The 243,793-nt window shown below is 38.8% G+C and overlaps 3 protein-coding genes and 1 long non-coding RNA gene across 9 annotated transcripts; 2 read left to right on the top strand and 2 right to left on the bottom strand.

Moving 5' to 3' along the window:
• Nucleotides 1-636: 636 nt before the first annotated feature.
• On the bottom strand, nucleotides 637-24,026 carry slc24a4a (solute carrier family 24 member 4a). Of its 4 annotated transcripts, none has more exons than XM_053509740.1 (17): nucleotides 23,429-24,026; nucleotides 17,767-17,880; nucleotides 13,467-13,543; nucleotides 12,346-12,420; nucleotides 12,083-12,167; nucleotides 11,888-11,991; nucleotides 11,581-11,655; nucleotides 11,218-11,243; nucleotides 11,079-11,132; nucleotides 9,236-9,381; nucleotides 6,524-6,693; nucleotides 5,448-5,595; nucleotides 4,424-4,590; nucleotides 4,182-4,296; nucleotides 3,948-4,060; nucleotides 3,728-3,793; nucleotides 637-1,788 (listed from the first exon to the last, which is right to left on the bottom strand). In XM_053509740.1, the coding sequence occupies exons 1-17, from the start codon at nucleotides 23,547-23,549 to the stop codon at nucleotides 1,639-1,641; spliced, it is 1,806 nt and encodes a 601-aa protein (XP_053365715.1). In that variant the 5' UTR covers nucleotides 23,550-24,026; the 3' UTR covers nucleotides 637-1,638. The 4 variants fall into 4 exon arrangements, with proteins under 4 accessions (XP_053365715.1, XP_053365717.1, XP_053365714.1 ...); XM_053509742.1 differs by having other exon boundaries at nucleotides 9,293-9,381; XM_053509739.1 differs by having other exon boundaries at nucleotides 3,728-4,060.
• A 10,015-nt stretch (nucleotides 24,027-34,041) lies between these two features.
• On the bottom strand, nucleotides 34,042-122,086 carry crim1 (cysteine rich transmembrane BMP regulator 1 (chordin-like)). 2 transcript variants are annotated; one of them, XM_053509600.1, is made up of 17 exons: nucleotides 121,103-122,086; nucleotides 113,339-113,512; nucleotides 82,433-82,675; nucleotides 81,277-81,397; nucleotides 81,017-81,138; nucleotides 63,012-63,194; nucleotides 60,510-60,707; nucleotides 54,062-54,190; nucleotides 53,151-53,307; nucleotides 49,456-49,577; nucleotides 47,542-47,754; nucleotides 45,796-46,011; nucleotides 43,950-44,171; nucleotides 43,620-43,808; nucleotides 42,106-42,219; nucleotides 41,240-41,427; nucleotides 34,042-39,940 (listed from the first exon to the last, which is right to left on the bottom strand). In XM_053509600.1, exons 1-17 carry the CDS (start codon nucleotides 121,404-121,406, stop codon nucleotides 39,764-39,766), a joined length of 3,072 nt encoding a protein of 1,023 aa, XP_053365575.1. In that variant the 5' UTR covers nucleotides 121,407-122,086; the 3' UTR covers nucleotides 34,042-39,763. The 2 variants fall into 2 exon arrangements, with proteins under 2 accessions (XP_053365575.1, XP_053365574.1); XM_053509599.1 differs by having other exon boundaries at nucleotides 41,240-41,430; nucleotides 121,103-122,085.
• Nucleotides 122,087-141,316: 19,230 nt separating this feature from the next.
• On the top strand, nucleotides 141,317-164,401 carry zgc:174356 (uncharacterized protein LOC100137120 homolog). Of its 2 annotated transcripts, XM_053509374.1 has the most exons (7): nucleotides 141,317-141,568; nucleotides 142,839-143,565; nucleotides 146,829-146,926; nucleotides 150,511-150,649; nucleotides 151,740-151,823; nucleotides 153,067-153,223; nucleotides 163,452-164,401. In XM_053509374.1, the coding sequence occupies exons 1-7, from the start codon at nucleotides 141,452-141,454 to the stop codon at nucleotides 163,501-163,503; spliced, it is 1,374 nt and encodes a 457-aa protein (XP_053365349.1). In that variant the 5' UTR covers nucleotides 141,317-141,451; the 3' UTR covers nucleotides 163,504-164,401. The 2 variants fall into 2 exon arrangements, with proteins under 2 accessions (XP_053365349.1, XP_053365350.1); XM_053509375.1 differs by lacking the exon at nucleotides 163,452-164,401 and having other exon boundaries at nucleotides 153,067-153,227.
• A 73,143-nt stretch (nucleotides 164,402-237,544) lies between these two features.
• Nucleotides 237,545-242,377, top strand: LOC128535439 (uncharacterized). Its single transcript, XR_008361852.1, has 2 exons — nucleotides 237,545-237,638; nucleotides 242,058-242,377. It is a non-coding gene; the product is annotated as an uncharacterized LOC128535439 (long non-coding RNA).
• Nucleotides 242,378-243,793: the final 1,416 nt, after the last annotated feature.

Raw genomic sequence — 243,793 nt, 5'->3', positions numbered from 1 at the left:
CAATAACAAAATAGGAAAATAGTTGCATATATGTGAACCATTGAATTCCATTATAGAAATTTAAACAAATCAAGTAAATAAGTAAGTAAGTAAATCGTATAATTCTGTATTGTTCTTAAAACACACAAAAAATGTGCTAATAGCTGTCCAAACCTCAAATGACATTCATTACCTGTGAAATAACCTAAAAATATGTCGAAGGTCATTCCCCATAAGGACGCTGAACAACTATTGTAAAAGAAATAAAATAAATAAATACAATAAATCACTTGACACCACCATACTGCACAGCACACAGCCATGTACGAAGAAGGTGCCATTTCTTATAGCACAAATAACGTAGGGTAGTACAAATATTTGCATGCTGGACGAAGAGCATTTAAATATAACCAGCCCTTCTGGTTACAGCCTACTGGTTACAGTTTTCACTTACTGAGATTGCATATGTCCTTATACTGTACTGTATACTGCACACATTGAAACACTGCACACACCTGCCTTTCAGCATGAATAACTGAGACAGCATCTTTTAGCACTGAACAACAACACCTGACATTTCCACAACTGATACAGACACGAACAGATCTGCCCTTTACTCGGGGTAAAGATCTCCTGAGCCTCTTGGGTTTGTTGCAGGATGGAGTGGTAGCTGCCATTTAGGGAGATCGATGTGATTTGCTTGTGTCAAATCATGCACCACACACAAAAACATATTACAGAGATGCAGTAAGAGGAACTGGAGTGTACAGTAGATGTGCATCCACCCGCTTCACCTGGAAAAAGTACTGGCTCAAACCAGAGGACTGTTAATGTCAACACCAAGATTTGTGTTGGTCAGTAACTTAAATTCTGAAATATGTCTTCAATATCATCAAGGGCCTTGAACCCGGTTTAAAAGGTTAAATCGGTCCTTTTTGATTTAATGAAGTCCTTGCCTATCAGTTGAACAGACAGGAAATGTTAATCAATATTGAATGGACCTTCGACAGCAGGATTCATCGAAGAACTGCAGATGGTATCTATTTTCGTATATGCTGCTTCAGCAAGCTGCAGTCACAGTCCCGCTGTATTGCATTGCTGCCTTCACAAATATTGTCATGTAATGCTTAAAAAAAAAAAAAAAAAAAAAATCTGTAATGACCTAATTGACTGCTTCTGTTTTTATTGCTTCCTATTGCATTAGAGCAGAAAAGAGCTCAAGTCTTTCCTTAAAGCAATCATAGTGTGACCTAGAGTCTTCACCCTACAGTATAGGTATAAAGTGCATGGTTCATTTTTGTTGGATTTTAATATCCTTCAGGGAAGACCAGATGAAAGAGTGTAACTGTGATGTGTTCATATTGTTTCACTCAGCAGCATTCCTCTTTTCCTGTGTACGGACTGGACATGCTATAATGCCAGAGTCGGAAAATCCGGTAAGAATGAGTGCTGCCCAAGACATAAGTCTATTTGTCTGATATCCTGAACACAGAACTGATGCCTCATTTCCATGGACAGGTACAGCATAATGTAATGTCTTTGACTGCAGTGTCACATGGTGTGGGACATGGTAGTTTTCAGCAAAAATAAAATGTTTTTAAAAAAAATTGACAGGGATCAAGGGTGGTACAGTAGGTCAAGTCTGAAAAACTAAACCTATTAGACTTCCTGACACATGGGCAGATTGACGAAGGTAAAAATGTTGTACTCAATCAAGATGGAGAAGCACACAAAGATGGCGTACAGCAGCAGCACATACACACCCAGCTTTAAGTCTAACTTCCATCTATTGACATGGATCCCCAGGACCTGTGCAAGACAAAAAAAAAATACGTACACATACATGAAGTTGTCTGTTTATAAAATCAAACCATAAGGTCACTCATTAAAAGATGATAATGATAGATATAGCAGCTAAACTTCTTTTATGCTGTAGATGTTTTGTGACTCATCCACGGGATACGTTACTCTTTCATAAGCTTTGCTATTTTAGTCTTGAATAAATGGCAAATCATTCTCAAGATTGTATGAAGATGTAAAAAAAAAAAAAAAGCTGTGGAGATTGGGCCATGATGATTTAGCAGTCCACTGATATGAAAAGGTAATGCAGTGCATCATTTGCAACTTATCAAATGACTAAAATGTCCTGTGTTTTGTTAAGTAGTTTAGTCTGCTGCAGCTTGTGGTGTTTATAATGGGGAAGCCCAACTTGGTCATTAAAACAATTACTACATTTGTTGTTATTTGTATGAATACCACTCTCCTTTCTTTTCCAAGAAAATTACCCTTTTTTACACCAACAGTGAATCAGAGATTCCAGAGATTTTATCAGTTTCCTCTCAATGGCCAGTAGGGGCACAAGAGGAACACAGTATTGGGCTTAATGATTTGCGTTTTAATTTGTGTCCTTGAATGTCGTGATCAGCGTATATAACTTGGAGTTCAAGTTCCCTCCATGAATCAAATAAATGGCCATATTTGTTCATACATGTTTAACATGTAAACAACTCAAAATTCAACTCCTTTGTCCTTATGAAACTTTTGGCAGCAATACAGTATATGTCTTGTTATGTTATCGTTTCATCCTCTAAAATCCTTTTAAATGTCTGCAGGAGGTCATTGTAGTTGTTCGCCACAGTGCTTACTACCCACAATGTGAATTTCCATCAAGTGGGAGCATTTCTTGGCAACCGTGCGCATCCTGCAAACTCATGAAAGACCATCCTCTTGGTTGATCTGCCAAAAAATGTGGCGAGGTAAGCTTTTAGCTCCGTGGGATATCACTTGATTTAATCTGTGTGCATGCCGTTGCACAAACACTGCATTTAGAGCAATTCCTTTAACATTTGCCATGGCAGCAGCCCCATCATATGTCTGAGCCACAAGTAATTGTACACCTGCATGAATTCATATAAAAAAAATTAAAGACAGACTGGGCATCTCATTCTCATAATTCATCAAAAAAAAATCACTCTCAAAACTGGCCTACACCTAGCTACTGTACACACTACTGTATCACAGACAGCTGTAAATGGCATGAGATGTCAATTGTCTCAGTGACTTGAAAAAGGAAGTGGTTTTTCCTCTACCATTTACCATAACTTAAGAACTCTTTTTTACAGAATTTGTAAGGGTTTATCTATTACAAATTCCACAACAAAGCAGAAGTCTGTCCCACACCATCAATTGTCAGCACAGCAGCAAGGACTGAAAATGAACTTCAATGCATTCATTATGATGTATTCTCATGCCCAGTATCACAATGTTTTTCCAAGTCTTTGAGCAAACATCACATATGCATCCAGGTGTCCGGGCCAAGCCCACTGTCTACTGACTCCCAGAGAAGCTGAGCTTCCGGGAGCAATGTGATAAATGCAGATTATCCAATTAATGTCTGGCTTTTCTTTACTTAAATCTAAGCATGTCCTAAAGTCCCATTAAATCCCACAGATTGTGGGCTTTGAATGAGCTCGTTTTCATAGGCTATTATAAAAAAAAAAATAGATTTGATAACGTTGATCAGTGAGAAATTACTGCTAATGATTAAACCGTGAGCTTGAGTAGTTGCCTCTAGTCTGCTACATTTTTCTAATAAGAGTTTTCATAGTTTTAAAAGACTAAATTAATATCTGTGTTAAGTTTCCGGCAAGTTTGTTTGGTTTATCGAGGGGGTTGTAGGTTCTCATAAAATAGTTAATATGAATGATGGACCAGCATACTGTATCATATGTGTCTCACATTGACTTACAGTCAAACCAACAGAGCCCAGGAGCAGCACCACAGAATATACCAATCCTCTGCTGTTGATTTTCACCTGAGACAAGAGTAGAGAAATTGAATGAACCAACACAGTTTTTTTTTTTTACATTTATAATGTCAGCAGTGCTGTGGATTTCTGGGTTGTTCAGTGTGAATGCGTGTGAGTGTGAGTGTATTTGTCCAGGAGAGAGAGAGAGAGTGACAGATACCACAGATCCATAGTTGACAGCCATTGTCTGCAGGGCCCAGGGAACACCGAGCCCAACCAGAATATCAAAGACATTGCTACCAATTGTGTTGGAGACAGCCATATCTCCCAGACCTGTCAACAAACACACATAATACATCATAAAAAAAACAAATCTGGAAATCTGGAAAGAGAAAATAGAACTTCTAAAACATTGTCAGTTCCTAAATTGTGTATGAATGCAGAAAAATAATACCTTGTCTAGCAACTATAAGACTAGCTATGCAGTCTGGGACACTAGTGCCGGCTGCAAGGAAAGTGATGCCCATTATAACATCAGGTATTCCCAGTGTGTATCCGATAATCGTCACCTGCACATAATTATAAACAAGCCGTATTAATCACAAATATCACAATACAATAAAATGTCAAAAAAAAAACAATGTTCCTTGCTTAAGAGATACCTAAATAGTGATGGTTAAACTCAAACGCACTCACCATCCACACCATGAAGTATGAGAAGACAGCAATCCACAGAGTAGAGAGAATAAAGGAGACCATAAAGAAGTTCTCCCAGCGTGGCTTCCCACAGTTCGGCACGGTGAAGTACAGCAACACCAGGATAGGCCATGAAACGATGAACTTCACTCTGTTCATAGCGTCCCCTGCAGGTACAAGCAGATACAGCATCTCAGTTACTGTGGTGCTATGGGGGTTGGTTCACTAGAAATTCACTGGAGAGAGTTGCTTGGACAGAAAACCTGTTACTCATACAGTTTTTACACGTGCCCTGTGGATTGTCCAACAGCTTCTTATGAGCTAATGATTGCCTGGCTCGTAAGAAAACACATGCAATGGCCGTTTTAAACGTGACTGACACCAGATAAAAATATCAATGAATGTTAAGCTGATAATCTTACGTACAACAATAAGTACTGGATAACACTAATCATGTGACTACTTCTTATCTGCCATTATTCTTACTGATACAGCTTTATTTATCATCAGATTTTTATATGTGCAGAGAAAACCCCATTACTAGACATGGTTAGGAAATAGTTTATATATATATACTGTATATATACAGTACACACACACAGTATGTCTATCTCCCAAGCAGTCCCATGTACTTTGATTTTTGCTTCAAAAAATCCACATTGGATAGGTTTGTTTACTTGTTGGAAGTTCGTGACAGTATACATGGCTACGCAGTGGTGTGGATAGCCAGTATAGCAGCAACCTTTGACAGTCTAAAGTTTGTTGCCAGATACGTGTGCAATAAGTGTTCTGTAGAGCTTCTATCTCTCTCTATGTAAAATATGCCAAATATGCCAAATCAATGAGATCACTCATGAGATGATCAAAAATTAACTGCTTGTCAATCTTAACAGTTTTAGTTTCTAGGAATTTGGCTATATGACATCTTACCACATACCATTTAAATAAGAAATAATATGTACATATTGTGTGCGTGCGTGCGTGCGTGCGTGCGTGAGAGTGAGAGCAGGGTAGACTCTCTAACCAGGTATGGTGAAGGGCGAGGACAGCTCATTATCCTCCTCCTCTGATAGTTTGTCCTCTGAAACAATGCCATTCTCCATCGTTTCTGCTTTGCCATCTGATACTAGTGTCCCCTCAATTCCATTAGAGGACTGCATTAGTCGCTGTTGCTAAAAGAAAAAAAAAAAACTCCACAATTAGATTTACACCAGAAGTTTATTCTTGATCATTCTTTGGTTTTCAATAATGGGGTTTATATTCTTAATAAAGTAGCTGAATCAGTTTAACATTCCAACTATTGCAATATATATGGAAGACTATATGGCCAAAGATTTGTGGACAACTTTGTGAACATCCCATTCCTAATTGTGTGCATTCAGTTACAGGGGCATTAGTGTCAGGTGATTATGCCTGGAGCTCAGTCAACATGCCTGTTCATCCCAGAGGTGTTCACTGGGGTTGAGGTCAGGGTTGTGTGCAGGCCTCTCAAGTTTTTACACCCTAACTTTGGCAATCCGTGTCTTTATGGAGAGCACAACTGTTCTACCTTTAAGGAGTTTTAGGGACGTTTTAGGGAAGTTTAGGGAAGACTATGTATTAGGGAAACAATTTAGGGAAAGCCCATGTACAGTATAAGCAGGTGTCTAAAAACATTTGACTATATAGTGTTTAGTGACCATATAGTTAGTTTTAGTATTTAGTATTTTTATTATTAAGTCCTGCACCATTATTCCCTGATTACATGCTGTTACTCTGTGAACCTCAGTGAATTTAACTGATCAGCCTCTCGCATGTACAAGGTACTGTATTTTTATTAGTGAAATCCTGGAAAATATTAAAAGAGCTCAGGTCGTTGGACTGAGGAAGCCTTAGCAGGTGATTTCCAAATCCCAGTGGGTAGAAAAATGACGCTTACTGCAATCTACTTCTGCTGTTTCTGCGTCACCCTTAAATTCCATTCTTTTACTGCCATTCAGTGGAAAAATCACAGCAACCAGTTAAATCCCTTTTTAGCTCATGCTTAGGACTCCTGCTGGCAAAGTCTGGCAACTCCACTTCTTAACACTGACGTGCCCATTAGTGAATTGAAACCTGCACCTCATTAATGATAAGTCGGCTCGCCATGCGCAGACGGGTTTTAGGCCCAAAATGGTTGGTGATCATGACTCTGAGGCCAGCGTCCGGGAAGCGGTAGTTTGGAGGACTGGAGTTCATCATCTCATCCACCATCACAACTGAGCCGCGTGCGTACATCTTACAGGGCTTTACTATAAATAGGGAGAAATAAAAATATGCATCAAATCTGTAAATAGATTTAGCTCTATTTTAAAGAATTGTGGAAAAAAAGAAAATCACAATGATTTTTTAAAATTCTATACTGTATGCTATTTTTATGGAAGTACTCATCATAGTTAACATTCAGACATTTTGACGAAAATATTATAAGAACAGGAAAATGCTTGCTCCTGTTGGATCATAGTCACAACTCTAGCTCTATTTCCATATAAAAATATGGTCATTAAGTTCTTTGTGCTATACTACACTACACTTTTAATAATGAAGAATGTGAAGGTTGGTGTTTTATCTAAATCCCAGGTCTCAGTGTCCTGTCTTGACTGGCTCATCTGAAACACTTATCATAAGTTCAAAGAAGTGATGTAATTTGGTCGGCAAATATGAAATCTTAATCTCATCATTTAAATTCAGAGCACAGCAGGAACAGGTACAAATATATACACCACACTTAAAAACAAATACAGAAATAGAGAGTGAAAGCCTGAAGAATATGATTTGATCAACTGATCAGAAAGGGGAGGGTTTAAATCCCAGCATCTAGCTGCCAATTTTGGGTCCTTAACTGCTCAGCTCAGTTCTGACCTGTCGATGTATGGTCTTCATAAGAGCTGTGATAGTGTACTGTGGTATCTGGCACTAACACATTAACAGCAGATCCTTTAAGGGGTGGGACCTGCATGGATCAGACTTGTTTGTCCTGTACATGCCACAGATGCTCAAATGAGAACAATTAAAATCTAGGGAATTGGAGCTTAAGTCAACGCCTTAAATTCTTTGTGATTTTTCTCAAACCCTTCTTGCCGAAAGAGGCAAATGTCATTAGAGAATAATGTTGCCATGACGTGGTGTACTTGGTCTGAAACAATCTCGATGAATATAGGTGGTACTGGTCAAAGTAACATCCATATGGATGCCAGGGCACATTGTTTCCAAGCAGAAAATTATGCAGAACATCATGATGCCTCTGGAGGTTTGCCTTTTTCCCATAATGCAGCCCGGTGCCTTCGCTTCCCAAAGTAAGTCATGCCATTATGATTTTTTAGACCAGGCCACCTTTTCTCCACTGCTCCCTGGTCCACTTCTGTTGCTCACAAGCCCATTGTGGGTGCATGTACTTTCAGTGATGGGCACTCTGACATTAGCTGCTTGTAGCTTTTGCTCCTGTGAACATCAGGGAATCTTGGGAGACCATGAGCCTCTCACCGGTCCTTCCTTGGACAATTTTGATAGGTAGTAACCACTACTTGACAGTAACGCACAACAACAATTGCTGTTTGGGACACATTTTAACCCTGTCATCTAGATATCACCAATTAACCTTTGGCAAAGTCAAATCCTTACATCTGCCCATTGTTTCCTGCTTCCAACACATCAACTTTAAGAACTGACTTTTCACTTACTGCCTAATATATCCAAGCCTTTGCAGGTGCCACTGTAATTAGATAATCAATGTTATTCATTTCACCTCCCAGTGGTTTTAATGTTATGGCAGATCATTGTATGTAACACACAACTACAATATTATAGCATTTGTGGTCAGGAAGTCCAAGAGCATCTAACTACTAATACTTACTGTATTGGTTGGAAAGATCGAATTTATTTTCCCCCTTTTGCATAGGAACCCACTAGCTAACTGTTAGCTTATATAGCGGGAAGATGGCAGCTAGCATATCCTTTCAGCTTCATTATGCATTTGCATGAGCAGCAACTTGCAGTGCAGTTCATAAAGATTAAAGGTGCACTTGTATCAGAGCACAAAATGGGCAAAACTTTACTTGGGATAAAATGGGATGGAATAATAAAAAAATTACATTAATTAATTATTTATTATAATATATTACATGATCTATAATATATAATAATTAATTAATTAAGTCCCATCATCACCTCCTCAACGCACATCATCACTGCTAAAGACACTGTGACACACAAGTGGCCCGTTTTGTGTAACGACATACCCAGTGACATATTGACAAATGCATTACAGTACTTTACCTATTACCTGGGCAGACACACTCTTTTATGCACACTAATATTCACATACTTTATGCACACACTACATAGCAAATAATGCACATACAGTACACAACCACACACAAGCCCAATACAATACACACTTTAGAGCACACATGGGGTTAAAGAACACATTACATTGTGAAATGAGATAGGAAACAATCACTCTCACCCTCTCACACACACACGACACTGGAGGTAGAAGGAGAAGGTAGGAGTATTTAGTAAGGCTAAGCAGACAGGCTTCAGAAGAAATGTTAGAGGGTCTGAAACACAGAGCACACAGGATCTACCCAGAAGGCAAGCGGTTTCTTCCTCTCTACCTTACCGGTTCTTAGCATCTACTAAGCGGAAAAGCTCCAAACAGACAGAGAAGAGGGAAGAACATGTGGCTAGTCTCGGCTGTAATCAGTGTGAGAGTTGATTGGTTTTAACAGAGGAAGAGCAGAAGAGGCAAGCTGAGCTCTTGCAGAGGGAAGAAGCCTGTCTAGTTACCCTTACCTGAGCTGAGCAATGGCCATGAGGGATCATCCCAATACTGCTCATAATATGCATTACCGTCCTCCAGCTCGCTGCTTACTGCATTACCATTGGAAACACCCTTATCTTCTTTCCCCGAAAAGAAGTTATGTAAGGTGGTGTTAAACCTGAGACAAAGAGAAATGTCCAGCTGAGACTTGCTATTTATATTAAGTCATTAAGATCATTTTCTCTTGTTCTCTCATCTAACAATTTATTGTAACATTATTCATTGTTGCCATGATACAGTATGTTCACAAGCGTTCAGTTATATTATTATGAATTAAGGTCTTTCTTACCTTGTTTCTTAACATAACATTTACCCAAGCAGCTACATAAACTCATGAAACACTTTATTTGGAACATCATACTAATACAAGCTGGAGCTCCATTTGGTCTCAGTTCTTTATGGTATGGATGTACACAATGCTGAAGACATTCCTTTGAGATTCTGGATCATGTTGACATGATTGTATCACGTACCGTAATTCCTGCAGAATTTTGAATCTCCCACTCAAACACATCTCAAAGGGTTTCTCATCCGGTGACTCTGAACGCCACTGAAGAACATCAAACTTACTATTTTAAATAGTAATTGTGGCCATGAAGGGAGGCACATGGCCAATGTATACAATACTCAACTTAATACTCAAATAGGTTGTGGCATGTAAATGCTTATTGGTATTAATGTGCCAAAAATGTGCCCAGAAAACATTTCTGACATCATTACACAACCTCTACCAGCCAGGATTGGCACAAGACTGAAGAGTCCATGGTTTCATGCACTTGCTGCCAAAATCTGACCGTAATCATTTGTACCATCTGTGTGCCGCAGTAGAAGTGGACATTCATCAGACCAGGGTTAATTTTTTCCAGTCTTCAGCTGTCTAGTTTTAGTGAGCCTGTGCCCACTGCAGTCTGACCTTTCTGTTTCTCGGCTGACAGAAGAGGACCTTGACGTTGTCTTCTGCTGTTGTAACCCATCCGCCTCAATGTTTGATGTGCAGTGCATTCTGAAATGCATATCAGCTTTTCTGTCAGCTTGAACCAGTCTTTCCATTTTCCACTGATGTCTCTCATCTATAAGGCTTTTCAGTCCATAAAACTGCTCCTCATTGGATGTTGTTTCTGCAATCCGAGTAAACTCTAGAGACCATTATGTTAGAAAATCCCAGGAGATCAGAACGTTTGGAAATACCCAAACCAGCCTAGCCAGCCCCAGCAATCATGAAACAGACAAAATCATTCAAAAAATGCTTTTCTTTCCCATTCTGATTGTTGACGTTAAAGGTTCCCAAGGTTGCTTGGTTCGAATCTGCATGAGTTTATGTATATTTACTGCTAATTAAATATATAAATGAGTAAGCAGGTGTGCATGTGTGCCTAATAAAGTGTTAGTATCTGAAGTCAGTTCAGCTGGTTTAACATTGTGCAAACTGCATAACTCAATCAGGAAGAGACCATGATTAGGATAAATAGTAATATTAAGATATATGTGGCGCTTGAATGTAAACTGAGATTATGATTTGAAGCAGATCATTCAAGCTGGTTAGTCTTCTTATAACAAATGTACCCACAATTAGAAGCATGTGTGGGATATAACTGTTTTTGCAAAAATATGGGATTTTTGTAAGTGCCCATTTTCACCATAGAAAATTGGGTACAGTATTTTGTCATATTCTCATTATTAATCATTTTCTTGAACATCTTATGATCAGTATTTTTACATAATATGTTTAGGATATCTTACTATGCAGCAACGATACAATAAATACATGGGTTAACTGTCTGTAAAACCTCAATAACAGAGATTCACTGAACTCACTTCATAATGATTATGTAGCCAACATACATGACCACGAGCACCAGACTCTCCCACCTGTAGGCAGAGAGAAGTGGACAGTAAGCGCATCTGAAAACGAGCCACAAACACTTTTATAATTTTATAGTATTTAGACACTTACCACATTATCTGCCCATCATAGATAAACTATAAAAGGAGACACACTAAAGTGAACAATCATTAAATAAGTTCTTTTCTTTTTCCTCAGAACATTAAAGTTATGTGGTTATTTGTAAAGCTGTTCCTGAGAAATATGCTGAAGTATTATACAGAGGACAAACTGGAAAAACAACATAGCTCCATCTGTTTGCTCATGATATTACATGTCCAGCCTAAATTATTATTATTTTATTACATTTTTTTGTAAATATAAAATGTTATATAATATAAAAAAGCATTGAATTTACAGCTGACTTGAAGTGATTTAGGGTTCACAATACATCAAAAACACAATAAACACTATTTATTGTAAAATTATACTTACTACTATAAGTGCAACAACCGACAGCGTGTAGTAAAGGGAATCCCGAAAGACAGAAAACTTGGTAAGATAGACAACCTTCAGAAGAAAAAAAAAAGCCCTGTTACATTTAACATTGCAGTGGATTTATTCTTAATTCCTATATGTTTATATATAATTTTATTTTAATATCTGCCACATATATTGATTCGTATAAAAAAAAAAGTAAAAGCAATTGTACTGTTGGGCAATGGTCAAGAAAATCATTCTGAATTATTCATTCAGTTGGAACTAAGGTGCAGTTAAAAATGTCAGAAAATTCAACACACACCTGTCCAGCAAAGATTCCACACACACCAATGATGCAGAGAATGTTGAAGACAGCTGAGCCCACGATTGTGCCCACACCCACATCTCCATGCGTGATGAAAACACCTGCAGAAAACAAAGGAATATACATGGATACTGTATGTGTGTGTGCATGTGCATGTGTGTGCGTGTGTGTATGTGTGTGTTTGTGTCTCACCAATGACAGAGGCAAAAAGCTCCGGAGCTGAGCTTCCAGCAGCCATAAATGTCGCACCAGCTACGTCCTCACTCAGGTGCAGTTTCTGACAGATGACAGGAGATGCATACAAATGATCACAGTACAAATAATAGCCAAAAGCCTGAGAGTGTGTGATCATCGGAGCAGGGATGAGGAGATGAAGGGAGTTTGATGGACTCTAACTCGAGACTGGATTCAGAGCTTAAGTAATTTAGATTAAAAGCTTTTATAAGCCCACTTACTTCACAGATCTTCTCTAGAGACGTGACAAAGTAGTCATCACACACAATAGCTAGAGCCAGGAACATGTAGACCGCCTAATGGAAACCAGCAAACAAAAACAACAATTAGAAAAAATTAATACAAGTGTCATTTTTTACTAGGTCTTAAACAAATTAAGACAGGTCTTAAAAAAAGAGTGTCTGTTAATGCGCCCGTTTCATTCCTCTTCCAAATGTGGCATTTGAGGGTCTATACAAATTAGTTACTGCCTGAGGCACACCCCACCAAAAAACAGCAGAGCTGAGCAACAAGAGCTGAGCTGTGGGAGGGAATTTCCCTTATGTGAGGTCACATTAGGGGCTTGTTTAAGGCCTGGCCAGTGCAAAAATAGAAAAAGTACAGTTTTTGTTTGTACATGCACATTGGTACCCATCTGAACGTCCCATCTTAAGACTAACTTTATTTCTCTATATAAAATCCCCCCCTTATGCACGCATCCCAGCTTTTCACTAATCCTTGGATAACATCAAGGTAGAACGTTTTTTATTAGTATGTCAGAGTCATAAATGGACTGCCTTCTTTACCTCTGAAACAGGAACTCCTTTAATGTCTCAAACATGTAGAAATGGCTTGGAGTGAGGTCAGAACTGAACGGATGTGGCAATAACTCCAAACTCACTGAATGTTTATGGTATGAATGCAGTGAGGTCCGAGTCACCTTGGTCATTATACCGGCTTCTTTAAAATGTTTACACCATTCAAATGTGCCATTTTATGGTAGCTAAGAGTTTCATTACCTCGCACTTGTATAATGTATAATGGATAGATATAAAAGTTTCTGATATTATACCACTAGTAAATATGTAAAAGTATCTTCAATAGTACCATTGAAATACCATTTCTATTTTATATTATTTAAGCACAACTTTGCCTATTATGAATGTAATGTACATAAGACACTTCTGTTTTTATTTATTAAGAGCTTTGGAGACACAACCACTCGCATGGAACACTGAATAGCTGACACTTTACAACCATCATAAAGTTGTCAGAGTTTGCTCCATGTGCTCCAGATGCCATGATTATTTGGGGAGAGTGGCCAAGCTTTGACAGCACAATCATAGACATTGAGTTTACCTACAGCAAATATATGTAGCAGGACAGCTCCTTGCATTCGCTCTCGGTTTGTGAACAGATCCCCAGGAAACTCATGGATGGCTGAAATTGGAGTAGAGAAATTGTTGAACTACAGGCACAATAAATCCCACACCTGGCATCCTTTTACGGAGATAATAAAACGTGAATTGATCAAATGAATAATAAAACCACTGAGATAGGACTGATATTTTGATCCCACAAATATAAAGACAATTAAGAGTTAATTTTAATTAAAAAATATTTATCAAGAATAATATTTTTTTTTTTTGGTTGTTACAAAACTTCCAAAATAAAAATGTTTATATTCCATGACTGATGTTTTCTAAAGACGTCTTTGTAGTGACTAACTGCACTGATGTCTAACATGACCGATGTGCTCAAATGTCTAACACCACAACACTAACACCACCACCAGGTGACTTGAATAACACTAATTCCCATTATGTACAATCAAACTGGTGACCGGATGCTGGGCACGGATGTTCATGGGGACTAAAGACCAGTATATCTGGTCCAGTTGTACAGAAAAGCCAATGCACAACAAAATGGAAATTTGGTGCAAGAGGCTCAGCAAGCAAAGAGCACACGCCAACCCAGCCTCCAAACTCTCCAGATCACAACTCGATTCGACACCCATTAGATGAACCGGACACTGAATCCACGATCCACAGAAGTTCCACACCGCAGCATGCAAAATGATCCAAAACTTTCCTGTTGCCAGACATCACAAAACACCCCCAGAGACCCTGTAGAGCTACACCCTGAGGGGCCAGAGCCACCCCGGTGGCACAAGGGGAAATCCAAAACCTAGGTCATTTAGTGTTTTTTTAAGTTTTAATGTTACAGCTGATGGATGCGTAATTAATTATTACTTAAGAATTATAAATACCCCTTATAAAAATTGTTCTAAATTTAAATATATAAAAAACTCACAAGTGCACGGAGCGATCATTTGGGCTTAAACAAATGGGTAAGCATGATGTTTTTGCTATCAACTAGGTTTGTTGGAAAAGAAATGGTTTTCCCTTATTGACACAAATTTTGTAATCATGTATATTTAAAAACAAAAGTAGCACCCTAACTTTCATTATTGGCCTGTCTCCCCTGGTAAAGACAATGCCACTCACTTACAGTATGTATAACATGTGCCATGTCGAGTCATGTGTAGTCCAAGTCTAATCAAGTGGATAACTCCCTGAAGTCTCAGGTCTGCAAATGTAACCCAAGCTTTTCCTGTTTGTGCTCTGTCACACTTGCAAATATTTTCAGTTCCTTCTTATTTTGTTATTTTTTCTTTCGGTGAACAGTACTGTAGGTCTTTTAATAAGCAAACTTAGGGTGAGGTTAAATAATTCAGACTGTCAGTTCATAATCCTGAGCATTAAACGTAAAGTACGTTTTGATGTATGTCTTTGGATTTTATCAGTCAAGAAACCAGTCTATAAAAACATGTTACTGAACTGCTGTGAGTCAATATTCATATATCATATGCTATCTCGGACACAACAAATACTGTATCATCACACCTGAGCTTCAAGTATGAGCTAGTAAGCAATCAGGGGAAAGAAAGAGAAAGCAATATGAACGTTTGTATTTGTAATGCCAAAAAAGCACCCTTTCAATCTTAAGAGAGAGAGAGAGCAAGAAAGAGAGAGAGAAAGAGAGAAATGTCTCTTATAATCAATAAAACTGGAGGGAGAGATGACACTAGATAGTTTCTTAGCTCTCTCGGGCAATCATGCACGAAGACACAGCTGGCTAAGAACCACCTGAGCATACGTATATCTGAGAAATTACTTTTGGTCCCCTGAAGTGAGGAAAAAATAGTAACAAAAAATTGCATTGTTTACCCTATGGGCAGGAAATGAAGTAGATATCATGCACTTCAATATCTGGACTATTAGAGGTTTATATGTTGGCTTTTTAATACAATAGACTGAAGAAAAGAGCGACTACAGTACCATTCTTTCAATATCCAACTAACTAGAAACTGGTGTCTTCTTTGAATTTTAAAAACGGTCAGCCAAATTCTCTAAAAACAACGCATGAGCATGAAGAGAACACGCAAGACAGCACAGAAGTGTTTCAAGACAATACCGTCTGTTAGCTAGTGTCAAATATTAAGTGATAAAAAGAGATAATATAACACACTAAAACACCACAAGTCCACATACATCTGAAACTCCTGGGCCAAAACACAAACTGAGTGATGCAGAAATAATCTCGTCCCAGGAGGATGCTTTTTAGGAGTAACTCCAGCCTGAGGTTGTCCCTGTTGGCCACTGACAGACTGAACTGAAATGAACCGAATTTGGACACCTCCGCTGTCCATCTGTCACCCATGGCTCTGGTCCTTTTGAGGTCCCATGTGACATGGGCATCATCTTATTCTGACAAAGACACCACTGGCCAAAATAGCTCCGCAGTCCACAACCAACATGCAACGCTTGGACGTCAAATTTCCTGTTGCCTACTGTACAGTATGTCTACAACTACAAAAAATGCTATACATACTGCCATATCCTGAAGTCAGTTCATTATGACCTGTGTGCTGTGGTTCTGCTCAGAGACAACATTATTTATATAGTTATGTCAATTCCAGATGACCTTTTATATACTTGTGAAATTAAAATAGAACTGGTGATAATTTTAGGATGTTTCCTCAGTGTTTTTATCCATCTATTCCTGACAGCCATGAGCAACAGGGAGACGTACAACAGAATATCGATCACATGCTCTGATCGGATTTCTCTATTCACGGACAGCCCCCACCCTATCATACTGAGGGAGGAGGAGAGGATATGGCTTGGAGGACAACCTCAAGGTCATATCTGGCAAAGAGGATTTCATATAGCCAGATGTATTTTGCATGTGCCAAATGAAAGCGTTATTCACTGCTGTTAAAAACACTGTTCTACCTTCAACACCTTGACAGTGAGTGCTAAAAATGATAGGCAAAAACTATACCACAGGACTACTTTAAAATTAGAAGCAAGTAAAGAAATGAACTTTTAAGCGGTATGAAATGTCTTCTTTCTCTTCCCTGATTAACTAAAAGATCATTCTTTAAAAATTCAATTATAAAATCAGTTAGAGTAAGTTTAAATATAAAGAACACATTACACTCCTTTAACAAAATGGAGCCAGCCCCAGTGGACATTCGGAGTTGCCCCTTGGGGCAAGAGAACATTACAACAGCAAAGCATGCTACACAGTATAAATTACTAGAGTGGTGGATCTAACACTGCACGAATCCTAATATCATGGGGTCATCATTACTTGCTGCAAACCTACTCTTAAGTCACTATATCTCCGTAAATCAGTATAACCTGACACTAGTAGAAATGTGTCTCTCTCCAAAACCAAAACCCAACAAACAACCCCTCTATTATAATAACTGCATAGTGTGAAAAATGCTGCTCTCTGGTGATGGTCCAAAACAACTATGGTCTGAACTGTAACCAGTCATTTTAGCAAAGCTCATCCTTCTATCCCTCTCTCCACGCTCTCAGCCTTGATTAAACCACAGAGACAGACAGTCCAACTGCACTTGACTCCCATCCCAATCGCAAACACCGGGTAGTTCTGCACCACATATCGGAGCACTTACAGCACCTAAAAGATGATGAGAGCTCTTAAGAAGTTATTGTCAGCAATTTCTGACTGCAAAATATCCTAAAGCACACCACAAGCCAATCCCCCATTGGCCTGTGTAATGTCTCCACTTCACAAAGCTCCAGGCTTTTTTTTACTTTCTTTTTGATGAGTAGGTGAGAAACAGTCATTCAATACAGCCAGGGTCACTCTAGAGATGGAAAACATAAAACTAAAAATAGCTCCCAATACCTCCAATTATGCCATGAATGGAGCTGTTTCAAGTGTTTACTTTACCCCCATAACTGCAAATATTTCATAATCACAATCACTGAGCACACCAGCTCTTTAACAGTAGGGAATAACCCCGGGTGGGAGCCGGATTCAACAGGCAATGGTTTAATTTTCTTCAGACAGAAATGGTGCAGTTAAAAAAGGATTATGTTTATATAAATGGTGTACTAAAATCAATCTTACAGTTTAAATGCACATTTATTTACACAGTTAAACTGTGTTCTTAGCAGGGAAATATTTTGTTAAATTGAATTCAACCCAAATTTATTTGAAAGGTGGAAAGACATGAATATCACCCATTACTACATCAATTTAATTTCAATGCGGTGGTACAAAATACTAAACAAATCTGTTCTATTAGAGCTAAAGGAGAGAATAATGCATTATCATTTTACCTGGGTCAGAGCAGTTTTTTTCTGTAGTCTCATTGTCTAAGTCAGTGGCCATCAGTCTTCGACCCAGATGGTCTGTGGGTCCAGCAATGTGCTCCTTTAACACAATCCCATGACCTGACACACGCACGCACGCACACACGCACGCACACACACACACACACACACACACACACAGAATTAGGTTAAAACATAGATTCCAGATTCCCAAACCCCACCATATATCTTTAAACCCTAAGCATTAAGGACTTTATCCATTGCATGATCCTTGGTGACAGATGGGCTTGTTTGGGTAATTCCATAACCGCTGATCTCCTGGGATTTTCACACACAAAAGCCCCCTGAGTTACTCGAAATGGTGCAGTTTAAACACAAAACCTTATTGATGAAAGAAATCAACAGGATGCCCAGACTTTCTAACAGTAAGGTTAGAGTCCAGTAGTTCAGATAACCATTCTATACAAAAGCATCTCGGAATGCACAACATGTTGAACCTTGCGGCAGACACAAAACAACAGCAAAAGATCATGTTATGTTCCACTTCTGTCTGCCAACAGAACTGAAATCTGAGGTTGCAGCAGACGAAACTGCACAGTTGAAAATCTTGATTTCTGCTGAGGCACACAGATGGTAGGGTCAGAGTTTGGCACCAACAGCATGAATCCATGGACCCATTCTGCCTTGTGTCAACAGTGCAGGCTGGAAGAGTTGGTGTAATTGTACAGTATAAGGAATATTTTCTTGCCACATGTTGCTCGGTTAATGCCATTTAATCACTGCGTACATGCCTAAGCCCATGTGAGTGCTGTTGCTGACTATGTGCATCCCTTTATGACCAAAATCTCCTAATGGCTAATTCCAGCAAGACAATGAAAAGTCAGACAGGAGATTAGTAGATTAGCCTTACTCAGTATGAGTACAGTGTTCCTAATACGGGGTTTGTTGAGTGTATATTTAAAGCCATAGGACTTTTTTCTATTGTTAAACTTGCCACTAACAGAACACATTAAACACAAGATGAAATTATCTGTAGGCATATTTATAGACATCGATGTCTCTCAGCTCCAGAGCCCCAGGTTCATTCCTCAGCTCAGGTTACTGTTAGTGCAGAATGTCTATGGATGTTCTCCTTCATGTGCATTCATACAGCTTTGTGGGGGATCTCCAGTTTCCTCCTACCTTCCAAAAGTATGTTGTTTAGCTACACTAAATTGTGATTGCGTGCATAAATGTGCATGTACATGTAATGGTGTTACATTCAGGATGACTTCTGATTCGCATTGCACTCAGTGTTACTTGGATAGGCTTCAAAGTCACTACAACCCTGACTTGGATTAAGTGGTTACTGAAGATAAGTAAAGGAATGAGTGAATGAATTAATAAATTAATGAAAGAATTTATACATTAATAAAAGAGTTATTCAAATAAATAAATAATAAAGTAATTGATTAATTAATTTAATTAAAAGTACTGCATTTAAATATAAGTGGTTTATCAAAGCACCAGAAATGGCACTATCTTTTCTTATACTGTATGTTAAAAAGATAGGTCATGTGAATTTAATCCTTTATCCTAACAATCGAATATATCAACTTTGGTAGTATCACTATAACCATGTGCTTTTGGATCAACAAAGCTAACTTTATATTACCTAGCATCTAACCAGAGACACAGTAAGGTACCTGTCTAACAATGTGATCACAAAAAAAAAAATAATAATAATTTGTTCAATCATTTACTAATCCAAAATCCACTGAAAGATTTAGTTTCATTTACGAACATGAAGTGAAAAAAGTCTCATTTTATTAGAGATTAGGGATATTTAATTTCATAGTTGAAATGTTCAAAGAGGAAGAGCTGATACTGATGGTTTGAATAATGGAACTGGAATTTCCAAGTACTGTATAATAAGCTCTAAAAAGTACCTGACATTTGTTAAACACAATGAACCTGAAATGCACCATACTGTATTTAAGTTTTTTTTTTTTATATGACATTGTAATATAAGTGGAGTACAAAATATTTCATGCAATGAAATAGAATTATGCTATGGGGGGTATATTATAATCCAACCCGTAGTGTGGGTATAGTTATTTACTACAAAATATGTTTTTTACTTTACAGCAACTGAAATAATTGTAAAGTATGTACAGTTAAATGTTATTTATATTCAGCAACAATATTTAAGTTATATCCCGACCTATTTAAGTGATTGTTAAAATTTCATCTTCCCCTCCACATTTACTTCAATCAATGATAAAAAAAATTCTGAATTATGTCACAACATAACATTAATTACTTTATTTGTTTTTTATGCACTGTCCTTTTTTCAATCAGCATCAGAATAATTCATTCACCATACACATGTACTGTATATGTACTGTATGAACATAATTTCTCGGTTGTTTGATCACAGCACGTTACATTCAACACACACATAACAGACAAGACAACTCAATTACACAACCCAAAGGTATCCTAATATACAAATGTTGCACTTTATACAAAAAGGCTTACCCGTTAAGTGAAATGTTAAGCCCAGCTATAAATTAAGTTATAGCTTACTTTATAGAGTGAAGTAATTGTAATTTATATAAGAAGTAATAACAATAAAAATACACACTACTGTGCAAAAGTCTTATGTCACCTCTTATTTCTTTGTATTTTGTCAGACTTTCTTGTATTTTTTATGTAGGCTTGAGGAATTTTTTATTTTTATTTTTATTTTCAGTCCAGTCGCTGTACCGGACCAGTTTCAGAATTTATATTTATTTGTTTGATAAGCCACACAGCGACCTATGAATCATTCAAGTATTAAAAAACACCCAACTTAAGACATAAAACTGTGAGAGGTAAATGATGAGTGGTTGGAACAGACGAGAAGGAAAATGAGGTTGCTTGTGAGGTTGTTACGTAAATGGGTACAACCCATTTGTAAATTTTATTTTTAAGCACTTTGCAGCCTGTCACAGTAAAACATGCAGTGTGTTCCCATTTTTTTCCATTCACATAAATTTACATAATTTTATTTCATTTAAAAAGAATTAATGATGAGTGGCTCAAGACTTTTGCACTGTACTTTATACAAAATTCATCATTGATATACAGTATTTAACAAGTACTTTTACTACTACTACTAATAGGGATGATGATTATGATCATTATTATAATTATTAGTTTATTATAATTATATTATTATAAGCCTATTTCACAGACGTTTTAAAAGTGATTGTACATTTCACTTCTTATTTAACTTGCTGGAAAAAATCCTTCCATAGTAGGAGATCTGCTTACATGAATACTTTTTAAATTAGTACAGTAGAACCTTACTGGCAGGGCTCTTTGTGAGCATGTGCAGTTTTTTAGACTTTGACTCAGCTCGTCTGAAAATGTCAGCTGTCTCAGGAAATCGGAAAAAAAAGTCTGTACACATTTAAGTCTTTTCCACCTTAAGACAGAGAAACATCTACCCTCTTTATAATTCAGCTGGATTGAATATACTGTACTTCAGCATGAAATGACACCTTACTGACATGAGATCTTATGAGATCATTACATGACATAATTTTTGTTGTGTTTAACTAACTGTTAATGAAATAGCAAATAAATAAAAAATAAATAAATAAATAATCACCACCAATACTTAAAGTATAAAGACATGATTTCCTTTTTATTTGACAGGAACTGAAAATATAATTTTTTTCAGTTCAGTTTTCTGGTTATTTTTAAAGCAGTTCAGCAATGATGTACTGTAAAATAAAAAATCTGTTTAAACATAAATCGTACTTGGTGTGTGTAGCACCCTCAATGGGAATGTGGATGGGAGTAAATCCTAAAAGCCTGATTATTACACATTAGGTACATTTATTTCATTTTACTATCCTTATTTACTGCACCCTTTTGCTCCCTAAAGTCATTTTATTTTTTATGTTTTGTATAGTTGAATGGCAAACTATTTTGGGTCTACTTGTTCCCTAAAATGGAAAAGTCTGTCAAAATCAATATGTATTTATTTCTGACTGATTACTGAGTTTTACATTTTGTGAATGGTCTTTCCACAATGAAAATGCTCCCATCTATGTGAAATGATGTGTTACTGAATGGTTTAAGGAATATGAAAATGATATCATGTCATGTCAATAATTATGTGTTGTTTGTTACCTTTAAAGTGCAATTGCACCCCATCTGTTCCCCTGTACTGTCAGTGTATACAGGTACAGTACATATAGTTACATTATATATGCCTTCAATATGCTTTTGGCCAAAACATGGTATAAGAGTCTCATACAGTAGGTGAAAAAGTGAAACTTTCTGATAGGATCATATAACACAATTTTTTATAATATGCTCCAGATACATGTCTTGTTTTCTGTAAATATGCATACATATTTAAATTTTGATATAAGATAAACAAAAACATATTTGCTAAATACAATTTCATGCCATTTTATATAGTGTCTTTACCATCTTTAAATTTTAATTTTTCAATGTGTTAAATTGTCAATCAGATAAAACTTGGCCAATTAAGATTTGACATAAAAAATATAAACCTGAAAAATTTTATTATTTTAAAATGCAAAACTGTTAAGATATTACATCATGAATATGACAAGGTTAAGGAGACCACTTTTTTTTTGTTGCCTTTACCAAAAACTGAAAAAAATAAATAAATGAATTTGAGCAACAATTTTTACAGGTCATATACTTCTAGAAGCTTAAACCAATTTTAGTATCAATACTCATAAATAAATGCATTTAAAATTATTATTATTTAAAGCAAGACAGTATAATGCTGAAGATTTGCCATTTTGGGCCTCATATAAAATCACCTCTCCAAGTTAGCAACATGAATGTTTTAAGGAAAGCAAGATTGGTTACTTCAGAAATAGATTCGTTGACACACACATTTTCTGTGCTATATGTATAACATAAAAAAATAAAATCAGCACCAATACTGTGTTTTGGCCGTTTTGGAGGTTTATACAGTACATAAAATATTCATACATCATATTGTTTGTATGCGTGCCTCGATGAGCATTTATTTACTCTATCAGTTCTTACATTAAGAGAATCTAATATAAGGATCAGAGAACTTGCTCACAGCTCTTTCATTCTCAGCGTCCGGCTATCCAACTCCGTTTAGGTCAGTGAATAAAAAACACCCAGAAAAACAATGTGACCAATGCACGAACAGTATGCATGTGGGTAGACACGTTGACTGAGGATGTGTAGTGGGTCTAACAGGGGTTACAGCATATCTGTTGTGCACATACTGCGGCACCTTTCAGACAGCACGCGCGCGCAGGCAACACGCGACCTAATTTACACATCCGATCATTCTGAATTATGGAAGCAGATCTTTCTAAAAAAGTAGGGCTAAATAAATCATTGTTGATTCTATGCAAGCGGTACATAGCTTGTATCGTGATTTGCATCTAGTCCCACATCAGATGAGTGTCCCACACGGAAACAGTCGGTTCCACACCAGCGGCCACTAACATCACACTGTTCAAAACCGTAACATACATTTCTGTGTGTGAACATGCAGTTCGACCATAACAACCGAAATGTACGGATGCGTGTGAAATGTGGAGGTGAAAAAACACTCCCTGTCCCTTAGCGTGAGACCGGAGGCTGACGTCCATCCCCATCCCCGTGCACTCACCTGTTTTGGTAAGAAGCGCTGACATGCACCAGGCCGCCAGCAGCACTCCGCACACCACACACACTTGCGCCAGGAGCATCTCCCTCCGCTTGCGCGCTCTGAAATGCTCGTAAGTGATCATAGTCTTTCTGGATCCCGCACAACTCACAACGCTTTAGGTCTTCAAATGACATCCGCAGATGGCCGCGATCAGGGGGATGTCGGCTGATACGTGGTGTCACGCCGTGCAGGATCGGTGTGTGCGCCTCATTTCTCGTCCAGTCAACCCCTGGTGTGTGTGTATATGCGTTCGTGCGAGTGTGAGCGCGTGTGTGTACGTGCACGCGCGAGGGAGATCGTGCTGTCCCAGGAGCTGCAGCGTTATGGATAAACAGCCTGTGAGCCGCCGCGGTGATTAAACTAATAAATGTTCCGCGATTTGAATTAAACCCCCCTGATCGAGCGCTTCCTACTGTATATTTCTATAAATATGTTGTATAATTGTAAAAAAAAATTAATAAATCAGTAATGTCTACGAATGAACCCCGAAACCTTCGTATCAGTGCTGATACTACAGCAATCAGAGATAAACATGCAAACACACATCATGACAGAAGGCTTTTACACGGCTCGTTTTCTCTCTCTCTCTCTCTCTCTCTCGGATCCTCCACGTGACTGGCCGTTCCGATTGAACATGTGACTGGTGCGCGAGCTCGTCCTCCCTCCCTCCCAGGGCTTTAAAACGTCAGGCGCGCACAATGCCCTGCTCAGTGTTACGGCACAATTAGTGCACTATTTATGTTATTACTGTCTTAAAGCTTGTTCAAAAGGCAAGCATTTCCAGTGGGCACACAGACTAACCCTCAGGTCCTCTGTAAAGGTCTGTAAAACAGATACGCTCATTTCCATCTGCTTGTGCACAGAGCTTTATCAGTCATCTCCCAGAGCTAACAACCGTGATTGGATCACAGTCTGACCCCACAGACCTCAATCAGGAGAATGAATGATTAGAGTCAACGTTCTGCTCTACTCCAGATAATGTAGATGTATTTAAATAAAAGAAAAACAAACCACTCGAAAACCTAAATGTAAATAAAAATGTAAATTCAAACTAAATTGCCAGCATTCTTTACATCAAACCATTCAAGTTTAAACTCAGTTCTATTTAGTTGAGTATAATCTATATCATGTTGAATAGATAAACAAGTCTAAGTACAATGGCCTTCCCTGAGTATTTTTTTAACTAAAACCACTGTTGTCTACAATATAATCTATGAGACACAGCACAATGAAATATCTCACAAATATTTTTCAGCTGTAGTTGTAAATATGTTATATTATCTCTATCAAAGTATTTAAAAAAACAGGAATTATTTTTCTGACACTGTGTACAGAGAGAGTGAGATTTTTATTATTTATTAAATATTAATTATTAATAACATTTTATTAATGTTAAATAATGATTTAAGAATCATGAATATAAAACAATGACACAACACAGTATCACAGTATGGAGGTTTTTTTTAACATCAACCATCATCCAAAGAACATTCAATCTCGAATATTATATATATATATATATATATATATATATATATATATATATATATGTGTGTGTGTGTGTGTGTGTGTGTGTGTGTGTGTAAAAGAATATCACAATAGTTTTATTTATGTTTGTTTTTTCACTTCGATGTGTCAGGAAAAGGCTTCCCAATCCAGATATTCATGTTGTCAACCTTTACCTGATCAACTCATCGGCTGACTGAAAAGACGATGTGATTTGTCACACTAGAGAGTCGAGCTACCGTAAATGCTGGTTAAGGAGCGCACTTAGAATACACTACAGTTTGATTTGACAAAACAAAATGAATTAAAAAAAAAAGAATAAATAGTTGTTGCGAGGCTGTTCTTGAAATAACTTTAGCAAATTTTAAAGGTGCGCTAGTCCGGGAAAAAATTATGTAAATGTTATAAATTGAGTTGTATTTCTGTGAGTAATATTTGTATTTTACACTACTAATCTATATTAATATTAAGACTGGTTTACTCACACAGTTAAATTAGGTGCTACTAACTACAACTTGTTATGTGTAGAAAATCTACCAAGGCATTTAGCATTTCAACACTTAACAAACCATCGGTAACACAATATGCCACCATGGATTGAAATCTTTCAGCACCTGCTTCCAGGGCCCAATGGACAGGGTGATGTATTATAAAAGCTTGGATAAGAACCTCCTGAAGAAAAGTCTGTAAAGAACAGTGGACCAAATCCGTCCTGAGATGTGTGCACACCTGGTAACCAACTACAAGAAACACCTTACCTTTGTACTTGCCAACAAGGGTTTCTCCACCAATTAATAAGTCATGTTTTGCGTGACGATCAAGTACAGTACTTACAGTATTTTACGTATTGAAATGCAGCTCAATTTATAATTTTTGCTTGCTATTCTGTCGCTTATCCTTTACAATAATGCTTAAAGGTTACCTACTAATTATTTAAACATGAAAGTATAAGTAAAAAATACTGTATTTGTGTTTTTTTAAATTTAATTAATCATTGTGCATCTATTTATATTCATTGCTTGCCCCTGGAAATCAGTTTTTGTTTGCATTGAATTGCATTGAATTGCTATTTTAAAAATCGTTGTAATGTTTATAATGTAAGGGACACTGCAACAGCAGTACTTACATAGTATTTCAATTATTGCATATTTATCCATATTGTGCAGCTGCACTATGTCTTTAAGGTCCTTTGAAGGATTAACCAGACCATTTGTTTGTTGGTTTGAGATTTTATCTTAGCAATAAGGTTTTGTCTGTCAGTAGTTATATATAGTGTCATATTTTATGTTTTATGCACCTCCTTAAGAGTCAAGGCACTACTCAGCAGTTTGGAGCTCTGATTCCAGTAAATAATGGGAGTGGAAAGTGCTTGTCATCTAAATGATCTTCTGTGCACAAAATAATGCTCTTTTTAAAAGAAGCTGGCAACTCAACAATCTGAGAAAAAAAAGGCAAAAGTAACACTGCAGTCATATGGGCAGGAATCCATAAATACAGTATGAAGCAAATCATGTGAAATGCACATGCTCAAGTTCATGTAAACACAAAGTACCTCTTGTCTTAATTTGCACTCTTTTTTTACTTTTGAACACACCAAACAAAAAAAATCTATATAATCCATTTTTATATTGATGCATTTTGCATCCTTGTCACTGGGTAAATACAATAGATATCACTCTATAATGTAAAACATAACTATAATGTACAACTAAACATTGGTCCACTGTTAAGTTGTTCAGATCATGGCAAATTTCATATTTTTATGAAGGTTCGACTAAAACATTTAGACTTATCAGCCATAACACAATTAACACATAAAACTACCTAGGTTTTAGGTTCCCCTTGTGCTGCCAGGGTGGCCCTGCCCCATCGGGCCTGGCTTCATGGGGTGTGTTGTGGTGTCACTGGGGCAGTGAAACATTAACAGCAGACCATTTGAGTACCTTGGGTTGTGAGTTGAGGCCTAAATGGTTCAATCTTGTTTGTCCGATGCATTGCATGGATGCTCAATTACATTGAGATTTGAGGAAATTGGAGACTGGATTAATAACTTTTAACTTTTTGTCAACCTGCAACCTTGACACACCCCACATCTTTTTTCAAAAGTGTGTTTAACTGTTTAGAAGCAGATCTTTTAGAAGTGGTGAATACCTCACTTCTCTCTAAGACTTTTCCGAACTCTCTGAAAACCGCAGTTGTAAAGCCACTTGTGGAAAAGAGCAATCTTGATAATATGTACAGTACAGGATAAACTACAGTCCAATATCAAATCTTCTTCTTATAGGCAAGATTATTGAAAATGTTGTTTTGAATCAACTAAATAACCATTTAAACTCAAAGAATACCTGGACAGTTTTCAATATGATTTCCGAGCATATCATAGTACATTAACAGCGCTCATAAAGATAATAAATGACATTCGTTTAAATTCTGATTCTAGCAAAATATCAGTGCTGGTACTGCTAGATCTTAGTGCGGCGCTTGACACTGTCGATCATAACATACTAATAGAAAGAATAGAAAACTGGGTCGGGTTTTCTGGGATGGTACTAAAATGGTTCAGGTCATACTTAGAGGTTATTATGTGAGTATAGGAGAACATAAGTCTAAGCTCAATTCTTGCACCCCTCCTGTTTAGCCTGTATATGAAACTCGTTTGAGTCCCACTAAGTCAGAGAAAGAACTAAATTGCCTATCACAGCCAAGCTGATGATTCCCAGATTTACCTAGCCTTATCTCCAAATGACTACAGCCCCATTGGCTCTCTCTGCCAATGCATTGATGAAATGTTGAAATGAAAATGTTCTTCAGTTAAACAAGGAGAAAACTGAGGTCATTGCATTTTAAAACAAAGATGAAGTTCTGAAGGTGAATTCATACCTTCACTTTAGAGGTCAAACAACTAAAAATCTTAAATTAAAACTACTTAAAATTTAGTCATGTCAAAGCCGTAACTGAATCAGCATACTATCATCTTAAAAACATTGCAAGAATTAGAGAGTTTGTTTTCAATCAAGACTTGGAGAAACTTGTCCATGCCTTTATCACTCGCAGGGTGGATCATTGTAATGGTCTTCTCTCCGGCCTTCCCTAGAACACTGACACTGACAGTGAACACAGTGTTATCAGAACCAGCATTAACCTTTTAAGATATTTGATTTACATAATCTCTTCAGTTGTATGAGACAAGTTCATACTTGGTTCAGGTTTCCTTTCTTGGATCACTCCTGACCACTGCAGACCAAATTCCTATTACAAGAGATGCAGTTTTTTAGTCAGTCTAACCTACTAGTCTAGCCATCACATCTGCAGCTCTTGTGAGATGTAACTGGTTAGCAGTGGTCGGAGCTACTGAAGTTTGAAAATCTGGTGAACTGGCGACACGGTCTTGGGCGATCGAGGCTCACTAAAGCACATACAGTAGTGAAGACTGGCCCGTGTAGTCTAATCCAATAGAAGAGCTACTGAAGAACAAATTGTTGAAAAGGTTAATGCTGATTCAAATAAAAATGTGTCAGAACCCACAGGGCTTTGGTGTTTCAGTGGCAAAATTGGCGACTAAATTCAAACAAGGCAGCACTTTTTCTTTTTAAATGAGTGACAAGTCATGTGTATACAAATGTTTGCTTTAGATTAAATGACATGCACACCTATTAAAAAAAAACCCTGATTATACTGCTTTCTATATGAGGAAGTAAATACAGGTATTATGGTATAAAAATCTTAAAGATTTTATGTAGAATTCTACAACAGTGTTAATATTTCAAGATCTTAGAAATCTTATTGTGCAAAGAACCTTGATTTTTTTTTTTTTTTCAAAAGGATACTGTCATAATGCAAAACATGACACAATATTAGGTTAAGCATGTTAAAGCTAGGCAAAATAACTTTGGGCATGTGCTATAAAGCCTAAGAAAATAGTTTCTAGTGACTAGTGAGGAAAGCAGATTTGATAAACCCCTCTGGATACTACTTCAGTGTTGGATCTTAAGTGCTTATTGTTGCAGTCTGGAGCAGCCTTGAACCATTTTTCCCCTGTGTAAATATAGTATAGCAATCATTGTGCTTCGGTCTGACAGGCCTGGAGACTGATGGAACATTTTACCCACTTAAATCTTCACTGCCCTGAACCTCATTGCACATATCAGTTGCTGATGTGCACTTCAGCAAACAACCCCAACAGTGCCTCTTTACTTTGTCATTTCCTAATTCCAATATCGACCTTAACTGTAGGGTTTAGACATTAATTGTCTTTTTGAGCAGCGTAAACTGCCTCCATACTGTATTGCTGTGATGAAGTGAGGGGTGTTGTCCCTTACAGGAGCTTTTTATGAGGCCTGTGATTCAGAAATCAGACGAGAGCTTAGCGTGGTCTGCTGCCTATGATCACGTGAATAGTCTGAATTCTCACGGAGCATGTAAGAGTACGTGTGATTAAGAAGTGTGGTGGAAACTCTTTGAGTCACTTTCAGTGGAAAGGGTCAGCTGACTGGGATTTGGAGTATGAGGCACCAGGCGAAATGGTCAGCTGAGGAACCCAACAGCACAGGGGAGTGAAAACAGAACATTTTTTGTGTGTAAAGGCTAATCACTGACGCATAATTACAAAACAATACTTTTAATATACCCACTCCGGTGACGTGTGAAAGCTTAGATGATGGTAGAGTCGAGTTTTTAGTTTTACTTCCACACACCCGATTCTTGAGCATATACAATAGTTGAAGTTATTTCATACAAAAAGCAATGCAGATAAATGATTCAGTGCTAAAGAGTCTCCCAAGCACTAGATCATCAAAAAACAGCAATTTCAGTAGCTTCAGCTTCATCTTCCCTTAGTAGCCCTGTTCAGGCTAGTAATTATTAATAAAAACATGTTAGGATTAAAGATTTAAAGACTGGCTAAGTGAGTCGGGTGTACTGTAATGTGGTGGATGTGATGGAACAAGTATGCCTCTACAAGCAAGAATTGTAGGGTTTTTGACTCACTTTCCCTTTTTTTTTTTTTTTTTTCCAAAATGAGCCACTACATTGAGAAGGTAAGTCCATGCTGGAGGTGTGGTTAAGGGATAAGTAACGGAATTAAGGTGAAAGACATTTTTGGTTTGCTTGAATTAGGGAATTAAAAATGGTCAAAAGTCATAAGCTTTGTATTTCAAAAAATATATTTTTGTTTAACAACTATACAGTACTTGCAAGCGTGCTTTTATAGGGTTATTGAAATTCACCACAGGAGTAAAGGGATGGGCAATTATAAAGAAATTTGAAAGGAAGTGTTTTATTTTACTTTGAATACTACAGATTACTTGGAAATGTTGTTTCTCAGACTTGCACACCTGGGCAGAATTTAAAGAAAAAACGCTCTTTGTATTTTATTGATTTCGGCATCTATCCACATTTAATGAGCAGTTTATGGGAAGCTGTTATGCAAAGCTTTTTTTCTTGCACATTAAAATTGTAGACAATTAATGTACCTGTATATAAACAATATATGTACTTTACAATAATAGGGACAGTGCACAGCGAAATACAGATTAGAGCATGTATTATTTTGGCCTGCTATTTGGCAAACCAGGTCATATTTTTCTACTATAGTGCTGTGTGACAAGAAGAAATGGAGCGAGAAAATAAACTATCTAACCCCGAAACACCTGCACACCATGCTCAACTATCCTTATGATAGACTTCCTCTATTATAACAGCGCACCTCAGTTACAAAGCAATGTACTGTACTATGTCTATGGATCAGCACACTGCTGAATGTTGTATGAAAATAAATCGAATCAGTTGTGTGATTAATAATATGGATAAGACCTACATACAGTATCTGCATCAGACATGATGAAATACGAAATCCATTTTCTTCCTCATACTGAAAGTAAATAAAGTAGTAAATGATGAACACTATATGGTCAAAAGTGTGTACTCCATTACATTAATATGTTCTTTGAAGATCCTGGTTCCAGGTCCAGTCCCACTTGCTGATATAAAAAACCTCTACTAATCTGGGAAGCTTTTTTATTACATCCTGGAGTGTGGCTGCTGGGATTTGACAATTCAGCCACAAGAATATTAGTAAGGTCAGACACTGATGTTTGGAGGGTATGCCTGGGGCTCAGTTCCAAATCAACCCCCAAGGTGATAAACTGTGTTGAGTTCAGGGTAAACCATGTGTTTATAGAGCTTGACTTGTGCACGGGGGATTGTCCTGCTGGAATTTTAAGCTTTGAGCTCCAGTGAAGAAAATTGTACCCTACAGCATACAGCAGAAGCATTTCAGATATTTATATGCTTCCATCATTGTGACAGTCTGAAAAATACTTTCATATTGATGCAAAGGTCAAATGTCCAGAAACTTTTTTTTTCTTTTTCATTTATCTTTGTAGTGGACGTCTCTTGTCAGTCTTTCCATAATTTTTTATGTCTTGTCCTTTTTTCATTGTTGGAACAACTCCTATTCTTGTTATTAAGTTTTTTCCCCCCTAAGACGTTCTCTTTTTTTTTTTTAAATGACTGCTAAAATACTTTATAATAAAAGTATGGGAAAAAAGTATTATTTTAAAGGCTGGTATTTTGAAAGGAGTGTATATCATTTTTATATGAACAGGATGTTTAATTTGTTTTTAATTTTCATTATTTGATTTATTCAATTGTGTGCAGAATGATGGGAAACACAGCAGCACAATGGCTTAGCGGTTAGCACTGTCACCTCAAACCTCCAGGTTCTGGGTCTGATTCCCACCTCAGGTCTGGATGTTATCTCTGTGCTAGGTGGGTATCCTCCGGGTTCTCTGGTTTCCAAAGATATGCAGAATTGACTAATGAGTGTTCCCAAATTGCCTGTAGTGTGTGTATGTGTGCCCTATGTTGAATTGGCACTCTGCCCAGAGTGTGCCCCGCCTTGTACCCTTAGTCTTCTGGGATAGGCTCCAGGCACCCTGCGACCCTGCACACAAGATAAAGTGGTATAGACAATATGTCTGTGTGTGAATGAACGAAGGGAAAACATTATAGCTTTGTCTCCCCTCTGTGGTTATGTTGGGCATCTTTTAGAAGGTTGTGTATTATCAACCTGAAAAGCAGCAGGCAGATTTACCAATTTTGCTATGTACCAAGAAAAATGTAATATTCATGACCAAAAAGAAGGTTTTCTTAGTCGCTGATGGATTTTTCCGGTTTGCTTGTTTCTTGGTTCCCATGGTGATTAGATGATAAAGAAGAAGCCTTTGTATATACTGTACATTACAGCACAGTGAAAATATTTTAGAAAGGAGGTTAAGGGCTTTGCTCAAGCACCCACAGCTTGGCAGTGCTGTGGTTTGGCATGGGCTAAATACAAGAACTGTTAGAGGGAATGCAACACCACACTGAATTACAGAGCTTGGGAGAAACAAATACAGCAAACTGCATCTCATTCTCTGAACTTGAAGCCCAGTTTGTTGAGGAGTGCTGATAGATCCTCCTCAGTGAACAAGACCAATGTCAAGAATTCTTTTTATCAGAAGTTTAAAAAAAAAAAAAGGTTTGGGGATGCCCATGTTAAGCATGAAATTTTGTGATGTCACACTCCAAATTAGAAATCCAGTTCTCATATGAAAGGAAACAAGAAGGGCTTTACAAATGTGCAGTTTCCACATTTTTTAATATTTCGATTTTATAGTGGTAGTTGTATTGTGCAGTGTTATTGTGGAGAGGTATGAATTAAATGCCCAGTAGGGGGCTCCCACTCTTTTCCTTTTGTCTGAACACAGTGCCCATACTTTACACACTGCCAAAGACAACTATGTCCTGAGGCGTATACACGCCTCATATAGTATTAAGTGATTGTTATGCTAAAGACGGAGGAAGTAGAATGCATGGACACCAGAGCACTAGGGCCACTCAGGACAACATGCCCAGAGGATAAAGATGAAAAAGTCACAAGGAGTCATGGTCACAAGATATAAATTTGGTACTTAGCAAGGAATCGAGCAAACGGGAGAACTCCATTTCCAATAAAATATTCCCAGGTGGCCCACTTAGTCATAGAACCAACGTTACAAATGTAGATTACAGTTTGGCTTGTAGTCAGGTTATTTTGTAATGCATTTAAAACCCTTAAAACTCAAGTGGCACAGATCTGTGTCGGCAACACACACACATATATATATATATATATATATGTACCACCTTGGCAGTCCTGGAAATACTGTATATTTAAAGACAGCAAATCTAAAAATGGCTAAAATGCTCTGGGTTTTAAGAGCTATGCAATATTACATCCTCATTACAGCGGTGCTAATATCTAGAACAAAAGCACAATTTGAAGTGTGATATAGCTTTTATAAAACAGTTCCACAACCACCACTGATTATCAAAAGATTATAAGTTGTTTTATTGTTTTAACCACTTATTTTGCTCTACCAACACATATCCTTCCACAATTGGCAGAGCTGGCGATATATAAGTGATTAATTGGAGTGAAAGTAGCTTTAAATTTTTGCCGGTTCTATGTAGCCAAAAATTTGTGTAGGTGAAGAGAATAAACCATAGAGGTAGTGGACAGTCCTGTAAATATCTTACGTTTCTCTTTATGTTTCCACTTGTTACACTTTTCAGCTGATTTAACGGGTTTCAGGTTGTATTATTTTAATTATTTGTTCCACACACCAATCAATGCCCTTGATTTAGTGGTTAGGGAAGGTTTGGTGTTTCAGCTTTCTAGTTAGTGTTGTAACTTACCGTAGGTGTACATAAAACAACATGGTGGCAAAGCGTTTATTAAGATGATGTCAGATGTGTTTTTCTTGCTGAAAGAAAGCACTATTTTTTATAACGTTAGAATTGAAGTAGAACTAAAGAATTGAATGCAATATCATGATAGCAAGAAAACTTCTTATTTATATATATATTTTGCATTATTCATTGTAACCTAGCTGCCAAAACAAAAGTGCTTTTTTCTGTAATTTTGATTATGGGACCTTGAACTGCTGTGAGCAACAATACATCAAGAAAAGAAAAATATGCAAGCAACAATGACACCAGTATGACAAGAACACCTGTTTTCCCAAATCAGCACAAAAGGCATCAACTATTTAAAAATTATTTATTGTGCTGCGAAGAAACAAACAAAATAATACAAGAAATTGAAAAGATCTGCTGTGCTACGGGAATTCTGAGTCAAATCTTCATCTACCCTCTTTAGAAATCTGCAATATCATTACCAAGATTGACAATTCTTACTTTTTTTTTTGTTCTTTTTTTTTTTACATGAGCATACAACACCAGTAGTATACAAAGTTAAAAAAAAGTCTCTGTGTGTGTTTTCTGTGGACAGACTGAGCAGAAAGGAAGATATCAGGAGAGAAATGTCTCCAAATGTATTCAGCTTACTTACTGGAACACAGGACCAGGCCTGCCTGCTGTTCCAAATCGGAAAGAGCAGTATTCCAGGAAAGGAAATAAAATAGGGAGGAGGGGAAAAACAGCCTAACAGTTGAGGATAAAGTGTGCCCTGTATCATCAAATCTAACCATCCTTAAATCCTTTGAGAGACCAAGACAACACCAAAACTGTCGCACGATTTCAGCTGTGTCGTTCGATTCAAATTCCTATATGCTCAATTGTTCTGCTTGTTAATAAATTACTAAGGTATTTAAAACAATAAATTAAATCTTTTCATTTTAACCGCTTTCCAAGCTTTTTTGTCTTTTTTTTTTATATTTTAATTTTGTTTTGGCGAGTGATACTCAAGTATTTACAACAATACTTGGAGGATGCACTGAAAAAAAATACATAAAAATAAAAGATCCTGCGAGACCCTTTGAACATGCAGAGCTGTTGGAAGAGTAATAATGCTGCTCTAGATAACGCCACATCCAAAACTCAACATTTAACCCTGGGTGCAGCTACAACCTGTTGTCCAGGAGCACTTAATTAAAATTTTTGCTTTGTAACAGGCAGTGTTAGGTTTAAACTTAAAATGAAGTTGCATATCGAGCTTTTTCTACAAAACAATTGTTTACATCACTCTGTTCCACTACTTGTTTACTTCGAGTCTCTTCACTTGCCGTGACTGTGAGCCAGAATGTTCAATAAGCTGCGGCGTTTACACAGTGAAGAGAGGCTTTGTGACTTCACCAGAGGGAAGCAGGTTTACAGTGCTAACTTACTCTCTAAAGATAAAAAGGAAATATTCCCATTTCCCCCCCTTATCTAAGTGCCCCATCATGCTACCGCTACAAATATGTTCACATGCTTCCATAAAAACTGAGAGCTAGTGTGTATAATACAGTATTCAAACATAAGGGAAATTAACACATTTTAACAAAATGTACACTTACATTATGTACTAAACATCCTCTAAATGATTGTCATTTCTTCGTATAAAGTCGTCACTCCAAATTAAGATCTCTCATCTCATACAACATATCTGGTGCTGTGCATATACAGAAATTGCGCCGCCAGTCCAAATGCAATATGAATTTTAAGAATATATGCAAAAAAATTTTAAGACATTTTCCTAAAAAGTGTCAATTTCCCCTGTGGTACCCTCTGGTGTATAACAGCCATAACATAAAATCCACCTGCCCAGTATTGTGTAGCGCCCCCTGGTAACACCTGGTAACAGCATGACCTGTACCTCTGAAGGTGTGCTGTGGTATCTGGGGCCTAATCGTAAGATGAGAGGTGTGGCCTCAATGGATCTGACATGTTTGTCCACTACATCCCACAGATGGGATTCAAGATGAATTCTGGAAGATTTAAAGGCCAAATCACCACCTAGAAATTTAGGTTGCATCAATCTGACTCTCGGCAAGTTGTCCTTCCTTTGACCAAGTCTGGTACGCCTAATACAAGGAACACCCTGCAAGATCTGCCACTTTGAAGACCCAGTCATCTAGTCATTGCAATTTGGCCCGTGTCAGAGTTACTCAGGCCTTACTTGCTCAGAGGTCTTGCTTACCCATTTTTCCTGCTTTGAAGACATCAAATTAGAGAACAGACTATTCAATCTCTGCCTGATATACTGTATAATAGGTGCCACTGTAACAAAATAATCCATGTTCATTTCTTCTGCTGCTAGTGGTTTTAATGTAATGTTTGACTGATGTATTTATACTCATTGCGCATCACTGCACTATAAAGGGTCCCGCAAGGTTTTAAGAACACAAAAGGGCTACTTTTCAACTTTTTCCATGAAAAGCATTTGTTAAGAAAAAGAAAAAAAAAACAGAGGTTACTCATTAAACTATACAAAAGTGCCAAAAGTATAGTTCCACAAACATTATAAGACAAGATAGTTTTGACACAACTAACAAGAACTAGCCCTACAGTCCTGCTCCTGCCTCTATTTTCAACAGCTCATGGTTCAATCCTGTTTCACCCCGTAACTGCATTGGTTATGAACCATTGGCTTTGCACCCTGTCTAGTGCCTAACAAGGGGTCTTGTTTGGAATTCAACTTGTGTGCCAAAGTTCCAGTAGTTCTGATGCCTGCAGGGGCCTGCGACCGAGAAAACAATGGAGCTGTAAACCAACAGCTCACACTGTGTGATCAATAGAGAGCAAAAAACGAGCATAAAGACATGACCTGCAGTCCAAAACTGTTTTCAACACACCCTCGTTGACTTGAATCTGGAGTGTATACGAGTGCTCACTTGTAGCACAAGGGTTGGAGGGTATAACAAGAAGTATATCTTTTAATTAAAATGCACTTGTCCTTGACAGGGAGCAACGTGCTGTTTAAGCGATTTACATGGCCACTTTCCTCCAAACTGTGTATAGGCATAATAGCTTGCCAAGTAAGAGTGGAGAAAACCGCTGTTATTAAACACATTGTCATGTATAGACTGATTATCTGACTACCACAACAGCCTATTTAAACACTGCTGATCAACCATAATGTTATACTTACATACACTCCAGACTGCCAGAGATAGTTCTTTCTGAACTAGTGGTGCATTTCCATGTGCTTGGTTACTTGCCATGTACCAATAGCAAACTAGGCACCTTGTGACTGTGACCCCAGTTGAGTATGCAAAACAGCCCTGCTATGTCACACTTGTTATCTTTTTAATTCTTATCTGGAGAACATGGGTGATGGTAATTCTAGTGGTGGAATTTTTAGCATTTCATGATTGTCATACCATGACAGTTTGTTCTGCCAGGCCTGGATGGTATTGGAATGACCATTACCCAAAGTATGTGGACAAAGCTTAACTGTGAAATCATACCAGGAGCATTACTTGGAGTTCATAGTGTAGATAAAAACAGCTGACCATTTTTCTTCTTTTACAAAAACATTAACAACAGACACAACTACTGATACATTAAGAACGATAGGTTCATTTGCTGTGTTGTTGCAGCAAAAACAGAAACGGCCAAAGACTTGTCCGTTGAACCCCCTAAAACAAGCAGATGCAGATATAGCGTTGTCCAGTTTTCAGCCTTCATTATGACCACATCAGTCACTGAACTGCATGCATTGTTGGTCAGAACTGCTTTCAGTAACTGCGTTGGGTTCACTCTCGCTCACGCATTCATTCTCTATCCTGTACAGGGCTGAAGGGGGCCTGAAGCCTATCCCACAGGATTCAGGGCATGAGGCAGGGTACACCTTGGACAGTGTGCCAGTCGATTGCATTTACTCACTCACTCACATACTACAGTTTTGAATTTGAAAACACCTAATAACCTAATCTTGCATGGAGTTTGCCTGTTTTCCCCATGCTTGGTGGGGTTCCTCAGGGGTTCTGGTTTCCTGCCACACGCCGCAAAGAAATGGGTTGGGTCCATGTATGTTATGTATGGCACTCATACACATGGCACCAAACGCCTTTACCAGATGTTGCTGACAATCCTGATCACTATTAGCACCTTAGCAAGGTGGCAAGTATGCTCTGGCAGTCCTGCATTTACTTAAAGATATCATTTAAGATGGCCAAGTCAACGAGGGATTGTTTCAAACATTATGGAATTGGGTCAGTTCGGGACCACTCCATTCAAAACGAAACGAAACGAAACACTACGTGAAACAAAACAGAGGAAGGAAGTCAGAAAAGCCAGTGGAAAACAAAATGACAAAATAGGAAACAAATAGAATGAGATGTTTGTCTTTTTCTTTCTGCCTTTTCTTCTCTGTGGGTCCGTCTTTCGATTTACTATCATACAAGCTAGGCAGTGGAATGCCTGTCGTGTTAAGATTCCTGTAGACAGGAACCTCTCTTTTTTTAAAAAACTCAGTCATAAATACATTCAAGAAGAAAAAATGAAACAGAGAACTTTACAGGTGAAGCAGAGTCAATGTGCGCATGCATGTGCGTTTGTGAGCACACACGTACATACATGCAGACACAAACATACACACACATATATACTCACAATATCTGATGTCTATTCATCATAGCGTTAATATGTACAGAAAACGTTCCTATAAGGTGTGTAGGATTCTGAAGCCAATTTGGAAGCAGAGTTTCTTTCTTTCAAGCAAGGATTAACAAAAGGTGCTTTGACAGCATTTTAAAGCTTCCAGACTAGGAAGCTGTTTCGTAATTTGTAGGAAAAAAAGGGTAATTGATTAAAGAGCCTTTTTTTTTTTTTTGGCCTTAAACAAAAGTCCGTTAGTAAAAGTCCTTTCAATGTTGTTTGATTTCGTTTCCTTGCGTGTTTCCCAGAGATGCGATTGATACTACTGCTCAACCCATCGAAAAAACAAGGTCTACAGAATCAAAGCAAAAAAAGCAGCACTTGTAGCACAGACTCATCAAACCAGTATAACTACCTCTTATATTTATCCCATGTAACAACCCTTTATTCTCCCTTTCTCACAAAGTATATCGTTGCTGGGAGTGTGAGAAAGCGTCTATTTGCTCTGTCATAGAATCAAATCAAATGAATCAAAAAACGAAAACGTAATGTGAAAAAAAACAACAACAAAAGCTTATAACTGTAAGCAGAGAGACCGACACCTAAGCAGGAACATCTAATTTCCACTGAGCTTCCTTCTCAGTTGTCCTCCATTCTTCTTTTAAAGGGGCTAAAAGAGTTGAGCCCTGTCACTACAATAAGAGGGAAATGTCTTAGCAGGTCTGCTCTCTCTCAAGCCTTTATCACCTCATCCTTCTCTTTCTCTTCTCATGTTTTTTCCACATAGTCCAGTATCCTTTCTACCATGGAGACTCATCCCTCCAAGAGGAGCTTTGGTTGAACATTTACACCAAGTACTTGATTTGAATGTCTCTATTTCTCTCTTTCTTTCTTTTTCTTCAAAAACTTTTCAAATAGCTTTTTTTTTCTGTGTAAAAAAAACAGGAATGCACAAAAAATATCACTTTTGAAAACACCCCAGTCTGCCCTAATCCCAAATATGTATGTTTGAGCTCAATAACCTCCAAACACAGACACACACACACACACACACATTCTCATTATAACATACACAACAATATCCCAGGAAATGCACTCAGCACTTCCCATTCAAATAAATACACTCCTGCAGTGACTGAATTGGCAACGTGATCACGTCCTGATGAGACCTTTGGTCGTCTTGCGTGCATTTTGGAGTGGTGTTCGATTAATGCGGGTATTATGATTATTGTGTTTTTTTCAGGGTCTCAACTCTGTTCTCTTTTTTTTTTTTTGCCTGCTTGGTTGCGCTGTCCATCACTGGATTCTCTTAGCCATGATACTAGCTTTTTTAATAATAGTTCTTTGATAATGTGCTCTCTAGGTTTGGCGGCTGATCCCAGTCTCTGTCTCTCTCTCTCTCTCTCTCTCTCTAAATCTCTCTCACTCATCGCAGGATGCTCTCGCTCACGCAGTCTGGTAGAAGTTGTCCGCCTCCAGGTTGTTGTGTTTCTGCATGCTGTAATAGCCACTGTAGCGCGAGTCGGGGTCAGCGATACGCAGCATGCGCTGAGAGCTGTCCACCTGCACCTTCGTCCCTTTCTGGCAGTCGACGTACACAAGCTGGTTATTCAGACACGTGGGCTGTACCAGGAACACAAACACAAAACAAAACTGTGAGTTTTCTTACAAATACAGAAAAAAGGCCTGCTTAGAAGTATTTTCTGACCAGTTATATGCACACCTCGATAAAAAAATTTTTAGACTTTTATTAATTCTGACACATGAGGTGGAACTTTTTTTAAACATCGCTATAAATTCTTCCTTTAAAAGCTTTGAACTATCACAACGCCAGCCGACCACATCGAACTGCTTTTTGAACTGCGGTGTTTGGCTGTTGGTGAATCACAAAATGTCCTACAAGACTGGAGTTAAAAAGCTCTGCCGTAAACCCTCTCTGCTGTGCCGTATCTTTGCTAACCCTGCACCCAAAAATGGGATACGCAAAGAAGAGAATTTCACTGCGCTGTTAAGCATGTGACAAAAAAAAGCATTCATCATCAAGTTGAAGTGATGTATTCAAAAAAATTTAAATGATATGTTGCCATTTGTCAGGGTCGCAGGGGTCTGGAGCCTATCCCAGGAGGCTTAGGGCACAAGACAGGGTGCCAATCACACGCACATACACTGAATCACACACTACAGGCAATTTGGGAATGCCAATCAACCTAACCTGCATGTCTTTGGACTGTGGGAAAAAACCGGAGTACCCGGAGGAAACCCACCAAGCATGGGAAGAACATGCAAACTCCATGCACACAGAGACGGGAATCGAGCCTGGCCTCTGGAGGTGCAAGGCAACAGTGCTAACCACTACACCCCTGTGTCGCCCCTTTATGACTCGATCAATAAAATATTTTCTATCAGACTGAAATACTTGGAGGTATCTTATTTTGTGGGCAAACAGCCCACATGCCCCTCTCTATACGAGGTAATAACGAATAGATCTGCCTAGAGATGCGCTATATGTCTCAGCGACAGACAAATCACTCTTTAAGTACCCAGGACAAGCAGACATATGAGTTTTTCATTTACTGTTGCCCAGCAGACAGGCAGGTTCACTAGGCTGTTGAGATAATAATCATGTCCAACAACTAGAGTAAAAAATCAAACTCTACAGCCTATTGACTTTTCTGAAGAAAACATTTAAGTTAATATTGATAAAACGTAACACACTTTGACTTGTACATGCATCTTCTCAGTAGCACAAAGTAGTACTCTGCCGTGCATTACTCATTTTCCGAGTCCTGCCACCTTCTGGGTTATGCATGTGAACCATGCCGGGAACTCTTTTTTTCTATGCATTTTAAATATTATGATCAAATGCTGAGCAGTCTTTCGAGAATCAGGGATACGAATAGTATTTCATTTTTGTACTCCTACCTTAGAGGGTGTGTGGTAGCAAGGCATATGCATCCACTGCTTCCTCTGGTTGACCAGCAGCAGGGTGGTGATAGCGAGCACCATCATGAGTACAGGCAATGCTACCCAGGCCCAGTGAAGGCTGGCGTCCTCACTGGGCATCGGGGGTTTCCCATCCAAAGACGGCATCTGCAGGCTGCCAAAGTCACCTGCTGTAAGCACATCACATTTAGTACACTTAATAAAATACTAATAAAATGGATAAAAATACATATTGTATACAAAATCAAATAATAAGTCAATTAGAAATGTAGTCAACCTCTTTTATAACCATCACACCACCCATCTGTCCATAATCCTAAAGGTGTATGATTCAGATCAGGGCTCTTTGTGACTGTGATGATGCTGATTGGCCATATTTTAAGTTTTTTGGTGACTAAAAACGTAATGTACTTAATTTTACATTAATGGTGCTTTCATGCTGAAAATTAGAATTCTATACATGTATGCCCTCATTGCAAACTGCAGTCAGATAAAGCACACTTCAACATACATTCATCTTTAATAGTCTGGTACCTTTTGCTTAGGGAGGTTTCTTCGAATAATGCAAACAATATCTCATGCATTTCTAATGCATGTGATTTACAATCCACCATCGTCCTGCAAATGGAGCTATTTTGTTCAAACTGTGAACAGCGTTGACATTTGCATACCTTTAAGTATAAAAGCACACAGTGTGCATCAAGTGTAATAAATAAATAATGAAAAACTACAACTCTCCAACAGTTGCCAAACGTAGCAGCTATCTGGCTGCCAAAAATGTATGAATGTGTAAAGACAGATCCTTCATAATGAGGGTAAAAATATGTATTGATATGAACCTTCACCTCTAAACTGGGGCATGATGTCGTTTTCGCTGTGCGTAGGCCAAGCAGGTCGATGTTTTAATCTGTCTCCATGCTGGTCTGTCTTCTCGATGGGTATGTTAGTGGGAACGGTCTCTGTAACACAAATGCACATTGGTACTATATTTTTTTCAGTTTTATGCATTCTGTGTATTGATGGGAATCATAAGGGATCGCTCGATACAACCTGATATGATCACGATACCTTGGGGCCGATTCGATTTGTATTGCAATTCTGATTTTTCTACAATTCTAAACAAATTTAGCAGATAATGTACTCCTATCAAACAAAATTCTGAACTATGTGTGAATATTTTAGAGAACCATTTATAGGATTATAAAGGAACTGCAAAATTTTACCACCTTAAATGCATACAGGTATAAATAAAAAATGAAAAAAAAAATAAAAATAAAAAATTCTGTAGTGAGTATGATAATACATGGTTTGCCAAACAAAAGAATCGTGATTACGTAACTGAATGGACTGAACTTGAATTCTGTGCTATATAACCTTTTTCATAAAAAGAAACCACATCTGCACATGATGCAATAAAAGGTGATAATGCTGTATCAGTGAAGTAAATGTTCCATGTCAGATGGACTATCAGAAAGCAACCGAGGGAATCACAATGCTGCGAATGCTTTTTATGAAACGGCTTAAAGTAGATTTGGAGTTCCTAAACCAGCGTGACAGCAAGGTCACAGAGATATTAAAAGCTGCGTCTCAGTGACCCAGTCTGGCTGTATTCACAATGCTTTTAAATTATTCACCAAAACAAGTCCACATTCACTAAAGCCTGTCTCAATTAGAGTAAACACTTCTTAAGGAGAGATGGAGAGAGACCGTGAGAAAGACTGAGGGTTGTCTGAATGACAAATAAACGATTGCAGCTACAGGGCACAAAGTCAGACATGGCTCAGTCTCAGCCTCAGACAGTTTTTATCAGTCTGAAGGGGAGACAAACTTTTTATTATCCTGAGAACAATGGCATGAGATATTGTCACTGGATTGGAAAATGTTTGTGAGAGTCTCAGAATCAGAGTTGCTCAATCTCAATCCCTTGTTCTGTAAAAAAAAAAAAAAAAACAGTCTATGTCTGGCCATGATACCCTAACCCTGTATGCGTTAGGTTTATAAGCTCCAGCAAAACAAAATTGAAAGCTAAGCATCACATTTTGTCACTGTAGTGACAATACAATACTGTAGTACACAGCAAACTTCACACCAGATGAGCATAAAGATAAAGACAGCGATGTGGCTCAAATACTGTATTCTTTTAATTCAGTTTTACTTGATTTATTCCCAAAGGGGCAATTACTTTCGCATATATCCCAACTCTACAGGGCCATAACATGATATAAAATAACTAGGATATAAAGGCCCATTCTAGCAGTGTTGGAAGTGAACCCACGACCTACTTGTAAATATCAAAAACCTGCATATGATGGACCGTGCTGGTCTGAAATATCAACGCTTTTAATATGAGGTAGCTGACCTGGGCACAAGGGGCAGCAGCTGCCCTCCACCGTGATTGGCTGGTGGCAGGGAAGGGCAGGGCAACTGACTGTAGAGCACAGAGTCTGTCCTTGTAAGCAGTAGCAATGTGTGCAGCTGTCAATGTCCCAGCGCTCCTCATCCACGTATGTTTTCCCGTTGAAGTGGCACACAGCTCTCGGTGTGGCATCTACCAGCAGGAAACAGATGTTAGGCCTGAAGCCAACCGCCTTCACAGCAAAGCAGCTACAGCTCTATTAGTTCTATAGCTGTACAGTGTACTCACAAACAGTCATGAAAAACAATCTGGTGTAAGATATTTGATTAGTACCTAGGCAATAGGGGCAGCACTGGCCCTTGCGCAGGACAGGCCGGGCACAGTTGACCGGAGGGCAGGACTCTGAGAAACAGCTGATGACTCCATCCACACACACACAGCTGGAGCAAACGTTGGGCTTCCAGGACTCGGCTGCCAGGAAGATGTCCCCTTCCTCATTGCGGCAGTAGCTGGGCATGCTGTTGTTGCTGGGGGCCAGCGGAGTAAGCGGCTCGTCTGAAAAACGATACCGTAGATAATGTAGTAAAAGCATATTGTTTATAAAAGCACAAATCAGTGACCTATAGGATAATTATTCGTCCTGCATAAAGCATAAATCAAAATAACTTGGTTTTATACAAATATGAAATATGACACAATTATACGGAGATCAGCCACTGGGCCATAGCCAGAATGATACACATATTGAGTGACCTTTAGAAAGCCTATAAATGTGCTCATTCCAGAAGCCTCTGTTTACTGATAAGCATGTTGTATCAGCCTTTGCAGCCACTTTGTAGATACAGAGCTTATCTCTCTCTCTGTAAAGAAACACTGTTCCTATCTTATTTTTTCATATCTTATGATTATGAAAGATCATTTACTGGATTACGGCAAGTAATTAGGAAAACCACCAGGACACAGAGGGGAAAAACAGCATCAGTTGAGGGCTGAGAATTGTTTTTTTGTGTGTGTGTATCACAACAAAGACAAACGTTCATGTAATGACCAACACATTACAAGCTTTTTCCCTTTTCCACACGGAAACGTGCTTTACTAAATTATAGTTTGATCTACAAATGTGACAAATGATAACGGCTGAAATGATAATCACAACTGTTCTCAAAAGAGATTTCATGAATATTTATCATAATTACTCAGCTATATTAAAAAACAAAATGGTATTTGCATATTCTTGAAAAAAAAGAACAATAGCCTTCTCTTCCACATTGTGCATGAAAATGCTGCATTCAATTGTCTCCGTTAATAGAAATAAGACCTACATACTTAATAGACTATTAATACTTTGGATTACAATTCAAAAAGATAAATAAATAAAACTATTAGAAAAACAAACGGAATACGATTTAACCCATCAGTCACAAAAAAAGGCATAACATCAGCTAATTAGTTCCCTTCTGATAAGTAACACAAGATTAACAGTGTATCCCTAAAGGCAACCCGTGCCGGAATGCTGATTATTCCAAGCCTGATTGTGAACATGCTTCCTAAACAAAGTAACGGCCCCTTATCATCCAGTCCCCTCATGTCGCTCATGCTCCACCTGCCTCCGTGTGTCTGATTCAAGCCAATCAATATTCATGAGCCCTCAGAGAGCGCATCAACCTTCCTGCGGATCTTTACACTCCTGTTCCAGCCGGAGATCACCGGCTTATCTCGGCACAGGAAACGATGTTGGACAGAGTGGCCGGACTGGATGAAATTAATCTGTTTGTGCGCTTCCCAGATTCTCTTAAGCAGGCTGCTGTATTATCACTGCACCATGCTGAAACATCTGTAAGCCTGCCGTGTACCAAGTCCTCCGCTTAGTCTTCGTAAGTACATCGCTTATGCATCATACCCGCTGATCTTTTTCACAAACGTTTCTTCAGATCATGTGGGACAATACTGCAGCTATAAATAAGCCACCTAAATAAAAAATGCTGCTGTTTGACCAAACGAAAATGCATTTTGTGTTTGTTCTCTCAAGCCTTTGAACGGTTGAGGAAATATAATGACCCTGTACAAGGTGGTATCAATATTTATTTCGGTCCTCTAAAAAATACATGAGGCTCTAAACTGATATAAAACCTGGCCTGCTTTAATAATAAAACAGAGCAGGGATTGTGGGAAATCTCACCTGGACAGTGTGGGCAGCAGGAGTCCTGTGTCCTGACTGGGCTCTGGCAGAGCAGGGGAGGACACACCTCGGTCTCGCATAGCACGCGGCCGCTGTGGCAGGTGCACTGCGTACATGAGTCAATGTTCCACGTCTCTCCTTCCACAAAGTACTCTCCACCCGGGGCGAGACACACAGACGCCTCGCTCAGCTCCGGCCTGTGAGAGCCAGACTCATCTAGACAAGACACAATATATTTAAGCACATTTCACAGGATTTTTTTTTTCCGGACACCCAGTCACAGACCAAAATACTTGTTGAAATGGAAAATATCTACAGGCAGTGTGAACAAGTAACTGAAAAAATATGACACAGTATAGTACAATACTGTATTTAGATTTATGAGTAGATTTCTGTGATATAACTACAAACACCTCCAGTGTCATCTATTGTACAAGCTTACAGCTGAATGTAATCCAATACCTGTGGGAAAAAGTCATTAATAGTGAGAGAAATCCACTAGGTTTGTGCTATTGTGCGTGTTTGTCTGTTTTGTAGAAAGACTTTACAGCTTAGTCTCCACCAGACTGGAGAACTGCCTAAGACCTGTATATAAAGAATGCAATGCAAAGCAAAAACATCTGGAATGCCAAGTAGCTTATAAAGCCAAAAATGTCAAACATGATATACACAATTCTGTTGTTTTATATATACTGATTAGCCATAAAATTACCACCAAAGCCCTATGATTGGACAAAATTGATCAGCAACTATAGACCAGTAATCTAGTGATGGGATCATGGATACCCATGGCTCAGCCATGTCTGCGGAGAACAAAGGCCAGCCTGTCTTATCCACTCACTCACTCATCCTCTACACTGCTTTATCCTGTATTCAGGGTCACAGGGGGGCTGGAGTCTATCTCAGGAGGCTTAGGACACAAGGCGGAGCACATCCTGGACACACACTACGGGCAATTCGGGAACTAATTAAACAACCAGCCTAATCTGCAGGTCTTTGGGTGAAAATCTATCAAGCACGGGGAGAACATTCACACTTCATGCACACAGAGACGGGAATCGAACCTGGGCAGAAATTGAACCCAGACCCTGGAGGTGCAAGGCGACAGTGCTAACCACTACACCACCGTGCCGCTCCGGCTTAGCCAATCCCACAGAAATGCCAAGGCAGTACAGATCGCCAGTCAATCCTGGCCGCATTTACATTTAGGCATTTGGCAGACAACAAAAAGTGCTTTGAAGTTTCCGTTATTAGGTAGATATTTACACTGGGTTACTCAGTTACTAACAAAGTGCCATCAGTTAAACACAGTTGAGAAAGGGATCATTTTTAAATTCGGGATCAAATTTTTGAAATGGTTTTTTACCTTTAATAGTTTTAATGTCATGGATGATCGGTATACATTTGCGGTACAGTATGTCAACTTATGTACATTGTTGACTTATTTTGTCAACCACTGTCTGTTTTGTTGTAAAAAGCATGTAATACCTGAACAAATTACCCATAATTGATTGTTGAAACATTAACACTCAAGCTGATTGCAAACGACACTCCATTGTGCCACTCAGTAGGCTGTGGGTCAATCCTTTTTTTTTTTTGTCCCTTTTTTTAAACAATTAGACCATTGAAAGATGATAATCACTAGCACGACACAGATCTCACTCATGAGACATGTAAAATCGTATACACATAAGGACATACAGTACTGTATCAATGTAATATAAAGAGAGTAAATGTTGGTTAAACCTGGACAGGAAGGACAGCACTGGCTGGCGCGTATGCTTGGGTTGTCACAGTTGGGCACAGGGCAGGAGATCAGGGCGCACATCTCTCTACCATCATGGCAGTAGCACTCCCTGCAGCCGTCGTGCCAGCTTTGACCGTTCTCGTGTCTCCGACCGTCCATAGAGAGACATGAGCCTAGCTTATTGGAGGGCCCAAGGGGAGAAGAACCGTGGTCTAGAAGGAGACACACATAAAAAACCTGCTAAACCCCTAAGGGACATTTAAAGAGTCACTCATTAGTGTGATTCGGATGTGTAGCTGAATTCAGGAGGGAGCATAATCGAAAATTCTTGGAGTTACAGTTCAACCTGGTCACGGTAAAAGCAGTTCGTGAAGATCCCAAAAATTCCTTCACATTGTAAAAGAAAAAACACACACACATTTTTCTGTCAGAAGTATTTATATTTAATTTCGTGCCACCCTATCTAATCAGCGAGGTGCCTTCCCTACCCACTCTAGTGGCTGTGGGCTACAATTCAGTGCGCAGTGTCTTACACTCCGGTCCCCAGTTCCCTTGCACTCGCTCTAACCTCACTCTATCTGCCAGAAGCTACACTTTTCATGAAATCAGCAGCAACGGCCAACTGAGTCCAAATCATTACTACTGAGAGAACTCACTTTGATTAAAATCCTACCACTGAGATATGAGGTGGAGGTGAAATCTTTTTTTAATTTGAAAGAAAACTGGATTAAAAAAATAAAAATTCTATGTTTCTTGCTAATCAGATTGCAGCTGGGGCTGCTCATGAATATTTCACATGCAGCAAGGTATTATTTGGGGCACATCACAAGACAGGCAAGACAGTACAGAGGCTGGGGGGAAGAAAGAAGCTCTTTATGAGCAACAGGTGGGTTTGTAAACAAAAAAAAATAGTGAGGTCTCTCCCTGTATGTGTGTGTGTGTGCGTGAGTAGGTCGAATATTTCTCTGATGTCTGCTCGAACACTAATGTGGAATTCATTCAGCAACGGCTCAGCCTGCTGCAGTCTTACCAATCAAAGGTGTACAGAGATGCCATCGCAGTACGTGAGGATACAATAGAGTCACTGCTGTTCTCAGGATAACATGATTCGGACTTAACAAGGTTCTTTTATAATCTGTGTTATCGGATTAAGAAGAAAAAAAACACACACACTTACTCACTTATTCTCATTATCTATACCGCTAATCCTGTACAGGGTCGCAGGGGCTTGGAGCCTATACATCATAGAGCACAAGCACACACACTCAAACACTACATGCATTTTGGCATGTGACGCCAATTAACCTACTCCGCCTTTGCACTGTAAGATGAAACACAGAGTAACCGAAGGAGAAACACCAAACACAGGAAGAATAAACAGGTATGAAGGTGGGATTCAAACCCTTAACCTTGGAGGTGCAAAGGCACATGCAGAATGTCACCTTTTTTTTTTAAGTCATTATGAATCTTTTTTTCTTATTTGTGCTCATTTAGAACTTTTTTTTTTCATATTTTCTTCATCGACATTTTGAAATAAACCATTTTAAAAGATGTCTAAGGATTAGTGGTAAATTTTGGGGAAGTGTGTGTACTAAATGGTGTATACATCCGATTGTTAAAAAAATAACCATTCCATTAACTAAGCATTAATAATATTTAGTTCCATTAATGCAAAAAAAAAACATTACAAATTAAAAAATGAGTTAAAAAATCATGTAAGCAGACATTATTATTACTAATGCATACTGTATACCGATGCATGTGTACTGTGTAATGTATGTGTGACACAGCAGGTGCTAAAGACTGAACAGTGTGAGTCTGCTTGAGAGTAAGCAGTTTAAGTGGCAATTGGAATAAATGAAATGATTAATGCTTAGTTTTATTCTCTATGGAGTGAACAAACAGATGCTTACCTCTGCACTGGCAAATTAGACAACCCTGCTCATCCTGCTGGAAGCCCACCGGACAGGACTTGTCACATGGAAGTTCGGGACATTTTTTACAGCGGCATGTATCGCAGCCATGCCTGTTTTTACTGTTTGAGAGAGAAAAAGGAAAGATTTGCATTTTGTTCAATAGGTTATAATTATACTGTATAATCATTACTCTAACACTGTATCCTCCCACTGGAACATTTCAGTTTGTGTGCAAAACAGAAAAACACGAAAGGACAATGGTTTGCACACAACCCTGAGCTTAAATACTCTGAAAGGCTTTGGAATGAACTGGAATAACACCAGGACGTCTCGTTCCGCAGCCGGCGCAATGCAACCCCCTTTCAGTTTTATTGCTGAATGTCCACAAATCACTAGTGGAAACGAAGTTCTAACAATCAACATTGTTTTGCAAGATGATGTTCAAAACATGGGTGTCCACATACTTTTGCCTATACATATCCACCAAATGTATGTACTTCTATTTATTTTAAAGATATTAAATACTGTAATAGAGGTATATATTATATGTAGTCTTATTTTCCCCCCTGTATTAGTGCTCAGCGAAAGGTCAACTCTGGCATATTTAAAAATATTGCCCTCTTGGTATGCATATTAATGTGTAGTCGTATTCTCTATGTAAATATTGAGAACATTGAAAGTTATTATGTACACTACAAGTCTAAAGTTTCCTCAAGAAGCCAAGAGTGAAAAGGGTATCAGGGGTACTGGTAAATATAGGCTTGATTTTTGACTCTTTTCTTATTCACTACATCAATCCATATGTCTTCTTTTTATACCGAGGGACATTGTTGTCCTTATTATTCTGAAAGAGCAGAAAATGGCAATTTATATATAGAAAAAAACTTATACACTGTATAAATAGTCATCCTGTCTTTTCGCTTGTTTAGTCGTATCCGACTCTTCGTGACCTCATGAAATTAGCACCCCAGGCCTTCCTAGGGTATTTCTTGGCAAGGATACTGGAGTCGGTTGCCATTTCCTTTATCAGACAACCATCTACTGGCAATCTGGGAAAGCCAATTAACCTAATCTGCATGTCTTTGGACTGTGGGAGGAAACCGGAGTACCCGGAGGAAACCCACCATGCACAGGGAGAACATGCAAACTCCATGCACGCAGGAGCGGGAATCGAACCCAGGAGCTGAAGGTGCACGGCGGCAATCCTAACCACTAAGCCACCGTGCCGCCCTTTCTTTTCTTTGCTAGGGACAGAATTTTGTGAAGTTTATTGTGAATACTTCATTTGACAGTCTTTAGCTTTGATTACAGCATGCAATGTGGTGGCGAGTTTATGTGTGAAAACGATTCCTCATGCTCCCAGAGGCACTTTTTCACAATCTGAGTCTTGGAATATGTCTGTACCGACAAGGAAAGAAACAACTCATTGATGTCATAACATTTTAGCACATTTAAATGATATTTTCCGCTTTTCTGTTTCCATTATATAAAAAGAATTGGATTAAAATAGTAATTAAAAAAACAGTGCAATACTGTACCATCGTACAGTAAGACAGTGAACAGTGATATACTGTAGTACTGTTTTTTTCCCACGAGGGAGTAGATATATTGTAGTATGATCTAGTAATAGGGGGTGGGTTAGTCGTGTAATAATAAATCAATCGATTTCTTTTAGCGGTATCATACGAACACTTGTTAATAAGGAGACCAGCAAAACAGATAAGTACAGTATCATCAAGATAGTGATTGATTTCGGAAAAATTATTTCACATTCAGCAAACTTTTACTGTAAGCAATTACAGTCTGTGGGTGTTGAACTGACCAGCCATTTTTCATGAAGTGTATTGTTATTTATCAACGTACTGATATCACATCATCAATACAAACATAGGAATGCAGAATCTGACAGAGAGAGAGACAGAAAGAGGGAGAGAGAAAGAGAGAAAGAGGGAGTTTGTGGCTGTTGAGAAATATATCAGTGTGAAGATCAAGTTATGAATTATAAAAAGCTAGGTATAACCTTTAAGTTAGACTTTGTCATTGCTTATGTATATACTGATGCATTCATATTGTGTATGCGTAACACACCAGGTGCTGCAGATGAAGCCCAATGTCATCAGTTAACGCAGGACAGAGAGAGGTAGAATGAAAGAAAAGGAGAAGGGTTGGACCTTTCAGTGAGGCATGTCAGCAGATGGCACATTATAATTGACTAACCAAAGGGACATACACTTCACCTAGCCGTCTTTTTTTTTTTCAGCTGATACTCTCGGGTGTCAGTCTATTGGCTAGAAGCACAACAGCTCTTAGCGTGTACGTACTGTTCAGTTGTCCATCCTTCCTCTTATCTCAGAAATAATAGCCATGAAGACCAGCCATATGCAACGTGCATTTGGTTTGCTGATAAGGAGCTATCGGGTGTGATTTTCCTGCTGCGGAATAGCAATAGATTGTGAGAGAACAGGTAGATTGCACGTCTCTTCATGCATTATTCACACCTGGCGCTGTGCAGGCCTGAACAACCGCCATCGCTTTGAAGGAGCATAAATAGATATCTAAAATTAGAATCTTTGATGTGAGCACGCTGGCTCACGTGACCCTGTAGGGACGCTGAACCGAGTGCCGACGACGGTGCTCGGATAAACAGGGGAGGAGTGTTCTTTTTTTTTCTCATTCTGCGCGAGATTATAAAGGGTACCCGGCCTCCTTCGCAATCTCTGGCTTTTGGGTGGGTGCTTGCTAATACATCATTTAAAGAAACATGTCATGACATGAATCAATAAAACCGCTCGGTATTTGCCATCTAAGATTGCTGATGTGAGATCAGGAGTCTTTTCTCACTGTACGATAACTTTCATAAAGGATTCAAAATGAAATGGTGTGCACATCAGCTGTCGTGTTCTGAGGCGGATGATGGCTTCAAGAAAAAAGTATAATAGCAATGCAAGTTTACTTTTAAACATAAAACGTCAGGTTAATTTAACGCTACATTAAGGGTTGGAAACAAAAAGAAACGAAAACTTACTTCTGTTGATCAGTCATTCTTTGTGTTGCTTGTACAAATGGTACTGACAAATTCATCTTTAATCAGCTGTAGTTAAGTTACAAGAGGCAAAAGAATCATCAGTTATATAACCAATACAACGGTAGGACTGCTCCATACAGAAAAAAACCCCAGCTTTTCTAAAATGTCCTGCCACAGCTGATATGGGTGCGTGCCCTCACACAGTACCCACACTAGGTTTATTTGCAGTGGAGCATGAACTCGCTGTCATGGGGATTAGGGCTTCAGTTCCACTATTCCAGACTGTCCTTTAAGTGGACCAATTGCCTGCGCTGATCTCAACCGAGCCTAATGAGCTGTCAGTCGTGTACCTGCAGCTGCCTGGACCCAACAAGCTGCCCGAACACCCGAGCGAACATTTAGTCAGTCAAAATTCAAACTGAGCATCCGTGGGGGGGGGAATTATTATTTTTTTAAATCACATGGAGGCCTATTAGCTAGCGCTGGAAGCAGCTGTAAACGACACAGGGGCTCGAAACTGAAGCTGTGGCAATCGGAGGAAAGTAGGAGAACAGATTGGCTCCTAAATTAGAATATTAGAAATAAACTGACTGAGTTGATGACAAGACAGAAATGTGGAAAGCAAAGTTTGGGAAGCAAGAAGTAAGCACTATCTACACGGTCTTACACGAAGCCGAAGGGGCAGTCCTTGGCGCAGACCGCCGGTTTGCACTTCTTGTGGCGATGCCGGCACTGACACGTGGCGCAACCGTTGGCATCTATCTGGAAGCCGAGCGGGCACTTCAAGTTGCAGCCTGAGATCAGAGCACTGCACAGTTCCTCTCCTAGAGACAAGAACATCAGAGATGATATGATCATTTTTTCTCATTGGATGAATCACAGACACACAGATAGGCAGGTTTTTAGCTTTATGAAAATGAATCGCAGCAGCAAGACGGTGTAGTGAAAAAACTCCAGATCTCAATATTTCTACTTTTGTTGAAAACAAACGACTTTCTAAAACACTCTAGCATTTTGTCCATTGGCAAGACAACAAGTCTAATAGAGGTAATTGCATTTTGCCACTGACAGTCTCATTAGACCCACTTGTCACAGTCATCCTTCCTCTCTTAGCAGTGATCCTGGTTTAAATAAGTCTTAGAGTCCTAAAGAGAGACATTACATCAAGTCTCCTAAGTTTGCCTTTGTCATCCCTGTCCTAAAAAACAATGTCACAGCTGCAATAAGAATAGCCATCCCGCTAGCAGTTTCTTCTTAATATCTGCTCAGATAGCCCTCGACGTGGCTAAAGAACATCAAACATCAAACAAAGGCTTTTGCACTTCTCCTTCATCAGCTGAAAGAGCACTACCCTCCTTTTCCCTTTGATATGCCTCAGCCTCATATATCCACTCTCGCCCTTTTAGCATATTAAGCACAGCGCTGTTCCTGCAGCATGTACTGTGTTCTCCTCTAAACTGGTCTCTTGAATCCAATTTTGCCTGGAAAGCTTCCAGCTAAATGCTTGGTGACAGCTGGCTGTCCTGTTCTGGAAATGAGGATGAGGACCAGAGTGACAACGCTCTGTTTAATGCTCACTTGTTTTGCAGTTGCAGGTGCGGCATCCGTGCGAGTCGAGCCGGAAGCCGAACGCACAATCCTTTTCCGTCAGCGTGCAGTTCTCCAGCAAGGTGCAGCCAGGGGGCGCCATGGTGATATAGGTGGGCTCTGGGAGAAAAGAAAAAAAAAACAACAAAAAAACCCTCAGACACACACTGGCGTGATGGAGGTGAGTCAGGCTGAGTTACTCAGGGTGAGTTAGTGAGTAACTCCGTGTGTGTGTGTGTGTGTGTGTGTGTGCATTTGTTTTTGAGAGATGGTGAAAAAAAAAAAAAAGAAGGAGGATGTGAAAACTCATCCGGGACTGGGTTGGTGAGTCACAGGGGTTGAAAGCAATTTTAAACAAAACCCTACCTCCTTGCTTCCGTTAGTGGCTGACAGTAAGATAAAACAGAGCACGACAAAAGGCAAACGTAACGGAAAGAACAAGAAGTCAGTGAGAGGGAGACAGACATCGACTGACAAAACATAAATGGAAAGACCTCTTTAACAGAAATTCTTAGTGCTTATAATTTATTTGTTGGAGTCCATTAAAAGATTACAGGGCTTTTTAATATGGCACAGTCTGCTGTATATCAGCGGCGTGCACACCGCTGTGTGGTTTAGGGTATGACAGCTCTGACATGCTGCAGCGCCATCGCTGTCTTTCCTGCTTTAAATCACGTCATGCTCTGAACTCAAGAAACCGAGGATCGCCAGGAGTTGAGCTCAACATTCCTGAGATCATTTAGTGCACACGTACTTGCAACCGAAACAACCCTTCCTGCAAGAGAAAAGAAAAAAAAGCTTACAGGACAAAACTCCCATAAGCACACCTACTGTAAAATTTTAACCCGGACACTTTTAAGCAAAAATGTGGGGAAAAAAGGGGTGGCGGTTTGTAGTGGCATGTCACAGGATGACAAAAGGCTTATGTCATGCGTCCGCTGTGGCCGGGAAGCTGCTGAAGCATTGCAACTATTTCAGTTTTGGTCAGAGGTCGTTCTTTGTTGATAATTCCCACGGCTCACTCGCGCAGAATAAGAAGAAGAGGGCTGAAGGCAGATCAATGCCTATTATTTTTAGGGTGAGAAATTTAATTAAGCCAGATCAGATACAGGCTGAATGCGAGCCTTCTTTCATTCTTTCCATCTCACTTTTTCCTCCGTGTCTACCACCTTTTCTCATTTCATCTCCCTCTACCCAAGGTTATTTTGTCTGAATATATAGTTATTATGAATTAAAAATGAGCTCCCTTTGTAATGGACAATCCTAAGGCAAGTCCTCTTTTTTTAATTCATTAAGGAAGCTGCTTTTCATCAAGACCATGAGGATCACTGGAACACTAAATAGCTTTTTCATGCTGAAGTCTATCTATCTTTGTGTGAAAATAAAGAAGAATAAAAAAAATAAGATAATGAAAACTAAAGAAAAGAATCCATCCTAAAAAAAGCTCAAGTGAACCTGATCGAACAACAAACAGATATTTTTATAAATGAATTAATTAATGGATGGCGGCACGGTTCTGGAGTGGTTAGCACTGTGGCCTCGCACCTCCTGGATCCTGAGGGTTCGATTCCCGCCCGGGGCTGTGTTCGCGGAGTTTTCATGTTCTTCATGCATGTAATTTCACACGCCAAAGACATGCAGATGAGGCTAATTAGTGTTTCCAAATTGTCCATAGTGTGTAATTGTGTTTGTGCGTGTTTGTACCCTCTCTCTAGGTTGTACCCAGTCTAGTGCCCTAGGAGCGAATCCAGGCTTAGAAGAAAAATCCGGTATAGAAGAAGATAAATTAATGGATGAATGAACGAATGAATGTCAGGCATAAATATCAGAGGAATACTTGCTAAATTGTAATTCAGGAGTGGATCCCTCAGCAGATCTGGGCTGAGTGTCACTAAACGTGGTACGAGCTTACAGTGGCTCATCCCAGTCTGACAGACTTCATTTTGCGTAATTACACACTCTGCATCTGGCACAAGAACCTCCCCTGGCCTGGAAGAGTATGTCACCTTGAATACACACACTGATCAGGGAATAAAACTGCACTGACCACTGAGGAAAAGCTGTAGCTCTTGTTGTGGCTCTTAAATCAGAAAAAAATCCTTCATGAAGCATCAGAAACCAGATCAAACTCAATACTAAAATATTTGCGACCCAAATGATCAAATCAGTTGTATTTTAGGTGATTTAGGTTTTGCATATAGTCAGATTCCTGGTTCAATTCTCACTGTTATTACTGTATCATGCTGAGATATGGCCAGTGTGAGTTTGTTGATCTGAAAAAACAAAACATCGAAATAATTTGTTTAGAATATTTAAATTAGGATTCCATGATCCTATAAGAAAGAGGGAACCCTCAGCCTCATCTTGACACCGGGATTTTCCTGCTCCACCTAAAAATATCTTATTAATATCTTAACAGCGGGAAAATACATGCTCTTCTATCACAACTGGAGTAAGCAGCTTGGATAGTGTTCATTCAAGTGCTTTAAAACAATGTTTGGGTTTAAAACTTCAAATCTGCTGAATGATCAGGAAAATTTATGCAGAAAATATCAATTTCAAGTACATTCCACCTACTGCACTTTATTAGCCATAGCGTAAAACTAACCTTTTTGACTTAATAGCTAACTTATATAAATTTCATTAGCAGATTGTCTGTTATGATATAATGCACTACATCACTTCACTTCAAGTAGCAAAGCTATTTGAATCATTATAGGGAAACCTGTTTTTTCAACACTTGTCCAAACCCAACAGACATGAATTTTAATGTAACTCATATAGATAATGTATTCGCACTATATGCTGTATATCAAGTCACCGCCTGTCTTCAGGTTCACATACTTTAAGTTAATGCCAAAAAGAGTCTTAGGCATTAACCTACGACCCTCAGCCCTGAAGCATTGAAGTCAATTTCGCACACAGAAATTGATTCAATTTGCACAAATATGGCAAGTAAAAGGAATTTGAATCTTTCCGTTTGCAAGGAAGCCCTGTGGATATTGGCCTTTATTTTGAACTCGAATGGTCAGAATTTAACAAGTTGGGGCTTAAAATGCAGGCAAAACCTTTTTTTTAGTTATCAAGGCCTTTGGTTTATAGTATAAAAATGTACAGTACAAATGCTGCAACCTCATGTTAGTTCAGGTTCCACATATGATAAATGATCAACATTGATGATATACTTCTGAAATAATAATAGATTGCCTGGTAGCACGGTGGTGCCTTGAACCTCCAGGGTTCAGGTTCGATTCCCGCCTTGGGGTCTGTGTGGATGGAGTTTGCACGTTCTCCAAGTGCTGGGTGGGTTTCCTCTGGGTTCTCCAGTTTCCTCCAATAGTGCAAAGACATGCATATTAGTCTAAGCGCCATTCCCAAATTGCCATAGTAAAAAAATGGGAATAAATACAACGGTCACCAATGGTTTCCACAGTCCCTAGCTGGACTACAGAGGTTCCTAGATGGATAGATGGATAAAATAGATTGTCTCTTTTCAGAATGATAGTATCGCGGTTAATTAATTAAGCCTATTTAAGAGTTTCTTGTAATCTTTCATTACTAAACTGATTTCTTTTGGAATTTACAAAAATATTCTTTGTTGTTTAGCATTTTTTTTTTAATAATACAATTAATTTATTAATTGAGAAGAATAAGCAATAAATGGATTAATGGATTAATTTCTTAAAATAACTATTATACTCTAGCAAATAGCACATTGTGAACAGAACTATTTTCCTACTCATTGTTCCTTTTACTCCTACACAGTGTGAGCCTATAAAGTTTCTTCATACTCAAGTTAAAAGCCTGAGTTTGTGAGAGAAAACAGACCCACACACACCTTTATAGAAATTTTAAATGCCTTTGTGGATGACATTTGACCGGCCTATCATTTTCCTCATTGTCCTTTCTCACCAGCTAATGTACAGAGCTGCTAAAAGCCTGTGGCGACCTCACCACCTCCTCCCATGGCGGAGTCTCGCACAAATGCCTCATGGAAATGAGCAAACGGAATGGACAAAGAGTTCTCTAGTCCTTGCCAACAGGTACGGCTATTTTTAAAAGACATCTGCCTGGGTGGGAGAGGGGATATCGCTACACCATGGCTTTATTCCTTACTCGTGCTATAATAGGCTCACGAATGGAAGGCCGGCATGCACAGGGGCTTAGAGCAAAAACACAGCCTTCTTCTAACCTCCTCTCCTCACAATAAATGGCTCTCCCTCTATTGGTCTGCGTTACTATGAACAAAATAATTGAGTGGTAAGGTCAGAAGGGCACTGCGTAGCACGGCCCTGCACTTGATACACAGGTAATGTAAACGAACGGCCTGCGAAATCATTATAAGCCACCTTCTGAGAGAAAGACTTCCTTCGACATTTGAGTGCACAGACCTTTGCCTGGAGTGAAGAATACGGTCTTTAAATGCTGCGAGGGTTATCATTATATAAACAGGTGTCTTTAGCGGCGAGCCTCACACAAGATTTACCCAAATACACACTGTCTTGCGGCGAAATATAGGCTAGTGCGTTCACAATAAATTACTGAGTGGGGCAGGAACGACTGGAGTCGGAGGAGCCGTGTCGGGGCCCGCAAAGCGGGATGATCTAACTTTAACTGCAGAGCTAGCCTGACATTCTTTGATCCGAGCCAGACAGTAGTTTGGGGAAAGAGAGAGAGAGAGATAGAGAAAGGTGTTGGGATTATAATGCATTTCTAATAGTGTATTTTTGAGATGTTCCTCTGAGGTGCTCGCTCATATCGTGTATGTGAAGGTCCACCATACAGTCAGTAAGTCCCACATCTCTAATTGCTTCACGGATGGACAGCTGCATAAAAGATTAATTGAAAAGGGGTTTGAGAAAAAGTGCGCGAGGGCGCACGAGAGAGAGAGAGAGAGAGAGAGAGAGGGAGAGAGTCTGTGCTGCCCACGCACATAAAAAAGGATGCCTGTGGCCATGCTGCTGCCTCCTTTCATTCATCCTTCTTGTCTTCTCTCCCGTCCCTGCTACCAGCCCGAGTTCTTCTCAGAAGGCCGGTACATGTCTAATTGGGGCTTTTGCATCCTGATTACATGAGCAATGTGTAATATTCATTTTCAGGATTTTCTTTTCTTTCTTTTTTTTTTTTTTTTTTTAAATAATGTATTGATCCGCATGGTAGCCTACTGAATTTGTGCAGATCTGTAATTGGAAGGAGCAACCGGCAGAACAGACAGACGAGAACCCTATTACATATACCTGCCCGGAGACATTTAGGTAGCGGTCGGGGTTTCTAATGAGACAGACCCCAGAAGCTGTTGGAGGAGGGTGAAATATATACGCCACCAGACCCCTTATACATCCCAGCTTATATTCTCAGCTGAAATGTCTTATTTTTAAAACGATAATGGACGTAATTTTCCTTTCTTCGGAATCGATACGAGAAACCTCAGGCGCAGCACGTTTGCATTTTTATTTTAGACACTTTTCACAGGCTATGAAATAGCATAGTGTGTGTGTATATGTGTGTGTGTGTGTGTGTGTGTTTACCCTGTTGAAAGATTGAGGTGAGAAATCACTGTCCTCATATTCAGAACTGAGGGTGGCTGCATTAAGTAAAAACTGATTAGAGTTTTGGCACACTCTTAAATCATGGTGAGGAACCGTGATTGTGACCGTGCAGAGAATTAAGTGGAAACAAGCCACCGGAGCTTGAGGCTGTGCATCTCGTTTCGATGACTCCTCTATCCTCCAGCGTGACCTGAGAGAGACGGCACCCATCGGTGACCGTGGTCCAAACCGGGCCAGGGAGGTGATCTGACGGAGCCGGCGCTCATCCGTCAGTCTGTGGCGTCGGTGATCGAGTATACTGAGCCTGTCTGAAGCCTAGCCTTCAGCGCGAGCCGGAATATAAACCCTCGATTCAAACAGCAATCCCAAACGTCTGGGTGGAAATCTATACTGGAATCTGTTTGATCAAAGCTAACAATTTGCTTCGAAACAATGCAAAGCTCTTTCACTTAGCAGGGAGACAAGATCGGTGCGGTGTAAGCATGTGTACTGCTTCGGGCCTACAGTGCCGTAGCTAATACAGATCAGTAGCAATAAACACATGCTGTGGTGTGAGCACCGAATGGTGTTTAATCATTACAGAGATAAACAGAACTACAGAGAGGGAAACGAGCAAGGTGAAGATAATGTCTATGTTTTGTGTATTTTTTTTTTTATCTGATTCGATATTAGGTTGGGTCTTTTTCTGGCAGATGAATCACTTTACATTGAGAAACAGTGTTTGGTCAGGACTAGTTGCAAACACTCCACATATGGTATGTGAACATACACGGTGACCTACAAACATGTATATTAGGAACAATGAACAATGGAGAAGAGGGAGGGAGAGATGCACCAAGACACACACACACACACACACACACACACACACACACACAGCCTGTCCTTACCCTCGCACACAGGACAGCATTCTCCAGGCACCGTGACCGGGTGGAGGCAGTTATGGCCGCAGGCAGCGGCTACACAGCGAGCTTCGCCGCTCACACACTGACAGAACGTGCAGTCGTCCTCCCGCCAGTGATCCCCATGAGCCAAGATCTGGCCGTTCACGTAGCAGCCGGCGAAATTCAGAGCGGGGAAGATTGGACCTGCAGGAAAACAGATAGAGAGATAAAGCAAGAGGACTTTACCCTTTAAAATCGGCAGGATCCCATTCGCGCATCTCCATTTAAGCGCCAATGAAATCATAACCAGATAACGCAGCATAAACATTCTTTTTAGGATGGAAAAGTAGACACTTTCCACGTTGATTTCAAGCCTCCAACGTGCTCCTTTGATGCCGTCTCCCTCCAACACGTGTGTGTAAATACAGTATGCGTTTCCAGTGGAAAAAAAAAAAAAACAAGCAAAAAAAATAATAATAATAATTGTGCGTTCTGTATTAAGTTGCATGTTCTATAGATTCAAGGTCATCACGGTGCATGCCATAGACAACTATATGGTGTCTCCGTGCTTCTACTGGGACTGAGCCATTTGATTTCGAGTGCTTCATTTGATTTCTAGTGCTTCATTGTGTTTTAATCTTTGCTCCTTGTAATCACTGCAGTCTTGCTCAATCTGACATTGTAAAACATTTACAATGTAATATAAAGTACCAAGCAACTCAGTACGACCGAAAAAGCAGGTATCATATTTGCAGGAGTCTGCTATTGATGTAAAAAGATCTAACATTAATAACATTTACAGTATTACAACTATGCCTCAGGATCAAAAAATGATCAGAAAGTTTTTTAAGACACATGATAAAGATCTTTTTTGGAAAAAAATGATTTAAGATTAGACATTTAGTGCAGATTCACACACAGTTTTTAAACACAGACTAAAACTTTTCATGCATGCCTAATCTTAGAAACTAATCATACACTCTTATTTTGCATCCGTACCATATTTTAAACAGTTCTTGATTAAAGTCACTGCCCTTAATCAGTATTATACTGAACATGCGAGATGTGCGTGCATCGAGTTTTACTGTCAGTGCATCGAGAACAAATAGATGTTTTTCCTGCTACTATGCATATGAGGTAATTTGCGTTGTTTGTGAATCACCCACAACTTATTTATCACATTGAACCCACTAATTACCATGCATTTATCAAAATGTTAGGGACTGCGGGGGGAGGGGCGAAGCCGACACAATATAGATGTATTGAAATGACACCACTAATTTGAATAAATTAACAAAGGTGGCAACTAAGTGATAGAAGATAGTTTGGTTTATTTAAAACAATTGTCGAACCACATGCCTTATAAAGTATAAGCGCTCCATACATGTTCACAGAATTTACTTTCCACATGCATCATGTTGCTCACCTCTAAAACATGCAAGCTATGAAATTACCTTGACTAATATCGTAGAACGTAATGAGGACTTCATCTTAATTAACCACAGCGCTGAAAAAAACACCACAAAACTGATCTGCACATAAAAATAATCGGATCATTCTAATAGCAGCAGCCGAAGGTAGGGAGCTAATATGAGGCAGTCGTATGACGGGATGAAGGTCTACCCAAGAGACACACAAAAACAATCCAAATTACACGCTTCCAGGCATGCTATGTTGGGTTGGTCTATAAAGTCCAACAACAAGCAGTTCCCTGAATTAATAACCTAGGATGCTTGTTTAATTGGGAGGATAAAAAATGATGCAAAGAACTCATTGTCATGTCCCTGTGCCAAGTTCACATGACAGGGTCTTCCCTCGTGATCCGGTTTTTAATATATTTCAATTTAGAAAAATTCCTGCTGCCATTTAAACGCCCTACCAGCTTGTTTCAGGGGTGCAGGCTTTTATTAGCGTTCTTGCTCGAATAATCATCATCAATTGAATCAATTTCAAGCCGAGATTAAATAGAAGATGCAAAAAAAAAAGCCCTTTGGCTAAAATGGTTTATTACAATTTTATGAGTGTAGATTGATAAGTGAAGCCCAATCATGCTAATTTTTTAAATAAAAACGTCAGGATTAATTTTCTCATTTTTGCTTCAAAGTAAGGAAGCGGGCTTTTAGTCTGAAACTGCATGCGGATCCATTGAAACCGTCTTTTACGCAGAAGCAACCCTTCATTTAAGGAGTTACTGGTTCAAGAGCTGTTAAATGGCTGTTGTGTTGCTGCTAATAACATGTAGTTACAGGTAGGGCTGGGCCACTTTGATCACAGAGTGAGTGGCTGTGTAGTGTCGGGCTTTTCGGCCCAGCTTCCGTATTACTTTACCTTGAAATATGCAGGATATCACCACCCTGACAACTTGAGCATCTGAGTCATATTTACCAATTCAATGGTTCATTACCTCCTAATTACAAAAGTCCCAACATGACGCGAATGCATCGTTAGATCCGTTCTTTGTTATGGTAGCAACTTTTAAAGCACTGACAGTCGTGTGATTGTGGTCACCTTCACAGACGGGGCAGCACTTTCCCTCTGGTACATAGTAGCGTTCGCAGTGGAGGGCGCCGCACTGTGCCGTGAAACACACCGACACACCGCCCTGGCAGCGGCAGAAATGGCAGGCGTCCATCCTGAACATCTCGCCATCGCGATACTCCACTCCACCGAGGATACATGCCGGCTTAGTCTCTGTAAAAACATAATCACAGGTTTTAGACATTTAGTGATGGGGAAGCATGCAGATTGTGCAAGTACAAAAGGGCTACAAAGGGCTAAATATACATTCGCAGGGCATCAGGAATTATATATTCTATGATTCACTTATTAAACATGAATTAACTCTATTTTTGCAGTTTTTCAAAAAGCTAGAACTCTACCTTCCACAGTTTTGTCACAATGAATAAATCAGCCTGCGGTTGTTCCTGTGCTTATTTAAGTCTGCAATTTATTATTAAATATGTTGGATACGAGTTTGAATAAAAAAAATGGAGCGAACTCATGCTTTGACTGTGTTTTTGTGGTGAGTCAAACAGAAAGTGGTGGCAGCAAATTTGTGCGGCGTTTTTTTCCACTTTAATTACAAAGATTCTTGAAGATCATAAACATTAGAAACAATACAGCGCTTACACTACAGCATCTGACCCAGTTTTGTTAATAACATGGTGCTCAAATAACATCCAAATCACATAATGTCTTATTTTGCAGAACTTATTGCAGACATTATTACTGCCAGAGTGACTGCAATGGCGGTAATAGTGTCTAAACATCCTTTCTTGGTTTAAACATTCTTCAAAGCCCCTTTAAACACATTTAAACCACTCGTCACAGCTGGTGTGTAGCACGGGAAGTTTGCGTGGCTGATGACGTGATCACATGTCGTGCAAGTTTTCATATTTTAAATGTTCCGTGTTGGACAACATTGCATGTCAGAGAATAATCATTTACCAAAAATTATGTTTATCAGCTGTCAAACTGTTACTATACAAAAAATATGGAATACACAATAAATAATAAGGCTGATTGAATTGAATGGGTTTTTTTTTTTTTCAAAAGTTATAATTGTTGATATGGCGAAGCTTTCTGAATGGGAGGTCTATTTACTGTTTCATTTATGAAAACAGATTCTCTATCGTCAGTGTCAAGCAGGAGTCAATAGGTTTCCTGTCACTGGAATGTCGCCAGAACAAAGGACTTTGTACTTTGCAGTTTTGCAGGAATGTGACAAGCTGTACTTTTTGTACTACTGACATAAAAAAGAGACAAAAGCAGAATGTGAACGGTGAAAGAGCGACAGTTTATAGTGATATACTGTAAAAAAAAAAAAAATGATAACAGGAACTAACAATTCTCGCAGTTGTTCCACAGCAATAAATATAATTTTAAACTGATAGGCTGATGGGCCATACTTTCTAATTACTGAGGAATGCAATCACTGAAAATCCTTTGGTATAATTTCATCACAATTGAAAAAACTTTTGAAAGAAAGAAAAAACATCTTCGAGTTGGTTGATGATTATATCTAGGCAGATTATTACTCGCAGAAACAAAAGTTGAGTGCCATGCACAGTTCTTTTTTCCCCCCATCTGAAAGTAAGTCTTACAAAATGATGGCCTGGTTCCTCGTGCTGCAACACTGTGATGCATCTTCCACTATCTCTGCCACCTTCAGGGACCCTTCTAACAGGAACTGTGCGCAGAAATTGCAGACCGAAGTTTCCTCTTACGTAATTATTAAATCAATTCCTGTGATCTATTTTGCCGGTGTGGTTTATGTGCCCATGTGGCTGTTTCCCTCCAGTTTAGACAGGGATGGGCTATGCGGAGAACCTCTCCATCATGTATATGTCTCCGACGGCTTTTAGAGCACAACAGGGTTGGTGTGCAGGTTACCATGGCAACGCTAGGTGCAAAATTCACCTCTCAGCCAACGTGTTACGATGTCTGCCATTTGTACTAAACTCAAGAGCTGCACGTTCATGCTTGGGAAACGATGCCATTACCTTCAAAAACGAAACCTGCACCATTATGTGGCGCGTCAGCAGCATCTGAATCTAAAGATCACTGGTGGAACTGAAATAATGTTAGTAAACAAACATCTTTAAAATAATCATCATTTCCTGCAACTCCCTGTGCTGATCATGAGTGATGCTGAAGCTGTACTTGAAAAGAAAAAAAAACAAAAAAACAACAAAAACACATCCTGTGCATCAGGAATCCGGTATTTCGGCAGAACCCTGGGTCTCTGTGCATTCAGCACATTTCCCATTTCAAAGTTCATGTGTAGTATTATTAGCATCATGAGATAAAAAAAGGGACTCTCAGCCCAATTCCATCTGAGAAGAAGCACTGACATGGTTTCAGCCTGAACAGTGTCTATCCTTAATTCCAAAGACTTGTTTTGCTAATTAGTACGGGTTTAATGAATTACACAAAGAGCACAGTTGTCACGCGCTAAACGTCACGATGGGGATTCGCTACAAATGATCATTTTAAACGTTTTTATTGGCTTGCTTTTCTTTTTCTCCACCTCTTTTTCATTTCCTTGTCAAGATGACAATGGGGGCATGGACCTGGACCGGGAGCCTTAAGGCATGGCGCGGGGTACACCCTGGACAGGCGGTTAATCCATCATAATCATCGCAGGGCGAACTCATACACACACACACACACACACACACACACACACACACACACACACACACACACACACACTATGAGCAATTTAGGAATGCAAATGAACCAAATCATGTTGCATGTCTTTGAACTGTGAAAGGAAACTGGAGTACCCTGAGGAAACCCAGCAAACACTGGGAGAACATGCACACAGACCCTCGACCATGGAGGTGCGTGGCCACAGTGCTGACCTCTTGTGAAGAATATTAGCACAGCTGTGATGCAGTCATAGTAGAGAAGATTTCACAGCCGTGCTGATATTCAGTACAACAGCATGACATTATGTGTGATATTGCTTTTTATACAACACAAACACCATTTATTATAAACAGATTATGATTGTTTGTTTATTTAACCAGTTATTTTGCTCCACCAACACATATCCTTTTACGACTGGTGAAACTAGCTAACCGCAACTAGTGGAACAGTTATGTACAGTGTAATTAACTGGGGTTTAAAAGTTTTATTAAATTCTTAGCCCGAAGGTAAAGAGAATAAATGCTTGGTGGACAAGCATGTAAATCTCCTAAGTTTCTCTTTATGTCTCCACTTTTTTCACTTTAAAATATCTTCAGGTAACTAATCATTTCTTGGTTTGATTCCCAAATAGTGTAAAATAGAAAGCTAGTGTGCTATGTAAGGTGTACAATCCCTTGTTCCACACACTAAGTAATGCCCTTCTTCAGTGGATAACGATTATTAGAACACCTGTGAAGCAGAGTGATACATAAAGTTAAACAGTTATACTCTATATCAGCAGTCATGGCATGCCATTATTTGCAAATTATTTGGTCCCAACTAACTGTTGTATATTAAAGTGAGTTAAATATTAGGCAGGTTGATTTATTCACAAGGTCAACTCTTGCACTAAATAATCAACAACAAAAAAAATCCACATTAAAGAATAACTAACAGAAATGAAAAGGCAGCTAAACAAAAAGATAAAAGCATGCACTGCATTTTCGTATCCCAGCCTGTTCGCGGAGCATGACCTCTGCCTGCATGGGATCGTCTTCTCAAAATAGTGGTTTACCCATCTTATTATCATGTGGTCAGTTATAGTTGACTAATATATGCAAACTCCACCACAGAAGCAGTGTTTATGAAAACCAGCCACAATTTAACCATGCGCATACATCATAGGTGTGCTCTGGTACTTTAGTAAACAACACTACACCTCTGCACACAGCTGTTGTGTAACATGCAGACTGTGAGTGCGGTGTGTTAAAATCAATCACGAGAGGTTTGTACACTAACACATCATTTGTGATGAACGAAACGTGTTCAATTACACTAAGGAAAAACAACAGACTTTATAAACCAGGTAGGAGGATAAATAAAGATGCACATTAGAAACATCTGGAATACTTTGCACCTGTGCTTTATGAGTATGAAAACACTCAGCACAACATGCCTTAATGATAAACAACCTCGAGGTAGAGAGCTTCTAATGAGTTTAGTGCCGTGGGCAGTCCAGCATGGCCGGGGTACGATAAAGGGTCGGGTCAATTAGAAAGAACCGGAGCGGTAGCAACGCAGCTATTCCAGATGTTCACCGTGTGATTAAGGTAGCTATTTATAAACAAGACTCTACCAAGCAGCACAAAGGCTTCTATTAGCCCTTAATAGTAACTGATAGTTTAGTGAAAATATGTACATTTTAACAGAACTCAGAGGTTTAATCTTTAGCAAGCAGGGATTTCTTAAAAAACAAATAGCATCTGCTTCATCACTTGTTATGACCTATCCTTTAGACGTAGATCTCTGCCCTCATCATTCCTTGAGCTGCATTCCCGTTTTCAAAGGACGCAACATTAACAGTTGTTGCCTAAAAACATACCTGGTTTTTGGTTTGTTATTTCCACCATGCAGATTACTATGTTGGTAAACAGTTATTCGACATGTGTTCGAATTGTAGACAGCTATTGATCTGTTCTCTACACAAAGTAGCTATGTGAACTTGAAAAGAGTTGTAGAACAGACTTTGTCAGTTTTAAGTCTCTGCCTCGGCCACAAATCCTCTTTCACTATAGATGGTGCTTCATTATCAGGCCGTGACCCAACACTTTGGGAAAACAATTACAATGTCTGGCCAAAAAAATAAAAAGGTGCCAATTCACAAGGGTCAAATTATTAGGCTGCATCAAGCAAAGAAAACAACTAAGGAGATTTCAAATTACTGGAAGTGTATTAAGAACCCTGAAACACATTAGCACATTAGCAAAATCAAAGAAATGTGGTCGGACAAATCATGGAGATCATATAAAAAATTACATGTTAAAAAAAAAGAAAAAATTCATGATAAAGAAATCAACACAATGTGAAGAGAACTCACAGGATTGGAACTAAACAGCTGAGAAACACCTGTTAGTGAGGCTAATCAGAAAAAAAGGGTTACATATAGATTGTACTTTGGAGCAATGGAATAAAAGTCATGTGGTCTTATAGAGTGATGGGCATGTCAGGATAAGAAGGCAAGCGCATGAAGCGTATGCACCCATCATGCATAGTGGCCACTGTACAAGCCTCAGGAGGTTGCTTCAGTTGGTCAGGTCTAGAGTCAGTAACCTTATGGATCAATAAAATAAAGACCTGAATATACTGAATGTCGAGGGAATCACATCTAAAAAGATCTGCATGTTTAATAATGTGAAGGAAAGAAAAAGACTAATTAGGAACACTATACTAACACTGGGTGGGGTGTTCCTGTGTCCTTATGAATTATCACGTTAGAATTATCCATTAGAAGACGGGAACAAAAGAGATGCACAAAGAGATGATCACAAAGAGATGCACATGGTCAGCAACGAGACTCAAACTGGATGTGACGATTGATGTTAACAGCACAAAGTGCTCTAGAAAACATTCCCCACAACATTACACCACCACCACCACCATGGTTAAGCTTCATTAGACCAGGCCATGTTTTTCCTGGCTTTGACTTTCCAGTATTGGTGAGGCTGTGCTGAATAGCTTTCTGTTCCTCCCTTACAGAAGTAAAGTGCTCATTCTCCGCTGTTGCAACCAATCCATCTCAAGGCGTGACGTGTTGTGCATTCTGAGATGCTTTTCTGCCTACTCCAATTGTACAGAGTGGTTATCTGAGCTACTGTAGATTTTCTGTCTTGCCAATCTCAACTGATCTCTCTGATCAACAAGGCTTTTCTGTGCACAGCACTGTGGATGTTTTTCCCCTGTATTGTGCTATTCTGAGTCGGCTGATGTGACTGATGTGTGTGTGAATTTCAAAGAGATCGGCAGTTACAGAAATACTCATAGTAGTCTGTCTGGCATCAACAATCATGCCAAACCACTTAAAATCCTCAAGATTACATTTTTTCCCATTCAGTTGACTGATTGGATAATTGCATGTAGTCTATGTACAGGCATTTTTAATAAAGTGTGCAGTAAGATTCATTCAGGCAAACTGCTATAGTCATAGTGCATCAAACTACGAATACACACACACACGCCAAGGTGCTCCAACTATGTTTCTGTCACTAAGGAGCTGAAAATAATCCATCTCCCAAATACTACAGTATCTGGTCCATTTCTGCCAAGAAACTGGATAAAGGCGCGGTGGACAAATAAACACATGGGCTACAATCATTAAAAATACATCTACAACGGGACCAAAGTGGTGAGTAGATCTGATAAAAAGGACAAGGAGTGTAGTATATTTCAAACAGTAAAAACACATTAAACTAATTACATAATTGTGGAAAAACATTCCAGGAGACCATGAAACATATCTGTAGATTCATAAAAAACTATTCCGCATTCATGATAGACTGTGTATGTGTTTGCATTAAACCTAGACATACTGTATTAGACATAAGCGCCAGACATCATTTTTCATCCATGTTTAGTTTATACTGCCTGGCCACAGGGAAACAAGCAGAATTGAGTTAAGCTCCGCATTAATAAAACCTGGAAGGACAGTGCTGAACCAGCAACTTTGTGAAAGAAATGTGGGTGGGAAAGAAATCACAACTGACCACGTTCAGGAGAAAAAGGAAATATGACAATAGAAATCACAGCTACGTTTAACAGGAAAAGTGAGAGCATTTCCATACACACAGTGAGATGATAAATTAAATAAAGACTAAAAAACACTTTTAAGTGAAGCTAATCAGAAAAAAAGACTTTAGTGTGACTCTATTCCTGAGGAATTTGTGTCAGGGTAAGAAGGGAAGGGCATAAAGCAGTGCACCCATGATGCATCATGCCCACCGTACAAGCCGAGTGAAAATATTTTGATTAGAGATTCCAACTGTTTACATGGTTATGTGTTCACACTGTATGCTCGAAGCATGTAATCAGAATATAACTTATTTAACAAGCGCAAAGTGGCTCTGCCCACTCTGAAGCCTTTATTCTGCCAGAAATATAAAAAAAAAGTAGTTTTCTCTCCAACTTTAAGGTCATGTTAAGCCGATAAATCCCACCTTCTGTGTTGTGTACATTTGTGTCTTATTTATGATTGCTTTTGTAATGGTTTTATTATGGATAAAATGGTGCGCCAATCAATGCTTCTTCCTCAGTCAAAGACACAGTGGACGAAAGTAAAGACCGATGGCAGAGAGATGTTCTCACAGAGTTTACCCATCAAAAAAAAAAACTGAGGCAAAATTGCCCTCGCGGAAACTCAAGTCACCTAAAGATACCGCCCACTTGGAAAAAATATATATTTATTTCGATTAAAGAAAAAACTTTGGGTTAAAGGTTTACATGGCTTACATTTTCCTGCTGAACGAATGATCAAAAAGGTTTACACCACCACATCTCGTTCCGAGTGAGTCAGGCTGTTCCTCTTTAGGTGTTTCATTGTTTCAGTGTTCCATTATTGGTGGATTATTCAGCTCCATGTAAACACACCTAGTGTAATAGTTGGTCAGGTTCAGGCGCAGCTATGTGGCAATAAAATGAAGTCAACTGGCGACCTCAATGACCAGGTTATCACATCTACTGTCTGTAGTTTTTTACTGTCTGGCATGGGCATATTCCAATGTTTTCAAATTGTGATTTCAAATTGTGGTGTAGTGGTTAGCACTGTTGCCTTGGACCTCCAGGGCAGATTAGGCTAATTAACGTGATGTGCCCTGTGATGGATTGGCACCCTGTCCAGGATGTACCCTGCCTTGTGCCCTAAGTCTCCTGGGATAGGCTCCCGGCCCCCAGAAACCCTGAATACAGAATCAAATGGTATAGATGATGATGATGATGAAGATGATTGCAAATTGTGGTTCTGACAGCATGAGGAATTATTTTGACACATGAATTGGGCCACCACATTGTGCACTGTAATCAAAGCTAAATGCAAGCAAAAAAAAAAAATCTGCAACTGTTGCCATATCGCAAATGATCTGCTGTAAGCAGAGCCAGACTCGAACAGATTTGCAATTAAATGGTTTGCAGGTTTGTGAAAAGCAAACAACTTAAAGTGTGAGCAGAAGACCACTATGTCTAATCAACACGTACAGTTGGCCAAGTCAGTGTGTGTGTGAAGGATGCTGTGGGGTGCGATGTTTCCAAGTGGCTCGACTATAATCACATAACTGGTGTCCCACACTGGCCAAAGGCAGGTGTCCAACCTAACACACAGGTTTGGCTCTAGAGTGGGTCTGTCGTGATTAAATTCAACACAAAATCAGCGCTATAAACACCTTTTCTAATCAATTTTGCACCAATTTTGCAGCTGTAGCGTTTGGCACTGCTGATGAGCCAAGAATGCCGAAGGCAAATGATCGTAGAATGTGGTGATGCTGTGCAATATCACGTTAGTCCAGAGTGAGGAGCCATTATGGTAATGTAACGGTGAGGAATTCGAGTCATAATGCACCTTGCTTTGTAGTCTGACTCTATTATTTAATGGCTGATGTATATCTTTACTGATTATACAGGTGCACTCGAAGCCTTATCTGCTGCCGGAGCATGTTAAAGCAATCTTATAGTAGTTGGCTTGTCTTACATGCTTTAAATTCTAACCCCGCCACCACCAAAAAAAAAAGAAAGAAAGAAAAAAAAAGATTGCTCCACTTTTAAATTACTAGACATGTCCACATTTAGAGTCTAACAGACTCAAGTCATTTTAATTCACGCATGTGTTTGTATGCAAGGATTGCAGGTGCGGAAAATATGTGGTTACTCTGTCTTTTTGCAATGTCACTCATATGGCGAAACAGACACCGCCACCCACACACAGGCGAAGCTTATCTACAGACAGAAGGCATCTGAAGAGAAAGGAGTCTGTCTCAATGGTGTTGGTTCACAGGACTGTGTGGAAGCAGCCTGTGAAATTCTCTAGCTGGAGATTAGAAGCACCTTTAAACCTCAGACACACAGCAACGGAGCGCCGGTTCAAAATAAATCACCGTCTGTGACCCAGAAGCCGCTAACCTTCGCGAGGGAGCAGATTTACATAATATCATCCATAACGTACTTATTGCTTTAGTTCACTTTAAACACACCGTGTGGAGTGGAACCGTAATTGAATTTGAGCTAAGGGTCATGACTTGCAGTTGGATTTAAACAACGAAACCTGTAAAACGAGCCTTTTTAAGATACAAGCACACCTCCAGACGGACCCCGTCCAGCCGGAGTATACCCATGCATTTCCTTAACACCAGGGTAAAATTTGGCTTTAGACAGGGATGACTGCACGAAGCTTAAAGTGACCGTTATTTTGGGCTCCTAATAGGCCGCGGTTTTCCAGCAGCCCTGTGTTTTTCTATCCTCCCCTGTAGTTCGGGCAGCGAACAGCCCATCAGACACTGTCTCCCAGCCGCCTGCTTCCCTCCCCTATGTTGGAGCCCCTCTTGTTTTGGCTGCAGCTGCCTCGAGACAGACTAAATAATGTGATAAGGCGCACAGAGCTGCAGGTGTGCTTCGCCTTGGCAGGCCCGAGACAACTATGACCATGTAAATCATAACCCTCCTGCAAATCAAGGCCGATTTTACCGAAGTGCCTCGTGCAAATGTTTTAGCACTCCTAATTATGTGTAACATAACACAGAACACAGCAAGCTTAGCCGAAGTGAAAAAAAAAAAAAAAAACTAACTCTGAGGTGATTGTACAGCCAGAGAAAGAGTGGAGAACCACTTTATGGAGCTGTCAATCATGGGAGGATTTACACTATAGCTGTAATGCTGTTAACCCCTATGTGACTTGTGAGCTAGAATGGTCTTAATATTGCGCTTCACTTCCAATAGTGGCACATTTCCCTTGTCATTCTTTAAAAAAAAAAAAAAAAAAAAGCAGGTAGGTAAAGGGACACAATGATCTGCAAATCGAACATGCCATGCCATGCCATGAACACAATCCAAGATAATCTCTTCACCTCCCGGTCGGTTGCTTAAGCCCAGCACTTCACAACATTGTGTGGGTCTTAAACTGAGTCCATCCTCTGAAAGAGGTTCACTTGTTCTCGAATTTCCACGCGCTACTTAAATGCAACAGGACGTGTATTTAAAAGGCTAATCTCTGGACTTAGTGCTTAAAAGCCAGCAAGTTGGGGGTCCTTCAGGTCTATGAGAACACTCTCCCCTTAAAGCCAAGGGCAAGGGGGTGTGGGGGGGATAAAATTAAGACTTCTGTGGTCACTATACTGTACTGTTATTTTTGACCACAGCATTTCAAGGGACTTATATAAACCGCCAATCATCATCTTGACAATGACAGCCTTTCTCTGAGCAAAACTAGTGTAATAACTGAGTATGGTTGAGGGTGGGGGAGCACACACTGACAAATGGAATTGCTTGTGTACGTGTGTGTGTGTGTGTGTGCTCGGAAAAATATCATTATTGACACACTGAAATCAAAATGGAACAGAGAGAGGCTTCGATTCTACAGCACTCATGGACCTGTGTTTGTGTATTCACTTGTAAATAACATTATCTCCCTTCCTCTGAAATGGAGTGATTCGAAGATAAGTGGATAAAGACAGCAAAAACGACAAAAGCGGAACACGGCGATTTTGATGAGCAAACAAATGAAAAACGAAAGCTCTGTTATTAAACAGAAAGGATGTGAGTTGGTAGCGATAGGAAAGACCTGTGCGCTGCGTGTTTACACCAGGTAAAAGACTCGTGAAAAAAGACATAATTATGAGGCAGCTGAAACACACACTCGGCTCATATAAAGGGAAAAAGCCTCATATAAAAGCCTTTGCATTTGAGCATGGGTGTTTGGTGCACACGTGTATCAAACGCGAGGAGGCTCGTCCACTGAGAAAGTGAAGGACCGTCCTCCCTTAAAATCTCAGAAAAACTAAAATGACCAAGCTCATATTATTGATAAATACCTAAGTGTTAATGACTTCACTGGCGTCCCGTTCAAACCCCGCAGCTCCTCAGCTGTGACTTTCACATGAGGGTGAATGTCAATAAGGAAGGATGACCTCCCCTTGTGCACGTCTAGCCATTTTGGGTTTTGCCCCTAATGGTAAATACATGAATTAGTGGAGCAGACTGCGCTCATCCGAGCCAAATCAGGGATTTCACAGAAGGCACACCCTGCAGGCAAGAACCATACAGCGCTATAATCATTCAGCAATAATTGTAGTGTAAAAAAATACAAAAAGAGTTATTAGGAGTTAATAAGGCCTACAATTTTATATTGAATTCAATATATTTTCTTATGTTAAAGCCACTAGCACCTCCAGGGTCCGGGTTCGATTCCCAGCCAGGCTCGAGTCCCGTCTCTGTGTGCATGGAGTTTGCATGTTCTCCCCCTGCTGGGTGGGTTTCCTCCAGGTACTCTGGTTTCCTCCCACAGTCCAAAGATATGCAGGTTAGGCTAACTGGCGTTCCCACATTGCCTGCAGTGTGTAAATGAGCATGTAAGTGTGTGTATGTGTGTGTGCCCTGTGTTGGATTGGCACCCTGGTGTACCCCGCCTCATGCCCTAAGCCTCCTGGGATAGGCTCCAGGTCCCCGTGACCCTAAATACAGGATAAAGCGGTATAGACGAAGACAACGATGATGATGTTAAAGCCAAATAAAGATAATTCCTTAGAAATGCAGGTAACAAGTACTTACAGTGATGGTGTCAGAAAGCGTCTAGAAAAGTGCATGACCTAGGCAAGCGTGTAAGATTTACATCACGGCATCTGACACACTCGTCCAAAAGATCTCGATACACATACACATCTGAGCAGGTGAAGGTGAAGGGCTCTACAGTGGCAACTTGGTGGTGGTGGGGTTTGAACCTGGAATCTTCCGAACCGTAACCCAATGCCGTTACATAATGATAATTAATAAGATTAAGAAGTGATTACACTAATTGTGTCACCTAAAACCCTAAAATAAGTCTTAAATGCTTTCCACTAGTAAATAATCTTTCTCACTGTAGGATGTTAAACTCCAAATTGTTTTTGTTAAATAAATGATGAGACAATGAAGAAACATGTATTCATATATGTATAATATTGTTTGTCTGAGGTTGTATTCGCCTAATGAAGACCCACTATGGTCAGATGATTTTTATTATGTTTTTACACAAAAAACACAGAATTATATAGGGAGGAAATAATTTATCAACATGACAGTAGGTGATTATTAACGTTATTAAATTCACCTGGCGGTGGTGTCAGTGTTGTGGCTGATCAGTGTATACTGTTTTACATTATGATTAAAATAATCCATTAATATGATGCAGAACGTCTCCTCTATAATTAACCTACTTTACTTCTTCCCTTAGTTTTAAAACTACGAGCTGCCGCTGACACATGTGGTGTACGTGTATGGTACAGTATGTACTGTATGTATGTAAGTGGCTATATTTAATTAGAATTTACTACAGTAGAACCAAATCTAAATCAAAACCTGCCCCTGACCTTAACTTAGTTTAAAAAAAATAGCATTTCAGTAAAATAGCAGGACAGCTTTTATAAAAATCTATTTTACACTGTCAAGAATAAAGCTGCAGGATTGTCACTTTGACTCAAGGGGATAAAACTGTCAGATATTCCTGTTTGTGTGAAACACATGCGGACACACACACACACTCACATAATCAGCCCCTTATCAATCTCCAGCTGGGTGACATCATTGTCTGAATGAAAAATCTGATGAACAAACACACTGTCTGAGAATGCTTTCTCCCTCACTGTCCCAAATACACAACCTCCTGTGCCAGAGTGAGCAAAACTATACTCTGTCTCCACCAAACATCTGCCGTCGATAAAGTAATCTAGCCGCCGGTTTGTTTGCAGATGGCACAGCTGATCCAGACACCATGTGGTGGGGTGCTCAGAGCCTGCACGTCCTTCCTGAAGATGGAAGGCAACGGCAAGGGTGTGTTTAAACCCAATCACCCTCATCTCAACACAGACAGATACACACTTTCTAAACCATTGTGCTGTGTTCACTAATTATCAGTGGATGTGAAAGTGAACCATGCTGACTCCTTCAGTTTTTATAACAAAATACACTTATGAAGCAGTTCATTCAACACCTGCAGACTTATTTATTCATGCAATTTACTAATTAGCCAATGTTGGACTTGTAGGATAAAATCATGCAGATATGGGGGGGGCATGTAATCTCAGTGATTTTAACCGTGGCATGATTGCTGGTGCCAGACAGGCTGGTTTGAGTATTCCTATAACTGCTGTTCTCCTAGGATTTTCTCACACAACAATCCCTAGAGTTTACTCAGAACAGTTTAATAAAGAAAACATCATTCAGAGAGCAGCAGATTTGTGGACGGAAATGCCTTGTTTATGAAAGAGATCAAGAGACACTGGCCAGACTGGTTTGAGCTGAGCGAGAGGTTATAGTATCTCAGATAAAAACACAATTGTGGTGAGCAGAAAAACATCTCACAATGCACAACACGTCAAAACCTTCAGGGAGATAAGCTACAACAGCAGAAGACCATATCCCATATCGGCTTCCAGTTCTGTCAGCCAAGAACAGAAAGTGGAAGCTGTAGTGGGCACCGGTTCACCAGAACTGAACTGGAAAGCCATAGCCTTGTCTGAAGGAAGTTGCTGAGACTCACAGATGGTAGGGTCAGAGTTTGGCACCAACAGTATGAATCCATTGACTGAAACTGCCCTTTGTCCGAAGGTCACGTGGTGGAGGTGATGTAATGGTATGAGGATTATTCTGGGGCAGATTTTGGGTTTGTTAGCACCAACCAATCATTACTTCTATTGATTATACTTGATTATTGTTGTTGGCCACATGCTTCATTTCATGGCCACAATTTACCATCATTCAATGATGGTGCACAGTGTCACAACTCAAAAGTCATTTCAAACTGGTTTCATGAACATGACACGTTCATCAGCTCAGTGTTCTTCGTTGGCCTTTCCATTAATTGGACCTGAATCCAGTAGAAAAATTGTGCGATGTGGCAGACTGGGCATTTACATTATGAAAGTGAACCTGAAAATTGTGTCATACAATCGAGGCAACATGGACCAAAAACTCGAAGGAATTTTTCCAACTTCTTGTCGAATCCATGCCAACCATGATGGTGTTGAACACAGAATAAGCATCAAGGTTGATGCTTTGGGATGCAATTTGTTGCGCTGTATACAGATGAGGAGAATTTGCAATAAAATCTGGCCATTACTTAAAGGGTGGTGGTTAGCAAACTTTCTACTTTCACACTAGGCACTGGTATGACCGCTCCCCCTCCCCCACTGGCCAGCTTCCACTTTAGTAATATTGTTCTGTACCCAAATACACTTGTGTACTTACACCCCCGATACATTAGATGACAGTATGCATGCATGCACCTAGATGTATTGCCACGCCATAAACACGCGAGTACAATTAAATTAACTTTCTCACTTAATGCCTAATATTATCATATTTAAATAAAATTTATAATAAAAGAAAAGTGACCCTCAAGAGAGTTATGCGTGCCTTCATAACTTTATCAGCTACGGCTGTGTAGTTCAGATGATGAGATTGGCGTGTTCTGCGCGCACACTGAGATAACGGCGGAGACAGGCGACGTTCATGACGTTGCCTAGTAAACAGTGGTCCACTTCCGCGTTTAGATACAGTAGACTTTCATATCTTATTCGATCCGTGCCAGGTACTTCAAGTGGAATTGAGCATGGAGTGCTCACATTACGCAGATGTACCGATCTTTGGTAATTTTGCATGACAAACACTGTGTACCGTATCTGTGCTTAGAAATAGACAAAGTGTTATTTAAGACGACAAAACAAACTATTTTCACCTCAACAAACCCTTAGGATTAGTGACGATCAAGAAACTGAAACTGCATTACAACCTTAGCAGCATTACGTGCAGCTGTTTTGCTTCTTAACTTAAGTGTGAGTAACACCTTGCACTTTGGCGTGGGCTCATGAGTAGATGTGTCATGCGACGCTCATCGTTTCTTTTGTAAGCTGCATATTCATGAGCTGACGTGATGACAGAATCCTGCGATGGGTGTGTGGGATGCAAAGGATTGCAACAACACAGCTGATGATGTAAGCAGGACAGCTGTTTCTTATCGATCGTATAGGTTTCCGCCCATAGAGAGAGGGGTTCATCTTTCCTCTTTTGTGCTATCTTTCTTACTCATTCCTCCCTTAGGCTGCGTGATATTAATACAGGCTCGGTGCCCAAACGTAGCCACCGGTGGCCAGATGTTCAATCAAAGTGTTCCTGTTTCCGGGGCTTTGATGCTCCCCGAGCTGATCTTGAGCCCTGCCTCTTTGTTCTCTAATCAGCCGCCAGACACAGGGCTACTTCACAGCGCGCCACTGAGATGACACACACCCTGGCTCCTCATCATAGCACAGATGTTTGCGCTTGCTGCGCTGCATTCGCGTGCCTCCGTCTGTAAATGTATGTATTGTGTGTTCATCCTTTTCTTATCCTCCGAGCATCAAGCACACGAGGCTCTTATTAAATGCTCTCTCATGTGCAGCATGTGCCTCAGGCTTTACTGCAGGATAAACAGGAAACAAATAAACACCTGCCAGAGAGGTGCAATCATTTTAAGACATGCCTCTTTCCTGGTTCTCATATATTGATGCCTGTGTGCAGTCAGACACACACACACACACACACACACAGGATGTCTTGCTTTTCTTCAGTTCTCATTCGATCTGGTATCTTCATGCTGCCTTCCACTGTCACAGGAAGGTGGTTCTTCCTCCTTTGTTCATCTTCCCGCTCTCTCTTTAAATATGCGCAGCTCATAAAGGATGGCAGGGCCTAATTCTACAAAGGCAGCTTTGTTCTGTCAGGTTGACAAATATTTGGACATTTCTACAGTATTTTACCTGTATATCAGAGTAAAACACGAGTACGCGCACGCGAGTGTTACCAACGTTTTCCGGTTCGAGAGTTAAAATCGTTTTAATATACAGTATTGTCAGGTCAATTGTCTATTCAATTGGTTCATAAACAGGGTAAAGAACTTTGAATTTTAAGCGAACATCAAAAGGCGATCTGACTTTACTGCAGTAAGCAGAGGCCTGTAGTTTCAAGAGGCGAGAAACACATCTGGATGGCAAAGTCTACGCTCTATTCAAACAGGACTAAACATCAACTATACAAGCCAGTTGTCCACGACACAGCATTCATTAGTTATACATGAGCTGTAGAATATAGCAATCACACCCTGCACTTCTCGTTACCGGGGATAATATGCTCAGGGAGGCGGCTAATCAGAGCGGCAGCATCGCAAAACCTCTTCCCCTGGACGCTCCTTCAGCTCTAATCTACCACAACAAAAAGGAAGTGCCGTTATTGTGGCGTTATCTGGTATTACTGCACTATACAGACACATATTGTAAAACTAAGTTAAACTACATTTATGCTTTCTGTACAAGGTCCTGTACAAGTCTAATTTCAAAATATGTATTTTTAAGAGAAAAAAAATGACAAGTCTCCCAGATGCTGTGTGTCATCTGCTTCGTGCTACTAAAAAAAAAAGCTATAGAGAGGTACTTAGAGCTCCCACATTAATCACGGCTCTACAGCCAATCAGGGGCGCCTGTGAGCGTCGGTGAGCTCACGCAAGCAGAAGGAGCAGATAGCGCTGTTCCCACAACTGTGCGTGAGCGAGCATTTCAGGAAAATGCGGTCGGCCCTCCCGACTGAGTGGGTGTAGTAGCCTTAATGTGGGAGCCCCTTAGTGACAGGGAGGAATTAGCCATGACTAAATTAGGGAGAAAATCAGGGAAAAATCCCAAAAAATTGATGCGGATGGAAAAAAAATGTAGACAACATCACGCTCATATTCCGACTAATTAGAACTCGCTGTTTTTTAAGATTTGTGAAAGCAAGCGTAATGAGTGTATTTGAGACTAATTCGCTCGCAATGTTCGCGGAAAAAAGCGGCGGCTTTTAACGCAAGTGAGGCAGAATTTTGTACCCCAAGTCGTCCGCAATTTCACGTGAGCTGAATGGGATAGCGCCTTGTCATAGAGAACCTTTTGCCTTGGTTTTGAGCGTCTAGCGCCATAGAGCAGAACCATACCGCAAGTATGTCAAAAAAGAAGTCATGTTCATGAACATATTAATTCCAGGGACACAATTTGTGCAAATACAGTATTTGTAGGTTTTTTTATATGATAATACAGTACATATTTTAGGACTGCTGCTTGTAAAAAATTGTTTAAAAGAAACTGAGTCAGTTTGGAGGTACATGAATCGCCATACAAATAAAACGTGATTCATAACTGAATCGTTTTTTTCCCCTCATCTCTGCTCGAGATGATTTATTAAACTTGCACGGATTGCTGAGGAATAATAGAAAAGAGTGATGTGAGATTAGTTAGGGTAGCTACTGAAAAAACACTGAAAAGATCACACCCATGCTTGTAGGTTTCCATTTCACTCTCAGCATAATCGCACAAACTAAATCTAACGGCATTGATTCCAGAGTTCAGAGCCAAAGCCAAGTTTACAAAAGGCCATAGCGTGTTTTCCCTCGGTCGGTTATAGAAATTCAGCTCATCTACAGAGTACCTGCTGTCTTTGCACTACGTTCTTTCCTTCAAGGACAACGTGGTAGTGAACCTAATGCAACTCTATGTGACTATTCGATTGCTTTAAACAAATGTACAGTGGGCTTTCCTGAGCCTTCTAAATGAGCTTGCCGCTGTGTTCATGTTTGTTAAGAAGCTCATTACGAGGGTCGGCATTAGTATGTTTGGATGCACACATCGCGTGCGCACAAACACACACACACACACACACGCGCGCGCGCTGTCCTCTCACTGTTACTCGGTCAACAGTCGACGGGCTTGGCTTCTTGTTAAGATTCTATGCACACACTTCACCTATGAACCTCTCCTCCAAATACACACACACACACACTCACACACACAACACGTTGAGCAAACAAGACCTACCATTGACACACTCGTACACATCACAGCACCGTCCCGGTGTTCCGTCACCGCGGGAGACCAAGTGGGGCAGCGTTCCTGCTGAGCACTGTGGGAAGGCGCAGACACCAGGCAAACACTCACACCTGAGAGTGACAGAGGGAAAAAAAATGATGGAAGAAATGACAGAAATCGGAAGGCAGGCATGTCAATCAATAAAAAATTCAAGATCCATTGTAATGCCGTTACTCATTTTCGAGTGGGTGTGTGTTTGCGCGTCTCACCTGGTGGGTAGTGTGCAGCAGCCGTCTGCCGTGAGCCTGACCTGCGTCTCGTAGCTGTCCACAGGACACTGCATGGGCTGTACGGGAGGACATTCCACCGTGCTGCAGTCCACGCTGAAAACTGCCCACACAAACACATAACCGCTAAACGTTAGAACACAATTTGTCAAATCCTCAGGCAGGATTGCAAATAATTTGCCTTTGATTTCACACTCAGAGCAGCTCAGTGCTGTTTAAACCAGAATACACAGAGGCACTAGGCTAAGTGCTGGGAAGAAAAAACACACACACACACACACAAAAAAAACTCAATTCCAACTCCTGTCATTTTGTATACTGCAGCTGCCAAGAGGCATTGACAAGAAAACAAACAAGAGCCGATATCAACTGTTTCATGTGTATATTTGGGTTGATGCACTCTCATTCATGTTTTACACCAGGTTTTACACCAGGCCCAGACAAATCCGCATGAAATTAAACAAAACGGTAACAAATGTTTTATTAAGGCAGTCTGAAAAGTGATCAGTGGTTGGTGGGTTATGTAGCCACCTTAGCAGCAACCTCATTTCCCCTCTCATCTGGTCCAACCACTCAGCATCATCATGAGCATTCAGCATCATCAGTATACTACTACTCACCAGCCTGACTCATCTGTCAACATCTGTACCAGCTGTTATGCTTGGATGATTGACAGGTTACTGCGTGGCCTAACAAACCAAAACATTTTTCTGAACCTAGTCATGTAGAGGGACTGGACTAAAAATGAGAGCCAAAAAGTGCTTCCGGAAGACTGGAGAGCTATTCCGCAAGACTTCATCAAAAATACAAGAACATTTGGCTCTATAGAAGCAAAAATGAGCCTTTTGCACAGTACTGCACATACAGTACTACAACACATATGTAATTTACCAGACACTTCACTGTGTCAACAAGTGCTACCAACGTGTCAATAAGTGCTACCAACGCTCAGATAATATATTTTCTGTGTCATGTGACACCAAAGATTATAGCCCATACATTGGCCAGTGACTTTGTTAAGATTACAAACTGCTTAGCAACATTGTTTAAGGACACTGACAGCCACAAACTCTTTTGTTAGTCGTAACTCATAAATGTGTCTTTGCCCTCTCCTGAACATTAAGCTGTGCATTCTTACCTGGTTTGCACTCGTATAGGTCGCAGCACTCTCCGGGTTTGCCTGAGCTTTTGGAAACGAGGATGTTGAGGTATCCAGGTTGGCAGACTTTTCTCAGACACCCAGCGGGACTACACACACAGCGACTGGGCAGAGGGCAGCATTCGCCAGGTGGGGCATAACCTTCAATCAGCACTGAGTCTTCAGGACAGTGGGGAGAGAACTGTACCTCACACCTGGCCTTGGAGCAGTCAGGCCTCTCCTCTGTAAAACAACAGAGAGAGAGAGAGAGAGAAAGAGAGAGAAATAAGTATGTAATCTAATACTTTTGATCTCAGCTAATTGCTTGCATTGGGTATTTGTGGTAATTTGGCAGGGATGCAGGGATGTACTTAATACAGAATGTTTTGGTTATTATTATGTGGAGAGAAAAATCCCAACAGAGAAGCAAGATTATGACCTTGTAACCGCACTTGCCACTGTAGCTCATCTCTAATCACACTGTATCACTTAGTGATGGGAAAAAAAAAAAAGGAAAACAATACAAATCATTCGTTGAATTCAAAAGAATTATGTGAATTATGTGGATTGTGAACCTGAACGCATGGAGAGAATTGTGGTCCGAGTGCTAGAGTGGTCCAGCTGGGAACCAGGGGGGAGAGTATTAGCCAAAGGGCAAAGAGAATAAACCATGGAGGGCGGTGCACTGTCCAGTAAATCCCCTCAGTTTCTTTTTATGTCTCCACTCATTCCGCTTTAGAAAGCTAGCTTGCTATGTTAACGCCACCCGCGTTAACTAGCAGTAGTGAAACATCAAACACAACCCAGACTGTTTGGACCAAGTTACCAGAAGTGATTTGTTGCTGAAAGTGCGTCCTCGACTGGTTTTGAATGTGGGTTTTGGCAGGCAGCTGCTCTCCCCTCTTATCAGCCACCAATAGATCTTTTAGTGGGATCCAGTCCAAAACCATGCTGGTTAATAAGAAGAACAAATGTACCCTGATAGGCTTGGACACTGAAGTCCTGATTTCGCAAGTGCATCGTTCTGAATCAAGGTATACGTTACACGTTTTGCGCTACAGAACCCTTTGAGTCCTAAAAAAGGACGTTATGGACCAGGTAGATAGCGGTATCCTGTCTTTAAATGAGAGAATACTTGAAAACTAGCAAGTTCCTGTAATCCAGTATAGAGCTTCTATTAAAATTGGTTGGCATTAAGGGAAACTTCCTCTGATGTCGTAAAGAAACTGCCGATCTGATGGCTGACGCATAGTTTGCTGTGGTATGGTTTCCCGCAGTCTCACAGTATGTCCATGTACCTTTTCCATTGCATAATTGTACATGTGGAAGTAGGATGCGCCAATAGTATTGGCATCTCTGACGCCACATTATTGGTAACAGTGAACACTTACGCCAGTACCAATACAGGAGCTTAAAGATCTGTGTTCGATTTTATGAGGATGCAGACAAACAAACAGAACTTCACAAATTACCACACATGACTGCTGGAGACTGCTGTGCTGTACAAGGCAATAGAAAAACAATTCCAGTCAGCTGGTTTTCTGAATGGCAGACCTGATTGAGTCATATGGCAATGAAAATATCAGGGAAATGTAGGTGGTGTGGCAGCTAGTGTTAATGCCTCATGGCTCCAGGGGGGCTGGGGGCAGGTTACTGTCAAAAAACTACAGGTAGATAAAACACCTCTAGGTGTAGATGCTGCGGTCTTCACCAAAATGCTGACCTGCATTAGACAGTTAATGAACATGAATAAATAAATAAATGTGGGTTTGTTGATTCGTGCCTGATAAAATCACATTGCCTGATTTAAAAAAAAGTGGTTGTTTTTTTGTTTTTAATATCCATAAGGGTCAAAGTGCACCTCTTTGAAAGAAGCGCACTGAACACATCCTTGACATTCAGGAGACTGCTTACTCACATTCAACCTAAATTAAGAAGGAATGAAAGATTAGTAAAGACAACATACTTGTAGAAGGGAAAGGATAGGTAAATGTCAGTAGGACATGGAAGAAAAAAAAAACCCACGCAGGATGATATTTATGTAGGCCGAGTTCTTTCGGATGAAGCACACAGCCTCGAACACCCAAACGAAAGAAAGTACAGGAACTTTCACTTTTTGTAGAACATGAGTTCATAAAGACAGATACAAGTTCTGCTGTTTGTTTGGTATAAACCACGGCGAAAGACAAAGGCATCTAATGTATAAAATGCACCTATTATGCAGAGACAATGTGGCCCATTACTCCCTTTTGATGTGTGAGGCGAGAAGAGTCCTCAGTGGAGCTTCTCCTCTCTTAAGCAAGAGAGGGTAATTACCTCGACTGAAGGGTAGCAAGAGAAAGAGAGTAGAGGGAGAGCATAATGCCTGCAAATACACAATAAGAGTAGCAAAGAGACAGCTATTAAAAAGAAAACAGCTCATATTTAAGTGCAGTGTTTATGTGTCATTACACTAAAGCATGTTACGGCGTTTTTTTTTTTTTTCTTTTCTGGATGACGAACTGGAGAAAATGACGATAAAATTATGACTTGAATTCAAAATGAATTCAACAGCCAGAGAAACAGCATGAAGACATGAAGAGTGGCATGCTTATAAATCAGCTCTCAGGAAGAAAAAGAAAAGAAAACCGCTAACTTCTTTCAAAGTGCAAGAACGAGCAGGTGAAAAAAAGCGAAATCTAACCTGGTGAGAAAATAAGATCTGCATACATTTTCCAACATGTACGGCCTGCTGTAGAAGAAGCGCTGCAGAAGAGTGCATTAAACCAGGCAGAAAAGCTCACCGCGTGCACCGCTTTGCACTCGGAGGAAACGATTCGAAAGTGTTTCTGCGTTTGAAAGATGAATTCAGGAATATGTTTGAAGTTTTTTTTTTTTTCTTTTTAGAATAAAATGAGTGCCTATGCTGATGCTATAAATCGTTCCTAAATCCTTTCTCTCTCGCTCTCTCTCAAACCTTCTAGGCCGCTTTTCCATCTGCTCTTTCTGCCTGCCAAAACCCATCATAATGTGCTCAAAAGCCACACAAGACCATCAGTGGACAAATTCACTTTCCGTGTTCCATTTCTTGCTGATGGACCAACTTGGATAGACTTTTAATCAATTTGATCCATTTTCTCCTGGGAACATGAACAGCAGATCCAGGCCATGCCAATGACCTGCAAGAGCCTCTCAGCATTTCATAGCCACGTCTGTCCGTGCTCTTGTTTACCATGGGAGGATTGTGGGTAATGCCCTAAGCAAATTTTCCCCCATTTATTTTTGAGTAGAATATGGGCTCAGAACAGCAGGAATATGGGAACCCTAATAAGCACGCATTATGAGACGGAAATGGCTGTGCCCGGGTCATTTTTCGGTGCTGGGAAGTCAGGGAGAATGAGTACCATTAATGGAGTATTCACAAAAACGTCGAGCATGTCAGCGAAAAGAGAATGATAATAGTCCAATGTAGCAAAGCCCAGTTGCGGGAGAAGTTAAAAAAAAAAAAAGCTTTTTTTCCTTTCTTTTTTTTGTTGTAATGGTCTATGTTTGGCAGTATTGCAATCATCCCAGGGATCTGGGAGAAGCTAGAGTGACACATGTTCAGCCTGGAGAGAGGAACCTGCTGCTGTGCACAGTAATAAGGTCCAGACAGACCAGGCACTACTGCTGCACGACACACTCACACAAGTACTTCTGCCACTTCTGCTTCAATAAATAAAAATCTGACCTGTACTGTATGTCCAATTAAGGTGACGTCACCAAACTCCTGCTTAATATTGTCCAACTGAATGATCCAGGAATTCCTTAAATGCATCGTCTAATTATCTTGCATTCTTAACAGACACATTCTTCTAGCAAGAAATGCTTTGTTTTTTGTCACAATAAAGTCATTATTCGATATTCCAATATTCCATTGTATGACTGCAGGTTACCAGGTATAGTGTGGAGAGAAAAAGCAGAAAGAAAACAACAAGTAACAGCTTAATCTGGAGAAAAAAAAACACTATTTATTCTATCCAGCTGGCCTATGTCTTCCCATTTAAAACTATTAAAGTGGGCTTATTTCAGCTTATATGAATTTGCGCAGTGCCAGTCAAACTCATTAGTTAAAGTGACCCATAAATGCTAAAAAAACAAAAAAAAAACAATGCAGGATTGAGCAAGCAAATGTGATATCAAACAGAAATCTCATTCAAGATGCATAAAGCGGAACAGCTTGTATCTAATACGCCTAGATGTGAGACTATGCAATAAGTAAGCAAGGATTCTTCAGATTCTGGTTAAAAGGCAATCACTGGTAGAGTAGACAGATACAAATGAGGATAAAGATGCAAAACAAACACAGACTATATACTTGGCCTTCTATCTCACAGCATCACTTATATAAATACGCCATTAACTGATGCAGATGATTTCTTCAATATTCATCGAAATAAATAATGAAACGCAAAACCCAAAACCCAAAGCAAATTACTGTGCACCTAATAACGGCTACAAGTAGGCTCGGCTTGCATTTTTCTTGCACTATTGAGCAACGCAGTAAGAGAAATCATGCTGGCTGCTGTGAAACATGACTCCTAAGCGTGAGAATTGCTCAGAGCCAAGCTGCTGTAATGAAATGCCTCTCTTCTCCCATTCCCCGCCTCGTATTTCAGCCAGCTGTGGACGCGCCATGCAGACGGAGGCAGCGGAGGGTATCCATGGAGAGGGATGGGATTAAAATGAGCCGGCATCGATACGATCCTCCATTGACTCATTAACAACCATGTTTAATCTAGTCTGTCAGAGGGAACATGCTGCAGCCCAACACACACAAACGCACACGTTTTGCTGAACAAAAGGCTCTATGGGGTCTCGGGTGAATTACAACGGTGCAGACATTTACGGTAAAGAGACAGATATTCAGTAAACTTTCTAGAGTGCAAAATCCTCCAGTGACCCATCACTACCTGTTTACAGCACAGTAAAGCCAGATTTATCGAGTCACTCGAACGGCTTATGGAAAACAACTGCCTTAATGCTGTTCGTCCGACTTGCCCAGTACAAATGAGTACCAAACATACATGCATTTAATTAAGACACCACAAGAGATTAGTACCGTAAATTTTCATTAAACGTCTGAATAAACACAGGGGCTTTCAAAAACTGTTTTTTAATACATGGAAAGAAAAAAAAAAACTTTGGTCATAAGGAAAATCATAAAACACGATATTACGCTGCTGCAATATCCAGGAACATTTATTCTGATTATATACTACTGTACATCACCAAACCTGCCAACCTTTATGCATTCTGCACAGGAGCTCTGCATTTTAAAATGGGAGGATACTAATACAAGTTATCACTCAAACTCTCCCAATAAAAAGGTCATGAGTTAATCAGCAAAGGAATTTGGAATGATTTGTAAAAAGATATACTGTAGGACTCCCCAATATTAACCAGTGCTTCCTGGAAGTCCTGCCCCCTTCCCCCAGTCTAATAAGCTTCCCTATGTGCCTTCTCGCCCAGTCCGGCTAACATTAGAAAGGTTACTCTCACTCATTCATCACCTACAGTATTTTTCTGCTTTATCCGGTATTCTGGGGCGCGGGGGGGCTGGAGCCGATCCCAGGAGACTTAGGGCACAAGGCTGGGTACGTCCTGGATAGGGTGCCAATCCATCACAAGGCACACACACATACACTCACTTATTCACACACTACAGGCAATTTGGGAATGCCAATAAGCCTAATCTGCTTGTCTTTGGACTGTGGGAGGAAACCAGAGTACCTGGAGGAAATTAGAAATGTTAATACAATTAAAATATTTTTATTAGGGAAACCTATGAAAAATAATCAAGTCAACGGCTGAGAAAAGGCAAACACGACTTTTTTGGGTTCCAACCGAAAAGATTAACCAAACCTAATGGATCTAACATAGCAGCAAGTGATAAAACATGCTCTTTTTGATTAGCCTTCTCCTGTGTCAGTCAGGGCAGATGCTCAAATACCTACAGTAGCATTAAAAGTGAAAATTTCAGCCATGTGAGTATGAGACTGCCAATTTAAGAACCAAAAAAAAAAAAAAAGACAGATAATATCAAAAATATAATGTTTTCATGATATTTCAAAATGGAAAATTGCAGGGGGGCGGGGGGGGGGACGGGGGTGTTTGGTGGGGGTGGTGCACAAACCTACTGCAGACTAAGACATCCTTCTGACTATCTATTGAGTACAAGCACAATTCTGAAAGTTTCCTTCGGACCTCTTGTCACTAAGGCAACCTTTTCCTTTTCCACTTGTTTCTCTGGTAACGAAGACGGTCTGTGCTCGCTCATCCTTCATCCTTCAGGCTTCCACAATGGCTCCTCCAAATGGCTTTGTCCGGCTAAGAGCCTGGAGCCTGAGTGCGGTGAAAGTGGCCTAGAGAGAGATCTGTACTGAACACAGCATCATTAGACAATGATGGACTGTCCCTTTGTACCTCATTCAAAAACACATCCACAACAGGGTCTGCAGCTGCCTTAACATCTGTATTATTGATAGGTCTTAGATGACTGCTGGGTTCTGAATGTAGGCACGAACCAAGGAAAAAGATAATAAAGGTTGAAAACCACCTGAAAGCATCCCAGTCTATATATATATAAACAGATACATTAGCCAACTAGTTAACATTTTGTTCCTGAAGCTGATGTGTAGGAAACCAAATTTAGGGCCAAATTGTGATATCTAGGTGACGACTGGCTCAGGACTACTCCAAAATTGCAGCTCTTCTGTGATGTTCCCGGTCTGCAGCGGTCAGGACCTTAAAAAAGCATTATAAGGAAGGAAAACCGGCACACTGCTGAATGTGGGGAGTGAAGGCTGGCATACTGGAGCTCAAATTGGTGAAAAAGTTGGAGTGAAAATGCTGGTTCAGACAGAAAGGTGTCAGAACACACTGTGCATCGCGGTTTGTTGCGTACTGAAGCGCATAGCCACAGACTGGTTGGGATACCCATGCTGTCGGGAAAAAATTTCAATGCCAAAAGTGCCTACAATCAGAACTGGATCACAGAGCAGTGTAAGAAAAAGGCCTGGACTGATGGACCACATTTTTTTTTTCACATCATAATGTAAATCGCTTACCTGGGGAAGAAATGACACTACCTTACACAGCCCTTCATGGAAACGTTATTCCTTCATGACAGTGTTCCTCTTTTAGCAAGATAATGGTTCAAGAATGGTTTGAGGAACACAACGAGGAGTTTAAGGTGTTAGCCTCCAAATTCTCCAGATCTCAATTCAACTGAGCTTCTTGCTGGAACCGCAAGTCCAATCAATGGAGGCACCAGCTTACAGAGCTTAAAAGATCTGCTCATAATGCCTAAGTCCATGCCTTGAGACAACATGGCTATTTTAAAGGCAAAACGTAGGAATATTAAAAGAGTGGTCATAATGTTATGCCTGATAGATACAGTAGTATACACACACACACACACACACACACACACACACTTCACTTAACCCTGCCTACACAAGACTGCGGACCAGGGACCGTCTTGCACACGACCTTAGAATCGTTTCAATTTTTATGCAAATCCATGCAATCAATTATGAGTTACAGCTGCTCGAGTAAATTAAACTCTGCTCTGAAAGCATTCACTGCCAAGGGCGAAGGATGTTTTGCCCACAGTTTTGGTTTTGGTCAGGAATTACCACTACGATGCATCATTGCTGTTTATACCTACCCATTACCTCTCGGAGCTTACACAAATATTTCACTAGAAATAATCCTTGACGAGCATTAGAACTTTGCATCCTTCCACCCACCATATTTGTTATCCAGCACACAGGATCAAAACGTACCTGCTGGGCGTTTAAACAATGCACTCGGGTTCCCTGTGGAGGGAAAAAACTTCTCGACAGCATCTTTAATAAGACACAAAGAACTAGACTGCATTCAAACGAAAATAGAATGCAGCACGCTTAATATGGAAAGATAACCAGAAATGAAATGAGGGGTCTTAGAGCAGCTCCTGAAGGGTATTGATAAAGGTGGGAGCACTTGAACCACCACCGCCTGCTCCAAAGGAGGAAAAAAATAAACCCACTGCAAACCATATTCATCCGTTTTCTTCTCCGCCATTCGTGTATAATTCAGTTTAGACGAACTTTATTGTGCTTCCACATCAGAAGCATGTATATCTGCCACCATTAAGCACTCATTAGCTCTATCAGTAGCTCGCTTAGTGGAGAAAGCGCTTTATTAGCCCGGAGGGAGTATGGATTTTGTTCATCTACGCGACCATCAGTGTGCGGATGAAGCCTTCAGCGTGAAAGGAAAGACAGAGACGTATGCGATCTCGCGACAACCCGATGGCGTGTACAAGATGATTCATTAGCTTATAAACAGAATCGGTATAAATGTTGCATTTGAAGAAAGAGATTATCAGATCACCTCTGAGCACTGGCTCTGGTAAGTGACAGCTGCTTGCGGGGTGATTATTGGATTTGACGCAGAGACTGACAGCGTGTGAATTCTCTTTCTTCACATCTACACTCTCTGTAGAATGTAATAGCAGATGATAAAGATAGATCTGTAAATATAATACAGATGAAATAAAAAAAAAAAGAAAAAGACAACAAGGACAACTTCTGGAAGGCCTCCATGCTGTGATGGCTTCGGTGTTGTCCGATACACTCAGAGCTGTGCATGTCATTGTAGAGTCAGCACAAGCTGCAAGTAAAGCCACAGTCATCATATCCAGTTAACAATATCATCCAACTGATGGCTGAAGCGCTTCTCTGCATGACGAGCCGAAGAGAAAAATTGTGTGAGTAAGAAAGGAAAAAACAAGCAGAAGACAGTATGAGATATGAAAAGAGTAAACCGTAGTGAAAGGTGAGAGCTGGTGGGGGGGCATGGAAGAAAATAGAGATGGACAGACAAAAGAGTGAAAGAAAGGAAGAACAAAGAGTTAGGTGGACAAGTAGGAAAGTGTGCGGCTCGCTGACCCAGAGCCAGAAAAACAGAGGAATCGATGTGTTTTGGACTAGCAGTCAGACGCAGAAGTTTGCATAAATAATGCATCTCCGTTTTCATTCCTGTGATCTGTAATCTGCATATAGAGATATGCTCAAATATATTTTTTGGTCTTTATTTTACTGCAGCCAGAGCACACTCATGCTCATGTTCATTTAATATCTGTTTGATATCTGTGTGTGTGTTTGTGTAGCGTACTAAAGCCAGACATAAAACTGTGTCCATTCTGTGAAAGCAAAAAAAACACTAGAAAGAAAACTAGCCAGTGCCCATCCAGCACAGGGCACACACACACACTGCGGGCGATTTGGGAACGCCAATTAACCCAATCTGCATGTCTTCAAACTGTGGGAGGAAACCAGAATCCCCTGAGGAAACACCACACACACAGACCCAAGGCAGGGATTGAACCCTTGACCCTGGAAGTGTTAACACAGTGCTAACCCCAATGCCATGACACGACAGCCCCATCAACATTCCGTCACCATCTGGGAATACAGTCGACCCCCAAAATTACGCTAGGGGTTACGTTCCCAGAGCACCTGCGAAACCACAAATTTTAAATGTGGTTAATAAATTTTTTTTTTTAAAGCCTAAAAATTCCTCTTTTTACAGTAAATATGCTCCCAAAATACTTAGATTTCATTTCAAACTCAGTGTAATACATTACCCTTAAAAAAGAATATAAAGGTCAACCCGTATACTGTACAGTACTGTACTGCTGTGTTTCCTGCAGTGCTAGAATGTAAAATACTGATGATACCCCTATATATACTGTCATCCCTACAAGCACGCTTTCTTCAGTATGTGCCCTCGTTTTCTTTGGTACCAGCACTGTAGGGTGAAAACAGTAATAATTTACCATCCCAAGCCGTGTTTTCCTCTACAGTTGCTTTGTGTTCTCTACAGTACTAAAAACTTTATCCAGTATTATATTTTATAGGGAAATTTCCGTTATTATTTATTTTAGAAAACGAGTAAATTAGATTGTTCTTAATAGTTTATTGTTAAAACGCATGGAAAATTATATATTGCCAGGAAAAAAGATTTGTAGAAAAAATCTGTAAAGGACTGAGGCCACGAACCCTGACCTGCAGGGGTCCACTGTATTACCAAGTCTCTTTCATAGACTTTATATTTGCAAGATGCAAATTTTTCTAAAGCAAAACCATGTGGAGGAACACAGCATGAATAATTTGAGTAAGAAAAATTATCTCCAAAGGCAGCAGCTCAATCTTGTAAGTCGACCCTCACTCAACCACCCTCAAAAAGCTTGAACCGTACTCAACAGACAGTAAAAATCCTAAAACCATTATCACAAAAATAATACTGAAGAGAGAAATAAAGGCTGGCTCCCAGCTCTGGCCGAGGCAGCCGGGGTTTACCTTACCGCTCCATGCATGCGGGCTGACAGTGAGCGACTATTCAGCACGGCTGCACACATTCTGGATGATAAGAGAAATAGACTGTCTCTTAAAAATGCAGAAATTCTGATATTTATAAAAAGTGCCTGCCCTCACTGCTTACTAATAAGTAGCCAAATACAAATGTTGATTTGATGTCTGAGTTTATTTGAAAACGTTCGGTGCAGAGGTTCGATTTGTTCTTCCTCCTTGCTTCATGAGCTACACTTTAACACGAGTGAGTATAGCAGGACGGTCGTGTTTTAGATAAGAATTTCTGCATTTGTGAGAGCCATTTGTAAATTCTTGCTCTTTAGCTGACCTTAGAGTTTCAAGGGAAAGGAATATGTTGCCATTAATTAAGTAAAAGTTGTAAATTTATTATACTTTCTCAGATTTTAATTGTATTTGTGTGTTAAGAATAGTTATTTTTCACAGCAATAACTAGTAACCAAACAAATCAGCCCCAAAAACCCTGCACGGAGCACCCCTAGTGCATATTTCAGTTAAGAAGCTGGGGTCAAAGTTCAGGGTTAACAGCCTTGCTCTAGGGCTTAACAGTGACAACTTGGCAGTGCCGGGATTTAAACCCCCAACCTCCAGATCACTAACCCAGAGGCTTAACCATTTGAGCTGACTGATAATTTAATAGTGCTAACAAAAAAAAGTGCTTGTAGTAAGGAAACTGTTGACTCATGATACATTATGTAGCCAAAATTAAGTGTATATCTGGGTACCGTTTCTAAAACATTGAGCAGTTCTTGCACTCTAAGAAATTCTAAAAAAACTCTTCAGATTTTGGTCCATGGCTATGGGAATACACATGAAGAGCACAAGAACTCAGTGTCTAATTCCCACGCATCTTGATAGGGTGGTCCCCCATGACGACGGTTACCAACCAGGAGGGGGTGCAAGCCAAGGTCTTTCTCGGGCACACATAAAGCTGCCAACGGCAACGTCAGTTCTCAAACTGCTGCTCACACACCATCAGAGGGCGATGTAATACACTCGGAGGAACGCCCTGATTGGTAGACCCGGATCATCGCTATGATTGATGTGGGAGTGCAGATATGCCACCGCTCTCTCAAGGCTCCCAGCTACAGATAACTGTAGCATCACCTGGAAATCAAACCCGCGATCTCCAGGTAAAAGAGAAAACGCGGTTCTGTTGCGCCACTCGGGAGCCGAGGGCAGGATTTATCTTAAAGTGTGTTCAGTGGGGTTGAAGTCAAGCGTTCGTCCATATCAACTTTGGTATGGAACTTTAGTATATCTTAGTATATCTTTATGGATCTCAAGTTGTGTACATTGGCATCCTTGTCATTTGGGCTCCGTAGTTCCGGTAAAGGATAATCTTAATGATACAGCATACAAAAACATTCTAGACAATTATGTGCTTCTGGGTTTGGGTTGGAGAAGACGTAGATACAAGTATGAAAGTCAGATATCAACATACTTAGAGCACATAGTGTACATAACAAAACGTCATTTTTAATCGGATGGTAGATCTGTACACGGAAAAAGAAAAAACATAAAAAAAAAAATAACACAATGCATGTGCCGGCTGTTTAATGTCCACATGACCAGCCATTTTCACTGCCACACTGAGACGAACTGCGCAAGACTAGGAAGTAGCTAAGCTTATTTTGTAGGATTGTTCCTCCCATGACTTAATTTTTAACCATGAATCGTTAAACTAACATGATTTGTCACTTTTCCTTTTGTTCAGACGCGTTGTAGAAATATGACCCCCTACCCGTGAAGCATAAACGGAAACAAGCAGCCTGTCGAACCGAGCTCCCAAACCTTCCCACTTCACCCGTCTGCCATCTTTGTCTGATTTGGAGCCAGGAAGAACCCTGGTGTTTGTGTGTGCATGTTACAAATGCGATTCCTGCGCCACATGCTGACTCCCCGCCTGAGAAATAAACATGAGCCTCAATAACACAGTAAGAGAATGAGCTCATGAAGAAGGAAGCCTTGCTTCGAAACACAGCATGAGTGATCCACCCTGATCTGTTATACACAGTTAGAGACACTGAGGCACTTCTGCTGTTTGCTGTACAGACGTGTTATTGCCCATTTTCATTTCTCTTCGTTGTGTGCCTTTTGCAAATAATGGAACATTTGCTAGGAAGAGGAAAATCCATGGCAAGTGGTCAGGGCCATACATCAGCTTATTTCTGTCAATAACCACAAAAAAAAGCCAATAGAGCAAAATGAAGGAGAGTTACGGCTCAACAACTTTGCTGAGCTGAAAACTGTAGGCAGGTCTACCAGGCATGAGGATCGCTGAGTCCTTCGTAAAGAGATTAATTACAGTCAAAATAATCTAAAACAACACCGAATACTCGGTGACAAACTTTCATTGTCTTTCATGCTTTTATTTTATTTACTGTGACCTTGTGTGTATATATGTGTGTGTGTGTGTGTGTGTGTGTATATGTGTGTGTGTGCACACGTGCCTGTAAGGGTGGGGCTCATCAGGAGCCAGAAGGATTAGAGCTCTGCTGTCTTATTAAAAACCTTCAGTTTCTGGAAAAAACATGCCGTCTCCACCTCCAGCAAACACGGACGCCGTGAAGTGGGTAATTACATCATCAGGCGAAAACATCGTTCACCATGTTCTCAACGTTACTCTTTTCAGTGAACAGATGAAAAGCCTGCCACATTTCCGCACAAACACTGCGCCGCAGCATTCCCCAGAAACAGTCCTAGATTACAAATGTTTCACTTTAAGATAAATGGAAAAGTAGAACAAATCACACTGACCCCACAAAAAGTCTAATCTGTGTTCATGTGCGAGTCCATGATAGAAAATAAGATTAGTTCCAAATTCTTTAGAGGATTAAGTACATCTGGTGTGTAGAAAAAAAGAAAAAGAAAAAAAAAGTGTGAATGATGGACTTGATTTCTGCATTCCCTGAAACACTTGCAGCGGGAAACAATTTCAAAACGAAAGCCGAAGCTCATGTGCTCTGTAGTTCTGTCTATTGAAGATTTCACAGCGTATCGCAGCTTGTCTTAATAAACGCCACGGATATTCCTAGCCTTTGCGGCCTGAAAGTGCGTCTATTCATTGATCACGGCTGTAGTGCCAGCGCAACACTTGCAAGGTGATGGAAATCTCAGTGTTATGGATGTTGTTGGGTTTTCAGCCCGAATAAACTCAGCCGTATGATGAATAACTGAAAACGGAAACGCGAGGGTTTGAAAATGCAGTGGGGTTGTCACATAAAAAAAGTCAACACAGCTTTCTCCGCAGGGTTCCTTATAAACCCACTTTCCGTGTACTTTCGCACGCTTTTTCTGAAATCCCCCCCTCTCCCCCTCCTCTCCTTCTCTCACCACGGGGTCATTAGATGGATTAGGATTAGAATGCTCCCAGCGGAAAGACTGTAATTGGGGCCAGTTTGGACTGCTTGCATCTCTCCTGCTGGCTCAACCCTTGGGGTAATAAAAAAAAAAAAGGGACCATTTTCAAACACCTCCGCATCCCTCCGTCAAACAGACAGACAAACAGGGAGGGAGAAGGAAAAGCAGTAAAGGAGGAATTCTTTCTGAGTGACTCGGTCCTCAGCTATGCACTCCACCCACGCTGGCTGGAAATGGCTAGATTCTAAGAGTGTTTAAGCCAGGCTGACACCCACCTACTCTCGCTTTCTCATATCCTCCCAACCAGCCTGCCTCATGCGTGTTTCAGGAAGCTTCGAGGACCGGTCTTCCAGGAGAAAAACACAGAGTGAGTGGGGAGCCGTCTCGACTGAAATGAGCTGGTGTAAGATGAGTGCTTCAGATGGAATGGCAAATGAAAGCGATCGTCCGAGCGGGCCGAAATAAATAACGAGGATGTGGTCCGGATGAAATTGCCACCCCGCGTTGAGAAATGACTTGAAAGATTAGTGTGTTTCTAACATGAAAAACAGGCAGGGGAGATGAGAGGGAGCAGGAAAAAAAAGACGCTCGGCGTAATGACTTCATCTCCATGCTCCGTGCTTCCCTTTGGAAAGCCTATGAACGCAATGTGAATAATGACTCGACTTGAAAGAAGAATTTCACTTTCGTACAGGAAACCGACATTTAATCGTTTGTTTGAGGAGTCGATGTAAATGCTTTATCTTCTGTTAACGCTGAAAAAAAAAAGAGAAAAACTAAACAAACCGAGGTGACGGTCGGACTGACCGCTAATGATGTCACAGTTGCAGTGCAGTTCATTATCAAAGTAAGGAAAGCGCGGTATCAGACATCTCGTCTCCAGATAATTAGCAACCGATAAGGGCAGCGCAATTATGAAGTGCGTCTGGTAAGCTCTGTGTGAAAGTTCACGAGGGCATGTTCGGCTGCTTGTTTGGGTTTCGGCTCTCCCTTTGAAAATACTCGCGAAAACAAACACCGTTATTCGGAGACGTGGCGCGATGGGAGCTTTCAAAACTCTCTCTTTCAATCTGTCCTTATTCCTGCTCTGTCCGTTGTTCGGTCTGTCCTTGAGGCACTGGAGGAGTGCGACATTCCGCTGTAGAGTTGCTCTTCCTGCATTCCTGCCATAGCACAGTTAGTCATGCAGAACCTTGCACAGCAAGGGTCCACAAATTATTTCTCAACATGTGTTCTACAGGGTTATTAATAAGCACAGAGTGCTGTACACAGGACGCCCATGGGGGGAGGTTGGGGGACGCTTTAAAAGGGCTTGCGTGGTGTGTTTGTGTGTGTGTGTGTGTGTGTGTGTGTGTGTGTGTGTGTGATGGTCTACCCTGTTTGGCAATAATTAGACAAATAAGGTTAAACCACAAGCCTTGCCCTCTGAAGATTATCATGCAACGCAGCGCGTGCACTAATTTCATCGAACAAATGTTTAAATAATTCTGTCACCATGTGACGGTAGCTGAATAGCAGATTTTATCCCCTGAAAGGTCAGTAAACAGAAACGTATCAGCTATTCTTCTTTACATCATTACATCTGCACAGTGCTTGTTTGTGTGCTGCTTTTTTTTTTTTTTTTTTTGCTGGTGGCATTATGTTTGTACTTTAAGCCCTGCAGGTCAGTTACAAAGTGTGTGGAACGTGCTTTGGGAACAAAAAAAAAAAAAAAAAGTGACCCAAACAGCAGCTGCAAACAAGGCATTGCCACAAGCACTGCCCGGAAAATGCTAAGTACGGCTCTGAGTTATTGCATCCCATTCAGAGAGCTTTTCACAGCTGACATTATTAAAACCTGGGATCTATGTAAAGCTTGAATTGCTCATCCATTCATGAACAGCTTTGGTAAGAGGGATGGGGGGGTGGGGGACCATACATGGCGGTTACACCCTTCCCGTTCCCAAATCCTTTATTGCCGTTCTTACATTCATGCACGTCCATACAGCACATACAGCACACACACACACACACACACACACACACACACACACACACACACACACACACACAGACAATACATTTGACGTTCCTGCTGAACAAATAAAAGCTCAGTGCAGGAATTAATCATATAAATCACTCAGCAGGTAGATTGACGGAGATTGATCAGCTGATTGCCAGCATATTACCTGCACGACAATATAACAAAAAAGTGTCTTCCTCTCATCTTGTCTTGTTCTTTTCATCTCCCTCTCTTGAGATTTTGACATTTCCAAAAATCTGGCTCTCCAATCAAAAAAAAAAAACACCATGCATATAAAAACGACCATGTCTCTCCTCATGTGCTGTAGATTTTAAAGAAACTGTCTGAGCAATGCCAGGCTATTACAGATGTTACATAATTTTTTACCTTTTTTTTTTTTTGCACACAAAACCCCTTTACAGAATATCGATTCAGTGTGATGTTACGCTGCTTTATGCAACTTGTCACAGTGGGATGTTTACTTTATTATTCCTGCTATCTGTGATTTTCAGGCTTTATTAATTTCTACACACGGGACGCTTTTGCAAGTCTACATTCCTCTCTGTTCACTCATTCATCCATCTATATCGTCTATCCCAGTATACCAAGTAGACTTACCTGGCATGTCTTTAGACTGTGAGAGGAAACCGACCAAGCAAAGACATGCAGAACTCCAGGCACACAGGATCAAACCCTCGACCCTGGCGGCGTGAGGCCACGATGCTACCCACTATGCCAGCGTGCCATAGATTTCTCACAGTGGTAACTTATGTTAATTCCTAGTAGACATTGAATCCTGAGTTTTAATATGAATAAATAAATAATACGTTGGATGATTAAGGGTTTAAAGATTTCTCAAGTTCCATTCTCACTGATCTCTTAAAATATATAATAAACCGGCTTGGTGTTACCATCCAAGTGACATAATTAGTAATATTAAGTAATATGTAATGATATGCCATGCTGAACCCGGATCATATTTTAAAAGAATTTAAGAAAACAAAGAAAAAAAAACTACTTTTTTTTTGACAATTGTGTCCCAGATGCCCCACCCTCCCCACACCACCCATACTATGCCCTGCAGCAGTTTTGATGGATCTATGCTATGCTCTTTGTCCATGCCAAACAATTCACCAGGCTGCAGTGATCCAGTCATAGCCATTAGACAGATGTAAGAGGATATCGCTTCAAAAAGCCCTACAGTTGTGCCGAGACCGCTCACGAGACGAGCACGTAACCTCGCCCCTGAGAGTATTCAATCGTTACAGTGATAAAACTTTGTGTTCATGTCTGAGCAACAGCAATATCTATCTGCTGCCCGTTGAGAGGATCACATCTCTCATAGAAACATGTAAAAATACCGCCTGCATGAGTTAATCAGCAGATATCTTCTTAAACCATAAATCTGTAGCATTTAAAGACACTGTCAGCATCTATTAATCTGTTTTCTACAGTATTGTTTTTTTTTTTGGCAAGCTGTGTCACAGAGCATTAACATCACCATCTCAGCACACTCAGTGAGTGGGATCAGAACATGATTCCTCCAAATGGGTTGGTAGTAAGGGACAAATCAGAGCATCTGACCAGCAATCTGGTTTTTAAAAGGTAGGATCTAACCAAGGAAACTGGTACTGGACTTTAACCTGGGGTTACACACAAGATCTTTAATACTTGCCAATACCTAATACTCTCTGATCTTTCCTTACCGTAATGCTATCTTCCATTGGACTGTTAATTAAATATGACCTTGAATGCATTACAGCACAACTGAAACGTAGAATTAGCCTGTAATTGTCATTTTATGGGCTGTTATTTTTTGCTATAATTTCACCCAAATTGATCTCAAGATCCTCTATGGACTTAAAGGTGATTTATGTTAAACCACCGTGTTCAGAAAGTAAGCTGGTGAGAAAAAACATGCAAAAAAAAAAAGAGAGAAAAAAACAAGGATGCTATCCTTTGAAAAAGAAATATTCATGGTTTCCCAAGTAAGATGCGGCCCATATTATTTATGCAATTCAAGTTTTATTCCATGTGTTCATGGCGTGTTCTGCACTCATTTCCATGCAACTCCAATGAATCTGCCGTCTTGCACGGAAAAAATGCACAGAGGCTTTTTTATTTCAATCTGTACGTGTAAAGTTAAAATTCAGTGGGACGCCTTTCCTATAGTTTAACATGCATTAAGCTTGAGTGCTGCTACGAAGTTTTGGTAGTGTATATAAAATTTTCCATGATACAGGCTAATACCCATATCACATATGGGTATTGCGTTTACCACGGTAACACAACTGATAGACAGCATCATCGTTAGGAATCTTCAGTAATCTTCCCCTTCTTCTAAACCAGCTTTCTGTTGACAGAAGCCTTCTTGTCAAGAGCAAATCAGTCACTCGTGACGACAGAGCCTCATGCCCTGGGAATTCATTTTGCCTCCACCAGTGGCCAGATGCTTCTTTATTGTCCTATATTCATCAAATGCTATCCTTGTATAAAGCAATCCATTTCCAAATTCAAGCATATCAAATAAAGTTAGGCTGATGCTGTGCAAAGTAAGAAGTGTGAATCCAGTGCAGCAGGTTTATTAATAGTAGCAGATGTGTTTGGGAAGACGGGGACCTTGCTAGCGTTTGATATTTGCGACTTGGTGTGCATTATAGACAGGGAATATCCCATGAGGGTTCTGCTTATTCCAAGTCAATTAGCGAGTTTCTGCAACCTCCTGGGAGATGTGTCGCCTTGTGGGAAGTGATGTGCGATCACCGGTGCCAGGTGCTTTCATACGGATGGGCATGATGATGTGGTTTCATGAGGTATTAATGATGCATGGAGGTATAGGGCTCTTGGAAGTGCTGGTATTTCCCTCCTGCTGCTGACCAGAATAACCCAACTAAACAGAGCATGGAACCACCTGAACACTGAATTGGATGACTGAGACTCATGTTTTCTCGTATCAGATGTCTGACCGAATAAAGAGCATCATAACAACCTTAGAACCTTTGCTAGCTGAGTGATTCCAATTAGTATAGGGCTTTCCATATTGAACTACTGTGCCTAATCTAGTCTCATTCTCTATTGCACTTCCATCAACATAGCTACAGGTGGAACAGCACAGATGTCAACCTCATGATTGACAGGTTCTTTAAAAAAATTTGGGGTTTTTTTGTTTGTTTGGCAGCAACACTACCATCACACCATCACATTAATACATAATTAAGTCTAGAAAGTGTTTATTATGACACTATTATTATTTGCCAATAATGGTACGCTGTCATACATCTTCACTCGCATAATCGCAGTATTAGCCATCATCTCCACCACTTCCCATCACTGCAGATAATAACCATCCCCTCTACACTCCTCCATACAAATAAATGAGGCAAGCAAACTGTTGCACAAAGGCCTGCATTTTTTTGCCTACAAAAAATACTTTTCCCACAGTTAGAGCTGGTGTTGCAGACGAGCAGGTGATGGATGCAAGCGTGTGGAGCAGCACAAAGCCACCATGCATCCTCGAAACCCACTGGCTCTTGGCACACAGGGATCAAAGAAGAGTGACAGTAAGGAGAGCTGGAGCTGACAAGCAGATAAGCACCACTACAATGGCCTATCTATCACACATCTTTACCCAACTACCCCCACCTGCATCCCACCAACCGGTTTCTTCAGAGGAAGGGGCAACCCACACATATCCCACTAAAATATCAAAAAAATATAATTATTTTTTTTGGCTTGCAAGTTCAGCTCCAGTAGAACACATTAGGCCAAAATGTGCATTAAATACACCCTGGTGTAAGATGGAGTCTGGTCTTCTTTAAATAGTGGCTATGTTCCTGCACTGAGTTGCAATAAGTACTTAAAAGCACTTAAACGAGTCTGGAATTAAATGAATCAGTAGGGCAGCTGGGGTTCTTTGTAATTAGCTTATATGGTTATACAATAAATTCAGAAAGGCAAGTATTAACTAGTCATTAAGCATTTCTTTTCCTTGGCATGAAAAATTCCATGTAACTCAAAAGAACATAAAATTACCATTCGCCGTTTTTAATGCATTTCCCCTTTATATGTGGATGAATGGATAGAAAATAAATAGCAGCCATTTTGCCCAGCCTCGGGAGACCAGCGATTAAGTAGGAGATGGAGGAGAATTTTACCTTTCTATAGATCACGGCAAATTCACCGCAAAAATCGAGTCTCTCGGGACTCTTTCTGCCTTGTGTTAACATAAGCCTTATTTAGATGACTTGGCTGATTCAGCAGTAAGGCTTTATATAGACTGCTAAATCTATTCTTAGCCATCTGGTATTTGCTGCATGTATGTTGGTCAACCCAAGTCAATACTGTTCACTTTTTTCATGATCACCATATCGACCATTTAGAGAAAGAGAATATAAAAAGAAAGCACGGGTTCCCTCAGGGCACAGATCTAGAAGGTGCAGTGAAGCATCAGGGCTTTTGGAGAAAAAATGGCTACAGACCCTGGAAGGAACATAAATGCACTACACCAGTCAATCTCTTTCTGGCTTGGTTCTGTTAACTGAGCACATATTCTTACGTGATAATAGGATGGATTTTCGCCGGTGGAGTGGATCACTTTCCGCTCCCTTCACTCCATCTCCAATCTCCCAACAATTTTTCTGAAGGACCTATCACCCAGTACTTGGACACGCTGCCTTCCACCTTATGGTGCAAATATCCGAACTCTCTAGACAAGAGGCCAGCTTGAATTCTTATTCTGTAAGAATAGTGTTTCTGCGTGTGTCCTTGTGCAACAATTGGGGAAGGAAGAGAGAAAGTGTCGGTATGAAACGAGAAGGCACAGGACTAAGAGAAGGAAAGAGCAAACAAGATGAAAGCAGGAAAGGGGAGGGAGGGCGGGAGGGAGAAATGAAGCTAGCTTTGAAAAAAGAAAAGACTAGATAGAAGGAGCTCTGCTATGCCAAACATTCCAGACGATAAGTCCAAACATGCTCTCCTGGAGAAATCCGCAACAAATATTCAGTTATGTAAGGCATGCAACCATTAACCATCGACATGATTGTGTTGTTGCAAAAATCTGTGGAAGAGAAAAATGATTACGATCACTGTGCATTGAGGCACGCAACGCACGCAAGACTGAAGCCATAAAACTTCCGACACCCTTAAATCTGTCAGGGACTATTTGATTTCAACACCAAGTAAAATGTCTTTTTTGGCGGAGACTTCTAACTTTCTAGCTGAAACTCCACCTCAGAAATGTCATCCATAACTCTATGGGCTGTAATCAACCCGCAGCATCACTGAGGTACAAAGTTCATCTTTCCTCCCTGTGCTCTTCTAAAACACCTTGCTTCTTCCTCTCATTAGCAAACACACGCATAAGATTTTCTCTTGTTCTCTCATTGTGACGAAACTAGCATCTTTCCCTCGATCACAACCCTCACTTGTCGTGGGATTTCTAGTCAAAACACCACACGACCCCCTGGGATCCTCACCAGTCAGAAGACAATAAGCTCTTGTTTTTGCACATTTCCTCTTCGTTTTCCCCCCTTAGACTTGTTTGTCCTGCTGTTAAAGGGACAATAAAAATTCTGCAGCATTCTTCCCCAAACCGCAGCAAATGCTCATGCTCATGCTTGATGAAAGCAAGAGTAACGCAAGGCAGGCTAGCCTGTCCACAACTGTGGCGGATTGCTAAAATATTAGCACTTTGTGGTAGCGTTTCACATTTTCCTATTCCCTCATCGATCTGGCTTCGGCGAAGTCGTAAGTCAGTCCAGTGAAGGACTGTCTGTGTTAAAAATGCGAGCTGTGCTCAGAGGTGTAGCTTAATGCGATCACAAGGTGAGACTGAATCACAGAGCCTCTTCCGCATCTCCTTTTCCTTTGTTTAGGCGAGGAATCATCTGATTGCTTGCAAGCAACAAAACAATAGTGGCCAACAAAAGGGATGCAAACCTCCAACCTGTTCTGCAGGGACGTGCAGAAAACCCATCTCGTGCATAAAAAGCAAAAACGACAATGTCACATTTATGTAAGACGTTTTTTTGTTGACTCTTTGGTTGATGTAGTCATGACATTGATTCCTCAAGGATTTTGAACTCTATATTGACTTAAGGTGCACGTATGCAACTGTATGCAACATAATCACATTTAAATGCAACCCTAAGTAAGGCAACTCCAGAGCACTTGGATTGCACTTAAGGAGCAGTTCAACCTTGAAACGACCCGGCTACAGGAAATAAAACAAATGTGGTGTATCTTATATTTATACATATAAACAGTTTGTTTGCAACATAAGATATCTGCCAGTTTTGGGGGAAAAAAAGCGCTTGTTTGTTTTTTCCAGAAGAAGCAAGAAGTATCAAAAGCTGTTAGAGAATATTTTCTGCACGGTGGCTTTGAGTCACAATGGTGATAAAAAAAGCACAAAATAGCAAAATATTATGTGAGAATTGTTTTGGTTATATCAGTGTGATTTTTAAAATGCTCCAACTCGCACGGTTTTGTCACAAGGCATAAATCAGCCTGCAGTTGTGTTTGTGGTGATGTAAGTATGCAATTTAGTGTCAGTAATATGTTGGTTGAGTTTAAATAAAAAATACATCAAGCTCACTCAGCAAATTCAGGTGAAAAAAAATTAGTTTTTTGGGCTGAAAAGTTCTTTTTTTAAGTATAAAGTTTTCTCTTGATCATGAGGGGAAAAAAACTTTTTACAACATCGTCAGCATTATGATGTCAACTTTCAGTTTCACGTCATAATATATAATATAGATATACCCCGTGTAACGTCTGTTTTGGCATCAACTAACCTCGTTTACGTCTCTGCCGTCCCATAAGATTAAGAAATCCAGATTGGAGAACGTGACATAGCGTCCATAACCAGATGTGGCAAATGCAGCAGCTTCCCACACACAATGTCTCTCCTGTACACAAAGCGCTATCTCTTGCCTCGTGAATATTACTGTGAACTGCATCATGGCCTCCAAATGCAGAAAAGCCAGTGCTAGTGATAGTTTAAAGCTTCTTAAAGAAGAACATACTGTACTGTATGTAGCAGGACTTATCAAAGTTAATATTTAAAGGTCCAGAACTGGTTTATATCCAAGGTCCAGAACAATTGGTGATAAGCAAATTACTTTTATTAAACTTGCTTATAACTTACAAGCAACATATTTTAATGTTTAAGGCAGTCAGAAACTAAAGGCATTTAAAACTAGTTTGTTCAAAAGAAATGGCACCGTTGGCCTGCAAATTGCTGCTTGTGAACCTAACAGCTTCAACCCTCTAACATTACAAAGTTTACAGGTTTAGAAGAAATTTTACAAAAAAAGATACAAATTTATTGAGTGATTTTTATGCCGGAACAAACTAAATGTAATTAGTTTGTAATTGTAGTGTATTTTCTTAGTTGACTAAATAAAACAATTAAACAATCTGACCTTAAGTTACAAATTAATACCAGAATGATTTTAAAGTACATGATACCCCAAGGGGCCATTCACAAGTCATGTTTAAAGGCGTATGCATATTAGGATCATGACATTCTCACCATATAGGGTGCGTAATTAACACTGACGAAAAATGCTGAAGCCTCGCTTTCCTATGATTTCTGTCATTTCTATGTGCAAAAACCTTTTACATTTTTATAAAACCTTTCAAATTTTTGACCAATACATGTAGAGTTTTAGGTTTGTGCTTGCAGCCTTACACAGTCCTTTGGCTTGCCTCATTTAATTATGTGCGGCGTAAAATTGAAAACTGAAAATGAACCAAATCAAATAGCGAACAAACCAAAGCTATTAATTTTGGTCTCATTCAGACCCAGAAAATGAACTGAAATGTCTAAAAGTGCCCTCAATACAAGTTGGCTTAGAGGATGATTTCAAAACGCAACCACGGTGAAAGTTAATCTTATAGGCTATTACATGTCAGAAAGCAACGCATAGTCCTCTTAGACCAAGTCAAACGAACTGAATAGCAAAACATGTTCATATTCATAAAAACACCTTAATTTAGATGCTATATGCGAACATCTGTGTAATTAAGAAACAAACGCAGAGGACAAAACAGTTGTTCCTAAAAGCTTTTCTATTATCTTTTAACACGCAAAATATTGATGCTCTTAGGACAAAAAAAATCAACACCAGAGTATGTCCAAAAGTGATGCATCCTAAATCAATGCGCACTGTGCCACACCTTTAAACCCAGCAATCTCTGACAGACTAACCACGAATGTCAACATCTGGCTAGGAAACAAACACCTCTGTGACCCCCAAAATATCAGCACACTTGCCTTTTCATGTTTGAAATCTTTTGGTCAAAATGTCTCCGCTTGGTAATCTCTGGATAGAAAGCAGCAGCTGAGGGAAAACGGGCTTATCGCATATCATGGTTTTGTAGCAATCACAGAGAAAAAAAAAAAGGAAAGGGAATAAAAGTAAGTGACATAAGTGACTTTTTGTAAAGGAGGCAATTGTCAAGGCAATCACAGGCTTAAATGTCAACCTTTCAACAGCCCTATTTTAAGTAAACTTCGTCTATATGTCTGCATCAAGGCGTACCCCAGAGTCTTCCTCCTCTAAACACTGGCTGTTCTATAGCAATGTGGCTTTTACAACAGTCAGGCAGGCTGAATGAATCTTCCAACTAGAACACATGTCAGCTTTTGAACTACAAGATTATTTTATTGAACATTTGTGTCACACGCCCTTTAGATGTGTTAGCTCACTGTAAGTGCTCTGAGACTATGACACTTCTCAAAAACATAAGTATTGTGTTCTCAGATAAATTAAGTCTAGTGAATACCAAGCACTCGTATCAGGAGCAGGACATGCCTGGTACTTGATGCTCGATTGGTATCAGAATTGGTCTCTTTACAATAAATCACGATGTGAGTTTGTTTGATCGTGCTGACTGTCCCCGCACAGATCACACACATCACACCAAAATGTCTGTGATGTTTTGCATAGCTTGGCAAGCGGATAATTGGCTTGGTTACTTGAAGGACCCGATTGGTATTAGCTAGATCAGCCATTACGCAGAGCTTTGATATTGGAGTTGCACAATGTATGAAACTTCAGCTGCTCTTTTGACTTTGTCCACTGACAGTTTTACAGTATGTAAGCATGATGGCTGTCGCACATTTGTTTTTGTCTTTTTGCATTAATTGGACATTTACAAAAATTTATGTGACACATCAACATTGTACAAGGCCAGTATGTGAAGCAATGCAGTTGATCTTATTGATAGGACACAAGAAATATAGTCTCAAACCGAGACTGGCTGTGAACAATGAGTATGGCTGCCGCATGCAGGACTGTCAGATGTCAAGTATAACCCTGGCCTTAGTCTGTAGCTCACACTCTTATGGCACTCAGAGGTCAATACTTGGCTATTGGCAGCTCTCCCAGTCTGGAAGCCTGGACACATTACTATTGATTTGATTGCCTTTGTTCCACATACAAAGGACAGAATAGCTTGGCTCAAAAAGACTGCACTTTTGTGCGACAGTGCATTGAATGGTAAAAACTGCAGCTCTTCTGAGACTTCCTTAAAGCATCTGAGTTTGATGTAAGATAATCTCAAACCCCAAAATCTCTCAATCCAGGAACTCGTTTGAAATTCCACACACAAGTATCTTTACAGCAGAACAGACTTTAAAAAAATCTTTAACAGTTTTCATGGCCGATGGATCTTTAAACACTTATAGATTGTCAACGCCATTACATATAAATTATGAATTCCACTGCCTTACTTATTATACTGTAATACATATTTTCTGGGATAATGATTTTGAAAACTGGACTTACCTATGGATCATTGGTGAGAGCTTTGTAATGAATTAAGTAGACATTTAAATCCTGGTGTACAACTTGGGCTATACCATTGAGGGCACTAAAAGAACATGAGCTTAAAAGCAACGAAAAAAAATGAAAGAGATCTGAAAATGTAGATTAATTACTCTTTTATGATATTGTGGTTTTAGTGCTCGGTGCAAAGTGTCAAGCAGACTTACATCATCAAAAGTAAGTGAATTAGACTGAATTTCCTAAGGGAAGTTCTACTAATAGACTGTAGTTCTTTGGCCAAGACCGCTACTAGCAATAGTGGAGGAATCAATGGTAATGTCACTAATGCTTTGTCTCGAGAGAACAAAGCAAAATTCTACCATCATCCTGAGCTTTTAGGGGAGAAAAGGTGAGGCATTATAGTTGTCATTATAGTCTTGTGTAAAGATTGAAGAGAGTATATTTTGGGCGAGCTTTAAGGAGCTGCATAGGCGCTTAATCTTTTCTTCAGGACGGAGGAGGTGCACCACACTCATGCTGAATAAATAGATGTCCCCAAACATTCCCATGTGCCAATGTCAGGGGAGGTGAAAATAAAGCACAGCAGGAATGCTAAGGATCTGTTTACAAAGCTTTCAATAGCCACCAAGATTAATTACACTCAGCCCCCACAAATAATCAATTAACATACACAACAATGGGCTGCAACAGGCATCTATAGACACTAATGGACTTTTAATTGTTTCTTCATGCCACAGTGTTGCCTATAAGTCACTGGTAAAAAGTTCAACCCTTTTTAAAAAAATGTGTTGGTGTGCACCGCTTGACAGGATAAGAAGAAAACGACTCCCTCCGCACTCGTAGTGTTCTCCTCGAAAACAGGACATTGTTGAGCTGAACAGAAACATGTTGCTTTTGGCACGAGCACCTGCACTCTCCCTGCACACAACGGGGCCTGCAATTAGCATGGCCAGCTCCCCAGAACAAATATTCTCCACTGTAATCCTGCCATAGCGTCAGAGACACAGCTCTATGGCAGGAATGCTAAGCATTTCCTTTAATGTGCTTTGGCCTAGCTGGGCCAGAGGAACCAAATTTCACGGCACAGCAGACTCCCAGAGAACAAAACTTCCTGTTTCTAGCACTTTCTTTCGCTTTTTTTTTTTTTCCCACTGTCCCCTTAAATGTACTCGCACACTTGTCTCATATTTCAAATCCAGTCTCTCACCAGTAATCTGCACATGTGCTGCTTTAGCCGCTGTTTTATGGTTTATCAAAAGCAATTTTCCAGACAGGCTTCCACTCCAATATCAAAAGCAAATAATGTTCTCGTAATCACTGCACTATCAAGTGCTGGTTTCTAAAAGTAGTTTCATTAGTTTACAAAATTACAGCCTTAGGTTTCCAGGACAGGGTCATTGAAAGACTATCGTTCACTTCCATGTTAATTTCAAAATCAGATTCTCTGAAACAGTCAGAGACATTTCTCGTTGCTTTTGAATTTCCCCCAAGGTCATGTCCTTCAAGGCCAGTTCTCCCTGATAAAGACGTTTCGAATCATCCTGGACCCAAAAACATGTATACCACAGCGCCACTGCCTCAATATGTTTTGTTAGGTTTGTTTTTAACTTTTAAAGACAGATACCATCAGTCCGAAGGAAAAAAAAAAAAACAACATTCATGTGTCTTTCATTTCAAGTCAAGCATAGCAGCATACTGGAATCTCCATTCGGTGTCCAAGTATTTACTCGCTTTTTCTGACAGAATTTTTATTTGATCCTTTCTGACTTATAATGGCTTGGTTGAAAGTTAATTTTTTCAAAACTCCCTGGAAAACACTGAAGACGAACCTTGCGATCCTGGTCAACATCTTCAAGCAGTCTCACCATCCACAGACAGGCCTAACTATGATTTACCACTCTGACATTTTTCCACACCTTGAGAAAAAATCTAGTTAGCCGTCAAAGGTCAGCATATTATTCCAGTTCTTCTGAGGATTGATTTCTCTTAGTTTCATAGTGGGATTGGTCCACAGGAAAATGGTCATTAGCAACCACCAAGGAAAGGCAGGGAGCATCATTATCAGTCTTCTTCTGCCCTTTCAGATGTCTGTTCCTTTTTGGCTGGTATTACTATTACTTGCTATATTTACCCTATGTATTTATAGCACCCATCAAAAACTGCATTCACCACCAATGGTAAAACTTCTTTGTTAATAATCAATCAGCCATAACATTAAAACCATCAACATTAAAAACCTCCTAGGATTTAGGGAGTTTTAATGTTAACTGTTTTAATGCTATGGCTAATCTGTATAAACAAATCATTAAAACCTTTAACATCAAAACCTCCAAGGCTTTAGAGTTCCTTTGTGCTGACCCCTCGGGGCGTGACCCCACAAGACCTCTGTATGTGCGATGTGTTTTCTGGCACCAGGATGTTAGAAGCAGATCCAAGTCTTTTTACATTGCAAGGTGGTGTCTCGTTTTTCCTGCATGGATGCTCGATCGAATTGCAACACCCTAAGCTGAGCTGTTTGCCTGCTTAGCTCCATACACAGCAAGCTCTGATGCACTGAGTGTTCTGATACCTTTCTATCAAAGCTAGAGTTGACTTTTTTCAGCAATTTGTGCTACACTGGCTTTTCTGGGGAATCATACAGACATAAATATGCTCTAGGTGCCCACAATCCTGTCAACACTTTAATGGCATATAATTGGTAATCAGGGTTATTCAGTATACATAATGGTGGTATGAATGTTATGGCTATTCAGTGTATAGACACAGAATTCCTGAAAAATGGACTCTTCCACCAGACTTTTTTTTTATCCAGAAAGAATGAGATTTTCTAGATAAAACAAGATGAATGAGCTTTAATCATAAACCTACATTCCAAGTGCAGTAGTTAGTATAAATGCATCTCTGTCCTTTTCCTCTCCTCTGCTGCCAGCAATTAAAAAAAAAAAAAAAAAGCAAATATAGGAGTAGGGGACAGGGCTTAATCATATTATAGAGAAGGTTCCAATTCTCCGTAACAGAAGTGATTGTTAAATGTAAAATCAATAAGCTCTTACTGTGTCTTCAGACACCCAATGCAAAATTATGGGCTGAGCTGATGGATCGTGGCAGTAATGTTTTTCTTATGTAAATGATAACCACCAAGGACATACCACTACTGCAGCGCAGAAGTGTGTCCCAATCCCCAACCATCACCATAGTGAGCTGTCCAAGGAGACAGAGCTACACAGGTCCAAATACAGCAGCCAAAGCTAGGCGCATTATCAGCAACAATAGCGCGCACACACACATACATGCAAAACATTAGTCCGGGCTAGACATAACATCCCAATAAACAAGTGACAATTACACAACAATCCAAATCAGTCAAAACAAGATAACAACTGCTTATTAAGATGAATCACTGCAGGGAATGCTTAAAAAGAACCGCAGCCAGCTATAGCGCTGACGAAACTACACCTACAGTACCGTACTAGAAAAGGCCATCAACTATTGCCAAGAACCGTGTGATAACAAACATATATTTTGGAGTTTAATTGCTAGTGCGCTGCCAATCTAACCTGAACACACAGGCACATGAGAAGAATTAAGTGTGTGTCCATCAGGAACTACATTCTTCAATGCACCATTTGCATTCTGATAGCGCTTATCAGCTTTGGGCAAGTTAAGCTGTTTGTTAATCACAGACTTCCAAAGAAACCTGAAAACGTATAAACAACATGGTCCCCCCTCAAAAACGATAAGGAAAACATTTACTCTTCTCACCACACCGTACGTAGGAGGGGGGAAAAAAAAGCACGGCAAAATACGATAAAAAATCATTAAGCTCCGAACATTTCCAGGAAAATGTTCTGCACTGGCTGAGTAGAAGAGAGCAGAAGGACTAAGAAATGATGTGCTGTTCTGAATTTCTACAGAAACCAACTATGATTTCTTAATGAACAATTCAGCTGATCGAAATAAATACCGCTAGAGGAAGGAAGGAAAAGAAAAAACAGAGCAGGCACATATTCATATCTTATATACTTATACGTAGTCTAACCCGGAGGAAGCCGCTTTAACAACATGTGTAAGCTTTTGTTTTAATCGATATGAGCCCATACAGAGCAGTGTTCAGCCTTGTGCACTGTAATAAAACTCATAATCTACTACGATCTTGAGATATTGCTGGTCCAGTAACCTAGTTGCATAAGAAGGTGCTACAGCAAATAGAGGTGCTAGAGCAAAGGAGTTGATTTATGTTCCTGCCTGTTGCATTTGTTCAGTGGAACAGAGTCAGAAGCCATGTGGTTTGGATAGACTGACATGTCACATCTGCTGTTGATCCCAAGTTAGCTCGCGCAAAAACAGGACATGACATTTCCATCCTACTCAATCTCCTGCCTATGTATTAGATCAGAATTGCGATTAATTTCCTAATGCCTAAAGTAGATCATAGGTTAAATCGGTATGTAAATTATCCACAGAGATTACTGTCTGTCTTAATAATTTCTAAGCTACTCAGTACAAACGAGGAAGCTCATTTCAATTACCAATTTAATTACAGATTATTTTGCTTTGGTAGAAGAATGTAACATACTGGTGAGGGAGTGTGTGTTGTTCAAGGAGTGTTCAAGTCAAACCTGGACTTCAGAACGACAGAACACGGGTAAGAGAGTACCGTAGAGCATCAAAGTAGAACGATTTCTCAGTAAGCCGGAGCCATGACAGGACTGCCTGCTTCACTTCCAGGAACTCCTTTAACGGCCCAAACATGTGGAACTTGCTTGGACCGTGGTCCGGACTATACGGGGAACTCCCAGCCGAGTTCCTGCAATGTGCACGTGTGATGGTGAATGACTATGTGTATAGTTCCCACAGACAGATGCGTCTCTTCTGCAAGCTGGTAACAGGTTATCTACCGATTTTCAAGGCTCAGGCGTTGAACTTGCTGAATGTTCACACGTGCGATGACAATGAGCTCCGGGAAAACTCAGCCATGATGGTCAATCACAGATGTATGGCCTCCTTTAAAATGTTTGCACCATTCAAATGTTTTACTGAGTCTCATCACCGTACTGTACTGTGCTTGGAATCTTCTGTAAATGTCAGTCGGATTCTCACCTCTCATCACAGAAATTTCACCACACGTCCCGATTTGACTCTACCTCCCCTCGTATAATTTAGTAAAGTCTCCCTCCAAGATCCCTAATAAGATCCATCCATCAGATTCAAAGTTCATTTGAATAGAGAAACCAAATGAACACTTCCGCCGATGGACTTTTACGAATGAAAATTTTTATGAAGCTATATTTAAACCATAGCTGTGGATGAGATGCTGTGTGAAAACAGAGTAGAAGACAACGATTATTACCTTCAATCTTCTTCAGGGCTGTCTGACAAGCCTCCTCGCTGGCAAACTCGAATGGGTTGTTGCATGTTCGTACGCTGTCACATTCACACCTCCCGTCGATTATGTTACAGCCCGTAACCAGGTTCTCATTGCATGGTTCAAATCCCAAGAGCTGGTCATCATCCCAGTTTTCATCTGAGTAAGGATCAAAGGGAAATAAATATTTATGAAGCATAAAGACAAGCTGATTTACAGGGGGAAAAATTATATCTTTGCAGTTAAAAATAACTAAAGTTTAAGCTCCTAATAATGTTTACAGAATTATAGCACATATACAATGACAATAATTAAGGATATGTAAATTAATGACAAGAATATTTTAAAGCACAAAGGAACATCGTTTAAACATCATAGTTTTGGTACTAATTCTGAAATAAGAATAACCCATAACCTTGTGGCACTACACTCTCTGAGCCACGTTATGAAATGTTATTTACAGTGCAAATACACATAACTGATATGTGGACTGGGGTTCCAGCTTGTGTGTGTTCAGATGGGGGAGAAGACAAAACTATACTGTACTGTACATCCCCTTTGTACAAGTGCTAGTACATGTATGGAGGTTTACTCGTGGGTGTGTAATGTGGGCGCATTCTGCGATCTCTGCCTGTACCGAATGCAGCCAGTAAATAAAGGCCCGTTCTATGGATGCTTCCTTTTCCCATGAAGGTCATCGAGTTGTCTAGTGAAATTCTCCTTTCTTAGTGGCTAATATATAACAGTGGAAAACAGTGCAGTATCTTACTGCTTGACAACTGTGCAATAAATTGCCTTGTGCATGATTTTCTCAAACAAAGCCAACATCAATCTAGCCAGGGTCACATCAGATATAAACCACACGCTGCTTTTTAACTTGTGTAGTGTCTCACAGCTCCTGGGTACTTCTGGTTTAACCCTAAGTCCAGTTTACATGTGTAATAACAGCTATAAATTGCATCATGCGGGAATGTGTCTGTGCATAATGCCCTATGAGGAAGCAGCTGCATCAAATGCATTGTGTTTTTCCAAATCATGCCCAGTGTACCATAAATAAATGGTACTTAAAAAAAAAAAAGGTTGATCCCTTTAAATACTGAATGTATTTGGGTGGACACCCACTTCCCTTTTGCATAAGGGGCTGAATGTGTGCATGGCTGCTGGTGATATAGCTCCCAGAGGCAGCCCAGCCATTCAGCCATTGGAATTAAACATGCTGGGTGTGATCACAGCTGCACAGCACAATGCCTATAGTGTGTGCAGCAGAGTACACAGCATCTGTATTTTCCTTCAGTCCTAACATGGCATTGATGTACTGTATACGTATAATAAATAATAAAGAGGAAGTAAAAATATAAGTTAATATAATATTATAGGTATAAACAGGTACAAACTAATCTTGGTACTCTAGATAACGCACTCCATATCTTCCAGAGCATGTCGTGTGACCGGACTGCCTGAAAGAGGCATCCGCCTGTCTTCACGATGACCTTGAATAGATACCGTCAACATAACTAAGCCAGGCTCCCCAGACAAGCCGTGGGTCATATAGCAGGGTGAGGAAGTTCAAGCTGGTGCACTTCTGGCCAAACATGTCTGCTTCTAGCCTGGCAAGGGGCTCGTACAATAAACACTCTCCTGGTGGTCTGAGCCACACGCAGAGCCTCGGCTTGGCAACAACGCTGAGAGACATGTTGCCGAGTTCCCTTGCATCTCTCATTCTTTCACATGGGCTGTTTTTTTTTTTTTTTCACGAACGGTGCCATTTCAAGTCCTGGAGCCTTCTACGTTCCAGAACAAGTTGTATATAGCTGCACAGATTAGATTTCTGTTCCGTGAGAGCGGGTAGAGAACATCGTTTAAAAGCATGGTTGTGTTTTGACACTCTTCCCAAGCCAAGCAAGTTTAAGGAAAGCTCATTCTGCAGTATTCTGGGGATAGTACAACAATTCCGTAAGTTTGTTCAAGGATAAGGTGACACTTTTATTATCTTTCCCCTAAAGAATTCTCTAAACCACGTCATTGCAGAAAGCAATATTCTATCATTTTTTTTATTTAAATAAATTAATTTCAGTCAAATCTGGAGAGCTGATCATTACCATAACTTATAAAGCTACATAATGACGACAACCACTACCTTAAACGTTACTTAATAAAAGATCAACTCCTAAACAAACATGCAGCTAACGCAGTCTCATAAAAATTATGCAAATCATCCTCATAAAATAAAAAAAACGAAAAACATTAACCACATTCCGGTGTAATATATCCACTGCATTTAAAATATCAGTGTAGCTAAACCACAAACCCAGCAGTCCTCAAATTACAGCTCGTCCAGCTACGGCGGCTCATTTCGCTGCTGTGCCCACAGTGGCACCAGGTTGTTATCCAAGCTAGAGACCTTCCTGAAGCACAAGGCATTAGCTAATTTGCATCCATAAAACCTATTAATAAGTTCAGTCCGAAAAAAAGAGCCTTTTTAACACAGAGCACATAATATATACTAAACAATAGCCGGAGAGTGTCTATCTAAATATATATATATATGTATACAGCTTGCGGTAATGTTCAGGAAAGTTTGGCACTCGTGGCTCAGACTTGATGAAGGTGTGGGATTTTGGGCCATGATGTGCAGCTGGTTTTCCCTGGGCGCAGCATCCACCTCTCCTCATTCATGCCAGGAAGGCTTTTTGCCAAAGTCTCACTTCTCTAGCCTGGAGCTTGGGAACGATAATCACCAAAACCCCCTGCGTCTCGCTCCTCCATCTCCAACGCTGCTCTGTACTGGAAGAAAGAGTGACAGGGAGGCTGCTAAGGGCGAGGAAAAGCATTTCCGCTTGTCTTCCCTGACTACACAAGGCAACCTGTGTTCACTGACAAAAGTAATCTGGCCTTTTTTTTCTTTTCTTTTTTTTTTTACAAGGGACAAAGAATAAAAAAGACAAGGGCAGACATACAGAGTTGCATTCTGAATGTCTGCAGAACGTAGAAGAAAGAAAGCTGAAAGCTTTATTCTAAAGAGTGTTTTTAGGAGCTGGCCAGGAGCAATTTATATCTGCTGGCATCGCAACAATAGATGGGAAAATGGAGAGGTAAATACAAAACCTGATGTATAAAAATATAGAAAAGGTACAAGTCTGGCTAGGGGGAATATAAGCCAGTCAAACTAGGAAAGAAAGGTTCTTACCAATTACCAAGCCTTGTTTCAAGGTATTTAGCTATTTCCAAAATAATTCCATAAAAATGTGTCTACCTGACATTGATTAAGAGCAACATGGTTCTCCTGTATTTACAGGAAGAAGCCTGAGTATGTGTATGATGAAAACAAGGACTGACATGCCTTTGTTGTCATCTCTGAACCGACCGCATGTAATTCCATATGCCCTTTGCCCACTTTTCAGTCAATTATGCAATAAAGCCTGCTGATTATTCTCCCAGCCAGACAGATTGTGATTTTAGTGCATGACATTGCAATACTGGCAGCAGGGACTCGGCGCAAAAGTTTGGATGCAGAACCGGCAAACGGGTCCAAGGCGCCGGTGCCAAACTCAACACTGATAATCAGCTCGTGGGAGACAAACCTCGATACACTTGTATTCAGGAAAGTTCCAGTCGTGTTTTACACACGCGTACAGTCGCCGTGTCCGAAATGCACCGCTACGCCGGATGGGGTGATTCGAGCATCAGGCTGCACGGATAAATTGCGCCGACTCCTCGTGCCATTGCATTCCAAGGCAAACTGTCATTGGAAGCTTGTGAAAGAATGTTTGACAGGATATGCGAGTAAATAACCATGCTTCCCAGGCGAGCGCGAGTGCCATACGTGCTTCGCTCTTTTGGGATTAATATGTGTTGTTTTGAAGGCGCTAAATAATTTGCCATCAGACAGCTGGGCTGACACCCAGCCAGAGGGCTGAAAACTCAGATAGGCTGCAACAGGCCGAGCGCACACATTCCTCCGTTGCACTGCAAAAACAAGGGGAAAAGGAAGTGTTTATGTGCGCTCACTTTTTATGCTCCTTCCTGGCTCAGCACTAGCCCTGCCTACAATTAGTTTGGGGAACAAACAAACCCATACTGTATGTGCACAGTTTGTGCATCACTCTTTGTGATGATGGTGCTGGTCATTATTTTAAAGTATCCATAAATGCTGGGTCAACAAAGTTGAAGAGTTAACTACAGATGTTTTCACATTTTAGCACTTTCAGGTTGTGTGTACTGTGCTGTAATGGAGCCGCAATGATTAGTGCTCTGGTCTATTGATCAGTCGTTTATACTTCAAGTCCTCAGGGTGATTAAATCTACCTATATATATTCATACATACCGCTATCTGATATTACTCTGTCCTTTTCCCTAATCTCAGTTTACCTTTATTCTCAAACTGTTAATTAAAAACACCAACACTCTGGGGAGTATCATCAATTTTCTGAGGCTTCCTGATTTCTATTCTTTTTAAGCATTGCTCATATAGCACAATCTTCTGACAGGCCTGTTTTTTTTTTTTATTACAGAATGAAAAGGAACTAGCTGATTGTTCTTTTGCAAACAAAATCTATAAAAGCTTGAATAATGACTAAATGTTTGCAAATCTACATCCAAATCATAACCATCCACTTATTTTCTTATTATGCAAAAAAGAACCATACTAGCCTTGCCGAAAAGCATTTCAGACAATTATAAATTCCCTTAATATAAACAAGCATCTTGTCCAATGTTTCTCTTGGAGCATTTCATTAATGATTAGTAAATTACATGGCTATTAACTTATGTGCAGTGGTATAAGATCTAAATTGTGACTCAGACCATGTGTGTGGTCTACAGAGCCCAGTATACTAAATAACAGCCTGTATATTTTACTGTTATGTGCTATGCAGTGTGTTGGAAGCCAGGGCTTAATGGAATTCCTCTGTTACAGCGCTACAGAGTAAAGGCAGTGTCCCATGGGAACCTGTGACTCTTATGTTAACACAGGACCTGAAACGTCAGCTCTCAGAGTGGAGTTCAATGTGCAGATTATCACACTGAGATGGATGTGTTGGGTACACATGAGACGCTGCATGACATTCTCTATATGAGAAAATCTGACTTAGCTACAGTAGTAAGGTTTTAGATATCTTTCTGCAGCCTGTTTTATGTCTGAGAAAAAGCAAATAAAGCCATTTTGATAAAGCGTGTTTATGAGGTGTCAAAATTGATTAAAGGCAAAAAAAAACACAATTTCGGCCAAAAACTCGATCTTTCATCTTTTTTGGCTGTCCGTCTCAAACCAACCACAGTGATGTCCGATTGGTTTTCTTAGACCGACACACATACACTATAGGCCTTTCAGAGAATGTGAAGCTTGATATAAAAACATATTGTGCATAGATTATAGAGTACTTCAATAGATTGACCCTGATCTCAGCTTGTAACAGGGTTAGGGTGGGGTCACTCTAGCATAGGATATTAGGTCCAAAACCGCAGCTCTTGTAATGCTGGCTTTGATCTTTTGCATTCCTGTGGCAGGCATTGCTTTGACACTTTATCCTAGTCTGTTTTCTTGGCTGGATTACATTAGATGTCACCTAAGAGATTACACGCAAAGCAGCCAAGACGCCTTCGGCATGTTTTCATAATCAGTTGCATTGAAATCTGACCCACAGCACTGAGCATAGTATGTCTTCTAACCAAGTTCAGGACCAGTCCTAACAACAAAAACATCAGGTCTCATCATTAGTTTGCAGTCTAATGTGCTGTTTTATATATATATAACAGCACATTAGACTACTAAACTGTACCCACTCTTGTCACCAGGGTGGTATCTTAAGGGTACATCTTATGCACCCTGTAACAGAGGCTGTTTTCACACCTTCCATGTTTAGTATGATTAAATCGACCTCTGGCTTGTTTACCCCCATGGTGTGGTTTGTTTAGTGCAATCTAAAACAACCACACAGAGACCCTTTCTGGATGAAGTCTTGGTTTGGACTTGGAATGGTACCCAACGAACTACTGTATGAAGCAGTTAGTTTATGGTGGCAACATGATCTGACCTCTAGGAGCAGTAAGGCAACGTTCACACCACAAGCTACACTGTTCAATTCAGATCGTATTTTCATGTCCCATACGATCATGTTCATAATGAGAACTGACTTTTGTCTGACATATCAGTACCTCTTTGCTCACACCATCTTGTCATAAACACATCTCATCTGTGCGCCCACTAATTCATTTCAAACGATGGATGTGATTTTAGCAAAAACTGCTCTAGAGTTTGGTAAGCAGTTAGTCGGCTGTATTTCTTGTCATAAACACTTTAGCTGTTTCAGAAGCTATTGCCAGCACTGCAATGAAATTTCAGCGCTGCTGATGCTGACTGATGACGTCAGCTCCCTAACGCACACATAGAGATTTACAGCATTTGGTCTGCCAAATGCCGTAAATGTAAGGTAAAAATACACAAGAATTCTGATCTGCCCAATCTCATTCAAGTTGCATGACTGTGTATCAGATGTATATCTGATCTAGGGACACATACAAAAGTGACTCAGATCCAATCTGAAAAACATCAGATACATAACTTTTAGTGACGCATTTTGATTCGTTTTAATGTGTGAAGCAAAAGCGAACCAAATGGAACACAGACCAAGTTAACACACTGGTCCATTAATTCAGACTAGTGCAAATGAACTTTTTACCTAAAGGTATAAAATACCCCACAGTGCCGAGAAAACCTACAGTTTAGTACTATTTTTTCTGAGCGTGTAGCCATGGTTCTGATTTGTCCCGGTACACTAATCATTTCGGTTCTATTACATCACTTAACTCCTTCTTTGTTCTAATGATTGTCTTTCTATTCAACAAGTAGGAAATGTTCTGTTTAGCAAGAAGATAAATGAGTCTTTGCATCAGACTAGTTGTCACATTAGTACTAACAGCGACATCATGATAATGTTATTGAGCATGTGAAGGGAGTGTGTGTACAGGGCATGATGCCGACTTCTGACACTTGTGATCGGAAGCTGTCGTCTTTCTGTCCTCTGGTGTAAAACACACGATGGGATACGCAAGCTGAGCCACATAGCCGACATTCCAAAGAAAAAGAGAAAAAAACAAGGAGCCTTGGTGGAAGGAGGCTGGTACCTCGTCCCAAAACAGCACGGAATCTGTTCTTAGTAACATCTCACAGAAATGCAAAACCAACATACTGCAAACACATTAGTCAACCTGCCCCCTTACTCTCTCTCTCTCTCTCTCTCTTCTCCATGAAGGCTTCTGTAAACACTCCCAGGGAAGCATGTTTACAGTAAACAGCTGTAGCGTCCTTCAGCACTCCAGTTATTTTAGATCAGCTTTGCACGCTGTACAATAAACACTCTGTTTACTAAAACTTTGTGTGGTGCAATATATGAATTTATGCTACAATCACATATTTGACTTTCTGCCTTTTCAGTAACTTTCACCACTTCAGTTTCAATTAGTGCCAATTTTGATTAAATCGCACTACATGATTCGTATTGGCATCGTGTGAATCTGATCGTCCGATTCTTGTGGTCTAGTTGAACGGCTTGACTGATGCGTGACATTTCTAGGTATAGTCTAGTGCTTTGCTCTTTTTCTTTAATGGCAGGCTGTACAAAGTGAGAAGGGCTAAAATGGTGGTTAAGCCCACGAGTTCGGACTTGAAGTGAACCCCAGCGTGTGCAGACCCAACTTTCCGCCGGAGAAGCACAGCTGCGTTAAGGGCAGCCCTCGGGCTTGTCAGTTACCTTCGCAAACTCCGACTTCGTACTGCGTGATGGAGCCGCCGTCGAGCGGGGGTCTGATCACGCACCGCAGCCCCGCGTCGCACGTGCCATACAGGCCGTACACACCGCCGCAGCTCTCGTTCTTCTGCTTGGCGCACACCGAGCAGCAGCCGCAGATCCCGGGCACCACGGCGCCGACACACTGCTTCGGCTCCTCGCACTTGGACTCGTCACAGGGCAAACACAACAGCGCGCGGCTGCTGCTCACCAACAGCAGCAGCAGCGCGAGCCGCGAGATCAACGCGCATTTCATAAGAACGTGCATCCTGAAGGCGGGGACCGATGATGGAGAGACCGTGGGACAAAAACAAAGTAATCGTAAATCCAACCAAGTTGTCTCCCCGTTTGCCCGATGTTAGGAACACAGGATCTCTCAGCCAAAAAAAAAAGAAGAAAAAAAAAGCTTGCGAACAATAGCTCTAAGAGAGCGCGTGACGGGATCCGTCCGTCTTCTGTCGCATGAGAAGAACCCCCGGTAAACTTTACACACGTCCCCGAAATCCCCTCAAACGCAGGACACGACACGGCTACCCCACGCTGTACAGCGCGTGCATGGCTCAGCCGAGTTCTCTCGCTTTTCAGACGGGAAAACTTTCCTCCTCGGACTCATGCACCGGAGTCTTTTCGGTCTGTTTTTTTTCTCTTACGCAAGCAGGGGAATTTCTTCCTGTTCCAACAAAGATCCAGCAGCAAAAGAACAAGAGCACTGCGTTCAGCTCACACTTCCCTTTAGAAAAGAAGTGAAAAAAAAACGAGTTGTCCGTCGGAAATTCGCTCGAATTAAGGCCGCGTGAATAAAACGTTTCCTGCCTCTGTCGCACAGCTCATGTTTTGTCTTCTCTCTCTCTCTCTGTCTCTCTGTCTGTGTGTGCGCGTGTGTGTGTGTTGCCGTTGCCTTTGCCGTTGCTGCGCGCGCTCCGCTCTGTGCCTCTCCGTGACCTCATAACGGAACCACTCCCATCTTGCATTACTCCGCTCCGTTGGGCCGTTCACTCCACATATGGAGCACGCGGGAAGCGCGCGCACGCACGAGCCGGACACGCAGGAAAAGGGAGCAAGGGGCGCGTGGGTCGCGCTGTTTAAGGGCCGGTGTTACATCAGGGCCCCGCATAGCCTGTTTTTCTTTCCTTTTTTCACTCCAATTATATTCCTGCTAATAACAGGAGGAATGTGCTGAAACCAAGGAACAATATGAAAAGGTATATAAAAAAAGAAAGAATAAAAGAAAGTCGAATTTCTGATATGAATAAGTTCTTAAAGTATAGGTCAAAGAAATAGACTTAATCTTAAAGAGAATAAAAAATTAAGCCATGCAATACCAGTACAGTAACAGTCTATTGCCCATTTAAATGATTCTTAACAAGGCAGAACGATCTCTTATAAAAGCAAAATTGTTAATTGATTTATAATTTAGATTTTTATTTCTTTCTAGGAGGATATTAGAGATATTAGATCTTGGGATATTACCCATGTGTGATTATTAAAAGCAATACAGCTTATAAGTCCAAGTGATTTTCACCCTGGTTTTTTACAACCCTCCTGAAGATTTATCAGATAAAATAATCCTGCAGGTTTCGAGTGATAATCATGGGTGTGAGGGAAAAACACAAGGTTTCTTTTGAAACCTCATACCCTTGGACTGTATGTGCACTACATTGTCTTGTCTGTTTGCTGCCTGCCACAATGTCTTGTTTATCCACCTAGCAGTGACCTTTGAACTATGCCAATGTCAGACACTGTTGCAGCTCATACTGATGTAGTGCTGAATAGGTAAGTTAGGTGTGTAATAACTGTCAGAGCAGCAATGTTTGGGGCCAGCAACATAATAAATTTGTTAATGCAGGGTGACCCTTGACCATAGATTTAACAGAACAAGAGCATTGCAATTGATTTTGAAATGCTGTCTACAGATCAATAAAACACAATCATGGGGACCTTAACAGTGTGTATCACCGTGGGTTTTTTTTCTTGTCAGATTTATCTGACAAGCAATGAAAATCTCATCACAGGTTTTGAGCAGTTTTTCCTCCTCTGTACTTTGATGACAGTTACAGAGGCTCAGAACGTCGGAAACAGTGACACATTTGGACCATTGCATGGATACAGTCAAATCCGAGGTACTGTATATGATGACAAGAAAGGTATAATTTTGATAACAAATCACCAGGTTTTATTTTACCAATTTCAATAAACAACCGTATTATATTATATTATATTATATTATATTATATTATATTATATTATATTATATTATATTATATTATATTATATTATATTATATTATATTATATTATATTATATTATATTATATTAGAAAAGGCTTTAATACTTGTGGCAAGTTTCACATGTTTTTCCAGGTGCTTCTTTGGTGTCCTCCAACCCTCATGTGTGTGTGCGTCATGCCATGTTATAGACCGGCATGCCATCCAGAATGTTTTAGTGCCTCAGGGACAGTCTTCCTTACGTAAGCCCCAGATCCACCTTGACCCTGACCAGGATTATGCAACCAAAGAATGATTGATAAATAAATAAAGGCTAACCAAAACAATACTGTTAATCAAAAATGGCATATTAATCAAAGAATTTGATTTATTTAAATCAATTAAATTATATACAATATGTAATCTAATAATATTCCATTTGAGGCAAGTCATCTGATATTTCACAAATACGTGTCTTTTTTTTAACCAAGAGCATCCACAGAAACAGACTCGCATTTTTTTTTCTCATGACAGATACCTTTCTAAGGAAAAGGTACTGCCATTGTCAATGAGTTAACTGCAGCAATGTTCTGTCTCACTTTAATTTGGATGTGTCTAATCATGTAATGATGTTAGGCGCCGGCAAATTGAACACCCACTGTTCCAGCACCACTGTGTTTGTTGTGATAGTTACCAAGGAGAAAGCCACAGGTGCTCCTGTGCCCTATTGAATTAGCTTTGATGAGCCATGTCTTATCAGTCATCTGATTGCAGTGGGAGTATGACCCCTGCAAGTCCTCTCACGATCCAGAAAACATGCAGAGTACCTCAGGGAATGACTCTCAAACCCAGAGTTCATCAGTCAGAACCATCTCAGCCATCATGCACTGTATTAAAATAGTGTGAGTATGTCAAATGCCATGGGACACATTTTGGACATTTGCTCATGTTTAGCTGTTCCACTATGCCCTTCATTTAGGGCAGGCTCCTCAAATCATTTTCAGTAATCAACCTTATTATGCATCGCCACCCCTACCGAGTAGTGAGATTAGATTTTATGCCAAACGCAAATCCCAGGCAGGGAACTCATTTTAGTTTATTCCTATTATGTTGTGACAGCACTGCATGGAGATGCTGACATGTTTTCCTCTTCGACCTGTCGTGATTAAATCAAGTGATGCTGGGCACCATTGCTCTGTGAAAATGCACAAACCTGCACCCACTGGGACTAAGGCATTTTTCATCTGCTGTTTTCCACCAGAATGTCCAAAATGTATTGCTTTCTCAGCTGGGTACCAGCATGTGGACTGAATGCGTGCATACTTGCATTCAATAATCATAAGCCATTATTCACTTTGTTCATTAATATTTTGTCGGTACTGATTAAAGGCTATACAGATTTTTTGACACAGATTCTTCGCCACAGATTTGTCCTAGTGCATTTCTTAGAGGACACTTGATGCTGTATGGAAATGCTAATCTCAGTGGCATCTGCCTTTGTGTGTCCTTCTACACTAAAGCCAGGTTACTTGATATTGTTTCCCAGTGGCAGCACTCTGTCAGTTTCACAAAGGTCAGTAAGAGCCGAGATAGGGAACTAGATAATATTGGTGTTTAATTTAGGGGGATTCTCTGTGACTGTACTGTATGTGTGCTGATCCCGCCATTCGATCTGTCACTGAATGTTTTGTTCTCTCTCCCACACTGTCTATCGTGGTATTTGCATTAAAGGATTCTTAGCACCTTTGCACCCTCAGACATACGCTGATTAGAAGCCAACGACACCTAATGGGAATCGTTCTGTTTATCCCTCCAGTAGGCGTTTTTGAATTTCACATATTTTTCTCTGCCATTTACTCCTCCATTGCCTTGTTTTCTCCACACTCTGAAACAATTGCTTAGATTAATGGTATATATCTTAGATTAAATAACGACAGCCAGCTCCAATAAACTTCACTCTCACAAAAGGGTAGGGAAGTGGAGACCAAAAAAAAAAAAAAAGGCCAAAAAAGCAAATAATTAATGTCTACACACGAAGTTACAGCTGAGATTCATGAGGTAATTTAATTCCCTCGGCCGCTGGAGTGAGCGGATGCCATAAACGTGGGACCAGGGAGCACTGCCGAGGTGCGGCGAGGCTCTGATGATGGCCAGCGGAGTCATTGTGACTGGAGCGTCAGCACTGCAGGCAGTTGGCTAACTGCACCATTAATCATCAAGACAGACAGAGCATCATCCTCCAAATACACAGCAGCAGCTGTTTGTCCTATAATGCCTTAAGATAGCAGAACCCTTGATAGGGTTTGGCCTTATCACATTCTTTTGTGGTTGAAAAACATACCTATTTAAAATGCACCTTTGTTTTTATGTAAAAGTAGTTGGTTGTTTATTAGTTATGGTTGTGTACACAGAATGATTGCACATTTTAATAGATAAATTTAACACACTTCATTGTGTTTACTCCTGAGTTACTATTCTGAGCCATTTTTTGTTTCATCAACTATTCCAGGTTTATGTAATATAAGGCAGTAGAAGCCCCCATGTGGCCGCTCCAAAAAATAGCCCTGGTCTTACTATGGCTTGGACTTATTTTGCATGGCTGGAGTATCTTCTAATTACAATAGAGAATAAGTACAACCAAAACTGTCAAAAGAATACAGACTGAATGACAGATGAATTACTTTAGAATTGAGTTTGCTTCGTGTTGTCTGTGTGGCAAAAAAAAAGGGAGGGTTAATGCCTTTCATTCACCTGACAGCTAACATTCTGCACTCCTCAAAAAGAATCCCAGGTATCTCTGCAATTCCACATCTTTCTTATGTTTCTACACTGGAATGCACATAACATGAGGATGGTAATTTAGAATGTAACTTAGTCCTTGGTAATTACAGACCACATAAAACATAATGTTTTCTTTTGAATAGTTTAGAGCTTCTTCCCAATCTACTATAAAGCGTTTTTTCTTTCTGTAATATGACAGCTAACTTGGTTTGTGAGTACAGGTAATGCGCAAATGTCTGAATCAAGACCAAGACTGTAGTGAGTAGGCGCCATAACCAAGAAACAAGCAGATGAGAGCATTAGATAAAAGTTTTCCCTTGAACTAGTATGTCAAGCATTTAAATAGTTTTTTTTTTTACCTTTTATATCATCTTATAAATGTGTAAATATGTCTGAAATAGCAGCATATTTTGCTCTGTATACGGAGCAACCACTTTGAATTAGTCACATGGTTCCATGTCAGTGTTCCCACTCCAGGATTTCATCGCCCAAAACTATTTAATAATACACTTTGGTTTGCCGGAATTGGAGAGCTCGGCTTTCCAGGTTACCTCAAGGGCAAAATACATATTTTATCATCTTTCATTTTCAAGTAATCTATACACCTCTAGGCACTGACATACCACAGGTATGTGCACACTCCCACGCATTACCCGGCTAACAGGTCACGCAAGCATAATGCATACCTTTTAAATCATTATCTTTCAACTTATTAAACTTGACCTTCTAATCTCAGTGAAACATTTTGTTAACAGTCTTTGTCAAATTTAAACATAGTCACTACTCTAAAGATCCCAACAGCTACTCAGAAGAACTCTTTTTCACATGCACAACCGACTGTAATTTTTTTCTCCCTCTTCATTCTCTCCCTCTCGCTCTCTTTTTTCAGCTTGTTCTTTTTCATGAGCACATGACAAAAGAATGCGTGGAATGTCAGTGAGCGGCGAGCCAGCAGTGTTTCCAGTAGCACAAGCCTGTGAGAACTGGGAGTGAGGATAAGGGGGCTGGCTCCAAAGCCCTGACTCTTTACTGTGTTTGGGGAAATTACGTTTTTTTCCATATAAAGAAGTGCATGCCACAGCCTGACTAGCAATCCTGATATTCCTCTGACTATGAAAAAAGACACAAAGTGAGAGAGAAAGAGACCGAAATGGAGAAAGACAGACAGAAAACAGTCAGCGTTAGTGACAGAGGCGAAGAGATAAAGGAAGAGAGAAAGTCAGGTAGGTGAAATGAAAGAGGGGGAGACGGAGAAGAGATGCAGCAATAGTCTCAGGACGTAGTAAAAGGAGTCACTTTCGTCTTTCTCTCGCTCTGGTAGACTAAATGGGATAGGAAGGGAGGTGAATTCAAGCTTGAATAAGGACCATTCAAAGCAGATAGTTCAAGCGAAAGGCGGCAAGTGGATTAACCCAGCCACAGCCAAACACACCTCTCTGCACTCAGAGGTCACACCATCAGACACAGACAGATCTACTGTTGTTTTTGCGTTCTATGTTTTGGACTTCCAAGCCAAAATGCCTTGTCTTGGCAATAAATCTTACAGTGGGTCTCAGAGTGAATCATGCATTGTTCTTGATCATTAGACAGCCTGTTAATAAGCAGCTGAAGTGTAAAACGCACTTTAGCCGAGGTGGTAATAAATTCACGATCCAATAGAGGCCACACAAAAGACACAGAGTTGTATCGGCGTCGATAGTCTCAGGTGCTCTGTTTTCACGCCGTTGGCCGCATTCAAGTCATCTTTTCCTTCTTTCCTTAACTTACTTTCTTTTTCAAGGTGTTACACGGATATCTGCGTGTATGATGAATTGTTTGCATCACTATCTTCTGTTTCATTTCAAACAGTTGCTTGAACTGCTTTCTCCAAACCTCAGTCAGTATATAAATGAGTGACAAATTAAAAGCAAAATCGTGAAAAAAATTTTTTTCATTCATCTTCTATACCTACTACCCTCAACAGGGTCATCTCAGGGAGTTTTCTCTTGCCACTGTTGCCATCGTCCCCGGCTTGCTCATCGGGGACAGTTTTATAATTTTAATTCATACACGTTTACATCTCATACAAATTTAAATAATTCTTTTGATTTTGTAAAGCTGCTTTGCGACAATCTCAACTGTTAAAAGCGCTATACAAATAAAATTGAATGGAATTGAATTGAATAGCAGGGACCCAGAGCCTATCCCATGCATGAGGTGGGGTACACCCTTCATAGGACACACACACACACACACACACACTATTGGCAATTTGGGAATGCCAATTACCCGATATGCATGTCTGTGGACTGTTAGAGGACCCAGAGCAAAACCTACCAAGCACGGGCACAACATGCAAACTCTACGCACACAAACCCGAGACAGAAATCGAAACCCTTGACTCTGGAGGCGCCTGAAGCCTTCAGTGCTAACCACCATGCCGCCAAGCATAATCATAGCTAGTTATACTGTAATATTATAATGAACCATTTTTATCTGGATGGTAGATGATTCTTCCAGGATGCACAGGACAAAAAAGTCAAAAGACAAAGTCAAAGTGGGTTTTATTGTTATTTCAACCACATACAGTTGGCACATAGTGAAATAACAACTTTCTTCCATGGCCATGGTGCTACAGTATATAAAGCAAAAAAAGCAAAAACGTAAAAAAAAGAAAAAAAAGCTAGAGAACCCTAAAGTACATATAGTGCACAAGTGTAAGCATGTGCAAACAGTACAAAACAATACACTTGACAAGACAATGTGCACAGTTAAGGACAGTACAGCACTAATCACTATCCACTACAAAGTATTAATGGGAGTAGAGTGCAAAAGAAGATATTGCAATATAATAAATGTGATGAATGTAAATATGACATACAGCACAGTACAGTGTTTTCAGCAGCCAATATAAAAAAAGTACAATAATACTGATACTGTTGAAATGTCAGTGAAATGGTGTCCAGTTCATGAGCTTTCTTTAGGAATTCACTTAAGGGTTTGTGCGAATGAAAATGATGTGAGTCATATGCTATTGCCCTTAGTGTTGCGACTGCCACCCGATCTCAGCCTACTGTTTTGAAAGAATGTTCATTCCTCAAGTACAGTAACAGAGACTTGTAGAGACTCTATGGCCAGGTGCACTGAGAGTTGTTCCGGGGGCTTATGGCAGCTTAACACCACATTAAGGCGCTTTATTTTGGTTTATTTTTTGTCACCTATTTAGAATGGAGTTGCTGCAAATAAGAACATAAAAAAAGCCTTAAAAGGGAGTCCACTTGCTTGGCTGAAGTGCCAGGTAGGAGACAGGCAGAACAGGGCACGATGAGTCACCATTAGAGAAATCACAAGGGCTTATCCTTCCCCAACACTTAATGAACATTGGCAGCGAGGCTCAAACCCATAATCTGCTAGTGTGTTTGGAGCTTTCATAGCAAGCTCCAGTGAGCAGCCTTTGTTATTGCTTTTTTCTTTCTTGTTTTTTTTCCTCCACACACAAAGTGCCATCAAGCTTTGCGGCGTAGAAACAGAAATGAACGAAGGACCACTCAGAGTCGAGCTGTAACATAGTGGGGCTCTGCTCCATTCTGCCAGATGTCTTGCAAATTTAATAGAATTTCAGGTGTTCATTTTAATTCAAAATCTTGTTTTATTGTTATTCCAAGGCAATAGGATGCCAGTCATGCATAATCGTTTCTGCGCATTATGAACATAGAAGACATTTCTTGGCGATGTAGATGGTGCATGACCCTGTGACCGCCATGATCTATGGTTGCAACGTCCAGTTGCCATGACGACCACAGTGCACATAGTCAAAATTGTTCTGTTGATTTTAGCCTGTATCTGCGGCCACTTGTCAACACTGAGGATTTGCCTACATCATTGTTATTTGTTTTCCACAAACAGAAGCACACAGGTTATCATGGCCAAGCTCAGAATTCTGCATTTTCATCCTCCGCTCAGAGGATGCTGCAGTGACAGGGCTAAACAATCAGTATTCTTATAGCACCCGTTAGCCAGATGGAGCGGGCACTTCCACATGCATCTACCCCATGTCACTGTTTAAACTGTCATTTGCTCGCAGTCATTTACTTCTCATTCGTCTTCATCGCTTCATCCCATCTGTCCTCCCTGCTTTTCCTCACAGTCCGAAATAACTACTCTGACTTTGGCCTGTTCTCACACAGCTCCCTGTGAATGGAATTCATCAGATCCTTGGACTCAAAGAAACAGAAAAATGTCCTTAGTTGTCACAATGGGTGGATAGTGCGTGCTGCGGCTATAGATGACTCAAGGTTGGAAGGTTTCTGCAGCATCTGGTTTCTTCTGAGTAACAAGTGACTAAGTACACAAGCATAAGCAGAAGTAAAATCGAAAGTATTTATTTATTTTTTTAAAACAAACATAACAGCCCTCAATGCGGTAGGTTATGTATATTCGTGAGCAGTGTTCTTAGTCATGTGACTATGTACTGTATATGTTTTCTATGATGAGCAAGGTCACATTTGAATAGACGGATGTTTGAAAAAGTCTAAGGGTGCAGAGCACATTACCAGTCATTACCTTTACCTAAACCTGGTGCCAAATTGAGATCAGATTTATTTTTAGACGTATATCAAATTTTCTATAGACGGACTGTGGATATGCTATCAGGACAGTGAATGACATACAATATCATTCTGATATGTATGTATTATGATATTGTGTGCAGTGGCAGCACAGTCATCAGCACTGTGGTTTTACACCCAGATGGTCGAGGGTTCGAATCCTACCTTTGTGTCTGTTGGGTTCTTTTCACAGTTCAAAAACATGCAGATTAGGCTACTTGGGATGTCTAAATTGCCAGTAGCATTTAAGTGTGTGTATGCTTGTCTCTGTCCAAGCTGTACCCTGCTTAATGCCCGAGTCCCCTGGGATAGGCTCCAGGCCCCCTGTGACGCTGCACAGGATAAGTAGTATAGAAAATGAGTAAGTATTGTTTGCTTAAAAGCAGGAAAAGCTAATATTTTATTCTAATGCCTGCTTCAGATAAGGGGTTGGCTTTGTACGTGCAGGTTTGTGTTTGCCGAGTGTTATTAGGAACTCGAGCTAGAAGGCTGACTGATGTTCCCGCAGGACCAGGTGACCCAATATGCTCCTGGTCAGGTTCAGCATGGGCTTGAATAGCCCTGTTAACTACAAGACACAGTTCCCCTGACACACACACCCACACATGCACACTAATTAATGCTGCTGAGCAGATCAGGCCTCTGTGAGTATATGTATCAATGTTGATGGCGTGCATGTACGACTGAGACATCTTTTTTATTTTTTTCATTACCATCGTGACCGTTAGTGACAAATGTCCTTGAGCTAAATAAATACATGTGCATCAGCAGTAGTAATGATCCTAAATGTCCCTTACAGTATTAGAAAGGTTAATACATTTGGAAGTTTCTCTTCACCCCTGTCTCATTGTTCATCCCTTGCAGAATATTTGGTAAGCCCACATCGTGATAAGCAGTGTATGATTTGATGAGGTTGTGGGTCATGCTTGATGCGTGGGATGTGGACCCTGAAAGGATGTGGAGCACGTGGAAGGAATGAACACCAAGTCACTACAGTATGTCTGACCTTGCAGCATATTTGTTCTGAGCTCATGAATATATGCTGCCTCATACATATGGTCAGAGGTTTCATCCTACATCATTATTAAATACTACATTGCTTTAAAGGCTTCAGAGAGTTTTGGGTTAAAAAAAAAATATATATATTATAAATTCCAAAGAAAACAGGGGGAAAATGTTATGCAAAAATCAATATCATAATATATATTATATTATTATATATAATATTGTTACACACTATTGATGTTTTTTCATTATACAGTAGACTGTATAATCAAGTTTACACTCGTGCTGTAAACAAAGCAACAAAAATGATCTAAGCTATATATCAAGATCGCAGTTATCCAACAGCTGTATTAAATGTATTAAAAGCCTTTGATGCATTGAGCAGGGAACGGTTTGTTATTCATCTACATTTATGCACAGTTTAACAGTAAGCATTGGCAAATTAATGTAATAATACAAGACTAATTGCAAAGTCTATATTAACCACTTTGCTGCTTTTCTGCGAGGAACAGCTTTTGGAAAGAGAACAAAAAGAAATATGCCAGACAGAGGAATTGGTTTAAATTGGCTTAATGCACCAGATGTCTGCAAGGATCCAATGAAGCTCTGATTTCTATTTAAGGCTGTCACGCTCTCAATGGATATCATTAGTGCTTCATGTAATATACATTTAATGCATTTCGCCATGTTGGGACATCAAGTGAATTGGAACTCTTTACTCTCTTAGCTTTTATTTCCTGTCCTGATAAGTGATCCTTAAACATCCATAAACATCTACATCCATTTTTTAAAATTAACATGACTAAAATTTTACAGATATGTATGATACGTGTTTAATTTACTACTGTAATAAAATAAGCATACAGTTCAAACCATGAATATTTATAATGAAATTATTTTTAAGAACAGTAATCAATTTAGTCATTTGTGGAACTCTTAAAATATAAAAGTGAGAAGTAAAGGGATATGATATATGCATAAATAGATACCAGAAGCATTTCTGTGATTTGGGACTTAAAGACAGAGTAAGGCACCATATGCACAGGATTTATAAATCGCAAAGTCAAATAGAATTTAATCCAAAGTCAAAACAGAACCCAAGCCTTCTATACAACCAGCTGGCAAAGCAGAACTGGTTCTGCAGTGGGGTTGTCTTTGTGTCTGAGTGTAGGATAGTCAAGAGGATCTCAGTAGAATTCTGTAATAAGTTACAGGTCAAGGATAACATTCACTCTGACTCATGAATATTCCTTAAGTCCATAGCCCATCAGATATTACATGATGTTCCCCTGCCCGTGGAGACAATGAGGTTTTGACTGTGTTTGCAGGTGTTACTATAATCTCTAGTTGTGGCAGACACATGGTTTGATTATGAAAATATGTGAAGTGGGTACTATAATCGTTGTAATAAAATTACAGCTGATGCTGTTGGTTTGCTAGCCTCTTTTGTCATTGAATGGTTCTCTGGAGATTGCCAAGCACTGCCTCTCAGGTGCCTTCACCATGTCTCATCCAATCATCAATGGCTGTCACACTGAAAGGTTCTCCAGACCACATAAAAAGTGGGGGTTGCTTTTGAGTATATTTAGCCCAAGGAAGGTATTTGCTCTGGTTTTGTTGGTAATTGTGGTAGTAGACCCTCAAGAACCTCCTGAATTCCTGATGAGGTCCTCAGGCCATGTAAAGCAGGTGAAGAATAGCACTCACCTCGCTGAAGTGTAAAATTCAACATGATCCTCCATGTTGAATTTTAGATCAGGATCTGGGTGGTGTAGGATGGGAGTGTTTGACATTTCCATTTCACCCTATCAGTGCACTCAAGGCCTCACGGTTACACTTAAGCTTCCTGGATTCTTTTCCCTTGAGGAGGAAAGTGAGTGGGGGTACTACAGAGCTTAAGCTGCTAATGAACATTTGATAACAAGATAAAGATAAATCCTAGGAATCATTGCATTTCTTGGACACCATAGGTGTGGAGACCAGGATGTTACTGCCCTAATTTGTCGTCCTCGGCTTGTTTATCAGGTACTATCTGACCATTTTGAATCATACACATTCACATTCCATACAAACTTAAATAATTCTTTTGATTGTGTAAAAGCACTATACAAATAAAATTTAATTTAATTTAATTGATTTTGTTCTTGTCAGTTCACTCCTCTGATAATATTCACTTTTTTCCCCACCAAATTCACATACACATTTTTATTATAGCTTTTACATTTTAGGTACTGCATGTATATGGAATATACATGGCTTTGTTTGGCAGAGTAAATCAGGATATTGTCAGTGTAGGTTATGATATTTAATAATTCACTGAGTAACCCGTTCCCAATTAGCATGCCCAGGTAATCATAATGTCCAATGTTGATATTAAAGGCAAGAATATGTTTAAATTAAATTTACATTGCAAGTTTAGTAAAGCCTTTAGCTTCTCTTATATATTCAAAAAGCAGTATTTTAGCATGACCTTATTTAGTCCCCTACAGTTGAATCCACTACAGACCTACTCTAGATCCACCATCTATCTTGTTTCCCCAAAGAAGGGGCCGGTGGCAGCAGATAATGTGAATGGCCAGATGGAACCCAGTACCAAGGTCTTCACAATGCTTTTTTCATGTCTTTGGATCCTGAAAGAAAAAGCAGATGCACAAACCTTGTATGGGGTATAGTGCCTGCTAGCAGTTTACCTGAACATTCTTCAGGACAATGTTGGTATGGTGCTGGAATTTTCACTATGTTTGAATATCAATAATTTCTATAATGGTAGAATCACATGACAAAGTATGTTTAAAACATTTTTGCCTCCAGGACAATAGTTCACTATTTGTGCAAGGTGTGACAAGAGCATAGAAAAATAATATGCAAAATAAATACAATTTAAAAGATATAATTAAGATGTTTTTAAGCCATTATTCTTGAAAACAATGTTTTTGCCCCTTTGCATGGGGATGGTCAAGTGTTCGAGGATTTAAAAAATGCATCGGGTATTTGGTTTATTGTTGAAAAGGAAGCTTAGACGAGGTGAAAATAAAAAAAGAAAGAAAGACATATGAAATCAGCAACTGCATCAGTTATCCATCACCACTGTGTTTGCTCTTAAAGGTTGCTTTGACAGTCAACTGCAGCAAGCAAAAATAATAGTGAAATGATGGAAGTAATCAACACATCACTCCAAAAGCACTGACATTTTTACAAGCATATGCCTTTATAGCAACATTTAACCTGGTCTTTTTTTGTTGTGTGAATTTTGTGTTCGTACTTGAATTTGAAACAGATTGTGACAATACATTTAATGCGGGGGATGTTTGATTTTTTGGTATGACACAATTGTTCTAGTCTTTTTCTTCCCTGTTCTGGACATTGTGGTTTTCTATTCTGACTTGGTCATTACCAGTTGGTAAACTGTCCTTGTTACATTATGTCATCCATCTAGCTAGGAACCTCTGTAGTCCAACTAGGGACAGTGGAGACAGTTGTATGTATTTCCATTTTTATTCACACACTACAGGTGATTTAGGAACGCAAATTAACATAATCTTTATGTCTTTGGAGTATAGGAGGAAACCAGAGTACCCGGAGGAAACCCACCAAGCACTGGGAGAAAATGCAAACCCCATGCACACTGACCCCGAGGCAGGAATCGAACCTGGACCTTGGAGGTGCAAGGCAACAGTGCTAAGCACTAAGTCACCTTTTTTAACTTTAAGTTAGTCTGTTACTAATTTCAGTTGTGAAATAAACATAAAAAAAGCCACATACTGCTGTGGTAATTATAGTTAGTCCTATCAATGAGGTGAGATAATTATGAATTATAGCCCACACAAAGCCCTAATTTTACTTTATTAAGCTTTGTTTCCATTGATGGATACTCTTAGTATTCATTTGAGTAGGAAAGAAATAATAAAGCACATTTTTCTCTTCAGTTTTACTCTATTTTTGTTCCTATCTCTTTAACACTAATAAGTTATCCCTTTAAACCTACCGATGACACATTAACAATCTTCACTATTAAATGCTAAGGACTCGGAGGGTCTATTATGAAATTAAATTTGACTAATAAAAAATAGCTATGTCAGCTCGCTTCTAATGCCTTTTTGACTGACTTCAAGTCCTATTTACTTAGTTCAGCTCTCTGGAGAGGTGTTTGTGCGTCACACTTTGCTGAAGCTGACTCACTGACTACTATTCAGTGTATTTAAAAGAAAGCCCATGACAGACTGACCCTCTGCTGTAAAACTACTGCCTCAGCTCAATTAGTTACATAAGCCATTCAGCAATGCATTGAGAAGCTTTTAGTCAGACGTCATTATAAATTACTGCATCACCGTTTAGTCATGTTTATCAGGTTCAAGGCCAGTCTGCCATCAGCTACAAACTTTGGCATAATCACTAGCTGAATCAGGGCTGTGCATTGTTAAATTACAATCAGAAATAAAACGCATGACAGGTAAGCTGAAATATTACCGTGCCTCATATACAGACATATCAATCCTCTAAGCCCAAGGTGCAAGGTACATACAGTATTTAAAATAAAGCAATAGTTACTGTATTAGTTCTATGGAGAATGCATACTGCCCACAGTGTTAGTCTTCCCAGTTGAAATCATGTGGATCTATTTTCCTCTGTGGCATTTACATTCAAACAAATCCTCAGAAAATATTTCATATAGTGCTTATTGAATTTTAGCTATTGCAAGAGGAATGCAATGAATTTCTGAGTTGCCTCATGTGATATTTCACTAATCTATTATTCAGTCATTGCTGGTACTGTTGTAAACATGGGCTGCATGAGTGATGTGTCAGGTGTGAGAGGCAAGAGGCAGACTCAAGTGCAAATGCAGATTATTTATTATGTACATGCAAGGAAAGACTACAAATATGAAAAACAAGAACTGTAAACATGAACTGTGGCTTCGAGGCAGAAGCATGCACACTCAAAGCAATACTGTGGCACATGTGACAATACATGGACAATAACAACAAAAGCTTGACAACCAGACATTGGACTGAAATAGTAGTGCTAATCAAGGTAAAATAAGACACAGCTGATTGTGATTGTGATACAGTATCTGACATGCTGAAGGTAATGGGTAGTGTAAGTCTGCACCCCTGTGGTGCTACAATGACACATGATCTTTTTGCATACAACATAATTTTCTTTACAAGGGAGAATTATGCACTAAAATCTTATAGAGTGGCAATTACATTGATTTATATTACATTAATTAAAAGCAATCAATGATGTATAAAATTTTCCTTTTATCTTTTTTTAGGCAGCCAGTGTATAGTTACAGTATGTCTAGAAATAGTATTTCCCTTAATGAAAAATGAGCAAAATGTATTGTATAACAAGAGCAATAACAAATACAACGCTGTGAATTTACCCCTTCCTTTTTTTGCATATTTGTCACACTTAAATGATTGAGATCATCAAACAAAGTTTAATACTACACAAACATAACCCAAGTAAATACAAATTGCTGTTTTTAAATCTTCTTCTTCGTCTTTCGGCTGTTCCCTTTCAGGGGTCGCCATAGCGAATCATCAAAATGCTGTTTTTAAATGATGATTTAATTTATTAAGAAAAAAAGCTGCTAATCCCCCCTGCTAAATAATGAATAAACTGTGATATTTGGAAAGCTGGTTTAAATTTCACTTGCCACACCCAGGCCTGATTACTGCCAGACATGTTGAATCAAGAAATCACTTAAATAGAATTTGTCTGACTTAGCAAAGCCAACTTAAAATATCTAAAAATAAATAAATAAATAAATAAAACATACAAAAAATATTATAACAAAAGATAACAAAGTCATTGACATGTACAGTATCAGTCTAAAAAGGGTTAACAAGCCATTCCTAAGACTTTGGAAGATCAGTAAACCATGGTGAGAAAATTTCTCCAAGAGCACAAAGGAGCTTTTTATATGGAGGAACCCAGAACAACATCTAAAGAATTGCAGGGCTCACTTACCTCAGTTAAGGTCAGTGTTCATGATTTAACAATGAGAAAGAAACTGTGCGAAACGGCTTACATGGGAAAATTTCAATGCGAAAGCCACTGTTGACCAAAAAAACCCCACATCTCACATTTGCCAAAAAACATCTTGATTATCTCCAAGACTTTTGGGCAAATATTTTGAGGAATGAAAAGACAAAAGTTAAACTTTTTAGAAGGAGTGCATCCCATCTGGCATAAAACTACCACAGCATTTTATTTAAAGAACATTATACCAGCAGTCCAACATAGTGGTGGTAATGTGATGGTCTTGGTTGCTTTGCAGCTTCAGGACCTGGCCAACTTGCCATAATTGATGGAACAATGAATTCTGTGCTTTACTTGAAAATCCTGAAACAGAATGTTCGGCCATCAGTTTATGACTTCAAGCTCAAGCACACTTGAGTATTCAGCATGACAATAATCTGAAACACACAACAAAGTCCACCTGTGAATGGCAAAAAAAAAAAAAAAAAAAATAGCATTTTGGAGTGGTCAAAGTGCAGACTTAAACAGGCCATTTATGCTCAAAAACTCCAATGTGGCTGAATTGAAACAATTCAGCCACAATTAAAGCAAAGAATTCCTCCACAGCCATGCCATGTCAGTTATCGCAACCAGTTATTAGATTTAGGGATTATTACAGTACTTTTGCACATACTGTAGGGCTACAGTAGGCAAGTTTGCACAGCTTTTCCCATAATAAACTAAATCATAATTTAAAAAATGAATTGTGTATCTACTCAGGTTATCTTTGTGTAATATTAAAATTTGTGTGACAAATATGCAATAAAATAAAAATTAGGAAGAGGTAAATTTTTTCACTTTTTCATGGCACTGTATAATAATGACTTAGTCATATAAGAAAAAGTTATAGGAACTGCATACAAAGGGGCACCTTCACCAATCTTTTGGCAAAATTGTAAAAATGTGCATAAACTAAACTAAAAAGTATTAACAAAATACGCTTCTGTTGATGGAAGTTTCACATAGAACCAACTCCCCCATATCACCCATAAGTTGCCAGGTGCATGCACAGTAGATCTGATCATGCTTACAAAACTCCATAACAGGTGTAGGAGTATGCAACCGGGAGGAGTGCTTTTGTGCAGTCACAAGCACAAAACCAGCAGTTTTGTCAAAATGGATATATCAGCTTGCAGATGTGTTTCTGGTAATTTAGACATGCAATTTAGTATCAATAATTTGTTGGTTGAGTTTTGATATAAAAAAATATATATATAGCAAAGTGGTTAAGTACCACTTTGCTATATACCACTTTTTTCCATAAAGCCGTCTTTCAAATAAAAGAAAAAACTCATGAAAAGCTTCAAAACAACATTAACATTTAGTTTGTAATGCATTATTCTCTACCAGTTTCAATTTTATTTCGGTAGTTGATAACAGCACCTTATCATAGTGTAGGTATACGTTCATTCCTGCACCGCAAGCCAACAGCTTCAAATACACACAGCTTGTGTATCTCATGTCTTTTGCACACAAATGTCATGTGTCTCTGGAGTGTTGTGAAGTTCTGCATTTTTTTTTTGCCATAACATGCAGTGTGACTCTAAAAGGCAGCAAACACAGTGTAGTGATAGCTGGAGCCAGAGGCAAATGAGAAGTACAGTTTTGGAAGTGAAACAGAAGGTTTATACTTCAGTATCCCTCAAATTGCCTAATTTCCTGTTTTACAGATTCTGTCATGGACTGTAAAAGACACATACTGATAACTTCAATAGCAGTAACAAAGTGTAAATACACTTTTCTTGACTTCAGCATTCTCAGAATGTTTTACTGAAAACATTAAGTTCTGTAAATAGCAACTGCTATTTACCCAGCAGGTAGTTCCGCTTCACTGATTTTGTGATTGAAAAAGCAATTCAGCTTTTCAGCACTTGTCATGCTTTGCTATGTAATGTGCCTGGTCCATGTCGTGGTTTGCCTACTGTAAATTATTGAATTTCACAGCATCTAAAATGAGCTTATTTAGTGCTTTTCTAATTAAAAGTTTTGTTATAAATGGATTTGTGTTCCAGAGAAAAAGGATTTAACAGAATGAGTAAAAGTTTGAAAATGGCATTTATTGCATTTTGATATAAAACTGTTCACATATACATATACTGGGTGCTCATGTACACCATGAACATCACATATCAGGAAACCGATATTTTTTAAATAAATAAAAAACTTGTCCAGACAATGTTCAGATATTTTCACTAACCAATGTACCTTCACCAATTCTGTGCTGATAAAGCTTGGAAAAATTGTATCCAAAAAATATTCATTAGCTTTTTGTGTGTATATAAAAACGAACAGGTAACATTTTAACATAATCTGTATAAAAACAAGCTGTGACTCATCACAATTATATGGCAATCAATCAAAATTTACATTAGTCTTCTTATGTGTCAATTTACACAAATTTATGAGTACAAGCAGGATGCAAACTTTTTTTCTGAAATTTTCATTAATACCAAATTTCTTGTGTAAATGCTTGTATCAATGATTTATGAATAAATCAATTTCTACCCAGCATGATAAATGGGCTTCAATAGTTATACTTGAAAAAATTGTATTAAATTGCACACAGTCTCCAGCAACACTAATGTGGCAATTTCCTCTTTCAATATAAATATAAATATGGGTTGCGAACATATAGAATTACTATCTTAAACCATCACCATGAGGAAATCCAAAGAGAATTGATACTGAGGTAATGAAATACATTTTCTTAGCCGATCCCATAAGATGCACAGCACTGCGGGGAGTTCTGGTAACAGGTCTGTGCATCTCTTTAGAATTACCTGATGTACGTACAGTATGTTTGAATATTGGTCATCAGGGTGTTTGTACAAGTATTTAGTCTCAAGCAGCTGATGGCCGGTGGCGACTGATGCATGGGCTCAAGTGATGAGAGTCTAGTGAACATGATGGGGTACTACTGTTTTAATTTAGGAGCTTTAAAAAGGTACTGAATGATGTAATCTAGCTTTCAGTTTCCAGTTTCATCATTTCAATGAGCAGATGATTATTTGCATACTGGGAAAACACTATGTTCCCTTATCATTGTGAATGAACAGCCCCTGATCCAGTTTATGGCACTGTGTATGTTACAGAAAGCAGGTGATTGCTGATCAGAAGTCAAATGGCTTGACGGTGCACATTATGCAGTTTGTAGTTAGCTGTTGTGCAAGGGATTATGGGAATTGTGTTTTGTTGATTCATCAAATAGCAATTCTTACTCAGACATATTTGCTTAACACAAATTCATTGGTTTACTGTACAGTAACCATCAGTGTCTGGACTTTAAACCTATTTTAAAAGAGCACCATTCACATGAACACTTCTTAAGAATAAAATTTTTAAATTCTGTAAAATATAGTCTAACATGCAAACAATTTGTAACCCGCTGTACATTGTCTAGCATATCTAACTGGCTAGCCATCAAACCCTACCAGTTAAATGAAAAAGGTTTTGAAGCTAGGAATGTCTCGAGGAAATCAGTTACAACAAAACAAGGTTCCCAGCCCATAAAGATAAACAGTGGTGTGGTGATAAGAGCACGTCACTACACAGGCACTTCCTGGTTTTTACAGCTGATACACATGTGACTTCACTCAAACAGTCAACTTTCCTTATTAGATCGCTGTTTCATTTTAAAAACTAGGAACTAAAAAGAAATGTATTCATTGCTTGTGTGACCTTGCATAGCACGTATCCTTGTAAAATAGAATATGTCACGATGTCTGGAGAAACTGAGGAGGACTGTTACTGTGGAGCCAGTGATTTTCTTTTACATGACCAGCACCTTCATCATGCAGCCGGCTAATCAACACCTGGTCATGGACAAGGTAAGCAAGCAAAGCAAAGTATTGTGTCTGCTCCTTTAAGCTCTCCTTGTCCTAAAACGGCTTTAGAGAAAAGAGGAAGAGGGTGAGAGATTAATCAAAGTTGGTTCTATGGAAGTTTTGCTGTCAACTGAAAAAAAACAAACAAACAACAACAAAAAAAAAAAACAGGTCAGCAGGGTGCAGTTTTAGAGAGGTTCGCACCCAGGGCAGTGCATGCATGAGGTTCAACAGTGCTACGTTGCACTCAAAACCCAAAACAACAGCAAACATTAATCAAACTGAGTTGACCATGACTCACAGCGATCTTAAAGCAAAACCAGAAGACTTTGTAATTGTTTGTGTTCTAGATTCAATTACTTTGATATACTGGCCGTCATTTTCCGAGTTTAGCTGTTGAGCAAGTGCATTAAGCTTGAAATAGGAGGCACCCATTTCAACTTTACCTGTGTTAACGGACGATAAAATGAACCAACAAAATGTTTTTATGCATTTGTTTTTGGCCACCAGAGAACCTTCACCTCTTTGCAAGGTGTATGTTTGACAGGCACACTCCTATTCCTTTTCTGTTCCTATACCCTTCCTATGAACTTGCCTTTGGGATTCTTTACATATGTAACAAATGCATTATTCAGCAATTAGACTGCTGAACTCTAGCTGTGCTCTGTAGGTCCTCTCTCATTAAACACAATCAAACTTTTAGTGTAATATATAACTCTATGGTGCAATACATATATATAACCCTATAAGTCGAATATACAATGTGTGCAATACAGCCTCTGAAAATGTGCAATACACTATGTATAGTTTATGTCTAATTTCCTGCATAATATATCTCTGACTGCTCTTATTTATATTCATATTTACACCCTTATATTTATATTACTATGCTATCTCTGGGGCTTAAATGGGACCTGGGTCCTAATTTCGTACCAGAACATGGAAGTGTGCTGGTATGACAATAAAGCTCCTTGAATCTTGAATCCTTGAATACACAAATACATTATACACACAATGGTTTGATAAAAACAGTGTGTGCAGCATATACATTGTTCTGTTTTATATTTAAAAAGGATTTACATATAAAATGTAAATGGATGACGAAATAAAATACAGTAGTACCATGAAGTACAAAAAAAAAAATCAAATGCATACACATTTACAGAGCTGTATAAAGGTTCAGCACAAGTATTTGAGTTGAATATTATACCCTTAGTAAAGACATAATGTACAAAATTAATAATAACTCTTCTGTTTTTCTCAATATCGGTAGGTTTGCCAAGATCTATATACGGACATATCCATATGCAGTGACTCTGTGCACAGAGAGAGTGAAGAAGTTGAGTCATGGTCCTCCTACATCCTGCTGCTCTATACAGCCATGACCAGTTTAGTATCTATCCCCCCAGCCATAATGTTGGGCTCCTGGTCTGACCATGCTGGCCGCAGGTCAGTGATGATTCTTCCGTTTTTACTCTCACTGCTGAGTGGTGGAGTGCTGTTGGCTATGACTCTGGTGCAAAGCCTGAGTGTCTACTGGTGTCTGCTCACAGCTGCCTTCATTGGTTTAACTGGTGGCCACGTTTCCATCTTCCTTAGCTGTTTCAGCTTCCTAGCTGACGTTACTATGGAATCCAGCTCTAGCCGCACTATGCGCATGGCCATAGGTGAATCTATGGTCTTTGTAGGGGGCATGGTGGGATTTCTCCTGGGTGGCTTCCTGGAACAGGAGATTGGCTTGGTGGCAGCTTTCGGAGCCTACATTGCCTGCCATGTATTAGCCATATTTTACATCCTGCTGTGGCTGCGGGACCCCAGGCCAAACATCAGCACTTTAAGCTTCTATTCTACTGAAAATGAAGAGCAGGCGTCTAGAGGGTTTATTCTTAAGTATGTCAGGCTGTCCTTTAGAGCAGTATTCAAGAGAAGGCCAGGCCAGGATAGACTGAAACTGCATCTCCTTATCCTGTGCACCTTCATAAACAACCTGGTAGCAATTGGTGAGTACATAGAATTTTTGATTCAATAAATTAGTACAAGATAAGCAAATTTACAGTGCCCTCCAAAATGACTGGCAGTCCTCATGAAATGATTAGGCCTTCTTCCTACCCTACACAGTATAGATGTAACATAACGTAAAATTACTTCTTTAGAGAAAATTAGAGTCCTAAGTCACTTCCTGTAATGGTTAATGTGGTTGGAGAACACTTAATAAAAATAGATTTTAATTTATTGTTTAATGCAAAACATTTTAAGTTGCTTTATATACATAGATTTGTGCATTTCTTGAATCCAAAAGTTTTCAGACGGGTTTAATTCTGATCCCAGACTGAAATGGTCATTGCAGAACATTGATTTTGTGATATTTGACATTCACATTGATTTTCCAGGATGTTATCTTGGTGAAAGCTCTAATAATGGCCAGGGCTAAAATACCTTGGAAATTTTCAGAATTAATAAAGGTTTCTTTCATAACAATTGGGCAATCAGACAAAAATATGCAATGCCGAGTTGTAGTTCTAATGACATTTGATGAAGTTCAAGTACTGCAATTTGTAAGGCTTCTTCCTTGAATTAATTTTAAACAGTATTTTGTTGGGAAAGTTATTTTTAACACTTCATTTTAAAACTTGACAACCACAACAATATATGAAACTGTAACTATTCTATATTTATTATTGCTTATGGCGTCAGTCATTTTTGGCACCTCTGTACAAAAAGAAAATTCTAATGATTTTTGCTGTTTGAACAGACACAGTATAAACAGTTTCAAAGATTTGCATGATAAAGCTAAAATGTGTGTAATGCTTTGTATGAAGGCTGCTAATAATTCTAAATGACACCATATGTTGGATATTCAAAGAAAATATCTTTATGTTTGTAAAGACTTTACTACGGTGAATAACATAGATGTGATTTACACCTAATTTCATTTAGTTGTATTCAATATGTGAAATCATGGCCATTTATCTGCTAAAGAACTTTGGCAAATGCTCTTAAGATATGTCATTTACAAATGGACTTTTAGTGCTTAGAGCTAAATACACATCATTCCACACATCATTGTGAAAATGGTTATTATTTGGCCACCACATACAGTGCACCTTCAGATAAGGTGAACAAGAAAAATTCCAGCCTTTATGCACAGATTTTGTAAAGCAGAATACTAAATGTGCTTTCCAGTTCTTGGCATTTTAGTGATTTTTTTAATGAGGCACATCGTAAAATAACTTTTACTGTATCTACCAATAAAGAGGCAGCATGGAAGTATTACGAAGCTTTAAAAACAAATTAATCAAATCCTTCTGCTACTACTGCTGCCAGTAATAACAATAATAATAATACTAACAAAAATAATATATTTTGTATTTAAAAGTAGGATGTCATTTAAAATGTGTTAATTCTATGAAGAGCTACAGTACAAATACAAATGCATATTATGTATGTGCTATGTGTAAATATGTGCTATGTGTAAACTTTTGCACAGCGATGTATATATATATATATATTTCTTCATATTAAATTCGATTAAATTATATAGATTTAATTAAGGTAATAGGAACAAATGTTTTACCGAGACAGGCTGCAAACTGCCTTCATGGATCAGACAAACAATGCAGACACCAGAGCACATCCACAGAGGATCTGGCATTTCAAGGGAACAATATCAGACACAATATTGGGCTAAATGTGTTGGGTTTTAATGTTATGGCTGATCGGTGTACTGTGTGCATATTTGTATGCATATTATATATACATAGACATTATGGGGCATTGAAAGCTTAGAGGGCTAAGGCACTAAGTTACTGATCGGAAGGTTGGCGGTTCGAGCCCCAGCTCCACCAGGTTGCCATTGTTGGGCCCTTGAGCAAGGCCTTTAACTTTATTTGCTTAGGGATGCTCTATCATGGCTGACCCTGCACTCTTATATCTATATACTGTACATACGCACAAATATTTAGTATTTTTAACATATGTGCTGTACTGTATATTTAAGCAATATCACACAAAACTGAGTGCTGTTGCATTGAATATAAGTACAACCTTGAGTGTAATATTGCCTTTATGCAACAGTTCCACAAATGCCATTTACTATCACCAGATTATGATTTGTTTGTTTATTTAAACAGCTATTTGGCTCCAGCATCACATATCCTGCTGCGATTGGCAAAATTAACTAACTGCCGACGGAGCTGGTGACTGACAGTTACTATAATTAACAGGGGTGAAAGTAGTATTAAATTCTTTCTGGTACTATGTAGCCTAAAGGTGAGGTGAATAAACCATGGAGGTTGCTGACAGAACTGTAAATCGCATAAGTTTCCCTGTTTATATCCACTTATTCTGTTATTATGTTAACCTCTGAGTTTTGGTGTTGAATGTCAAATTGAATGTAAGTGGAACGTGCTAGTGTAAAATCACTTGTTCCACACACCAGCTAGTGCCCTTATTAGAGGTTACAGAGGGATTTGGGATGTAGCCTTGTGTTAGAAACTAGCTACCTTTGTAGCTCGCTCTGTAACAACACAGAAGAATTAGGGACAATTCGAACAACTTCAAAGAAATTCTTAAGAAGATAAAGTGTTGCGACATGATGTGTTTTGATGTGTCTTCTTGCTGAAAGTGCTTCTGTGACTGCTTTGAATGTGTGTTTTGCCAGGCAGCTGCTCTCTCCTCAGTACTGTGGACCAAACCGATCTACTTTCACCCATGCTGCGACCGACAGATGTAACTAACAATTGTTAAACAATTGTTAAATTGTTAAAAGACTATTACTTTCAATCAGATTACTTGGTTGGAACTAACTGTTGTATAAGTGCACGTATACATATAGAGTACATATTTGCAACGTGTTATTAACCTCTAATTTCCGACAGTTGTAACTAACAATTGTTAAACAATTGTTAAATTGTTAAAAGACTATTACTTTCAATCAGATTACTTGGTTGGAACTAACTGTTGTATAAGTGCACGTATACATATAGAGTACATATTTGCAACGTGTTATTAACCTCTAATTTCCTGCCATTAAGACAGTTCTAATTCCGGCAATTTATTAGTCAGGCTAATGCGAATGCATTGGCTGGGCTGCCTGTTTCTGTTGATATCACTTCTAAGCACTTTTAAGAAGGGTTATAAATGCTCTCTTGGTATCAGTACTCTCGAGGCCAGAGGGGGTGGAAAGAGAGAGAGCGAGGTAGAGAGAGAGAGAGATATAGAGAGAGGTAACGATATGTGCCTTTATGTGCTTATTTCTCCCCAGGGGATAGTTCTATCTTACTGCTCTATTTGATGTATGAGCCCAGAGAGTTCACAACTGCAATGTTTGGAGTGTTTAACTCTACCAGAATGTTCTTGTTGGTAAGTGGTTTTGTTTCCACAGAGTCATGTTCTCTTTGATGAATCATGTCTTTTTTCAAGACAAGAATCTCAACATATCTTTAAAATGCTTGTAGTGGTCCATGCTATGATTCAGAGTTCCATTCATATGCCAAAATAAATTTCCCTTCCACTCTATCTTTGTTTGCTTTTTTGAACTCTGGACAAATTAGCAAAGGGCATTTTGGGAACACTGGCCTTAATTCAATTTGCCATGCAATTTGTAGACTGGAACAGTGCACTTCTGTCTTTCCAGTGGAGACACAACCTGGACGGAGTTTGCTTTAAATATTTAGTAGGGTGACTACTCTATAGCAGGCCTTAGTTTAAAACATAATTACAGTTCAAGATTTGGGAGACCCTATACAGATACCAAGACAAATTGTGGGGAAAACAATCATTTGTAGTTTAGAAAATAAACACTACTGTATAATACACTATATGGCCAAAAGCTTGTGGATAAATAATCATAACTCTCAAATCTGTGTGTACTGTATGTGTGTGTGTATTCTTTAACATCCAATTTTAAACATAGTACTTCCCTTTGCTGGTATACTGTAATAACCTCCAACCTTCTGGAAAGGTTTTCTACTACAGTAGATTGTGCAGTATTGCTCTGGGGATTTGCCCTTCCAGCCACAAGAGTATTAGTGAGGTTGATCGATGTTGGTGTTCCAATTCATCGCAAAAGTGATAAACAGGGTTGAGCTCAGGTCTATCTGCAGGCAACACAAGTTCTTACACACTAACCTTTGCAAACCATGGACATGGATTTTCTTTTTTAAAAAAGGGAAAAAAAAATCTTTAATCAAGTTTAGAAACCAAGTGTTAGATTATTAGTACATTCTTTGTCTATTAGAAGATAATTTTGCTAGTTTTTAAGCATTTTTCCCCCTGAAAGAATTATTTGTTTAAAAACTTACCAAAAATGTCCAGAAATAGCCTTAAGTAATCTAACAGTTCATTAAAAAAAAGGAAAATGTATATTACAAGTTTTACAGTGTACTTGCTGGAACATTTCAATGCTACAATTTTAATGCTAATTGTAATGCTGGTGTGGTGGTCAGGTGTCCACCAGTGTTTATCTGGATGGTGTCTCCTTTTCAGTTGTGGTCACAGATTTCAGCTGTACATTACTAAAGTACTGTATATAGCAGGTATAACATGCCAGTTAAGGCCATAATCAGTACATGTGATTTGATTTTTATCTGACTTGCACATAATAGTTACCTACCAAACAACATGGAGAACATTCCATAGTGTCATATTTTATTGGAGATTTTTTTTGTGTGTGTGTAAAAAAAAATATGGTATGAAAAATGAATGAATGAATATCTTTGTGTATATGCTAAACAGATCATTCATAATTTAATAAGTAAGGAAAAACAAGACTCAAATTCAATATAGTATTAGTCAATAAAAAAGAAGTTCACAATGGAATTCATCTACAATTTAACAAACCTCAATAAGTTTCTAAAAATCCTATTGATTTTCCTGCCTTCCAGAAATAAACCAATGTCTGTTTCTGCTATACCAAGGCCTTGCTTCTGTTTGTCTTTGTCCACTGACAAGAAACTGTAGGGGGCTCTGTTTTCCCCCACTGTGACAGGAGCCTTGCACACTGATTTCATCAATGTGAACAGATCGATGCCGTGTCCTAGAGTGACACTTAAAAAAAGCTGCTCATTAAGAAACCGGGAAAGGTAGACAGGTGATACCTCTCCATTTACTGCACGTTGACTTAAGTGATCTGCAATGCACCATGGAGCAGTTGCTCAGCTGCCTTTTGTGAAGCGGTTAGAGCCATTGATTCTGGGAATACTATTATGCACTGTGTCTGGAAAGACAGCTGCTAGAGATATCCTGGCCAATACACAAACACTTTGTAGGAGGATTAAACAACCACCACCGAGACAGATCCTGGGGAAAACATGAGAAGAGGAACGAAGAGCCTTGGTAACAATTTTGTTCCAAGTAAAAGATGCTGCTGTATAATTGAGAGTCGTGACACAAAAAGCTCAGGTTATTCGTAGACATTAGTTTTCAGGATCTAAAGCACCTACTTTAGACCTTTAAGCTTAGGCTTGTTCATACGGTTTATAAATATCTGCAGGATTCCATATATTTATGCAGACATAGAGAAAGTACTTTAGAAATCCTAATAAGTGATAAATCATATTAAGCTTTTTTACAGAAAGTGTATCTTAGGTATCTGAAGATACTGTATAATGCATTATGTAAACTGACATATAAACATAATGCCTTATAGCGCCTGGCATAAGTGAGTAGAAATGCTTATTATTATTTATAGTTACATACATAAATATAGCAGATAACAATATCTACTTATGGGCAAAAAAGATTATTATTTCCAAAAAATATTATTTAATAAAACAAAACGAAAGATTGTTCCAAATTTTTAAAGGAAAACAATCTGTCATCAGCCACCTATTAGCTGATGGCTGGGGTATAATCAGAAAATATTTCCCAAAAAAGGATGATAGTGCTGACATGGCCTGTGACATGTATACAACCACAGCGTGTATATAGTGCCATCAATCACACGCAATTGCTTATAAATATGTTGTGCTCTAGCATGCTAATTAAAACATTTATAATCTTGATTATTTCTGATATTTTCATCAAGTGCAGTCTGTGAAGGTTAATTAAGTCACATATTTGAACCATAATGAATTAAAAGAGCTTGAAATATTTATTGCATTCTTGTTAATGAATGGCTCAACAACACAATTTACAGAAAAACAAAACTGTACTCTAAAGTGGTTCATTAAATGTTCATGCATAATATTTTGTTAGCTCTCAGCTCCTCTAAAATACATACAAAATATATGTGTGGGCAAAAGAAATGTTGCATACACAATATAATTTTTTTTTTTTTACAAAATATATTACTGTGAAATAAATAAAAAACCTTTTTATACAAAACTTTTTTATACAAAAATCTAGATGGCCCTCTATCTGCTAGAATTGTCTAAACAGCGCATGATAGTGTAAGGACAAAATGAACAATCAGAACGTTTTACTTACTTTCGATACCAAAACATGTCAACTGGATAGAGTCACATGGCAAATTTTGTGCACATGCATTCTGTCCCTTAAGAAGATTTGCATTATGTTATCCAAAATAAAGTAATGTAAAATCCCTGTGATTGGTGGGTTTTATCTGGGTACTCTGGTTTTCTCCCACAGTTCAAATATCTGCAGATTAGGCTAACTGGCGTTGTCAAATTGCCCATAGTGTGTGAATGAATGTGTGAGTGTGTGTGTGAGAGTGTGTGCTTTGCGGTGAGTTGGCACCCTCAGCAAGGTGTCCCCCGCCTTGTGCACTAGGTCTCCTGAGATCGGCTCCAGGCCCATACGACTCTAAATACAGGATAACGCGGTATAGACAATGAGTGTGTAAGTGATATTATGGGCATTACTGTAGAGAGGTTGTCTATGTTCCCCTATCTGTCTAATAAAATTCTGCCATTTTAAATTGTGTGGACATTGATCTGGATATTGCTTATATTTTTTATATTTCCTTATCTTATATTCTCTTTCAGGGAGCTGGTCTCTTGGGTCTGTTCCCTTTGCTGATGCATTGCTTTAAGGAGATGACATTGGCTAAACTCAGTGCTGTGTTTAGAGCTGCCTCTTATGTCCTGCTGGCTTTTTCCACTAACACATGGATGGTCTACTTGGGTAGGTGTCCAAGTCTATAGATAAACATATAGAGTCATACCATTTTGTAAGATGGTACACAATAAAGTTTATGCAGGATATGCTGTCAACGTCAATATATCAAAATGTGTCAAAGTTCATGTGCAGCCAACATGTCATAAAAGTGTCATATGACATAAGCACTTAAGCAGGCAGGTGTATGCCATGTGCATCATACAGTATACAGTACTTTATAAATGTACCAACTGGTTTTATTATTAAACTCAATTGATAGCTTCTGTAATGCAAACTTGTTAAAAAATAGAAACTGGCTGAGTCAGTCTCTATAATTGCATCATTTTACTTGTCTTTTTGCTGACCTTTTCCACAAAACCACCTTCTTGAAATTGCAACCTAGTAAAAAGTCCTATTTCACATTACATATATGTAATGTTTTGCTTTCTTTGGAGTGTGATCTTCATAAAGAGTCTACTAAAAGCACCTACAGCACTGCATCATTTACTGCAGATAACCAATGAGTTATAACAAGGGGTGATCAATATTGTTATCTTTAATGACATAAATTGTTATGGAGACTGTTAATCAACCATGAAAACTGGAGTACTTTGAGAGGGAAATGAGAAGCAGCTTTGGTGAATAATCAGCAGCTCAAGGAGGCATCTGCATTCTGCTCGATCCATGTTTGGGATAATGAGGGACATAGTGGCATCATGAGGAAATCAACACCTCGATTTCAATGCAAAAGACGTGTGCATGGCTATGTATGTGTGTGTGTGTGTGTGTGTGTATGGGTAACAGGATGGAATCAAGCATGCCTTATTCCAAATGCTTATGGTAATAAATAGGCATTCTCTATGTCATTTAAGGAACCCGTTTCTGCTGCATACTTGAATGGTTATAAAATTGGATTGGGTGCTGGGTTAAGTCTTTGGAATTACATGCATTCATGAATTATTGAACATTCTACGTCTGACCAATTTGCACATTAAGTTGTATGATACATTTGCACTTACTGCAAAAATAGCTGCACCGCACATTTAAAACAGTAGGCAAATAATCATGTTCAGTTTTGCCAAGAATCTTGTGTGTTGTTGTTTTTTTTTATATTTAGTGGCTGTACTGGGTATGCCAGGTGGGATCACACAAGCAGTGATTCGCTCATTGTCTTCCTCTATTGTGGAACCTGATGAACAAGGTAGGATTTCAAATGATATGCTCAAATTAGCACATCTCACATTAGCAGATCTTAAATTATGCAACTATCAGTTTTTCATGAGGAAGAATTAGGGTATTCAACCTGGGCCTTCTTTATTTTGCTCAATTAAATGAAGTAGCGAACGTTTAGATGGATCGAGTGTTAAAATGAGAGGCAGCATTTCTGTCATTATAACCTATATGTGTGCTGTGTGTATGTGTGTGCTTTTGCTCAAACACAGAGAATGTAGATAAAGCTTTGGATAGGGCCTGCTTTTGGATAGGGCCTACTTTTTCTAAGCACTTTACAGGCGATGCATTTGAAACATAACGTTTCTTGTGATAACGTCTTTGTCACAGACTCCATATACAGTATTATCATTATCCTGCATCAATGTGAGCATCCTTGAGTTGTTTAGGAGACTCATGGTGATGCTCTGACTTTTCTTTTTCACATAGACATGATTTCCCCAGCTTCCAACTCACTATTTAGTTAGTTTTAGTATGTTTTCTGTCTCTGAGGTTGCATATCACCAACACTTCAGATTTTGCATTCAGAAGCACTTTCCAGCTCAGATCAATAAGGATTCCCTGCTAGAGGCACTTAAATGCTGCTCTCATGCACACCAGCTTATTCCGCTCCAGTTAATCAGAACTGCCCCAGAGTTGACTACAGCCTGGGTAAATGTTTTATCAATGTGGATCAAACCAATGCTTATGTGTCCTCCAAACACTAGTGTACGGACTCCAGTGAGCATGATTGTTATTCAACAACATCATCCAGCATACTATGGATAAAAATAGGATTTAGCTGTCAGATCTGAAACGAAAAAGAAGCCCTTTTATAGTACTTGAATGAACTGTGTACAGTTCTCATATTTGACCGGCCCAGTGCAGTTCTTACCATTACACTGTTTTGGTTAATATAATGGTCTTACCAAATATCGACCAACAGAATAAGTTGGTTAAAACTAGGGTGTCAATGAAAATAAGAAAAATAAAAAAACATAACTGCAATATTATTATTCACATACTTGATAGATCATGATGATGATGATGATGATGATGTTTATAGCAATATCTTACCTTACTGCTGACATTTGAGGAGCTTACCACTACCAGCCAAATAAAAAGTTCAAAGCACTCTTTTCAGGTAAAAATGACATGAGCCAGTCAAATGCTGACAATGTTTATTGACAATAGCTTCAAATAATGCTGCCACTGGCCTGACCTTATCTCCACAGGTGCCATGTTTTCCTTCTCGGCTTCAGTGGAGGCCACTTGCATCCTCATTGCTGGCATCCTATTCAACGGCCTGTACCCTTTGACCCTTGCTACATTTCCTGGCATGCCCTTTATCATCATGGCTACTTTTTCCATCATCGTCCTCATCCTTATGCAGTAAGTGCCATTATGAATGATACAGACTGTAAATGATGCTTGCTATATTAAGAGGCATCAATGGCAACTGACTCAACTCACTCATAAACAAGCTTTTAATGTTTGTTGACATGCACAGCAGCCCTGGTAACCCTTGTCAAATGAGGCAAAACTGTAATTATCGCATATAAATGTAGCCACTCGCTGAGAATTAGAAATAATTGCACTACATCACTAACCACCGTAGCAGGGCTTTAACCAGATTTATATAGTTTTTTTTTTTTTTTCAATGGAAAAGTTTAAAACTAACACCATGAGATATCTCTCAAACACACACAAATTTTCTTTTAATATCCATGCAAATGGCCGCGGTGCAATATTCATAAAGTATATATAATCACCTCTTAATGTGCTGTAATTGCACTGAGGCAGAGTTCTATGTGCTCATTTCATTTTGCTCAAATGTGGGTTGCACATGAGCATCATTGTGTCTTAATAGCAAGTAATTAAAAGCAATCTTTAGAAGCAAGATTTTTTTTGTCTATTTACCTCTTGTGTCTGTACTGCTTTTATTTACTGCTTATCATTCTAAAACACTGATGGTCACATATTGTCATATTATATTGAAAAAGGGTTTCACACACTGATCAACCAGAACATTATGACCACCTAATGCCTAATGCAGAGTAGGTCCCCCTATTGTCACGTAACGCACCGCTGTGTGTTCTGACACCTTTCTGTGAGAAACAGCATTAACCTTTTCAGTAATTTGATCTGCATAAGCTCTTCTTTTAGATGGGACTACACAGGCCAGCCTTCACTTCCCATGGGCATAAATGAACCTTGGCATTTATCTTCTCACTGGATTACTTCCTTCCTTGGACCACTTTTGGTAGGTCCTGAGCACTGCAGACCAGATAAAGTGCTCTGACCCAGTCATTCTACTTGTTATGAGATATTATAATAACTATAGCTAGTGTGACAAGCGCCAAAATGCAATGGCTAGATGAAAGGGTCGGAGTAACTCCAAAACAACAGGTCATGTGGGATGTTTCCAGGCTTAAGTGGGCAGGACCTACAAAATTGGTCCAAGGAAGAAAAACCAGTCAACAAGTGTCAAGCTCATGGGTGGCCAAGGCTCACTGATGCACACAGGGACCGAAGGCTGGCCTGTGTAGTCCAATCCAATAGAAGACCTTTTGTATCTCAAATTGCTAAGAAGGTTAATGCTGGTTCCAACAGAAAGGTGTCAGAACACACAGTGCATCATTGTTTCGATTAAAAAAGGTCGAACTTGATATTAGATGTTCAATTATTTTGTTATGGCTGATTGCTGTATTTTATTTACTTATTGTGCATAGCACTAAACACAGGCCCATACGTTCATACAACATTTACCTACATGATCCCTTAGTATGGTCACATCAAATGAAGGTAATGATAAATAGCATGATAAAGCCATGGCATTCTGCTACAGTTACAGTAAATGTAAGGCACCATTATGTTACTCATTCCTGAGCTATAAAGACAAGGCAGAATTACATATTGATCTTTCTCTTGTATATAACTTCAGTTATCAGCCTTATAAACAAGAGACAAATGATACATAATAAAAGAATCATGATTAAAAATGTCTAGACCACTCAGTCAGGGATTAAATCAAATAATGTTTTTGTAGGTGCTTTTAATAACAGCATTATATTATTATTTTTTTTGATAGGGGCTCAGTAGTATCGAAAGTAATTCACAAGTAGAAACACCCTTTTTTATCAATTGACATAGATTGTTCGAACTGCACATGTTGGTTGAGAAACTCTTACTCTATATAAAGGTACTGCTCAATCAGAAGTGATACATTTTCCACATCATTGAACCCAACTCTCAAATCTTTTTAAAACATTCCTTTTGTCAGCATTGATGCTCTCCCTCTGCATGATTTGACTTCAGTGCTGGTTTCACCTTCTTTAAACTTCTTCATTCATCAGTGCACATAGCTCTCGTCAATTATGTCATCTCTGTAAACATTCTGTAGCGCGGTGGGAGAGCATCAAATGTGAGAAAGGAGATTTTCAAAAAGGATGTGAGAGTTTTCTAGGGCTTGGGACTGGCACTGCATTCAGTGGCTGGGGTTTGGGCATTGGGTGGAAATTTAACCCAGAGTTCCATATAATAATTTCTTTACACTGACTGCTGTTTGTATACTGTATATACATTTAACACACAGTGCACTGCACCACCCTCTTTTTGAATCTGATCTCTGTGAATTTTTTTCACAGGGATGAATAAAGTATGTATGTATGTATGTATGTATGTATGTATGTATGTATGTATGTATCTATCTATCTATCTATCTATCTATCTATCTATCTATCTATCTGCTAGCACTATTCAACTGGTCTGCCATGTCACTGGGTACAAGGAAGGCATTTATTAGGACACTTTTCTGTTCTGGCACCTATGTGGTGGCTACCAAGTTCCAAGGTTTTAAACAACGTCTTAAGACCCACATTTTTCTTACTTGGATTAGTCAAAAATAATTATACAACTCAAAACATGCAGTGAAGCTGCATTTATTGATACATGAACATTAAAGCACTTACTGTATGTAATTCACTCTGGATAAGGGTCTGCCAAATGCCATAAATGAAAATGTGTACGTGTCAACACTTCATGGCAAATGCAGCCTTTTCTATTTAAACAAAAATCTATTCTTGTAATCAATAATGTCTAGTAATTTAATAAATAATAATAATGATAATAATACTAACAATAATAAGAATAACGCTAGCTGTGGGGTGACACACTGTCAATACACTGTCAGTCTCTTGGTGCAATAAATCAGTACACCCTGTTTCACACTAACGTACACAGACGCATATTGATGCATGACCAATCCTACAGTAGTACACTTACTCTAAGCTCAATAAATAAAGAACATGTGAATCGTGTTAAGGAAGCATCTCCTTCTTATGTGTGATGCAGAACGGATGTGTCACCAGTACTTTAACTGTAATTAGACCGTAAATGGATTTTCTTTGTTTTAAACAAGACAGTCACCAGCACTCAGTTCTGGCTTCTTATTCTAAAAACAAAAAACAAGCTAAAATGTTAGTTGTTTCCACACCATTATTCTATGTACTGTATTAATATTTGTTTAGTTACCAGATCAGCTTTGATTGCTGAAACTTTACTGGAATACCATATGTGCCGGGATAATAATTAACTGTTCTTCCATTGTCTATTACCAGTCTAAATTGATTTTGACGCACATTTGATGTTCTGTAGACTCTATAATTAAACAATTCTCTTTTGTAATGAAGGTATTAAGTAAAGCACTAGCACACTAAAGACTTGGTGCAGCGGTTACTGAAGTGTAGCATGGTTATCATACTCTACCTATAATTATACCATTAATGGACTGCTTCTTGGATATGGAGCCGGTCCAGCCTGGCTGTTAGATCCTATGGAATCTGCAGCACTCCATGCTACTATTATAGGACAATAAATTCAATGGCAGCCGCACATTTACAGTTTACACAGTAACCCATAATAAACCATGGAAAATAACAGGTGTGCAATCATTCACAGTCCAAATTTTGTGTATGTAAAGTAATGCGGGGTGGCATGGTGGCTTAGTGGTTCGCCTTGCACATCCAGGGTCCGGATTCGATTCCTACCTTGGGTCGGTGTGCATGAAGTTTCCTCCGGGTACTCACCAAGCACGGGGAGAGCATGGAATCTCACAAATGCCTCATGCCCTAAGTCTTCTAGGAGATAGGCTCCAGGCCCCTGCAACCCTCTACAGTATACAGGATATATAGGCAATGAGTGATTAAGTGCAGCAAATGAAGTGATAACAGTTACAATTTCCCATGTTTAGGTAAATATCTTCAGATGTCAAATTTTAATCATGCAGCCAAATTCCCAGTGTGGGATTAATACCCAGACAGAGTTTACATTGGTACTTTTGATGTCATATAATCTCTAAAAGTGTTTTATCAACACAAAATGTTTAAGATGCAGATGCAAAATTAGAACAGTGAGATGTCAGGACATTTTCTTATCAATGCTTCAATGCTTTTGATGCTATCAATGCTTCAATAAGAATGCTATTTATATAGAAGATGTCAACCTATTTCCTCACTCTTTCTGTACTCCACTTATTGTACACCCTCAATATGGTGCCAATTTATTGCACAGGCGCGCATACACACACACACCACTGGTGATGGTGGTGGGTTTGGGAGCAAAGTACCAAGAGGAGAAAATGCAAATTCCACACAGACAGACCTAAGGTGGGACTCAAATCCTCGACCTTGGAGGTGTAAGACCACCACTACCCCATAGCATGGCAATGTTTTCTCATGAATGATTTACCTAGAATAGTAAGAGATCAGTATATTTTCTTTTGAATAGCAGAGAAACCACTTTTATCCTATCAAATTTAATCCTATTTCAATCCATCCTTTAACTGAGTTCAGCTTTCTGGAGTGTATTTTTTGAAGCGCATTAAAGTCATCATGCCGTTCTGAGTATTAAAAACCCCAAAGGCCCACATGATGATAATGGAAAAAGGCATTAGAAGACATTACTGTCAGAACTTTTAGATACTCTTCCAATGTCAATGATATAATATATACTCAGTCAGGTTGTGCATGCACATGTACTGTATATATGGTGTGCATATATTTGTATGCATCTGTGCCATATAAATGCAGTGCCAGAGAAGGTATGTGGGGCTTTCTAATGCTGACCCTCTAGAATATTGATAAACCATGAGGGATAATGAGAGAAGTAATGATGGCTAAGTCAGCAGGGGTGTATAAAGGCAAGAGTGGCTCAGTGGGGTAATGCACAGCAGACTTTACATTGTCTCAGGAATACACACTTAAAACCAGACCTAATCCATCCATCAAAGCCTCATGCTCATTATCCTTGATAATTACCTCTACCCTCTGCTCTCAAACATTTAGATTGGATCAGACTACCTGCTTGTGCTCTCCTTTCATCCTCTATGTATTTTTTCACACAATTACATTTGCGACCATACAATCGTATTCACAAGTAATAAGAGTACAGTGGAACCTTGGATTATGAGCAGAATTAATTTCGGAAGTGGGCTCATATTCCAAAACACCATAAATTAAAGCAAATTTTCCCATAAGAAATAATGGAAATTATTCGTTCCACAGCCCCCCCAAAAAATACATAAAAATAATTTATACAAAATACAAAGTAAAAATAAAACAAATTAACCTGCACTTTTCTTTAAAAAAATAAAAAAATAAATCCCGACAGACAAGTGTTTCCGTTTATACTCGCAGACGCTGTGTGTGTGTATGTGTGTGTGAAGGGGCAAGGTGTTAAATTGCGCCCGCGCACACACATACTGACAGAGGGGGAGAAAATGGATCTTTAACCTTTCTAATGAGACTTTCTTTTGCTTTACACGCGTACACACACACGTGTTATAAGAAACAGTACACGCGTGCTGTACACACACACTTACAAACACTATAAAACATGCTTTACACACACATGTGATTACAGTCTTATAGTAAACAGTACACACTTGCACAGATGTAGATTATACCAGTGAGAGACGCGTAGGGGAATACCTGGTTACTCACAATTCCGCAGCGCAAGAGAGAGAAAAAACGTTGGCTCAGCTGTGATCATGTGACGCTCGGCATCAAAACAAGAAGCGCATACTTGATACATGACACTTGGTACTGGTAAATCAAGTCTTGTTAGTTTTTTTTAAGTCAAAAACTAACAAAACTAACAAAACTAAAAAATACTTTTCAAGTATTACAAATCTTTGCTCATCTTGCAGGACACTCGCAAACCGCGTTACTCAAAATCCGAGGTTCCACTGTAATTATGGTCAGTACAGACCATCACTTTTTAGTTTGTAAAACTCCATGTGAGTCTTTCCCATTTAAATTTATACATGAATGAATTTACTACTGTAGTTGTCTGTGGGAGCAGGAGGATAGTAAAACCAATGAAATTAATATTCTGTAAAATGATGTTGTTATGAAAGCATCTGTGCTCTGTTGAAAAGTCAGACTTTACAGCAACTCTTAGAAATGATTTACATCGATCATCACATAGAAGTCGAGTAACGTAAGGGGTAAGAGTCTATTTTGTCATAATGCAAGGTTAAAACAGTCTTTAAAGCAATTTCTTACTAATAACTAAATGTCCTTTATTCACTGTGCTTAGCAATGTCACATCTTGTAAGCGCAGGGAAGCATCAAATGGCACTTAGTGAACAAAGGATTGAGTTACATATAAGATGGCAGTGAAGAGTCACAAATGCAAACTAATGAAGATTTGTTCAGCTTCTTGCATTGACTCAGGCACTAGATTGATTCGGTCTGCTAAGTACACACTAAATCCACTGGTAAGGCAAAGCTTTTATACAGACAGACTTCAAGCACACACTCACACACACACACGTACATATGTACTGTATATAATCAGGCATAACATTAACATCACATAATATGAACACATCAACATTGATTATGAATATAAATAAAATTTAGATTTTTTCTGGTCTTTCTGGACTCCAAACTCGCTCTTTCCATTATGTCTTAATGTCTCATACATTGGAGGAAATGAAACCAGTCTCAGAACATTTTCTGTCTGTATGTACTGTACGTTTGTCTGTATGTCAGCTTTATTAAATTCTGTCCAGACAGTTTTGCATGATGCTGTGACTTTTGCAGTATTTAAGTATCTAACTAAACCGAGTATTTTTACTGGGATGAGTTAATATTTTCACCGCTGAAATAACAGCGTTGAAAATGTATAAGTGAATTTTAATAGAGCGCTGAAGTTGTTTTAAGACAAAATGTAATAGTTATTCGATCTACTTTTTCGATTTCTCATCTGTGATTCACCCTCCGATTATGCATTATTCAGATGATGAAAGAAGTAAAACTTAGCACTAACAAGGCGTAAACATAAACTTTTCAATATCTTCTCTTTACCATTAATTGTAATAAGATTTAATGACAATAGATTCAATATCTTTCCATGAACTAGGTACATTTTGTACGATTCCTTAAAATTTTATCCAGCAATCCAACTGTAACCCAATCCCATATAAATTTTTTTGCAAAATTACAGTTTAAAAAATGAAGGGGTTCAAGGCAGACATGTACGTGGGCTGAAATAATAAAATTACTGATTACATTAAAGCTGATTAGCATATATTTTATCTTAAACCTTAACTATTCCACTAACTCTTTAACAGTTAAAGGCAGGTACTTCAGCTAGTCGATTATATACCAGTAAACCAGTATAAGAATTATGGCACCTATGGCTCACCCAGACCCACAGAGAGCAAAAGCCAGTCTGTCCAGTCCTATCCAATAAAAAAAAGTCAATGCAGCACGGAAAGGCACCAGAACACTCAGTGCACCACACAGAGAGAGAAACACATGAACTGTACACACAGATGCCAGCTGGTCAAAATTTTTCTTCTGTTTAATTGTTTATTCGTTTTTTATTCTTACTGAAGAAGCAGATTATTGACTTTAGCCTGGAGCAGAGTACAGTACTTAGATGGACAGATTTACAAAACTGGTTTCTATGGGTGCACCATAAATATGAGTGACAGCTTGTTCACTGAAAAATGCACATGTAGTGTCTAAGTGTGGTACACAAAACCACAGCCATAATTTGTGAGCTGTATTGTACGACTCGACCACTCTCTTTGAAATTAGCAAAAGACGTGTGCAGTATATTGCAGTTGGAATGCAGAGTGTAGAACTCTTTATCAAGTTGAGATTAAATATGTTTAACACTGGAGGCTGTGTTAGGTGTTAAAGGTTTTAATTGCACACTCAGTCTGCACCAGCAATGAGCAAATATATAGGTGTGTAGGAGACTTGTACATACCAAATTTGCATAATAAGACAAAAACAGGAGCACTGTTAGTGAGGGTGCATACATATTCAGCAGATCTTGTATTAGGTGGTACTGCATGGTAGGTACTTAAACTTGGCATCAGCCAAAAATCCAACCAGTGCTCAGATGTATAATGAGGTAAAATGTAAATCACTCTAGATAAGGGCATCTGACAAAATGCCATAAATGTAAAAGTACATCTCTAATACTTGGTGACAATGAAAATAAAAAAAATGACAATGGTTGGTAGGAACACTACTCTATATTATAAGTCGACAAGCTATAAAAATAAATCCTCAACTTTTTAACATTTTGTTTAAAATATAATCTAATTAAGTACAAAATGTAAATCCACCCAGAAGTGTGGTGTTAATCTTGATTAATTGTGCAATACATCTTTTTTCAGTTCACACTGCCCATGAAGCCATATAGGCGAATTAGATTTTTTGTATTAGCCTAAAAATATATTATTAATCATTGAGGATACTCTTAATCTTTTGAGATTCAAGTCATATTTTTATGGCTTTAATCCTCTTCCACACAGCTAATACTTATAATAATAATTATTATGTAACCAATTTAAACTTGGCAGCATTGGTATTATATATATATATATATATATATATATATATATATATATATATACATACATATATATATATATATATATATATATATATATATATATATATATATATATTGCATACAGTAACACTGGTATAAATGGGCTTATAAGGTATAAGTTTGTTATGCAAAAAACAACAAAAGGAAAAAAAAAAACACCCCAAGTAAAACAGAGCCAAACCAGTTAAGGAAACAGACATAATCCCCAGCCATCATAATATTTTATTAAATAAAAGCTGAAGTCTCATCTCTCATAGGCTCTCTCTGTGTGGCTGTGTGCAGTCTGCTGTGGAGCAGCAATTAAAGATGAGCTGCTTCCCATGATTTTGAAATTAAGGCTTACTTAGGCCATAGCTGTGTCTGTGGGGAAAGAACAACAGTAATGGAGTATTAGCAGTGATGCCTGATATTGTTCCGCATGTGTAGTCTCTCATTAAGAGTGGAAATGAAAGCCCACCTTGCTGGCTGAAAAACCTGAATGCACCCAGACAGAAAGCAGTGGCACGCCTGCATATTATCTGCCAGCAACAATTAGTTACCAGAAATGGAGCCCACTTAAAACCCCTGAAAATGACAATTAATCACATATCGCAATGTTGTTTTAATAAGATGTCATCCTGAAAGTTGCATTGTTAATTTATCTTTCTCTCATGGTGGGTGGTCAATGTAACGCTTTTCAATGATGCATGAATATCATCCACTAATATGCCCTTGCTTGCATGCCAGCTAATACTTAGATATTCCTTTTTTGTGCTCTTCATTCCCAATGACCAACAGACTTTTAGGGCAATTACTGTAGCTTAAAGTTCTCTTTGCTATAATGAAGTGAGAAACTAATACACACATGGACTGCTACAGTATGTGATATAGGCTACAAAGATACTGTAGCTTGCAGATAGAAAGCTAGCAGTTGACGCCATAATGCACAGAGCCAAATAAACATGCGCTGAATGTAGTTGCTATTTACCTTGCCCTCTGACCCCCCTGTGAATTATTTAAAGTGTTAATATTACAGCTAGCACAACTAATGGCATTTTTAGGCAATATTAAAAAAGTGATAAAAAATAAAACTTGAAAATGAAACTTTTTTTCACCCCACGGAAGACGTAGTTTTATTGTAGCCTTAGGCTAGAGATTGAAGAAGCACGTTTTTGAAAATGTCTCAATGCACCTTAAAAAAAATCTGATGTAGATTTTAGATCACTAATGAGCATCCCAGAGGTGATAGTGGCCAGGAACAACTTGAAGGAACGACACAAGGAAGAAACTTCAAGGAGTTATCCTTTGGATGGTGTGATAGACTGTTATAGCATAGTCCTATAAAGTAGTCAGACAATACGGAGTATTTGAAAATAATAAAGAATGCAGTTCACAGCAAGCTTCTGGTTATGTTTTACAAACCAGGAAAATCATTTTCTGTAAAATTAATTTACATTACATTACTTTTGATGAAAAAAATTATGTTTACAGACAGGGTACATTTTATTTGTACGAAATAGATCCACTGCCACCCTGATGAGAACAAAGTAGTCAGTGAAAAATGATGCCGTAAATTAATTAATTAATAGTGTAAATTATTAATATTTTTCTGTCTGGATCTTAGTATTTCTTACTCTTCTACCTCTGTTTCTTTCTGTTAGTCTTAATAAGTGACCTTTGTCTTACGCTCTCTCTCTCTTTCTGTGTCTCCCCATTCTTACAGGTGGATAAGCGAAATGCCAACCACACAGCCTCGCTTGATGCTGCAGGACTGAGAATCTTTCTCTGTGTCATCCTTTACAGACTTCTATTTTATGATGCAATGAAGATATATTAAATCCACCACAAATTCTACTCCCTACAGAAACTGAGTATTTAGCTGAAATATTACAACATATGTACAATATTGGCCTGTCTATTTTTTTCAGAAATATCTATGTATATACATTGACATACATTTGAGATGCTTCTCATAAAACTAAACAAACAACAAAAAACTTCCATTCATGTCAGTAATGTACAATTAGCTTATACTCAAGGTCTCTAGTGGTATAAAATAATATAATTAATCCATGGTTGAAAAGTTACCAATGTAAAACCATGTGGAGTACTTAGTAGATATCCTTTGGAGCAGTGCAATTTAACGGAGTGTAAAAAGAGCCTAAGCCATAATAACGACCATAATGTAATAAGTAGGTCTCAAAGGTCAATGGCATATCAAGGCAAGGTAATTGAGAATTGCAGCTTTAACTGTTCTCCGCATAAAGCCATTCCACAGCTAGAGCAAAGGAACCATCCTCAATGTTTTTCTTCACCTCTAGAGCCAGGGCCGGAAATTGGTCTCTAATTAGGGAGGTTGTATTTAATCATGGGCCAAGCTATGTTGAAATCACTGGCCCTATTAATTGGGCTGCAGGCTTTTTGTGTTTGTTAAAACAGACTGCCATTTATAGAGTACACTATATATACAGTATTTATATATACACAGTATATATATATATATATATATATATATATATATATATATAGTTCTGTGCAAAAGTCTTAGGCACCATGTTATATGCTGTACCAATTTTGTTATACATGTTTATCATGTCTGCATAATTATGTACAAAAACATTCATTATTTCCATTTATAACTTAAAAATTAATACATAAATAAAATAACAGGAGAATGCATGGCTGTAAAGGAATTCAATTCAATTAAATTAAATTTTATTTTTATAGCGCTTTTAACAATTGCCATTGACGCAAAGCAGCTTTACACAATCAAAAAAATTATTTAAGTCTGTATGGAATGTAAGTGTGCATGAATCAAGATGAGCAGATTGTCCCTGGTGAGCAAGCCGAGGGCGACAGTGGCAAGGAAAAACTCCCTAAGATGGTAAAAGGAAGAAACCTGGAGATCACTAATGAGCATCCCAGAAGTGATAGTGGCCTACAGTAGGTGATAGAGGAACCGGGCTTAACAGGGAACCCATCCTTATTTGGGTGAAACAGAGAGCAGGAATTGATCTGCATTTATACAGTGTGCATTTATACAGTGTGTTAGATGGCAGGCAGGAAGTCCAGGTAGTTATTGGAGGCAATTGCAATCTTGAACAATTGAGCAATCACAGACAGACAGAGAGGGAAGAGAAAGAGGGGGAAAGAGAACAGAAGAGGGGAGAGCAAGAGAGGAGAGATAACAGTTAGGTATGGTCGCAGTCACATGATGTATAATGTGAATGCATATTTAGTGTAGAGTGCATGCAGAGACTCCGACAGGACTAACTATAACAGCATAACTAAAAGTGATCAATGAAAGTGGAGAAGCCAGCATCTAACCATACCAGTTCACCGTAATAGTCTACGTCCATGAGTCCCCTAGATCTGCCCCTTTACTGTAGATCTGCTCAAGACAAATCTATTTATAAAAATGCTTGATTAAATAAATAGGTTTTTACCCTAGACTTAAACACTGAGACAAGTTGAACAACCAGACAGTAAGGCATTATCATAGTCCAACCTGGAGGTGATATAAGCATGAACTAGTTTTTCTGCATCATTTAGCGACAGTATATTTCTTATCTTGGCAATATTTTTGAGGTAAAAGAATGCTATCCTGGTAATATTATCTACATGTGCTTCAAAGGAAAGGCTGGAATCTATAATCAAACCGAGGTCTTTTACTGTTGCACTCGATGGAACAGAAAGGCCATCTAAAGTTACAGTGTGATCTAAAATCTTACTTCTAGCTGAATGCGGTCCTATGACTACAACTTCTGTCTTATCAGGATTGGATTATTATGTCCTGCACATATTGCTCAACTTTAGTAAGCTGTTTTTTCTCATCTGGTTTTGCTGAGACATATAACTGTGTGTCGTCAGCATAATAATAAAAACTAATAACATTTTTACGAATTATGTTGCCAAGAGGAAGCATGTATAGGGAAAAAAGCAGTGGGCCTAAAACTGAACCTTGTGGAATACCAAACTCCACTAGAGTGCATGCAGAATAATCACCATTTAAGTCTTCATACTGATAACGATCGGTCAAATAGGATCTGAACCAGGAGAGGGCTGTACCCTTAATTCCTACTACATTATTTTCTACATTTTCATTTTTTAACCTGTGAAGAAGAATCCCATGATCAGTGGTGTCAAACGCTGCACTGAGGTCGAGTAAAACAAGCATAGTTACACAACCCTGATCAGAGGCCAATAGGAGGTCATTTACTACTTAACGAGTGCTGTTATGATGCCTAAATCCTGACTGATACAGTTCATGTATGCTATTTTTATGTAGATATAAGAATAGCTGCTCCGCTACTATCGGTTTCTTAATAATCAGTTTATTAACTGCTAATTTAAAAGATTTTGGAACATACCCAATGCTGAGTGAGGAATTAATTATTCTCAACAGGGGTTCTGTTATTGCTGTATCTGTTTAAGAAAATGTTGGTATAGAATCTAATATACAAGTTGATGAATTTGCAGAAGCGATGAGTTAAATTAGTTCATTCTCTTTAAGGGGAGTAAAGTATTCCAAGTTCCGATTTGACATAATTAGTTTAATATCTGCATCAATTGCATTGTCAGGTTACAAAGCCTCAATTTTATGCCTGATATTTAAAATTTTATTATTAAAAAAGTTTATAAAGTCCTCACTATTGTACGATGTTGTCGTGGAGATTTCTGAAGTGGTCTTATTTCTAGTTAATTTGGCTACGGTATTAAATAAAAATCTATGATTATTTTTGTTATTTTCTATAAGAGTGAAGAGATACTTTGATCTAGCTACACTAAGAGCTTTTCTATAGTTCAGGATGCTCTCCTTCCATGCTATTTGAAATACTAACAATTTAGTTTGACGCCATTAACGTTCTAATTTTTGAGCTGTGGTCGTTACACCAGGGAGCAAGTTTCTTATCTTTAATAATTTTTCTTTTACCTGAAGCTACATTATCTAAGGTATAACGGAACGTCGACTATAAATATTCAGTCGACTATAAATATTCAGTTCAATCGAGTTCTGTGGGGTCAGACGGGGTCCAATCAAAGTTGTTGACTCTGGGAGATTACTGAAAACTCTGTGTGGTATTTGATGTGAATGTACGTTTAGTACTGTAGCGTGGTGCTGTGCGTACATTATCACTATAACACACTTTAATTGAGACAAGATAGTGATCTGATATAACTTCAGACAGTGGAGTTGTGAATAAATTTCTTATGCTTAATCCGAAAGATATTATTAAATCTAAAGTGTGACCGCTTTATGAGTGGGTCCCACTACACACTGATTTACTCCTACTGAGTCCAGTATGGACATAAATGCTCTATGCAGAGGGTCTTCTGGATTCTGAAAAAAATGAATATTAAAATCCCCAGCAATTAACACTTTGTCTACAGAAACGACTAGGTTAGAGAATAAATCTGCAAATTCATTAAGAAATTCAGAATCCAGGTTTCAGTTACACAGAGAATATCAAATTCCTGATCCGTGATAATTTCATTAACAATAACTGCTTTAGATGCGAGAGATCTAATATTTAACAGTCCTAGCTTCAGATCAGAGGTGCTGGCTGCGCATTCAGTATGATCCGAGTTTGTGGTCTTTATGTTAATTAAGTTACTAAAACAGACATTCTGAGTCTTTCTAAATTTGTGATTACAGTCTCAATAAAGTGAACCGTCTGCTGTCTGCTACCTGGCCTGGGCTCTGGATTGTCACCCGATTAACTAGGCCTCTTCTGAGACTATGAGCTATACTACAAGAAATAAGAGCAGCACCTTCCCGAGTGGGATGGACACCGTCCCGCCCTTACAGGCCAGTTTTGCCCTCAAAGGTTTTCCAATTGTCTATGAAGCCCACGTTATTTTCTGAGCATCACCTGGACATCCAGCGGTTCAGCGACCATAACCTGCTGTAAGCTATGTCGCCACGTCTCATTGGGATGGGACCAGAGCATACTACTTCATCGGACATCGCCTTTGCTAGTTTAAACACCTATGTAAAGTTACTCCTACTAACCTCTGACTGACGAAGGCATATATCATTAGCTCCAGCATGTACCACTATCTTGGAGAACCTGTGCTGTCCTAGAGCCCTAAGAGAGCCCTAAGATTACCTGCTATGTCCAGTGCTCTGGCTCCCGGGATACCTAACCACTGCCGCTGGCGCCCCTAAAGGCCTGGCTAATTTCACATGTCTCAGTATAGAGTCTCCTATAACCAAAGCTCTTTCAGGTTTCTCACTAAGGAGAGCAAACCTGTTGGACTCGTGAAGTGCAGAAGAGATGTGATCCGCTGGGCTAGCCTTGGCTGAACGAGTATCTGAGTCGTCAACTACTCGCCCCGCTGTGAGGGCTTTAATGCCGGAGCCGGGGGCTGGTTATCTCAGACTCCGGCACCCAGACTGTCCGCTACGGGAATAACGCTGCTCTCACGCTCTCTAGCCCTCTCTAAAATCTGGATGCGCTCCTCTAACGCTGATATCTTCTCCGTCAGAGCGCTCACTAACACACACCTATCACAAGTAAAATTACCACTAACGACGGAGGAAGAATGTCTAAACATCCTGCACTCCACACACTGAATGAGCTGAATGGTAGACATGATAACGTACCTAAGTCGGTCGTTTGGACCTGAATTCCGTTTGTTGTTTTTAGATGAAGAAACTCGCGCGTTTTCCAAAAAGCGCAAATAACGGAAAAAGGCGAAGCCCAATAGTATGAAAAACGGAACAAAAATAGTTGCTGTTAATATTATTATTGTATAAATGGAAAAGCTATTTAATTTGAACGCTGATAGCCAGACCAGTTATATATGGAAATACTAAATGACTTTGTATATAATTATGCAGACATGACAAACATTTATAACAGAATTGGTACAGCATATAATATGGTGACTAAGGCTTTTGCACAATACTGCATATATATACTGTACAGTGGAGCCAAGAAGTATTTAGTCAGCCACCAATTGTGCAAGTTCTCATATATAAAAAGTTGAGAAAGGCCTTTAATTTTTATCTTAGGTATACCTCAACTATGAAAGACAAAATAAGAAAAAATTATTCAGAAAATCACATTGTAGGATTTTTAAAGAATTTATTTGCAAATTATGGTGGAAAATAAGTATTTGGTCACCTACAAACAAGCAAAATTTCTGGCTCTCACAGACCTGTAACTTCTTCTTTAAGAGGCTCCTCTCCACTCATTATCTCAATCATTATAGGATCATTGTAGGATTTTTAAGGAATTTATTTGCGAACTATGGTGGAAAAATTTTTTTTTCAATAACAAAATTTAATCTCAATACTTTTTTCAATATCCTTTGTTGCCGATGACAGAGGTCAACCGTTTTCTGTAAGTTTTCACAAGATTTTCACACACTGTTGCTGGTACAGTATTTGGGCCTATTCCTGTTGATGCTTTGGGGCTCTCTCCAAAGATTTTCTATGAGGTTAAGATCTGGAGACTGGATAGGCCACTCCATGACCTTGAAATGCTTTTTATAAGGCCACTCCTTTATTGCCCAGGCGGAGTGTTTGGTATAATTGTCATGCTGAAAGACCCAGCCACGTTTCATCTTCAATGCCCTTGCTGCTGGAGGAGGGTTTTTCACTCAAAATCTTACGATACATGGCCCCATTCATTCTTTTCTCTACACGAAACAGTCCCTTTGCAGAAAAACAGCCCCAACAGTTTCCTCCCCCACTATGTATGGTGTTCTTTGGGTGAACTTAGCATTCTTTCTCCTCCAAAGACGAGAAGTTTTATTTTGGTTTCATCTGACCATACAGTATGACATTCTCCCAATCCTCTTCTGGATCACCCAAATGCTCTCTAGCTAACTTTAGATGCAGGTCATTCACTAGGTCCCCCCGTGTGGTTCTGGGATTTTTGCTCACAGTTCTTGTGATCATTTTGACTCCACAGGGGTGAGATCTTGCATGGAGCCCCAGATTGAGGGAGATTATCAGAGGTCTTATATGTCTTCCATTTTCTAATAATTGCTCCCAAAGTTGATTTCTTCACACCAAGCTGCTTACCTATTGCAGATTTAGTATTCTTAGCCTGGTGCAGGTCTATAATTTTGTTTCTGGGAGGAGCCTCTTATAAAACAAGTTACAGATCTGTGAAAGTCAAAAATCTTGCTTGTTTGTAGGTGATCAAATACTTATTTTTTACTATATTTTGCAAATAGATTCTTTAAAAATCCTACAATGTGATTTTCTGATTTTTTTTTCTTATTTTGTCTAAAACAAAACTATGTCCTAAACAATGTTGAGGAAGGAATAAGATAACACCTTCTTGAATGAAGTAATTAACATCAGCAGACCCCTGTTTAGGTGTAGGTGTGAACAAGTTGTATAAGATCTTATCATTTTTCTCACCTATCAGAGCATTATCTAAAAACATTTATCAAGATCATATCACAAGCATACCCCTGAGACTGGGCAAAACAATCCCAAAAAGTCATTGTTGGGAGGGGATTTTGTGTGACTGTATTTTCAGTAGTTTGTGTGGTGTTGATGCTGGAATACTCTGACCAGGAATAAATACACCAGAAAGAACATCACAGAAGATTATTAAAGCAATGTATGTTTAGTAAGTAGGGTACACATACAAAAAGCCACTATGTATTATTGTTCCTTTAGCTGTTGGTGAGGTGATAAACTGAGGTGTATTTAAGAGTAATTGATGTAGGTGGTGGCATTGCTTGAGAAGTTAAAGCCAAATTTTGTAAATGTGAGAGAGTCAGTTGTCACTCTAAATTACCCTGTAACATACGAAGCCTTGAGGAAGTAATGGTGTTCTACTGCATGAATTGTCTGAGCAATTGTCTGAGACATGCTGATTGGAGTGTACTTTATTGTTGACATAAGCAACTGCTAATTTAGTTTGATGCTGCGGGTCCATTAATGCACCCAAAAAATGGCAAGTGATGATGACAGCTCCCACCAGACACAAAAAGCAGATAATATTTTTTCCCAAGCACAATATTTATATATAAATAAAAACAGTATGGAGTGTCTTAAACCATCTACTTCAGGTAACAGCAGTATCACACTGTCCTTTTCAGTGAAAAGAGGTAACAGTGGCGTAAAAGAATGACTTTTTTCTGGATAAGAAAGAAGAAAGCCATCAAGACAATGGAGAGGCTCATTATAAGATAGGTAAGGAGACAAGTTGTTCATAGTACAGCAATTACCACTGAATCAAGGCAAACTGAGCAGATTTGACAAAATAGAATAGAGATAGGACAGGGGATTGTAGAGCTCAGAATTAAACATGGACTGACAGGAAAGGGATTGGAATGAGTAATCACAATATAAAAAATTTAGGGGGGTTGGGGAACAAAAAAAAATGGATTTCCTTGTTCTTTAAAACTTTATGCATCTTGGCAGGGGTCTGTGTGAAAGCACACAAATCACCAGAGCTGTAGAAGTTCCTAGAGATGTTGACATCAGTGAACACTTTCAGAAGGACCTTGGTTATTGCAGTACATGCATCAGGTATCAGATTCTGATGAGCCCAGACTAGATCAGCCGGGAATGTCAAACAGACATCAGCATGGGCAAAAAGAATCAGAGGAATGGTGCCAGCTGGGGAAGGGCTTGTAACCCAATACCATGATGTCACTTTCCATAAAGAAATGGCAAAATTAAAGATGATTTATGATTGAGATGACACTTCATCCCAAGTTTTAGCCTACTTCTACAATGTAGTTAGTATATAAATTCTCTCACAGGGGACAGAAGAGAAGTTTCTCTCAAACTTCAATTATTTTGAAAATACATTCCGTGTTACAGGAGACTGCTCCTCTGCCCTTGGTGCCCAGGGGAAGATGATACTGACATCTCCCATAATGAGAAATATAAGCAGCTACTAATGGATCTTCATACAAACTCTTCAAACAATATGGGTTTGTTAGCATAGAAAAATCATTATTTTTCAATAGACTCCCCTTATTACCACCAAGATCAATACACACCAGCACCGAAGAATGAACATCAGGTTCTTTGCTGTGCTGCATGTGGCTTTATTGTATCAAAACTGACCAATAAAAATAGAACTGAGCAATAAGAACCAAAGAGTTCCCAATAAAATGCCACATGAAATGGTAGTGTAATACTTGGTATTATCTGGGGTTTATTTTGTTGGCTTTAGAGTTTATTGCCAGAACACTTTAAAAGAATAGAAAAAGTATTAAGTCCCCCAATTCTCCCCATTTAATACATGCATTTGGCACTTCATTTAATACAGTATATTATAAACTGTATAATAAAAGAGTGGCAGAGAGCTGGATAAAGGATAAAGCATCTTAATATTAACTTTAGGGGCCACAACATGCCGTTAATCATAGATAATCAGATACAATTTAAAATGAAATGCAAAGAATTATGCTTAAAATGTATTGCTTTTAAATGTATCCCAAAATATTTAAGCTGGTTTTATCCAGAATACTGAGCAGATTGAGGGTTAGGCTCAAGGATTCAAATGTTGCAACCCCGGTATTTGACTAGTTCCAGGCATTAGGCCAAAGATTTAACCACAGAGTCACCACATCCCTGATTTACAGCACAACTACCATATGAATCTACCACAAACTCTTGCATTATACACTGATAATTGACTAAAAGAAATTTTTTTTTAATTAACCAAACTAGCAGAGGCTCTTTAGGCATCATCAAATGTTTCTGATCGCCAAAACATAACAGGATTTACATACATAATCCCATAAAGATCTGTTTTTTTTCTATGGGGGAGGGGGCATTTTGGGTAATTTATACAAATTTGACCAGTCAGTCAGTGAGTACTGCCACCAGTACAAAATGTTAAATGTGTCTATGAAACGAGTCGGGATCGCAGTGTTTATTTAAAACAGATAGATTGCATTTAATTAAATCTCATTAGCTGGTTTAATGTAGTAATGCAGCACAGTTTGCCTGCTACCAATACATATTCATTATTTACTTATTTTATTCAGAAACTCATTCTTATTCAAGAGGCTACTGTGTCTCCAATCAAATCCTGTAAGCTATCGTTGTGCTGAAATTTCATTATAATAACTGGTGAATTACAGAAGAAAAAAGTCATTTTGATTTGAAGACTCTATTCATGGCTAATCATGGGTTTGATTGCTTCACACTTTCATTGTCTGTCAAGGTTCATTGTGCATTGCATTAATTGCCACACTAGTGTAATGTAAGTGGTTCTTAAAGTTAAAATATTTTGGAAGCTTTAAAAGAGTTCAGCAAATTTTAAAATGTGGTTTGCATACTGTTTAATGAGATTGTAAGTCTCTCTTAGATTGTAGCTACAGTATTTGAGTAAATGCAGTGCTGAGAATTTACTTAAATGTATTGAGCTCGCCGGCCAAGTGCCTCGGCCAGTTCTGCATAAATCCCCTTATGCCAAGAAACGAGCCCAATCCTTTTATTATTTTTTTACTTAATTATTATTATTAAATACATTTATTCATTTAGTTGTAAATAATCAATTATTATTATTATTATTATTAAATTATCTGAACACATGGTGAAATGATAGCTTAGCAGTTTTAAAGGCTGTGCATACTGTAGCAACAAAATTAGAATCACAATCTATGATCACCAGGATTCCAGTCTTTCCCTTGGAGACCAGTGGGTCAGTCATAACGTTTAGAGCAAGGTGTGATCAGATGCACTGCAAAAATGGCATAGGTTCTAATTTACCTAAAGGTTAAGGTATCTGGAACCTTGGACGTACAATGGTTCATGATAATATTAATTGTTGTATGTTAGTGAGCATATTTGCAGAGGCAGGATAAAATGGAAGGGTTGCGTCAGGAAGGGCATCCAGCGTAAAACCTGTGCCAAGTTGTAGTGCGGACTGGGTATTTTGCTGTGGGTGACCCCTTGCCGGGAGCAGCTGAAAGACCAACCACAAAAGTCTGGAGAACATACCTGTTTCCCTTAAAACAGGATTTGGGACAGAAGAGATAGTTGGCTTGGCAGATTTTTTGACCAAGACCGCAGATCAGTGCATAGAAAAAATACACTCACCTTAAGGATTCTTAGGAACACCATACTAATACGGTGTTTGACCCTCTTTCGCCTTCAGAACTGCCTTAATTCTATGTGGCAATGATTCAACAAGGTGCTGAAAGCATTCTTTAGAAATGTTGGCCCATATTGATAGGATAGCATCTTGCAGTTGATGGAGATTTGTGGGATGCACATCCAGGGCACGAAGCTCCCGTTCCACCACATCCCAAAGATGCTCTATTGGGTTGAGATCTGGTGACTGTGGGGGCCATTTTAGTACAGTGAACTCATTGTCATGTTCAAGAAACCAATTTGAAATGATTCGAGCTTTGTGACATGGTGCATTATCCTGCTGGAAGTAGCCATCAGAGGATGGGTACATGGTGGTCATAAAGGCATGGACATGGCCTGAAACAATGCCCAGGTAGCCCGTGGCATTTAAACGATGCCAAATTGGCACTAAGGGACCTAAAGTGTGCCAAGAAAACATCCCCCACACCATTACACCACAACCACCAGCCTGCACAGTGGTAACAAGGCATGATGGATCCATGTTCTCATTCTGTTTACGCCAAATTCTGACTCCACCATTTGAATGTCGCAACAGAAATCAAGACTGGACATTTTTCCAGTCTTCAACTGTCCAATTTTGGTGAGCTTGTGCAAATTGTAGCCTCTTTGTCCTATTTGTAGTGGAGATGAGTGGTACCCGGTGGGGTCTTCTGCTGCTGTAGCCCATCCGCCTCAAGGTTGTGCGTGTTGTGGCTTCACAAATGCTTTGCTACATACCTCGCTTGTAACGAGAGGTTATTTCAGTCAAAGTTGCTTTTCTATCAGCTTAAATCAGTCGGCCCATTCTCCTCTGACCTCTAGCATCAACAAGGTATTTTCGCCCACAGGACTGCCGCATACTAGTTGTTTTTTCCTTTTCACACCATTCTTTGTAAACCCAAGAAATGGTTGTGCGTGAAAATCCCAGTAACTGAGCAGATTGTAAAATACTCAGAACGGCCCGTCTGGCACCAACAACCATGCCACACTCAAAATTGCTTAAATCACATTTCTTTCCCATTCTGACATTCAGTTTGGAGTTCAGGAGATTGTCTTGACCACACCCTTAAACGCATTGAAGCAACTGCCATGTGATTGGTTGATTAGATAATTGCATTAATAAGAAATTAAACAGGTGTTCCTAATAATCCTTTAGGTGAGTGTAGGTGTGCTGTGGAGAATGCTTTCTTGAGGTTCTGCAGAGCATAATCACCATGGTCGTATGGACAGTGACAAGGCAGACCACTGGGTTCTTCTTTGCTGAACATTCCACTGGAGACTGGGATGGATATTGTTGTAAATACATGGAGACAAGATTTAAGACCAATTTACAATGATTATGTGTTTTCATCCTGACAAAGCTAAATATGCTGTACTATACTTGGATGTGACTGGCATTAGAAGACAGATGGCCTCATGATTGCTGCACTGCATTAAAGGTAAGGAGGTTTAGTGCAATCTGTTACCAATCCTTCTTCTATGGGGTCTCAACCTAGAGTCTGAATGTAGAGTGGCTTCAGGAGAAGTTAAACGAAGAGCTTGAGATTTTTTTAATAACAGTCTGGTCAATAGCATGACGTTTTAATGCAAACCTCAAGCACTGTTGGGTTTAAGCCTTGTTGACATGCTGCCTTGGGTATAGCTTTATTCTGGCCACTGCCTGCGGCATACTCAGGCATAATCAACTCATGCATACTCAGTCATACTCAGATTAGGTGTACTCAGCTCTCTTTACCCTAAAGCTGCCTTTACTAATCTATTTACATTCAGGTGCATGATCAAATATGCAGCAAAATAATTCAATGAATTAATCATAGGATGAATTGTGCTGTACCTGGGGTCACACCACAGTCAGCTCCACATCAGCTTACCTTATTTGGATACCCTCTCTCGCTTAGAAAACTACAGGAAGCACTGAAGCAGAAACCCCTGTATACCAGAATACATGTCCGAGCGAGCATTAGGACAGGGGCCAGGGAAGATATTTCTGCTTTAGTTGTCACTAGTGGTGTTGGCGTGATAGATAGCTGGGATGTTTTGAATTTGAGCATGGCTATCTGTTGTGGTTGTTCTTTTACTCAGTGGTCCACAGTAGCTTTTGACCAGTGACAGTAAAGCATTCCTGCTGCCTCCTGCTGCCTTTAAGCAATAATATACATATACATATGGCAGTGTGTTTCTGGAGTGTGCTTATATACAGAAGGTGAGGTACTATAGTAATTGAGTCCAGGTGTGTGCCAAATTTGAACATGGTGTGGGGGTGCTGTAGTCCAAGGAGTTTGAAGTTTGATGCTAATTTTGACATAGACATGACAGGACACCTCTTTGCTACTATGGTGATAAAGGGAAAATTTCTGGTGTACTATCATTAATACTATCATTGTTCTTATAATTATTTCAGCCCATGTTAGCCTATTAATCATTGTCCCCATTAATGCTGTGATGTTTTCTTAGATTTTCTGATGTAAAGATCACAGCCATTCAACTGTGATCATGCAGATCACTGACATACAACCAGTGTAGTTCAGATGCATCACAATATTGGGACCTATATATTTGCTTATCAGGCTTGTAGGACGGAGTTTAATGAAATCTGTGCCAACTATATGCATTAAACTCTTTGTGCATTTTGCATTCTGATTTTCAAATATAGAGTTGTGAAAGCATAGCAAGAATGGTACACTTGCACAGGCCACTGCTCAGCAGCAATCTGTACATTTCTCCCACATCAGCCCTAAAGAATTAAGTTAAACTGAGCATCTTGTGAAGGCTTTATGGTTTTCATACGGATATCAGGAGCCATTTTGTTTATACATCATGTGTCGTGGTGCATGAAATTGCTTCCGTCTGCTTTGTATTTTCTTTTACAATATAACATTGAGGTATATACACCCTGGGAAAGAATTGGGGAGGGACACATGAGCCAGAACCTTTGATTATGGCTGCAGAGGATGAATTATGAGTGACACAGGTTTTCACCAGAGGCACCATTTTGTCATTAAATATGTTTGGTGGTTTGTTTTTGTTTTGTTTTATATTGCAGTTGGGCTGAAGAAGAGGTCTGCAGAACCTTAAATTAACTGATTAATTCTCAGTTCAAGCCCAGAGCAAAGTACTATTTTGCCCTTACTGGTAATATATATGGTATATAATATATATCACCAGTAATATGTAATATAATATATAAGCATCTCTTTATTATTTTGCACCTATGCCTAAGAGGACTTTGATCTGTTCTGTTTGTGCAGGTAAAAAACAATCAAAAGCAGAGCAATAGGTTTGTTGCTGTGCCAAATAAGGACACGGTGGTAACTAGGCACAAGTGTCACTGCTGGACAAAAGATATACTTTTGTAGGTGAATTTGACCTTAAGGGTAATTGTACCTTCAGCTGACACTTGCAAATGCTGCAGTAAATGCATTTCCATGTGTGAATGAATGTGTGGGAGCTTGTGATTTGCAATGGACTGTTATCCCACATAGGGGTTGAATTTCCCTGCATTGCACCCAGAGTTCCACACAAAAACATTAGCTCTAATGTGGCCCCGACTAAAATAAATCAGTTACTAAAGACGAATAAACAGGTGAATGGATGAATGAAAGAATGAATGAATATGAGAATGACAGGTGACAATGTACAGTATTAAATTATTGTGGTTTAAAAAACTTATTCATGGTTGCTGGCGTCAGGTAAATAGCAAACCTGAACAGAGTAAAGCAGTTACTGAATATGAATGAATGCCCACTGAATAATCAGAATCTGAAACCTATTACAGACTCTTCTGTTCTGGTAAAATGTGTGGTTTCAAAACTCTGAAGATAATAACTTCAAAGGGAAAGGGAACCGTAGCAAACTATTTTCATGTGATATTTATCTGTTTAGTTGGAGACAGCAGCATGTGACTTTGTCTCATGACATTTTGCAGCAATGTGATCTCATGTGAAAGGGAGACTGGCAGCACAGCGGCTTAGTGGTGTTTTAAAATTAATTTAAGTGTATAATGGGTGTGTGAATGTATGACCTGTAATAAGTTGGCAACCCATCCATGGTGTACCCTGCCTTGTGCCCTAAGTTACCTGGAATTGGCTCTAGGCCCACTGTGAACACTCAGAGGATAATCTGTGTAGGTAATGGATAGATCGACTACAGGCCCACTGTGATCCCCCACGGTATAATCTGTATAGATAATGGATAGTTATTATATCTATTGATTATAGTTTTTGTTTCTGTAGATAAATTCTGTAGAAAATTTATTTCACATTTTCAAAGGTTTGGCTTTTGTCTACAATGAAATGTGTGTACTTTTAATAAATCATCATCATAAGCCAGAAGGCTACATTAATGAAATGTACAGTAAGTTTATCATGAACATTGGAAAGCTACATTTGAAATATGGGATATTATGATTTATACCAATTTCCATGGAAAAGTATGGGTTACAGAGACATGAGCCACAGATTTGGGACAGGGGGTCTTCAGAGGAGCAGGGATTAAAGTGCTTTAGATAAACATCAAAGAGTGCTGGGGGCCTGCTTCTCAGTGTGGGAACATGAAAAAGAATTTCCTCACGACAAAGCTGCAATGCCGTCCATTATGGCACTCTCTTAGAATTTTAACAAGCTTTCTCATGTCAGCAGTGGTAGTTTATTGTCTTAGAGCCAAATTTAATATGCTCTGAACCCAGCTGCTACAGGAAGGATGGTCCTGTCACTCCACTTTTACCAACTCTACTTTTCAACATCACTAAAGTCAGCAATCCACTTTACTGAAGACATGACAATGTTATCACCTTATTCATTCATGAATTCACTGATTAATTCATTCAAACTTGTCTAAGTTTACTTGCCTTGTAGGATGAACCCATTCTGTGAAAACATATTTGAGCAATGTGAAAACTGAGATGATATTATTTAAAGGTGTTGCACTCAGGGGAAGCACCAGTGGAACAGGATAAAAAGGATGCCAGCAATACTTGTTTATGCACATGTTTTCTTCTCTGAAAGTCCTGCTATCGGTCATATCCTAGAAATGTGCTGATGTGCAGAAATGATTCATCTGCACTGAAAAAGCAGGTGTTAAAAGGAGGACTGGGGCTGTGATTTTAGATGCTTTAGTCCTTTACACAGTTGACAGTGGGGGAAAAAAGGATAATGGATATACATTAGGCTGCAACGTGTTAATGTACATCTCACACCCTTATACCAATCTTTCTAAAAAAAAAAAAACTTATCCCTCATATTATTATTTTTTTCCTTATATTGTGTTTGACTATCTGCAATACATGTATTAAAACTTAAATTAAGTGAGTCTTTTATAAATAATTAATATAAAAAGGCATTTAAAGAAATTTTAATAAAAGGTTAATAAACAACCAAAATAGACCCTCACTGAAATGCCAGTATTATATGTTTTACAGCAAGTGGGGCAGGGGTATGGAGGCACTTTTAAGACTTTGGATGTAAGCTGCCCTGAGGGCTCCTCAAGCAGAAAATGTGGAGAGCTGCAATATGCGATATCCTTCTTGGATGCCCTGGGAGCACCTGACAGGGCTGCTTCGGATCAGTATAAAGTGACCTAGTTATAGCGATGCCACTGAGTTATCCCCCTGTGTGGCCATGGGCTGATGTTCTAACTCATTGCAGTGAGTATCGCAGCTTCTTAGCAGGTGCTTGGGGCAGCAGCATGTTGTGAGTTTCACTTACTGTAGCATGTGCAGCCTTCTACAGCAGGAAAATGGCATGTCTTTTTGCGGCCGACTGAGCACAGAACCTGGAAATATGATACTTGCGGTATAGTCCTCAGGAATTTGTAGCTGGCGATTACCTGCAGCATTCAGTCCTTAAGATCTAAGATCATCGAATGGAGAATGAATCTTGAAAGCAGGAGTTTCAGAATTGTCTTTCCCACTGTAATTTGCCAAGATCTTCCTTCAGAAACATGTAATGAAGAAAAGTAATAAAAGAAAAGTAATTTCAATTGAATTGAAGGAAAATCAACTGTAAGGATGAATGTGACAGGCAGCTAATAACTGTCTTAAAAGCAACTACTGTTTTCTTTTCCTTCTAACTCAGAAAGCTTTGTATAAGAAAAGCAATGAGCAAAGCCAGCTTAACAGATGGAGCTCATAATCTTGTTGCAGTATGTTATTGACCTGCCAATCAAAGTGTCTCCCTAAAAACAGAAACCTATTAGCTAGTGGAATGGCTCATATTTTTAGCATTTTACTGTGTGATAACTTTACTATTTCCTACTTACTATTTTATTTGTTTTGCTGCCAGTAAAAAAAAAAAATTTGACATTTGTTAACATGTTGTGTACAGTGAGTGCCATGGCTAATCTGTCACGCTGCATCGAATGGGATTTGAAAAGAGGTCATTTGACAACCAAACAATAAAATTAGGCTTGGTTCAGACCTCAATCAATCAAACTGACAATTAGAACTTTTTGGAGGCCTAAAAGATATCTGAAAAATAAATATCTGGCAGCATAGGACTTAACTAAAGTCAAAAAGAAGGCAAATGCTTATATGTGATGCACTAGCTTAGAAGTAAGGTTTACTGCAAGGGGTTTGTTTAAATGAGAAAAAAATCTTTAGCATTTGATCTTTACTTTAAAACAGTTGTAATTTACATTTACTGTATACATTATACATTACATTACATTTATAACAACAACTGGAAGCATTCTTCAGCCAGTCAGCTCTCAGTACTAAAAAGCATGCACAACGCTGTGAAGAGGACCAGTGATCAAATGTCTATTAGGTGCTATTTATTTATTTATTTATTTAAATTCTTAACATTACTTTTTCTATTCAAAGCAACCTACTCACAAGTACTTACTTCCATTTTCATCTTTCTTTGAAGAATAATCACACTATTGGCTAGTTGCCTCAGCAACCAGATCTTTGTTTATTTCAGTCTTTTTTGTTTTACTGAACAAATTTGCACAAAAGTTACATATCCAGTTGTATATTTCTAATATAGTACTTTTCTGTACCTTCATCCATAACATTAACTTTGTGCACACTTTATTCATAATAATGTCTTATGGAAGCAAATTAGCATCATAATTATTTTAATTATACTGTATCAGCATTTAAAAAACAGGCTTTGAAATATAATCACTGTTGAATTGTTAATTTTAAAATAAAAATAATAATATTTAGTAGTATTTAAATTTCAAAACCTGTTTTTCAAAGGCTAATATGATTCAAATAATTATGATACTGGACACATTTTCAAGTGAAGCGCTTAATTTCACCTCAAAATATTTTAGATGTCTTTACCATCTAGTGCAGATCTTTGTCTTTTTCAGCCCTTTTTGTTTTCCTTTAGGACAAAAGTTCTACTTTCATTATTTTAGGATATGTCTAATATATTACAATCCCCTGCCTCCAGCCACATTAATGTGTGGTATACACATTAGATCTTATAATGATGCTGCACATGCCACAAGGATCTGGGTTTAATGGACGCCAAGACTTGTGAACGACCCATTGTCTGTATATTTTATAGAGTGTGTTTATGACTATAATAAAATAAATTGTTAAATGAATGATGATTCTGAACGCTTGGATTTTGAAAGACCTCTGGGATACAGCCTAGGTTTTGTTTTTTGCATGAGATCAAAGCAAACAGGCCACAGTTGCTTGCCTATGCTCTGCCTCCAGGAGATGTGTTTTCCGTAAACCATTAGCCAGGCTAAGGGGGCACCGCAGGCAGATGGTTTCAAACAGCCGCTGATGACATTCAGCAGCCCACAGCCATAGTGGCAAGAGGACCATCATCCATTTTAGCATGCACAAAAAAAGGAGAGAGTGTTTTACCCAGTCTGGCCTCACCAAAAGAGTTAGTAGAATACTTATGAGGGCACAGCTAGCAGCGCGAGTCCCCAAAAGCTCAAAGAAAACTTTTAATGATGGCTGTAAGTAAGAGGTTTGGAACTCCCAGGACGTAAAAACCATTAGTTAGAAAATATTGTATTGTGACAGAGATGCCCCCAGCTAAGGCCGTGTGCCGTGTGCTCTAATGCTTCAGTAGTGTAACAAATGACCTCAAGAGCTTGCAAGAGTTTAGGTTGTGTTTGAAACCTCTCTATCTGACACCAAGCTACATTATATAAGCACCTATTAGGTTTTTTTTTTAAGGTATGCTGGGTATTTGGCAGGTAATGTGTAATCAATACAATCACTAGCAAACTGTGCCTTTCAGAATTGAGCCTTCAGTGAGCTCCAAAACTACACACCATGCAGATGAACCGCCAACAAACCATGTTATGCAAGAGAAACAATAAAAACTGATATTCTGTACTAACATTTAAGTTGTTCATCAACTTGTGAATTAAGTAACATGCAAGAAAACATTCCACCTTAAAAATTGCCCTGGTCTCTCAGAGAATGTAGCTTTGTTGCTAGCTAGTGTTAGTTAATAAAAATAAGAAGGCAGCATGTTTCACTTTTGTAATAGCTAACAGCACTTAAAAATAGTGTTTTATTAGTTTTATGAGGCCTGCTATAACCATGCGCCTGCACACATGTATCTAAACAAAAAAGGGGGAAAAAAAACAAGAGAACAGCAAAAACAAAGGGTATTAAACTAACACACAAGTAAAAAATGCACCTCACAGAACCCAAGGTTAAAACAGTAACACACTAGTTTAATCAAACAACCAAAAACAATAAAACCAAAGAAATTAGAAGCTCACTGGTACTGTTTACTTAAAAACAAAACCCATTTTTTCCTGCTAAAATGACCTGATCGTACAGGTGACGATTGACCTTATTAAAACCAGCAGCATGTCCTTCTATTTTAGAAGATCTTCAGAGATTCTCACTCACAGCTGTTTAATAAAAACAGATTTCCCTCATTCAGCCATCCACTCTTAGCAAGCTGTAAAAAAAAATGTCACAGCAAATGCAAATTAACTAAATACAAAACACACACACACACACACACACACTTTGATTGTAATATTAAAACAACTCAATCAATATGCTTTTTTTAATGGAATAAACTGGACCATTGCTCACCTGGGTCCTAAAGATATAGACTTTGCAGAAGAAAAGATTTGTAGAAATCTGAATCTTTTGCATGTGATAAGTGGAAGTTACAAAAGCGACAAGATTTTTTAACTGGTCAAGATATGCTCAGCCTTGTTTGATTTAGGGGATTAGCAGCTCAGGACTATGTCTTAGATGGCAGCAAATTATTTGGAAATTAAATCTTGTACAAACAACTCAGAACTCACCTGAGCTGGATGCTATATGCTTGCTATGGCCATTAAATCTGTGTAAACAGGAAATGGTAATGATCCAGCAAAAGCAATCCATGCTGAAAGCACAATAGTTAATGCTCAGCAATTTGTATGGCTTTAAACATTAATGTAATTTTACCCAAATGTTCCAAAATTCGGTCCTGTGGCACTGTAAACCCTTTATTAACATAGCTCTAGTGAAAGAGTAAACTAGCTGCTTAGGTTTACAACCTGTCCCGCAGCTCCAATTCCTTTCAGATCCATTCATCACCATTCAATAATATTCAGAATTGCTTAGGTGACCTTTAATTAACTGTGACTTTCAACATTGTAACAATTATACCCTGTGCATGCTTCACTAGGTTTCATTTACCACAGAGAAACTTTGTTATAGCTGTTTATAATTGAAAGAGCTAAGACTTTTGAGAATCCATAGTCATCATTAATTGGGGTGCTGTATAAAAGACCACAACCTATTTTTTAGGCCTGCTTGCTCATTGCAGCATACTTGAAAATCTATGACACTCCACTCGTTTCCTGTCAGAACAACCTATTTGCTGTTTCTGCTTTGAATTATGTTCCTGCACTTTACATCCAGCTGCATATACATGAAAACAGAAAGTGTTTGTTCTTCTGTATAGAAGTGTTTCTACTAAAATGGGGTAGATTGTCACGGATCATAAAATTGGACAATGATCCTAAACCTCTACCTCCCCTATAGAGAGCCATATTCAGCTACCTTAAAATGTCACACAGTAGGGTTCTGCTGTTTATCTCAGAAAAGGTTGCATGTTCTCATCAAGCCACTGTACATCGACAGACATCCTTGAGTTAGATAACAGTACTGTTAAAATGCAGTTCTGACATATGACATATCATTAAGTTCTCTTTCAATCCCATCATGTGTGTTTATTTGTTACAGTGCTCTCCAGTTGTCTTTTTATTACTACTACAATCTACTTCCAGTCCATTTTATGCCTCACTTCCTGCACATCAGTATCCCCTTACATTTAGTAATATACCATTCTATCATCAACTTCCTTCATGTAACCCTTCTCTTCTTCATATTTGGCTTAGTTACCAACTGCTGTTCCCTAAGTACATTTCACTTCTACGTGTGTCTAAAGAAATAATGTCACCCAGGCCACCTGCAGTATAAAAACGATATTCAAAGGATATTCAACAGGACTCTAAAGTACTATTTCAGGCTAAAAAACATTTTGTTAGACCACGGTGACTGAATATATATAGGCCTACCAAACAAGTTTCTGGGTTGTGTTAGGTGTGTGAAGAAGAAGGGAGGACAACATTTCATAAGATTCTGGAAAAGACAGTAGCGGAGCAGCTCTGCTCATATCTACATAGAAATGGCATACATGAACTGTATCAGTCAGGATTTAAGCCTCATCACAGCACAGCGACAGCACTCGTTAAAGTAGTAAATGACCTCCTATTGGCCTCTGATCAGGGTTGTGTAACTATGCTTGTATTACTCGACCTCAGTGCAGCTTTTGACACCATTGATCATGCTATCCCCAGTGAAAAAAAAAACACTTTAGTGTATTACAAATATATTGAAATCCTCGATAGTACATTGCAAATATACTAACAAAAAATTGTACCATCAGTTAATATATAAAAAGTATACTATCATCATGCTTTTACCAAATTTTGGAATTAAATTTTAAATATACTTAAAAATAATTGTATTATAGTACACTTTTCAAAAATATATTATTGGAAAATATACTTTAAGTGAATGGTCGGTCTAATTTCCAAAGTATACTTATTTAAACTTGTTTTTCAATGTATTTTTGGTATATTTTTTTAAAATATGCTCGAAATAATCATTGTACAAATGTACAGAAAGTATACATTTGAATAAAATTTTTAATATTCGGTAGTCTCAGTATATTATCAGTTAAATTTAAATGTACTTATATTTACTGCACTACTCTCTCGTGCTTTTAGACTCGTTTCTGAACGCTAAATCTCTCTCGCGCGGCGAACTTAAACTCGAAAATCATTTTTTCCTGTTCAAGATAATTTATGTTTGCACTCTTTTACTTTTCTGTGCGCTCATAAAATAAAGTGACACTTGCACAAACTGCAGCAGTGTGATATCTCTGTATCTATTCCAGCCAAGCAAAGACTAGAATCGGCGCCCCACCAGCCAATCAGAGATTGTAGGCGGGCAGATTCGGACTGTCTGCTCTCTGATTGGCTCCCCAGTCCTCCACTTCTAGTTTGAATTAACGGCTGGAAGCTGCATCATCGCGTGCGTTAGTTCGTTTCGTTATTATTTTATTTTCATCGACATAAGGTAAATTTAACAGTTTTTGTTAGGTAATTTGTAATTAAGTACATACTTTAAAGTATAGAATGTATTGTCTAATGTGTTGTTGCTAAATCATATGTACTTTGCTTGTGGTATCTCTGTGTAACAGCTAGAATCAACACACCAGGTTTGAACTAATACTGTACCAGTATATTCTAATACTAATGTTTGTCTGTGTTTAGACTACAGTTTAAATTTTAGTTTGTGTGTTTGTTAAATACAAATAAACTATATTTTGTAATATATATTATAAACTATATATTTTGTAACCTTGTGCAAATTAAATCTGTTGAACTCGTTAATAAAATCTCCCTCATAATTACTGTACTAATGTAATGTGTTTCAAAAACATGTTATAGTGTAGAAAATACATTCAGCATTTTTGTAAATTATCCTGAACACCTTTAGTGTACTGGTAATACATTTGCAATACTGTAAATGTATTAGGTTTTATGTACTGTATGATACAATAAAGTATATTTGTATTAACCACAAAGTGTACTTTTTTAGTTTTTGTAATTGTAATAGCTGTAATGAACTTATAATATATTAAATATATACTTAAATTGTATTAATTACTGTCAGGTATATTCGTTAGTACACACACAGGCATATATGAACATATACAGGCGTGTACTAAGTATACTTAAAGTTGTTCCACTTTAGCACACAAAAGTATACTTAATACACTTTAAATTGTGCTTTTGTACAATTTAATTACAACTTAAATACACTTAGTACAAAATTAGGTAAAAATAGTAAACTTCAAGTATACTAGTTATTAGTCTGGCTGCAAGTACATTTAAGTATGCTTTGGCATGCTAGGATTTAATATACTTAGTATACTTTTTTTTTTTACTAGGGATTCTTCTTCACAGATTAGAAAATGTAGTAGGAATTAAGGGAACAGCCCTCTCCTGACTCAGATCCTATTTGACCGATTATCAGTATGTAGACTTAAATGGTGATTATTCTGCATGTTCTCTAGTGGAGTTTGGCATTCCGCAGGGTTCAGTTTTAGGTCCACTGCTTTTTTCCCTATACATGCTTCCTCTGGGCAACATAATTCGTAAGAATGGTATTAGTTTTCATTGTTATGCTGACGACACACAGTTATATGTCTCAGAAAAACTTGATGAGAAAAAACAGCTTACTAAAGTTGAGCAATGTGTGCAGGACATAAGAAATTGGATGCTAATTAACTTCCTTCTGCTTAATCCGGATAAGACAGAAGTTCTAGTCATAGGACCGCATACAGCTAGGAGTAAAATTTTAGATCACACCCTAACTTTAGATGGCCTTTCTGTTTCATCAAGTGCAACAGTAAAAGACCTCGGTGTGATTATAGATTCCAGCCTTTCATTTAAAGCACATGTAGATAATATTACCAGGATAGCATTCTTTCACCTCAGAAATATTGCCAAGTTAAGAAATATATTGTCGCTAAACAATGCAGAAAAACTAGTTCATGCTTTTATCACCTCTAGGTTGGACTATTGTAATGCCTTACTGTCTGGTTGTTCAGCTAGGTGCATAAACAAGCTTCAGCTAGTCCAGAATGCAGCAGCGAGAGTCCTCACTAGAACCAGAAGATATGAGCACATGTCCCATATCTTATCTTTACTGCATTGACTCCCTGTAAAATTTCGCATTGATTTTAAAATACTACTCTTGACATATAAGGCATTAAATGGTTTCGCGTCGCAGTATCTGAGCGAACTGCTAGTGTCTTACGATCCGCCACACCTACTTCGATCAAAGGATGCAGGCTGCTTGTCAGTACCGCGTATTATGAAAAATACAGCTGGGGGCAGAGCTTTTTCTTACAAAGCCCCAAAATTATGGAATAGTCATCCAAATAGTGTTCGGGACTCAAACACAGTCTCAGTGTTTAAGTCTAGGCTAAAAACCTATTTATTTAGCCAAGCATTTTTATAAATAGATTTGCCTTAGGTAAAGAAGCAGATCTGGGGGACTCATGGACATAGAGTATTATAGTGAACTGGTATGTTTAGATGCTGTCTTCCTCACTCTCATTGATCACTCAAGTTTGTTGACGGTGAGGTGATTCGTTGCTTTACATCTAAGGAAGCCCTTATGGTTCTTCTGGCTCTCCCTTTTAGTTATGCTGTCATAGTTAGTCCTGCCGGAGTCTCTGCTTGCACTCTACAGTTAATATACATTTACATTATACATTGTGTGACTGTGACCATACCTAACTGCCATCTCTCCTCTTCTTCTCTTTCTCCCCCTCTTTCTCTTTCCTCTCTCCCCCTGTCTCCCCCTTTTACTCTTTCTCTCTCTCTATCGAGCTACACATGTCGTTCCTGAGCTGCCTGTGATCCAGACTCCCTCTGCCCTCCGGACCTGTCTGACCCATCCTGCTTCTGGTTGGAGATCTTGTCACATGGATGCCCCGTGTGTCTCTTTGGGATGCGTCTGGTGTCTGGGGATGATTCTCTCTACCTAGAAGATGGTTCTGGCCTAGACTGGTGTTGGCAACTGTTTCTCTGGGGACTTGACAGTGCGATAGTTCAGGACTGGAACTTCCTACAAGTCTACCTGAGTCTTCAATAACTACCTAGACTCCATATTAACATCAATTAACATCAACTATTATAGCTGAACTGCCTGCCACCTTACACACTGTATAAATGCAGATCATTTCCTGCTTTCTGTTTCACCCAAATGAGGATGGGTTCCCTGTTGAGTCTCGTTCCTCTCAAGGTTTCTTTCTATTACCATTTCAGGGAGTTTTTCCTTGCCACTGTTGCCCCCGGCTTGCTTACCAGGGACAAACTGACCATTTTGATTCATACACATTTACATTCCATACAATCTTAAATAATTCTTTTGATTGTGTAAAGCTGCTTTGCGACAATGACAATTGCTAAAAGCGCTATACAAATAAAATTGAATTGAATTTCTCCATTTCTGGCTGGATCGACAGCAGGGCAGCTCTCTCTCTCTCTTTATTTAGTTGCTTTTTCCCCACATCAGGCCACAGTTGACAAACAGGCAATCTTCTCATAAGAACAAAACAACTTAGTCAATTTATTCTCAATTAAACATAGATTGTAAGTACAACAAAATACCAAAATAAAATATTACAAATGGAGCCACAACTATATTAATTCAAATTCAACAACATAGATCTCCCCATAACAACTAATGAATTACTAAAACATACAATGTTTTATATAATGTATAATAAAAAAAGAAAACCCAAAATAACCAAAAATAATGCCACATCTCTTTCAATAAATGTTCCATAAATAAAATAATTACTTTAAATTATGTGGATGGTTAACCTAGATAGCACAAATAAACAGATTATTATGAGCACAAAAAAACTGTCATTACACCTTCTCATAAGAACAAAACAACTGAGGCTAAACAACAAGCTCAACAATTTAGAGAAGAGCCCTATCCTACAGTTACTTACACAGATTAAACACAGCCCTCTCTCTATACAGTATATACATACAGTATATGTGGCAAAGTGTACTTAACTAGGGGTGTGCCTTCAGAACTCATTTGAGCTGGACAGTAATCCTCAATCACACCACTCAGCGTCAGCGCAGCCTTTAAAAGGGACTCCACGGCTCTGGCAGTGCTTTCGCTGCACATAGCCTTTTAGTAAGAGTAAAAAAACTATATACCTTGCTGCTTACTATATACCTTGCTGCTTAAATTAAGCTTTCATTAAGGAACTGTTGTTGACACATTTATACCTACTTCCCAAATGCTCTGTCCATTTGTCACACCCGTTACACAGGTGGAGAATGCGGGTACATGGAACCAAACTGACCCCACAATGTACTTGGGGCACCTGTTTGAAACAAGCATCCAACATCTGGATCCAACTGAAACTGTGTTTCTGGAGCAGCTCTCACAAGGTTTGCAGGTGTTAGCAGCTGAGATTTGATGCCTTCAAGACAGATGCACGACACCTTCTCATTATACTTATACATCATGATAACATCGAAGCGTACTTGCACACATTCAAGAGAACTGCTTAGCAGGAAGGTTAGCTGCGTTCATGAATCGAGTGGCATTCTTATCCCACTGCTATCAGGTGAGGCACAGCATGCATATTTTTACTTATCTTAGGAGGATGCAGTGAATTATGAGTTGTTGAAAACTGAGATCTTGGCCTGCTGTGCGCTTTCGAGTGCTTTAGAGTTTCACAAGTGGACTCATGATGCTCAAATCGCACCAAGAGTGCAGCTCGATCAGCTCAGATAAATCACGATCAGGTAGCTCCAACCAAAAAGTCTTATGCGATTTAAAGTGGCAAAATTAGTGATGATGGACTGCGTGCTTAGGGAAAGTAGCAGAAAGCTGTGGGCATGAGACATCCAGCAAACATGTAAGAGATGTTCAGCCTGCTGGAATGCGCAATAAACATTTTTTTTCTAGGACAAGAAAAGAAATGAGTGAGTGACAAGTTTGCAGCAATAATTTACTCCCCACTATGCAAAGCAAAGGTTTCTGCCCCGCCACCAAAGCCCAGAATCCCCGACTGACGAGCTGATGCCGTCAGAACCCCATATCACCTTTGTTAATGGCGATTAGTGGGAAGTACTACCAATGCACATCATGGTCGAAGACCACCTGGGTAAATACAACTCAAAGCTGGCACAATTCCTGAAATGCCTGTTCCTCTACTTTTAGGTCGAGACTGACCCTGCCTGTGACTCGAAAGAGATAGAAAGCAGAAGAATGACTGTATGTGATGCTCAAGCTGAAAAAAGGCCTCCACCACGCAGCCGGCGTGGTTGGTGCAGCCACCAAGTGATGGCAGCGATGCTGAAACTGAAACCTCTAACCCTTATCTCCATATCTTAACTCTCTGGCCAGCCTCCTACTTATTCATTGAAAACGCTGTCTCACCTGTCAGCGAATGGAACCTGCTAAACCCAACCCCGCTCCGCTAATCCCACTGCCGATCATTATTGTACCCTTCAAGAGAATTGGCATGGATCTGGTTAGGCCGCCACCCAAGTCTGCAAAAGGTCATGAGTACATCCTAGTTATCGTCAACTATGCTACGCGCTGTTCCACGCTGGTCCTGCTAAAGTGTGATACGTGCAGGCTGTTGCAGATGAAGCAGGACAGCACATAAGTGTCTGGTGGGTGGTTATTGGGAGGAGCAGCCCTCTCAATTGAGGTCATTCATCAATTAGGTTAAAGAGTTACAAAATTCACCCTCTGGTACAACAGCACATGGAAAAGGCGCAAGGGGACCAGAAGCGAGCCTGCTGGCTCAGCAACGCGAGTTCATGGTGGTCAACCGCGTATTGCTGCTTCCTTCCAGTGCTATGAAAAAGTTTCTGGTCTAGTAGCAAAGACCCAAGTATATATACTGCAATATATTAAAACTCAACAAGCAACTGCAATAAAAATGGCTCTCATGAAGAACATCCCAAGAAAGCAAGACCAAAACTTACCAGTGGAGAAGTTCATGAGGTTCCCAGTCTAATATTAATGTGTTAAAAGGAGATTATTGTATATGTTGGATCCCACTAATATTGTTTTACGTATTGCTTTATTCCTTCGACACATTTAAACCGATGAAGTTATAAATTAAATTTTATGCAATTATAAAGTACACACTACTGCAGAAAAGAATAGTTATGGGTGTCAGCATTCTGAAATAGTTTAGATTTTGTTTCTAGATGTATGTTTGATGCTAGGAACTGTTGTAAATGTAGGCAATTCCATAATTCTAATATCAGCATAAATGGCTTAATCAATGCATGCTCAATCTTCCAGTTAATCCGTAATGACAATTGAACAAAAGCTCAATTATGTCCCCAATTACCAATTATCCATTTTAATGTCATATTCACATCTTTCCTAGGGGTATGGAAAAACATAATCACTACAAACTCAGCAATTACACAAAAAATTATCTAATAAAAGTTAGATTGTATTATGTCTTCCTTCATATCATCTGAGCCATTTAAGCCTGTCGGTGCAATATAATCAGCAGATCCCAGTGGGTGTGACACCTAAACCTTTTGATTTCCATTATACAGGACTAGCTTGATATGAAAACAGCCAGGGGTTTATTGCCTAAGCCATAATGCCATAATAATCTGTATTTCACAGCTTAAACAGACTGAGATAGTCACCATCTTTCCCTTATTGTGTTGAATAGAATAGAATAGAAAAAATACAACCGCAGAAAAAAAATTATCAACTCGAGAAGCCAAAAAATATTTATTTTTATATGTTTATTATTTTATTTGTGTAACTAAATGCAAACAAACTGCTATTAAATTGGTGTAAATACAGAATCAATTTTTAATTGTGAAACAATTGTGTGACAATCTGCACCAAATATTCTTGATATCAGCTTCTGGCTTATCAAGGAGCCGGCTTCAGTGTTGTATAGGAATTAACTAAGGACTTAATCTCTTTAACAATTCATGTAATCTCAAACTTCAAATACCACTGAAGCCAGCCACAATAATCATTTAGGCGGTTGGGCCAAATGAAATTTAATTGACCAAGCCCTCATTTGTTTAAACTCTAAACACATTATTAATATTTCTTTGCACATCCATACTTAATTTTCTGTAAGGATCTAATTTGTAATTGTGCTTTAATTAACTTAAGTTAATAATTACCAGCTGCTGTTGCCTAATAGAGTAGAACACTGCAGAGGTCTTATCATTGTAATCTCCATGAAAGGGCTATGAATAGAGGTCTGGCATATAGAGCTTGTAATCTTGTGAATGTGGCAATTTGTCATTCAGTATATATATATCCTATAAATCTATACAGTATATACTATTTTTGCATTAAATGCTCTCCTTAAATCCACACAGGTATATTAGTTTCCCCAAACTCATTTCTGACTAAACAACTACTTCTCTGAGCTGTTGGCCAGTTTTGTAAAAGCATGGATAGATGTTTTGTTATTCTATCTGCCAGTAAAAAAAAAAAAAAATCACAAAAAACAAATCTGACATGCAGAGAACAAAATGAAACAAGGTGGTTCATGAGAAAAGTGGACTGTGATGTTGACCAATTTTATTTGCATAAAAGATCAGGTTTCACTCAGATCTGATGGATTTGATCTAATACGATCTGTTTATTTGAATTGCTTTTAAGTCATTTCGAACTGCCTCTCAACTATCTGTTTCAATCTTTCATTACTGCTAGTTGAGCACATGAGCATGAGCTTTCACCAACATGCTAGCAGATTAATGACTCAGCTCAACACTTGCTAACAGGAGCTACAACACAAGTTCTAACACAAGGCTGAATTCCAGCCAGTTCCTCTCTAATTCATTGCTTTGCGTGTGGAACAATAGAATGTACACTCTGGTTTTTTATTTTTATTATTTTGCACTATCTGCGATTCAGCCCCAAAACAGTTAGTTAGCTAAGGCTAATATATATATTTTTTTTAATTCACGCAAGTAGTTAGTTGTGATACAGCACAGAAAATTCGTTGATATTAGTTTCCATGGATGCGTGTTTTAAAGCTTTTTATATAAATTATATGCACACAAGTTTCCAGACACCATAAACCAGTTCTATTAAGTTGCCCCTTACTAACCTCTTTCCCTCTAACAGCTCTTCAACAGGCTTTCTCTAAGCATCTACTGGAAAATTCAGTCCCACTGGCATTAGTAGGGTCAGAGCCTAAAATAGCAAATAGTTAAAATTTATCCAAAAACTGTTTGGTAATGCTAATGTCAGGAATCTCTGTAAGCCAGACATGTATTCTCATCCTGCTCCCTACTCACTTTCTTAACTGTTTTCAGAAAGTAAACGTTACAATATAGTCCCGATTTCCATCAAGCACTTACCATTCAAAATGGCAGACATAAGCGCAACCCAAAGCCACTCATCCCCAAAACACTTTTTATAGATGTTATTATGCATTTGAACCAATTAGTGTTCTTCAGGATTCATTTATTACACTGCTAGTCAGTTAAGCACAACTCATCTCTCCACAGAATTCGTTTCCACTGGTTCATGTTTCAGTGCCAGTGGGCTTTACACCTCACTAGACAACACTTGTCGTGGTAATATTAGATGATTGTGGTGCTCAGCCATGGACACACAGGTTGTTCAGCTCAGTATTAACAGGTTTTAGCACTAACTTTGCTTCCAGAGGTATTTTAGCACTTGATAGTGAATAGTATCAATTGAATCCAGATTATTTTAAGCACAGCATACTTAGGGACTCGATGGCCCCATTCTGTCAGTTTGTGTGGCTTCTCACTTCACTACTGAGTTGTTGTTGCACCCACTCATGTCCATGTCCACAATATCATTACTTACATTTGACACAAGCAGATGTAATGAGACAAAAATGCTGAACGGACTTGCTGGAATGAAGTATGCCATGATGCTACTGTAGATGTCATTAAAAGAAAAAAGAAAAAATCTCCACAATAGAGATATTAAACTTTTTTTAACACAACTTTTAAAAAAATATACTAAGTTTGGTAGGCTGTAAGAGATATTACAAGCGCTTAGTGTACTCACTAAGTTTAAACTGTGATATTTTTTTTTCCACCCCCTAGTTTTTTTTTAACAGTAATAAGTCATCCATGATACAGCAGTCCTGGAGCAGAGAGGGTTAAGAGCCTTGCTCACTGAAGCTTGGCAATGCTGGAATATGAACTTGTGACCTTCTGATTAGTAGGCTATAGCTTTAAACACTGAACCTTAATCACTCTACCAGCACTAATGACCATTCAACCTCCCTACACACAACACTGCAAATGTCCATTTTGCCTGCATAATCTCATACAAGACCAGGGTGTATTGTTAGCGGCAGATGTTTTTAATATTCCTGAGTTGTCCTTATCACTGCACAATTATACGGTATGTGATTTAACAGTTTAGCTTGATTTCTTAATCAGCTGGGTCAGGTGTGTTGGAACAGGTCACAAACTTGTAATGATTAGTGAAAAATATAATCTCAGATTTCTGAAATTTCTAGGAAATCACACAAGTATATCAATGGTTGTATGACTAAGGATTGGCATATGATATTTTGGTGGTGTATCCATGTCTGTCGGATTGAGAAAGAGAATCGCTGTGGGGAAAAATAAAGGCTGCATTCTAATAAACAGTCTCATCACATTCGATATGGAGTATTAGAGCTTGCGAATAACCTTCTACAAATAGGCAAGCTTTAATCTTAATCTTTTATGAGATGTCAAGCTCCTCAGGGCAAAGAGTAGTTTTTTTGCCATCACTCTAGTGTGAAATAAGAAAGTGTAATGCCTTGGCTAGAAAATCATCTCTGATTCACATTGAATGTGCTGAGAAAAAAAGTCTCTATAAAATATATCTTCTGTCATGAGCAGAAAGCCATCTGTAACCAGCAGAGGCTTCAAATGAAACAGTGGTGCGCTCAAGGAAACATTTCTTCAGTACAGAGCATATGCATTCTGTAATGAACTCTGCAGTGGATAACCATTTCACCATGCTAATCAATTTCAGACATGGATTCACCCAAAGGAATTAGATAGCCTCTGTTTTGCATATTATAATTCTGTTGTCTCCCTTTTCAATTGGTCACATATGACTGTGTGACACCTGGCTGTGCTACTCTGTGGCAGACGGTGTCTCGGTTATTCCACTCAGGCTTTTGAGGACATCTCAACCTGCCGCGTTCATGAGCACACAAAACGGAAGCTCATCAGTCTCTATAATGTGCGTTTGAATTTTTCGTCCTCGCTGCCAAAATCTTTCAACTCCATCTGATCAATGTGCAATCTGTCTTCCTGCTGCACAGCATACAAATGCTCGGGTTTGTGCAAGAAGATTTCCCTGATTTCAGTGAGAGATGATTGCTCATGCTGTGGATGTGTCGTTTGATAGCTGTGCTAAAATTGCTGTCAGTGCTTCAAGCAAACTGCTTCTGTCCTGTGCATCTGATGCAGGCCTTCCTGTGATGGGTGGAGAAAGGGAGAGAGAAAAGATGAACATTATATCAGAGCTCAGCTGCAGTCAGTGCACTGGTCCGTGGAATCTGCTGTCCTTGCAACCCCAGGCCAATTAATCTCAGCTTTGTTCCAATAGAAGGCAGGATAGTGTAGGCGGGATGAATTTCGTAAGTTTGTCTATACCGCTTTCTGATCTCCTAAGAACAAGCTGACGTTTGAAGCTATTGCCGTTATCCAATTATTTCAGCCTTCAGCATTAGCCAGAGGAGCAGATTATATAAATTTGAGCCAGAAAATTCTCACTATATAGAATAACGTCAGCCTGATAATGTAAAAGGCTAATGTTATGCATGATACATTTCTATATTATCTACATTTATGTGCAGTATATAACTCTTATTGTACTCTAGCCCAAATTAGGGCCACTGTGCAGAAAAGAAGTCAACTTTCCGTTTTTTACTGCTTAATTTTTTTTCAAGTCAAGAATGATAAGGGCTCTACATGAGTTTCACATTAGCAGGCTGCTCATGATACAAATCTGTACCTTTATCATTGAAGCACAAGAGCCAGCATCCACGTTTTGTCAGTATTCTGAGACAGAATATAAAATTCTCAATATCACTCAAATGCAGCAGGTGGGACATAATACCTTGCAAACACATTCTGTATTAAACTTCACGAGACATTTGTTCAACGCATTGGAAAGTTTATTAAGCGAAATCAATAAGAGCTAAATAGTTTTTAAAATGCTATTATTTCTCTCTTGATTCCACCATGTTTTGCATTTCATTTATAATCTGCCTGGTGCTGCAGCGTATGACTGGTATTTATCAGGCAGTTAATAGCATCCAAATAGCATCATTTCTAATCAGAAGACAAGGAACCCAGGAGGAAATGAACACTGTCACTGCAATAGCCTCACAGAGGAAAATCACTGCATAAAAACAAAAACATTTGCAACATTTTAGCCAATATTCCTAATGCTTAAAACAAATAGATTTCTTTTTTTTCCCTTCCTTGATAAATTTGCTAACTGTGGCCAAACTATGCTAAAGCAGTTGTGCTCTACCTCAGGTTAAGTACAATTGTTGGGTTGATGAAGTACATCAGGCTTCAGTGCTCTTTGACAAAGTCATTTGATGAAGACAGATGGTGGAGTGGTCCGCCAGCCGGCTTGCTGAAATTCCATTAAAACCACTTGTTCCCAAGCAATGTGTTATGATATATGAGAGTCCTGGTCTTAAGGAAATCACCCACTGGACTGCCCTTGAACCTGAGCATTTTGGACTGAATTCAGTCATGCTGTTCTTAAGTCCTACAAGATGCAATGAAGCACAGATTTTTTACTATTGCTTTAAAGACCTGACCTCAATGAGAGAAGAATCGACTTATGTTAATACCTACGGAATGTGTTCTATCACATTAAGATTCAACTTTGGAGAATTTGCTGTCAAAGCAATAGTTAAAAAGATGAAACTGCAATATTTCCTAGGAGACTGTAATATAACATTAAGTAGGTGTGCAAAGGTAGGGGTGGACTGTATATAAACAAGGATTATTCACTTCAAATGATCGGCTTTCCTGCATTTTACAACTCCTATTATCTGCACACATACAAATAGATACTGTTTGCTTAGATTTTCGGCAATGTTCAAGGTAAATTGTTCCCTAAAGATGGGAAAGATTATGCTTACATAAACATTATTCTTTTACAGATTACTTGCAGCTACTTTGAATTCATACCTACTTTTTAATATTTGCACTAAGCTTTTTTTTTCTTAATCACTGTCTGAGTTCCTGAAATGGTTACATGTTGACCTTAACAAGAGGATGTAATAATGCTTTACAGAGTGTAAATATCACCTTCATATTAATAATTCATCTGTACAACCTAGAGCACTTCATTGTTTATATTTATTTTTTTAACGGTGTGATTTTTCTACTTAAGTGTAATGTGGGTAAAAGAAAACAGACCTGATCAGATAGGGGCATTGTCGAATACTAAAACAATACAACCTGCACTAAATGAATTTTATACAACTCTTGGAAAATAATTTGTTGTTAATAAGTTGCTGATAATAGAATCAGAAGGACAATACTTGGTGTGTGGAACAACAGATTCTACACCCTACAGTACATAGCTAAGTTAAGCCTTTATTTGTCGCATATACATTACTGCACATAAAAAAGTTTTCATTGCATATCTTAGTTAGGAAGCTGTGTCAGAGCACAGGGCCAGCCATGATACAGCGCTCCTGGGGCAGACAGGGTTAAAGGCCTTGTTCAGGGGCCCAACAATGAGTGGCAGATTGGTGGAGCTGGGGCTTGAGCCACCGACCTTATGATCAGTATCCCAGAGCCTTAACCCAGGGCTACCACTGCCCCAACATACTGTAGCACATTAGCTTTCTATTTTACACTTGTTGGGATTCAACCTCAGAACCATTAGTTAGCTAAGGCTATTCTAATTTGAACCAAAACAGAAACTTACAAGATTTGCAAGACCGCCATGATTTATTTTGTAATATTATATAAGTATTATATAATATAATATAAGTTATATTGCTTAAATGGCAAACTTTCTAAACTTTGGGGTTGCGAATCCTATTGGACCTGAAATCTAGTTTGGATAACAGAAGGTTTTATTTAATTCTATGCATATACTGCACATATTGAATTATATTCAATTTCATAATAATTAAAAAATGGATTGCTATTAAAATTTCATTAGCCTTCATTCAATTTAAAGCTTCACTTAAAAATTTTTTACACAAGACCACAACGTCATCATTTTTAACATGCTCTCAGTGCAGCACAAATATATTCAAAAATATTGAACTCATTTTAAGCATATTTTTCTGTGGCACACTTGTGGTTTCTAGCTAGTTATACAGTACTACAAATTACATTATTGATGACATGTTTTTCAGTGTGATCACAAGATTAGTAATTTCCCTCTCACCAGACAGCTCTCTGCTGTCATAAAAAAGGCTTCCAACCTGGGAGAGTCTTTCCTAACATATAATTCCTCCTAGACACGTTAAACCAGCCAACCGGGTCTTTCCAAACAGCTGCTCATGCTGCATCATGGGGCATCATACCACATTCCGAGGAAAGCGCTATCTGCCATCTTCCACACATGAGCTCACAGATGCCGAAGATTGGCTGCTATTGCTGTGATTGACAGAGAAGAGAGAGTAATGCTATTCCACCCACACAGAGAGCCTGGCAAATATTGCTCTCTAGACTGCCAGCCATGGTGGCTGTTGCATCGTTGGGATATTCAGTTTTCTGACAAAAGGACAAGCACTTTCCCTTTGCATCAAATAGGTCCTGGGATTGCTTTTTTTTTTTTTTTGTACTTCGCTACATCACAAAAAAAATGTAATTGTTTCACAGTTTTGCAAAATGTGTTACTCTGAGCCAAAGAAAGGAAATATTAAAACTCTCATGTCATGGTTTGAATGATGGGGTGTCGTGACTTTATCTCTTATGATTCTCTCTAGGTTATGACATTATTGTTAGCAAAGGATAAGTAGTGTGATATTCATATGTTCATCTGCCAGGGTTTTAAATATACAGTGCCTGACCAATGGATTAATAGCAAATTGTTAAGAGTCTGGTGGCACGGTGGTGTAGTGGGTTGAGTTTGCATGTTCTTTCTGTGCTTGGTAGGTTTCCTCCGGGTACTCCAGTTTCCTCCCACATTCCAAATATATGAAGGATAGGCTAATTGGCGTTCCCAAATTGCCCATTGTGTGTATGTGTGTGTGCCCTGCGATAGATTGGCACCCTGTCCAGGGTGTACCCTGCCTCAAGTCTCCTGGGATAGGCTTCAGGTCCCTGAGACCCTGAATACAGGATAAAGTGGTATAGAAGATGAGTGAGTGAGAGAGTGGTAAGAGTTCTCTGTTGGGTAATTACTGCAAAAATATAATAATATAATATATTGTGGCGTGGGCGGGGCGGCGGCTGACGACCAGCATGCCTTGCGGGAATGTTGGTGTGTTCACCATGATGGGGAAAGGTGTTTGGGTTCGTGGCTTCGGGGTGTGACGTGTGAAATGTGCTCCAGTTCAGGCTGATGCTGAATTGGATGTAGGCTCCTAAGTGAAGGTGCTGCTCATGCCATACCTGCTGTGTGCTAAATAAAGTACTCCCAGCCATTGCATTGGGCAGCAAATAAGCTCACTCGTCTCTCCAGCATTCTTTCGGGCGTAAAAACGCTACAATATTGTTATTATTGTTTAAACTGGGAACAAGTTATTTAACCTTAACTGATGCAGAGAGTAGCTTCTCATTTCTTAAACAACCAAGACATGTCCTGGTTTAGGTTGTGTTTGGTTAAGAAGGGTAAAATTATTGCCCTGCATCAAGCAAAGAAAACAACTAAGGAGTTTGCTAAAACTACTAAAATTGTGTTAAAAACTATAAAATGCAGATATCAGATAATTAGAAAATATTTTCTGGGGGAATAACAAAAGAGAGGCCATGCGAAATATCTTAGAAGCACCAACAATAATTGTGCAGTGTTTTGTAAGACATCCTAGTGAAATGCCCTTGTCCTTTGCTCCTACAGTAAAACATTTTTTAATTTATTATACAGCTTTGAGATTTTTTGGATGCAAACACTGGTCATTATTGTAACTTTATGTGCAACTTTATCTGCATAGCCGATCGCCAGCGCTCCTGGGCCCGCTACCTCATTTGGGCGGAACTTTCCCACAATCTTCACGTGTCCTCTGCTACCAAGTTAAGCCCATTTGAGGTATACCATAGTTTCCAGCCTCCGATAAACATCAAGAACCGGAGGTTGAAGTACCTTTGGCCCAACAGTTGGTCCACAGGTGTCGACGGATATGAAACCGAGCCAACGCAGCTATTCAACGTGTCAACATCCGCTACACCAACCAACATCGCCGTCGACACCCCCCGGGACAATTGTACCACGTAGGTGACAAAGTATGGCTGTCTACAAAAAACCTGCACATCCACACCAAATCCAAAAAATGATCACCCAGGTTCATCGGTCCCTACCGCATCACCCTCCGTATGAACCCTGTCACCTACCGGCTCCAGCTGCCTGCAGCGCTCCGGATCCATCCGGTATTTCATACTTCTCAACTCAAACCCTTCACGATATCACCTATGATTACACCCACCCACCCTGCTCCTCCTCCCCGTATCATAGAGGGTGGTCCCGCCTACACCGTACGCTGGATCCTCGATTTACGCCCTCGGGGCAGAGGTCTACCTGGTCAACTAGGAGGGCTACGGCCCAGAGAAAAGGTCTTGGATCCCGGCCCGGTTCATACTCGACCCTGTCGTCGGGTATCCTCCGCCAGGGGGGTACTGTCATGCACACTCACTGCGCGACTGGCACTAGGACACGGTCGCAAACCAAGAAGCATAAAAGGAGACAAGATGGCGCTTCACATCGCTCAGTCATTGAGTTCGCCCATGCCGTTTTCGACTCTTTGTCGGATTTTCTGTGAGTACCCACCGATTCCGGTTGTCTTTCTGATTGAGTGTGTGTTGCTAGAATGCGGATTTATTTTTGTAGATCCTTGCTCTTTGCGTAAGAAAGTTCTTAGTTTAAATTGCATGGTTATCCTGCCTGCTCGCGCTGCTCCTGCGTTTGGGTTTACCATCCAGGCTACACGAGCTAACTGGTCCATCTCCGATCGCCTGTGACAGTTAATAATGATGATGCAAGTGTTTCTGTCCAAATAATCTCAAAGCTGTATATATAAATGATGTCTTTTCCTAACTGAATGTCTTTTCAAAATGAAGTAGAGCAAAGGACAAGGACATCTAATTAAGATGTATTACAAAACTCTGATGGTATATATCTTGGTATATTTGCTTCTGAGCTACACTAGATATTTCACATGGCCTCTCTTTTGTATTTACCCTAGAAAATATTTTCTAATTAGCTGATATTTCAGCACCAGCAAGAAAGCAAGGGGAAAAAAATTAATGCTCTAAAAGCCCTGTCTAAAAATTCTTGTCATAGCACTTACTATGGTTCTCTTTTAGTCATTTAGGTCATAGGAATCATAGATTCTAAGTGCATATGTGTGTAAAGTAGATAAATAAATGTATAAAACTCATTTGACCTCAGTGGAATTGATTAAACATCTCTGTAGAGAATTTCTATCATTTCTACAGGGAAAAGCTGTTATATAAAAGAAAAAAATTAGATGCTATTAACAGTAATTCTACATTCAGTATGAAAACATACAATGGCTGTACTAAAAGTAATGCAATAGTGTGCATAACTTTTTATTAACTGATTTAAGTTGTTCAAGTTGCACATGTTGGTAGAATAACTCTTCCTCTATATAAACATACTGCTTAAATCAGTCTCCATTACAAATGATTCATTTGTGCCATGGTTGAAACCCAACTCTAGAATACATATTTGCAAATCCCCTTTGTTTTAGTCGATGGTCTGGAGGAAACCCAACAAACATCGGAAAAACAAGCAAACCCGAGACGGGAATCAAACCTGGACCCAGAGTCTCTTATTAGTATTTTTAATTATTCTGTTGTTTGACATTTATTCTCTATATGTTTTCAGAATTGTCGTTTCCCACTGAACTGATGTTTGTTCACCTAACCTGCCCAATTTCCAGACCTTAAATTTTAAACACTGTTTTGGATTAGTCTTTTTGTCTCTTTATAAAAAAAAATCTGGCTAAAATGCACTACTACAGTACTCCAGCTTCTCCTTTATGACACTAGCAGTAATCTTAAGTGCCTAAAAGTAATTGCTGTAAATTTACATGTTATGTTTCACTGAAAGAATGTGACGAGCTTTAGGGAATTTTGAGCTGTCTGCCCCATTATTTTTTCCATCATTCTCAAAGCATTTAACTTAAACAGAATAATGTATCCTAAACTTCCTTAATCATACCACGGACAGCTGTACTCCCAGCGTTCACCACTTGATTTAGAGGCTCCAGTCAGACAGCAATGGAATTCCTTTGCTCTCATTATCTTAAATCCATTTGTACATTATGGTATTAGTATAGCTGTCATCTCCCATCTACTCCTCAATCAAGATAAACGAGGCTTTGGAGACTGGGTCTAAGAAAGCCCTTAGCAAATTTTGCCTTTTTATATATTGGGAATGAAATCTAAATTAAATGAAATTCTGTCAGAACACCACAAGCACTAAAATGAAAAGCAGAGGAAAAGAGCATTTTTGATCTGATGAAATAAACAAGCTTTTATCTAATATAGCTTAGTAATGGCAAAGTTTGCACGTGACATCTTTACATGGAAGGAGCATATTTATCAGTTCTTCTGAATTTAAAGTGGTAACGATGATTATATCACTTTTCTAAAATTAAAAAACACACATAGCAGTTGCCATTATTTAAGTACAGGGATATTTCATCCTAATGGCAGTTCTTCATAGTTTAATTATCAAAGTTTCATGCAAAAAGATTTTTAATTTTTATCTTTTTGTAAATGTTATGCCATCATAAGGCCATCAGTCATGGTCAGTGTAAATTCCTACAATTATTAGATGCTTTGCTTCTTTAACATGTCCAATATTTATAACAGCCTGAAAATACCAAATCCATGTGCTCTGATATATAATTCAAAAGCAAGATGAAATTCTTTTTAAATTCTTGTCAATTCAAAAGTTGTGTAATGATTGGTAAAGTGAAGGTCTTTTTTTCCTCTCCTCCAAGGTAAGGCTGAAAACCTGCAGGAGAACACCATGCAAACATTCCAGCAAAGCAATCTGCTACTAAAGTGCAAAGAGTCTGAGGTCTCAGGGTGCATAGCAGGAAAGGAGTGTAAATAGCGTCCACTTTCAATTTAAAAATGTTGAGAACTACATAGTGATCAGGAGAACCCGCAGTGAGCCATTACAAATCAGAGCCATCGCGTTCACCTCTTGAGTACATTCTGGCTTTGCGGGCTAATCCTCTGAACGAGCCTCACACTTGTGGCATTAAGAACAGCTTCTTTAACAATAACAATAGCCATTATCCCACTAAAGTAAAATGTAACACATTTTATCTATAAGCACTTAAGAGTACTGATTTGGCTTCTTGGTGTATCATTTACGAAAAAACAATGATTGATTTATTACTATATTTTAATATGTGTTAGACAGTGAAATTGATTTTTTTTTATTATTATAATTCGGCCAAGAAGATAAAATTCATTTCTTTCAGCCTCTGGGAAATCCTGTGTTTCTCAAAATAATAAAAAAGTGAACTTTGTAATGATGTCTTTGTTTGATATTGTATTCCTACTTTACAGAATAATCTCATAAGCCTTTTTATTGTGAAGTCACTCAACTAGCGCAAAGCAGAGAGCAATGAAGTGACAAAATTAAACTATATGTTGCATCACAATGAAGACTTATGGAAAAAAATATATACTGAAGGGAAATAAGTATTTAGACACTTTTGATTTTATTTATTTAAAATTCTTCCAGTGCATACAAAATATTCACATTAAATTTACAAACTTAATGTTTTTTTTTTTAGTGCAAAAGGTCTGGTTTAACTAAGTCCAATAAATAGCCAATGTTAGTGCATAAAGATTAGACTTTGATGAGTAAATAATGTAACAGGTGAAATTCAGTAAAATAATACTCTAAATAAAAGTTTTAAAATGTATTTTTTTTTTCGTATTCATATTTTCATTTTGCATATAACATTAAATCCACCTTGAAATAGAAGTGGCCACTTTTACCAAACACAGGCAGCTAAGTGATTATGTGAATAGTTATCAGGCTTGTAATTTTTGTGCAGTCTTCAGCAATTGAGTAATGAGCTATTGGATTGCCAAGGCAAGACATCTCGTCTCCATGGCTACAGTCAGAGTGTAAAGTCAGACATGTAGCCTGTCATTCAGACCAAGTTTAGGACAGCTCATTTTACTATTACAGTACTTTTTGTTCAACATGGCGAAAATAAGTCATGAGCTCACCATATATTAAATTTGTTAATCAAGTATCAAATTTAATTCATCTCAAGTGCATTTACAGCAAGCTATTGTACTTAGCTAGGAAAGTTGCTTACTTGTCTTACTTGTATCGCAAAACAATGTACAGTCATGTTCAAATATTAGTACCCCTTCTTTTAATTTTATGTGTTTTTATGTAAAATATAATAAAAATCACCAGATCGGAGAGGGTCTTAGTATTAGGCAAATACAGCCTCAGCCAAACAACATATACCGTTTTTCACCCTGCCATTATTTATTTAACAAAACTAAAGCCAAAAAGAAAAAAAAAACATGTGGGCAATACTAAGTACCCGCATCTTAGCAGCAATAACATGAAGTAATCATTTCCTGTATGACTTTATCAGTCTCTCACATCATTGTGAAGGAATTTAGGCCCATTTTTCTTTACAACATTGCTTCAGTCATTTAGGTTTTTGGGTTTCCAGCTACAGCATTTTAATTGGGTTGAGGTTTGGACTTTGGTTAGGCCATTCCAAAACCTTGACCCTGGTGTGCTGCGGATCATTTTCCTGTTGCATGACTCAGTTTCGACCAAGCCTTAGCTTTCAGTCTGCTAGCCTCACATTTGCCTCTAGAATACTCTAGTATACACAGGAGTTTGTGGTTGACTTATTGCCTGCAACGTGCCCGGGTCCTGTGGCTGCAAAACAAGTCTAAGTCATCACCCCTCCACCGCTGTGCTTGACATATGTCTCCATAGGGCATGTGTCCATAGAGCATTATTCCAGAGGCCTTGTACTTGTACACTATCGTCCTTCCATGTTCTATTTAGACAGAAGAAGCTGTTTCCTTCCAAACAAACCATACTTGTTCATTCTTCTTCTAATTGCGCTGTCATAGACTTTAACATTCAGTGAAGCATTTAGGGTCTGAGATGTATCTTTTGTGTCGAATTGGATTTCTGAGCATTGCGCGGTCTGACCTCGCATTGAATGTGTGGTACGTCTCCTCCTGGTAAGATTAGCAATTGTCCTAAGTACTTTCCACTTGTGAATAATTTTTCTCATTGTGAAATTGTTTGAAAGTGGTTTTATAACCCTTTTGAATCTATGTGCACCAACAATTGCTTCTCTGCTTTTGGCATTGTGTTAACACACACCTAAATGTTCCGGACTAGTAAGCTGCCAACATTTTTGTGTTTATAGTGGTTTGCACACCTGATAATAATCAATTAATCAAGTGCTGTGTATTAGCAGGACATGGTTGCAACTCACCCTCACCCACTCATCATCTATTTCACGTTATCCTATATACAGTACAGGCTCGCAGGGATCCTATCACAGGAGACTGGGCATGGGACTGGGTACAGCCTGGAAGGGGGGATCAATCTATCTCAGGGCACACACATACCCAGCCTCACATGGTTATTTACACACTACGGGCGATTTGGGAATGTCACTTAACCTAATCTGCATGTCTTTGGACTGTGGGAGTACCCGGCAGAAATCCAGCAAGCACAAGGAGAAGACAGAAACTCCATACACACAGACCCAAAATAAGAATCGAACCTGGACCCTGGAGGTGCAAGGCGATCCTGGAGGTGCTAACTACTAAGTCACTGTGCCGCGCTGGCTACGAACTGTGGAAGCAATAAGGGGTACTTAGTATTGGCCACATATTTTTTTCTTTTTGCTTTCACTTTTGTTAAATAAACAATTACATGATGAAAAAAGGTTATATGTTGTTGTTTGTTTGAGGTTGTATTTCCTAATACTAAGACCCACTATTATCAGATTCATTTTATTATTATTTTGCACAAAAACACATGGAATTAGGAGAGTTCACTTGTGAGTTAAAATTTAGCGATAGATAAAATACACTTAATGTTCATGGACGAAGCCAGTGAAAGCCTGCATTTATTGTTGCTTGTTAGAAATAAAAACTTTCACCTTGTCTGATAAACACCCAACTATTCATATTGGTTTGATGCTCATTCTTCCATTTACCACCTTTTTGATTCCCCACAACACATTGGGCATCATCATCATTGGTTAACATGGCCAACTCAAATGATGTAATCAAGACAATTAAAATAAATTGATTGTGAAAGAATTCAGACACAAATGTGTACATGCAGCTATTCTTTAGCATTCTTTAAGCCAACAGCCAACTAACTGTGATCTACTATTTTTGAAAAATGTGCTCAACCCGTAAGATTAAGCTTTACAGCTCATCAAAGCTGACACAAACTAAATGACATTCATACATTATGGTCCTAGTTAAAATATAATGAAAGAAGTAAAAGCGAAAAAATACATAAAATAATATAATTTGTAACTAAATGTATGCCATGGCGATATGAATAAAAATATTCATTTATGCCTCAAAACTGTGTTCATTGAGTTTGCATGTTCTCCACATACTTGGTAGGTTTTCTCCAAATACCCTGCCTCGTAGCCTAAGTCTCCTGGGATAGGCTCCAAGACCCCCGTGACCCTGAATACAGTTTAAAGTGGTATACAGTAGATGATGAGAGAGTAAGTAAAACTGAAGTTTCTGAAAATAAAAGAAAAAGATGGTAAAAACTAATTAGGAACTTAGGGGTCACACTAAAACCTCAGGATCCCCAGGGTTCCCCTAAAGCGTTGCCAGGGAACTCATAAAATTATGATGTTTAATTATGTATTTATATATTTATTTATATAGTTATAACATGACATTTTGGATTAGTGGTTTGCACTGTTTTCTTGAACCTCCAGGGTTGAGGGTTTAAATTTCGCCTTTAGCATGTGTGTGTGAGTTTGCATGTTCTCTCTGTGCTTGATGGGTATTCCAGTTTTCTCCCACAGTCATGCAAATTATGCTAATTGCCATTTTCAAAATTGTCCTTAGTGTGTGACTAAGTGTGTGTGCTTGGTGCCCTGTGATGGGTTGGCACCCTATTAAGGGTGTATCACTCCTTGTGCCAGAAGTCTCCCGCAATACGCTCCTATAGAAAAATATTTGCAAGTAACATACTCTGTCTGTCCCCTCAAAGAAGTCACACATACTATTTCATTGGACTGCATTTAGCTTTGATTACAGCATGCAATGTGGTGGCCAGTTCATAAAAAATGATTCATCATGCCAGGACCACTCTGTCACAATTTAAGTCCAGGAATATGCCTGTGGAAGAAAAAATATAAAGACATACAGTAACCTGGTCATGTAGTAATTTTAAGTAGTCAGCTGAATTCATTTTATTGTAACATAGCATTGATAAGTCTAGACTTGACCAAGTTAAGCAACCCCAGATCCTAACACTGCCTCCAGAGGCTTGTACAGTAGGCAGGATGCATGATGAGTGCATTGCTTCATAAACTCCTCCTTACACGCACAATGCTATGATATAGGGTCGGTCCAGACTCTCTGTGTCATGAAAAATCTGGACAACTGAAGCCTTTTTTCTAATTAGTCCTATGGCCACACAGCTGTTTATAGTAGTTACAATCCTGTGAGTTTTTGTCGCAGTGTGTATGTAAAAATGCTTACATTCACTAACATCACTGTGGTTGTGATCACATACCGTGGTAAACCAACATGCTAGTAGTATGTACTGATGTTAGTTTTTTTTTTCAGGTATAATTGTTCATCTTTCAATTTCAGTACTGTATAGTTTGGTGCCTACTTTCTGTGCTGGTGACCTTCCTTACTACAGAAATATGTAAACAATGTTGTCATTATTTATTTTTTTCTTGGCATGTTACTATATGAGAAAATACATCTGCACAGAAGCCAGAGAAAGCTTTTTGGTGCTATTGTGGCTTGGACCACAATTTATTAATATCCTATAACAGTCATTTTAAATCTGTGTTTGAAATGGGATCTTGTTTGGTTTTATGAGGCTCTTTTTATTCAAGTATATATGAGGCTGGGAATTTTTTAAATGTTTTTATAAAAAATATATACTTGGTTTATTTTTTAGGTTTTAATGTTATGGCTGATCAGTGTATGTGCCCATCCAGTATTGGAAACCTAAAATTCCGGTGGGTTCCTGAGACTCGCTGATACACAAAGCTCCTAAATATGACTGAACAGCCCTGGGATATGCCAAACCATGGAGGCCCACACCACAACCCACAGCACCCAGAGGACCTGAAGCCAGACACAACAGTGGCCCTATAAAGAGTAGAGAGATTTTAACTTAATAAACTTGTGAAAATGGGAAAAACACTGCATGGGAGGGCTCAAAAGATGGCCACAGGGTGAACATACTTTAATGACTTTGAATTGCGTGAGTCAGCATGAGAAATGCAAATCATTGAACAAATCTTCCTAGCACAGGTTAATCTGACAGTAGTGAGTGGTTTCAGTACACATCCAAAGAATATTTAAGCTTCATCTGGTCTGAAAACACCAAATTACTGTATATCATATTATATAACTACATTTTTATATTGTATAATAGAATTATACAACACATTATCTTATTATATTGTATAACTTAATTTCCTTAAAAAACGCAATGTATTAGACACAGTTTTAGCTTGATATAAAACCGACAGAATTTTTTTGTTGTGGACGCAACAGTGGAAAGAAGCTCTGCTTGACTCCTGGCTTTTAGAGAGAAACCAACCCCTATTCAATTTCCCAACTAAGCCACAAACTTGAAGGCACAGAGCACTAAACTATCTCAACCAACCATATGCAATCAGCCTAAGTACATGATATACAAGGCAGAAATCTACAATGAGCGCATTCCCGTCCTCTTTTTTTGTATGTGTTGGGAGGTATAAAATATGTCCTCAGTGAAGAGTCATTGCTACCAGGATTTCAATCTAAATGAGGTCAGCATGTCTAAAACCTGAGCGGTTCTCCACAGAGAGAAACATGCTGACACTGGCATATTGGTCTAAATCTAACACACACACACACACGAAGATTACAAGCAACCTCCTGTCAAAGGCCAGCTAATTCCTTCTGTAGTGTTCATTTGAAAGGTCCATGTGAGTCTTTGCTACAGAGTCCATGAAGTTTTTCTCACATTAGTATCTATTTATTTTGTTAGAAATTTCTGTTTCTGTTGGATGCTAATGTCTGTTTATTTGCTGTTGCTGTTTATATACAGTACATACTCTACATACACACACACACACATTATGCTATCAAAGGACCACTGTTAAAATCCTGCCTGAAGGCTTTATGCATTAGAAGTACCATCAGGGACACAAATTAAGGGAATAACATAAATTGCAAAATGTCATTAAATTTTAAACTGACTGTGGAATATGATCTTAAAATGCGAACTTGGTCTGGATGTTTTAGAAATGTGTAAAGCACAATGAGAATTATGCTCAAGCGCTAACTAGCAACATACTGTATGAGAGCAGGATTTCTGATTTCATTTAAACAAATATGTCAGACAAAGCAACAGGCAAGGCTCAGAAACATGAAGCATGGAAACAGGCCTAAACTAGAAAAGGCAAAAGAGAAAAACAGTAATCAGGCTATGCTCAAACACTTATCGGAACTAAAGGCTTGAAATTGTTACAAACACAATGCTGGAGTGAGACTTGGACAACTGTCTTTTTTTTCAGTCTGGGTTATTTAAATGGTGTGACTGCAAATGGCAGGTAGGTAATTGTGAAGGGATAGATGCTTGACTGGAGGTTATGCGTTGAGGTCGTGGGCTGCAGATTATGGGAGTTGTACTCTGCAACTTCAGGATTTATAGACACAGACGTGATAATTATGTGCTGGTATAAGATGTAGCCTGTCTTTAACTTCTGAGACACTCCTCAAATAAATTACAACCATAACTATAAATAGCATCTTAATTAGATTTTGCAGATCTAACACAGACTTCAACGTACTATGCTATAACACCCCATACAAATTTACCTTTTACTACACCATTAAGTTTGGCCACACCGTAACTAAAGTCACCCACAAATACATAATACACTGACTATAAGATCGGCTATGTCATTTACTGACTACAAAGCATCAAACACTGTTACAGTTATATCCTCTACCAATTATCAAACATTCTCTATAGCTTCTGTGTATAATTTACTGCTGACTGCAAAAGAAGCTGATTCAAGTTTAATTCAGGCTGATTTCTAAGTTCGGATTTCTAAATAAAATTAAATAGTACAGTATGATTGTGGCTACATCACCCCTACATAAACTGAGGTGACTCTTTTTACTGACAATATGTGAATCTGTTTATACTGTAATAGTATGTCAGCAAAGTAGTTGTAATGTGTTTGTAACAAATAACCTCACGCTTTTCCTACATACACCGATCAGCCATAATTAACGCCACAAACATGTAAACCATTAATAGTGTTTTTCAATAAGACAAGGTCATGGGCACCCAAGGTTCTCCAAAACCCAACTCATCCAATCCAATTCATCAAAATAACGAATGCAACATAAATCATCAAAAAAGTCAATATTGGCTAAAAACCAAAGACACCAGAACAGGCAGTGCACCACAGCATGCCACACATGGAGTTCAGCAGAGAAAAAGTACAAGATTGCTGAACCAGTCTCTAAACTTCTATAACTGAGTATCCCTGGGATGTGCCAGACAAATGAGTCAGATCCATGGATGCCCCAAAACACAATCCACAGCACCCTGGTGTCAGACAACACAGGACATCCCACAGGCCCAGCAGAACCATGCAGTAAGGGGCCAGGGCTGACTGGGTGGTACAAGGGAATTTTTTTTTTTTTATGTAAATGGTTTTAATGTTATGGCTGATCAGTTTATGTGCCCATCCAGTATTGGAAATCTAAAATGCCAGTGGATTCCTGAGAGTCACTGATAAGAAAAACGTCTGCCAACGTCCTGGTGCCAGACACAACAGTGGCCCTATAAAGGGTAGAGTGAGCAATTGTTGTGTTGCGTCATTATAAATCTCTAATAACACTGTCATTTCAGTTGTTTTATAATGCAAAAAATATCTTTGGAAATAATCTTACAGGCTAATACCGTATGAGTCATACATCATTGCAAGAACAATGTTCCTGTTTATTTTGGGAATGTTCCATTTGGGGACATATAGAAAATGGTATATCTTCTCTCAGTATAATTAGCATAATTAATCCATCCAACAGAAGAAATCTTAAACAAAGATGGCAGACTTCCATTTTGAAATAAATAATTACTTGCATTTCTGTTAAAGTCTTCTAAAAATGACCCTTGGAGGCAAAATATAACCACAAAAATAATTATAAAGGAACTGTATACTTGTAAAGGTTTTCTCAATATTGCTTTCGTGTAAACAGCCATTGCACGTGTACACTAAACTGGACATAATGCGTTAATGCATATTCTGGTAAAAATGGCAGTGTAAGTGGGACACTGGTTGGGGGTTTGGTTACAGATATACCTGTAAAACATGTCCTCAGGGTAGTGGTAGTTTCGGCTATTTTTTTGTAATATAGTGCAAAAGGTTTTATAGTGTTTACAGCAGGTATTTTACTTTTAGTTTCTGTTCAGCATTAGTCCGTTAGAAACAAATAAATTTACAAATGTAAGGTGTCCTCCAAGTGTACACATGAATATGTCCATGGAGACTCCTGTCTTACCTCATCTGTCATCCTGTCCATCACCAGAGCAAACAAAAAGGGGCTTAGAGCCGATCCTTGATGCAGACCCACCTCCACCTTAAACTCTTCTGTCACACATTTACATTTAGGCATTTGGCAGACGCTCTTATCCAGAGCGACTTACATTTTTTATCTCATTACACATCTGAGCAGTTGAGGCTTAAGGGCCTTGCTCAAGGGCCCACCAGTGGCAACTTGGTGGTTGTGGGGTTTGAACCTGTGATCTTCCGAACCGTAGTCCAATGCCTTAACCACTGAGCTACCCCTGGCCCGTGGGCACATCTCACCACTGTCTTACAGCTCTCATACATGTCCCGCACCACTCTAACATACTTTTCTGCCACTCCAGACCTTCTCATACAATACCACAGCTCCTCTCTTGGCACCCTGTCATATGCTTTCTCTAAATCTACAAAGACACAATGCAACTCCCTGTTACCTTCTCTGTACTTCTCCACCAGCATCCTCAAAGCAAATACTGCATCTGATGTACTCTTTCTAGGCATAAAACCATATTGCTGCTCACAAATGCTCACCTCTGCCCTTAACCTAGATTCCACTACTCTTTCCCACAGCTTCATTGTTCGGCTCATAAGCTTTATACCTCTATAATTGCCACAGCTTTGCACATCTCCCTTGTTCTTAAAAATAGGCACCAATACACTTCTCCATTCCTCTGGAATCCTCTCACTCTCCAAGATCATGTTAAACAAACTAGTCAGAAACTCTACTGCTACCTCTCCTAAGCACTTCCATACCTCCACAGGTATGTCATGAGGACCAACAGCCTTTCCACTCTTCATCCTCTTCAACGCCCTTCTCACCTCACTTCTTCTAATATTTGCTACTTCCTGTTCCACAACAGCCACCTCTTCTACTCTTTGTTCTTTTTCGTTTTCCTTATTCATCAACTCCTTAAAGTACTCCTTCCATCTTCCCATCACCCTCCTGGCATCTGTCAGTACATTTCCATCTCTATCTTTAATCCCTCTAACCTGCTGCACATCCTTTCCACCTCTACTGTATCTCTCTGCCTCACCAACCTGTACAAATCCACCTAACCCTCCTTACTGTCCAGCCCAGCAGACAAGTCCTCATATGCTCTTTGTTTGACCTATGCCACCTCTACCTTCACCTTACTCTGCATCTCCCTGTACTACTGTCTACTCTCTTCAGTCCTCTCAGTGTCCCACTTCTTCTTAGCTATCTTCTTTCCCTGTATACACTCCTGGACTTCCTCATTCCACCACCAAGTCACCTTGTCCACTTTCCGCTTACCTGATGATACACCAAGTACCCTCCTACCTGTCTCCCTGATCACATTGGCTGTAGTTGTCCAGTCAACTGAAAGCACCTCCTGACTACCCATAGCCTGTCTGAACTCCTCCCTTAAGACTACACAACATTCTTCCTTTCTCAGCTTCCACCACTTTGTCCTCCGCTCTGCCTTTGTCCTCTTCACCTTCCTCACCACCAGGGTTATTTTACACACCACCATTCTGTGTTGTAAAGTACCCGGAGAAAACCCACAAAGCATGGGCAGAACATGCAAACCTCATGCACACAGACCCAAGCTAGACACAAACCCTTAAAGGGGTCCCATTTTCCATTAAATGTTAATATGATTCTTTAGGGTCCTTATGGAAAATTTGTAATATACTTTAATTAAAAATTCTCAAAGGTTATGTAAAAAAACACTACTTTTACCTGGTTAAAACTAGCTCTGTTCTCAGCAACCTATTTCAGTACATGGTCCGCAGTGGGGGCAATGCTTTGTGGGTGATGCAGTCCAATGTGCGAAAACGCTGGAATATAGAGCCTGAGCCTGTTTTCTTAAGTAGTTTTTGGTTTGATTTAAGTACAGAACCCACCCGGAAGTTTAAAATATCGCCTGACAACGCAGAAATAAAAGAATGGACATGCATCGACCCATTTTTCTTTCTCATCACTGCATGGGCATGAATTAACGGGCTGTTATGCTGCCGCGAGCAACAGCAACAAAAGCGGAGAAGCTTATTGAGAGAGATACGAACGCGATGTGTTTACTGATGTGTTTACATGACTTCTTAATCTTCGACAGACATCATTATAAACCATCTAGCGTTACAAAGGTAAGCATAATATAGTTTTCCGACTACGTACACAGTTTGCAGCTAGACAATCACCTTAATGCATTGTTTATTATAAACGTGTGATTAGGAATTATATAGAGACGAATATGCATAGAGAAGACAACATAAGCATGTTCTATGAGAGTGTAAGTTAACTTACACTCCGCATTCATCGTGATTATTAGAAAAGGCGATCTGCAAAGATTCATAAAAAAAGAAATTACACTCACCGAGCCTGGTGAAGATGAAGCAGAAACACGAAGCGTTGGTACAGATCCATTTTTTAGGAGCTGCTTCCTAGCAAAACCTGCTTTATATTGACCCGCGTTTATAAAGCAGTCTGGTAAAAAATGATTAGCGCAAACATGAACGCATTTAGGTAGATCGGCGGGGAACTTAGCTTCAAAAACAAAATTTAGTCACTGCGTCCTCAGCGGCTCAGATGTCGGTAGTGAATGACGACTGCTGTGTTCGCTATTACACCCAACAACTGTACACCACATTCGCTTAGGCGACATTTTGCTCCAGCGTTGAAAAACAATGGTCGACAGCTTCTTCTCACTCGAGGCGGGTCTTTGCTAAAACACCAGTGTCAATCAACTATAGTAGAAGCGCCCTCTGTCGGTGTGGCGTCACATCGACAGGCATTTGAGATTGGCCTGATTTCAGAAGGGGCATCTTATTTTAATAAATGAAAAGAAAATCACTGGGCGGCTCTTTATCATTGTAGAGTGGTTGCGTACACACTCTCCTAAAACACATTTCAGTCCAAACAGCTTAAAAAAGTGCATGTAGGCCTGTATGACCCCTTTAACCTTGGAGGTTCAAGGTCATAGTGCAGACTGCAACCTTTTAAAAAATTAATAAAATAAATAAATACTATCTTCAAAAAGTATTTAAAAAAATAGAAGAAAAACTTAAATCAAATTTATACAATTATTGCATAATAAACCAATTTCCAACTTTGTTTTATTAATATTTAGATTTACACGCACACACACAAACACATAAATATATGAACATATACATATATACACATACATACTGTATATATACACTATATTGTGAAATGAAGCATATAAACTTGAGTAACATTCAATTCTTAATACATAGGGTTTAATATGATGTTGGCCCACCCTTTGCAGCTTGTAATATTTCTTGTCCCCTATTAAGATTTTATTCAGCTGTGTGTATAACTACTAGTATTTTAACTGCTTAATATCACGCCTTAAAATGTAATAGCAATTTAAGGACATAAAGAAACTCTAGTTTGCATTTAAGAATGCATGGTTAAGATAATTAAGCTTTTTACCGCTGAAAGCTATGAAAATATTTTCATATTCAGACGATAATTGTGTGATTGAGAATTGGGGCATCGCACTTAGTGGCAAAAATATAAGTCCTTTCCCTAATTAGGGAAAACATTAAGGCACTTGGTTGTATCTCACCTTTTATTTTCTAAAAGAGACAGTCAGCAGTTTGAGATAAAAAGAATAGTGGAATTAGCAAGAGCTAAATCTGGGATTATTCGATCTGAGGAAGTCCAACACGTCCCACTGTCCCACACCATTCTCTTATTCCCAACACACAGAAGGAGAGTTCTTTAGTTCATGTATTGAGGGTTATGAAGTGTGATGGATTAATGCAGAATCAGCTGAGAAAAGACAGTAAACATAATATTAATGCTGTTGTGGTAGTTTCTTTTTATACTAGAGCTTTATTAACAGCTGTCTCTGGTTTTTTTTTTCCCTCCTAGAGAGGCTTCTTGGCTTGCAGTAGAGAATGTTGTCATTTTAGTATGTGGTGATTAATCACTGATTCTATTAAAAAATCAAATCTCAGGAAATAGAGCCTAAATTAGACTATCTCCTGGAAACAGGCTCCTTTCTCCAAAGCAGCTGAAATTACAGCAGCTGTCATACATCAGACATGCTCTGTATTTCATGGTAGTAGGTTACCATCTCAGTAATTCTTCCCTTTCTTTCCCTAGACATGTTTCAGGCTGAGAAAGGTTATCTGTAGTTCCTCAAAGAGGAGTAAACACATCACCATCAATTACTGGGTAATACCTATGTAATAAGTGATAAATTACATTTATACATTTAGTAAAACTGTAATGTTTTTGTGGGAATTGAGACACTTAAATATATCAAATTCAGAATATAGCTTTCATTATATGGAACTGTTAAAGTAAATTCTGGAAATCTACTGATTGTGTTAAATGTGATTTCTCTTTTTTTTCCCTTTGGGGCTTATCGTTATAAGTTGTCTTCCTTTTAAAAAGAATGCTCCTTTCTTTTCTGCAGACAACAGGAATATTTCCATTTGAGATATTGTTATTTTTCTTTCCACAAAGATTAAGGAATAAATTGTTTGAGGCAGGCTTCTTTGGTAATTTGGCAGCAGAACTGTGAAAGTACCTGCAGAGCAAATTTATCCACATGAAAGAAATGAAAAGAAGTATCAAGCTTGTCCTGACTTTGACTGAAACAGATTTATTATGAAATATGTATCATGAGCATTTTGGTTTTGAGGGAAAATACATACTAAATGTGTCAGTATTAGTTTTGTTTGAGGGATGTTAAGTTTGATCCTGATTCTTAAATAAGCAGTCAGATTCCCTTTCCTTTGATGCAGAAGTACTGTTTGAGATCAAAGCTGAAATAAATCATTCAATGCATCTTTAGCACATATTTGGAGCCTTAATGCTCGTTACTCTCATTCGGATCTGGTCTTTGAGAGTTTCATCATGTTGAGGTCTGGGAGATCTACACTATCCACCAAAAGTATGTGAACAACTGACATGATCATAAAACACATTTGAGGGTCATCCCAAACTGTTGCCACACAAAACTGAAAACAAACAATTGTCTTAAATGTCTTTGTATGCTGTATATTTAAGATTTTGCTGTAGTGAAATTAAAGGTCCCTAACTTGCTCCGGTTAGCAATGCATTTGTGTACAACACAGTGGCCATAGAGACATACTGTAGGTTGCCAAGGGTAGCGTGAACGAACTCAAGGTTCCCTGCAAAGAGCTCTGTTCTCAACCCCAATGAACACCTTTGGGATAAATTGGAATATGGACTTCACCTGGGCCTTCTCACCCTGAATGAATACAGATTTTAAAATCTAATAAAAAGCCTTTCCCTAAAGATTGGAGACTTTATGGGAGCAAAGTACACTGTAAAAAATGTTCGTAATTTTAACAGTAAAATACCATATAAATGCTACAGAATCAAACTATATTTTACAAAACTTGGGATAACCTTAGAATTTACAGTGAAAAAAATAAATTAATGTAATTAGTTTTACAGAGTAAGACCTTAAATTTAACAGTTTAAACATATGAAAATATGGTTATTGCAGTCAAATTTATGATATACTCTATTTATAAAAAGGAAACTCTCAGAGAAGATATTTGTTACTAATATTATGAAGGCTCAGTTTATATTTTACTTAACCTTTGTTGATAGAGTTTAAAAATCAGAAAAATATCTGCTTTGTATAAAATAAACTGTACATTTTACGGTAAAAAACTGGCAGCTGTGGTTGCCAGAAATTTACCGTCAAAAATACGGTAGCAACATTATTGGTTGTACGGGATTGCACTCATTATACTATATATTTTACGGATTTTAATAATGTTTCCTACGATTTTTAAATAAACCAGAAATTTTACGGTAAATACTGAAAGCTGTGGTTGCCAGAAATTTAGCAGACATGCACGTGAGCACTTTTCTTTTCCCTTTTCCCTTCTTCCCTCCTTTAACCCTTTCCTTCCCTAAGTAAAATTACCCCTTTTCCGTAAGACCTCGCCCTTGTTTGTTGTTGACCCCCGTGTGCCAAACCCATTACAAAATACATAAACATATTTAACACCCTGGTGCAGTGTCCACTTAAAAACCACAATGCAGGACAGAGGACATAAACAATTTTAGCATGTGTGTGATAAAATAATTTTTTGTGTTAAGTTGTAATAAAAGTCCTTCTATTAAATGATATGCTTAGATTGTTGCCCAAAACGCTTAAAAATGTCCACCTTGACACTTGTATATTTGATGTTGAAAATTTAAATATTGTTTTGCTGTCTTTATTAAAAATACATGGGACCATGCTGATGTCCGAGTCTTGAATAAATTTTGATGGTTTTTGACAATTCGATTTAGGTTTGTATTCATCAATTAGTATAAAAGTACTCTTTATAGTTTCTTAACAGTAAAATCCGAATGCTTAGCAATGTAACTTCTATCTCTTTTAACTCCCAGCTAGTGTGATAAAATGATGCTTTCACAGAATTGCTGAACGAATTCACTGTGGTTATTCATAATAAAAAAAACGACAATAGCAATTGTGTAGCAAGCATGGTAGTGTAGTGGTTAGCATTGTCGCCTTCCACCTCCAGGATCCAGGTTTCGATTCCTGTCTCTTTGTGCATGGAGTTGTATTGTATGTTCTCCCCCCCCCCCCCCCCCCCCCCACCCCAAATATACAGGATAAAGTTGTATAGACAATAAGTGAGATTTCTGAGCTGTAAAAAAGATGAAAATAAACCATTATTATTACAATATAGATCTTTAAAAAACATGGTTATGATCCGTATTTGTTACAATATAGTGGGTCTCCAATTGGATATGATATAAGCAGACAAAGGATTCTGTAATTAAATGCAGTATGGTCTTCGAAAAGATTAAACGCAAAAAAATATATACACTATATGGATAAAAGTATTTGGCCAAACCTGTTACTTACTGTATGTGTTTCAATCAGACACCTTATCCCCACTGAAGAGCAATCTCAATGCTTCAGCATACCAAGACAATGCTATGCTTCCAACTTTGTGGCAGCAGTTAGGGGAAGGCTCTTTTCTATTCCAACAGGACGGTGCCCCAGTGCACAAAACAAGGACTATAAAGACATGGTTTGATGAGTTTGGTGTGAAAAAACTTGACTGGCCCCACAGAGCCTTGACCTCAACCCCATCGAGCACCTTTGGGATGAACTGGAACGGAGATTGCAAGACAGTCCTTCTTGTCTAACATCAGTGCCTGACCTCATAAGTGCTCTACAGAATGAATGGACACAAATTTCCACAGAAACACTTCATAATCTTGTCGACAGCCTTCAAAGAAGTGGAAGCTGTTATAGCAAGGGGGAAGTAGATGAGTTTGGATACAATGTTATTGCAGGTTTGGTCCATACAATGGGACAAAAAATTATTTAGTCAGGCACTAATTGTGCAAGTCCTCCCACTTAAAAACATAAGAGAGGCCTGTATACATAGCCCCATTCATTCTTTCCTTTACACGAATCAGTCATCCCAGTCCCTTTGCAGAAAAACAGCCCAGACGTTTCCACCCCCATGCTTCACAGTAGGTATGGCCAGAATGCAACTCAGCATTCTTTCTCCTCCAAACACAAGTTCTATTTTGGTTTCATCTGACCATATGACATTCTCTTAATTCTCTTCTGGATCATCCAAATGGTCTCTAGCAAACTTCAAACGGGCCTGGACATGTACTAGCCTAAGCAGGGGGACACGTCTGGCACTGCAGGATTTGAGTCCCTGGTGGCGCAGTGTGTTACTGATGGTAGCCTTTGTTACTTTGGTCCCAGCTCTCTGCAGGTCATTCATTAGTGTCATTGACCACAGAACAGTTGATTAGCTCATGGTACTGTAAATGATTTACCATGTTGAACCTCAGCAATGCATATATTGATCTTTGTTTTAGAGATTATGATTAATAGAAGTTAGTGTTTTCTACCATTCCATTGTGAATTTTTGGTCATGCCTAGCAGACTGGTTAATGTACCATCTGTTCTGAGGCATTTGTCAGTGATGATTATATTGATCATATTCTTATATTCTAAACATATTCAGCATGTTTATTAGGTTCTAAGATGCTCATTTAATAATAAACAGTTATAGATACAGTAGATAACAGTTACAGTTCATTAAAGGGCCTGTTTTATCAATCCTACATTTTTTTCTCCATTTCCTGAATATACGCTATACAGTATATAGTGTAGCGAAAGTCTCTAGAAAGTTGTACTGTATGTTCTACAATGAACACCTACTGGTCTGCATATTCATAGTAGTCATGTTTGCATATCAAATTATTTTTGTGACTGGAACACCACAACTGATAGCCCACATACCTACAGTACCTGCATGAAATCTTACAGCATGACAGGACAGCCTTTACAGAAAAGAGATTACTGTGTGCCAACCTTCTGACTGACTTTCATCCTTCTTTACATGTACCTGTCAAATGAAAAGTAAGTGCAAGGTCATTTTTAGACTTAACATAGTTATCTATTAATTGCAGTTGCCTAAAAAATATATAAAATAACACCATTTCTCCATGTTCCTTTTACACAGACCAGTGGTTCCTGGAGTGTTGGTGAGGGTAATTCCAGAAAATCCACCACTTCCTTTGACATTGATAGGACATCTACCTCTATTGTATGCTTATTATTGGACTCACCCCAGTGGAAAGGCAATCTCAATACTTGATGAGGGGTACAGCCCTGAGGAAAAAAAAGCTAGAAACATACTGAACCTTAACATCATTCACAAATTCCATTGCATTCACTCCAGTCACACTGCATCTCATCTAAATTGCTCTGTTGACCTGACAATTGACCAAATATTTTTGAAACATCTCAGATATCAATGCTGAATTAAGTTTTGGTATTTCCGAGACTCAATTTACTATCAAGCCACCCACAGACTTTATCCGGGCTCAGGACTGTCATTGCATGCAGTGGCTGGGTAGTATGGGGTGTGGCAGCCCACCAACGGTAGGGCTTGAAACTGGATCCCCAAACCAACAACCTAGAGCCTTAGCCGTCTGTGCTACCACTTGCACCAAGCCAACCATAGATTGATCTAGTGTTATCTGTTATCCACCTCTCAAAGCTTTGTCATCATCTCCTGTTGCTGGTCTGAGATCCATTTAGCCCCTTCTGATATACTGTATGCCCAGTATTGCAACTATACAAAGATCTGGCTTTTTCAGCTTTATAAACTATAGTACACTTTCCCTGGAAACTCCTAAAGTTGGCACCCACTGGAGCATTTAATGCAGAGCAGGTCAAAAGAAAAGGCTGTATTTTTTTTACTCAGACTGTTCTGGGGGTCACAGCTCAACTGGCAGTGCCTGGGCAACCAGCAACTAATAAAACGACAACTAAGTTCTAGGTCACACTCTGGATGAAGCCAGTCACTTGTGGATTTCCCTGAAATAACAGCGTTCAGTTCTGACAGTAAATATATTGGGTACTGTCCAACTAGTTGATCTACATATTTTTGTTCAGCGTAAAAAAGTTATTAATAGATGATTTTGCAGATATACACCCTACATATTTTTTTTCTGAATTGCATTAATTTCAAGCGAATTTCCAGTGTATTGTCCCAAATTAAATAAGAGACTGATCTTCCTTAGCTTTAATAGAAAAGTAGCAGAACCTGGATGCACTTGAGTCGTGTATAAATTCTTGAATAATCCAATATCGCTAAGTTGTTCTCACCAAATTTATCTAGGATTAGATAAGTAAATCTGTCAAGAATAGTTTTTACAGATAAACACTAGAGCTGTAATATTTCATCAGTCCTTTTTTTTTGGTTTATTCAATTAATCAAATCTAGTACAGTTTTTAATGGAGAATTGATTCACATATTTTTAATTATTTATGTAAACTTACAAGTGCAAAATGGTGATAATGATCTGAAAATTCGAATTTTCACAGCATTTGCATTTTGGTTCATTTTTGGTTGGTACAATACTGCCAACAATTGGCTTGGAGTCTGTAGCACAAGATTGCAGGCAAAAAGATTATCGGATCATGCAAGATATGACATTTAAACAAAAAACCTATTCATACAACATTTCAAAGTTTACTAAATATATTTTCAAGTTTATATACCTATTATACCTCAAATGCTTATAATACTTACAAAAAGTAAGACATATAGCTCCTTAAAATAAATCAGACAAAACTTTGGATTGGAAACGGCGCAATGGAATTGAGCGTTATTGACAATCAAATAAATTGCTTGCCCTATCATCCGGAGATCGCTAGTTTAATTTCGAGTAATGCTGTAACCCCTCATAGCTGGAGGCCTAGAGTAGAGCTGATTGGTCGATACTTAGTGTTCTCATGTTAATTATGGCTCTACAGCCAATCAGAGGCATCCGTAAGCTCATGTAAGCGGAAGGAGCAAACAAATCAACAGTTTTCAGTGCTTTAATACCCAAACACAGATGACCATAAAGAATTTTTTTTTTTAAATGCGGATAATGCAGCAAAAATGGGACAAATAAAGCCCCCAAAACCTTTGTCTTACTACAAACAAAAGTGTCTCAATGTCTCAGGACTGCCTCAGTGTCTCAGGAAATGCATAAACCTGTACCATAGTCCCAAACTGTCACCACCTGCCTTGAAAGAAACTATAATAAAAATGTTAATTGCAATTTTAATTGATTTTTGTTAGTCCAAACCCTCTCTGCAGATAAGAAATACCTGTCACAGGTGCTTCATGAAGACGAAGTCTTAAATCCACATGTCTGTGGAGGTGCACCGATGATTCCCAGGGGAGGACAGAATATTACATTTTGTGGAACACATACTGGTCCTTTGTTAGCTAATTTGCTAAATTTCATTCTGCAGCCTTTACCCCTCTGTAATGGAAAGGGTTGACACTTCACTTAGGCTACACCTGAACAGGTTAATGTCTCTGTAGAGTAGCGTAGGGGTTACTTTACTAACCCCATTTTTCATCAGAAGCTGTAAGTGTGTGAATGACCAAAATGTTCTCAGACCTATTCAGGTCTTGAATCCAGGGGGGAAAAAACTGCCCAAAGTGCTGTGAAGTTCAGATGTTTTGTACAGGCATTGTTGTTATGATCCACTACTGACATGACCCTTGATGGATAGGTCAAAGGTCTTAGCACGTTATTATGTTCTTGGGAGAAAACAACTGTCCATAGCAGTTAGTTTCCATTCTTTGGACAGATTTTATAAAGCTGGGCCAAATTTGTCCTTGTCAAAACATTACAAAAAAAAAAAAAAACTCTGTCCTTGCTGACAGGATTTTCCATAAACAGCACTTTCAGATTATTAGTTAGTGAAGAAAAAAAATATCTCAAGGCCCTTACAGATGTGGTAAGAAGCAGTCATTGAAGACTCCCTTCTTTAGATGCTGCCCACAAATGTCACTTATAATTTGAATCTTTTTTTCTCAAGATTTGTGTTTATGGTCCTAGATATCCATGCATTCATGATCCACATATCCATGATCCAAAAAATCAAGGGTGCAATTAAAATCCTAAATTATAGTTTTTTTCAAGCGGGTGGTAACAGTTTGGGACAGGTTTATGCATCTTCTGAGACACTGAGGCACATCTGAGACACTATTGTTGGTAGTAAGACAGAGGTAACCCTATAGCCAGTGAGGAATTGTGTTTTTGAGGCTTTATTTGTCCATTTTCCTTCCCTTTCAATTGAATCTATTTTTTGATTCTCCAAATTTTGATTATTCTTCATAGTCATCTATGTTCATCCTTCTTCAGATTATAATTTTAATCTCCCATTGGGACTAATCTTCCATGTGGACTGATTTATCCTGTTTCAGAGTGATGATCTCCCCCTGATAGCATGGGCATATTATAGGATGACAATACCGGAATTCAAAATGCTCAAATTGTTAAAAAAAGGTTCAGAGAGAGTAAGAAATTATTTTCACACATGGATTGGCCTTGGGATTTCCTGGAGAAAGTTTTATTCAGCGCCCCGACTATCCCATCATCAATACAAGATCCTGGAGAGATATTGATGCGAATAAATGTTAATGACAAATAAATGTCAAATAAATTACATTTCATAAGGTAAAAAAAGCAGTCCAATAAACTATGAATGTGTGAATTGTTTAAAGTCATCCAGTACTGTAGGTCTGATACAGCAAAGTATTTAGGTATTGGTTAAGGAAGCCAGTAACACTGGGAAAGAAAATTTGATTAAATTTCCACGTTCCAAGAAAGTAAATCAGTTTTAAGTCACTGTTTAAGGGCTATGGTCTAACAGTTTCTTTTTTTTTCTGGCTTTTCTCCCAATTAAGTAAAGCAACATTCCCTGATTACACAATGTGGTAACAAATACTGTGGTTAAAATGAGCTTCATTAGGACACTTGTGTTTCTGGGTTGAGAAGATCATGAGACACCTTAACATGGCCATGCTTTTAAAGTCCAGAATTGTGTACAAGCGTACCAGAATAAATAATTAAATAAATAAATAAAGCAAATTTTAAGCCAGTATTTGTTTTTTTTTTGAAAACCAAACAGTTTACATGTGTTAATTAGTTTGTTAAAACTGACTACATGACTATCTCTTTGATTACATTACTTTAATTTACCTTTTTTAAAGCAGTATTCAGCGTTAGTTTTATCTCAGTTTACTGCTGTGGCTCACCCTGCAGACCTGTCTGATTCATCCTGATACTCTAATTCACTATTGGAGCTTCTCACTCATGACTCACACTCTGCTGTTGTGGATGGTCCCACTTGGATACCCTTAACATTTGCATATGCCAAAAACAGATTATGCCTTCAGTTTTAATATCATTCAGATTTGCACCTATGAACTACTGTTATAAACAGAAAAGACTGTCCTGTGCTTATCCCAAACCTTAAATAAAATAATGTACTATAAGGAGTCAAAAGTGGACATGCTGTCTTCTGAGTTCCTTCTGGTTCCACTTCAAGTGTTCACCCTTACATTTTCTTAGACTTGCACCTTACTAATATAAGCATACTATATATATATATGTTTGTGATGGCTATGTTTGTGGTGGCTATGTTTGTGTTAACAGCGCTACAAAAATTTATTAAAATAGAATTTTACCATCACCAGCTTTACTCTTCTTGGGTTGAGGGTTCGATTCCCGCCTCAGGTCTGTGTGCATGGAGTTTGCATGTTTCCGCTGTGGGTTTCGTCCACTCACTCTGGTTTCCTCCCACAAACCAATGACATGCAGATAAGGTTAACTGGGTGTGATGTGCGATGAATGGGAACCTTGTCCAGGGTGTACCCTGACATGCCCAAAGTCTCCTGGGAGAGGCTCTAGGCCCCCTTTACCCTGTAACTGTATAAGCAGTGACGAACTGTGTAAGATGAATCAATGAATCAATGTATGAATCAATAAATGACCATCACCTCCAATTTTTGAACGATATTGCTGGTATTGTAACTAGCTAGATAGTTATTGAAATTTCATCAAGATAATTTTGGAATGTTAGGACAGCAGTGTTCTACAATACACAATATATTATTTACTATCTTACGAACAACATAAAAGATTATCTGTCTCGTCTATAAACAGACTATGGATGTAACCAAACACAATTATAGTATTTTAAATCAACGGATTGTATTTCCTGATTCAGACCCAAATACAAATTCAGATTCATATACAGATTATAAAAGCATGAACAAGATATCAGATGTAAACCTCAAAGGTAAAAGAAAGACCACTTTCAGACCACATGGGCATTGCTGCATGACAAATTTACAGGATTAAATTTGTACAGCAAAAATAGACTAATCTTTAGTAACAGCCTGGATAAAGTTGTAGTAGTTTAAATAAGATTCATATATAAAAAATACCTACATTCATTATAAATATATTATAGGCATGTACAAAAAACAACAGCTGAATGAGAGGAATTGTAAATTAGTGCCCGTTGAGGCTATCTGAGCCAGAATTCACAGCCTGTGCTGACAGAGGTGATATTTCAACCTCTGGGTTTTTGTATTGTTTTCCAGTGTTACTAGGGGACATAGCGGAAGGGTTAATTACTAATTAAAAACAATATTTTTTTAACAAACCATCCACTTCAGGCCAGATCAATCAGTCTTTGACAATCAGTCTTTTCCCGCTCCCCGCTCACTCCTGAGACCTCACTTAGCATGCTAAATCAGGTACGGCTGGAGGCGGGGGGGATGATCACCTATGTAGGGACCTCGGGCTTACTCCGGTCTTTAAAAGGGAGGCGTGGAGCTTAGCTCAGGCTTCGGAAGCCAGGAGAAAGTGTGTGGAAGTTAACAGGGAGAGTGGTATATGAGGGGGCAATGCCATAGGCTCCAGGGACTTTAAAAGCATGTGGACTATACACCACTGTTAAACCGCCTGTCAAGAGACAGCCACTGAATGACTGCACAAGCTGCCACAGCACTTCCAGTTTCACCTGAGTCAGTCGTCGTGTCTTAGCCGCCAAAAGGAGAAAAGGCCCCTGCCTCGATGCCAAGGCCCCCTTTCCCAGTAGTGATTGCTGCCTCAGCCGTTGTAGAGCAACACTCCTGTCTGCGGCTTCACTGACAGGGAATGCAACCATGCCAATGAGAAGTCTAGGAGAGCCGCTGTCTACAAGAGTCCTCTTCGCCACTCTGTCATCTCCATTGCTGGCCAGCTGCAAGAAGAGTGGTTTGATGATGTTTAATCACCTGCCAGCCATCACGACACAGCTGCAGAAGAAAAACGCTGCTAATTCCCCCCTCCCCAGTCAGGATTGCTGCTGCAGCCACTGAAGAAGTGACAGCCACACTGGCCAAAGTCGCATTTGACTCCTGCCTGCGTGACTATAAATGTGCTGCCGAGGAGCCTGCAAGAGCCGCTGTCCATGCGAGTCCTTTTGGCCACTCTGCCATCGCTCGCCAGGGTACAAGCCAGCTGGGCACTGCTTCCGACCTGCATGTGCACAACCTCAATCTGATTGAACATTCATAGGATTGAGTGGAAAAGAAGTCCGGTCCACAGAGGTCCTACCATAAGCCACAGCACCTAAAGGATAGTTCCAATGCCAGACACCACAGGACACTTTCAGAGGTCCTGTAAAGTCAAGCCCTGAGGAGCCACAGCTCCCCCAGCAGCACAAGGAAAACCCACACAATACTGGTCCCAGTGTTTTATGTTTTATCGCTATGACTGATAAGTTTACAGGTAAAAAATATCAGAATCTTTAAAAAGGTAGCATAAAGGTAGCACAGGATCCACTGTGTTTTCAGAATGACACAAATATCAATTTTCACAAAGTCTGCTGCTTCAGTATTTTCAGATCTTTTTGGCAGATGTTACTGTGGTATACTGAAGTATAATTACATGCATAATTGTGTTTATTGACACTTAAATTATGTTTATGCAAAGAGTTAATATTTGCAGTGTTAACTCTTCGTTGTCCAAGATCTCTGCAATTTAAGTCTGTTGGAATTTGTGGGTTTTTGTTTGTTCAGCTGCCTCATTGTAAACTTGTAATTGACCAAAAGTTCTCAATAGGATTGATGTCTGGCAAGTTTCAATGTTTTGTTCCCTGAGCCATTTAGTTATCACTTTTGCCTTATGGCAAGGTACTCCATCATGCTAGAAAAGGCATTGTCCATCACCAAACTGCTCTTGGACGGTTGGGAGAAACATCTCAGAAATGTTTTTATACCATTCTTTACTCATGGCCTGTGTTTATAGGCAAAAATGTGAGTAAGCCAAGTCCCTTGACTAAAAAGCAACACGACACCTGAATGGTCTCAGGAGGATTTAGTGTTGGAATGACATTTAACTGATGTTTGTACAAATATTCATACATTTCAGGAAAGACAGGGTCAACAATGCAAATATTGACTTTTTGCATAAACTTAATGTAATTGTCAATAAAAGCCCTTGACACTTGTTAAATGCTTGTAATTATACTTCAGTATACCCCAGTAACATCTGACAAAAAGGTCTAAAAACACTGAAGCAGCAGACTTTGTGGAAATTTATATCTGTGTCATTTTTAACTTTTTTAACTTTTGGGCACGGCTGCACGTTCTGTATAATTTCCATAAAACTGAATAGCCAGTTTATAATGTCAAAACTCTTTCTACATTTTTGAATGTTTCAATACAATTATACGTAATAATTACAATACCGCATAGCTCTAAAAATAATTATTATTATTTCCAATGATAGTGTAATATTATAAAAATCTTGTTATAACAATGATTGCCTCTTAGATTTTTAGATGTTGGAGTGTCTGACTACCTCAAACCGACTGTCATGTTGATTCCTGCATGATTAATTTAAAAAATAAATTGATGGAGAGATTCAAAGTAGAATGAAGATACATATTCATTTAACCAAACAGTCATGCTTTTCCGCTGCTTTTCCTGAACAGCAGTGGCCTTCATCTCTCAGTACAGATGACAGCAGTGGAATAGCCCCTATTTCTTCTTTTTTATTTTTACTGCTGGCAGAGACGTGATCTAGGAGCAAGTTTGGGAGTTATAATGGCAGAGTCAAGCCTCACAAACAGAAAATACAAATCAAACCTTATTCTACAATTCAGCAGATCTTCCCTGTCAGGATTTGTCTCGGAAATAGACGAACAGCAAGAAGAGTACGATTTTAAGTTGTTTTTCAGTTTATATTTTAACTCCTAAAAGGTTCCATCTGTTATATATTTTTTGGATTTTCAGAAAATGTTCCATGAAAAACCTCTTTAAAGATACTGTAAACCCATCTATTTTTTTTTTCAAAAAGCATAACAGCAGTTTTTACTACACTGTAGTGCTTCATGATTGTGCATTTATATAAATGTAAATTATTTGTTTATATCAAGGTAAATTCAGGTAAACACAACGAGCCCAAAAGTATCCAGATGCATGACCACCACCACAGTCCGTTTTCTAATTTATCCCAAATAGGCTTGAGTTCAGGACACTGACCTTGCTTAGTGGACTGGGGCATGGTCAGCATACAAAGACATTGTATATATAGTAACTATGTGCTTCTACCTCTGAACTGTGTATCTTCTTTTATTGGAACGCCTAAACGCCTTACGTCTCCAGCAGCCTGAAGCCATCAACGTACATCAAGCAGAGCCTAAAAAGGCATCAGCGGTTTATTGCAGTTTAATTTAGATGAATGCATTGTAGACTTTTACTTTGTCGCCTGTAAACTCTTGTGATTAGAAAGAAATTAAATCAGAGAGATTTTATTATCATTCTAGTCATAAACGAGGATACAGTTGAATGAAATTGCATTGTCTAAGGCCTTGGTGAGAAGACACAGACAGCAATGTACTCAATCGATAACATATAGTGAAAAGATTTTTGAAGACAAAGTGGTAACAATATAATAAATATAGTAAAGGGAAGAAAACAATAAAAAATTATAAAAAATAGATATTTTAAGAAAAGGCTGGTGTGGATCACATGCCTTAATGCACTAAACACACCATTAAGTTGTATTAATATAATTGTAAATTAAGCCTCATCACCATGTTACTATTTGAGAAAAGTAATTAATAATTTGCCCTTAAGTTAATAATACAATCAAGTATAATTCAAATAATAATAACTCCAGAATAATTCAAAAATAATCATTTATTTTACAAATTGAAATCGAAGGGTAATTTTCCATAAAAATGCAACAGAGTTTTTTCTGTTGTCATTAACCATTTCTATTTAAAAAATTACTACTTTTTGATGTGGATCTAGTAATAAAGTTATTTATAATAATAATAATAAGTTATTTTAATCTTGAAGAAAAATGTAAATGCCAAATGGAAATTTACTTTTGAGTGACCGAGGTTAAAATTTGACATTTAGATAAATAGTTAAATAGATGGACAAATAGAGAGACAGACAGTATGTCAGACAGACAGAATTATTTTCAGACAGAGAGAGAGAGAGAGAGAGAGAGAGATTGACTGACACTCTGCTACATATCTCTGCCAGCCTGTCTTCACGGCACTTCTGAAGTAAAGGTCACAATAAATTACAAGCACAAGCTTCTGGTAGTATCACGTCACTCCTGATAGCTCATTACAAGGTGACAGCCATAAGCACTTTGTAATTGGCATTGACTGTGTGTAATTGCTGTTTTTTTTCCTCATGCATGTCCAGAAAGTAGCATTTATTAAGCTTGGCAAAAAAAAAAGGATAAATCTATTTTAAAAAATCTATAGCTTTTAAGATTTAAGACTGAAACTTACCTATGCTTTTTAAACTAAAGAGAAATATAAAAATTTAAGAACGTCTCATTTCACTTCTATCCATTAAGAAGTGTAAAAACTAATGCTAACATTTAGCTCCAATCTTGTGTAAACACATCCAGTGCTTCCAACAACCACTAGGCACACTGTAAGTAGCTTTCTCTATCTTTTCCATTCTGCAGCAGTTTATACCCGATGAGACTCGCCGTTTGTCTTGTTTAGTATTGGGCAGCTAGAGAATCAATACCCTAGAGCCTAAACAAATCACTCTAGCCAAACAGAACCATTGTGCATTATTTAACACTGTCTGTCCCCATCTTGCATCTCACATTCTTGCTCAAAGTCATTACTCCTCCATACACAGGCAAAGTAAAACGCTTTGCCAGCATAGCCTGTACATACAGGATCGCATGTTGAGGAATGCAGTATGAGGAGATATTTTCACAGACAGTGAGAGGCTGCTGCGGGTAGCAGAATGAAACATGGAGACCATCACAAAGAGTGCTGGAAAGGCTGGGGCTGGCCCTGAAGTTAAGATTAATGGAATGTAAGTAACTGAAGCAGCAGAGGGGGCATTAAAGGCAGTCAGCGATAAATGGTTAAGGCCTGTATGTGCTGTAAGCTTTATCAACTTGCCTCACCTGTACAAAAAGAGCAAAGGGAGCAATTTATAAAACAATGTGTCAAGAATATGTCTGCCACTCTTCTCATTCGAACCATGAGGTTGGTCACATGCTACGTAATTTTCTTGTCTCTACAGGCTATGCAATAAAAAGGGACATAAATAAACCTGGACTGAACATAGGCAATAACTCCACATATACAATATACAGCTCACCCTGTGAACTGCTGGTCGGGACAGTTTCTTCCTTAGTTGCTTTATAGCACTGCACTTTCACCTACTGTACAGTGCCTAAGGAAATAAAAACCGTGTAACCCACTATTTTTAAAAAGAATCCCAAATAATATTTTTCTATCGTTTTAAGTTATAGTTGGACAGATGACCCATATCAATTATTCTGACCCTGGAAAGGTCAGGCCACCGCTCTACAAATCATGCCTTTCAGGATGTGTCCGCGCTCTGGTGGAGTACTGCAGACGCATGGATTCGGTGTCGTCCCTCTTCACCCTCTCTAATATCAGGGTCACTGCCCTGTATATGTGCAGTAATTTGTCAATTTTACAATCAGTTAAAGCATACAGTACCTGATGCTGTGCTTGCTAGCATCTAAATATTTCTAATGTTCCATATGTAGTCAGCGGTTTTAAATGGTTTTAAATTGTGTTCACTTTTTTGTACATAATAAACCTATATTGAACTTAAATTCACTGATCATGTGCAAAAGGTCTGTGTGCACAATAAAGAGCAGCAAAAACATTTTTTAAATTCTGCAACTTCAATCATGTCTGCACTAAATGTTGCACTAAAACCAGCTGAGCTGATACTAGCTCAGTAAATTTTACTGAAAAGGATAGGGAAAAATTGTAAGACATAAGCAAACAACCAAATGTAAGTTTATTTATTTTATATAAATTATTTAAAGTATTTATCGATTACAATGATTATAAAAGTTGATTGATTAGGTATGGAGTAGTCTACTGTCCAGCTCTGCATACTCTGGGACAGTACTCACACTTAAAAGGTTTGTGTTAAATGAATGAGCAGCATGATACTGCACCAAGATGTGTAATTATTCGATATGCTAAAATATTGAATTGCACCAAGAGAGATAAATAATATAAAAACATCTTTACACTTAATATAGAAATATTTCATTGCTAGAGTGGCTGGTATTCCCATGTAGTCTTAAAGCAATTACTGCACTCTTGACTTGATGTTTCCTGGCTGTGAGTTCTAGCTAACAGTATTTTATCACCAGGATCTATCTATAGGGTAGAAGGAAGAATCTGTGCCAGTTCTCCATACCCCATCTTCCTTTATGCTCTGAAATTCTCACATATATCTGTTTTTTAAAAGCAATAAAAAATAAAACACACTTGTTATAGCATATATTAAACGTTAAACAAAGTGCTGTCCATCATGACCAACTCAAACCACCCACTGCACAAAGCTTTTGCCAAACAGAAAAGTGTGTTTAGTGCACGACTTCTGTCACAAAGCTGTCAGCTAAAAGATTCAAGAAATCCTTTGTCCCCAGAGCCATTCAGCTTTTTAACACATTTCTATGGGGCCATGGGAATATGGATTGGGAGATACAGACTTAAGGCTCTTCTGCTACATAAATCACAGTGCTACCCACGTAACTTTCTCATCTTTTAGCTTCAGGGTTTACGCACTTATTCTCAGGTTTACATTTTATGCCAATATGCTGAGATCCACTCACTTTTTATACCTCTCTTTTGCACAATTACTATTTATGCTGTTGTCACTTTGTTATTATTACAGTTGCACATCAATGGCCAGACTGCATTTCACTTTGTATTATATTATTATATTTCCTTTGCCTTATTTTTCATTTTTACCATTATTCTTACTATATAGAATATTACTTGTACAGTATAAGCTACAGTTACAATATTTTGTTACAATGGCACCTGGAGGCAAATGGGATATACTGTACCAGGTAGCAAATTTTTTTCCTGAAGTTGCAAGCATGAGGATTTTAACAAATCTGGTGGGGGCCAAATTGTGCCAGCTAGGTGACTAGGTCAGGGCAACTTCAAAAACTGCAGCACTCGTGGGTTGTTCCTGGTCTGCAGTGATCAGGACCTACCAAAAGAACACACAGGTCATTACTCTACTGAAACAGACTCAATATTAGACAGGCAATCATAATGTTATGGCTGAACTTGTACTTAAACATTGTACTAGCAATTTTGGTCATCTCTCACATGTATGTCATTTATACTTAAGCTTTACCATTTACAATCACAACTACAAACCTGTCTTTGTCTTTTTTTTTTACTGTCCTTATTGATATTAGATGTTTGGAATTTCCCAAAACAAATATTATGTATGTATGTATGTATGTATGTATGTATGTATGTATGTATCTATCTATCTATCTATCTATGTATCTATCTATCTATCTATCTATCTATCTATCTATCTATCTATCTATCTATTTATTATGAGGGTTACTTTGTCTTCCACTTTAAGAAAGGCTTTCATAAACCTACAGAATGAGTCAACTTTTTGGATATAAATGACTATGTTTTCCATTCCTTTAAAAATATTTTAATCTAAAAGACTTTTAAACAGAAGAGTACAGCATTTAGCATGGATCTGGAAGGTGATTGCAACCTTTAGCTGTCCCATGAACATATTTCAGTATATTTATGCTGTCTCTCTCATAGAATAGTGAGCTGCATATGTGTGGCTGTCAATGGGGTTAAGGCTATAGCTGAATAAGACAATTTATATAATGTTTGGTTGCTGTGCCAAGGACATAAACACATAAAAAAAAAACATATGCACTCTTACCTTCGGTCTGCATGTGCTTTCTGACCTGTGAACTGCTGACATTATTACAGGATTACGAACAACAGTGCAATAAACAAAACATATACAAAGGTGAGCTGAGTAATCAGGAAAAGCACTATTAACAAACAGCAGATGATATATAGAGGTTGCAGCAATGCAATGTTATATAACAGTGACACATACACAAAGCAAGATCAAACATGCATAAAATCCAAAGTGGGTTGTTTGTTCAAGTTTTGAATGAGAATAAAAAATGCCATGAAAGTTTACCTCAGACACTGACCGCTATCTTCCTTTGTAGAAACTCAGTCCTTCTTGAGTCTTCAAGAAGATGATGACACAACGTGAGATATACAGTAGGCAGCTCAAGTTTGGGGTGAATTAAGAGTGATATGTTCTGCAGTAGATGTATGTTAAGTGCTCTTAATGTAGAGTACTTCATATTTAAATAAGCACTGAACACAACAAAATGATGAGATGATCCCACCCACTAATCTTCCAATGCAAGGAGCTCTTGGTTGCTTGTACTGCCATTATTTTCTTCGGGTACTTACCGCCTAGTGAAAAAGGCAACCAGGAGGAGTTTCATTGATTGTTCTTTTTTGTGAAAGCACACCTCTGACTTCCTGCTTAGAAGCATCCATCTTGGCAACAAATAACAAGTGACAAGCCAATATGATGCGTAGTGGGAGCTGGAACATTACTGAGGAAAGTGAATGCCTCTTTAACAGCTGGACATCAGAACAACCTGAGCTTCAGCAACCCTGCCAAAACAGGTCTCATTTGATCCATATGCTTTTCCAGTCAAGCAGACCAGAATATCATTGCTGTAAACTGCAACAAATCTGTGGAGCATGTCGTTATTGAAAATAACAATGAACCAGAACCAAGAAGGATGGTCATCTTTCATTCATCGTAATTTACTGTAATGGTCAGAGGACCAATGCTACCGTGGCATCACCCTGGCAAGATTTATTTACACACCTCTATTGCTTTGGATCCCAGTGTAGCCAATCAGCCAAGATGTGGAAACTGCCCACAATTGGCTCTATAACCACACAAGAGCCTGCTTGGTTTCCTATTAATATCTCGAACCCTTTAAACTTGCTTAGCAGCACTATTCTTGTGGACATCTAAGAGAAGATTTTTAAATATTCCAATATATCATTTAAGTTTCGGCTTGCCTTAATGTTTCGAATTCTCTGCCACTTAGGAGACTAGGATAATGAAAGTAATTAATTTAACCTTAAATAAAATTGAACATTTCGCATGTGTTCACATTCTTTATAAGTTATTTTGCAACATAGGGGAAATTCATCTAAGAGTGTATTCCTGCTTATTTCAAGTGTCCCAGGATTGGCTATGGACGTAATACAAAGTTTACAATTAATTTGGTAATTAAAGTTAAACTTACGTTGAAACAAATTCATAGAATAATAGATTGTTTTTATATTTTTTATTGAACACATATTTCAGGAGTTCACTGTAATATATGACAAAACCAGATAAGAAACATTTAAGTCAGGATTTAGTCAATTTACTTTCATTTCATCACTTTTGCCTTAAGGTTTTAACTCATCTAAAACATCCACACATTATCTAATAACAGATAATGGCACACCTTTTAAAATACCAAGATTTCCCATAATGTGTATTAAGTCAAGTCTCTTCTTTAACCATTTACTTGTACTCCACTTGAGTGATGTTATGGGGTCTGGAATTAGATGTCTGGGTTTAGAGCGAACACAAATTGCCCATAGTGTATCCGTGTCTGTATGTGAGTGTGGGTGGGTGTTTAGAATGAACGGGTGCTTGCAAGTCTGTGCTTATGTGTGTTTTTGCGTATAAAATGTTGATTTGAGCTAGATTGTGTATGAAGTTTTTTAAATGCCACCATTTCCTGCTGTGAAGATACTGCTGTGAGCTAGTGTTATTTAATGAACACCCAGCATCATTTAATTACCCTCATCTCCAGCCTCTTTTATTCCTGCTTCAGTCAGTAAAGCAGGAAAGAAGACTTAATGTTTATAAACATAAACATAAAAACAAAAACATACAGTAAATGCACAGTTAATCGAGTACAGTTACAGATTTAATAAAGCATCACATTTAATGTAATTATCTCACATATCAGCAATCAAAATCTTTCAAGGTAAAATCTGTAAAGCCGAGGTGAGCAGGAATATTTAATCATAACTAACTTAAGAAAAAGCAACAATTTTAGAATTCTCAGAACTTTTGTTCTTCAGAATAAAATAATTACGCAATTTTTTAAATGTGATACATTACCATAACTGACAGCATTTTCCTAGATATCACCCTCATTCCTCATCCTGGCGTGTTGAAGGGTGAGATGGATTTCTTTCTCACTGACATAGCGTCAGAACATCCTGTGCTTCCAGTGCGAGTTGTCATTTGAGAGTCGAGGTCACCCAGATCTACCTTAGTAATAATTCGATTCTGTGTTCCCTCACTTCTAGAAGTCAGAAAATTACAGATCAGCACTATTATTGTCCTGTCATGGCTGTCTAAGGCCATCTTCCACTCCAAGGCATACTGAATGCTGCATGAGGTATCCTTGTAAATTTCTCCTTTTAACTGCATATCAAATATCTCAAGAAGATAACAAATGCATACGTAGGAATATGATAACTTGTTTCTTTTCTATTATGCCTTGGAGTGGAAGATGGCCTCAGACATCCGCCAGCATCATCCATTAAATGATGAAGCTGGCATTCCCAGGTCTATCTGTACTGCACTGTGGCACAGCCACTTCATCATAATGAGGTATATTTTTTATCTTGTTCTTTACTAACTCCTATTTGCTTGCTGCATGTGTGTTCAGAATGAATGTTAATTACACCCTGAAGTTAGTACACACCAATAGACTGTTGATTAGTCGGCTTATTGATCAGTTCAGGTGGCTTGGATTAGCCTCAGTTATATGTAAGACTTTCAGAACATTTTCATATTGTAGGAGAGAATAACAAAAGATGTCATTTTTAAGTGACAATTTTATAGAGCAACAGATGATCATAAGATCCATTTTGCAAAAGTAATAACATGGATGTCTCGAAGAAGAACAAGATACTTGCAAAGTAGTGTTCCTAATGTGCTCCATAGACAATGGACTGTATCGCACACTGTCAGTTACCTTTCAGAAAGATTCAGTCACTTCTCTGAGTTTCACAGTTTGTAAAAGGATTTCATAAATCAGCCACTGTGCTTCTGCATTCCGCCCAGGTGCTGCTTTCTTTGCAGGCTTGACATACAAATCTAATGTAAGTATAATCCTTTAGTGTTCACCCTCCGAGCTATTTTGCTTATCACATTACCGTACACATGACATCAGAGTTATCATCTGATTAAAGTTTTATACTACATATTATCAATGAGGTTATTTTTTTTCAGTATATATTACACTAAGCATGCGCTGATAATTCAAAACCCTGTCATTACATTATACACAAATTTTGCACAGCCATCCCAGACCATTGGTTGTCTAGCTGTCAATCCTAAACACTGGTGGATATGTCCTACTGTATGTCAAATAATACATTTAAATTCTAATTAGCTATTAACATATTAGTTGGACTGATTCATGCCTTTGTAAACAGTTCTATTTGTTTTTATATCACCAAACTTGTGTAGCTGATTACACATTTTTGAATATATCGTTGCTCTGTGTTGCAAGCATGGTTGTAGTAAAGTGCCTTGTTAAAGGGGATGTGTGTGGCTACCTACAGGTACCTACATAATAAGACTGGCAGTGTTTGTGAATAAGTGATCCTGTGTAACAATGGAAAAATCTTTTTTTTTTGGATACTGATGATGAGTTTTGCAGTCACAAACAAGGGGGAAAAATCGAATGTACTGTAATTGTTTGCACTACATTTCCATGCAAATTTATACCTGACATCATAATATTAACGGCAGCATGGTGAGGTAGTGCTTAGCACTGTGGCTTTGCACCTCCAGGGTTTGATTTCTGCCTTTGGTCTTTGTGTGTAGATTTTGCATGTTATCCCCATGCTGGGTGTTTTTCAGGACTCAGCTTATCCTGATTGGCGTTTTCAAATTGCCTGAGTGTGTGTGCTTGTGTGCCCAGCAATAGATAAGCACCCTGTCCAGGATGTACTCCACCTCATGCCCCTGGGATAGCCTACCTGTGACCCTGTACAGGATAGGCAGTATACAAAATGAGTGAGTAAGTAAATATCAATCAATCAGAGATTTTATGTATTCTGTTTTATGTGTATTTGTCCAATTTGCAATTGCGCCTTCTCTATCTATCAAAAGCTTTGGGGTCATTAAGAAATTCCATTGATTAAAAAAAAAAAGCAAGCAGATTTTTAAAATAAAATAACTTACAGTTGAAAAACAAATACTGTTTTAATTTTGTTAATGTTGTAAAACTCTATTACAGCTTGAAACTGATTATTTTAATGGAATATCTACATAGGCGTTAAGAGAGTTTATTTTTTAGCAATCATCACTCCAATACAATATTGAGATAGCTAATTGGGGTTTATTATTTTTAAAAGCTTAATTAATCAATAAAAAGCCCTTTACCCATTATGTAAACATAGCTGAAAATTCATGTGGTATTTAAAAAAGCAATAAAAGTGGCCTTTTGGGGCTAGATTTGGAGTATTTGGGTTTGATTATAGACTAACAATGGCCAGAAAAGCATTTAAGAAACTTTGCAGTCTATTCGTGTTCTTAGAACATGGATATTCCATGTGGCAAATTGCAAAGAAACTGAAGATTTCATACAACGGTACATTACTCCCTTCAAAAAACAGCCAAAGCTGGCTCCAAATAGGATAAAAGGCTACATGAATGGCTCCAGTGCACAACTGAGCAAGCGGACAAGAACATAAGAGTCTCTAGTTTAAGAAACAGATGTCTTATGTCATCAAATGGCAACTTCTTTCAATGGTACCTGCACACACCAGTTTTAACATCAACAGTCAAGAGGCAACTCTAGGATGTTGGCCCTCTAGGCAGAGTTGAAAAGAAAAAGCCATATTTGAGACTGGCAAATAAAAGAAACAGACATTTAAGGTGTTTGGAACATCTGTAAATCATGGTGAAGGAAAGGTTCTTAAGGGTCTCGGGGTGCTTTGGTGGTGCTAAAGAGGCATCAAAATGTATCAATGATAAAAGGGATCTTGAACAAGGAAGGCTGTACCTCCATTTTGCAATGCTACAATATACCCCAGACACTTACAGTAATTACAACCAATTTAATCCTACAGCAGGACAATGACCCAAAACAAAGCTCCAAACCATGCAAGAACTATTTGCAGAAGAAGCAATGCGCTAGCTTGCTCGGACAGTGAATCTGTGCTGTTGTGAACATCTATTGGACCAATCTAATTCGTGTGAGATAATTTAAGAAGCAAAAAGTTAAAGAAATTTTCTCTGATTACCTCTACAAGCTGACAGCTGGAATGCCTATGGTCTGAAAACTGTAATTACTGGGGAGGGGGGGTTGAGTTTCAATGGAAAATGTGAAATATTCTGGGGAGGACCAAAACTTTTGACCATTATTGCTTGACAAACCTGATCTGACCTCTTCACTTCGAACATTTTCATTCACAGCCCATCCATCCCCCTTTACCTTTTGCATTTGTTGTAAAACATTATAACTGTACATATGGTAGTGAAAGAATCTGAACAAATCACAATTGCTAAAGAGATTGAAATATTGCTTGTATACTTTAATGTTACAAGCAAGTTCAGTTTTCCAGGTACAGTTTAACCGTGTTTATGTTCCCCTTTCAAAATAATGAATTTGCATGTGCATATTCCTACAGCCTTAATATTTTGTAGTAACCTGAGATGGTAACCTGAAAGTGTTATTATGCATAGTACATTTACATTTCAACATATTAAAGCTTAAGTGGTGCAGAGTAGAGTATGAAAGTTGCCTTCTTTGTAGGTAGGAGATAGTATGTTTTTTGGCTTTATAGACAAGCAATGTTTAAATCAGTGGTTCTTAAACTTTCAAGCCAGCGACTCCTAATTGAAGATCGACAAGATCTCACGACCCAAACTATCAAAAACAAGCAATAAACATAACAAGCTGTTCACAGTATTTTGACTAAATTTACTATACATCAAAATAATTTTGGCTTACCTTTCAATGGGAAGGGTGTACTTGTTTTTGGCAGCACAAAAGCTTTATTCGTGGCCTGATGGTGGATACAGCTACCCGCTGATCATCTTTGACATAAAGACGTGATCATTATGTATTTTTTATATATGTAACAGCGGAAAAAATATGTAGATTCAAATTGAAGCTTGTTGGGCAATCATGTGTTTTTGACCCTGTAATTCCTTTTCTTTTCGGCGGAAAAAGTCTATAGACTTTTCAATAAACAAAGGATGTTTCGTCTCCAAATGCCTTTGCATTTTGCCGGGCTCATACTTTCATGAGCAAGCACTTCTGAACAGAATTCACATTGAGGGAAATCTACGTTGTCGACAGTAGAGCAAGTGAATCCATACTTTATGAATTCTTACTGATATTTCTGATGTTTCCAACTTTGGTCTAATGGGGTCTTGCTTCTATGCTTGGTCGATGTACATGGTTCCGATGTACACAATTTCCTGAACTTTATTAGATTTGCGAATAACACTTTTATTCATCTCGGCAGTTGCGGTTTTCACATGCAGTTTTGCGCTGTAGCAATAACTAGTGAGCCAGTCGCGGCACAGTGATGTCATATCTTTGAGTCGCGAATTATTTTTTTAAACACTCAATTTAAACACTTACACTCGATCAGTAATATCTTTACAAATCAGAAAATATTTATTTATAGCATTTACTTGTAATACTGAAAAGTGTGTATGATAATCACAAAAAAGACATAATTTTTTAATCCATCTTGCGACACCTTGAAATTATTCCGTGACCCCCAGAGGGGCCACAACCCCCAGTTTGAGAACCATTGGTTTAAATGATGCAAGCTGCTAAAGGACACCAATAAAGGAAACATAGCAAAAATTTTATGTTTGAAATGGGGCAAGACTGGAAACAAATTAAGGAGCTATATTTTGTGCTATTGTCTATTTGGGATCTTGCAGGGGTCAGACCGCACGCATGAGCAGACCTGTCAAAAGGGAGTTGCAATAATCCAATCTCAAGATCACAAGGGACTGCACTAGCACCTGAGTGGCCACAGTGAAGAGGCATGGCCAGATCATCCTAATGTTCAAAAATAGAAACCAGGTTGTGTGCATTGTCACATGGTGTGATTCAAGAGTTCTTCGGGGTTATGTACTAGTCCAGTCTTGCTGGAATTTAATTTTAGATGATGAGCTGCCATCCTTGAAAAGATGTCTGCCAGACAACCTGAAAGCTGTATAGAAACATACCTGTCTGGGAAAAGCCAAAAAAAAAAAAAAAAAAAAAAAAAAAGTTTAGTTGAGTGTCAACATAGCAGTGGTATGAAAGCTCTTATGAGAATACTACCTCTCTCCTCTCTGTGAGCTGGTACAGTATAAAAGATGAATTTGTACAGTCTTTACCTGCTTAACATGTCCGGGCAGATGACAAGCATGCATACTAAGCAACAAGACATCAGCTTATACAAAAATAATGACATTTTCATTCACTCCCCTGTTTTGGCAGCTACTATTGATTAATCTAAGCTAAAATTATCTCAAAGAACACATTGTTACTATTAACATATTGATTGTCTGAGTGGCCAATTCAGATTATGCAAATCACCTATGTGCAGTTTATGCCTCCAAGGTTGCCAGATTCTAGAATAGAAGTGCCGAGGGGGATTTAATTGCATTTAGTACACTACTTTTAAACATATGCACTTAACTCATCATAATGCAATATAAAATATGGACTGACAAACCAATTACTGTTTTGTAACATTAACGCAAGAGACAATTTAAAACATAAAAATGCCAATTATGACAATTATATGAATTAGAAAGTGATTTGCACTCAAAAATGTAAGAATAATTGTTTTCTTTTGGCAATTACTTCTACTGATAATCTCATAGGATTTTTACTCACAACAGTCTTTATTGTTTCCTCAGTGTTTATGGTGAGGCAGGAAGTCAAATATCCAGTCAGCATCAGGTGCCAAATACTTGTTAACTTGTTTCACAATCAGAAAGCTGAGGCTGCAGTGAGCACATGTTTACTAAAACTGGACAATTGAAGACTGGAAGATCATAGCCTGGTCTGTTAAATCTTGATTTATCCTGAAGTACTGTACATACAGTACAGAAGGTGATTGGGTCAGAATTTAGCACCAACAGCTCCAAGTCCAAGGACCCAGCTGCTTGTATCAACAGTCCATGCTGGTAAAGGCTTTGTAATTGTGTGTAATTTTTTTATTTATTCATTCATTTATTTATTTATTTATTTATTTGATTCTTTTATTTTTTTCACACTTCGTACGCATTAATCTCAACCAACTGGCATTTAAATGTCACAAGCTATTTTAGTACTATCACTGACCATGTACATCCTTTCAGGACCACAATTTACCATTTTCAAATTAGCTAGTTTGACATAATAATGCACCATGTGACAAGCAAAATGATCTTAGATTGGTTTCATGAATATGACAATAACTTTAGTGTTTTTCAGTGACCTTCCCAGACACTGGATCTGGAATATGGAGCTAATGTGGAGCTGTTTTCAGGGGAAAGGGAGGCCAGACGTACCCAGACTTACTACAGAGCTTCTAATAAACTGTTCAGTGAGCGTATGTGTGCGGAATGTAAGCAATTATATCATGCATTAATTTACTATTTAAAGTTGTTAAATTAATAAAATAATGTTCAGAAATTCAGTGTGCACTCCTGTAAAGAAAATGTGCCTGATGTTTGAAGTATTCTCGTCTGCTACAGTGATAGCAGACTTTAATTTAGTTAATAAATTTATACAAATAAAAAAAATTAAACCAACTCTTTGATTAATATGTTGTTTCCTCTAATCTCCTCAGGGCAAAATAATACATTTTCAGACTCAATGCTGCTCCTCATTCAAATCAATATAGCGTTAAAAATCTGGATTAACCTGTAAACTGTCTCAGCACTGTGAGTCTCATAACTAAGACACGCACGGCTCAACTCTTGTGCAGCTCTTAGAGAATACTGTAAGTCTGTAGATATGGCTGAGGTCTGAACAGTAACAGTATTGCCACCTCATTCTGAGCAAATAACTCAGCCCGTTGTGATCAAACATAAATAAAGGCTGCTATAATGCCCGTCCTGAAAAAGTATTTAATAACTTAGCTATGTAAAGAGTGACATTTAAATATGATGCAACAACATAAATCAACATATTATAAATCACAGCTGTTATCTAACTCAACCATACAGTACAGGTGCATTAAACGTATCAAACCTTTAGGTTATAGATTATGTCTTACCAGCCAGTTTGCTGTCCATGAAAAAGGATAGGATTCCAGTAGAAGTAAATGTTTATCTAATCATGGCAGTGTTTGATTCCTTTGCTTCAAGTTAGAGAGCTTCTGTACTGTTTAATACTGTTGGATATAACTTTAAACAATTAAAAACAATACAACTAGTCAGGTCACAAATCTGCATTTGAATACCATTCATATAAAACAAGATTAGAAAAAAAATGCAATATTATTTAATTAATGATAGGTCTTATTTAAATGTAATGTAGGTAAAATAGTTTTTTTTTTTTAAAGGATACATTCCATATAGTGCTGTTATTCACATTTTCTCAGTTGGGAGTAAGCAATTAGCCACATAGTGTAGTCAGTACTAAGGCTTACCTGTAGGCCCCAGTGCAAATGCCTGTGAGAAACTGTGGTAGTTCCACCCCTGCTGTGCAATATTTTTAGCCTTGTGTTATGATAAATGTGTAAATGATTCAGCGCTAAGAAACGAAGTGCTTTTTTCACTCAGTGAGATTTTTTTTTGTTGTTGCTATATATCATTCGGTGGTCTGTTTCAGTGGTTGAGTTTTGAAAGGGTTTTAATTAAATCAATTACAAATGAAAGGCATAAAATCATTAGCAAGGCTTTGTCAGTACAAAGCAATTCTCTTGCTCATTTTCTGTATGCAGACAACTAATTGTTTGGCAGTATGATGAGGAAACAACTATTTTTTCTTGCCCACTTGTTATTCACTCACTATCTTGATGGGGTGCCTGTCCAACGCAGGGCACAAACACACACTAATTCACATCCTATAGGCAATTTGAATTTTGAATTCTACTTTGCATGTCTTTGGACTGTGGGAGGAAACCGGAGTACCCTGAGGAAACCCACCAAGCCTGGGGAGAACATGCACTCCTCTTTATAATTAGCCAACTTTAAAGTTACATGAGGTAAAATATTCAACAA

The sequence above is a fragment of the Clarias gariepinus genome, chromosome 13 (genome assembly GCF_024256425.1).
Source record: "Clarias gariepinus isolate MV-2021 ecotype Netherlands chromosome 13, CGAR_prim_01v2, whole genome shotgun sequence".
In the NCBI taxonomy this organism is placed as follows: Eukaryota; Metazoa; Chordata; class Actinopteri; order Siluriformes; family Clariidae; genus Clarias; species Clarias gariepinus.
Note: the sequence above shows the minus strand (reverse complement) of the source record. Positions and strands in the feature narration are given on the sequence as shown.

What these genes read in the sequence shown, in the direction of transcription:
- zgc:174356 (XM_053509374.1), top strand. Translation starts at nt 141,452, where the DNA reads ATGTCACGATGTCTGGAGAAACTGAGGAGGACTGTTACTGTGGAGCCA. An exon ending in CACATGGATGGTCTACTTGG is followed by an intron (nt 150,650 to 151,739) that starts GTAGGTGTCCAA and finishes TTTTATATTTAG; the next exon opens with TGGCTGTACTGGGTATGCCA. An exon ending in ATCGTCCTCATCCTTATGCA is followed by an intron (nt 153,224 to 163,451) that starts GTAAGTGCCATT and finishes CCATTCTTACAG; the next exon opens with GTGGATAAGCGAAATGCCAA.
- crim1 (XM_053509599.1), bottom strand. Translation starts at nt 121,406, where the DNA reads ATGCACGTTCTTATGAAATGCGCGTTGATCTCGCGGCTCGCGCTGCTG. An exon ending in CGAAGTCGGAGTTTGCGAAG is followed by an intron (nt 113,513 to 121,102) that starts GTAACTGACAAG and finishes ATCCTTACTCAG; the next exon opens with ATGAAAACTGGGATGATGAC. An exon ending in GACTGCCCCTTCGGCTTCGT is followed by an intron (nt 49,578 to 53,150) that starts GTAAGACCGTGT and finishes TCTCTCAAACAG; the next exon opens with TAAAAACAGGCATGGCTGCG.
- slc24a4a (XM_053509739.1), bottom strand. Translation starts at nt 23,549, where the DNA reads ATGATCACTTACGAGCATTTCAGAGCGCGCAAGCGGAGGGAGATGCTC. An exon ending in GCTTTTTGCCTCTGTCATTG is followed by an intron (nt 11,992 to 12,082) that starts GTGAGACACAAA and finishes TGTTTTCTGCAG; the next exon opens with GTGTTTTCATCACGCATGGA. An exon ending in GCCGACTTATCATTAATGAG is followed by an intron (nt 5,596 to 6,523) that starts GTGCAGGTTTCA and finishes TTTTTCTTTTAG; the next exon opens with CAACAGCGACTAATGCAGTC.